This window comes from Cibotium barometz, chromosome 45, assembly GCF_041138505.1.
Source record: "Cibotium barometz isolate CiBa-2024 chromosome 45, ASM4113850v1, whole genome shotgun sequence".
NCBI classification, from domain to species: Eukaryota; Viridiplantae; Streptophyta; class Polypodiopsida; order Cyatheales; family Cibotiaceae; genus Cibotium; species Cibotium barometz.
Genome location: NC_141090.1, coordinates 8,453,022 through 8,741,379, shown reverse-complemented (window position 1 = coordinate 8,741,379; position 288,358 = coordinate 8,453,022). Strand labels below are relative to the sequence as shown.

At 43.7% G+C, this 288,358-nt stretch overlaps 2 protein-coding genes across 5 annotated transcripts; both read left to right on the top strand.

Moving 5' to 3' along the window:
* Positions 1 to 83,535: 83,535 nt before the first annotated feature.
* Positions 83,536 to 240,035, top strand: LOC147612387 (TOM1-like protein 8). 4 transcript variants are annotated; one of them, XM_086783003.1, is made up of 10 exons: positions 83,536 to 83,772; positions 83,890 to 84,099; positions 113,416 to 113,494; positions 129,260 to 129,358; positions 141,268 to 141,381; positions 141,588 to 141,742; positions 156,778 to 156,859; positions 203,877 to 203,962; positions 235,449 to 235,628; positions 238,203 to 240,035. In XM_086783003.1, the coding sequence occupies exons 2-10, from the start codon at positions 84,002 to 84,004 to the stop codon at positions 239,488 to 239,490; spliced, it is 2,181 nt and encodes a 726-aa protein (XP_086639129.1). In that variant the 5' UTR covers positions 83,536 to 83,772; positions 83,890 to 84,001; the 3' UTR covers positions 239,491 to 240,035. The 4 variants fall into 4 exon arrangements, with proteins under 4 accessions (XP_086639129.1, XP_086639133.1, XP_086639131.1 ...); XM_086783007.1 differs by having other exon boundaries at positions 83,541 to 83,772; positions 83,871 to 84,099; XM_086783005.1 differs by having other exon boundaries at positions 83,541 to 83,772; positions 83,868 to 84,099.
* Positions 240,036 to 281,965: 41,930 nt separating this feature from the next.
* LOC147612386 (uncharacterized) lies at positions 281,966 to 285,628 on the top strand. Its single transcript, XM_086783002.1, has 2 exons — positions 281,966 to 282,232; positions 282,788 to 285,628. The coding sequence occupies exons 1-2, from the start codon at positions 282,201 to 282,203 to the stop codon at positions 285,462 to 285,464; spliced, it is 2,709 nt and encodes a 902-aa protein (XP_086639128.1). The 5' UTR covers positions 281,966 to 282,200; the 3' UTR covers positions 285,465 to 285,628.
* Positions 285,629 to 288,358: the final 2,730 nt, after the last annotated feature.

The window sequence follows — 288,358 nt, the reverse complement described above, 5'->3', positions numbered from 1 at the left end:
AAGTTATGCATAAAATCCATTTATGATGAAAAATCACACTTTTAGTACAAAAAGAATATCTTTTATGCATACCTCTATGCATGAAATCCAATATGATAAAAGTAACACTTTTACAATAAAATAATCATCTTTTATGCATACCTCTATGCATGAAATTCAATTATGCTAAAAGTAACACTTTTATAATAAAATATTCATCTCTTATGCATACCTCTATGCATGAAATTCAATTATGCTATAATAAAATATTCATCCTTATGCATACCTCTATGCATGAAATTCAATTATGCTAAAAGTAACTCTTTTATAATAAAATATTCATCTCTTATGCATACCTCTATGCATGAAATTCAATTAAGCTAAAAGTAACTCTTTTATAATAAAATATTCATCTCTTATACATACCTCTATGCATGAAATTCAATTAAGCTAAAAGTAACTCTTTTATAATAAAATATTTATCTCTTATGCATATCTCTATGCATGAAATTCAATTAAGCTAAAAGTAACACTTTTATAATAAAATATTCTTCTCTTATGCATACCTCTATGCATGAAATTCAATTATGCTAAAAGTAACTCTTTTAAAATAAAATATTCATCTTTTATGCATACCTCTATGCATGAAATTCAAGTATGTTAAAAGTAACTCTTTTATAATAAAATATTCATCTCTTATGCATACCTCTATGCATGAAATTCAATTATGCTAAAAGTAACACTTTTATAATAAAATATTCATCTCTTATGCATACCTCTATGCATGAAATTCAATTAAGCTAAAAGTAACACTTTTATAATAAAATATTCATCTCTTATGCATACCTCTATGCATGAAATTCAATTAAGCTAAAAGTAACTCTTTTATAATAAAATATTCATCTCTTATGCATACCTCTATACATGAAATTCAATTAAGCTAAAAGTAACACTTTTATAATAAAATATTCATCTCTTATGCATACCTCTATGCATGAAATTCAATTAGGCATAATATAAAAATTAATTTCTCTATGATTACAATGAATATCTTCAATTAATCTAGGATGATAATTCCTAGAATATGGTAGGAAGTCCTCTTTTCATGCTTTGAATGAAATTATTTTATGCGTAATTTTTATAAAACTTTTATCATAGCTCCGTTGCTATGACTGATAAATCTTAATTTTTCTAAGGGATAAAGCTTATCATTAAGAAAATAATTAGAATGATCCCTAATTGGATCAATAATCCATAATGGATTGAATCATCAATATTCATGAAATACATAAACTAAAAGCATAGAAAAAAGCCATTAATTTGACCTCAAGTATAGATTAATCTTGGATTAAGAAAAAGCTTTATGAAAAGCTTCATTTGGATTGAGAATGGGTCATGAGTATGACCATTTATTAAGTGAGAGAGAGAGAAATTACATAAAAACCATTTGAATTAAGCATAAATGAAAATTTATGTAATTCTTGACTATCATTAATCAATTAACTTCAATAGCATTCATCAAATTATGTAACTCTTCACTACCTTCATCAATTAACTTCAATAGCATTCAAAAACCATTCCAATTAAGCTTCTCAAGCTTGAGAGGGGTTGAGAAGGGAGAAACATTGAGAAATTATAGAAAAGATCAAAATTCACCATTTACCTTACAAATTGCTTGATTCTTTGTTCACGGTAGAGGCCCCCAACCAATCAATTGGTTAAGTATGTTGATGGAGCCACCAATGGGGATTAAAGAAAGAGGGAAGTTCCAATTTCTTCAATTTGGAGAGAATTTTAGAGAATAGTAGAAACCAGCATTATTTCAGCATAACTCTAGTATAGTAAAATTCTTCTCTTTTTTTCAAAGGTCTCATGAGGAGAGTGAAGCTCTAACCAAAGCTAACTGAATTCTAGAATCTTCCAAATTTAGTTTGGTTGAATTTGGACTAGATTTGGACCTAGTTTGGTTACTTTTTGATTCGGTTTGGTTCCATTTTGATTTGGTTTGGTTCAAGAGAGAGGAGAGATAAAAATATCACATTATATTTGAGTTTAAAACTCATTCAAGCATGTGAAATATGCACCTCCTTTAAAGAATTCCCCTTCCTTACATATGTGTCAAAATAGAATCATTATACCCAAAATATCTCATATTTTTAATATTGCTCATAGTTTTTTACTAATAAACCTTGTACATTTTCAACTCTTCATCTTATGTGAGCATTTACTCATTTTTGGATACTCAATTTATCTCATTTTTTTGATATTATTCATAGTTTTTTACTAATAAACCTTGTACATATTCAACTCTTCATCTTATGTGAGCATTTACTCATTTTTGGATACTCAATTTATCTCATTTTTTTGATATTACTCATAGTTTTTTTACTAATAAACCTTGTACATATTCAACTCTTCATCTTATGTGAGCATTTAATCATTTTTGGGTATCTTCTTTTTCAAATTGGATTTATCTCCTCCCTACACATGGATTGATGCTATTGGCCCATAGGAACCTTAATTGGACCATAATCCAAAAATTTCTGAAAATCTAGACCCTTAGGCTAAGGTTCTTTATACCTATTTCCAATTAATTCCAATTGCACATTGAAAAATTCTTTTTGAATTTCTGTTTCAGGGGAATTCATCTTAATTATATGAGATATTTTTCTATCCAAAAATATTCAAAATCTGAATATTCTCTCTCTAGAATATTTTCTCTCTCTAGGTTAAAACAGTTAGAAACAAGGTCTTTATATTTCTGAAGAGGGATTGATTACAGGGAAATATGCTTGGACATTTTGAGAGGCTGGAGAGGAATCTTATATTCTCTCCCACTTGAAAAACGCGAGATGTCCTCATCTCGCAAACTGGGGTAATTTCGTAAGATGCACGAATATGAGACTTAGAGAAAAATTTTAATCAAGATTAACCACCAAGAAAAGCAAGATTCAAGATAAGAATAAAATTTAAACTTTTTTCATTCTCGGAACATATACAGTAAAGATAGAAGAACTCTTTACACTTCCATAAGCCCGTCCATCATATGGTCACAAAAGCTGCACTCACAAGCTGCGCACGTATAAGGTAATTCATCTATGGGAATAATTATGTTGGTTATTGCCGCACCTATCTCAGTGGTATGAGGTGATGTAACAAAAGGACCTCTGAGAGATAAGCCAAAAACGGGGTAAAGACATATCTTCTGATGAGGAAGAAAACACGCCAGTAAGAAGACCCGCTCAGAAAACCCAAGATGCCTTGATCTCATGACACAGCAGTATCGGGGACCCAAACCCAAAGCTTCAATAACCATGGCTAAGCGGACATTGTTACAAAAAATGCTGCTGACCGCAGGGTGTTACCCTAGTTATGTCTTGATAGGTCCGCCATTTGTTCTGAGCTACAGAAGTTCCCAAGTGAGGGAAAAGTGAGCGCTCATGCTGTTCTATAAAATCCTTCTTCACAGACTCACTTGCGTCTTGAAGGTGAGAAATCATCATGGATAAAACTAATTCTTGTTACCAAGCCATGAAGGAGATTAAGAAGAAGGGAGATTGATGGAAGTAAGATTACTGTGAGCGACAGGTAAAAGTTACGACTTATATAAAGGAAGGAGCTAGCGTAACTTAGAAGCCAACGGTATCTTGTCACTGAAGTTTTACCGTCTTTCCATGATTTGGGTTTGGCACATATTTCTATGAAATACATTAAGAACTTTGAGATGAGGAGGTAAAAGAAGCTTGTAGGCTAAGTCACCTACTTTCATTGAATTCAGATATAAGGCTCACAATATCTGGGGGATAACTTCTTATACTCACCAAGAGATAAAGAATTTCTTTTGGGCCGTACTCGAATGAAAACCAAAACCTTGGTATCGATTTTCACTTCTGAACTCATTATTTTGAATCCTTAAAATAGGTGTGACTCCTGAGAAGTATTCTAGGGAAAGGGTCTTCCTTTTTTAAACAGAATCTTTCTTTTATTTTAGAGAGGGAATAATTATAAGATCAAAAAGGGATATTCTTACTCCTGTATACCTCGAAGGCTGGAGGAGAATCTTACATTCTACCCCACTTAAAGATGCGAGATGTCCTCATCTCGCAAGGTAGAGAACAACTCTTTTTTCTTAAGATCCAATTTATTCTAGGGTTCCTTATATTCTGGTCAACTCAACAGAATACTAGGATAAATATCCCTTATATAGAACTCATCATTAAATATAATTCATTCGAATCATAACATTCATATTTTTAACGTGATAATGGTCCATTAGACTGTAAATTTCTTTCTGAGCATTCCTCCACGGAAATTTTAGTCAAGTAAGTTCTCAATTTATCATCCCTTAACTTGGTCTACCGGTCAAGTGTTAACAGTAGCAATTTGACAGCACAATCCACTAATCTCATAGTGATTTGCTGAAATCATTATCATCATTCTAGTTAAGAACATCATCACAGGGACTCGTCCCATTCATCCTCATTGCGGTTTTGCTCAGGTTATTATATTTCAACTAAATTTCAAAAATCATCATTTTTCAATCAGAATTTTCAATCAGAATCCAAATCAATTCATCAATTCTCAAACAGAATTAAAAATCATATCAACCACATTCGAAATCATCATCTGGATAGCATTAACGCTTATAATTTCAAGTCTTATTTTTACTCATATATACTGTTAGTAAAGAGCTGCAGTTATACTCTCGGTATATACGGGTAGTCACGGCCCTTGGAATTATAAGGTAAATACCATCATGTCTAGGCCTCAAGCAAGTCAGGGATTCTATATAATTGCGGTACTTCCATGTGAAGACCCAATTACCAAATTACGAATTCCAGTTTGAATATCAAATTGTATGCCTTATATCACACAATTACAACCTTTTGTGTTTCTTGATAAATTTTTGACATATTTATCTTCTCAGTTGATCTTTATTAGCCAATTTGCTCTGATACCAACTGTGAGATCCTTGTTCCCAGCGAGCAACGGATTCAGGATACGGGCAGCGGAAGTAGCACTTCTCGCGCAGGACAAGGGTCCCACATTCGGGGCCTCACCCACGGATATCCGGATAAGAGACTAATCCGTCGGTTGTTCCAAAACCGAACCTGAAAAAACTTCCTTTACCGGAAAGCACGGGTGATTCCACCAGGAAAACTTTTTACTCTAACGTAGTCAAGATCATTTTTGATCAAGCTGATCCAATTGCATCTTCAAGATACTTGATCAGATCAAGGAAGAAACTTGCACTTGGATCATTGGGATCAATGCTTTTTTCCCCATTCAAGAGGCACAGCCGTTGATTCCTATCCATAGAACAATTATTATCCGGGATTTACTTTATCTATCGTAATAACAAAAGTTGAGTCTCGATTTACGGATCCATCAATCCAGCCTAACCCCATCCGATCCCATGGGTTAGCCAACCGCCCAACCACTGTAGTGATGGGATCCAATTTGGAATTTGGTTAGGTTTTGTCTCGGGTACCAAGAAAAGAGTTCCAAGGCCCCCTAGCCGGAAGTTCATCCAAACATAAAATTAGGCACACCACTTACATACCCAATATGAAATTGCCTTTTTCTTAGAATCAGCTAACTTTAAAACAATCCTTTAATGAAACCATAGTACCATTGATCACAGTCTTCCAAATTATCCGGTTGATTCTCAAATTTCCCATCATTCCATCATCAGAGTATCTATAGCATCATTGGCAACTAGAACGCTTACCACCTGTCCACTCAAGGGCCGTTTCAATAGTTCCTAGCGGCCCCATAATACACGGCAATATAATCACTTATCAAGATGGACTCTCGTTGAAGATCAGCAAGATCAACCAACAGATCCATATAAAGAGCCATGGACTCATCCATTGAAGACCAGCAAGGTCAATCAACCAGATCCATGCCCGGTTTCAGAAAACAACTCTTACTCCTTGTTCCAATATCTTCCTCGATGCACGCGTGGGTATCCTAGGCGACCCAGAGCCCGAGCACTGTATGGTCAGCACCCTCTAGGATCCTTCGCAGGTGACCTAGCGCTTCACTCATAGGCCGCTTCCTTGGTCCCTCATCCACCGTACCGGAAGCTCACCATTTTAATCGAACCGAGGCTGGTCAAGACCTCGGCCAACTTTGCTATGCGAGACGTCCTCCATCGACTCTCCGTCAGCAGTTGCAACTTTATCAATTAGGTCTCCACGACCTTAATCACAAGACGGTCAAAATGCTTCCCCAGCATTCTTGACATAAAATAACCATTTACAAACAGTTTACAAATACAGTTTCTATATTAACTCTCATTTTTTCACATTATCCCTCATTAATCCACATTACTTATTCCACATTCCATTTATATGTGTACTCGTCCAATCACATCATTTTCCATCTCTTCACTTCAGATTCCTTCACATCACATATCATATATTCACATCCATATCCACATCCATACATCCACATCCACATCCACATTCACATCCATACATCCACATCTACATGCTTACTTCCATTTTCACATCCTCATTTATACATCCACATCCCATATCCACATTCATACATACACATCCATATCCACATCCATACATCCACATCCACATGCATACATCCATTATCACGTCCTCATTCATACATCCACATCCACATACATACATACATCCACATCCACATTCCCATTCACATCTATACATCCACATCTACATCCACATGCATACATACATCCACATCCACATTCCACATTAAAAATCAATCTTTTAAGCATCTTCTTATATGCATAAATTCAATTTGGTAGGAATTACACTTTTAGAATAAAAGAATTTCTCTTATGCATCTAAGTTATGCATAAAATCCATTTATGATGAAAAATCACACTTTTAGTATAAAAAGAATATCTTTTATGCATACCTCTATGCATGAAATCCAATATGATAAAAGTAACACTTTTACAATAAAATAATCATCTTTTATGCATACCTCTATGCATGAAATTCAATTATGCTAAAAGTAACACTTTTATAATAAAATATTCATCTCTTATGCATACCTCTATGCATGAAATTCAATTATGCTAAAAGTAACACTTTTATAATTAAATATTCATCCTTATGCATACCTCTATGCATGAAATTCAATTATGCTAAAAGTAACTCTTTTATAATAAAATATTCATCTCTTATGCATACCTCTATGCATGAAATTCAATTAAGCTAAAAGTAACTCTTTTATAATAAAATATTCATCTCTTATGCATACTGCTATGCATGAAATTCAATTAAGCTAAAAGTAACACTTTTATAATAAAATATTTATCTCTTATGCATACCTCTATGCATGAAATTCAATTATGCTAAAAGTAACACTTTTATAATAAAATATTCTTCTCTTATGCATACCTCTATGCATGAAATTCAATTATGCTAAAAGTAACTCTTTTATAATAAAATATTCATCTTTTATGCATACCTCTATGCATGAAATTCAATTATGCTAAAAGCAACTCTTTTATAATAAAATATTCATCTTTTATGCATACCTCTATGCATGAAATTCAATTATGCTAAAAGCAATATTCATCTCTTATGCATACCTCTATGCATGAAATTCAAGTATGCTAAAAGTAACTCTTTTATAATAAAATATTCATCTCTTATGCATACCTCTATGCATGAAATTTAATTAAGCTAAAAGTAACACTTTTATAATAAAATATTCATCTCTTATGCATACCTCTATGCATGAAATTCAATTATGCTAAAAGTAACACTTTTATAATAAAATATTCATCTCTTATGCATACCTCTATGCATGAAATTCAATTAAGCTAAAAGTAACACTTTTATAATAAAATATTCATCTCTTATGCATACCTCTATGCATGAAATTCAATTAAGCTAAAAGTAACTCTTTTATAATAAAATATTCATCTCTTATGCATACCTCATATTCATGAGAAATAATTTTATAATTATGCATAATTAATTGATTATGAGAAAAGAGTAAATTTTGATAAATTTATTTTTATATAAAAAGAGGAATTTCCAAGAGGAATTTTTTATGCAAAAAGAGGAATTTCCATGATAATTGAGATACAAGTAATTAAATGGTAAAAGAGAAATTTTTGATTAAAAAAAATTATGCAAAAAGAGGATTTTCCATGATATTTGAGATCCAAGAAATTAAATGGTAAAAGAGGAATTTTTAGCATGATTCAAATTATGAGTATTTATCAAAAGTGAAATTTTGAGCATTATTAATTTTTATTAGAAAATATGGGTAGAATTGATTTTTGTAAGTCCCATGAGTCTTTTACTCAAAATAAGAATATTGAATATATTTCACTTGAGAAATTTGAGAAAGAATATGAAAATATCCATCGAGAAAAAGTACCTTTAACTAGGCCAAGTATAAGATTCCTCCCTATTAAGAGACTAAGGTTATGTAAAAGGGGAGGAGAAGGGTGTGTGTGTGAAGGGACTTGAGGTCCACTAGCTCACCTATTTAAAGGTGAAGCTAGGAGGCATTTTGTATTGAGCAAGAAGCCTAGTTGTATTTTGAGCAACTTAATAAGCAAGATATTTTCTTGTATTTTGTGTCTCTCTCTCCTCCACATAATGATCTAGCATGAACACCACGAAATTCTAACATGGTATCTAGAGCTTGGCAAGATTAGGTCACTTTTGTGGTGTAGAATAGGTCGATTTTATCCCTTTTTCTTTTGTAGAGCTGAACCTCCTGCCAGTGGAGGAGCTCTAGCAACTCGTGGAGGCAACAACTCGGCGAGCTCTCATCAAGGAAAATGTAGAGGAGGCCCAGGCGCTTAGGGTCGTATAGTCAATCATCTGATTTCTTCTCTCATGGCTGCGGCATTTTGACTGGTTCAACATGGCACCCAGTTCCTACGCAGCTGATGTCGTACACAAATACATCGTGTGTAGACGTTGGCAGTCCTAGAGAACTTAGGGCTTTTGAAGCCCAAGGTCTCAAGATGCTACAACTCGATTTTTAGCCCTAATGGCTGCTCCAATTGTTTGCTACAGTGGAAAAACCAAGGTTGCCCTCTTGAAAGCCATTGAAGCTTCCATTAAAGCTTCAAAATCAAAGGTTTTCTTTCACTAATCTCCTCTTCTTAGCTCTAATCACTTAAGTGCTCTTGTGAGAGTTTGTTGTTGATCGTAATTTGAGTTTGAAGTGGTGGGCATACACCATGAGGTATTCATGAGCCTCATTCTTCATCAAGCTCCATCAACATCTTCAAGTGCACAAAGCTTTTCAAGGTGTGCTTATAAGCACTAATTGTGTTGATTAACACTAATGAGGCTTCTAATCCAACAAAGGGGAGTCATTCCAAAGTGTTTTTAAACACTAAGAGTGTTCTTAAACACTAATGGTGAATCTAATCACCAATACAAGTGTCATTAGATGCTAAAAATGTGCTCTTAAGCACTAATCGTGTTTTTAAACTCTAATGGTGATCTTAATCACCAAACAAAGTGTTCATTGACACTAATGAAGCTCTCCCCATCAGAATTAGTGGTTATGCACAAACCCTAAGTGCTAAACCATAAAATTTACCATCTTAATCTCCTTTTTTATGCAACATCCTTGGCTTGATTAAGGGTTGTTGCACTCTCATAAGCCTTTCTCTTTCTACTTAAGCCATAACATCAAAAAATTTTGGTTTTTCTTCTTCAAGAATCAACCCATTACTCTCTAGTAATCTCCTTCAATACCCAATGTCAAAGGACAACACCCAAATTAAGAAGTTCTCAGGAGAGGGCTTTCACACTTGGCAAGTCCTTGTCAAGTACAAGATGTCCAAAGGTTTTTGGCCATTCATCTCCGGCACTAAGGTTATTGATCGAACTAAGGCTGAAGATATTGAAGATGATGAGAGGGCACAAGCCATCATCATGCTTCATCTTGATGAGGCTCTCATTCACCATGTGGACCAGCTTCCGGCTACAAAGGAGAAATGGGATGAGCTTGACAAGCTCTATGGAGCTCGTGGTAAGAATTCCAAGATCTCACTTAAAATTGAATTTTTCAGCTTGGAACTCAAAGAGGAAGAGGGCATTGGAGCCTTCATCTCTCACTTGAAGGGCCTTATGGCTCAACTTGCATCAGTAAATGTGAGAATGGATGAAGATGATGCAGTGGCTGTTTTGCTAAAAGCAGTCAAGAAGGTGTACCCCACCTTAGTCACCACCCTGAAGAACATACCTAATCCCACCCTTGAAGGAGTCATTGAATCTTGTCTTGATGAAGAAAAGAGGCCAAAGGGAGGAGCTGAATCTTAAAATGCAACAACTTCATCGAATATATCAAAAAAGCTTTGTCACATTAAGTGATCAAAGTAAGATATGTCCATTGCAAAAAGGTGGGTCATTTGGCAAATAATTGTTGGATCAAATATCCCAACAAAATGAAATGTAACAAATGTAAACAAACGGGACATATCACTTCTAAATGTCCTAACACAAAGAGTCAGAGGCCAACTTTGTATCAGCCTCTAACTCCAATGAGAAATTGTTTTAAATCTCAATGTAACCACACCTATATTCCTAACCTTGTACGCCTAATGTTATAAAGGCATCCTATGTCCAATACCACCTATTCCAATTTTTTTTCATAGTTGGTATTGAGGGGGGGTATTAAGAGACTAAGGTTATGTAAAAGGGAAGGAGAAGGGTGTGTGTGTGAAGGGACTTGAGGTCCACTAGCTCACCTATTTAAAGGTGAAGCTAGGAGGCATTTTGTATTGAGCAAGAAGCCTAGTTGTATTTTGAGCAACTTAATATAAGCAAGATATTTTCTTGTATTTTGTGAGTCTCTCTCCTCCACATAATGATCTAACATGAGCACCACGAAATTCTAACACTCCCCAGCCTCTCAAGATGTCCAGTATCTTCCCCTGTAATCAAATACCTCTTCAGATATATAAAGGATCTTGTTTCTACCTATTTTGGCTTAGAGAGAGAAAATGTTTTAGAAAGAGATTATTCAGATTTTAGATATTTTTGGATGGAAAAATATCTCTTCTTATTAAAATAAATTCCCTCGAAACAGAAGTTCAATAAGATTTTCAGAAGGTGCATTAGAAATCAATTATAATCTGTTCAAAAGGCCTTATCCTAGGGATCCAAATTTCTTAAAAATTTTAAATTAAGATTTTGAGGGGCCAATCAAATTCATCCAAATGTGTGGAGGAGATAAATAGAAGAAATAAAGAAAACCCCCCCAAAAAATGAGTAAATACTCACATAAGATGAAGAGTAAGTGGACTAAGGACCAAAGGAAATACTAAAAAAAATGAATTTTTCATACCTCAAAGTGGGGATTCCCCCTCATGAAGGAGGCGCCTATTTCACGTGTGGTGGAGTTTTAAATTTCCAAAAATTGAGATATTTCATCTCTCCTCTCTCCTAACTCAAGTCTAGTTCCAAAAAGTAAGCTAAGCTGACCCAAAAATGGTCAAAATTTGACCAAAGTGATCTTAAAAATTCTAGAATCACTTTGCTTGGTTAGAAGCTCATTTTTTCCGATAAATAGAAGCATCCCCCTTTGTTGAAGCTTAATAGTGTTTTATGCACTGTTACTCTACTCCTCTCCCCACAGCCAAAAACTGTGAATTTATTAATAATTCATTAGTTTTTGACCATTCCCTCTTCTAAAGAATTGGTGGCCACTCTTGTTGCAAACAAGAGTAGATCCCTCAAACCATCAAGCCAAAGGAAAGCTCCCAGAAATTCATGTAAGTTAGAAATCTTACTTTTTCTTTATTCTTTTAATGGTTTTCTAATTTTTGTTATCTTTAAAATGATAAATTGATGCTATGCCTTGTTGGAAAGGCTTTCCCCCTCTCTTCATTCTTAAATTCGGCCTTTCTTTATCCTAGTTAAGTAATAAAATTGTTAGAATTAAACTTTTCATATTGTTTCTCTTTTAAAAGTGGAATTTGATTAGTTTAGAATGCTTTAAATCATTTGGGGATAATTTTTAAGTAATTTAAGGTTAGGAAAATTTAAAAAATGGTCAGCCACACAAAGGAGGTTATGGCAAAAAAAATTTAAATTTTGTGAAATAAGTTTTATCTTTTATTATTCAAAAAAAGTAATCCCCATCGTTTGTGTATTCTAAAAGTGTTATTTTCATTCTAGGCATAGAAAAATGCATAGTAGAAATATTTTTATTCGTTTGTGTATTCTAAAAGTGTTATTTTTATTCTAGGCATAGAAAAATGCATAGTAGAAATATTTTTATTATAAAAGCGTTATTTCCATTAAAATTAAATTCTATGCATAGAAAGATGCATATTGATTATTATTATTTTATAAAAGAGTGATTTTCATTAGATTTAAATTCTATGCATAGAAAGATGCATATTGATTATTATTTTTAATTATAAAAGAGTGATTTTCATTAGATTTAAATTCTATGCATAGAAAGATGCATATTGATTATTTTTATTATTATAAAAGAGTGATTTTCATTAGATTTAAATTCTATGCATAGAAAGATGCATATTGATTATTATTTTTTAATTATAAAAGAGTGATTTTTATCAAATTTAAATTCTATGCATAGAAAGATGCATATTGATTATTTTTATTATTATAAAAGAGTGATTTTCATTAGTTTTAAATTCTATGCATAGAAAGATGCATATTGATTATTTTTATTATTATAAAAGAGTGATTTTCATTAGATTTAAATTCTATACATAGAAATATGTATATTGGATAATTTTTTTTATTATAAAAGTGTTACTTTCATCAATATTAATTTTTATGCATAAAATGATGCTTAAAAGAATTTTTTTATTTGCAAAAGTGTTGCTTTCACCAATATTGATTTTTATGCATAAATAGATGCATAAAAGAATTTTTTTTAATAAAAGTGTTACTTTCATCAATATTGATTTTCTTGCATAAAATGATGCTTAAAAGAATTTTCTTTATTGCAAAAGTGTTGCTTTCACCAATATTGATTTTTATGCATAAATAGATGCATAAAAGAATTTTTTTATTATAAAAGTGTTACTTTCATCAATATTGATTTTTATGCATAAAATGATGCTTAAAAGAATTTTTTTAGTGCAAAAGTGTTGCTTTCACCAATATTTATTTTTATGCATAAAATGATGCAGAAAAGAATTTTTTATTATAAAAGTGTTACTTTCATCAAAATTGATTTTTTTAAATGCATAAATAGATACATAAAAGGATTTTTTTCTTTTATATAAAAGTGTTATTTCCATAGAAGTTGGATTTTATGCATAAATAGATGCATACAGAATTTTTATATCAAAATAAGAGTTTCCTTTAATCCTATGTTTAGATCCCATGAATATTGGAAAATGAATAAGTAACTACTCAGTGAAGGAAAATTATACCGTTTCATATTCTCTAAGATGGTAATGAGAAAATTCAGAAAAAAACTATCAAAGTCAGAATTTTAGATAAATGATTACTTTATTCCTCATAGGAATTTGTGACTAGTTTTGAATTCAGTTAAGCAAAATACTCAATGAATGAAATTAAGTAAAGTAGTAATTTAAATATTACCCTTCGAGAAAGATAGTTCAGGGAGAACCTTTCTAGACTCAAACCCTGAATCAGACTATGACCAAGACGTAACTCCTTCATCAGTTGTTTCAAGAAAAAAGGATATGGCCAGTTCAGTAATCTACACTCAAATCACCCACCGAATCTGAAACTAAGTTGAGACCTTTGATTTTGATCTGAGGATCAAGAATTCAGAATTCGAGGAATTCTGCTTGGGAATCTAGACCTGTGATCTAGAAGTCTTGGGATACGAAATTAAGATATACTCATTATATTCAAAAGAAAATCAAAACTAAAAACTTGCATAAAAACCCTGTTTTCTTAAAGGACTGTCTTACGCTGGGGGAGCATTTGGTATATGTGTTTTCTAAGGGAAGTTTGATTGCAATAGCCGGCGGGGAGTGTTCAAAGGATGACTCATGCAGCAAAAACCTACCCAGGTCTTGACCAGCCTGGCTATGGTGTAAAATGGTGTGTTTCCGGTACGATGGGCAAGGGTCGACGAAGCGGTCCCTGAGTGAAGTGCCAGGACACCTGAGGAGGATCCTGGAGGGTTCTGAATGACCAGGCGTTGCACGGGCTTGCAGTGCTTATTTTAGGACACCCATGCGTATGTCGTGGAAGATATATATATGTATGATGACGAGAAAATTATTGTAATCTGTTTTACTGGATCTCGTTGTTGACCTGCTGGTCTCAACGGAGAGTTCAGAGTGATACTGTTTTGTGAGAATCAAGGATTGAATGGAAATTTTGAGTTATGACATTTGTAACCAATAATTGTTTGTCAATGGATTGTTTTATAAATTAAAGTTTAAAGAGGAGTGTGTGCGTATCTGTATTCTAAAGCAAAAGTTAAGAAAGGCATTCAATTATGGGTGGGTGAGTACTTGTCTGGTTCTACCAATTCCAATGGTTGGGCGGTGGCTAACCCATGGGCCAGATGGGGTTAGACTGGAATCAATAGAGTTTTAATAATAAAATTGATCAATAGGAATACACTTTGAACTCGAATAGTTAAATAATAACTTGGAGACGTCTCAAATGAATAGATCAATGGCTGTGCCTGATTCAATTAGGAAAAAACCATTGATTCCTTCAAGTTAAGTCTGTAATAGTTTCCCTTCTATCTGGTTTATTCAGATGAAGGTTAGTTCAGTATCTTGACCTCGTTAGAAAAATTCGTTAAGAAATTCAAAATGGTGGAATCGCCCCCGTTTTTCGAGCATGGGAAATTTTCCCAGTTTCGATTTTCGAAATGACCACCAGCTTAATCTTGTGCCCGGACATTCGAGGGCAAGGCCCCGAGTGGGAAACCCTGCCCCCGCGCAAGAGGGAGCTGCTTCCGCTGTTGCCAGTAATCGAAATCCGGTGTGCGGAGGGGTTAGTGGGATCTCATAGTTGGTATTAGAGCGCTGTTGTAAATTTACGTAACAGTATCAAAAATTGCTTAAAATTTTAAAGTAAATCTGGGAAATAATATTTTCGCTTATTAAATTTATGTTGAATGAACTTCAAAAATTGAAAACTCATAAATTGAATTGGAAATCTATAGATGGATACCCCGAATCTATGTGGCATTCCTGAACTCTCCTAGAGTCAGGATATGATAGCCTTTGCATTCCAGCACCTCATCAACTCTGGTACGACCCGAGTAAGTAGAGTGAGACTCGCACGTCATTTTGAGAGTCTTTACTTTCCTGATCCTCTCTTGAGAGCGACATCGGTATATGTGGTTCTGTGGAGGACGATGTATTAATGTCAGTACCAGTCAGCGTCAGCTCAGGCAAAATATTTTCTTAGCCATGATTCTGATAAGGCTAGGGCTTGTTCAGCATGTTCAACTCTTTGATCATTCACCTAGGAACTTCAAAATTTCATGCCGAGTTTTTAGGCTTCTTAGCCGCTTTATCCCTAGAAGTAGAATTATAGCACCTCTTTCTATAATGAATCGTGTGTACCATGGCATGTCTCCTTCGCAGTTTCTCTTCTTTATGCGTATACGATTAAGGCAATGATTTTGGGAGCCGTGATGCTCTATGTATATATCAAAAACTTTTGATAATAAACGATGTTTTACAAAAAAATTCCAAATTGTTTTCATGATTGTGAATATGGTTGATAAAATTATCAGAGTAAATCTTATTTCATGATGTATGATGAAATAATTATCTATTTAAAGAATAAATCGCAAAAATTAAATAATCATAAATCTATTGTCAAAGTTAAGTTGACGAAAATCTCGTTTTGTCATAGTCATGAGGTGCACGGCCCATGCAAGGCAACCGGATCCTCTAACCGATAACGAAGAGTTAGATCCGGATGTTCAAAAAGCCCTGCACAGATCCCAACCTGGTCCCTTCAAGGGTGAAGGGGAGCAGTTAGGTGAAGTACTGGAAAAGTGGATTGAGGCAATGGAGGAATACTTTGATGTAACTAGCTACAATGAGAGAAGCAAGATGGCTCTCGCCAGGTTAAAGATTGTGGAAACAGCCAGGGTCACTTGGAGGAATCACTGCGAGACTAACCATCTCAACCGAAATACCCAGACTTGGACAGATCTTAAAGCTTACCTCAGAAAGAGGTTTTGTCCTTCGGGCTTCCTTGAAACTAAAATGAATGAGTTCTTGGAACTAAAGCAGGATAGCCGGACAATTGAAGAGTACCATCAAGCTTTTGCCCTTCTCCTCAAATATTCCCCGTAGTTGGATGAAAAGTAGGTGCTGGCCAGATTCATTCGAGGAATGAACGAGCCATTGGACACCTTAGTAAAGAATGCCAAACCTGTCCTCAATGGCCGAAGCAGTAAGAATGGCAAAAGACTTTGCCAAAGCCTTTGTTGTTAAGGTCCCGCCAAAGCCTGCACCCTCTAACTTCAAAAGATTCCAAACCCCGAGAAGTACTTCAAACTTTCCTCCCCCAAAGAGGCAGCAAGGCCCAATTCAGAATCAGGAAACTGGGAGATTCAGAAGTGAAGGAAGACCCTTCCCACAAAACACTTTCTCAAGAGCCCCACCTCTTTCAAGAATTCAGAGGGATGAGCTCAAAAGTGAGAACCGATTTTTTGGATGCCAGGGTTTTAGTCACCAATTGAAAGACTGCCCGTCAACTCTTGCCATGTCAAGAAGGGGACAGGGAAGTCAAGGACCGAGAGTACAAAGACCAGCCCCTTCCTATCAGTCAAATCAAGGTCCATCCTATCAAAATCAGGGCAATCCCAAGAGAACTCTAGCTCTCAGCCACCATCTGTCTCTGTCCAAAGTAGCCTCAGAATTTTTTCCCAGAATTGGGGCAACCAAAGAGAAAGAGTTCCGCCTATCAAACTACTGCAGCAACCAGAGCAGTCACAATATAGCAGAAGTAGCGGAATAAGAAAGAGGACAGATTTATTCAGCAATTGAAAACCAAGGGCCAAATTGCCAATTCTCCGTCATTCATACTCCAGCTGAGTATCAGTGTAAGCCTTTTAAGCTTTTGATTGATTCAGGCAGCAGTACTCATTGAATCTTTCATTTTCCCTGGATGCTTGCGTAAGCTAGTCTTAGATCAGAAATCAGGGAAACCTATGCAAGTTGAATTGGCAAGTGGGAAGATTCTTTTCACTCACCTTGAGACAAATCATATTCAGTTCGATCTAGATAGGAATTTAACTGACTGTCAGTTTCAGACTTATACCTTTGGGAGTTTTTGACAGGATCCTTGGAATGGATTGGCTCCACAAAAATCAAGCTGACACTCACTGTCATAATGGAACCATTTCCTTCTGTGACCTTCACGAAAATAAAGTTCAAGGAACCGGAATCTCTGGATCCCCAAGTCTGAAGTTAGTAAAGGCTTCTAAGTTACTAAAAAGACTTAGAAAGAAGCAGCTCATTTATGTTGTCAAAATGAATCCAGTAGACTCAAAGTTAAAAGCTAAAGAACCTGAATGGTTAAGTGATTATGATGATTTATTCTCATCAAAATTAACAGAGATGCCTCCAATTCAAGAAGTAGATCATGTGATAGAACTGACCCCCGGGGCTGTAGCCCTGCCCGCACGTACAAAATGCCAGTTCCAAATCATATGCTTGATGAGATGAAATATTAACTTCTTCAACCCAAGGGCAGATGGAACTTCAACCTGAAGAAATCCTTGATGTTCAAGAAAAGGTTCTCAGGAACAGAATTCTGAGAGAATTATTGGTCAAATGGAAGTTCTATCCTTTTGAAGATGCCACCTGGGAGAAAGAAGCCAAACTGTTACGAGATTATCCCCAGTTTGCGAGATGAGGACATCTCGCATTTTTCAAGTGGGAGAGAATGTAAGATTCCTCCCCACCCTCTCAACATGTCCACTATCTTCCCCTGTAATCAAATCCCTCTTCAGATATATAAAGGATCTTGTTTCTACCTATTTTGGCTTTCAGAGAGAAAATATTCTAGAAAGAGGTTATTCAGATTTTAGATATTTTTGGATGGAAAAATATCTCTTCTTATTAAAATAAATTCTCCCGAAATAGAAGTTCAAAAAGATTTTCAGAAGGTGCATTAGAAATCAATTATAATCTGTTTCAAAAGGCCTTATCCTAGGGATCCAGATTTTCTAAAAATTTTAAATTAAGATTTTGAGGGGCCAATCAGATTCATCCAAATGTGTGGAGGAGATAAATAGAAGAAATAAAGAAAATCCCCCCCAAAAAATGAGTAAATACTCACATAAGATGAAGAGTGGACTAAGGACCAAAGGAAATACTAAAAAAATAAATTTTTGATACCTCAAAGTGGGGATTCCCCCTCATGAAGGAGGCACCTATTTCATCTCTCCTCTCTCCTAATTCAACTCTAATTCATCTCTCCTCTCTCCTAATTTATCTCTCCTCTCTTCTCTCTCCTAATTCAAGTCTAGTTCCAAAAAGTAAGCTAAACTGACCCAAAAATGGTCAAAAATTGACCAAACTGATCTAAAAAATTCTAGAATCAGTTTGCTTGGTTAGAAGCTCACCTTTTTCTATAAATAGAAGCCTCCCTCTTTAATAGTGTTTTATGCATTGTTACTCTACTCCTCTCTCCAGAGCCAAAAACTGTGAATTTATTAATAATTCATTAGTTTTTGACTATTCCCTCTTCTAAAGAATTGGTGGCCACTCTTGTTGCAAACAAGAGTAGATCCCTCAAACCATCAAGCAAAAGGAAAGCTCCCAAAAAATCATGTAAGTTAGAAATCTTACTTTTTCTTTATTCTTTTAATGGTTTTCTAATTTTTGTTATCTTTAAAATGATAAATTGATGCTATGCCTTGTTGGAAAGGCTTTTCCCCTCTCTTCATTCTTAAATTCGGCCTTTCTTTATCCTAGTTAAGTAATAAAATTGTTAGAATTAAACTTTTCATATTGTTTCTCTTTTAAAAGTGGAATTTGATTAGTTTAGAATGCTTTAAACCATTTGGGGATAATTTTTAAGTAATTTGAGGTTAGAAAATTTTAAAAAATGGTCAGCCATACAAAGGAGGTTATGGCAAAATTTTTAGAAATTTTATGAAAAAAGTTTTATCTTTTATTATTCAAAAAGAGTAATCCCCATCGTTTGTGTATTCTAAAAGTGTTATTTTCATTCTAGGCATAGAAAAATGCATAGTAGAAATATTTTTATTATAAAAGTGTTATTTCCATTAAAACTAAATTCTATGCATAGAAAGATGCATATTGATATTATTTTTTTATAAAAGAGTGCTTTTCATTAGATTTAAAGTCTATGCATAGAAAGATGCATATTGATGTTTTTTTAATTATAAAAGAGTGATTTTCATTAGATTTAAATTCTATGCATAGAAAGATGCATATTGATTATTTTTATTATTATAAAAGAGTGATTTTCATTAGATTTAAATTCTATGCATAGAAAGATGCATATTGATTATTATTTTTTAATTATAAAAGAGTGATTTTCATTAGATTTAAATTCTATGCATAGAAAGATGCATATTATGCATATTGATTATTTTTTTATTATAAAAGAGTGATTTTCATTAGATGTAAATTCTATGCATAGAAAGATGCATATTGATTATTTTTTTATTATAAAAGAGTGATTTTCATTAGATTTAAATTCTATACATAGAAAGATGTATATTGGATAATTTTTTTTATTATAAAAGTGTTACTTTCATCAATATTGATTTTTATGCATAAAATGATGCTTAAAAGATTTTTTTTATCGCAAAAGTATTGCTTTCACCAATATTGATTTTTATGCATAAATAGATGCATAAAAGAATTTTTTTTATTATAAAAGTGTTACGTTCATCAATATTGATTTTTTGCATAAAATGATGCTTAAAAGAATTTTTTTTATTGCAAAAGTGTTGCTTTCACCAATATTGATTTTTATGCATAATTAGATGCATAAAAGAATTTTTTTTATTATTAAAGTGTTACTTTCATCAATATTGATTTTTATGCATAAAATGATGCTTAAAAGAATTTTTTTATTGCAAAAGTGTTGCATTCACCAATATTGATTTTTATGCATAAAAGAATTTTCCTAATATAAAAGTGTTACTTTCATCAAAATTGATTTTTTTTAATGCATAAAATGATGCTTAAAAGGATTTTTCTTTTATATAAAAGTGTTATTTCCATAGAAGTTGGATTTTATGCATAAATAGATGCATACAAAATTTTTATATCAAAATAAGAGTTTCCTTTAATCCTATGTTTAAATTTCATGAATATTGGAAAATGAATAAGTAAATACTCAGTGAAGGAAAATTATACCATTTCATATTCTCTAGGATGGTAATGAAAAAATTCAGAAAAACTATCAAAGTCGAAATTTTAAATGTTTAATTTATTCCTCATAGGAATTCGTGAGACTAGTTTTGAATTCAGTTAAGCAAAATACTAATGAATGAAATTCAGTAAAGTAGTAAATGAAATATTACCCTTCGAGAAAGATAGTTTAGAGAGAACCTTTCCAGACTCAAGCCCTGAATCAGACTATGACCAAGACGTAACTCCTTCGTCTCATTAGTTTTAAGAAAAGACGATGTGACCAGTTCAGTAATCTACACTCAAATCAGCCACCGAATCAGAAACTAAGTTGAGACCTTTGATTTTGATATGAGGATCAAGAATTCAAAATTCGAGGAATTCTGCTTGGGAATTCAGATCTGTGATCTAGAAGTCTTGGGATACGGAATTAAGATATACTCATTATATTCAAAAGAAAATCAAAAGTGAAAACTTGCATAGAAACCCTGTTTTCTTAAAGGACTGTCTTATGCCAGAATGCTGGAGGGAGCATTTGGTATATGTTTTTTCTAAGGGAAGTTCGGTTGTAACAGCTGGCAGGGAGTGTTCAAAGGACGGCTCACGTTGGAAAAACTTGCCCAGGTCTTGACCAGCCTGGGTATGGTGTAAACTGGTGGTACGATGGGCGAGGGCCGACGAAGCACTCCCTGAGTGAAGTCCTTGAGTGAAGTGCCAGGACACCTAAGGAGGATCCTAGAGGGTTCTGACCAGGCGATGCATGGTCTCGCGGTGCTTAGGACACCCATGCGTATGTCGTGGAAGATATATATATGTATGATGACGAGAAAATTATTGTAATATCTTACTGGATCTCATTGCTGACCTGCTGGTCTCAACGGAGAGTCCAAAGTGATACTGTTTTGTGAGAATCAAGGATTGAATGGAAACCCTGCCCTGCGCAAGAGGGAGCTGCTTCTAGCAATTGAGAATCTGGTGCGCGAAGGGGACAGTGGGATCTCACAGCAAGCAATTGGTAGAGTTTTAGAAAAAAATCCCATCGGTATCAAAAGTAGAAAATGTAACTAAATGTGAATAGATGTGAATACGATTTGGATAAGATATGATAAGATATGAATGCGATGTGAGAAGATGTGAGTGGATGTGATAAGATGTGAGTGGATGTGAGTGGATGTGATAAGATGTGAGTGGATGTGATGTGATGTAAATGGATGTGGATGTGGATGTGATGAGATGTGGATGGGATGTAAATGGATGTGGATGTGGATGTGATGAGATGTGGATGGGATGTGATGTAATGTAATGTAAATGGATGTGGATATGAATGTGATGTAATGTAAATGGATGTGGATGTGAATGTGATGAGATGAGATTGAGATGTGATGATATGTGAAAGGATGTGATGTGATGTGAATGGATGAGAATGAGATGTGGATGTGATGCAATGTGGATGGAATATATGTGATGTGATGTGGATGCAATGAATGTGATGGATGTGAATGGGTGTGATAAATGTGAATGGGTGTGATGGATGTGAATGGATGAGATGAGATGTGAATGGATGTGAATGTGATGTGATAATATCTAAATGGATGTGATGCGATGTGAATATGATATGAGATGAGATGTAAATGGATGTGAGTATGATGTGATGAGATGTGAATGGATGAGATGTGATGTGGATGGATGTGATGAGATGAGATGAGATGTGGATCTGAGTGAATATAAATGAATGTGATGTAATGTGAATTGATGGATGAGATGTAAGGTGGATGAATGTGATGTGATGTGGATCTAGGTAGATGTGAATGGATGAGATGTGTGAATGGATGTGATGTGGATATGGGTAGATGTGATGAGGATAGATGTGATGAGATGTAATATGATGTGATTGGATGAGAATGGATAAAGGACGATGGGAATACATATGATTGGATGTGGAATAAACAATGTGAATTGATAAAGAAGAATGTGAAATAACAAGAAATGATGTGGAATAATGTGAAAAGATTAGAGTTCATTAGAAACTGTATTTATGAAACCTGTTTTTAAATGACTATTTTATATCAAGAATGCTGGGAAAGCATTTTGACTATCTTGTGATTGGGGTCGTGGAGACCTAATTGATAAAGTTGGAACAGCTGAGACGGACAGTCAACGGAGGACGTCTCGCGTAGTAGCAAGGTCAACCGAGGTCTTGACCAGCCTCGGTTCGATTTAAATGGTGAGCTTCCAGTACGGTGGATGGGGGACCAAGGAAGCAGCCTATGAGTGAAGTGCTAGGTGACCTGCAAAGGAGCCTAGAGGTGCTGACCATATGGTGCTCGGGCTCTGGGTCGCCAAAGATACCTACGTGTGCGTCGAGGAAGAAAATGGAACAAGGAGTTAGAGTTGTTTTCTGAACTTGGACATGGATCTAGTTGATTGTCCTTGTTGTTTGCTGGTCTTCAACGGATTAGTCCATGGCTTTTTTATATGGATCTGTTGGTTGATCTTGCTGATCTTCAACGGAGATTCCATCTGGATTTTCATAAGTGAATATATTTCTGGGTACTATGAGCTAGGAACTATTAAAAAGGCCCCTGAGTGGATAGGTGGTGAGCGTTCTGATTGCCAATGACGCCATAGGTACACCGATGAAGGAATGATTGGAAATTAGAATTCAACCTGGATATTTTGGAGGATTATGATCAGTGATACTATGGTTTCATTAAAAGATTGTTTTAAAGATAGCTGAATCTGTGAAACAGACAATTTCATATTGGGTGTGTAAGTGGTGTGACTATCTTGAAGTTTGCTTGGAAGCGCAGGCTAGGGGGCCTAGGAACTCTTTTCCCTAGTACCCGGGGCAAAACCTAACCAATTTCCTAAATGGATCCTATCACCACAGTGGTTGGGCGGTTGGCTAACCCATGGGACTAGATGGGGTTAGGCTAGACTGATGGATCCCTAAAATAAGACTCAATTCTGTTATGGTACAATAGTGAAGTAAATCCCAGATAGTCTTTGTTCTATGGAAAAGAATCAACGGTTGTGCCCCTTGATGAGGAAAAAAGCGTTGGTCTCTATGATCCAAGTGCAAGTCTCTTCCTTGATCTGACCATGTGACTTACAAGCTCGGTTGGATCAGTTTGGTTAGTTAAGACTCTTGACTACGATAGAATAAAAATATCCTGGAGGAATCGCCCGTACTTTTTGGGCAAGGAAAGTTTTTCCGAGTTCAGTTTTGGAAGAACCGAGGGATTAGTCTCTTGTCCGGATATTCGTAGGCAAAAGGCCCCGAGTGAGAGGCTCTACCCTGCGCACGCTGCTAGCACCCCCGATTTCGTTGCATGGAGAGGGCAGGGATCTTTAAGAGTAGATGCTTTATCGGAGTCGGTCGTTGACGCGCATGGTAGGTCATTGTGTGGAGGGTCTTTTGCGGAAGAGGCTTGTATCCTTTTTTGTTCAGCATCATAGATATCCATTAAAGTTGGATCCTCTTCCTTACAGTATGGTATTGTCAACGTTTTGTCATTGACCATCATGATGACTCTATCGCTAGAAAAGCACAGTGGTGCTTAGACAGCAATAGTCCATTTATGCCCCAAGATCAAATCTTCTTCCAACACATACTCAACCACAAAAAACTTGCAACAAGTGAGGGGGTTTCAATATATAGTGTATATTCAAAGTACCCCAAACATGGCATGTTCAAGTCTTGTGTAAAGGTAATCCTTTCAAGATGTGCAGTGAGTGTTGGTTGACCTAACAAATCCCATAGCTCGCGGGTCATGAGATTGTGTTCTCGTGTTGGATAAAGCTATGCTTGAGTTGTGGTAATTTTATTTGAAATTTCCAATCCCACCAAAATCCTAGGGATCTTTTGAGTAAGATATGTTGGAAGTTCCAGCTCTCGCAAGGTCTCTTCCTCCCGTAATAACAATTGTACATTGCTTGCATGAGTGTTCAAGGTGACTATTTGTATGGATTCATCTATTGAATACAATGATTCACCTATCCAAGTTCCGCCAAGGACGACATCATACTCAAGGGAATCTAAGGTAACATGGAATGTAAATTCTATATCGCCACATCGATTGTTTGAGTAGTGTATCTAAAGTAACCTGGAATTTCAATGTTTTTTCCATTGGCTCCTTTTGCAAGACTATTGCTTGTAGGGATGAGTTAAGGTTGTTCCAATGACACCCTAGTGTCTATTGTCATACGATGTTATGACTAGCTTGAGGGCTAATCAATGCACGTTTGCGCTTAACATCATTGCCTATAGGGAAATCCAACCATACCATGATAGAATCCTTCAAAGGAACCATGGGTGTTTTGGTTATTGTTTTAGCTTCAGATCAACTGTGCAGTCTGCCACCTTGTGAGGTCCACGACAATAGAAACACTGAAGTGTTTAATTAACTGCCTCTTGAGCAATTTCCACCCTTTGGACTGTTTCTGTTTGGTGCACGGGAGATGGAGGTTTTGAGTCCATTATGGATGAAGGGGGACACTTTTTAGTATCATGGTAGTATCATAGTCAAAGGTTTTACATTATATGCAGTATAGAAGAATAGGTGCCTTGTATGCACAATGAGTATTGGGATGGTGGTAGTGATTGCACTTAACACAATGCATTTCATTCCTCGCTTTTAGAGGCATTAAGGATGTCTATTTTTGAAGGTTTTCATCCTCTCTTAGATATGTTGGCTGCTGCTGTAAGGTTTTAAGAAAGGTTGCATAAAATTCTAGGAATGTCAATTTTGAGATCGATCTTTCTTGTGCCATTACTTCACTTAGTTTAGATGAGGAACACCTCGTAGCATGATCGTCTTCTAGCATGTTGTTATCTAAATGTATTACTTCTTTGCAACATTGATCGAATGTTTTCGGATTGGATACAATGATCAAGTTATGTAAGCTGTTATTCTTCAAGCCCATCATGAAACATCTCTTCAATTGAACATCGTTTAATTTTTTCCATGACTCACAACGTGAGTCTAAGAGTTTTATCCTAAGGATAAAATCTCTAATGGATTCAATTGGTTGATGCTCAATTGAATAGAGTTCTGTTACTGCACTCCACCGATCACCTTGTCTGGAAAAGCCATGTATAAAGGTTGATTTCAAGGTTTTAAAGTTGGTCGCCGGCATCAATGCAATGAACCATCGACTAGCTTTTCCCTCTATGCATAAGTTCAACGCATGTACCTTAGTGGGGCAATTGGGATTTTCGAAGGCTTCACATCTCTGTTTCAACATTTGAATAAATTGAACAGGGTCTGTTGTTCCATCATATTTGCCCATAAATTGAACAGGGTCTGTTGTTCCGTCATATTTGCCCATAATTTTGGAAATTTGTACGACGGTATTTCTGTATAAATCACTGAGGCCGTATGTGAGTGCTCTTGTTAGAAGAGACTCACTGAGTCCTTGGACTACCCCCATTCCTAGACTAGTCAGTATGTCCAGGGTGTGGGCATCTAGGAAAGGGTTGGTACTTATAGGATTTACGAGAATGTTAGGTAAGGGACCAAAGCCCGATAGGATGGAAGTAATAGGGGGTGTACAACTTGATGACACGCTTGTTATAGGCATGGCCAATGGTATTGGGAGGTGAATTTGTGGTGTATATCTCAATGGCTTGAAGATGTTAGCCATTGGGTTCAGCCCTCATCGTTGTTTTCGCACTGTTTTTTGCGATTTTTTGTGGTTTTAGGTTGTTTTTAGCCTCAAATTTTGAGGCTCCTGGTTGGAAGACAAAATGGTGGATTTTGACTTCGAACGGCCAAGTTCAAAGTCAAAGAGCTCGATGTCAGCTTTCTAATGAGCCCTAGAGTGCCTTCATCGATGGACCTCTTTTCACGTCGACATACTTTACGAGTTTTATAAATTTTAATTTTTTTTATTTCTCCGCATGAACTCTAGTTTCGTGAAATTGTAGAAAATGGTTCACGCCGTGAACCGGACTTCACGGAATATTAAATTCAATTTTTTCACACTATGAAACTTTTGGGCGTGTGAAAAAATTCACACCATGAACCGCGGACTTCACGGAATATTAAATTCATTTCTTTTTTGGCACGCAGTTCTCGAAAACGTGAAACTTTTGGGCGTGAAAAAAAAATCACGCCATGAAACGTTTGGGCGTGGAAAAATGGTTCACGTCGTTATTTTTTAATTGTTTTTTGCGTGCGGTTCTCGAAAAATGTGAAACTTTTGGGTGTGGAAAAATTTTCACGCCGTGAAACTTTTGGGCATGAAAAAATGGTTCACGCCATGAATTTCTTTTTTGTGTGTGTTTCTCGAAATACGTGAAACTTTTGGGCGTGAAAATTTTCACGCCGTGAAACTTTGGGGCATGAAAAAATGGTTCACGCCGTGATTTTTTTTTTGTGCGTGCAGTTCCCGGAAATGTGAAACTTATTTTTTTTTGTGCGTGCGGTTTTCGGAAATGTGAAACTTTTGGGCGTGAAAAAATGGTTCACGCCATGAAACTTTTGGGCATGAAAAAATGGTTCACGCTGTCAGTAAAAATCTGAGAAGTGTTTTGAGTCTGTGTACATCTGGGATGCATGGTTTGCGGATAAACTTTGCCCTGAATGCCCTGGCAAATGTACAGAGTGGGTGGTTTTTTGTTTTTTTTACGAGCTCTTGGTGATGCCTGCATGTGAAAGTGTTACGGGAACCCCAAATGTGATGATGGTTGGTCAATATGGGCTGATTCTAGATGCTGAGATGGCACTCCATTTTTAGCAAGTATGTGATGAGGTTGGCAGAGCATGGGGAATGGTCGGGTTTTGGTAAGTTATGATGCAGCTGAAAACGTGTGGGCAGATATTGCATAGTTTTGGAAAGTCGTGTGGGCGCCGCATGTTCAGAGGAAGCAAGGGGCCTTTTTAGGAAGTTATTGAGGCTTTAGAGGAAAATAAAATAATGATACAACAATGGCCAGCTAGTAAGACCACGTGGAGACTAGCTTTGTAGCCAACGCCTTCGCCAGCACGTAAAAGGAGATGTCTGGAAGGTTGGCGAAGAAGAAGCGAGTCGGGTTCTGTAAAAAGGGTGGCCGCCTCTGAAAAAGAGGGCTCTCTAGTGGTTCTGCAGCCAAGCGCGAAGAGGTAATATCCGCCTTGTGCCACGAGGACGCCTTGGGGGTGATTCTGCAGAGATAGACACAGACGACAAGAAGGTGGTTGTCGTCGTGTGATGCACCGAGAGGTCTCTCGGGTAGCGAAGGCAGGTGAGGCTGGCGGCTGCGGGGGCGATTGGAGACACCGACGTACAGGTGTTGGCGGTGGACTGGAGCGAGAGGAGCCAAGCCAACACAGAGTTGCCGCCTCGTTGATGTGAAGGCGGCTATGGTGATTCGGTAGGCCTTGTGAGAGGGAGCCGCGTGGGTGATGTGACTTTGGCTGCTGGGGCGGCTGGGAGATGCCAATACAGCGTGTATAGGGGCTGGAGCGTAGCTGAAGGGACAGCATAGCCGCAGGTGAAGAGAGTTGCCGCCTCGTGGATATGAAGGTCGCTCTGGAGTGATCGTGCAGAGCAAAGAGAAGGGGCTGCAAGGTACTGTGGCACCAGACGCGAGGAGAGTGGAGTTGCCGCCTTGGTAGAGCGTTGGTGGACAGTGTGTGTGAGCGAGGAGAGACCACCTGTGAGGAAGCCGTCTCAAGTGTCAGTGGCACGTAAAGCAGCTGCAGAGGTGGCTGGTAGTGTGCCGAAGACAGGTCCAAAGGGCCGGTACCATAAGAGCCTACAAGGGCTGATGGCAGTGAACTAGAGAAGAGGGGATAGAGTGAAGCAGTGAAGGAGGGTTGCTGGTGGGGCGCCCTCTGAAGAGAGCAGAGACCGGGAGACAGAGGCTTGGTTGTCAGATGTAAGGGTGAATTCCCTTGGCAGTAAATCCTGGCCAGAGTCCTGGTTTTTGGTGTAATTGCTGAGTTTGTTTTTGTAGTGTGGTGAAGATGGGACTAGATTTCCCAAAGTTTTATGGTGTGGATGGTGCTGTGTATGTTTTTGCTGAATGATCAATTGTCTATCGTGGTTCTGAGCTATCTTTCTCATGTGGGTGGGTGGTGAACAGTGAGAAGTGTTCCAGCCGGTGGTGGCAGGTGTTGCCCTATTCGTGTTAGTATTTTCAAAGTTTGGGAGGTGAAGGGCTATAGAGGCGTGGTCTTTTTTTCTTTTTTTCACCTCACATGCTTTCTGGTGCCCCCACTGAGGAGAGCTCAGGTGTTTCCAGCTTTTTTCTTGGGATTTGAGGTGAAGCGTGGGGATTAAAATGATGTCGTATCCTGAGTTTTTTGGTGGTCCTAATGAAGATGTAGCATATTTTCTTGAAAGAATGGAGGTTGCATGCATAAGCAACCACATCAACGAGCCGGCACAGGTATTGCGGTTGCTGAATATATGTTTGAAGGGAGATGGAAGGGCATGGTCCAAAACTTTTGAAGAGTCGTTATTAAAGGATGCTGAGCCACGCATTCCAATAACTGAGGATGGATTGAAGACTGCACTTTTAAACAGGTTCAAGAAGACTGAGGATCCAGACAGAGTTTGGCATGAAGTGCAGGGGTTGACACAGGGTGAATTGGAGCCAATTGATGATTATGTGAAGAAATTTTCTTTGCTGTGGGAGACTTTGTGCAGAGCTTTGGGGAGGATCAAGTACCTCCGGACATGATGAAGAAGGATCATTTTATTGCAGGATTGAAGGGAGGCATTCGTTGGAAGGTTGAATTAAAGAAGCCCAGGTCTTATGAGGATGCGGTGGAGATTGCTAAATCAAAGGATTGGAAATTGCAACGGATGAACCAGCTAGGGATGGTTCCAGTGGCAGTGAGGCCTGAAATTAGAAGGGTAGAAGGGTAGAAGCGGTACCGATGAGAACCGTGCTGGAAAGAGTGCAACCGACAGAAGCTCAAGTGAATAATGTTACACCACAGGGGACAAAGGTGGCACCCACAGCTGTTACAGCTTCTGATGAAGGGCTTAAACAGGACATGAGGCAAATGGTGGATTGTATGAAGAATCTGAGCTTGAAAATCATAGAGAACACAGGTGGTGGACGTGGCCAAGGCAGAGCTTATAATCAGGAAGGGGTTGAAGGTCAGACAGCAGGCTATGGAAGTGGCCGTGGTTTTGGCAAGGGTAGACGGTTTATTCCTACATGCTGGAGTTGTGGTGAACTTGGACATCTAAGTCCTGACTGTGATAAGCCTCAGCGAATGGGGGGTGATATGTATCCCTTACCCTCTCAGATTCCCAATAGGGCAAATGATTATGGGATTGAAATTAAAGGTGAAGCAGGGACCAGTGGATTGACAAATGAGGAGAAAGGTAAAACTAAGGTGATGGATGTGGTCACCCTTGAGAAGACAAAGGAGACAGAAGCTGATGTAATGCCTTTGGGGAAACGGACGCCACAGGAAAGGGAGAGCACACGGATGCTGCAGGGCCTAGCAAGAAGAAAGGTAAAGTGAAGGAAGGAGGGGATGTAAAGGTAAAGCAGAAGCAGAAGTCTCGTAGGAAGTTTCAAGTGACTGATTTTCCTCTAGGGGTTGGGCAGGATAGCTACAATTTGCAGGAGGACATGGCTGGAAGGAAAGCTAATATTACTTTTGGGCAATTGATAGAATTAGCTCCCAAATTGAAACGTCAGTGGAAAAGACTTGTGAATCCGAGAGAGAAGGAACCTGCCAGAGGGATAGTGACTGTTTTATCTGTTTAGGAGTTGCCTGATATATGTCCTGTGGTGAATGTTTGGTACAAAGGGAAGAATCTGGGAGAGGCATACATAGATGGTGGTGCACAAATTTGTGTAATCACATTGGTAGCTGTGGAGAGGCTTGGTCTTAATATTACTGAAGCGTCTGGTTTTCATATTCGGTTGGCCAATCACCAGAAGGTCAAATGCTTAGGTATGATCAAGGAGTTAGAACTGCAGACTTTTGATGTAAAGGTGCGTGTGGACTGTCATGTTATGCGGGTGGGAATGGGTGCATTCCCCATCATTTTGGGAAGACCATGGCTAAGAGCGGTGAAGGCTATTCAAGTTTGCAGGAAAGGGGTCATTGCTCTGTATGACAGGAGAGGGGATAAAAAGTAGTTTACTATGGATAACAAGAAGCCTGTTCATGATGAAAGGGAAAGTGAAGCTGATTCAAGTGTTGATGACACGACTAGTAGCACCACTACTAGTGAGGGAACATAGGACACTTCATCCAGTGAGGAGGATGCAGACATGGATGCCCTGGTTATTGATGAGGAAGTGCTTGGTGATGAGGTTGCCCAACAAGAAGAGGCCATACAGGAAGAATGCGAGGAAGTACAAGTGAATCATAAGCAAAGGTATGCATGTGATGTGAAAGAGTGTGCTTTTGAGTCTTTGGATGATGTACCTTTGTGGGATGAGTGGGATATAGAAAGCAGGATGATGAACCAGAGTTGGAGTTGGATGATCAGATGTGCATTAATGTTAAGAAAGCCACGACCAGAATTGATGCTATGAAGGAGGAGCAACACCAGAAGACTATAAATGATGTTGATGCTATGGATGAGATTATGGATGCTGTGATAGATGAATTTCTTATTGGCCTTGATAAAGATGAGCATACAGGAACTGAGGTGGATGCTTTGGGAATGGTGCCTTTTGAAGGGGAGTTTGTTTTGCCTGTAGTGGTTGGCTTTGATGGTGATGTTTCTTATGTTGATGGACAAGAAAATGTTATAGCACAGCAGGTCTTTCTTAATGAAGCTTTCATCAATTATTACCCTCAGCAGCAGCAGGAATTGCTTCACCGGTTCTTTAATAATGGTGTTGATCATATCAGTGATTTTGGAATTGAAATGAGGCAGGATGGTATGTATGTCAAGAGCTTTGTTTCAAAAAGTTCTTATGCTATGTTGTGGGATGTGGGATGGCAAACTATGCCTTTGGAAGATGACAGTGTTTCTTCGAACACATGGAATAGAGATGTTTTGGTTACCTTGTATGATGCTCAAAGGATTGACGGAGGGAAACGTGGTCATATGCTTTTTGCTGCTGATCATGAATGATTCAGTAGGCTAGGGGTTGGGCAAAGTATGTCAGGTAAAAATCTGAGAAGTGTTTTGAGTCTGTGTACATATGGGATGCATGGTTTGCGAATAAACTTTGCCCTGAATGCCCTGGCAAATGTACAGAGTGGGTGGTTTTATGTTTTTTTTACGAGCTCTTGGTGATGCCTGCATGTGAAAGTGTTATGGGAACCCCGAATGTGATGATGGTTAGTCAATATGGGCTGATTCTGAATGCTGAGATGGCGCTCCATTTTTAGCAAGTATGTGATGAGGTTGGCAGAGCATGGGGAATGGTCGGGTTTTGGTAAGTTATGATGCAGCTAAAAACGTGTGGGCAGATATTGCATAGTTTTGGAAAGTCGTGTGGGCACCGCATGTTCAGAGGAAGAAAGGGGCCTTTTTAGGACTGTGTGGTCGTTATTGAGGCTTTAGAGGAAAATAAAATAATGATACAACAATGGCCAGCTAGTAAGACCACGTGGAGGCTAGCTTTGTAGCCAACGCCTTCGCCCCAGCACGTGAAAGGAGATGTCTGGAAGGTTGGCGAAGAAGAAGCGAGTCGGGTTGTGTAAAAAGGGTGGCCGCCTGTGAAAAAGAGGGCTCTTTGGTGGTTCTGCAGCCAGGCGCGAAGAGGTAGTAGCCGCCTTGTGCCACGAGGGGTGATTCTGCAGAGACAGACACAGACGACAAGAAGGCGGTTGCCACCGTGTGATGCATCGGGAGGTCTCTCGGGTAGCGAAGGCAGGTGAGGCTGGCGGCTGCGGGCGATTGGAGACGCCAACATACAGGTGTCGGCAGCAGCGGTGACTGGAGCGAGGGGAGCCAAGCCAACGCAGAGTTGCCGCCTCGTTGATGTGAAGGCGGCTCAGGTGATTCGGTAGGCCTTGTGAGAGGGAGCCGCGTGGGTGATGTGACTTTGGCTACTGGGGCGGCTGGGAGACGCCAATACAGCGTGTACAGGGGCTGGAGCGCAGCTGAAGGGACAGCGTAGCCGTAGGTGAAGAGAGTTGCCGCCTCATGGATATGAAGGTCGCTCTGGAGTGATCGTGCAGAGCAAAGAGAAGGGGCTGCAAGGTACTCTGGCAGCTGCAGACGCGAGGAGAGTGGAGTTGCCGCCTTGGTAAAGCGCTGGTGGACAGCGTGTGTGAGCAAGGAGAGACCACCTGTGAGGAAGCCGTCTCAAGTGTCACTGGCACGTAAAGCAGCTGCAGAGGTGGCTGGTAGTGCCGAAGACAGGTGCGAAGGGCCGGTACCATAAGAGCCTACAAGGGCTGATGGCAGTGAAGCAGAGAAGAGGGGATAGAGTGAAGCAGTGAAGGAGGGTTGCTGGTGGGGCGCCCTCTAAAGAGAGCAGAGACCGGGAGACAGAGGCTTGGTTGTCAGACGCAAGGGTGAATTCCCTTGGTAGTAAATCCTAGCCAAAGTCCTAGTTTTTGGTGTAATTGCTGAGTTTGTTTGTAGTGTGGTGAAGATGGGACTAGATTTCCCAAAGTTTTATGGTGTGGATGGTGCTGTGTATGTTTTTGCTGAATGATCAATTGTCTATCGTGGTTCTGAGCTATCTTTCTGGTGTGGGTGGGTGGTGATGAACAGTGAGAAGTGTTCCAGCCGGTGGCTGGTGGTGCCCCCGTTCGTGTTAGTATTTTCAAAGTTTGGGAGGTGAAGGCGTGATCTTTTTTTCTTTTTTTCACCTCACATGCTTTCTGGCTCCCCCACTGAGGAGAGCTCAAGTATTTCTCTTGCCTACGAGGGTGTATGCCCCAGAGTAGGAGATTGAAGGAAGGTGTTTCCAGCTTTTTTTCTTAGGATTTGAGGTGAAGCGTGGGGATTAAAATGATGTCGTATCTAGAGTTTTTTGGTGGTCCTAATGAAGATGTAGCAGATTTTCTTGAAAGAATGGAGGTTGCATGCATAAGCAACCACATCAACGAGCCGGCACAGGTATTGTGGTTGCTGAATATATGTTTGAAGGGAGATGCAAGGGCATGGTCCAAAACTTTTGAAGAGTCGTTAAAGGATGCTGAGCCACGCATTCCAATGACTGAGTATGGATTGAAGACTGCACTTTTAAACAGGTTCAAGAAGATTGAGGATCCAGACAGAGTTTGGCATGAAGTGCAAGGGTTGACACATGGCGAATTGGAGCCAATTGATGATTATGTGAAGAAATTTTCTTTGCTGTGGGAGACTTTGTGCAGAGCTTTGGGGGAGGATCAAGTACCTCCGGACATGATGAAGAAGGATCGTTTTATTGCAGGATTGAAGGGAGGCATTCGCTGGAAGGTTGAATTAAAGAAGCCCAGGTCTTATGAGGATGCGGTGGAGATTGCTAAATCAAAGGATTGGAAATTGCAACGGATGAACCAGCTGGGGATGGTTCCAGTGTGGCAGTGAGGCCTGAAATTAGAAGGGTAGAAGCGGTACCGACGATGAGAATTGTGCTGGAAAGAGTGCAACCGATAGAAGCTCAAGTGAATAATGTTACACCACAGGGGACAAAGGTGGCACCCACAGCTGTTACAGCTTCTGATGAAGGGCTTAAACAGGACATGAGGCAAATGGTGGATTGTATGAAGAATCTGAGCTTGAAAATGATGGAGAACACAGGTGGTGGACGTGGTGGACGTGGTGGACGTGGCCGAGGCAGAGCTTATAATCAGGAAGGGGTTGAATGTCAGACAGCAGGCTATGGAAGTGGCCGTGGTTTTGGCAGGGGTAGACGGTTTATTCCTACATGCTGGAATTGTGGTGAACTTGGACATCTAAGTCCTGACTGTGATAAGCCTCAGCGAATGGGGGGTGATATATATCCCTTACCCTCTCAGATTCCCAATAGGGCAAATGATTATGGGATTGAAATTAAAGGTGAAGCAGGGACTAGTGGATTGACAAATGAGGAGAAAGGTAAAACTAAGGTGATGGATGTGGTCACCCTTGAGAAGACAAAGGAGACGGAAGCTGATGTAATGCCTTTGGGGAAACGGACGCCACAGGAAAGGGAGAGCAGGGATGCTGCAGGGCCTAGCAAGAAGAAAGGTAAAGTGAAGGAAGGAGGGGATGTAAAGGTCAAGCAGAAGCGGAAGTCTGGTAGGAAGTTTCAAGTGATTGATTTTCCACTAGGGGTTGGGCAGGATAGCTACAATTTGCAGGAGGACATGGCTGGAAGGAAAGCTAATATTACTTTTGGGCAATTGATAGAATTAGCTCCCAAATTGAAACGTCAGTGGAAAAGACTTGTGAATCCGAGAGAGAAGGAACCTGCCAGAGGGATAGTGACTGTTTTATCTGTTCAGGAGTTGCCTGATATATGTCCTGTGTGGTGAATGTTTGGTACAAAGGGAAGAATCTGGGAGAGGCATACATAGATGGTGGTGCACAAATTTGTGTAATCACATTGGCAGCTGTGGAGAGGCTTGGTCTTAATATTACTGAAGCGTCTAGTTTTCATATTCGGTTGGCCAATCACCAGAAGGTCAAATGCTTAGGTATGATCAAGGAGTTAGAACTGCAGGCTTTTGATGTAAAGGTGCTTGTGGACTGTCATGTTATGCCGGTGGGAATGGGTGCATTCCCTATCATTTTGGGAAGACCATGGCTGAGAGCGGTGAAGGCTCTTCAAGATTGGAGGAAAGGGGTCATTACTCTGTATGACAGGAGAGGGGATAAAAAGTAGTTTACTATGGATAACCAGAAGCCTGTTCATGTGATAAAAGGGAAAGTGAAGCTAATTCAAGTGTTGATGACACGACTAGTAGCACCACTACTAGTGAGGGAACATAGGACACTTCATCCAGTGAGGAGGATGCAGACATGGATGCCCTGGTTATTGATGAGGAAGTGCTTGGTGATGAGGTTGCCCAACAAGAAGAGGCCATACAGGAAGAATGCGAGGAAGTACAAGTGAATCATAAGCAAAGGTATGCATGTGATGTGAAAGAGTGTGCTTTTGAGTCTTTGGATGATGTACCTTTGTGGGATGAGTGGGATATAGAAAGCAGGATGATGAACCAGAGTTGGAGTTGGATGATCAGATGTGCATTAATGTTAAGAAAGCCACGACCAGAATTGATGCTATGAAGGAGGAGCAACACCAAAAGACTATAAATGATGTTGATGCTATGGATGAGATTATGGATGCTGTGATAGATGAATTTCTTATTGGCCTTGATAAAGATGAGCATACAGGAACTGAGGTGGATGCTTTGGGAATGGTGCCTTTTGAAGGGGAGTTTGTTTTGCCTGTAGTGGTTGGCTTTGATGGTGATGTTTCTTATGTTGATGGACAAGAAAATGTTATAGCACAGCAGGTCTTTCTTGATGAAGCTTTCATCAATTATTACCCTCAGCAGCAGCAGGAATTGCTTCACCGGTTCTTTAATAATGGTGTTGATCATATCAGTGATTTTGGAATTGAAATGAGGCAGGATGGTATGTATGTCAAGAGCTTTGTTTCAAAAAGTTCTTATGCTATGTTGTGGGATGTGGGATGGCAAACTATGCCTTTGGAAGATGACAGTGTTTCTTCGAACACATGGAATAGAGATGTTTTGGTTACCTTGTATGATGCTCAAAGGATTGACGGAGGGAAATGTGGTCGTATGCTTTTTGCTGCTGATCATGAATGATTCAGTAGGCTAGGGGTTGGGCAAAGTATGTCAGGTAAAAATCTGAGAAGTGTTTTGAGTCTGTGTACATATGGGATGCATGGCGAGTTGTGTAAAAAGGGTGGCCGCCTCTGAAAAAGAGGGCTCTCTAGTGGTTCTGCAGCCAGGCGCGGAGAGGTAGTAGCCGCCTTGTGCCACGAGCCTCGGGGGTGATTCTGCAGACACAGACACAGAGGACAAGAAGGTGGTTGCCGCCGTGTGATGCATCGGGAGGTCTCTCGGGTAGCGAAGGCAGGTGAGGCTAGCGGCTGCGGGCGATTGGAGATGCCGACGTACAGGTGTTGGCAGTGACTGGAGCGAGGGGAGCCAAGCCAATGCAGAGTTGCCGCCTCGTTGATGTGAAGGCGGCTCTGGTGATTCGACAGGCCTTGTGAGAGGGAGCCGCGTGGGTGATGTGACTTTGGCTGCTGGGGCGGCTGGGAGACACCAATACAGCGTGTACAGGGGCTGGAGCGTAGCTGAAGGGACAGCGTAGCCGCAGGTGAAGAGAGTTGCCGCCTCCTTCTGGATATGAAGGTCGCTCTGGAGTGATCGTGCAGAGCAAAGAGAAGGGGCTGCAAGGTACTGTGGCAGCTCTGCAGACGCGAGGAGAGTGGAGTTGCCGCCTTGGTAAAGCGCTGGTGGACAGCGTGTGTGAGCGAGGAGAGACCACCTGTGAGAGGAAGCCGTCTCAAGTGTCACTGGCACGTAAAGCAGTGCCGAAGACAGGTGCGAAGGGCCGGTACCATAAGAGCCTACAAGGGTTGATGGCAGTGAAGCAGAGAAGAGGGGATAGAGTGAAGCAGTGAAGGAGGGTTGCTGGTGGGCGCCCTCTGAAGAGAGCAGAGACCGGGAGACAGAGGCTTGGTTGTCAGACGCAAGGGTGAATTCCCTTGGCAGTAAATCCTGGCCAGAGTCCTGGTTTTTGGTGTAATTGCTGAGTTTATTTGTAGTGTGGTGAAGATGGGACTGGATTTCCCAGAGTTTTATGGTGTGGATGGTGCTGTGTATGTTTTTGCTGAATGATCAATTGTCTATCGTAGTTCTGAGCTATCTTTCTGGTGTGGGTGGGTGGTGAACAGTGAGAAGTGTTCCAGCCGGTGTGGCTGGTGGTGCCCCCATTCGTGTTAGTATTTTCAAAGTTTGGGAGGTGAAGGGCTATAGAGGCGTGGTCTTTTTTTCTTTTTTTCACCTCACAACGCCATGAATTTCTTTTTCGCACACAGTTTTCGAAAACGTGAAACTTTTGGGCATGAAAAATGGTTCACTAGAACAGAAAGTGGGAGAGGGAATCCCCTATTCCCCCCTTGCTGAGAAGGTGTATTGGTTTTTTTTTTGCAGTCTAGCGGGAAATATGAATTTTCCTTTTTGGGGGGGAATTTTTTTGTGACTTTAAAGTGAAAGGAATATTGGCATTTTCCCAAAAAGGTAAGTGGGAATCAAAAAAGTCAACCTTTTATTGACACCTCTTACACCCTTCACTCCCAAATGGACAATTTGACAACTCATGAGCATCTACTCATTGAATGCTCATTAATCTTAATGAGTTATGTAAAAAAAGAGATTAAGAGTTAATCTAAGATTAATCCTTTCACTAATCTTTCTTTCTTTTACACTAATCAAGGACTCTAATTAACCACCAATCCCTAATTAATTCACACATCATTGGATAGAGCAAGGGAATCCTAATCTTTGTGCATTAACAATTGTGTAAATTAATCTAAAATAGGAGATTAATTAGTCTCTTAATTATGGTCTCCTCATTTAAGGTAAAATTAAGCAAAGAGAGTCAAATTTCTCCAAATGATGTGATTAATTGTTTTAATGCATCTAAATGCTTTCAAAACACGCAAAAACACCAATTTAGACTACTAATATGATCAATTTAGACCCCAATTAACACATTTTCTAATTTTTTGGCATCTTGAACAAGTTTAATCACCCTTAATGACAAAAATCAGTCCATTAAGAGAAATTAGTCAAAATCAAGGATTTTTTAATGGTATTAAGAAATTTTTTAAAAGATTAAGCTACTCCTAATGCTTTCTAACCCTCTAATCTAAACAATTTCAACAACAAACAGACAATTAAACTAAAATTAATGATCTTAGTTCTATGTTTAACACTAAAAAGAGAGCTAACATTCACTAAAAATTACATTCTAGTGCATTGTTTGATGCAGTGGATGCAAACTAAACCTAATACAAACTATGTGCAAGCCCTAAGAACATGAAAAACCACAAAAATAATAAATTAATCTAAAAATTAAACAAAAAGCATTCTTTTCAAAAATAAAAAAGAGAGCTATTATACACCAAATCTCACACAAATCACCATCAAATCCACATATTTTTTATGGAAAACCATTAATAAAGATAATGGGCAATGAGTTATGTGTAGATTAGATAAAAAATGATGGAAAAAGCCAAGGGATGGTTCCCCGACAGCGGTGCCAAAAATGTTATGGCTCACCCTAACCCTCCTTGAAACACATCCAAAAAGAGATTACCTGGTGAACCGCAACTGTCGTGAGAATCTTTTCACATTGGCCGAGCTTATAACCCTTGAGGTCTCCAAGCTCTACAACTCCTTGGGAAGCAATTCCACCGTATCTTCCGCGAGCATTATCACATCGTCACGTTGCACTATGGGCTCTCGTCCCTTCTCTCACCTCACTTGACTCACACACACTCACTAGCATGCATTAGGGAGAGAGATTAGCAAGACATTTAGCAAGAGCAAGACTCAATTGCACCATGGGAGAGTATGTTGTATTATGAGAGAAATTCACTTATATACATGGCCATAAGTGTTCACACTCAGGGCAATTTAGGCTCATAAGAGGCCTAATTCTATTACAATGATCTCGTAATATATCCATGAAGTACATCACTTAGGACTTCATCCTATCTTGCTCTACCACTTGCTCTTGAAGTGGGAATCACCATAAATACTCTGTCACACCATTACAGGCGCCCATCCAAGTTGTAGCTTTGGACACTATTGCTTCATATCCTGAGTGTATGACCCTTTGGTGTATCTACCATGACACCTTGATGTAAGATAATGGCGGTAGCTCTTGTTAACCCTAGAATTGGGTTAATAACATGAGAGTTGATCTATGCATACATAGGGTTGTGCATGCACTCTTAGAGCTACAAGGCTCTATGTATGCAAACATAGATCTATGTATAGCTCTATTCATGCCCTCTAATGTATTTCTTTACGTGTTGCACTATGCATAGAGCTTTATGCATGTGCTCTATGCATACATAGAGCTATGCATGCACACATAGTAGTGTGGATAACGATGTAGATGCCTTGTTGGATACCACTTTGGATATATGGATAGTGGTGTGGATAATTATGTAGATGCCTTTTTGGATGACACTTTGAATATATGGATAGTGGTGTGGATAATGATGTAGATACCTTGTTGGTGGATGACACTTTGGAGGGTGCCTTTGATTCATTTGAAGAATCGGGGAATCTAGGTGATGTGAAGCAGGTTGATGCCCATGTGGATACTAGTGTGTGTGTCAAGGATGATGAGCTTTTAGATGTTGTGAGGAAATTATGGAATGAAGAAGCTGAGGATGCTGACCAGGAGAAGTAAGAGGTTGTTAATTTGGGCTCTTTGCATGACAATGTTCCGGATGTTGTTGGAATTTGGTGTGATAGAGATGTGTGTGTAGGCATGAAAGATTTTTGGAAACATGCAAGTATAGTCTTTGGGCTATATGCAGGGGTGCAATAAGAGTATGTGATTTTGGATACATGGGGTAATCTACAATTTCCCTTGGCCATCATGTTTGGAGTGGCCTCTTTACCTTCTGATCCAAGTGGAAGGGTCAGTTATTCAGAGTACACAAGAGTGTTGTGAAACAGTTGAAAGTGTTTCACCCAAGGGGTTGGGCAATATGTGAGAGGAAAGAGTATGGGCAAACAAGGGATTTGGGTGGTGCTATATTCTAGAAGAAAGCAAGGCGACGATGAGTTGAAGAAGATCACAATTTAGTTTTTCAGTAGGAGGGGGTGGCTAGAGGGACCACCAAATAGAAGAGAGTGAGAGAGTTACTATAGTGGGGAGGTTACCTGTACGTCAATTGTCTTTGTTGGGGTTTGCAGGCTGAAGGCCTTGGATTTTTGTGGTTGCATACACAAGCAGTAAACAATGTGAGTGGATTCAGTTTACCAGAGTAGAGGGTTTCTAATGACGAGAGGATTGTTTTCCCATGAAATTTAGAACATCAAGGAAATAACTTATGACATTGGTATATGCATAAAAAATCAACAACAATACCGACACATATACCAACATTTATACCGATAGTCATACCAATGATCATACTGACATTGGGAAAAAACATAGTGATGCCTTTTCTAATGCTCATACCAATGGAACAAAATCAAAAAACTCAAATGTTATCGCTTCCCTCTCTTTACTTTTATTTTCAACAAGCTCTCTCCTACCTTATTCTCTCTCTCTCTCTCTCTCTCTCTCTCTCTCTCTCTCTCTCTAATGCTTATACCGATGGAACAAAATTTAAAAACTCGAATGTTATCACTTCCCTCTCTTTACTTTTATTTTCAACAAGGTCTCTCCTACCTTACTCTCTCTCTCTCTCTCTCTCTCTCTCTCTCTCACACCTATTGCCCATCCCTTCCTTACCTCATTGTACTTAGATTTATTGGCAGCAATGAGACTAACCTCAGAATAGCTGGGGTAGCTCATTTTCATTATGTCTTGATCTTTTGAGTTAGTGGCTAAATCTAGAGTGGTTGGGTTAGCTCACATTATGAAGTACTTAGTTGATGTTTTTATCATTATGAGTTTTTTCATTATTGAGGATCATTGCATTTTAGTTGATGTTCATGGTTTTTTGAATTTTTTTAACACTTTGGCTATCATATTGTTTGTTGAAAATCACCATGCCATCATACCCAAACATGCTCCGATGGGGACCAAACTTTGCAAGCATGTGGGGGTGGATCCCCCCCCACATGCTTGCAAAGTTTGGTCCCCATCGGAGCATGTTTGGGTATAATGGTATGGGGAAGCCCCGGATTTTCCTTAGACTCTTAAGCACCAAGAGACTTGAAAAATCCACAGTGGGCGCTAAATACTAACCCAAACATGCTCCGATGGGGACCAAACTTTGCAAGCATGTGGGGGTGGGTCCCCCCCGCATGCTTGCAAAGTTTGGTCCCCATTGGAGCATGTTTGGGTATAGTGGTATGGGGAAGATCCGGATTTTAGATGGCCTTATAAGCACTAAGAGACTTGAAAAATTTGCACTATTTGCTAAGAACTAACCCAAACATGCTCTGATGGAGACCAAACTTTGCAAGCATGTGGGGGTGGATTCCCCCCACATGCTTGAAAATTTTGGTCCCCATCGGAGCATGTTTGGGTATGATAGTATGGGGAAGAGCGGGATTTTCCATGGCCTCTTATTATGGACCAAGAGACTTGAAAAATCCACATTGGGCGCTAATTACTAACCCAAATATGCTCCGATGGTGACCAAAATTTGCAAACATGTGGGGGTGGGTCTCCCTTACATGTTGGCAAAGGTTGGTCCCCATCGGAGAATATTTGGTGGGTACAATGGTATGGAGAAGACCCGGATTTTACATGGCCTCTTAAGCACCAAGAGACTTGAAAAATTCGTACTAGGCGCTAAAAACTAACCCAAACATGCTCCGATGTGGGGACCAAACTTTGTAAGTGTATGGGGGTGGGTCCCTCCCACATGCTGCAAAGTTTGGTCCCCATCGGAGCATGTTTGGGTACAATGGTATGGGGAAGAGCGGGATTTTCCATGGCCTCTTAAGCACCAAGAGACTTGAAAAATCTGCACTGGGCGCTAAGAACTAACTCAAATATGCTCCGATGGGGACCAAACTTTGCAAGCATGTGGGGGTGGGTCCCCCCACATTCTTACAAAGTTTGGTCCCTCTCAAGATACATGGTATGTGGATTCTGGCATCTCTAACCACCTGTTAAAGTATGGACCACCTATCTCATAAACCCCCAACTCTTAGCTTTTTTTCCTATGTGAACTACTTCAAGATAGTTTCTTTTTCTTCTTCTTTTTTGTTGTTGGGGAGGGGAGGGGTGATAGAGCATGTTTACTATGGGTAAGCATATCAATCAAAGGTGGTCAAATTCTTAGTGGATACCGAGCTAGAAAACTAATGACTATGGAGAAGACCCAAATTTTCCATGGCCTCTTAAGCACCAAGAGACTTGAAAAATCCGCACACTGGCACTAAATACTAACCCAAACATGGTCCTACAGGGACCAGATGCTTTACAAGCTCGCATGGTTGCAAAGTTGGGTCCCCATTGGAGCATGTTTGGGTACGATGGTATGGGAAAGACCTGGATTTTCCATGGCCTCTTAAGGACCAAGAGACTTAAAAAGTTTAGTCCCCATCGGAGCGTGTTTGGGTATGATGGTATGGGGAACAACAAGATTTTCCATGGCCTCTTAAGCACCAAGAGACTTGAAAAATCCGCATTGGGTGCTAAGAACTAACCCAAATATGCTCCAATAGGGACCAAACTTTGCAAGCAGTTAGTTCTTAGTGCCCAATATGGATTTTTCAAGCCTCTTGGTGCTTAAGAGGCCATGGAAAATCTTGTTGTTCCCCATACCATCATACCTAAACATGCTCCGATGGGGACCAAACTTTGCAAGCATGTGGGGGTGGGTCTCCCTCATATTCTTCCAAAGTTTAGTTGCCATCAAAGCATGTTTAGGTATGATGGTATGGGGAAGATCCAGATTTTCCATGGCCTCTTAAGCACCAAGAAACTTGAAAAATCCGCACTGGGCACAAAGAACTAATCCAAACATGATCCGATGTGGACCAAACTTTGCACGCATGTGGGGGTGGGTCCCCTGACATTCTTGCAAAGTTTGGTCCCCATCAGAGCATGTTTGGGTATGATGGTATGGGGAAGCCCCGGATTTTCCATGGCCTCTTAAGCACCAAGAGATGAATGCCAACATTCTAATCAAATTGGAAAAAGTGACCACAATTGTGATCCTTGATGAGGGATCAGGAGTGAGCATTACGACCAAAGATATGTGGCAAAGATAGGGAACCAACCCCCTTTAAAGAGACAAAATATTCCTCAAGCTAGGGGACAAAAATTTAGGAATCCCTATGGGAATACTAAAGGATGTTAAGGTAACATTGTGTGGCTTGAACTATGAAAAATCCACACTGGGCGCTAAGAACTAACCCAAACATGCTCCGATAGAGACCAAACTTTGCACGCATGTGGGGTGGGTCCCCCCCCACATGCTTGCAAAGTTTGGTCCCTAATCGGAGCATGTTTGGGTATGATGGTATGGGGAAGACCTGGATTTTCCATGGCCTCTTAAGCACCAAGAGACTTGAAAAATCCACACTAGGCACTAAATACTAACCCAAACATGCTCCGATGGGGACCAAACTTTGCAAGCATGTGGAGGTGGGTCCCCCCCGCATGCTTGCAAAGTTCGGTCCCCATCGGAGCATGTTTGGGTATGATGGTATGGGGAAGAGCGGGATTTTCCATGGCCTCTTAAGCACCAAGAGACTTGAAAAATCCACACTGGGTGCTAATTACTAACCCAAATATGCTCTAATGGTGACCAAACTTTTCAAGCATGTGGGGATGGGTCCCCCCCACATGCTTGCAAAGTTTGGTCCCCATCGGAGCATGTTTGGGTATGATGGCATGGGGATTTTCAACAAACAATATGATAGCCAAAGTGTAAAAAAAAAATAAAAAAACCATGAAAATCAACTAAAATGTAATGATTCTCAATAATGAAAAAACTCATAATGATATAAACATCAAATAAGCACAGCAAAATGTGAGCTAACCCAACTACTCTGGGTTTAGCCACTAACTCAAAAGATTAAGGCATAATGAAAATGAGCTACCCCAGCTAGTCTGAGGTTAGTCACTGCCAATAAATCTAAGTACAATGTAAGTGAGCTAACCCAGCTAGTCTCAATTTAGTCACTATCAAACGGCAACCCAATCAAAATCGTCATCTCTAACTAGAGGTCGACATGTGCATCGAGGCCGCTGTGTACGTTAAGGAGGCTGTGTCGGCTGCAAGGGTCATTGAATGTCTGCAGGCAGGATCATAAGCCGGTGCTGGTGTACTCGAGAGCTCACGAGTCCCATAAGCTGCTATAGCCCTCTCCCTCTCTCTACGTCATGCTACTATAAGACGTCTTTGTTTGTAAACCCAAAATATGTAATGAGCAATGGTACGTGCGTGCCACTCTGTGCGTGTAAGCTCCTCTGCTGTAAGGACACACTGCTCACATGAGAAGCAACACTATTACTAGCACCATCACCCGAGGTGCCACTAGGACAAGCACCACCCACATGCTTGTATGCTGTGATCTGGCTCTCATGAGTGAAGGACTCTCTGGTATGCATCAAACTCGTGTGCACTCCACTCAATCTCTAGAGGCACCTCATGCTCCTGATTTCTGTCGGCAACGTTGAGTCCTAAGTTAGTAGTAGCTGAGGTAAAATCAAGAGGCCTGCCAGTCCTAACATCTACTTGAGTGAAGCCTAGGTGAAGATCGTGAATGCCCAAAACTTTGTATGTCGGTAGGTCGATGCGTGCGCAGCAAGAGGGACATGCTAACAAGGGTACTAGCTCTTGGGTGATGCAAGACAAATGGAAAAATGTCCACATCCCAGAGCATATCTACCAGTACTGTCAATGTCCTTGAGACAGAGAGTGCAACAGGCATCACGGAGGAATCGTGGTGCATCTTGAGGGAGAGGTCGTCAAAAAACCTCTGTAATAACAGGCCATGGATATAGAGGCAAGTAAGGCACTGTCACGTCTGAGGATCTGTGGAACTCCCGAACATGTAGCATCAACTGCTCTGCCCTATGCTGTGCAATTCGCTCCATAGTCATGTACTGCTCCACCTCAGCTCTAGAACTCTCTACCTCAGTCTGAGCCTATGCAAAAACTAAAGCATACAAATAATTGATTAGTCTCTCTCATTAGGTATCACTTAAAGAAATTTATACCTTAGGACCTTAATTATAACTCTTTTACATACAAGAGAAACCAACTTGCTGGATGTCATACTCTCTCGCATGCCGTGCCTCGCAGTAGCTGCCTATGCCATCGGCAATGCAGCTCTAAGGTGGTCAATATCTGCTCTCGCCTCTACCAATTGCTGAGTGAATCTCTTAGTGGTAGGTGTGGGACCCTACGTGATATAATCAACCATGCCGCTCATTTTAAAATATAGAAAAGTACATATAAACATGTAAACAAATGACTATGAAAAAACTTAAGAAGTAATAAATGTGTAAATACCTCGTCATTTGTTGTCGGTATCGATCGTGAGAAGAAGCACACCACGTGCTGGATGATCTTTGTGGTACTCCGTACGTCGATACCAACTTGGGTGCCAAGAGCCGTGACTGACATAGGCACAAATGCCGGATATGTGAGCTACTACACAAAGGGCTGGTGGAGGCCGCCTACCCTGGTCCTAGAGACGGCCTCGATCAGCACCGCCACTAGGCCGATGGCTAGTGTAATCCACCTCCTCCCCTAAGACAAACTCTGCATTACGAAGTATATGGGAATTTGGCAGTTGTTTGGCATCCTCCCATATGCGATAACATATCGATTATAGATATGTGCCACCATACGAGGATGCGAACACCGTGAAATAGTAAGGGGCTTGCCCCCGCCCCAGGCCTCATCCCACGGCTATCGACAAAAAGATCTAAGTAGGCTCCATTCCTAATCGGACCAAGATCACAAACCTGACGATATGCCAGGCCATGTGACACAGGAGCAATGCGATGCTAGGCTATCCACTCATCTACATAAACAATATCGTGAAGCCTACAAAGGGACGATAGCATCGCCTCCAAGTCTGCCACAATATGTAATGTAGACGATGTGTCTCTAGCAGTCCTACGGATAGCTGTAATTTAGAAGTATTGGATTATGTTTTTTTTATAATAAAACTTTCACTCTTGCACATTCGTATCTTTGTATAAATACTTTTATGTCTTTTAATGTTACAATAGAATAAATGTGAGTCTTTGCTATGCTTATTTTGAGATAGTGGAGTAATAACAAGACTCCATTCATAAATGTCTTTTTGAAGTTGAGATATGTAAGTAAAAATTGCAAGAAATATCTAGTTTATTTCTACTTTGTGTTCTTTTATTTGTGTGTTGCGAAAGACATGATTATTTTATGATAGGGAAATCTATATGAATGTGATAATGTATTATCCCTCCCCATTGTCTTAGTACCACTCTTTCCTTCTACATTACCATATACTACAACTAATTTTCCAAGAAGGGGATGGTAATGGTTTGGCATTTTGGTTCGAGGGAGAGTGGCACCACTGCCATTCTCCCTAATGATAATGCAACCCCTTCCTTTCTCATCTCAAACGAAATATTCAATGGGGAATGGGTTCTTTAATAAGATGACATTGTGATTGGGGATAGAATGGCACCACTAGCATTCTCCCCAAAATGATAATGTACCAAATGAAACAGAGCCATGCTTCATGCTTTCATTATAATCAGAGTAGAGAGAATAGCGGAACTACAATTCTCCCTTGGAAAGTTTAAGATTAAACTTGAGGATGGCACCATTGCCATTCTTCCTTGATTTTATACAAGAGGGAGAATAGCAATGGTGCAATTTTTCCATCAATTTTTGATTTTTGGAGGGAGGAGGGGGAGAATGGAAGTGCTGCCATTCTCCTTATATTTTTTTATCTCAAAGCAAAATTTTCAAGGAAATAATGACACAATGCCATTTTCCCCTAAGTAATGGGGCTACCATCTCCCTTAATGAGATGAGAATGGTACCAAAACCATCATTGACCCCTAAAATCAAATTTCCCAAGAGGATTGGAGAATTGCACCACTTTCATTCTCCACAATGAGAGAGGATCCTAAACCCTTCCATTCTAGTGGGAAAAAGTGGAGAATGACGATCTCTCTCAAAACCAAGTTAAGGATGGGAGAACAACACCTTGCCGTTCTCTCCTATAATAGTGGACCAAACCAATGAAAGTCAAGGTAGATAATGAAGTGGTGCTATACTTCCATTAAACCAAAATTTAGTGTAGATAGTTATGATGATAGAAAGTTGGTGAGCATTTTTATAAGTGTATTTAACTAACTATTTTTAATATTTGACTTCATAGAAATGAAGGGCACGAGGAATGCTATTGATATAATAAACAGAGATGGAATGGGAGCTATAAGTATAGGAGATGATGTAGCAGCAAGGGGCTTACATGATGCATGTAATTTGGAGAGTACTGCCACTATGAAGAAAGATCTTTGGAGGAGTAGAGAGATGAAGAAAGATCTTTGGAGGAGTAGAGAGATAGAAATTTTGATGAAAATCAAGATCCACCTCCAATTCCGTTGCATTCTGATACGATAAGGATGTTTGTAATATTAGACTTAAATGGCTTACTATTGACATGATATTGGTTTAAGTCACAAATACACCACCCCTCCATAATGTGTGGCAACAAAAGATATATGGTTCTTCGGTTTGGATGCATTGAATTTCTAAAAGCATTGCCTAAAAGATTTAATGTCGGTATTTGGTCAATAGTAGCAGAAGAACATAATTTTCTTGAGATGACAGAAAACTTGCAACTCTATGCAAAGGAGAGCCTCCCATTCTTTGTGATATGGAGTCAACAAGGTTGCTACATGTACAGTAAGAAGAGAATCATCAGACCTGATAAGCCTGGTGTTAAGGCACAGTTCAAACCCTTGGCAAAAATCTCAAAAGTATTTGGATGTGATGCTAGAAGGACCATACTTATTGATGACTCTCCTTATTACAAGCCTTGTCTTTGTCCGCCATCAAATTACATATTTCCCTATATTTTTAATGTTCAAGATAGGGATAATACCCTACTTCTAGGGGAGTTTCTACCTTACTTGCTACATCTTAATGAAGCTAATGATGTGTGCAGTGTGATAGAGATTAATTGGTATGGATAATTACCTGTGTGTAAAGGCCATGTTGATTGGGATAGTGTCAAAGAAGTTGTTGAGGAATGGGTTGAGCATAATCATCAATGGTCAACATCAGAGTATAGAACAGGAAACCTTCCTATTGCACCCCATTTAAGAAAGCCTCTAACCAATAAGAGAGATTTAGGTGGTGCAACATTTGGTCCTCCATTCAATTCATCACATCTAAGACTTTTAAGGGATTCACCTCCAGTATCCAAGATGAAAGATATTCAAGCTATTCATCTAGCTGAGCAACTATTATTCAAAGGAAAATTTATCAAGCCATACACTGCTAAGGATTACATAAAGTCCTTAAGGATTGCACGTGGTTTCTCATGGTATAAATATTGTATTCTTTTATCTATTTGTATCTCATATGTTTATTTGATGATGAATATGATATCTTATTCTTGGCGGCTACTTTTGGGATGATACAGATGTAAAGGGGTGGATATCTACGTGTTTGAGTAGATATATATTGGCACGTGATCCACTTCTAAATAACAACATTTCCTATTCCAGTCATGTAAGTGATTCAAATCTAGAGCATCAATTTTGAGGTTCAAGAGTCAACCATAATAAGCGTTGGACTTGGTCTTTTTTCACATAGTTTTATCAAGAGAGGGACAATCATCCTTCATTATGGAGGGGATAAATACTCATATAAATATTGGAAAAAGATGTGTAAAGTCAATCCAAGGATAAAGAAGTATTCCATCTTAGAAGACCCTACTCCAAATTGATGAGTTGGCCACCAATTTTAATGCTTCTTTTGGCATGATTAATGACCATTAAATGGTATGCATTGATTTTTATGATCAACTATGGTTTTCATGGATTCGAGGAGCTTCTATGCTTTTATCCATGGTTGTATAAGGATCTTTTGATCTTTTGGATAATATCATGTGCTTTGAAGGTAGCATTTGCCTTCGCACTTAATTTTGGAGTATATTGCTTGTACTCTTGTATATATTTCAACTTGGATACCTAGTTGCTTATATATCTAGGTGAGTTATTTTTTCTACCCCAGCTTTATATTGTCTATTGGGTAGTTATCATTAGAAAGGCATATTTCGACGGCTTTTTCCACGCATATTTCGATGGATATTTCGGTGCACATATCGACGACGCGACCAGGCATGGAAAATAAGTGTCGAAAAACATGATTCTCTTGTAGTGGACCTTTGATCTTGTGATTTAAGAAGTTACATCTCATGGTTGTAGATTCTGATAATTCATGATTTTAGTTCATCCCAATCCACGATTCAAGATCTCGGATCATGTGATTCAAGATCTTGAATTGTGTGATCTTAGATCATGTAATTTATGTAAAACATGATCGAAAATTTAAGAAAAGCTAAATTGTGGGGTTATAGTTTCCCACACCATGACTTTATTCCATCTCAATCCATGATTCAAGATCTTAGATTTTGTAATTCAAGAACTTGGATCTCGTGATTCAAGATCTTGGATCATGGGATTTTAGTTCATCATGTGATTTATGTAAATCTCGATCAAAGCGGCGATTTAAGAAGTTAGACCTCACAATTGTAGATGCCCACAATTAACGATTTTAGTTCATCCTAGTCCATGAACCAAGATAAAAGTTAGATCTCAAAATTTTAGATGCCCATAATTCACGATTTTAGTTCATCCCAATCCACGATTCAAGATCTTGGATCATGTGATTTTAGTTCATTGTGTGATCGTGGATCATGTGATTCATGTAAAGCTCAATTGATGATTATTGTAGATGCCCCCACAATCCACAATTTAAGTTCAACCTAATGTCCAACAAAATGGGTTCCTGTGAGCTCTTTTTTATCTCAACATGGGATTGGGAGATGAGGCAAATCAACAAAAAAGGGGCTCTTGAGTTGGATCACACGATTATAGATGCACATAATCCAGAATTTTAAGTCATCATAATCCATGATTCAAAATCTTGGATCGTGTGATTTTAGTGTTAATAAGATGGATTTAAGGAGAATACGAGTGCATACCTCAAGATGATTAGAGCTATGGTGGATGAAAGATGGAAGAATACATGCTTAGTGCATAATGTTAACACTAATGAAGATAAATAAGATATGGATTAGGACTAATCACATACTCACATTTTTTCATTAAGAGAATGATTTTGTTACATCCATTTATAGCTCTCATAAAGATCTCGTCCACATGCTCCATGCACCCTTGTGCCATCCATGTGTTCAAAAATGCCCACATCCTTGCACTTTCCATGTACCTACTTTTTGATCATTGACTCCCTTTTACATTAATCCATTCACATCCTCAACCTTAGCTTGCATCCATTCTAATTTCATGAGATCCTAAGCTCCATCTCCCTTGCTTCCACACACATGTGCCCCATACAACATGACATGACGGGCACCATATTTCAACACCCCCCTTGGTGTCCAAAATGGGTATCATCCCAAGAAGGTAATGTGACATACATAGACATGACATTCCCCCCCCCCTCCCCCCCCTTAATGGAGACACCCACATACATCACTTAGCCTACATGATTGACGAGTGGTTAGAGGTGATTACATCAACATGACATGACATTATGGACATGAACATAGACATCAACATGACATGACATTATGGACATGATTGACGAGTGGTTAGAGGTGATTACATCAACATGACATGACATTATGGACATGAACATAGACATCATCACATCCACATACATATGGGTATATATTCACCAAGGGTTGCCCAATCCCAACATTGACATCAACATAAGACATGACATGAAACATCGTCACACCTAGAAGAGGTGTTCTTATAGAGCATCTTCATGAATTGCTTCCAACATCAAGTAATTTTGTTGCTTCTCCTTTGACCAAAAATTATTCTCAAGGTGGCCTACCTTGCCACATGTATCACATACAAGCTTGGCCTTGTTCCAATGAATGACATTGGGCCATTACATGATTCATCCTTCCACAATGATTACATTTAATATTGGATTTGTTAAAGAATGTAGTTTCCCTACTTCTTGTTTGCTTTGTTATGTACCTTTTAGTTTGTTATCTTCTTCCAATAGGGAGGCTTCAACACTTTCAAGAATAATCTTTGGAAGATTAGTAAGAGTTATTACCACAAAAGATAAATCTTGAGGCATGCTCTTACAATTAAGGCAATTGTAGCCTTAATTAACCAATTTGATACTTGGAACTAACTAATTTTTAATCAAGGATTAGGGAGCCTAACAAAACCTTAATGAGAAAAGAGGTGTAGGCATGAATCTCGACTTCTACTACAACATTTGTAAAATAGACTTCACCAACATGCTCATTGTGAAAAGCCCCCAGGGCTGTGTGGATTCCGTCCAATTTGATGTGAGCTTGCCGACATTGCAATTTTTCCCAAAAAAGGCACCGGCTGTGCAGCAATGAGATCCCACATTTCTTGGCATAATTTTTTAGTTACTCTAGTATTCAGGCTTTCCTTGAGGTCCTCCACAAAAATCTCCTTGAAGGGATTTCCCAATGGCAGAGAGAGTAGGCAAGCCCTCCACCATAGGGTGGTTCTTTGCCTCTGGTTTTTTTTGGATAAGATAACCTAAATACTCATTAATAGGGATTCAGTCTTGCTAATTATGATATTATAGAGTGATAATGAGTTGAAAGGGATGACATTGGCTCTAATAACATGTTAAATGAGGTGGATTTAAGGATAATATGGTATTATAGAGTGATAATGAGTTGAAAGGGATGACATTGGCTCTAATAACATGTTAAATGAGGTGGATTTAAGGAGAATCTGGCTCCATAACTAAGGAAGATGAGAGCTATGGTGGATGAAAGATGGAAGAAGACAGGCTTAGATTATAATGTTAACACTAATGAAAATAAACAAGATATGGATTGGGCTATTCACATACTCATATGAAGATAAACAATATATAGATTGGGCTATTCACATACTCATATGAAGATAAACAAGATATGTATTGGGCTATTTACATACTCGTATTTTTGCATTAAGAGAATGAGTTTGTTACATCCATTTATAGCGCTCATAGATCTCTCATCCACAGGCTCCATGTACCCTTGTACCATCCATGTGCTCATACATGCCCACATGCCTTGTTCACCCTCCTTGCACTTTCCATGTGCCTACTTTTTTACCATTGACTCCCCATTCATCCATTCACATCCTTTAATTACAACTGACTCCCTTTTACATTCATCTATTCACATCCTCTAATAACCTTAGCTTGCATCCATTCTAATTTCATGACATGCTAAGATCCATATCCCTTACTTCCACATACATGTGTCCCATACATGACATTACGGGCACCATATTTCAACATTTAGTTCATTGTGAGATATTAGATAGTGTTATTTATGTAAATCTCAATTGACAATTAAAACAGTTGGATCACACGATTGTAGATTCCCATGATTCATGAGTTTTGTGCATCCCAATCCACGATTCAAGATCTTAGATGGTATGACTTAAGGTATTAGATGGTGTGATTTTATCTTGTCTTGTGATCTTGGACCATGTGATGTATAAAATATCAATTAGCGATTTAGAAAGTTGGATCCCGCAATGTAGATGTCCACAATCCATGATTTTATTTCATCCTCATCCACGATTCAAGATCTTGGATCACATGATTTTAATTCTCATTGTGTGATCTTAGATCGTGTGATTTGTGTATAGCTTGACTGAGAATTTAACAAGCTAGATCATGTGATTATAGATGCCCATAATCCACAATTTTACTTTATCCCATATGCGGATAACCTATTATTAAGGGCACTTTACACAAGATAGAGAATTTACCCAAACTATATCTTCTTTTTTCTCATGCATAATGCTTCTACAAGGACCACTTATATTTCTTCAACTTGTTGATTATTGCCTTATGAGGGTAGGTGTGTGTTGCAATGTTTCCTCTCTTACTTTAAGTTGTTGCAAATGATGTGGGTGCCAACAAATAGCATGCACCTATTTCTTTGTTTGTTGAGGTCAAGACATTGCTCCCAATTGCTATAGGATATTATATGTGCTTGTAGTGTCCACTTAAAGGTACTTCTACTTCCTTGTTGCTTTGGTTTTGAAGCTCTCCTCCCTTTCTCTATTCAATGGACTGATGTAGTGTAGAATTGCTTCAAGTAAAAGACTCCCATTCTATTGAGTTCACAGATTTTAGAGACTAGAAAAACTTGGCATTCGGGATCTCCAAAACTTTAATTTTGCTAGAGATTAGCAATAGTTTGAGTGATGAGCACTTAAGTCTCTCTATTCGCTAAAACAGTAAAGAAAGACCCACATGTTGAACAAAGAACTCCGACTAAAGCACATCATATTTTAAAAAAATAGAGCTTTTTGTTTCTTAGAAATGCTTTCCATGCTGCATGCTGCATGTTGCGCATTGAATGTGCTGCTGTGCACCGAGCCGTTTCTATAGCATGCAGTCTTCAGATTCCCTGACACACGGGGTCTTCTTCCTCCTCGCATTCTCTTTCTCTGTGTACGCCATAGTCATTACCATGTTACCTTATAACTTCCAAGCTCACTATGTCCACGACCTCAATCGTTCGCAGTAAATCCCTTGAGCTCCGCAAAAATCGAGGTCTCCTACTCAATCTACAAGCCACAGGCTGTTGCTACCTTCCCTAGCAACTTTTAACCTTGTGTGCGATACCTTCTGTCGCACCTTTTGAAGTAGATTCAGCCTCCTCCTTTCGCTACCCCGTTAAATCTCTCCTCTTTTCTTCGGTGATATCAACAATGGCAACATCCTTTCGCAGGCACGCGGGCGGGAGAAGCTTCCTCACAATGGCTGGCGATGGAGCTCTCCCTCTTGTCCGCTGCGGCTTTTGCTTCGCAAATCCCGATTTTGAATGCCTTTTTGCTTCATTTGTAATTTTCTACTTCCTTTTTTTTTAATGTCATGGCTCTTAATAAGTATGCCTTCTTTTTGTTTTTTCGTGAAGTTGTTGGTTTCCTACGGCTCATCATTGCCATAACCATGTCCTTATGCTTGCATTCCAATTGCAAGCAGCCTAGGGTCAACTGTTCAGCATGCTCCTAGCACTTTACTATTATAACGCCTTCTCTCTTTTGACTGTTGTTTTGACTCCAGCCCTTTCAACAACAGTCGAATACGAGAAGCTTCTCCTCTTCCTCATCTATACCATGTGTCAAGCCTAGACTTCTCTGCCTTCTATTCTAGCATAATTTCCATAGCTCCTATGTGAACTTTGATGGAAACCTCCATCTTTTACTGTTCTTGCAAGACCATTCGTAGAGTGAAGTTTCCATTGCACAATTTTCAAGCCTCTCCTGGGCTGATGTACCTCTACCAGTGTGACCAGTTTTGGTTGCTCCAACTCTCTGTTATCTCTTGTAGCATTAAAACACTAAGCCTCTTAAACTACCTAAAGAGTTCCACGTGTAGCTTCTTTTGCGACTACACTTGCCTCTATAAACCTCCCTAGTGAGGTTACTCACAACCATTAACATATGGCTGCTTGCCCTCACCATCATCTCTTAGAGACACAAAATCTCCATTCATGGCAGGGCTGCCACCAATGTGACCTCCCCTGCCACCAATCTCCACAAACTTCTTAGCAGCTTCCTTGTTGACACCGAAGACTCCATAGTCTTCATACTTGCTGAAAGCTTCATTTTGAGCTTCTTTGATGATGAGCAGGCTCTCCATGTTGCAAAACTCCTATTTGCACCTCTCTTGGACAGCTTCTATGCAACCTCCTTGTTGTAAATCTCCTCTCAAACTTGAGAATGGTAGCTCCAAATCTCTCTCAAATCATCACAAATGTAAATCCAAATGATAATATGAGTGTGCTAATTCTTTTTCATAATAAACTGAAAATAATGCTTAATCAAAGAACTCATAGCCAAGAAATCTATACATAAATATTCACCATGACAAAGAGCCCACAGCCAAGCTCTGATACCATGTTAAACAATCCTAAATATGGGATTGATCATGGTGATAGATTAAGCAATATGGGATTGATCATGGTGATAGACATAGATTAAGCAATATAATTAAGGTGGATTAAACCACACTAAGAACTCCATAAGTGAGAGAGATTGCACACTCAACACAAGTTCTATTGCATATCTCAAGTGAACCATACAATGATATAGGCTTTCTAGCCTTATCCCACTTTACATATCATCGTCCAAGTGGCAACTCCTTTTCCAGTGCTCATCAGACAACACTGGATATGAAGGATGCTCGAGGGAGGATTGTTTGTATCCATGCATGTGCCCATCCGCTCAAGACACAATGTGACCAATCGTCATCCATACATGCTCCACATAAGCATGCAAACCATCGTGTGTAAATCATGGGGGCTGCCATGCACATGCTCCTCATGGAATGTAAGCCCAAGGTGCCAGGCACTGTGTCACAATCATGGGAGGCTCTACGGTTAATCAGGCCACCATCCACATGCCAAAAAACTCTCCTGACAATTTGAGCATCACGTTTGGGATACGATGATGCTACACTCCCACACAAATGTTGGGAGCACCACTCGACCACGTGGCCCATATCTCTGAACCGCTCAGCATCCTGCCGCCGCCCCGCAAGCTAATGACGCCTCCGGGCATGTTTCACACACATGCTCACACCATCATGCTCTCCCTTCCCGTGACCAGTCTCAAAGAATGACCAAATCACTAGGATACTAAACTGCACATGCCACCTATAAATCCATAAAACAAAGTCCTAGTTATTGTTTTCTTTAAGATGTTCTAGTAAATTTAGTTTAATTGCGAATATAAGAGAACCATAAGTACTACCTATAGAGCCAATAGAATTGTCGTGACGACTTGAACTGTGCGCCACAACCATCCGACCAAACCCATCGTTGGCCACGTGTAATCCCACAATCTTGTAAAAAGACGAAAACCATGTTGCACAAAATGTGCATGTGAACGATCATCACTAATATAGAAATGATACTCTCGAATAATGACACGGGCCTCGAGGGTACTCGCTATCCCATCTACATGGGCCTTTGCATTTTTACAGAGAGGGAAATGACGATGAAGCAAGATAAGGTCATGCAAGAAGAATTGCTAAAGGTCTTTGACACAAAATGCTCATCACGAAGGTATCCAATCAATGGCGTGAGCTTGCAGAATATTATCAAATTTGCAAGGAAAAATATGAGTGCTTCCATGCATGTTGTGAACCTTGGTTAAAGGCCAAATTACAAGTAGGAAAGACAACCCTCGAGTTCCTACAACTATGAAATATGTGGAATGGATTACAAAGGCCTCACATCCCATCATCTGGAGGGGTCGAATGGTACCACTGCCATTCCCCCTTACTTTCAGGGAAGAATGGCAGTGGCTTCCATTCTCAAGTCCTCCCATCACCTTGAAGGGGAAATTGGCGCACGACTGCCATTCTCCCTTACATTCAAGGAAGAATGGCAGTGGTGCCATTCTCCCTTACATTCTAGGAAGAATGGTAGTGGTGTCATTCTCAAGGCCTGTCACTTCATGGGGAGAATGGCACCATTGTAATTCTCCCTTACATTCAAGGAATGGCAATGGTGCCATTCTCAAGGCCTCCCATCCCATCACCTTGAAGCAGAGAATGGCAATGGTGCCATTCTCAAGGCCTCCCATCCCATCACCTTAAAGCAGAGAATGGCACCACTGCCATTCTCCCTTACATTCAAGGAAGAATGGCAGTGTGCTATCCTCCCTTACATTCTAAGAAGAATGGCAGTGGTGCCATTCTCAAGGCCTTCCATCACCTCATGGGGAGGATGGCACCACTGGCATTCCCCCCCTTATGTTCTAGAAAGAATGGCAATGACAATGGTGCCATTCTCAAGGCCTCCCATCACTCACCTTGAAGGGGAGAATGGCACCATTTCCATTCAGCCTTACATTAAAGGAAGAATGGCAGTGGTGCCATTCTCAAGGTCTCCCATCACCTTGAAGGGGGAAGAATGGCACCATTGTCGTTCCCCTTACATTCAAGGCTAGATGTCCCTTACGTTCACGAAAGAATGGGAGTGATGTCATTCCCAAAGCCTCACATCAACTTGATTGAAGGGGAGAATGGCACCAGTGCCATTCTCTGGGCCTTCTATCACCTAAAAGGGAAGAATGGCACCATTGCCATTCTCAATGCCTCACATCCCATCATCTTGAGAGGTAGAATGGCACCACTACCATTTCCCCTTACTTTCAAGGAAGAATGGTAGTGGATACCATTCTCAAGTCCTCCCATCACATTAAAGGGGAGAATGGTATGATTTCCATTCTCCCTTACATTCTAGGAAAAATGGCAGTGGTGCCATTCTCAAGGCCTCCCATCACTTCATGGGGAGAATGGCACCACTGCCATTCTCAAGGCCTTCCATCACCTTAAAGGGGGGAAATAGCACCAATGTCATTCTCCCTTGCATTCAAGGAAGAATAGTAGTGATGTCATTCTCAAGGTCCCCATCACCCTGATTAAAGGGGAGAATGGCACCATTGCCATTCTCAAGGCCTTCCATCACCTTGATGTCATCTTAAATGGTAGAATGGCACCACTGCCATTCTCCTTTACATTCATGGAAGAATTGCAGAAAAGCCATTCTCAAAGCTCTCCATCACCTTGAAGGAGAGAATGGCACCAACGTTCTCCCCTTTCATTTAAAGAAGAATGGCACTAGTGCCATTCTCAAGGCATCCCATCACCTTGAAGGGGAAAAATGGAACCATTGTTATTCCCTCTTACATTCAAGGCTGGTCGTTAGTGGTGCCATCCCCCCTTACATTCAAGAAAGAATGGGAGTGATGCCATCCTCAAAGCATCCCATCAACTTGATTGAAGGAGAGAATGACACCACTCCCATTCTCAAGGCCCTCCATCACATGAAAGGAGATAATGTCATCATTATCATTCTCAAGGCATCCCATCCCATCATCTTAAGGGGTAGAATGGTACCACTGCCATTCCAATGGTTCCGTTCAAAGAAGAATGCAGTGGTTGCAATTCTCAAGATCTCCCATCCAATCTCCTTGAAGGGGTGAATGGCACCACTGCCATTCTCCTTTACATTAAAAGAAGAATGGTAGTGGTGTCATTCTTAAGGCCTCCCATCCGATCACCTTGAAGGGGTGAATGGTAGTTGTACTATTCTAAAGGCCTTCCATCACCTTGAATGGGGGTAATGGCTCCACTGTCATTCTCCCTTGAAGGGGAGATGGCACCACTACCATTCTCTCTTACATTCAAGGAATAATGGGATTGGTGCCATTCTCAAGGCCTCCCATCACCTTCAAGGGGGGAATGGCACCATTGTCATTCTCCCTTACATTCAATGAAGAATGGTAGTGGTGCTATTATAGAGTCGTGAAAGGTGCGACGTTTTATCAGCTCCACATTTCATGTTTTTAATATTTGTGTATTTTAATAAAATGTACTAAGGTTAAAACCCATAAGTTATGCGTGTTATAATTTCACACACCCAAGCTTTGTGCAACACTGCATATGCTTGTCTACTAGAACTAGTTTTGCCCACATACTGTGAGTGGATGTATGCTCTAGCACAAGCTTCTTTTCTTCCACCATTTGCTAAATGAAGTGAAACTCCAAGTCCGCATGTTTAGTCCGTTCTGAATGTTTTGGATTGCTCACTAAAGATATACATGGCATATTATCACAATATATCTTAAGTGTTGGCCTTGGAATCATCACATGAAGCTCTTCAAGTAGTATTTGGATCCACATGCCTTCCTTAGTTTTTTAAGCAACGGCCGCATACATTGTTTCAACAAATGATAAAGTTATTGCACGTTGCTTTTTAGATTGCCATGTCACAGATCCATGATGAAACTGCCCCTTTTTAGACCAAATTTTTAGATTATTATATTCTCTCGAAAAAAACCCCTTATGTATGAAACTTCCCCTTTTTAGACCAAACTTATTATATTCTCTCGATAAAAAACCCCCTTATTTATGAAACTACCCTTTTTAGACCAAAGTTATGGCTTATTTTATTCCCTCGATAAAAAACCTATTATGTATGTAAATTTGTATATATGTCCATGAAAATAAAACTTTTTAGCCCAAACTTATGGCTTATTTTATTTCCTCGATAAAAAACCTATTATGTATGTAAATTTGTATACATGTCCATGAAAATAAAACTTTATCCAAACTTGTGATATCCCCTCAAACATTAAATCATTATGCTCTAATTGGTTTTCTCCTTCTGTTCACTATCTCTTCACTATCTCTCAACTTGTTTCACCTCCCCCCCTACCCAACCATGAGCATACCCTACCCTCTCCCTCCTTAAATCTCTCTTGATTCTGGGTATATATGATGCCTCAAAGAGGCATGAAACATAAAGACTCTTGCATGAAGAGAGAGAGAGAGAGAGAGAGAGAGAGAGTTTTGCTTGATGTGTACCTTGGACATCATGGGATCTAAGTGATATCTTTGCAACATGATGATGCATATTAAGACAAAATTGTGCAAAGTTTTCTCACCCTAATTTTGGTCATTAGTTGCATGACACATACACAACATTCCATTAAGTTGGTTAAGCATTCAAATTTGAAATGAAAAATCAAGGGCTTTGTAACCCTAAGTTTGATTTTCCAGTATAATTACCAAGCTTTGTAACCCTAAGTTTGATTTTCCAATATAATTACCAAGCTTTTAAACAACATAGGAGGTCTTAATGTATACTTTTTATGTTATGCCTTTTACAAATTTGACCTATACTTGAAAACCTGCATGCACTTTAGAACATTTAAAATCTTCTTTCAAGAATGAGAATATTGATGCTCCATTCTTTGATTAACAATTAACACACCAAAAACCACTTTCTTTGAACTTTGAAACAACATAGGAGGTACATAATGGATATTGTTTATGTTAGGCCATACAATTATGACCTATTAAAACATTTACAATCTTCTTGACTATTGATCTTCATTTTTTGATTGACAAATAACACACACAAAAAAATGACTTTCTTTGAGCTAGACTTTTTTAATTATGACCTAAAGCTGCAAACATGCACTTTAGAACATTTACAATCTTCTTAACTACTATTGATGATCCATTTTTTGATTGACAAATAACATACACAAAAAATCGACTTTCTTTGAGCTAGACTTTTTCAAAGGAAGGGATAATGTAATTTTGTAAACCTATTACAAAAAGTATTGTAGAAGTTTGAAGTGAGTGAATTCCCTATAGCATCAATTTAGTGTTTCTCTTTCTCAACAAGACTCTCAACCCCCTTATTTTGATAAAAATCCAAATGCATAGAACAATCCTTAATTATGCAAAATTCATCCTTTTAGCAAGCTTACTCTATTCTACTCAATATAGGGACAACTTGATTGACAAAAGTTTTAAGAATACAAAATAGGACCCTCCTTCATGTTAAACAACAAAGAATATGTGTGGCTCACAATGCATTGCACTTACCATCTTAGGCATAGCCAAGGGCTCTCACTTTTTTGACCCTAGTTGTACATGCATGAAAAACCATGCGGATATATGCCCATATGTGTGTCCACATCTCGGGCAACTCACCCACAAAAGTTCACCACCATGAGTTTTTTAATTCACATTTTTGCGATAATTTTATAGAAATGTACTTATATAAAGAGTTTTTTAAATGGATATTTTTAAGCAAGTAAGTTTGTAAAGAAAAAGGGGCAATTTAAATGGTTTTTTTAAGTGTTTGTATAGAAAAGGGGCCATTTAAAAACTTTTCAAAATATCCCATGATACATAGGTTTTCGATGGGTGAATCCCTCAAGGTCCATGTATACTTAGGTGTGTGTGTTTGCATGCACAATTGTGCACACATGAACATGTGTATGTGCATGTGCATCCATGATTGTTTCATGTGTATGTGTGAATGTGTATGTGCATCCACGTTTGTGTACATGTGTATGTGCATCCTCGTTTATGTGTATGTGTATGTGTATGTACATGCATGCATGCATGTGTGTGTGTGTGTGTGTGTGTGTGTGTGCATGCGCGCACATGTACACACGTTCATACACATGCACACATTGTGTCCATATTTGTGTGTCCATGTGTGCATACCATTATAATGTTGAGCATTAGAGAGTTTTTATTTTCTCTTTTCATTAACCATATTTTTAGAGGCCTTTTTTGCTTACAAGCTATAGCCACTTTGGCACGAGTAGTTAGGATATAAGTGTAAAGGTAAGAGTAGTTAGAATGTAAATGTAAAGGTAAATAAAAATTTAGACGAATGATGAAGTATAGGTCCCCCCTTGCCAAAGAAAGCATAGACCATCAATTGAGCCTGTTTGCTAAGCCTAAGGGCTCAGGTGGATGTGGCCATCTACTGAGGGCTTATAGGATCTTTAGTCTTTATCTCAGGATGACTTTGTGTAACATTTCGTGTTACCATTTTTTTATGTTTTTTGCCACCATTGATGGGGCAATGAAGATTGTAACTTTCTTGTACACATTTTTCCAATTCACAAGTGGGCATCCGTGCATTCTAAGCAAGGAGTTTAAAAAAAGAATCTAGCTCGTATTGGGGTAGGAGAGTGTGCACCTTGCAATAATGAGCTTGTTGGCTTATTTTTTTAATTCTTTACTCAGAGCTCATTTATACACTAGGGCCATTTGTAGGGCAATGAAGCTTGTGACTTGTTGTGCACATCTATCTGATTCACAATGCATTTCTAAACAAGGAGTAGGAAATTAGAATGTAGCTCATATTGGGGTAAGAGACTGTGCACCTTGCAGTAATGACGAGAGTGTGCATCTTGTAGTGAGCTTGTTGGGCCTACTTTTTGATTCTTTAATCAAAGCTCATTTGCACACTCTAGGGCCTTGCAAGTTGATGAAACGATTAATTTGTATTTGAAGTTATGATAAAAATAAACTTGAAAAATAAATATAAAACTTGGCAGTCATCATAAGATTGAGTCAAGAGTAAGAAGGTCTCACCTTACATTGTTTCGATTGCAATCAAGTTCTATTATATTAAAGTTATGATAAAAATAAACTTGAAAAATAAATATAAAACTTGGCAATCATAAGATTGAGTCAAGAGTAAGAAGGTCTCATCTTACATTGTTTCGATTACAATCAAGTTCTATTATATTGAAAATATTTCATTCAGAATTAGAAAATAAAATGAGAAAGCAACATGAATTCATTGAAAGAAAAATATATTTTTTCTAAACTATAAATATCCGAAAGAAGGTTACAAAAATAATTAAAGCAAAGATTTGATAAAATAGAATGTTACTAAGATATTTTGCCTAGGGCCAAGGGTGCCAAGAGCCTCGTTTCATACAGTTTGAAGAGATGACAGGGAAAACTATTCATAAGATAGGTAATGGCTGTTACTATCAAAAATTCTTCTCTTGTTTTAGGGATGTGGACGTGTAATTTTGACACCATATTAAAGAAGAATAAAATCTGTAATTTAGATAAAGCATCTAGGTAAGCGTTATGGGTCAAGGATGTGATGTCAAAATCCACTAATTTTACTCCTAGACCCCAAACAATTCCATGTGTCCATCAAAAGAGAGGTCCCCATCCATCACAAAAAGACCAGGGAGGAGGCTCGTAAATCATTGAGCTTTTCCACGAAAATATAAATGTGTGGTCCCAAAGCGTTTCTAAGAGCCCAAAGGAGTGGCAAGATCGAAGGTTGATCGGCCATTGTTAATATAGAATCCAAGCCAAAGTCATGAAATAGAAGCTTCGTCTCAAAGTCCTTTAACATAGTATTGGGTGTAATCTCCCCCCCCCCACCCCCAAGAAGTGTCGGCATCCTTCCACTTCTTGTGTATTTATGACTTTTATTCATAAAAATAACCCACATGCCAAAAATAGTTACACGCTTATGCATGGGCGGCACGTGCCCTTTACAAAAATAGGAGTTGCTGTTACTAAAAGCTCAAATAAATTCTTTTTATCTAAACCACTAAAGGAAAAATATATGAAGGGCTAATTCACATGCTACAAAATTAATAGGTCCATGCCCAAGTATAACAAAAGTGGGTGGCCAACAATCATACAAAATATCAAGTAGTAAATACTATGGCCAAAATACCAAAAATGAGGAAAAACCTTCCTGATAATTACTCACGCCAAATCACCGCTGTCATGTCCCAGCCATACCGGATTACGAGCATAAAGCCCATCAATCTCACCAACCTATAGGTTGTCCATTCAAACGTAATACAAATTAGCAACACATGCTAAAGTTACACAACACATAAGCATTAAATCCAACACTTTGTTCCAGCAATTCCTAATTTCATATGTCCTACACATGGAATATTCACAATCACCCAAGTGCCATGCTACAAACATAGTGGTAATTAGGCATCCCCAATTAACCACAGAAGGACGGATGGACAAACGCTAACACACACAAAACTTGCAAGACATAGGTTTAGATTCAATGAAAAATACTCCACTTCAAAAGAACCGATGATCGTGGATTGGGAATTGTTTACCATGGTGATGGTCATTGTGAGGGAACAGGTGGCATAACAAGGTCCACATCTCCGAGAACACATATTGTGGCTAGCTCCAGTGTCAACCAAGGATGGGGCCACGTCACTAGGTGGTCTTTTGGGGAAAGTCTAGCTCAAGGTAAGTAGATTTCACTAGTGTTTCTATTTCTATTGAATCATGCAATTTGGTTATATATACAGAGATCTATATGCTTGGGGGCATGGCCTCTTTCGTCCTTTGTTTATTGGGTGTTTGCTTCAAGGTATGCCCTCTTTTTTTCGTTGCCTCTCATTTCTATGTTTTACATTGGTTATTCTCTCATTTCTTCGTCTTTCATTGTTAGCCTCTCGTTTCTCCTCATTTCTCTTATGGATTTAGAAGATCATATCTTGGTGGGTGAGAGGTCCATAGCAACACTTCATCTTGCTACCATTGAAATATCCTTCCATCTCAACCCCATCTAATGTCTCTATTTTTATTGTGCCTTGAGGAGCAATTTTTATGACTCGGTAGGGACCTTGGCCTCTGTACTTGTGTTTTGTTTGGTGTTAACATTGTACATAAGCACCATGTATCCTACTTCCATGCACTTATCCTCCTTCAGTTGGTCATCAAACTGCTGCTTGTGCCATATTTTTTCAATCATCAATCCATAAGTGAACCGTAATTTTTGCTCATTGAGAGTTGCTCCAAGGCAACTAGCTTGTCCATGTGAGGGTAGTTGCTCTAAGGTAACTAACCTCTCCATGAGAGGGTTTTCTTTGAGGTTATGCCTTGTTTCATGAGAGGGATTCCCTTGAGGCTATACCTTGTCACAATTCAAAGGCTTGGTAACTAACCTCTCCATGAGAGGGTTTCCCTTGAGCTTATGCCTTGTTGTATGAAAGGGTTTCCCATGAGGTTATACCTTTTTACAATTCAAAGGCTTGGAACTAAGTGTTCCATTGGCATGAGAGGGTTTCCCTTGAGATTATACCTTATTAAAATTTGAAGGCTTAGAACTAAGTGTTCCATTGGCATGACTACATTAAGCTCAAATGCAAGAAGCTCAAAAAGGTGTACTATTTACAATCACCTTGTATGTAGTGTGATAAGCCCATAAAGCAAAGTATAACTTGTGAAAATCTTGCATCAGCCTTCTACATAGCTTTGGCCTCAGCCCACTAATGATAATGAAATGCACCTTGGTTCTCTTAACGGTTGAGCTAATGGGACTCACTAAGTCTAAACCCCATTTTTCATAATGATTATTCCAAAATTATAGGGGCTAGGGGCATCGGTGCTTTTGTTCTATGGCAGACATTTGGAATTCATCGTAGTGTTTGAAAAACTCAACTACATCTCCAAAGAGTGTAGCCCCAGCCTGGAGAACCGAGGGAGAACCTTACAGGCATTCATGTCCCAAGTAAAGTGTCCTCTCCACCTATGCCATGATGATGGGTGACAATCATCTTCATGATGCCATCTTGACCCTTCTTAATAAAGCATTCCAACCATCAATTGATAGAGGGGCACCTTCCTAGGCATTTAGCTCTATCCTTCTTTAAGGGATCGCCAATTGAAAATCCATTGGTCAAGAAGTGGCAACATCTTCACTTTGTTCTAGTACGTGATCAATGTTGAATAGTGCACCATCGAGAAAATCATCTTCCACTCCTAGAGAGGGTTCTCTATTTCGAATTCTGGAAAGGTGGTTGAGATGAGCATGTACAAATCCACTTTTGCATAGTGATGGTGAGATCAAACTCCAAAGGAATGAGTAACCATCGAGTGATGCACCCCATAGTACAAGGCTTATTCACCAAATAACGTAGTGCTTTCGACAAAAAAAATAAAATTTGTAGCCAAGAGGTAATGCCTATAATTCTTTATAGCATATACCATGGCTAACCCCTCTTTCAATAGTTGTGTAGCCATATTGACCCTGTCATCATTGTGTTGACGAACTAGGAAAGGTTGCAAGGAAGTTCATATTATGCTCCCCTGGCTATGCTAACACACATCTAATAGAAAATGGTGAAGTATTGATATCTCAGGGGGTCACTCATAAATATGTAAGCGTAGCATGTGGGTTCAACAGAAGGGATTTTTAAAATCCTTTTTTAACACATTTTTTACATACAAAAGGGTATGATTTACAGGGGGTATTCGTAGATTGAATAATAAAAGGATGTGTTTTATTCATGAAAAATTCACAGATAAGGGTTTTTTAAAGTAGGCCTTGAACGTACCTGATATATAGAGGGTTTACATATAGTGAACCCCCCGAGATCGATATACACATGAAAGATTAGCAAAGGTCATAGGGAAGTCCATATTGTGCTCCCATGGTTGTGTGTTACCATGGCTGTGCTAACACACAACCATTCGCAAATGGTGAAGTATCGATATGATACACACATGAAAGATTAGATCCCAATTAGAGGATCTTAAGATGGGTGCACTTGCTAATACCATTTTTAGCATATGTCCTTTACAGGCAATAAACAACGTATATAAGGGTCTGGCATATATAGCATACAAGAAGATGAATCTTCTATAATACCCTATGTGCCCCACCACAAATCTCTGCACCTCTTTGTAGTTAATGGGTAGTGGTATCTCCAAGATTACATGGATCTTGTTCTCATTTGTGGAGATGTAGTTCTTGGAAATAATGTGTCTAAGAATGACATCGTGTTTGACCAGAATCAACATTTGAGTGGGGGGTTCATCAACGAGATGCAGTAAAGTCTACATCTCTCAAAAACTAGCCAAAGATGAGCAAGATGCTCCTTCCACTTTGGAGGGTTTCATCAACGAGATGCAGTAGAGTCTACATCTCTCAAAAACTAGTCGAAGATGAGCAAGATGATCCTTCCATTTTGCATGCATAGGTCATCATCTCAATGAGTATATCCAAGATCTTCCAAAAGAGATGCTTGAAGGCTATACACATCAAGCATAGGAAGGTCGCAGGGGCATTGGTTGAGATAAATGTCATAATGTGATAGGTTCCCTATTCCGTAGCAAATGTTATCTTGTATTGATCAGCTAGGGTAGTCATCACTTGGTTTAAGCCTGAGAAGCCATCCAAGAACATTTAAGCTCTCCAACGACTCTTTCCAATATATGGTCAGTGTAAGGTAAGGGGTAGTGATCGCGAACTATGGTGTGGCGACATTAAATTGTTTGAAGTTAACACACACTCTAGGCTTCCTGATCTTTTTGGGAATGATCGTTCTTCTCAGTGACATCCATGTTGAGATATCGAGCTCATCTAGTGAGGCGGTGGACACTGATGACCCACCTAGGGGGGATAGGCCCCACACTTACACCACTGGCATGGTTGGTGAGATCATGGATGATATGCGGCCAGTGGGATGACGGGCTATGTGACAGCCATTCTAAAGACTGGCATAGTTATAGCGCTAGCTCATTTAGTTGGGTTCACACTATAGAGAACCCTAGTATGTATTTGGTTGAGTATCTTTTCATATTGTGTGTACTCTTATCTTTGTATATGGTGTGTTGAGTGTTGTGTGAAGTAGAAGAAGATTTTCAGCCTCTCACCTTGTGTATTCTCTTTTAGAGTTTTGTGAGTGTGTGTGCGCTTGCAAGAGCTCAAGCTCTCTTCTCCCCTGTATCTTTTCATGGTATCAGAGCCTGGTTCATGCTAAGGGCTGAGCTACAAGCAAGAGAAGCACAGGAATTGCTACGAGGGTAAGAGCTTCATCTACTCTTCCCTATTTGTGTTGGCGACTACACCCTTGTCTCAGGAGCTCTATGGGAGGCACCGGCAAACGATCTTTGATTGAGGAGCTTTCTTTGTGGGAGTAAAGCTATAGGGAAATTATAACGTCCTATCAGATAAAAAATTTTGGGTCAAAAACGCGTTTCGGGTGCGTTAGGACCTCCGTTTTTCAAAAAGCAGGTGATTTCGAGCACTACGGGTAAGTCATCGATTCTATGCAGAACTTTGTTTTAAGAACTGTAGGAAGACAGATTGGTTGTGCAAACATTGTGTGTGCTGCAAGGAGGTCAAATAGTTGCCATTGGGTGTATGTATGCACATTGAGGTCCCTGGTTGTGACATTTGAGTGTAGTACAGTACTGCTGCAAAAAATACATCAGTTGTGACATTTGAGTGCAGTACAGTACTACTGCGAAAAATACATCAGTTTGTGCAGGACAAACCAGAGTGCTATTTCTGGTAAATTTGTGTGTCTGGCAAGATGTCAAATGATGGCATAAACCAAATTGTTACTGAGAAGCTTGACAAGAACAACTTCCATGCTTGGAGGTTTAGGTTGAAAAATTTCCTGATGGGAAAGGGTTACTGGGACTACATAGAAGGTGAGCATGAAGAGGCACCAGAGATATCGGAGATCAATCCAACTGCTGCAGATTGGAACCAAGGAGCTAGAAAAGTTATGTATTAGCTCTCTATCACTATATAGGACACCATGATTGGGCACATACAGGATGCCAAGTCCCCCAAGGAGGCGTGGGCCTTGGTAAAACTCTATGAAACGAATACCAAGGCACGAAAGATACAGTTGAAGAATGAGCTTGGGTGAAGACCAACAGTCTTCTCACAAAACAAAAACAGTTTAAAGCAATAGGCTTTCTACACAAGTTCAAGAAGAGGACGAGGTAGAGGAGGCCGTGGACGCGGCCAAGGAGGTGGCCAAACAGGTAATCATAATTATGGCAGCAGCAACAACAACAGTCCCAGAATTCACAACAACAATAACACGCAAGTGTGGAAGAGGCCAATTCAGAGGCAGGGGGAGTCAAAGAGGTCGTGAAAATTGGCAAAGGCAGTATAATGATACATGTGGATGCTTTTATTGTGGTAAGCCTGGACATGTGCAAGCAAATTGTTATAAGAAGCAGGCTGACATGCAAAATGGGAAATTGCAGAAGCAAAACAACTATGCATCCTCGAGCAGAAACAATGAGGATAATGAAAGGTTGTTTGTTATGCAGCATGTCGTTTAATGCCATGTCTGAAAATGTTGAAGCAGCACATAAAGATGATGTATGCTTCAAACCACATGACAAGTCATGGGGAGTGGTTCAAGGAGATAAAAAACCTTGAAAGACCAGGTTTTATGGAAACAGGGAATGACACTGCTCATCCAATTGCCCATGTTGGAGATGTGCCATTGTCTATGCAGGATGGCAAAGTGAAGTACCTTGCAGATATACTTCATGTTTCGAACATAACAAAGAATATGGTTTCAGTTGGCTAGATGATTGAGCAGGGTTTGCAGGTTTGGTTCAACCCTGATGGTTGTTATGTTGAAGACTTTAAAGACAAGTGCAAGTTGGTTGCAAAAGGCAATAGAGTGGGCAGAATGTTTACATTGAACGTAAACATGCCTGAAGTGAGTGCTGCGATGTTTGCAAATGATTCAAGAATTGTTGCACACACAGACATTTGCAATAAAAGAATTGGACATGTGAATGTGCAAAGAGAATGAAGTCTATGCAGACTAAAGGAATTGTGACAGGGCTGCCAAAGTTTAAAGTTGAAGGTATGCAGAAAATATGTGAAGCATGCCAATTTGAAAAGCAAACAAAGCATGTATTTCCACGTGACAGGGCTACCAAAGTTTAAAGTTGAAGGTATACAGAAAATATGTGAAGCATGCCAATTTGAAAAGCAAACAAAGCATGTATTTCCACGTGACAGAAATGTGAGCAAAAATGCACTAGATGTTGTGCATTCAAATGTATGAGGTCCTACGAAGACCATGTCTATGGGAGGCTGCAGGTATTATGTGACATTTATTGATGACCACACAAGGAAAGTGTGGGTATACTTCATAAAGGAGAAGAGTGAGGTGTTCACTCATTTTCAGAATTTCAGAGTTATGGTTGAAAAGCAAATAGGGAAACATGTAAAGTGCCTAAGGTCAGATGGAGGGGGAGAGTACTTCTCCAATGAGTTCTCTAAATTTTTGCAGAAGAATGGTATTCAGAGACAGTTTACATGCAGATACACTCTGCAACAAAATGGAGTTGTTGAGCGAAAAAACAGGCACATTGCTGAGATTGCGCGAGCATTGATGGGAGAGAAGAATATGCCGCATAGCTATTGGGCTGAGGCTGTTTCTACAGCAGTTTATATCATGAACACAGGACTCCAACTGCAACCATACATGATGTAACTCCAGAGGAGAGGTTTACTGGTAGAAAACCTGATTTGTCTCATCTGAAAGTCTTTGGATGCATTGCATATATGCATGTGCCAGATGAGCTGAGAACTAAGTTGGATCCAAAAGCTGAAAAATGTGAGTTTATTGGGTATTCCCTTGAGCAAAAGGGATACAGGTGTTATAACCCTACTACACCTGAGTTAAGGGTAAGCAGGGATGTTGTTTTTTATGAGATGAGCAGCTGGTATGCTGCTAAAAAAGAAGATGTTGTTGGGACTGATGTGAGTGGAAATGTGGTTGCAGAGAATGCAAGTCAGCAATCACAGTCTTTGAGTGGACCAGGAGAGTCCTCATCTAGTGGTTCAGTTGATAGACCATGGAGTGGCAGGCTACTTCATAATACCAGTCCTGTAAATGTGATTAGTACATCACATAAAGGGAAAGAGAAAGTGGTTGAGCCCCTTAGTATGCCTGACATTTCTACAAGGCGTTCTCATGTTGATGGAGAGTCTAGTGGCTCAGAGATGAGCCTTGATGACGATCTTGGGATACCAGCTATGAGAACACCTGGTGCAAAGAAGGCTATGGAAGCCATTAATGCAAAGCTGCGAAGATCTGGGAGAGTGAAGAATCCTGTGCAGAGGTTTACCTATGATGGTTATGTGGCACATCACTATGCATACATGGCAAAAGTTGTGTAGGTTGTAGAGCCCACATGCATTGATGAGGCTGTTGGAAATGTGTGTTGGGAGAAAGCTATGGATGAGGAGATGGATGCACTATATGGAAATGAGACATGAGATTTAGTGCAATTGCCTGAAGGTAAGAAAGCCATTGGATGCAAGTGGGTGTACAAAGTAAAACATAACAGCGATGGAAGCATAAGCAGGTACAAGGCTAGATTGGTAGCCAAAGGATATGCGCAGACATATGGCATTGATTAAGAGGAAACTTTCAGCCCAGTTGCCAAGATGGCAACAGTGAGAGTTTTGATAGCAGTGGTGGCTGCGTCAAAGCAATGGTCTTTACATCAGATGGATGTAAAGAATGCATTCTTGCATGGGGATTTGCAGGAAGAGGTGTATATGTTGCAACCACCTGGTTATGAGGATGTGAGTCACCCCGAGCATGTTTGTAGGTTGAAGAAAGCTTTGTATGGCTTAAAACAAGCACCAAGAGCATGGTCTGACAAGATTTCTGAATATCTTGTCACTATTGGCTTTCATGTAGCCAATGCAGATTTCTCGCTGTATGTGAGACACAGTGATAGAGGGGTTGTGCTTGTTGTCATCTATGTAGATGACCTGATCATTACGGGGGGACCATGATGCAGAGATCTTTGATGTAAAGATCTTGCTTAGACAGAAGTTTGAGATGAAGGATATGGGGGAGCTCAGATATTTCTTGGGCATTGAGGTGATTAGGTCACCACATGGTATTGGATTATTGCAGAGACAGTATAGCTTGGACATGTTGTCCAAGTATGGTATGATAGGCTGTAAGCCTATCTCAGTGCCATTGGATCAGAATGGCAAGTTGAGTGTAGATTCAGGAGAGATTTTGGAGGATCCTACTATGTATAGGCGCATAGTAGAAAGCTTGATCTACATGACGATCACCAGGCCAGATTTGAGCTATGCTGTTGGGTTGGTGAGTCAGTTTATGCAGGTTCCTCGGAAGCTGCATTTGGATGCATTGAGACGCATACTAAGGTATGTGAGGTCTACTTTGCATTGTGGACTATTTTATGAAACTGGGACAGAGATCTGTGTACATGGGTACACAGATGCTGATTGGGCTGGTAGTATATCAGATAGAAGATCTACTAGTGGCTTCATGTTTTCTTTGGGGAGTGCTGCTGTAACTTGGAGCAGCAAGAAGCAGCCTACGGTTGCTCTATCCAGTACAGAGGTGCTGCTATGGCAGCATGTTGGCAGCATGTGAGGTAGCTTGGTTGAGAAAGCTATTTGCAAATTTGGGTCTATCAGTGGATAGACAAGTTGTCATTTTCTGTGACAACATTAGCAGTATACAGTTGGCTAGGAACCCAGTTTTTCATGCTCGCACGAAGCATATAGAGGTCCACTATCATTTTGTCAAAGAGAAGGTTTTGGCAAGAGACGTTAACCTTGTTTATGTCAGCACACTTTGAACATTGTTTATGTCAGCACACTTTGAACATTTATCCATACTTAGGATTTATGTGATATTCTCTCTGTTTGAATGGTTTTGCTCGTTCATGGAGAGGAATGGTGTGTTTCACCACTTCCGGATATTCTTCATAAATGAGTGTATTTCAAAAATATCCTAAAATTCTTTGAGCAAGGTTATCAATTCTCCTTATTGCTTATGGTTGAGGTCTTTGGCAATTGGCTTAAGATTTTCACCTCGACCAGCAAGATTTACTTCTTCGACCCCGAAAAAGCTATCATATGAAGTATGTGGCTCTCTACCTAGGCTTCTTTAAGCCTTCTTGCCATGCACTACTCTATCATATGAAGTATGTGGCTCTCTACCTAGGCTTCTTTGAGCCTTCTTGCCATGCACTACTCTATCCATGATGTTGTAGGACTTAAAGTAGTCGGGAACTTACCTCAGATCTTCCTCCTGAGGCTTGGTAAGCTCTCAGAGTTTTGATTTCTTCTCTATTGAGCTTGGGTTTGGCAGCTTAGTTGAGCTTTGGCTTGCTCAAAGCTCATATGGGATCCTTGTCACCTTTAAAGGATATTATCTTGGCTTGAATTGTAACCTTATTTAAGTCAGCCTCCCATAAGTGTAGGTCTCATGTGAATCTATGGCCTCAACATAGCAAAGCTTCGCTCCATGGGGAGAAGATACTTATTAGGCTTTCTATGCAATTTTATCCTTCTTTGCCAGTGACTCTAGGCAATACAAAGGTTGACCCTTCTACTGAGGAGTCCTCAGTAGATAAATTACTAGCTACTCTTGGTTTGAAGTTGTGGGATGTTGCACTAAGTATGAATAGGAATTTTGTCCCGTCTAGTCTTGCAAACCTTTTTTCAAGATTTTTGTCTCATCCAATCTTTCAAACCTTTTTCCAAGATTTTATGGAAGAGTGTGCCAAGACATGGATTGATCCCTTAGAGTCATCAAGCTTTCATAGTCCTAGTTCTCATCTTCATTATCTAATAACTCATTTTGCAACATTTACACACGTTGACCAAAGCGGTGTAGACAATTGTGTTTGCCTCATTGGCAAGAATGCCTCCAACCATGGGATGAGTCTTCCATGTCTTTAAATTTATCTCCAAGGAGTGGTTACCCTTACATATATAAATGTGATTGGTTTCCCAAGCATGAACTAGTCTTGCTTATCTCATGTAAGTTCTCTCTAGGCCTTTCGAGGATCATCATGTATGACCCTTTTCTTTGAAAATCCATCACCCCACAAATGTGTGGTGGAAACTTAGTCTCCAAAGGCCTTGTTCTTTGCATCTTACAGGACACCTACTAATGGTTTGGTTGTATTCCATACAAGCTTGACCATGAGACTTGTGCATAGTCAGCCTTATTAGTGAGAATGCCTCGACCCATGGGATGCGTCTTCACATTTAAGTTCAAGGCTTGCATTTATAAGTGTGATTGGTTTCCCAAAATGATGAACTAGTTCTCTCATGTAAGGCCTTATAAGGACATCATCATGTATGACCCTCTTCTCTGAAAATCCATCGCCCACTAATGTGTGGTGGAAACTTAGTCCAAACATGTTTGATTTTGGCATCTTACAAGATGCCTACTAAGGGTTTAGTTGTTCCCATCAGAGCAAGCTTGACCATGAGGCTTATGTCTACAAGTGGTGGGATACCCCATGCCTCCCAGTAATCCTTAGTGATGTGCTAACATCAACATGACCATCCAAGATCTAGAGATCGTCATAGCCCCTTATACATAACACGTAACACAGCTTGCATTTTGTCGCTTACAATAGTACCCTAGCTTGTTCATGGGCACTTTTTGTTGGCTATCCTTTGATTTTGGCTCTAGAGAGAGGGTGCTCAATGGGGCATGGCTCCAGGTTTAGGTTCAACTATGTGGGCTCTTAGGTTCCCATGCATCCAATCAGATAAGTCTCTCCAAAGTTGGGAATTTCTTTACAAAAGAGAACTTGTTGGAACTTGGACTTCCAAGGAGGACAAGAAGGCTATGAGGATTGCTATGTTCGATGGAAAATACTCATACTCATCAGGTTCATACTCACTCTAGGGTGGACTAGGATCTACCAATATGTAAGGGATGTGGATTGATCCTTCCCTAAGAGGTGGTGCCTCTGAAGGGGACAAAATAAAGTCCCCACCGATCACCTCAAAGAAAATGTTACATTCACTATGACGTCCCATGGAAGGCCAACTTTCACCTCACACTCAATCCCCCTCACTACATCATCTAGTCATGTGGGGCCTACACAAGTTACATTAAAAATGATTTATCACAAATGCCTAATTTTCAACACTCCCACCTCACTACATCGTCTAGTAATGTGGGGCCTACACAAGTTACATTAAAATTCTTTAACACAAATGCCTAATTTTCAACACTCCCACTTGATCAAGCATCAACCCCACGGTCAAGTATTCACAAAGAACTCTCTGAACTTAATTACATGATGAGCCACAAAAATATATCCCATTTAGGCTCACTTAGGCTTACATAGAGTTAACCACCAATGGTACAACATAAAGACTCCCACTTAGATAGAAAGTGTGCCACATATGCTACAGAACCACAAAGTTATGTGGTGATCACAAGGATTGATGAAGATTGGCGGTGCTAGTAAGGATGCTCCAAATAGAGCCTACAATTTGAACCCACTTGCATTGATGGAAAACTTAGTGCATAGAGGCCCCTCATATACGTTGTGTAAGCACATCCACCAATGTAAGTTGGTGTAGATGGGATATGCAAATATGATGCTGATCCACCAAGATGATAGACATGCTCATCACATAACCGTCAAGGAAGACTCTAGAACAAAAAGCTTGCACAACTTATTTGCCTACCCATAAAGCATATTTTTTACTATTTACAAAGGGTTTGTGAACCTAAAGAAGCCAAAAGGTTATGGTTCCACAAAAACATTTTCCAATCATATATGAAAAACCCTAAAAAGATAAACTTAAAAATAATAAAGGTAGTTAGCAACTTGATGACTTATGATGCACTAATCCACAGAAGCTGTGCTTATAGTGCACCACCACAATAGAGCCCGAGAGTGCCATAGCCCGCACATATGAAATGATTGCTTGCTTATTACTTACAATATGTACTATACCTTTGGGATTACCACAAGTTAAGATCGAGCTTTCCATAAATGATCACAAGGTGATACACACCTAAGTTTGTAACTTTTAATCATCACATCAAAAAAAGGATGCTTCAGGTAGAATTGCCAACTTTAATATGGGATGGAGAGCTTTCAAACTTGCTTCATACAAAGAGTTGCTCATGAGGACCCACCTAGAAGATCCAGCTCCTACTTAGCCATGCTTGTTAAGTAACATAGCTATTTGTCCACAAAGATATCTACCACATAGATGTGATGTAGATGCTGGGAGCTGCCCATGCAAATTGTAACTTTTTCTTGGATACTAGTTTCTACTTTTACACATAAAAGATAAGCTCATCTCACAATTGACTACTACCACTAGAGCTATTCACATAGAGTTCTCCCTAGTATTGGACACTGAAATCATTGAAGTAGAATGTGTCGAGTTTTTTGCTTCCGTGTTTTTTTCTTTCAGAACTGACTACTATGAGTGGTTTCTTCTTCTGCAAGTACCAAATACTCTACAAATTAGTGAGGTGGAGTCTCATCTCTTAGATGAAGTCTATCGTATTGAATTATGTGAGGAGGAAGCCATATTTTGAATTCCCATTCTTGTAATAACCCAATATTGAGAATCATTTGTAAATAAGAGTGAGTCCCATACTTCAGCTTGGTGTCATAGTTTGACATTATTGATATCGAAGGTTCTTGTTCTTCAAATATGTAAGATCCTTGTCCCCACCGCGCAACAAATTCAGGGGTGCTAGCAGCGGAAGTAGCACTTCTTGCACGGGGCAGAAGGGTGATAGGCACATAAATAGCATCCAACATGATGTTGGCAGCCCACATGCAGGCTATTACATTATCACTATACACAAGCTAACATAAATGGTCACAGTAGCTTGCCATTAGATTATTCTTAAACAGTCACACAATTTTGATTTTCTTGTGGCAATGTTGATGCTCTTTATATTACCATGCCCCACATTTTTTTTTTGCAGGTTGTAGATTATGCTTAAACGGTCACACAATGTTGATTTGCTTGTGGCAATGTTGATGCTCTTCAAATTTCCCTACCCCACAAAATTTTACGAATAATCAAATGCTAACACTAATTTGGGGATGTCTATACAGATTTCACACAAAGTTGCAATGTCCACACATAAAAGGGAATAGAAAGTAATTCTTAAGAAACACTCCTCTCTCTCTCTAAATAACCTCACATAGAAGGACAAACTCTCTCCATTTCTATTTCTTTCACTCCCATAAATGGGATTAAAATTTTTCATAGTGGGCTAAGTTCTCTCACACATAGGAGTTTAAAGTCGTAAATAAGAAAGGAGCTACTATAACTACTTAGGTAAAATCTTGGGGACTCTTTTAAGTTATGGGCGACCACAGTGTGTACAAGCTTTGGCTCATTCTTGTATTCTTGACAAATACATTCCCTCTCTATCTTACTCCCTTCTATATAAGTCAACTCCTATGTAAAAGAAACTCCTTCTATACAAGTCACTTTTTTAGAGCTTTGGTTCATTCTTGTACTATTGACAAATACTTCCCAGTGAACTCTCTATGTTACTCACTTGGCTTATTTCGTTCATTGCTTGAATGTCTAGGATGGTAGCTTGTGAACTCCCTCTCTTACTCCTTTGCCTTGTTTAGTTCATTGCTTGAATGTCTAGGATGGTAGCTTGTGAACTCCCTCTCTTACTCCCTTGCCTTGTTTAGTTCATTGCTTACATGTCTAGGATGGTAGCTTGTGAGTACATGTGTGTATATTGTTGCCTTGAGCTTAGGCACTCTCCTTACCCTCTCGACTAGCAAGGGAACAATTGGATAGATGACATATTCTTGCCTTTATAAAAGGTAAGATTAACTCTCTCTTTCCATCATGATTATGAGCGGTGTGACGACATGGAAACAACATTGATATTAGAGCTAGCACACCCACATTAGGAGTTACGTTTGTGGTTGTTTCAACAAGTCCCCAAGGCACATATATTAACAAAGTAAGGTTATAAATCGACCACATAATATTCTACAAGTTCTTACTACGAAAGGTGGTCCATGGTTTAGGTATCTTCATACTATGGTGCTTCACCCATCTAACCCTAAAGCCTCCTTTGTTGAAGAAATCCCCTTCTGTGTTATCTTGCCTTTACTTGACTTTGCTGAACTCTTCTAGTAAAAATGCTTCACCATCCATGAGTGTAGGTGCTGGCAAGTTGGTAAAAGTAGTAACAATGTTGCTATACTCTTTCTGAGGGAAACTCTTCACAAAAGAACTGCTATAATGACATCTTCCTTAATGTGTTTCATGATACTTGCAAGATGAGTTAGGATACTCTTTATGTAGTTAAGGTGAGTTGGGAAGAGACTCATTCAAATTCATATTGAGTTCAAAAAACTAGAAGGCATCTTTAATCCCTTGTGCTTAGCCCAATAATTAAGGTTTAAGCCAATCTTAATCACCTCATAACAAATTAAATCATTGTTTTGTGAAGGTAGAAAATTGAGCCCACTAGGCAGGTTTAATCATTAGGTTCACAAGAGTGTTAGCAAGAGGAGGGCATGAGATGAACTCACAGACTAGGCATACTTAATCATTATGAAAATAGTCCTTTATAGGAGAGACCCCGCTTTAAAAGGTGCATACATATGCTGCCACCGCGAATGCCACATGTGTAGAGTCTTCAACAACAATTTTACAAGTCTCTTTTGACACTCTTCGATGTAGTGCCTTGGCTAATGGCAATAATAAGACTTTCCTTTCTTCTTCTTGGTGTCACCTTGTGTGATGAGTCCACTTTGCCTTTGTTTCTGGAGAATAAGGCTTGGTCTCCTCTTCTTGTATCACCCCTAGATCTATTCTTCCTTGTTTGCTCCTCATGGAGAAGTAATCCAACTAGCTTCTCAAAGGATATAACTAGAACATGGTCTTGAGGACCACCCTGGTAGCTCTAGTAAAAATTCACAATTGAATGTGAGGTATGATGGATAGCTTGACTGAGAGAGTTATCATGGACATCGCCTAGGCATCACGAGAATCCCACCTAGGTTGTTCTTTAGTAGGAGGAGTAGGACCCTCTAGAACTTCATCATCTCGGCATCATGAGAATCCCACTTACATTGTTCTCTTGAGTAGGAGGACCCTTTGGAATTCTAGCAACCACTTGAGCAACTGTTCTAGTACCACCTACTATGGATATTGCTAATAAGGAAGGATGAGGTTCATCCCCAGTGAGAATCTCCAATAACCCCCTAGCTATTAACAAGCTTTTCATCATAAAGCTCCACAGTGAATAATTTTCTTCAAGTCTATCCTTAGTGGTCATGTGCCTAAAATTATTAGATCCTCTCTATGCCATCTCTCTTTACAATGCTGGATTTTTCAAAGTATGTGTACTCAAAATAGAAAACCCCGTGCGGGGGCGCGGAAGAGAACCCTTGATGCACTCTATATGCTTGTAAGAAAATATTGAATGATGGCTAAGACACTAAGATTTGTTGAGATTTAAGATGCGATCATGCCAAAGTATACCAAGAATAGGATGTATACTTGAGTGAGCAGAAAAAAGCTATGAGATATGTGCACAAGAATGGGAGTGCCCAGATTTTGCATAGGTACAAGAGCACCTATGGATGCCCGATCTAAAAGATATCTCTAAGAGAAAGCCCCAAAATAAGAAACCAATACCTTAAGGTTTTGATAGTGATGATGAATAAAGATGATGGTAAAGAGGAGCTCTAGAGGATGGAATTGTGAGCAACATTGCAAAGACTAATAGGACCAAAGTTGGGCTTCCAGCTCTAGATATGAATTGGTGGAGAGGCCAGCAGTAGTTGGCCTCTAGAGGATGGAATTGCGAGCAACATTGCAAAGACTAATAGGACCAAAGTTGGGCTTCCAGCTCTAGATATGAATTGGTGGAGAGGCCAGCAGTAGTTGGTGGATTTGGGTGGTCCTCATTGCAGAGTTATCAAGGAGCTAAGCTATGACTGTCTGGGCCAGCAACGATGCTCTGTCTAGTAGCTCTACCCATGTTGAAAATGGTCCTTTTATAGGAGAGACCATCCTTTACGAGGTGCATACATATGATGCCCACACGTCACATGTTGAGGCATGATGCCAAGTGTCCCTAAGAGGTGTCACCTTTACACATCATTGCTTACATAAGATCCTTCTAAGGGGTTATTCCTATATACAAAGGAACTTACATGCTAACAACAGCTATTAACACACACTAGAACCATTTTATTTAAACTTAAACTTACACACATTAGAGTGCTAGTTTACAATTCCCACATTAACTATTAATATTTAACAGAGTTCAAATAACATGTATCCTCCTTTCAAAGGTTGGAACTAAAAAATGTTTTCCTACATATACAATTGAGATTATACAATTCTAATTCAACCTACATATCAAACTTAGATTTCAAAGAGTTAATCAAGGGTGCTTTAGTAGTGTGAACCCCACCATTGAAGGAAATTGCTAAAGAATTTCCACATAAACACATATTTTATTCTTTAGGTCAATTTAGGAATTCGTATATGACATCCTTGTTGAGATTTTATGAAAGAGAATCACATTTGAGAAATTGACACTAGGGACTCACTAAAGTCTCATTGTCTTCATAGTGCAATGGTGTAAAATAGGTATGACCATGAATAGGAATTATAGATAGTAATAAAGTTTAATTGCTTTTGTTGAAGTAACAAGCAAACATAGTAATATTTGGTTCACTAAAATCCTGTATATTGCCATTTTTCTTTGTGTAAATTTTTGTGATACATGTGAGAGTATTTTCAATTGGTAAAATGACAAGATAGGCAACCTTTTTAGACATGTTATATATTTTGCTTTCCTGAACCACTTTACATAACTTTGTTGATGGAAAGCATGTTCCAAATCATGTATAATTTACATGGAGGTAGTTTTTAAAGCCGTGGTACTTTATTCAATCTATTTGTCTCCATGGTAATCATGAGCTTAATTGGATTAGAAATAAATGACTTGAAGTGGTGTTTAGAAGAATTTTATGGAGAATCACTACTTTACATATTTGAAGAAGTACATTGGATTAGAAATAAATGACTTAGAAGAAGTTTATGGAGAATCACTACTTTACATATTAGAAATACATGACTTGAAGTGGTGCATCCATCTCACATAGAGATTACATTTTGAGTTAAATAAATCATTAGAGCAATTTTATTTCTTATTACTCTTAGTTGACATGATGGAATTGTGTACAAAGTTATACATAAACTCTTGTATTAGTTTATATGCTTTGCATATGGCACACCATCACCCCTGATGCTAACTGTAAGTCACTCTTAGAAGTTTATGTGCTAAGTTCAAAGTTAGTTGAAAAGCCATAGGTTGTCAAAATAACATCTTGTTATATACATCACACTATTAGATATCAATACTCCACTCTCAAATTATATCGTTTAGGCAGTGGCTAACTCATGTTTATACGTCCCCCATTATAAGGAGTAGCCATGGTTGAGCACCCCGAGCACCTTGCATCATTGTATTCACTTGGGAAGGTGGCGTATGAGGCCAGATGGTTTATAGATGGCTTGGATTATATTATTGTATACATCACACTATTGGATATCAATGATCCACTCTCATATTATATTGTCTAGGCATTGGCTAGCTCATGTTTTTACACCCCCCATTATGAGAAGTAACCATGGTTAAGTAGCCGGTGCACCGGCATCCCCGTATTCACTTGGAAAGGTGGCGTATGAGGCTAGATGGTTTAGAGACAGCTTGGATTAGATGTAGCCTATTTGGCACACAATAGGTTACATGCTATACTAGACCGTTATCTTATAATAGTTCACACATGGAGTAGGTAGACTTTACTCTTGGACACACTATCATAATATTACAGGGCCCAAACGTGGCTCAAACGTGGCTCGAGAATGAGCCCAAATGGCCGTGGGAGATGGGATAACTGTTATGCATTGTCTAGTACATCTTTATAGGCCCCTACTATGACCATGAACCCATGCGGATCATATCATGGTTGTCCTGCATATACAAGCCCATAAAGCTCCTTCTCCACATAGTTCATTAGGCATTGTGAGTTTGCTACCTAGCTTCTACTAGTAGATAGATTTCGTCCCACGTATATAGGCCTATAAAGATATATGGCAAGCTCCTTCTCCACACAGCTCATTAGTCATCATTGTGAGTTTACTCCCTAGCTTCTACTAGTATATAGATTCTATCTTAACAGTTCCATATTAGCCATCAAAGCTTTGTTCACATGAGCACATGGGTGTGGGGCTTTGCCATCTACTGTATCACTTCAATAATACAATATTCTTCTCTATCTCTGTTATTGTGCAATCTGAGTTATAAAGTTTTATGGTATGAAAGACCCTACTTCTTATCAGTGTTCTCTTATTTACCCCGCAGGTTGTATCCTCTTATACACACATTTGCCCACACATGTTGCATAATACCTTGTTGTTGGGAGGGTTAAGTAGATGAGACCAATGAAATAACTTCATTAAAAAATATGGCATGCATAAGTTGAAGGAGATAAGAAGCCACTCTAACATATATTTGAATAGAAAAGCTTATCGTTAAATGTAAACTCTTAAAGTTACTTTTCTTTTTGTAAATTTGCAGTCATGACATGTTTCATTCATTGATACTCCATGCATTATATGTATAAGTGCACATTTTAGCTTATTGTTTGGCTTCATGTAGATAGAAAAGCATACAGTAGTTACAGAGGGAAATACCTTTGCAAAAGTAGCTAGTGCACCTTGAAAGATATGTAAATAGAAAAGCATACAATAGTTACAAAGGGAATTACTTTTACAAAAGTAGCTAGCACACTTTGAAAGACATGATATATTCCAAAATAGCTTAAAGAAAGTGTTGCTCATCCTTTCGGCCCATGAAAACAAGACTTAAAAAGTAGCTTGAATTTTCCTTACAGTTGACTTCTAATTTTACCTAAGTGAGGCCATGTTGATGAGGTTACTTAGTAAAAAAAGAATCCATACATGGTTAGTAAAAAGGAAAATTCAAGACTTAAAAAGTTGCTTAAATTTTCCTTGCAGTTGACTTCTAATTTTACCAAAGAATCAATATTTGAGGGCATGTTGATGAGGTTACTTAGTAAAAAGGAAGAATCCATATGTGGTTGTTGATGAGTAACGATGGATAGAGGAGGGTAGAATAACGAGAAGAGGAGGAATAAAAATGTATTATTTAATAAAAACAAGCACTGAGTGGATGGAGCAATCATGCAAACATACTTATGTACGTGCGTACAGATAAGCACACACACTTGCATATGTGTGCACATGTATACATGCACACGCATACACATAACCACACACTTGCTCGTGTGTGCATGTTCATCATGCATGCCTGTGTGCACTTATGTCCATATGTACACATAGCCACACACACTTGCATGCTCATACATGCACACACACATAATATACATGCTCACAAAGGGTAGGTGATGACGAACTAGGGGTAGAATAATAAAAAAACAAGGAAGAAAATGATTTGAACCAATGCAAGTAAGTAGTTGGGGGTGGATGGAGTACACACACATCAATACACATGCAAGCAAACACATCAATACACATCAATACACATGCAAGCAAACACATCAATACACATCAATACACATCAACACACATCAATACACATGCAAGCAAACACATGTACGTACGCAACATGAGAGAGAGAGAGAGAGAGAGAGAGAGAGAGAGAGAGAGAGAGAGAGAGTCTCTTTGATTTCAAGACGGGGACAAGTTTTCAAGAGGGGGAAGCTACCACTAAGAGCATGTTCAGGAATACAAGCTTGAGTGCAATGTTGCCATGTGTAATTGATGATTTAAAAAATTGGATGCTCCAAGTTGAACCATTTTCACCCCTTGAAAGAAACTAGGGTGTGTGAAAACGCTCCAAATTTTCTTCAATGTTTCAGATCCTTCAACATTTGAAATGGTGAAATAGAACATTTCTTAAATCTATGGATCTCAGTCTAGTTTTCTTAAGTGCCTCTAATGGTGAGCACTGAGCTCCATCCCCATGCTTGAACTGAACCTAGATCTTTGTCTTGGCCCTCCTTTGGGGGAATGTGTTAGGTGGTGGATCTGAGGTGGGATTTCTATCCGAAGGGACTTGGTGCCTTGAGGGTATGCTAGCCTGCCCCGAATAGTTTGCCTCTACGTGCCTACCCGGTGCGTGAGTGCGTTCCTAAGGTGCCTACCACACCATGGGTCCGTGCTTTGCCTCTCCTTGCACCTCCTCCCCATATAGAGGCAAACTATTCGGGACGGGCTAGCATACCCTCAAGGCACCAAGTCCCTTCGGATAGAAATCCCACCTCAGAGTGGAAGGGGATGCGTTCCTTTGTAATTGAACTTTCACCCATAGGGTAGTGGGAATCCGAGTTGGACGAAGTGGGTCAAGGTTGAAAGCGAGTCGGGTGATGACGTGGAAGAGGAGCCCGTTTTTCTCCCAACTTTTAATGAGCCGACTATTATATTATTGTGTCCATTTTTTTTTTCTAAAAATGGGATAAGAAAATATAAAGGCACTGTTTCGAGTGTGGGGGAGGTCGCATTATGCATCGCTGTTGGAGAGAAGGAAGCAAATGCAGAAAGCCCTAAACGCAGGGCGAAAGAAAAGGGATTGTGAGTGGTTGTTGGTAAGCTTTTTCTGAGGGCTGGCTATGGCGGAAGCTCGCCTGCTTTTGTGAAACATCGCACAGGTTTACCTTGCAGGTAAGTTCTCCTCCTCCTCCTCATGTTTTTGACCGTTTGCCCTGATTTTGCCACAGTATCAGGATACTGCGAGCTGTGCCCTAACCCCTTTACAGAAGGCCCTCAATCGCATCGCAGGGTCCTCATCGAGTGTTGAATCCACATCATGAGCGCTTGCTGGTCCCTCTGTGATCTGTGAGCAATTTTAGCGTTTTAACTATTTCCTGCGAAGGATTCAAAAAGAGGCGTCATGGCCAACCTGGTTAATAGAGCCACCAGTAACATGTTGAGTGGACCGGACTGGGCCATGAACATGGAGCTTTGCGACCTCATCAACAATGATCCAGGGTATGCTCACTCAACCTGTTGATTTGCTTTTTCTAGCTTAACGTATTGTGCTTGTGTCCCACCAATATGCCTTTCTATATTGTTTCCCTTCTTGCTTATACACTTGCGTTACCGTTCAATTTGCATCTGTCTTTCCCTTTGCTTCATCTGCTTACCCACGTCGTTGATGTCTCTTCCAACGGCCGAGATCTAGTTGGCTTTGGGGTGTTGGGAAACTCTAGATAACATCAGGTTTTGTGAATTTGTGAAGACGTGTCCCAGGATTGCCAGAGCATAGGCGTGTAGAGATCCTTGTGAAGATTTGAAGACTACATGTTCGGTGTGGATTGCGGCACTTTTGGGAAATCTTATGCAAGTCGGAAGAGTTTAAATTATGTCTCCTTGGAATCCTTATTCCGGGCAGAGAGGCGTAAGAGTGGAAGAGTCTGGGGAAGGTTACAAAAAAAAACGCCCCAACCAGAGGGAGGGACAGCCGGGGAAGAAGCAGGGCTGTCGAGGCCACTCGTCGGGCTGCACCACACGCGAATAGACCATCTCCAGATGCTGTCTTGACTGTAAAACAGCCCACACTCCTCGTAAAGCTGCTGCAAATGCTTAGGATCCAACTCAACACCTTTGCACACAGGAGAAAACGCAAGGGGCAGGAGCACGGCAGGAAGAAAACACTGATGAAGGAGAGACATAGAAGAAAAACGCAGGTTCAGCAGGAAACGCAGCCAGCCTTGGCTTCTAGAAACACAAGAGGGAGGAGGGGATCAAAATGTAGATGATGGCGGCCAGGTACCTAGACGTCTGATACCATGTTGGAGTATACATAGGCAGAAGCATAGACAAAGGAAGAGAGAGAGAGAGAGAGAGAGAGAGTGTCATGTGCACAGTGTGTATCTACTGTGTGCTACACGCACACAAGACTAGCTTCGAGGTTTGGGGAAGCTTGGAGCTAGGCGGGTTGATTGGCGAGCTGAGTTAGGGATAGACTAACGGGCGGGCACCCAAGTATGGACGGGCGGGCGCCCAAGTGTGGACGCCCGATAACCGGCCAAGAGCCTATAAAAGGGTGGCCAAGGTTAGTCATTAGTCATATAGAGTCTCGCGTGACTTTGTGATCTATGGTCAGGAGCTTGGATCTAGTGCAGACATGCACCTGCTTCATGCATCCGAGGCCTGCAGCAATCTTGAGGCCCACGAGGGTAGCTTCGTGGCGGTATGGGACGTCACGAGGTAGAGATTGGTCGGTACGTCCATCTAGTTAGCTCAGCTTGTGGCTCGGTGGGGACAGCCAAGACTTGGGGGCTTGCCCATGGCTGTCAAGGTTGGGAGGTGAGTCAGGCCTGCACCCTCGTCATGTTTGTTTAGTTTATTTGCAGGTTTCGAGTCTTGTACCAGGAGCGTTCTACGAGGAGATTCTATGGGAATTTGATAGTGGTATCAGAGCAAGCCTCGTGAACGAGCAAGTCGGTAGGTAGAGAAAAAGAGGTCGAAGAAAAGGCATGAGTTCGAGAAGCTTGCTGTTTTTTCAGATTCAGTATGTTGCTTTTTCATCGTGGGAACCCGTGAAGAAGGGTTGGTCTCGTATGGGTTGTTTGCTTTGCAAAGAAGGGGCTAGATGTGCTTTCAACTGTGTAAATAGTTTCAAGAGAGAAGAAGTGAAAAAGTCTTATCGCCTGTATGTTTGTAAGAGAGAGAGAGAGAGAGAGAGAGAGAGAGAGAGAGAGAGAGAGAGAGAGAGAGAGAGGTGGCGCCTGAGTTACTGCACAGTCCACGTAAGTAAAAAAGGCATGCAAACACGTGTATGCAAGTAGGCTGTACACGTAGGTAGGTGTCAAATCCCCACGGATCCCCTCGTGATCGATCTTGGTTCGAAACTCGAATCCTGCAAACAAACGAACAAACAAAGGGGGTGCAGGCCTGACTCACCTCCCAACCATGACAGCCGTGGGCGAGCCCACAGTCTTGGCGAGCCACGAGCTGAGCTAACTAGGATGACGTACTGACTAATCTCCTCCTCGCGATGTCCCATACCGCTACGAAACTGCCCTCGCGGGCCTCGAGATTGCTGCCGGTCTCGGTTGCGTAAAGCAGGTGCACGTCTGCACTAGATCCAGGCTCCAAGACCATAGAGCTCTCACAAACTCGCGAGACTCTCTATAATACAATAACTAACCTTGGCCACCCTTTTATAGGCTCTTGGCCTGTCATCGGGTATCCACACTTGGGTGCCCGCCCGTCCATACTTGGGTGCCCGCCCGTTAGTATTTCCCTAACTCAGCTCGTCAATCAGCCTACCTAGTTCCAAGCTTCCCCAAGCCTCGAAACTAGTCTTGCATGCGTATAGCACACGGTAGATACACACTGTGCACATGACATACTCCCCTTTCTCTAAGAGCTCACTCCTGAGCTCACTAAAAAGCCAAGGTAATCTCTCTGAAGAGTAGTCAATGTCTCCCATGTAGCGTCCTCCTCAACACGATCCTTCCACTTGATCTTGTATTCCGTGATAAGCGTATTACGCAATCTTCGTTCACGAAATCCAAGAATCTTTTCAGGTTCGTGCGGAACAAATGTCATGTCCTGGACATCTATAATTTCTTGAGGAGTAACTAACTGATCTGCTCCACCCAGTACTTCCTTAAGTCTACTGACATGAAATACAGGATGAACTTTCACATGAGAAGGCAAATCCAATTCATATGCAACTGAACCAATCCGTCGTGTAATACGAAATGGTCCACAGTATCTAGGGGATAATTTCGGAGATCTACCTGTCCGTAAAGTCTCGGAATCTTTCGGAACTCGCAAATACACCATCGTTCCTTCAGAGAACTCTCTGGGTGAACGATGTCTATTAGAATAAAACCTGTCTCGATCTTGAGCAGTTCTAATAGATTCCTTCGTAACTTGTAACATTTCTTGCATATCTTGCAAAAAAATTACGTGCTGCATCATGCTGAATTCCTGAGAATCCTACTGTAACAGGTGATCTAGGTTGAAAACCATACATAAGCATGAAAGGACTAAATCTTGTACTCGTATGCTTAGTACTGTTATATGCAAATTCTAACATAGGAAGATAATCCTCCCATGAACTCTATCTTTTGGATACATATGCTCGAAGCATATCTTCCAAAATCTGATTCACTCTTTCAGTTTGGCCATCAGATTGAGGATGATCAAAAGAACTCAAATTCAAAGTTGTTTCCAACTTCTCAAAAACAAGTTTCCAAAAATCACTCGTAAACTTAGAGTCCCTATCACTGACTATGTCCTGCGGTAACCCGTACAGTCTAAACAATTGCTCGATAAACTGCCGTGCTAATTGCGTAGCTGTAATAGTCTTTCGGGTTGGTAAAAATCCAGCCATTTTTGTCAAGCGATCTACCACAACCCAAATAGAATCGTGGCCTTGATGTGCTCTTGGCAATCCGGTAATAAAATCCATGAAAATACTTTCCCATTTATTACCTGGGATTTGCAAAGGATGCAACAACCCAGTCTGTCTAAAGCGTTCAGCTTTATTTGCCTGACAAATTTGACACTTGAGAACATAATCTTCTACATACCCTTTCATCTTCGGCCAATAAAAAGTGTGTTTCACTAATGATAGCGTCCTGTGTATCCCAGGGTGTCCAGCAGAGGGGGCGTCGTGACACTCCTTAAGAATCTTGGATCTAATGTCTGGGATCTGTGGTACACAAATTTTGTCATTACGGAATAGCAAACCATTCCGAATTATCCACTGGCCTCCTGCAGCCTGAATAGTAGACTGCTCAGTCATCGAGTCTTGGTCAATCTCAATGAGCTCCCGTCCTGGATCTTCTGCCAAAATGGACCAAAATAACTATCAGTCCTGCAAAGTCCTCTCAATGACTGAAATAAGTCAGTAGAAATCTCGGTGAACGACAAAGAATTCACCTCTCTAATCCGACTAAGCGCATCTGCAATACTATTCATGGACCCTTTTCGATAACGGATCTCAAAATCAAAATCTTGCATTAACTCTGCCCAACGAGCTTTCCTTCCTCTCAAATCATCCGCATCACACACATACTTGATTGACTGATGATAAGTCAATACCACAAACTTGGAGCCATATAAATAATGTCTCCAAACCTTGAGAGCATGAATCACAGCATAAAGCTCCTTCTCAAGGGTTGGCCAACGAGATTGAGTGTCGTCTAGCTTTTTACTTTCAAAAGCAACCGGTCTATCATCTTGAAATAAAGCAGCCCCGATAGCATAGTCACTGGCATCAGTTTTAAGAACATAAGGCCGACTAGGATCAGGCAATGCTAAGATAGGTGCTTCCTTGACTTTATCTTTCAAAAGTCTGAAGGCCATATCCAAATCGTTATTCCAAGTGATAGGCTGATTTGACTTACGTCCACGACCTTTCAATAAGTCGATCATCGGTAGTGTGAGCTGAGAGTACTCCCGTACAGATTTCCGAAGAAAAACAACAAAACCGAGAAAAGAACGAAGTTGTTTCACTGTTCGTGGTATAGGCCAGTTCAAAACCTTCTGAACTCGGTCATAGTCAATGCTCAATCCATCTCTAGTGATCTTGTGTCCTAAGTAAATGATGTCGGTCATAAAGAACTCACATTTACTTAACTTAGCATATAGTCAATTCTGTCTCAAAATAGATAAGATAATCGTAAGGTGTCTGACATGGTCCTCAAGAGTACGGCTATATATCAAAATATCGTCCAAGAACACCACCACAAATTTCCCCAAATGTTCACGAAAAAGATCGTTCATCATTTGCTGGAAAGTGGCTAGAGCATTGGTTAACCCAAAAGGTAATACGAGAAACTCGTAATGGCCGTACCTAGTCCGAAAGGCGGTTCTTTCGACATGCCTTTCATGAATACGTATCTGGTGATAGTCAGTACGTAAATCTATCTTCGTGAAATATTTTGCTCCTGCTAATCGGTCAATCAGGTCATCTGATCTAGGGAGAGGATAATGGTTCTTAATGGTCAGCTTGTTCAATCTCTTGTAATCTATACACATTCTCCAAGTATTGTCCTTCTTTCTTCTAAGCAACACGGGTGCACTCCAAGGTGATTTACTTGGATGGATCTGGCCCATCCTCAAATAATCTTCGAGTTGTTTAGCCAACTCATCTTCCTCAGCTTGGCTCATCCTATAAGGTGGAATACTCACAGGATGAGCACCAGGGATCAAGTCAATACGATGATCTACTGCCCTTTCAGGTAGTAAACCCGATGGCAGTTCCTTAGGAAATACGTCTTGAAACGAATCAAGTATCTTCTGTAATTCTTTGCTTTCAAACACACTTAATTCATTCACATCCATGGAAGGGATGAGAAAAGAAGAAAGTGGAATCAATACACAATGGAAAGCGGTATACAAAGAAGAATCCATTATATTTCCAAAATCAATTGTATTTACAAGAGGTCCCTGAGAGGGATGAATACAATCACCTAAAATACTATACTTGGTGTCCCTATGCTGAAAAGAAAAAATATGACTAGAGCAATCTATTTGGACGTCAAGAGTCTTAAATCACTCAATCCCTAATAACAAGTCTACATTTTCCAGATGCATAACATGGCATTCCAGAGTATGTTTGTAGTCCTGAATCTGGATTGGAAGCATCTCCACCTTGCGATCCCAAACTTGCCTTCCCACAGGTACACGTACCTCATAGGTATGGTCGCTGAGTGTCGTATCAAGACTCAATTTCTGCATAAGTATATAGTTAACAAAGTTATGCGAACTGCCAGGGTCTAAAAGAATGTGAATCTTACGGCCCTTCACTTCTCCATAAACTCGGAAAAGATCATGCAAGCCAAATATCTTAGAATTGAACAGACAATCAGAACAAGTACTAGAGCGAGAAAGTACAGTAATTGACTTACCTGTCAAAGACAACTGGTTAGCTGCCTTTGGCTTGGGTCCTGTGTTTGACTTGGTACCCTTTTGCTTCGGGCACTCATTACTCATGTGTCCTTTTTCTTCGCAGATAAAACAACGTCCTTCCTTCTTGAGCTTCAAAGCCCTAAGGAGTCGTTTCTTCTTCGCTGGTGTCGAACTTGAATTCTTCGAAGGTTGGTCCTAAGACTTTCCTTCTGTCGTGTTAGCCATAGGTGTGGAGAACTTTCTTTTATGCTTGTTCCCGTGCTCAGTAACGGGTTTCGACTTGGAAGAGACCATCGTATCATCATAGATACGAGTTGAAGGAATGGCCTCGTCTAATGTTTTACATTTGTTATTTTTAACCTGTAATCGGTACGAGTCGGGTAAACCAGCTACGAAAAACCCCAAAAGAGTAGTGGGATCCATCTTTGTAGCTTTCATCTGCAAGTCATGAAACTTCTGGAGGTAGACCTCATAAGTGAGGTGCTGCAAGGTCATGGTCAAAGGTGAAAACCGGGCAACAACATCATAGTTATCCTCTTTCTTGAGGAATTCTTTCTTGAAGATATCTTCAAATTGTGCCCAAGTCGTTGGCTTAGGGTTGAGTTCCTTCCACCAAAGCAAAGCGTTGCCGGACAGGAAACCTGCTGCTAACTGGATCTTCTTTCCATCATCATATGGATGAAACTGAAAGTGAACTTGCCACTTGTGTAGCCACGTGTCCACGATCTCCTTGGTTCGCTGCTTTTACTCGCCCCCGAATGGTTCCGGAGTAATATTGGGGCCTAAAGCTGAAGCCAAGGTATCCATTCCCGAGAAAGTAGAGAGGGTAGTGGTCAATAGAGCGATGGAGTTCTGCAAAGCTTGCATCTGGGCTGCGATTTGTGCCTGACGTTCCGTCGAAGAAGCTTCGAGAGCTACTTTGAACTCTTGGAAATCTGATTTTGACACAAAATCGTCAAAAAGATCGGCATCGGTACCTTCCGTAGCCGGCAAGCCTTCGTGTTCCATGAGAGGCTCCAACTCTGATTCTTGGGTCGACATCGTGAAGAGGGTACGTGGAGAGAAAATTCGATCTTTGTACAAAGAAAGTTCGAGTGTACTTGAGAGCTTGAGAGCTTGAAAACTTGAGAACTTGAGAGATGTGTGGCAAGAAGCCCACTTGAGGGGATTTATAAAGATTTTCCAAAAGCCAAAAATCCCCAAAAGCTAGGCTTAGCTTTTGCTTTTGCTTTTGTGTTTTTTTCCTTGAATAAATAAATAAATAAATAAATAAATATATATATATATATATATATATATGGATATATATATTCTATTTTCTTAAAAAAAAATAAACACCTTGGAAACCTTGGAGGGTTCTTTTAAAACTTTTAAAAAAATTTTAAACTCAAAAAAGAGAGAGCTTATAAAAAAACGTGTGCTTTCATCTTTTTTTTTCCCCCCCTCCAGGATTAATCTGCCGGCTCCTGGACTAGCCCGCCGGTGCAGCTGCCGTCGCCAGCTGCTGACGTCAGGTTTACGCTTGCGCCGCCACACGTGTACCCGCTTGCGTTCCGGCCAGCGCTTGTGCGCATACGTAGGCTGCGCCTACGCCTGGCCACAGGGCCACGTGGCCTGTGCGCCCGCCTTGCTTGGCCTGTGCGCCGGTCTTGCGTGGCCTGGGCGCAGGCTTGGGTTGGCTACGCAGGCCTGGCCGCATGCCTAGCAGGCCTGGCCGCCTGTAGCTGTGAGCAGCCCCCACGCCTACGACACACACGCAACACACACGGCCAGTACAGTAGTTCTCGGCCAGCAGACACAGCAACAACGATACTCTTTCTCTCTCTTTCTCTCATGCGCCAAAAAGCAACGAAAATCAAACATGCTTTTTTTTTTTCTGTTTCTCTCCCTGCAGTTTATGCGACTGCACAACAAAACTTCTCTTTCTTGCAAAAGCAATCAACCCTACTTAACTACCATCTCCCCCATCAACATGGGTTTCTTTGATGAAGGAAAACACATACTATTCGGAATTCTGCAGTATGCACAGAAAAAAACAGCAAGCTTTTTAACACATACCGTTCTTCGACCTCTTCTTCTCTACCTACCGACTTGCTTGTTCATGAGGTATGCTCTGATACCACTGTCAAATCCCCACGGATCCCCTCGTGATCGATCTTGGTTCGAAACTCGAATCTTGCAAACAAACGAACAAACAAACAAGCAAGGGGGTGCAGGCCTGACTCACCTCCCAACCATGACAGCCGTGGGCGAGCCCACAGTCTCGGCTGTCTCCACCGAGCCACGAGCTGAGCTAACTAGGATGACGTACCGACCAATCTCCTCCTCGCGACGTCCCATACCGCCACGAAGCTGCCCTCGCGGGCCTCGAGATTGCTGCCGGCCTCGGCTGCGTAAAGCAGGTGCACGTCTGCACTAGATCCAGGCTCCAAGACCATAGAGCTCTCACAAACTCGCGAGACTCTCTATAATACAATAACTAACCTTGGCCACCCTTTTATAGGCTCTTGGCCGGTCATCGGGCGTCCACACTTGGCCGCCCGCCCGTCCATACTTGGGTGCCCGCCCGTTAGTATTTCCCTAACTCAGCTCGTCAATCAGCCTGCCTAGTTCCAAGCTTCCCCAAGCCTCGAAACTAGTCTTGCATGCGTATAGCACACGGTAGATACACACTGTGCACATGACAGTAGGCAAGAGTACTCGCGCACGTGGGTTGGTATGCGCAGGCAGCAGCAATCGGCTAAGTGTATGCGCAGGTCGGCGCTGGTGCGTAGAATATTTGGAGCCACGTTGGTACACGCAGGCGGCTTACGCAGACAGTAGTTGGACCCGTTGCGTGGCAGGTGACGAGCTCTGTAGTGTCGGGCATCAAATACCAGTCGTGTGCAGACATGTAAAGCATCGTTGCAGTCGGCGCTGGCAAGCAGGTGTAAGGTGGCGCAAGAAATAGCAAAAAGCATGTTGTTGGGTGGAGTTTGGTATTTTAAGCTTTCGTTTTTTTTTAAAACAAAAAAAAACCTACGCTACCTTGCTTTTTGTTTTTTTTGCTAAACCTTAGTAAAGGGTTTAAAAACCCAAGTCTTGCTTCATAAGTGTTTTTTTTCTTTTTTTAAAATAAAGAAAACATAATGTATAAATATAAATATAAATATATATAAAAAACACAAAAGCAAAAGCTTAGTAAGCTTTTGGGGAAGCCTATAAATTCCCCTTGGCTTCTAGTCACACATCTCTCAAGTTCTCAAGCTCTCAAGCTCTCGAGTTCTCTAGCACTCTTATTTGTGCAAGATCAACTTTTCTCTCACCTTGCCCTCTTCAAGATGTCGACCCAAGAATTCGAGTTGGAGCCCCTTATCGAACGTGAAGACCTGTCGGCTACGGAAGACACCGATGCCGATCTTTTCTACGATTATGTGTCAAAATCAGATTTCCAAGAGTTTAAAGTTGCTCTCGAAGCTTCTTCCTCGGAACGTCAAGCACAAATCGCCGCACAGATGCAGGCTTTACAGAACTCCATCTCTTTGTTGACCACTACCCTATCTACTCTTTCGGGTATGGATACCTTGGCATTTGCTTTAGGTCCCAATATTACTCCGGAACAGTTTGGAGGCGAGCAAAAGCAGCGTACCAAGGAGATAGTGGACACTTGGCTACATAAGTGGCAAGTCCATTTTCAGTTTCATCCATATGACGATGGGAAAAAGATTCAATTAGTAGCAGGTTTCCTCTTAGGCAAAGCTTTGCTTTGGTGGAAGGAACTCAACCCTAAACCAACGACTTGGGCACAGTTCGAAGACGTCTTCAAGAAAGAATTCCTCAAGAAAGAGGATGATTATGATGTTGTTGCCCGGTTTACTACTTTGACCATGACCTCGCAGAACCTCACTTATGAGGTCTATCTCCAGAAATTTAGAGACTTGCAGATGAAAGCTACGAAGATGGATCCTACAACTCTTTTGGATTTCTTTGTAGCCGGATTACCCGACTCATACCGTTTACAGGTTCAAAACAACAAATGCAAAACTTTGGACGAAGCCATTCATTCCGCTCGTATTTATGATGATACAATGATCTCTTCCAAGTCTAAATCCGTTACCGAGTAGGGAAACAAGCACAAAAGGAAGTTCTGCGCACCAATGGCTAGCACGACTGAAGGAAAGTCTTCGGATCAACCTTCGAAGAATTCAACTTCGACACTAGCGAAGAAAAAACGTCTCCTTAAGGCTTTGAAGCTCAAGGAGGGACGTTGCTTCATCTGCGAAGAAAAAGGACACATGCGTAACGAGTGCCCGAAGCAAAAGGGTACAAAGACCAACGTAGGACCCAAGCCAAAGGTAGCTAACCGATTGTCGTTGACAGGTACGTCAGTTACTGTACTTTCTCGCCCTAGTACATGCTTTGATTGTCTGTTCAACTCTAAAGTTTTTGGCTTGCATGATCTTCTCCGAGTTTATGGAGAAGTGAATGGCCATAGAATCTACATTCTTCTAGACCCTGGCAGCTCACACAACTTTGTTAATTACAAACTTATGCAGAAATTGGGTCTTGACACAACACCCAGCGATTATACCTATGAGGTACGCCTACATGCGGGTCGGCAAGTATGGGATCGAAAGGTGGAGATGCTACCGATCCGGATTCAGGACTACAAAGATACTCTGGAATGCTATATTATGCACCTAGAACATGTAGACTTGTTATTAGGGATTGAGTGGTTTAAGACTCTTTAAGTCCAGATAGATTGGTCTAGTCATATTTTTTCTTTTGAACATAGGAACACCCAGTATAGTATCTTAGGTGATTGTATACATCCCTCTCAGGGACCTCTTGTAAATACAGTTGATTTTGGTAATATAATGAATACTTCTTTGTATACTGCTTTCCATTGTGTATTGATTCCACTTTTTTCATTTCTCATACCTTCTATGGATGTCAATGAATTAAGTGTATTTGAAAGCAAAGAATTACAGAAGATACTTGATTCATTTCAAGATGTATTTCCTAAGGAACTACCATCGGGCTTACCACCTGAAAGGGCAGTAGATCATCGTATTGACCTGATCCCTGGTGTTCACCCTGTTAGTATTCCACCTTACAGGATGATCTGGAAGATAAGTTGGCTAAACAACTCGAAGATTATTTGAGGATGGGCCAGATCCGTCCAAGTAAATCACCTTGGGGTGCACTTGTGTTGCTTAGGAGAAAGAAGGACAACAGCTGGAGAATGTGTATAGATTACAAGAGATTGAACAAGCTGACAATTAAGAACCGTTATCCGCTCCCTAGATCAGATGACCTGATTGACCGGTTAGCAGGATCAAAATATTTCACGAAGATACATTTACGTACTGGCTATCACCAGATACGTATTCATGAAAGGCATGTCGAAAGAACCGCCTTTCGGACTAGGTATGGCCATTACGAGTTTCTCGTATTACCTTTTGGGTTAACCAGTGCTGCAGCCACTTTTCAGCAGATGATGAACGATCTTTTTCGTGAACATTTGGGAAAATTTGTGGTTGTGTTCTTGGATGATATTTTGATATATAGTCATACTCTTGAGGATCACGTTAGACACCTCATGATTGTCTTAACTATTTTAAGACAGAATCGACTATATGCTAAATTAAGTAAATGTGAGTTTTTCATGACAGACATCATTTACTTGGGACACAAGATCACTAGAGATGGATTAAGCATTGACTATGACCGAGTTCAAAAGGTTTTGGCTTGGCCTATACCGTGAACAGTGAAACAACTTCGTTCTTTTCTTGGTTTTGTTGTTTTTCTTCGGAAATCTGTGTGGGAGTACTCTCAGCTTACACTACCCATGACCTACTTGTTGAAAGGTCGTGGACGAAAGTCAAATCAGCCTATCACTTGGAATAATGATCTGGATATGGCCTTCAGACTTTTGAAAGATAAAGTCAAGGAAGCACCTATCTTAGCATTACCCGGTCCTAGTCGGCCTTATGTTCTTGAAACTGATGCTAGTGACTATGCCATCGGGTTTGCTCTATTTCAAGATGGTAGACCTGTTGCTTTTGAAAGTAAAAAGCTAGACGATACTCAATCTCGTTGGCCAACCCTTGAGAAGGAGCTTCATGCTGTGATTCACGCTCTCAAGGTTTGGAGACATTATTTATATGGCTCCAAGTTTGTGGTATTGATTGGTATTGACTGATCATCAGTCAATCAAGTATGTGTGTGATGCGGATGATTTGAGAGGAAGGAAAGCTCGATGGGTTGAATTAATGCAAGATTTTGATTTTGAGATTCGTTATAGAAAAGGGTCCATGAATAGTGTCGCAGATGCGCTTAGTCGAATTAGAGAGGTGAATACTTTGTCGTTCACCGAGATTTCTACTGACTTATTTCAGTCATTGAGAGGGCTTTGCAAGACTGATAGTTATTTTGGTCCATTTTGGCAGAAGATCCAAGACGGGAGCTCATTGATTGACTAAGACTCAATGACTGAACAGCCTACCATTCAAGCTACAGGAGGCCAGTGGATGATTCGGAATGGTTTACTATTCCGTAATGACAAAATTTATGTACCGCAGATCTCGGACATCAGGTCCAAGATTCTTAAGGAGTGTCACGACACCCCTTCTGCTTGACACCTTGGGGTACACAGGACATTATCGTTAGTGAAACACACTTGTTATTGGCCAAAGATGAAAGGGTATGTAGAAGATGTCAAGCAAATAAAGCTGAACGCTTTAGACAGGCTGGGTTGTTGCATCCTTTGCAAATCCCAGGTAATAAATGGGAAAGTATTTCCATGGATTTTATTACCGGATTGCCAAGAAGACATCAAGGCCATGATTCTATTTGGGTTGTGGTAGATCGCTTGACAAAAATGGCTAGATTTTTACCAACCCGAAAGACCATTATAGCTACGCAATTAGCAAGGCAATTTATCGAGCAATTGTTTAGACTGTACGGGTTACCGCAGGACATAGTCAGTGATAGGGACTCTAAGTTTACGAGTGATTTTTGGAAACTTGTTTTTGAGAAGTTGGAAACAACTTTGAATTTGAGTTCCTTAGATCATCCTCAATCTGATGGCCAGACTGAAAGAGTGAATCAGATTTTGGAGGATATGCTTCGAGCATATGTATTCAAAAGACAGAGTTCATGGGAGGATTATCTTCCTATGTTAGAATTTGCATATAACAGTACTAAGCATACGAGTACAGGTTTTAGTCCTTTCATGCTTATGTATGGTTTTCAACCTAGATCACCTGTTACAGTGGGATTCTCAGGACTTTAGCATGATGTAGCACGTAATTTTTTGCAAGATATGCAAGAAATGTTACAAGTTGCGAAGGAATCTATTAGAAGTGCTCAAGACTGAGACATATTTTATTCTAATAGACATCGTTCACCCAGAGAGTTCTCTGAAGGAACGATGGTGTATTTGCGAGTTCCGAAAGATTCCGAGACTTTACGAACAGGCCGATCTCCGAAATTATCCCCTAGATACTGTGGACCATTTCGTATTACACGACGGATTGGTTCAGTTGCATATGAATTGGATTTGCCTTCTCATGTGAAAGTTCATCCTGTATTTCATGTCAGCCAGTAGACTTAAGGAAGTACTGGGTGGAACAGACCAGTTAGTTACTTCTCAAGAAATCATAGATGTCGAGGACATGACATTTGTTCCACACGAACCTGAAAAGATTCTTGGATTTCGTGAAAAAAGATTGCGTAATACGCTTATCACGGAATACAAGATCAAGTGGAAGGATCGTGTCGAGGAGGATGCTACATGGGAGACATTGACTACTCTTCAGAGAGATTACCCTGGCTTTTTAGTGAGCTTAGGAGTGAGCTCTTAGAGGAAGGGGAGGAGTATGTCATGTGCACAGTGTGTATCTACTAGCTTCGAGGTTTGGGGAAGCTTGGAGCTAGGCAGGCTGATTGGCGAGCTAAGTTAGGGATAGACTAACGGGCGGGCACCCAAGTATGGACGGGCGGGCACCCAAGTGTGGACGCCCGATGACCGGCCAAGAGCCTATAAAAGCGTGGCCAAGGTTAGTCATTAGTCATATAGAGTCTCGCGTGACTTTGTGAGAGCTCTATGGTCAGGAGCCTGGATCTAGTGTAGACGTGCACCTGCTTCATGCAACCGAGGCCGACAGCAGTCTCGAGGCCCACGAGGGTAGCTTCGTGGCGGTATGGGACATCACGAGGTAGAGATTGGCCGGTACGTCCATCTAGTTAGCTCAACTCGTGGCTCGGTGGGGACAACCAAGACTTGTGGGCTTGCCCACGGCTGTCAAGGTTGGGAGGTGAGTCAGGCCTGCACCCCCGTCATGTTTGTTTAGTTTGTTTGTAGGTTTCGAGTCTTGTACCAGGAGCGTTCTACGAGGAGATCCTATGGGGATTTGATAGAGAGAGAGAAGAATAGATAGAGATTGTAGGCAAGATCTCTTGAATGATTAAAAAGAGGCTTACAATGGTGACAGCCAGCAGATGGGCATTGCAATGTGCTTGAGGATTGAATGATCACAAGTGATGAGAGGACACCTTTATAAAGGAGGGCATGAAGCAGGCCGATTTGCATCACGACTTGGTCGACTGGCATAAATCAGCCCGCAACTAGTAAACATGAGAAAAGTACATTTGCGCCAATAAAAGGGCCAGTTCCCACACACAATGAGATGCACAAAATTCTAACACGGTGGACCAGGACTCTTGTTGGCTAGCAGAAGAGCATCTGACAGCTGATATCGGCAGCAAAATAATATTTCAGGTCCATGGAACTGGGCGACAGCAGGTCGGCCAATTCACTTGTCCTTCAAAGGCCTATAAAAGGCGACGCTTGGCTCTTAGTTGGGGATTTGACACCTTGAGAGTGTTGGGTCACAGTAGCATAGGTAGGATATGTTTTCCACCTCTATTGGGGCATGCCTAGGGCTGCCAGAACTATGTACCCTTTTTGTACTATATGAACACACTGAAAATACATCTATATCTCTCTCTTCTCTCCATCTCTTCTTTGTGTTTTGCATCAAGATGTTCCTATGAAAGGTGTTTAGGGTTGAAAGAAGACACATAGCTTCTGCGTATGTGACAATTAGATCCCATGATTCTTATTCTAGCCAACTCAATAAGCGTATTCTTGACCAATTGCTGAACAAACTCCACTTGTACTTTGAATCATTGGACTTCACTGATGCCAAAAATATTACCTTCGCCGCGTCTTTGTTGAAAGACAATGCATTTTTATGGTGGCAACGACGACTGACTGATGGGAAGATCATCAGCACGTGGGAGGAATTCGAGCGTATAATCCGTAAGTAGTTCATACTTGCTAATGTGAACTTTCAAGCACGATCTCGGCTACACCATTTGACCCAAACAAGATCATTGGCCTCTTATATCTTGAAGTTTACCAGCTTGGTCCACGGGTGGTTCCTTTTCCCAATCTTTCCTCTCTGAGTTTCTCTCATCTAGGTCTTGCTCCCACCCCTACCCACATACCATCCTACAATCCTCCCCAAGTAAGTGACTCCATGAAGCTTACAGCAACCAACTATCATACTTGGTCTTTCTACACTCAGTTGTTGCTGGAAGGAGCTGGTGTGTGGATGGCTATCTCCACATCTCACTTGGTGGACCCTAGTTTGAGAAGCATATTGGATGCTCGGGCTCGTCTTATCATCATCCATTGCATGACTCCATCCATACAGGCACAATTTGTCTCCTCCCGGAGGAATGCTCATCAGATGTGGACAGAGATCCAGAGGAGGTATGGGAGAGTTTCGACAATGAAGATTGCCAAATTGGAGTTAGATTTGGAGAAGCTTACCATCACTGAGTCAGATAACCTGATTGAGAAGATTGGAGAGTTTTCCCGTATCAAGCTGCAACTTGAGGAGTACGGGAGCACCATCAACAATTCCATCCATAAACTTCTTGGTAAGTTGCTTGCTTCCTTTGATTCTTTCAGGGATAATATTTATTTCCTTGATCCTCGTGAGTTATCTCCACGACAAGTGCATGCTTCGCGGAAAAGGCAAGTCGGAGTCTGCTTTTGTTGCCTCTGACAAGGGCAAAGGCAAAGGCTGAAAAGGGAACTCCAACAACAAGAACAACAAAAACAAAGGCAAAGGCAAGGGTAAACATTTCCAAGGAATCCAAGGACAAAAGCAATGAATGTGATTATTGTGGCAAGATAGGTCATGCTGAGGCTCGTTGCTTTGCTCGTCGTGATGATTCTCGAGCAACAAAAGCCAAGTATAAAGCCCAGGATGCTTCTAAAGCATCTGACAAGGACAACACCAAAGATAAAGGCAAAGTTTCAGAGGAGGGATCTGCCAAAGTTGCATGCATACATGGCAGTCACAGATTCATCCACTTCTATTCCTCGTGATCACAGATACGACTTCTTCTGAAGAGGTTAGTGTCACACTTGAAGCAGTGGAATGGGTTGGTGATAGTGGTGCTTTTGCCCACATGACCAATCAGGCCCATATCCTGGAGGACTACTAGACTATCTCTTCTTCAGTTCGTATCGGCGACAACTCTTCGCTTCGTGTCACCGGTGTTGGTAATGTTTCTTTGGGTTCCTCTGCCACCTTACATGATGTTTTTCATGTAACACGAATTTCCAAAAATGTGTTTTCAGTATACAAAGCTTCTCAGAAGGGACTTGGTGTGTACTTATGATGAGGTCATCGAAGTAATCAACAGGAAGACTCTCGGTTGTTGCCAATGGAGTCCATGATGGGGGTCTCTACAAGATCACCAATTTTTCTTCCCAGATCCCTCACACTTGTTGGCACATTCATCCCCAATTCCTGCCCATTTTTGGTGTCCTTTTGGTCCTTTTTGCATGGCCCTTGATTGTGGGCTGGCCACCTCTATTTTACATATTTTTCTGGGATTTTTCCCAGCCCGTATCGTTTTTCCCAGTCGGCCAACTACTCAGCTTCAGTCGACCAGCTTATTCAGCTCTAGTCGGCCAGCACTACCCACCTATAAATAGGTGGGCTAGCCTCTCACCTTTTCATCTTGTCTTGTATATATCTTTTGCTCCCTCACTTATGAGACTGCTTGTGTCTCTTGCTTGGGACTTTTTTGCTTCAGTATATTCAGCATAGTTGCTCCATATCTCTCTCTCTCTCTCTCTCTCTCTCTCTCTCTCTCTTGCACTCTCTATTCAGCACACTCTAGTGCTCTTTTGCTTCTGCTTTGTGCACTCTTTCATGGTATCATCGCTCCCGGTTCAGCGATTCCATCTGCTGCCCAGATTTAGCCCTATTTACAGCCCCTCATCCTCTGCATTTTTCTCAGATTTGCAGCCTTCTCCTTGCTGCGTTTTCTGGACAGCTTCTGCTGGTTGGTTCTCCCTCAGTTTCGCTTCATTGCTTGCAGCCAGAAGGTAACTTTTGATCAGCGTTTCATTCCTCCTTGGAGTTTGGATCTAGGCGGCCTGTTTTTTCAGGACAGCAGCCCCTCTTTGGCTGCGTTTTCCTCTCTAGTGCTTTCATCTCGAAGATGAAAGATCTCCGGGACGAGCTTGCTGTTTGTGGCAAGGACATCTTTACAGAAGACATGGCTATTTGGCTTCTCTCCAAGCTTCCAGAGAGGTTTGATGCATGTTTTCAGTCTCTTGTTTCTTCTCCTCGTCCTGTTCCAGTTACTTGGGAGGAAGTTCTCCCCTCGCTTTGAGGAGTGGACTCGCACCTCTGGTGGCCCCGATGGAGCTTTGGCAGCGCGAGATAAAGGGAAGAATCAACAAAAGAAAGGGAAAGGGGGTTTTCACAAGAACTCCAAGGATAACGTTAAGGATAAAGACAACAGCAAATCTTCTAAAAACAAAGACATTGAGTGTCATTATTGTGGCAAGAAGGGTCATAAATCTTCCCAATGTTACAAGAAGAAGCGAGATGAAGCAACAAAGAACTCTTCCTCTACAACGGTGTCTTAGACCAAGAAGGATGATGGCATTCTTCTATTAGTAGGTAGTCGTCGTATACTTGCTCTTGTGACTTCTCAGTCACGGTCGTGGATTGTGGATAGCAGTGCTACTGCTCACATGACACCCCATTGAGATTGGTTCGAGGACTTCACTGCCAGGTTAGGCGAGATCACTTTGGGGAGGCGACACACAGATCTTCGACATCACTTGCTCTCATTCATGTAGACTTCTGTGGTCCTGTGAGTACCGCGTCTTCGAGTAAGGCGTTGTACATGCTCGTGATGGTGGATGACTTTTCCAGATATACTTGGGTTTTCTTTCTGAAGACCAAGGATGAGGCTTTTTAGCACTTTTGTGATTGGAGAGTTGAGGTGGAAAAGAGACTGGTTGCTCGATCAAGGCTCTCAGGACCGACGGAGGGGGTGAGTTTACATCCCAGGAGTTTCAGCAATATTGCAAGATCCATGGCATTCGGAGACAGCTTACTACAGCATATACTCCATCACAGAATGGAGTTGCAGAGAGGAAGAATAGGACCATTATGGAGATGGCCTCTGCTATGCTTGAGCATTCTTCATTACCTCGACGTTTCTGGGCTGAGGCGGCTTCCAATGCTGTCTACATTCAGAACAGGTCTCCCACTGTTGCTCTTCCAGATAAAACTCCATATGAGGCTTTCCATGGTGAGAAGCCCTCCGTTGTTCATTTTCGAATATTTGGTTGTTTGGTGTATGTTCATGTGCCTAAGGAGCATCGCTCCAAGTTGGACTCAAAGTCTTAGCGCATGACTTTTCTCGGATACAGCACTGTGTCCAAGGCATATCGTCTTTATGATTCTCAGGCCGGCAAAGTTGTTGTGAGCCGTGATGTGGTGTTCGACGAGACTCCTATGTCTTCAGAGGGGGGTGGTGAGATTCGTCTTCCTCCACCTCCGCCTTCTCCTCCTCCTCCTCCTCTTCCTCCTCCTCCTCCTCCTCTCTTTGCTTCTGTTACACCTCGAGCTGTGGATTCTCAGTTAGATGATGATGACTCTGCTCCTCCTCTAGCAAGTTTGAGCAGATCTGTGCCTGGATGGTACTATCAGACAGTTCGTGATTCTGGGTTATGTGAACTTCCTTCTGCTCCTGCGCTTGGTTCTCTTCGGCGATCTTCCAGAGTTACAGGAAAACAAATTTATGAGGGCAACATGTTTGTTAACTATGCTCTTTTGTCCTATCATTCATGGTCCTTTTGATCCCACTTCTGTGGACGAGGCTCTTTCACATGAGCCTTGGCGTCGTGCTATGCAGGCAGAGCTTGATGCTATCGAACGGAATGGCACTTGGATTTTGGTGTCTAGGCCATTGTAGCATAAGGTGAGTGGTGTGCGCTGGGTCTTCAAATCGAAGTTCCAAGCTGATGGCATCTTGGACAAGCACAAGGCGAGGTTGGTTCAGCGCCCTGGAGTCGACTTCGATGAGACCTTCGCTCCGACGGCCCGGATGATTGCCGTTCGCACCGTTCTAGCTCTTGTAGGACATCATAGATGGCTCGTTTTCGAAATGGACGTCAAGTCGGCTTTCTTGAATGGAGAGCTTATACAGGAGGTGTATGTTGATCAGCCGTCGGGATTTGTTGTTCCAGGCAAACAGGATCAGGTGTACCGGCTGAAGAAGGCTTTATATGGTTTGAAGTAGGCTCTGCGGGCTTGGTACCAGCGGATTGATGAGTTCTTTCAGAAGCTCGAGCTGCGCCATTCTCATGAGATGCTTTGGAGACAGAGTTTGAGATGACGGATCTTGGTCTTTTGCATTATTTTCTCGGCTTTGAGATTTGGCAGACCTCGAAGGGATTTTCTTCTCTCAGCAGAAGTACACATGGGAGATTCTTGATAGATTTCAGATGATTGGATGCAGACTAGTATCTTCTCCTATGGATACTAGTGAGAAGCTTTCTCTACTTGATGCTTCTCTAGGGATTGATCAGGGACAGTATTGGGTTCTCGTCGGTTGTTTGGTTTGGTTGACCTACTCCCGATTGGACATGTGTTTCGCAGTCAGTTTATTGAGTTCTTTCTCATCCAAACCCCGTTAGCAGCATTGGCGGTGTGCTCTCAAAGTTCTTCGGTACTTGCGTGGCACTCTGGACTTTGGCATCTTCTATGGCTAAGGATGCACTCTTGTTGGATGGTCTGATTCAGATTGGGCTGGAGATCCAGATACTCGACGTGTACTATTTGCAAGAGCACTCTAGCTCCCCTTGTTTGTTTTCCTATTCTACATCCTCAAAGGCGTTGAAGTGTTTTGTGTGGGAGTGTTTGTTATTGCACCGCCCTTTGGTTTTGTTTGAAGGCCACCACCATCCCTTCTTTTTCGTCGGCCGGCCGTCACGAGTTTCTTCCCGGCCCAAGGAGAGGATATCGGCATAGTGGACTCCGTCCACCAGAGGATACCGAAGCTCTGTCCTGTCCCTGGGAAGTCTCTTCGGAACAGGCTTGCGCGCTTTGATGAACCCGATGCCCCTAGCCCAATGGACGCCAAACACATCCTCCCATCAAGTCCAGATCTAGGACATGCTCCACCACCACCACACCACCTTCCCAAGTTCCCATGCACTGTGATAGAAGGGGATCTGTTGGCCATACTTAGTAACCTCATGCTTGACATACTTGAGAGAGGTGTACCCTCTACTGGAGGATGATGTGCTCCACATGCTTCATATCCTCATGTAATCCATGATGAGAGTCTCTTGTACTAGCACTTATACCCCATGTACTATCCCATGATGATCATTGTATTAGCCTCTACTTTCAGAGAGCTATGTTATTTGTACTTGTTTTGTTTTTCTTTTCCATGATGAGAGTGCATTTAGACTCCAAAACCTTAAGGGATGGTGGACCTCTGGTCTATCCATTTTGTGGAGATCTCCTAGTGCTATGCATGGCACCACTTTTCTCAAGAGAGAGATACCATGGATAGCATTGTATCAGTTTGATCTCATAGACCCATTGGGTCTTTAGGAGACGTTTAGTATGACTTTCTGTTTGATCTCATAGACCCATTGGGTCTTTAGGAGACGTTTAGTATGACTTTCTTTCTTTCTCCTTTTTTTTTTTCCCGAGAAAAGATCCTTTCATTAGTTATATAAAAACGCCCGTAGGGCTACAAAAGATCTCTCCTGCTCATAAGAGAAACAGAGCAGTGAATACAGCATGGCAGCCCGGGAGACTCTCCCTAGGTGCTGCAAAATACAAGCATCAGTACAAAGGACTGAAAGGCTAAATCATACAATAGGGGGGGGGAAGAGCCAAACAGGTGGCCTGTAGTGCCAACGGGGGGATCCCGTGTGTAAGGTGTAGAAGGGGCCACAGCGCCAAGTGGTGTGAAAGGCCTGGCGCCGCAAAATCGCCTCATCCGAGTCTCCCCGGGTGCGGTCGTACTGTCCTCGCAGGGTGTGGATCAACTCCTACCAAATCCCCCGTACAGTCTCTGCTGGTGGCTCCAATCTCCCCTCAAAGGCCGTAAAGCACCGGGCCCTCCAGGTGAACCAGATGGTGAGGCTGCTGAGGAGCTCCCATCGTAAATCCCTCTCCTGTGTCCAGCTGGCGGACGAGAAATCCGGTGCCGGAACCAGGCGAGGCTGGCCCCTAATAAATTTGATGGCCTGACTGCCCTGCTCCATCTCATAGCCCATAGCAGGCCCTGACGAAGTCGACCAAGCAGCGGCACCCCACGTAAACATACCCTCTGGGGAGAGGGGAGCCAGAATACGCAGCATCCGCAGCCAAATCTGCTGCGCCTGAGGGCAATCCCAAAGGCAGTGTCTCTGTGTCTCCATAGGGTGGCCGCATCGCACGCAGGCCGCCGGAAGACCGCTGTAAACAAGCCAAGTGCCAACTGCTGAGCCCCTGTGGGCGACCACTGAAAAGTCGAGATCCTGCGGGCCTGTCGACTAGCCCAGAGCCGAGCCCAAAAATCCTCCAGGAGCTCCTGTGAGAGTCCCTGTAGCCGCCAATGCCCCGCTGCCGCTGGAGAGACCGTCCTCCTCGCCGTCAAAGTATGCCGCCCCAGCCGAACAGTATACTGGAAAAAGGTAATCTCTGTGGCCTCAAGGGATGCATAAGGATCATGCCACTCGTACTCCCCGGGGTCCCACTGTAGCCGGGCCAAGGGGCGCGTTGCATATGCCCATATGCGCCAATCCGGGAGCACATCAGCAGGATTAGGGTCTATATGCCACTTCCGAGAAGCGGCGGCCACTACCCGAATCCTCTGAAAGGTGCACTTTGCAACCAAAGGCGACTCCACCTCCACTCGCTGGAGTCTGCCCTCATCCTGAATCTCATAGTAGAGGCAACTGCCATCCTCAGTGCAAGCTCTGACAGCAATCAGGATCTCCAACTGTGTAAAGGCTCCCATCCACCGTGGGGTCACTGGCTCGAGAGGCGTGAACCACTCCTCTGTGAGTGCCGCCTGAATATCATCTCTCATAATCAACCCCCCTCTGAAGTGACTCAGCCTCTCCACCTGTATCTCCTCTGGGAGACTGCAGAAGGCCTGCCAGTCTCCAAAACTACGAGCTGGGCCTGCCGCTAAAGGCCCCCAGGCTAAACGAGGCCGAGAACCCAGCATATGACCCTGCTCTGTGCGAACCGCTGGACTCTAGATGAGCGGCTGTCTGGCCCGCTCCTCAACACAAGAAGGAGGTCGCTGAGAGAGCCCCGGTCTCAGCAGCTCCCAAGCTCTCAGGATACTCAAAGCAAATCTGTCCTCCCATCCTCTACTGAGGCATGTCCTCCTCATCTCTATGAAGATCCAGCGAATCTGTGGTGCCCAAGTGCCCCCTGCTGGGGGCGCCCGAGCCTGCAGCCGCTGCAAGAGGAGCTCTTTCCAAGGCTCAGCGCCTGGAAGCAACCCCCGAACAATAAGCTTCCCCAATAAGGCTCTGCTCTGATCGACTGGATCTATAATACCCAAACCTCCCTGAGCCAGCGGAAGTGTAATAACTACCCATGCAACCTTTGCCCGAGCTGATTGACCATCCCGCCCAGACCACAGAAAGTTCCTGATCAGCCTCTGTACCTGGCTGATGCAAGAGCTCGAGAAGATCCAGCAAGACGTAATGTACCACATGGTCGCTAACAGCACCTGATTTGCCACCACCACCCTCCCAGCCAAGGATAGTCGAGCTGTACTCCAATACAAAAGCTTCTTCCGAATGCTCAGAAGAAGCGGGGCAATCTGCTGCTCAGGTGACAAATCTAGGCCAATCTGGCATCCCAAATACCGCACTGCTGTGCCTGGAGGAATCCATCTAAAACCGGGGTCCGGGCTCCATGCCGGAGTGGGAGCACTACTGATCCAAAAGGCCACTGTCTTGCGCCAATTGATCAATGCTCCCGAAGCTGCACTAAAAACCTGGAGCGACTGCTCTGTCCGAAGAAGATTGGCCTCTTGGCCATGCAAAAATAAGCCCGTGTCGTCTGCAAACTCAGCATCAAGCAGGTCCTCCCCCCGGACTGGGAGCTGTAGTCCTCTCAAACCAACCTCCTCTGCCGTCAAATACATGCTCATAGCCTCCGCAAAGAAGAGAAAAAGAAAGGGGGCGAGAGGACACCCCTGACGGACTGATCTGGTCAGCTCAAAACTCGGCCCCCGTCCTCCTGCAATCAACACCTGGCTGCGAGCTGTGGAATACAGAGCTGCCACCCCTCTGATCCATCCTGGCTCAAAGCCCAGGCGAAGCATAGTGCCCTCTAAGAAACCCCAATCAACTCTATCGTATGCCTTCTCAAAATCCAGAAGCATCACGACCAAGTCCTCGCCAAGAAATCTAGCTCTGGCCGTCGCCTCCCAGAAAGTAAAGATGTTGTCAAGGATACTGCGCTCCTTGACAAATCCTGTCTGAGTAGCATGAATCAACTCCCCCAGGAAGGGCTGGATCCTCAAACTCAAGGCCTTTGCTAAGACCTTGTAGACAGTATTGAGGATCGTAATAGGCCTCCAATGCCGAATATCATCTGATACTCCCTCCCCCTTGGGGATAAGATAGATCAAGCCCTCTGAAAAGCTCTGCGGCATCACCCTTGTGTCCAAAACATGCTAAAAGCCCCTGCGGAGGCCTGGCCCCAAAAGGTCCCAATAGCGCATAAAAAAGGCCGGCGTCAGTCCGTCCTCCCCTGGGCAACTATGTCGAGGCAGGACCCTCAAGGCCTCGGCAAGCTCAATCTCTGAAAGAGGCGCGCCAAGAACTGAGCGCATACGATCTGTGACCCTCCTCTGCACATGGGCCCACACAGTCTGTCTGCAAGCATCTCTGTCCTCAGTGGCTGGCTTCGCTGAAAGTAGGTCTCTATAAAATGCAGTGGCAATGGCTCTGATCTCCTCGGGCTCAGTAGCTACCGAACCATCCGGTCTACCAAGCTGACGGACTCCTGCCCGAGCATGGCGGGGTCCAGTGATCTCAAAAAACTCACTAGTCACTCTATCACCAAGCTGCGTCCACTGAGAGGCCTGACGACGATAGTAAAACTCATGTCTCTGCTCCTCGGCCTCTCTAACCTCTTGGCGTGCCTGGCTCAGCTGGGCCGCCAACCACTCACATGCACGCTGCTGCTCCTGGAGGCGCTGTAACGAGGCAAGGCTGCGTCTCAGCCGATGCTCCCTCTCGCGAATCTCTCCCAACCGTGTCAAAGCTGCAGCGTGCAGAAAAGAGCTAAGCTCGATGAGTCCCTGGGCACACTGGCCTGCTGCATCCTGGTCAGAGCACTGACTATCATGCCATATCCTCTCAATGTCCTCAGCGAGACTGGGATCTGTAAGTACCCTCTCTGGGATCCTCAACTGCAAGCTGGGCTCCCGTGTCCTCTCCTCCCATGTCAGGATAACTGGTGCATGATCTGAAAATGAGGTGCCAGCGAGAATGCCGACGGAGCCCCCTCGCTCCCCTAACCAGTCGCCCACATAAAAGCGATCAATCCGTGATAGATTAGTCCCTCCCTGTCGGCGATCCGACCGAGAGAAACTAAGATTGTCCTGAGAACGGGAGAAGGCCCCATGCTGCCATGCATCAGTGATCCTCAGTGTCATGCAAAACCGGTCCCAAGCTGCAAGCTCCGTGCCGTGCACAGTAACATGACTGCCTCCCACCCTATCGGCCGGGTCCTCAAGCATGTTGAAGTCTCCCCTGACACACCAATGTGCGGCCTCTGGCAATGCATCCGTAACCTGGGTCCAGAACTTTGCTCTGGCACTAGCATGATTAGGCGCATAGACGTTGAGCACGCCCAATAGCTCATCATGCATCCTCAGAATGACATACTGTGCTCTACCAGGCACAATGATCCCTCGATCCACAATGGCCTGCCGCCATACATCTGCAATGACCATGCAAACTCCTCCCTGTCCACCCAAAGGACCAAACCCTGCAGACCAAAAGGTATCCCATCTACCAGGCATCACCGAACCATATCTCCGGATCCTGCTCTCACCCAAGTGGTGCTCCTGCATCATCAAGATATCAATGCTGCCACCAACCAGGCATCTTTGAAGCTCCTGCCTCAAGCAACCTCGATAGCGTATAAAATGTGCTCCGCCCAGGCCCTGTACATTCCATGAGATGATCCTCATGGATGACCTGCTGAGGTAGATGCTGTCTCAGCCGTGCGGCGGGCCTTCGCAAGCGGCTTGGATGGAGAGTAGTCGCCATCCGAGCGGCTGCGAATCTGCCCACCCGGTGTATTGCAAGAATCACGGATCAGGCGCCAGTGGGGGCTGTGGCCCATGGCGACTGCCTTCCGCTCTGCCAGAGCAACCTCGTGTATACATACATATCCAGGGTCGCGTGCTAAGTCTGCCACTATACGCACGACCAAATGACGAATCCCTGAGGCATCCACACTCCCGGGATCCAGGAAAAAATGAGCCAACTCCCAGAGCCGGCCTATCACATCTGTCACCTCCAGGTCGCTCACATGATTAGAAAACTCAACTGCCTGAGTCTTCAAAGTGCTAAGAGCGAGCTCTAGAGTCCACTCCCGATCGCAAGGGCCACAGAGAGGGAACGAGAAGGCCACTGCTGAATCAAGTGCCTCCTCCCCGCGGGCCGGAGGTATCACTACATGAACTCGGATGGGTGCTGGCTCATGGGGGCCCTCTGCTCCAAAAAGCCGAGTGAAGGCGTAACCGAAAGCCTCCGATCGCTGTCTAACACCGAGGCGACTCAGCCGACTGCGGATAGATGATATCCGTGAAGCCCGAATCGGCATGGTAGGTCTCCTCTGTGGTGCTCGAGCGAGGTCGGTGCTTAGCGCCCTCCGGACTGCGGGCGAGCGCCAGGGGACTGCCAATGTCTCCCGGGAAGGCGAGGCGGGTGGGGGGGGGGAGGAGGGGGGGCGAGGGGGGCGGAGAGGGAGCCGCTGCCGAGACCGGAGCGGGGGCGGGAGGAGGCGAAGGTGGAAGCGAGGCAGTGGGAGGAGATGGGGGTGGGGGGGGTGAAGGAGGGGGTGCTGGCATCTCCTGGTCCTCAGTCGCTGCAGGGGTCTCCTCCTGGAGGGGAGCAAAGCTGTTCCTCACGGGAACCCAGTGAGGCTGAGACTGTGGCTGCTGCTGCAGCGGTCTCTGTGCGTGCTGCTGTGACTGTCTCCCTCAGCGGCGCCCCTGTCCAGGCTGCCACTCCGAGGTCTCTGTGGCCTGAGCAGGTGTCCCGGAGGCAGCCTGCTGTGCCGCATCTGTGGGCGGGCCATCAGGGGCCTGCTGCTGTGGTGAGGGTCGAGGTCTCCTGCGAGGGCAGGCCTTGGCCAGATGGCCGACCTGCCTGCATATGAAGCACTGGTTCGGGAGCCCCGAGAACTCCACTCTCTGATCAATCCATCCCCCCCCTATCCTAGGTAGCTGAATGACCTTAGGAAAGGAGGAGATGTCAAACACCAAAACTCTGACGGAGGGTAGCCCAGCTGCTCTGGCCACCACTGAAGCTGCTGTGGGGCCAGTCTCGAGTACCGAGCCCACCAATGCTCCTAGCCGAGAGAGAAGCGGAAGATACTCCCGGCGGAGTCCAGGAAAGCAAACTGTAACATGAAAAAGGCGCTCTCCCTGCTCAGCCGCTGCTGGATCAAAGCCATGCTGCCAAGGTCTGAAGAAAGCCCGAGCACCCCTGATGTCAAGGGGACTCATGGCAAGGACCTTGGCCACACTCTGGGCGGTCTCGAACTCGATCTGATAATGTCCCCGGCCCAGTAGCTGTACGTCCAGGATCTTGCCCACATCTGCAAGAAGGCGGGCCTGGAGAAGATCCCGGATCTCCCCTCTGCTGGGGCGAGTGCCGACTATACGGCATATGGTGGAATGGGCCTGAAGGCGTTCCACCTCTGCGGTGAGGCTCGCTTCCTCTTCCGGCGAAAGAGAAAGCCTGATGGGGGTGTCCTCGGGGGCGGGCGAGGGGGCTGCGGATGAGTCCCTCTGAGGCGAGGCGGGAGGAGTCTCCATCAGAGTCTGAAGCTCAGGCGTAGGCGAGGCGAAAGCGGAAATCCTGCAAGAAACGGGCTGCACACAGAGAGGCGGAAGACCGGAGAAAAAAAGGAAAAGCAAAACCCCCTGGGGGGCGGAAGACAGCACGAAAAGGGAGGGGGGGTAAAAATGGCGAAGGAGAAGCCCGGGGGGGGTGGGAGGGGGGGGCGGCAGCTGCGCGAATGTGGGGCGGGGTGGAAAATGCTGGCGGAGGGGGGGGGTCGGGGCGCTGCAGAGGCGAGGTGGACGCGAAGAAGGGGGTGGGGCGAGGAGGCAGGGGGGGGGGCGAGAGGGCGATGAGGGTGCGCAGCAGCGAGGGAGGGGGGGCTCAGCAGGCGAAGGGGGGCAAGAAAGAAGACGGCGTGCAGAGCAACGAGGGAGGGGGGCGCAGGGACTACAGCAGGCGGGGGGGGGGGGGGGGGGGGGGGGGGGGCAAGAGCAAGCGCAATGGCGGGGGGGGCGTTGGTGTGCAGTACGCGCAAGCAGGGACGGGAGCGCAGCTTCAGCGAGCTCAACTATTTCTTTCTTTCTCCTTCTCTATTGTATCGAGCTTAGTTTTGGTTAGTGTTAATCATATATTAAAGTCTTTCCATTGCATCACTCATGTGACATTGATATTAGAGCATCCCAGGTAGAGTTTGTACATGCACGATTAGGAAAGGGTTTCTTTATTTTGTATCAAATTAGCCCTTGGAACAATGTTTTCAGTCTCAATTTCACTGTGCAAAGTAAAAAACCAAATTAGGGTTTCGTTTTTTTTGCATTTCCCATTAGCTTTGTGCATGTGCGTTAGCTCCAGCTAGATAATCCAATGCAATGCAAATATGAAGACAAGTTACGTAAACAAAAGTGTGCCGGAGTAGATTGTCGATGGAGGAGAGTCAAAATAGCTTGGCCTCTAGTTCATACAACGCGAGGAAAGTGAACATGAAACTATTGTTCCGAGACTATGCACAAACATGCGCTCTTGTACTAGAGCCTGGCTCACTCCCTCACAGAGACCGTGGTGTAGGCCTTTTAGGTATGAGTACACAACTAGGTACAGGTACACAAATAGATAAAGGTACATGAACATGTACGAGTACACGATAACCAATAGCAAGTACTCAAACAGGTATCCTCGGAGCTGATTCATCGCAAGTACAATTGGTACAGTAGGTATAGGGGGATATTCCGCATATATCACTGTGTACAGCCAATACAAGTGGTACTTATGGTGGCGAGATTGTCCATTCATTAAATGCACTGCCCCTTATTCAACTAGGTCTGATTATTGCTCCTTAAACCTGAGGTTTAGGGAGATTGTCCATTCAAGTACAGCGGATACAAGTGGTACTTATGGTGGCGAGATTGTCCATTCATTAAATGCATTGCCCCTTATTTAACTAGGTCTGATTATTCCTCCTTAAACCTAAGGTTTGGGAATGGCCTAGAGGACTATGGGTCACGTGAGCAGAGTATGGGAGTTTCAAAGACTTGAAGCTTTGAAGATTTGAAGACTTACCTTCAACAATTTGTTTGAAACTTGTTTTCATTTGCATAATGTATTGTGCAACTTGGTGATTGTGAGCACCCACGAGCTTGTCCTAGAAATACTGCTTTTGGTAATAAAATACCTTTCTTTTTTTCCCGCGGGGGGGGGGGGGGGGGGGGGGGGGGGGGAGGGGGGGGGAGTCAATCTTCGGTCGTCCCGAGCATGGTGTTGATGGTCTTGATGCCTCTCTTGGCACATTCTAGTGCCTTGTTCATGGTGATGTGTTATTTAAGTATGGCTAATATTGCGTTGTTCATTTAGGTGATTAGAGAAGTTAATGGTTTAAGTAATATGAGATATGGTCTCTAGGTTCTTTTGGTTTTACCTGTATTTCGACTTTGCCTTCATTAACTAGCTTTTATACAGCGTGTGTTAAATTTTTTGATGTGTAAGCGGACCCACTTAGTTTTAGTTGTTTTGTTGTTCTAGCCAATAAACTTCTGATGGTCTAACATCCATCTTTTCTTGATCAGGCATGTGAAGGATGCTGTTAAAGCTGTTAAGAAACGGCTTCGGAACAAGAATCCAAAGGTTCAACTACTGGCTCTCACGGTATGATTCAGTTGATTTTAGCATTTTGTGCTAGGCTTAATGTAGAACACTTGTTCATACATGCTAGGTTTTTCAGAGATAGAAAAGTGCGCGTCTTAATCACACATACAACACATAGAAGAGTTTTAAACTACTGATCTGTGTTACGTACAAGAAAAAAGGTATTACAACTGTACTCAAATACAAAAGATGCCTGAGAATGAAGACGTCAGTTCTCAGCCCACACTGCTTGACCAGCTCTACTGTAGTCTGAACAAAGACGCTTTGTAGGCTTTGATTGTTGAGAGGAATGCATATGAGTTTGACGAATATGCTACGCACGTATATGTTGGTAAAATAGTTGTAGGCCTGTTCACGACTTGTCATGTCAGCATGCCACATCATCAATTGCCACGTGGCAATTGGGTGTGTCCACGATGCGCCCCCACTAGCTGCATCCACATTTGTTGCTGTTTTTGACTTCCATAAGCCAGCCACGTGGATGGTAGGGTTTTCACAAATCACTTGATCATTAATGCAATTAAACACTTAAATTGGCCACAACCTTAAACATATGCCACTTAATTCCACAAAACTGTAAAAGAGAGATGTGCATATCTGACACCATATAGAGGCCGGAATGGGTCATACCCCTGACCTCCCCCCTCCCCCCACCTTTAACGCAATAAGCATGCTTACCTTTACCCTCACACGCTTGACAATTGATTAGCTTCTCCTATAAGTTGTCTTTGTTGCTATTACTGATAATTTTTAATTTTTTCTTAAAAGAATAAAACATTGTAATGTAAATATGATAGAAGTTCAATTCTTAAACTTAAATCTAAACTATGAATTTGAATCATAATTTTATTCATAATGTAAATATGATAGAAGATCCATTTCTTAAATCTAAACTATGAATTTGAATCATAATTTTAATCATAATCATAAACTTAATTATGATTATTCTACTAGATTAAGCTATTTTCATTATTCCTCTTTTTCCAAATTGATAGAGTTCTTTCCCATTTATAATCAATTAAAGTAATTTTTAACTACTTATAAATAATCTAAAAGAATTAACCATTATTTTGTTAACTTAAAAGCATAAAAATACCATTTTCTTATTCTCTAGCTTAACAAGCTGAGAGTTTGATTTTGAATTAAGAATTTATCAATGAGAAGCATTCTTTTGCTACAGAATTAGCCATAGGAATAACTATTCTTTTTGAGAGAGGATATGATGGATATACAGCCCATGATTATGCTAACATGGTTAAAATAATACAAGAGATGGAGCCCACTTTTTTTGAGCAAGTGCTTAGAAATAAGAAATGGGAAGATGCCATGAAATGAGAAGATGGTAGCATTGGATGCAAATGCAATATGGGAGTTAGTATCTTTGCCTAAGAAGCACATGCTCAAGATTTATCCATATAGAATCATGAATAATTCATATTCACGGGCTGCCATAAAAAAAAGCCCCAAAATATCGTGAATGTGTGTAAACCACCTCTTCCCGTGGGGGTACTGATCTTCCCATCACCACTGGTCTTCAAGATGCCATACGGGATAGAAAAACTTAGCTGCAAATAATGCTTCCACATACCATAAATCCAAAATACCGGTGAAATACGAACTCGAGCATAAAGCCAGTGTAGAATAGTCGAGACTGTCAAAATGCACAGCGGAAGACTAATGCATGTAGGAGACGCATCACCATCGTGCACCACGAACACCCCCAACGGGCACTGCAACATCCCTCCACCGGGCTCCCATCTCCCGGTGAGCTACCTCCCAAAACATCGGCCGGAGGAGATGACTATGACAAGGTGCCACTCTAGCCTATATATGGCTCTTCAACTTCCCATGCTTCCACTTATGGGATAATCCAAGGCACCTTCTAGCCATAGATCACACGCTCGAAATCGCCAACCTTCCAACACCCTCCCTCGATTCGAGCTCCGCAAGCCACCAAGGCGCGAGGGGGTCGCCCAGGACCACACCCTTGAGCCGCCCAGGACCACACACGCCCGGGCTTTGATACCATGTCAGAATGCGCAGCGGAAGACTAACACACATAGGAGACGCATCACCATCGAGCACCACGAACATCCCCAACGGGCACTGCAGCATCCCTCCACCGGGCTCCCATCCCTCCACCGGGCTCCCATCTCCCGGTGAGTTGCCTCCCAAAACACTGGCCGAAGGAGATGACTATGACAAGGTGCCACTCTAGCCTATATATGGCTCTTCAACTTCCCATGCTTCCACTTATGGGATAATCCAACGCACCTTCTAGCCATAGATCACATGCTCGAAATTGTCAACCTTCCAACAAAGACAACTTTAGGCACCATGAACAAGTCGGGCAGCAGCACCACGGGCCACCAAAACAGGTTTGGGCAGCACCAATAGAGATGGTACAAGTACATAATTTGGAACAATAGGCACATGGGCTGATACAACGGGTACATAGGTTGGTACAACAAGTATAGTGGTTGGTACAATGGTGGTACAACAAGTACAATGGTTGGTATAGCAAGTGCAGTGGTTGGTAAAGCAAATACAGTGGTTGGTAAAGCAAGTGTAGTGGCAAGTACACTTGATATAGTAAGAATACTGCCATATAAAAGCTAGAGAGGTAGAGTATCCTCTTGTAGAGGAATGTGAAGTAGTGTAGAGACTCTCCATATAGTGTTGTAGACATTAGGATCTTTTCTCAAAGACCGCCATTTTGCTTTCTCATCAGGATAGCGTCTCACTTGATGCCTAAGGGCCTCCAACTCAGACCTTACATCAATAGAATTTGTTTGAGCAGTTCCAACAGTCCCTTTTGCATATGCCCTCTCCTGCTTAAGAAGAGTGTGAGTAGTTCCAACAGATTCTTCTGCACATGCCCTCTCTTGCTCAAGAGGCTCAGTGTGTGTGCTCATGCTATTTGTTCTTTATGCTTAGCCAAATTTGTGTATGCCCAAAAATCGTCCTTTCTCAAGCAGAGAAAGAAATTGTTGCTCTGATACTGATGTCACAGGCGGGCTCGTGAATATAGAAAGTAATTGCCAAAACACAGCATACATTCAGCATCCAGCACATCATAGGCATATTCCAATACATCTGTCACAAGTATCAAAAACAAATACACCTTGAAAAACACCAACAGATAATCTTGCACATGACACTGCACTAGGGGCTGAAGCTGGGCAAGCCGCCCCGCCCCTACCCCCCCTACACCCCCCCCCCTCTCGGTATCTTTATTACCAATAGAGTATTCTCTTGTACAAGATGTGGGTGCCCAGGAGATCACACTCCTCTTCCAGCACCAGATTTATCCAAATCAGTGAAATACAACAAAGAAAACATGCCCTCGGTCACCAACCCATGGCAAAGTAGTCGCCAACTGCTCTCTTGATTATCTCGGGGCACTCGTTAGGCCCACCCGAGTGCTAGTTTGGTGATCACACCCTCTAGCTTAGAGCTGTCCACACAGCTGTTCGCAGAACCAGCTATGTTTCAAGCTTCCTAGACACCCGAAGGTTCCACCAGATCATACATGAGTTCACCAAGCTCACCCGGAACAACATCCTTTCTGTTTTCATAACTGAAAACAACCTGCTTGCTGCACAGACAGTCCTGAACAGGCCCAAAACAATCCAGGACAGCACTTTGGACAAATCGTTTAGCAGCCGGAGAGCAGAGTAGTAGCCAGGCACATCCTGTATGTGTTCCGACCAATGATCTCCTTGATATCTCCCGGAATTATGGTGAAAACAGTACAGCCAGCCTGTAGAGAGGTAGGAGAAGGTGTCGAGACCAGCCCTAGAGAACTCAGTATGCAAGCAGACTAGTTGTCTGCGGCCTGAAAGCAACTTGACCAGTAGAGAAGAAGAGAAAAACCCTAGATGACAAAAACCCTAGATGACCAGCCCCATAGTAGTTGTTTATGAAGACTTCCAGTTCCTTAACACATGTAAAAGCACAGCTCCTTAACACATGTAAAAGCAGTCGACTAGCTTCATGACTCCTGTGTATGCTGTCAAGCAGCCCTATGCTCTCTCTTGAAGCAGTCAACCAACTCTCTTGCCTTTTTGGCTCCCACTTGTATATCTATATGCCTAACAAGTAACCCTGCCTTGTCCAACACACTAGGCTCCGAGAAAAGCAACTCGTGGGCTTCAAAAATACCTCCCCAGCTTCTTTTAGCAATTCGTGGGCTTCAAAATACCTCCCAAGATTCTTTTAGCAACTCGTGAGATTTAAACCATGTGCCCGGGTGCCCATCACTAATAAATGGCCTCGATACATTATTAAAGTCCAGCCCGATGTGAACTCTCTTATAACTTGTAAGTTTGGCTGCCCAAACTTTAATGAGTTTGAACCTGCAACCATAAACTTTAGTAAACAATGGAATAATATTTAAATAGGGTTAAGTGTGCACACTTACCACCTGTAAAACACATAAAATCACCACCTTAGTCCCAAACAAGTGTGCATGCACATGTCCATGGGGTGTCCAGGTGTCCCATATGCTTGTGGACATTCATAGGCAAAATACCAGGCAATGTCCAGGCAACAAAAGAAGTCACACATGCAAGTGCATTTCACAGGCAAATGCTTGTGTGTAATGATTTGGATTAAATCTCCCAACTTGCCATCTTTTACACCAAAATAGTTGTGACCATGGGCACGGGCCATGGAGGATCCAAGTACTTATCTCACCAGAGCAATTGCCCTTCCATGAGTTCAGATAACTAAACAGGGTTACCACCCTTCCATGAGTTCTCATACTCACCAGGTTACCACCCTTCCATGAGTTCACATAACTCACCAGGGTTACCACCCTTCCATGAGTTCACATACTCACTCATTAGGGTTACGACCCTTCCATGAGTCCCTCATGCTCCTGGATACTTCCAAGACAACATCCTGGAAATCTATCCGCAACAACAAGAGATACTTCTCTGACTTTCTGTACATTCCAGATTTGGCATTTAACCTTTTGTCAGTGAGTGCTCTTACAGTCCAAGGTGCGGAGGTGATCTTCTCTCGTTATGAGATTACGATTTGTGATAAGGAGACTGGTAGCAACTTGGCTCTTGGAATCCAAGATAGTGATCTGTACAAGTTGACCGCTCTGCTTTCTTCTGGTTCTTTTGCTCTTTGGCATGCTCGGTTTGGCCATTTGAGCTATCAGCTTCTACAGCTAGCTTCGAAGGATGGGTTTGTTGAGGGTTTACCGACCATCAAGGCTCCATCTTTTGCTTGTTCCTCTTGTTTACAAGGGAAGCAACACAGAGCCGCATTTCCGAAGGAGGCGACACACAGATCTTCGACATCTTTTTCTCTTGTTCATGCAAACTTATGTGGTCCTATGAGTACCGCATCTTTGAGTAAGGCGTTGTATATGCTCGTGATGGTGGATGCCTTCTCCAGATATACCTGGGTTTTCTTTCTAAAGACCAAGGATGAGGCTTTTCAGCACTTTTGTGATTGGAGAGTTGTGGTGGAAAAAGAGACCGGTTCCTTGGTCAAGGCTCTCAGGACCGACAGAGGGGGTGAGTTTACATCCCTGTAGTTCAGCAATATTGTAAGACCCATGGCATTCGGAGATAGCTTACTACAACATATACTCCATCACAGAATGGAGTTGCAGAGAGGAAGAATAGGACCATTATGGAGATGGCATGTGCCATGCTTGAGCATTCTTCATTACCTCGACGTTTCTGGGCTGAGGCGGCATCTACTGCTTTCTACATTCAGAACAGATGTCCTATTGCTGCTCTTCCAGATAAAACTCCATATGAGGCTTTCCATGGTAAGAAGCCCTTTGTTGTTCATTTCCGGATATGTGGGTACCAAAGGAGGATCGCTCCAAGTTGGACTCGAAGTCTTAGCGCATGACTTTTCTTGGATACAGTACTGTGTCCAAGGCATATCGTCTTTATGATCCTTCGGCCGGCAAAGTTGTTGTGAGCCGTGATGTGGTGTTCGACGAGACTCCTACAGCTTCAGAGGGGGGTGCTGAGCTTCTTCTTCCCCCACCTGTTTCGCTGCCTCCTTCTCCTCCCTCAGCTTCTGTTACACCTCCAGCTGTGGATTCTCAGTCAGATGATGATGACTCTGCTCCTCCTCCAGCAAGTTCGAGCAGATCTGTGCCTGGATGGTACTATCAGACAGTTCGTGATTCTGGGTTACGTGAGCTTCCTATGGTTCTCTTCGGCGATCTTCCAGAGTTAAAGGGAAACAAATTCATGAGGGCAACATGTTCTTATGTCCTCTATCATTCATGTTCCTTTTGATCCCACTTTTGTGGACGAGGCTTTTTGACATGAGCCTTGGCGTCGTGCTATGCAGGTAGAGTTGGATGCTATTGAGCGGAATGGCACTTGGATTTTGGTGCCTAGGCCACTGCAGCGTAAGGTGATTGGTGTGCAGTGGATCTTCAAATCGAAGTTTCGAGCTGATGGCAGCTTGGACAAGCACAAGGCGAGGTTGGTTGCCAAGGGTTTTGCTTAGCGCCTTGGAGTCGACTTCGCTAAGACCTTTGCTCTGACGGCCCGGATGACTACCCTTCGCACCGTTCTTGCTCTTGCAGGACATCATAGATGGCTGTTTTCCAGATGGACGGCAAGTTGGCTTTCCTGAATGGAGAGCTCTTTGAATCTCCCATAGAAGGTGAAGAAGAAGAAGCAACATGTAAAGCAGCTTGTTGATATTTGATGATGAACAAGGCTTCATACCTCACTGAAAAGGCAGAAACTGACTCTCCTTCCTTTTGGAAAATCTGATCCAATTACAATAGTAAAGCATTTGGTGACTCCACTGTCCCAAATCTCTCCTTTATTGCTTTGGTCAAACCTTTCCTAATCATTCTTGGATTCCTCTGGCAAAGCCTCATGCCAAGTTAAGGCCACACCCTCCAAGAAATCTGGAAGTATTTTTGCCCTCTCCTTCATAGACCAACCCGTCAGCGGCATGCTCGGTTAAACTCTCGGAGATAACTCCCTGGGTCTTCTCCTTCCGATCCTTGGAACACCGGAATGTTGAACATCTTGCACCAAAAGATGAGTAGCAACAAGGGAAATTTACTTATTTCAAAATAACTTTCCTTTAATCATGCGAGACCTTGAGGTTAAAATAGCATAATTCTAAGTAAAATCTGCCCGCCGCCTCCACCAAAAGAGATGTGACACAAAGTTAGAGTTTTGACTTCGGTCACTTCTTAGAATCAAAACACACTTGTATGAAACCTCACAGCCTCCTCACCTCCCTTTCTCTCCCTAGGTTAAGATAAAGATAGACACATCAAAGGTGAGATCATAATTCATGGAAGGAAAGATGAAAGGCTCCGGAGAAGCAAGAATTTCTGCCAGTCTTGCAGCTCCAAACAAGAGGGCAATTCTTTGTTGGAAGAAAATCTTCCGACTCAGAATTATGTGAACGAAAACATACGGGGAATGTTGGTAAGGTTCATCCGTTCGAATTGGGCGATTTGGACGGAACATATTAAAGTAAAAGAATATAGCAATCACTTATACAAGAGGATAAGACACATGAGATTAGGACCCCTAAGGTTTATGTTGATTAGCCGCTCCATCCTGTACCATACTGGGGGTATAAAATGGTATACATCAATGAAGGGGGTGTCCACAGCTCCTTGAAGAACATGCCTGGGTCTGCTCTGGAGCGAGTCAGTCGCTCCGCACCCTCTCTGTGGAACTGAGCTCTGATCTCTGTCATCTCTCTCTGGTATAGGCGTGGTGTCCGAAAGCCAAGTGTCCTCTGTCTCTTGCGGGCTCTGAGTGTCTCTGCTCTCTGGAGAGTAATTCCCTGCTGTGTAGGGGTTGGGAGTGGGGTGGATCTCTGAAAAAATGTAGTAATCTATGTCTGTCGTCCCCCCTCTGGAGCTGTCTGAGCTTGTAATGATGTCTCTCTGTGACGCTGTATGTCTAGAATGAATCTCCCCTGTATGCGCTGGTCTGTTGCCTCAAAGAGCTGGCGTAGGGAATGTGGCTCTCTGAATAAAATGGGATATCTCTCTCTGATGGCTGTATATGCTCTGCATCTGCATACATAATGCTCCTCACTCTCCACCTCCTCTCTGCATAATCTGCATACCCTCTCGTCTCGGGGGATCCGTGCTACTCTGCCAGTCTTGATCTCCAGTCGATGTGATGAGACTCTAAGCTGACCAATAGCTACTTGGGAGCCGTGTGGTAAAAAGCTCTCCATGTATCTAGGCCTCTCTATAAATCCATCATCAGTGATACTCATGAAGTGATCTCTCTAATAGTACATCTTCGATGGAAGAGGCTGTGTAGGCGATATCCATGTCTCTCGTGTATAGAGCTGCCATAGGTCATGTCTTAATGCTCTGTTCCTCTCACTATGAGAGACGGATATGTGGTGCATCCGTGTCATACTGGAATGGTGGTAGATGATCCATGTCTAGGCCATGCTGTGAGAACCAATGTGTGACCTGTGCATACCATGATCCTCTGTCTCCTGCCTCAGCCAGCTGTCTAGATGCCTCAAAAGCTCTGTATGACAATCTGTCCTGTGGCATCTCTTTGAATCTGTCTAGCAGGCATATAGTCTGGAATATGGCCTCTACCATCATAGGAGGCGCAGCAAACTCTGCTCGGATAATGTCATGAGGTACTGACGGTTTGCTGCGTATCATGTGTGCCATCATGAGGGCCTGTGGTCTCTCTATCTGTATCTGTCGGGGTGGTCCTGGCCCTGAAAAAATCTGTTCATGGCTCGCTGGTGGGGTGGATCCTGGTGTGCTGTCCTGGCTCGTAGGAGAGCCTCTCAATGGCGTCTGAGCTCCAATAAGAAAAGCCCCAAACAGCTCTGATCCTCAAATTCCATCACATGTCGTAATGGTCCAAAACCCTCTCGGAAGAGACACCAATATCTCTCTCGTATCTCATAGTACACAATACATCGGCATATGTAGTTCTCTTTTGACTCCACTTCCTGGTGACATAGCTAACAAATGCGGTCTTTTGGCTTCATCCCCTCGTATTTGCTAGTCTCTACCCTCAGCTGATGTGATGAAGTGCGGATCTGTCCAATGGCACTGTGAATGCCATGTGTGAGAAAGAAAGATTGTATTAACGTGTCTCTCAGGCCAAAGAGAACTGGCCTATGAGACAAAACCATGTACAATGTTTGTGGTATCTCTGAGTATCGGATGGTGCTCAGTGCACAATACAACAACTGGAAGGAAACTGCTAGTGTGAGGTCGGGATGTATGTACATGTATAAGGATGGAGCACTACTGGGGTAAATGCACAACTATATGCCAGGGTGATACAACGATGCTCAATGCAGGCATGCTCCTAGTCAACTCCATTGTGTGGTGAGGGGGGGGGGGCGTGTAATATGTCATACATGTTAGCGCCAATTGTAATGATATGCAAGATGGCCGCCAGATCAATGGGTCCCGATTGTCCTCTCTTCTGTAGTCGCCTTTGGTGTCGTGCCCAAATGTCCCTGATCATATGTCAATGTCTGTGGGAAGGTCGGTATCTGGATGCCGCAATGCTCGAATCTCCTTTGCTCTCCTCAAAGTGACTCCTCGGCCCATCACTGTGGGATTTGGCATGGCTGTCCTCTGGAAGAAATCGGTCAGCTGAGTCTGTCGGATCTGGGCTCTTCTCTCTCCTGACTGGAGTAACTGCTCTCTGTGTTTGTATATCTCTAGTAAGAAGCACCCAAGTACTCGTTGGTCTGATATCTGCAGGATGGATTGGAAAGAAATGTCTGCTCCTTTGAAGAGAGTAGGGTAGGTGGCTCTGATCCCATCATAATATGGACATTTGCATACAAAGTGTGACTCGCTCTCCACATCCTCTCTGCATAAGCTGCATAATCTCTCCTCCCGCGGGATGCGGGCTGCTCGTCTAGCCTTAATCTCCAGGGGGTGTGATGAAACTCGGAGCTGTCCAATCACTACTCTCAGAGCATGTGGAAGATATAGATCCATGTAGCGCGGTCTCTGAATGAAATCATCATAAGTCAGCATCAAGAAATGATCTCTGTAGTATGCCATCTTCGTATGAAGAGGCTGTGATGGTGTCACCCATGTGCGCATGATATGTCTCTGAATCAGCTCTTGCCTGATGACTCTATTCCTCTTAGTGTGTGAGGGGGAGAGGTGTGGGGCATGTAGGTCATACTGGGTAGGTGGTAATCGGTCCATATCATACCCAAAACTTTGGAGCCACTGGACTACCTGTGTATACCATGAGTGACTGTCCCTTGATTCTGCAAGCTGCCTGAATGCCTCAAAAGCAATGCGCGGGAGTCGGTCCACCGGCATGTGACTAAGAGAGAGAGAGAGAGAGAAAGAAAGAAAGAAAGAAAGATATATTAACGTCTACGAGAGGCCAAAGTCGGCCTATGAGAGAAAAAAAAATAATACAACTGTGTTCTTCCGGTCATCGGAAGAAAAGGAAAAGAAAGAAAAGAAAAAGTGTGCATGTGTCTTGGATACAACTGTGAATCATCATGGATCGGTGGAGCCCATATACAAACAATATAAAGGGGGGTGGGGATGTGGATGGAGTGCTAAGGCAAGATGCATCTCTATATGCTGAAGGGGTAGTACAAGCATGCTATGCAGATCTATGTCTAACTCCATCCAGTTTCATAAGAGGGATATAAGATATCATACATCGCCAATGCTGAGGCTGTGAGTGGCGTGAACATGTACCCTGAGTCTGAATGAAAGCGAGTTAGCCTCTCCTGTGTCTCCATCTGGTGTGTCTCATCCGGATAGCTGCTATCTCTCGGTGACAGAGTCGGGGTGCTCTGTGTCCAGTCTGTCTAGGTCTCCTCTTGGCTCTCAATTCCTCTGCTCTCTGTGCGGTCACCCCACGTGGTACATCAGCTGGCACTGGCATAGCTCTCTGGAAGAAATCTGTGAGCTGGGACTGTCTCCCACCCCTAGTGGGAGCGGGTGTCTGGAGGAGTCTCTCTCGAGAACTATGAAGCTCTAGTAGTAGTTTGCCAAGCTGTCGCTGGTCCGAGGCCTCCATCAAGTGATGTAGTGAAGAGTGCTCCTCAAACAATCCTGCATAACTATCTCTGACCCCTTGGTGGGCTCTACATCTACATACAAAGTGATCCTAAGTCTCCACCTCCTCGCGGCACAATCTACATATCCGCTCGGCTCTGGGAACCCGTGCCGCTCTCCCAGCCTCTATCTCTAGTCGATGTGATGAGACTCGTAGCTATCCAATAGCAACGCGGGAGCTGTGTGGCATGTATACATCCATATGCCGCGGTCGCTGTATAAACCCATCCCCAGAGATGCTCATAAAGTGGTCTCTGTAATACAGCATCTTCGGTGGTAGTGGGCTCTCTGGTGCTGTCCACGTCTCCTGTATGTAGCGCTGCCATATGTCCCGTCTCATCACTCTGTTCCTCTCATTGAGAGAGAGGTAACCCCGTGGAGCAGATTGATCATACTGAAAAGGTGGCCACCGCTCAATGTCTATCCCATGATGTGAGAACCACTGTAGCATCTGTGCATACCAAGATCCAGTGTGTCTAGCCTGGGCCAGCTGTCTGGATGCCTCAAAAGCTCAGCGGGATAGAGAGAGAGAGAGAGAGAGAGAGAGAGAGAGAGAGAGAGAGAGAGAGAGAGAGAGAGAGATGAAATGATATATTAACGTCTTCAAAAGGCCAAAATGACCTATGAGAGAGAGAGAGAGAGAGAGAGAGAGAGAGAGAGAGAGGCTGGGTGGTCCGTGGGGGGTGCGCACAGAGAGTAGTGGGGGGGGGGGTGTGAGTGAGAGGGGGGTGAGAGCGAGAGAGAGAGGGGGGAGGGAGTTTGGTCGGTGGGGGGGGGTGAGAAGAGGGGGGTGACCACTGACAGGTGAGAGCTTGGTCGGTGAGGGGGGACGTGCGAGTCGGTGGAGAGTGACGCGAGGGGAGGGGGAAGGTGAGAGGGGGTGCAGCCTGATTAAAGGGAGCAGGGGCAGCGAAAGGGGGCGCAATGCGAGGGGCTGGTCGGTGGGGTGAGGAGAGGGGGGTGACGGGTGAGAGCTTGGTCGGTGAGGGGGGACCCAAGGCCCATATGATCATATCCGACGGCCAGCTTTACTTGAGGCTCCATTCACAAAGGGGGAGCTAGATGTCAGTGGGGAGTGATGCGAGGGGGGGAGGGGGGGGAGGGGAAGCGTGGGGGTCGGCGAAGCAAGGGGGCGAACGAGGGGGGCGGGGTGAGAGGGGAAGCGAGTGTGAGAGGGGTTAGCTGGGTATGCGAGTGAGTGGGGGGAGTCGCGTGAGGGGGTCGGTGAGGTGTGCGCCCGGGGGGGGGGGGGTCGGTGAGAGGTCGGTGAGTAGGAAAGCGAGGGGGGTCGGGTGAGAGGGGGGTTTGCGCACGAGAGAGTGAGGGGTGGGTGGAGGCTCCCACACCCAGACAAGCCAGGATTACACACCCATCATCCATCACTGCTCACATAAGCCACAGTTGCGACCTCGCTAGCCCTGCCATCAGCGCTAGCATGACCCACACTCGAAAATGCTTGCAGCACACCGTCCAAGACTTATGTGTCTTTCCTCTGTGCCGTTTGCTATTGGGTGGTGACAAGCGGGCATTAATGAACTGATTAGGCTTGGGTTGAAGCTGGTCACCTCAATCGCCAATCAATTGGACCAGCCTCGGTTGCCACCGTGGGACTGAGCGATGGTGAGAGGGAGAGGGTGGGGTTGGGTGAGAGGGGGAGCGGTGAGGAAGAGTGGGGGTGGAGGGGGTCCGGTGAGTGCTGCGACGACCAGAGGGGGGGGGTGGCACGACACGAGAGAGTGAGAGGGGGGGTTGGGTCGGTGGTTAGGGACCTAAGCAGAAGTTGAAGCACTACTGGTTGGGGTCACTATGTAGTCTTCGGCGAAGGGATTAAGCAAGGTGGCACCTTGCTTAAGTTGTTGCATAAGTCGGAGGCCTTTGAGTAGTAACACTCCTTGTTCTCACGGCCCGCCTTTGAGCAATATTTCTTGGTGGTACAATGACTTGGAAGATGGCCTTGGGAACTACATACCGCGCACCATGGACTTGTCTTGGGATCTTTGGCCTTGAGCTGCTCAATCTCCTTCCTCAGCGTTGCCACAGCCTCGTCTTCCTGTTGTGACCTTTTGAAAATTTTAAGCTCTTTCTTGAGCTTGGCGAGCTCATTCATGGAAGCAGATGTAGAAGCTACGGCTGGGGCTAGAAGAACCGTTAAAGGAGCCGAAGAGTTGACAGGGATAAGTGGGGACCAAGAGGTAATATGCTCTGCCATGAGGCGAGTATTCTCCAGTTGTGTAGGTCTGTCTTGGAAGTCTTGCCTTGGGGTGGAAAAGTCTCTCTCATCTTCATCGCCGTTTGAGTAGGAAGTGCGTGAAGCACCCACTGTTGTAGCATGTAGTTTCTAGGATCTTGGGATAGCTGAGCAACCAAAACTTTAGCTCTTGTGACAAGTTGGGTCACTGACTCCCCCGCCTTCATGGAGAGTTGGTTGAGCTCTTGAGTAATGAGTTTGAAGTAGTTCCCTGGCTGAAAGGTAGCCAAGAACTAAGCCTAAGGGTGGTCCAATCTGGGAAGTGGTTGGCGGGGAATTGGCTGTACCACCGGTCTGCACGTACTTCCAGCGTTGTCGGGAACAAGACCAAGCGTGCATCATCTCGGTTGAGCCCTCTTGAGTCACACATAGCAAGGGACCGCCACACATGGTCTTCCGCATCTTCAGTGATGGAACCTTTGAAGGTTGATAGTTTAACTTGCATGCGGTTAAGGACAGTAGCCGATGGCTCTGGCCCTGGAGCTGCCATAGGGTTAAAAGAGGAAGGAAGAGTAAGGGAATGAGGAAGAACCCTATGATGACTAGTTCAAAGAGGAGAACAAAGGGGTGAATCACCTCCAGAAGCTGTAGTCTTGGGGGGCGTACACAATACTCCTCTCACCAGGAACCAAAATCACCAAAAAAGAAAAGTTTTTTTTTTTGAGACTATCGAGGAGAGTCCCACTGTGATCGCCAAATTTTATCTAAAGTGTGGTTGACTCCGCCGGTCCTTGCTAGGGAACTCGAGGACTACTGACACAAACACTAGGGTTGGGGGCGTGGATCCTCTTAGGGAAGTATACCCGCCAAGGATGAGTCGACCTCACTGGCTAGACATGCAAGACCTATGCTCTACACTGTCTACCGTGCTCTCCGACCACCACCACCTAGCACCGTAGTATCCCTACGGGCCTCTCACACACACCACAGTCACCACTCACCACTCACTCACCTCACTCACATAGAGAGAGAGACAAAACACCACAAGAGCATAACACTGTATATCAAAATGCCGAAAGAATGATACAAGAGAGACTGTGCTCCAATAGAGGATGCGCTACAAGAGAGAATGTGCTACCACAGCCAAAATGTCCTCGCAGAGAGAATGTGGTACCCGAGAGAGAATGTAGTATAGGGTGGAGAGAGTGCTCCCCTTAACTCCTCCTTGGGTGTCCTCCTCCTTGAAGTCCCAACCCTCATCATGTAGTGTAGAGGGGAGATCTTCCGTCGGGAAAAGGGAGATGGTGCTCAAGAGGATCTCGCCCTGCCTTGGAAAAGGGGGAGAGTGGTCGGAGATGTCGGAGGGCAACGGCAGTCGGGGCGGTCGGAAGGCACCGGCGGTCGGGGGTGTCTGAGGGCACCGGCGGTGATGGCGGTTAGAGTGGTTGGAGAGCACTGGCGGTGACAGCGGTTGGAGCGTTCGGAGGTGATGGTGGGAGGCTCCTAGTGGAGTGTGGAGGACCTGGCTTCCTGTCCACAGAGGTCTCCTTTTGGACGGCAACCATGCCTCTGTGAGAGAGGCTTCTTCTTGTTCCACCTTGGACCAACATTCGACTATTTCCATGGCGTTTATGGCTAGGGCATTGGTATTGGCATCAGCATTGGCATGAGCATGGAAGGCTTTGATTCCTTCATCTCAGCCCTGTGTTAGTCCTATGATTTTCTCCATCTTCTCATGTAGAGTTTTGAGACTTGCATTTTCCTTCTTGTGATGCTCCTCCTATAGTGAAAAAAGTTTGTTTTACGCTGGCAAACACATTGGGCGGCCCATGATGCGGGGGGTGCGCCCTGTGACTCAGAGAAAAGGGTGAAATTGGTGTGGAACAGATGACAGTCTCCACTGGGTTCGAATATTGCTACCAAGATCTAATATGGGGTTGCGAGGGATCTGGGTTTGCTGTGAGGCAGCTGGAACGGGTGGGGGAGTTGAGGAAGAGGCTTGGCGGGGGGCCGCCGCTGGTGTGGGGGGGGTTGGTGAAGGCGGAGGATGCTCTGCGGGAGGGGTTGGCGGACAGAGAAGATTCAGCAGATGTGCTGAAAATGAACTTGAAAGTGTTGTTTGAGATGAGCCATTGACATTATATGGATACACCGATACAGGGATATTAAAGGAGCAAAGTTTAAAGAACTTGTTAAACAAAGTGGGTCGCACAAGCTGTGGTGGGTGCTTCTTTAAATGGAATAGAGGAATTATGGAACAGCAACATCCAGAGAACTTTTAGCTATTACGGTTAAGTTTTGCCAGTTTGAAATTCCAAATGCCAGGTGAAATGTATAAGTATGCACCTTGTAGTTGAAGTTTTGCCAGTTTGAAATGCCAAATGCCAGGTGAAATGTATAAGTATGCACCTTCTAGTTTGCTTTCAGATTTTGTACTACTGTATGGTCATCATTTTCAAGTTTCTTTCCAGTTTGGATGTCCAGGTTGACTGCTGTTATGTTGCTTTGGCAGGTTCTAGAGACATTGATAAAAAATTGTGGTGACATTGTTCATCATCAGGTTGCTGCAAAAGATGTTCTGCATGAAATGGTGAAAATATGCAAAAAGAATGTAAGGCTATCTAGGACCAAATCATTATAACGATTTTACTTCTGATCATTTAGATTAAACAACATGAGTTCACTATGCATTGAAAGACATTCCTAGTTTATGTCCACACACTAGTACTTTGATGATTTTTACTGCCACAGTTTGAATACTTCTCGTTGTCCTTCTGTGCCTGCCATTGCTGTCTTGGTGTTTTTGTAGAAGTTTTATGGTTACTGTTGGGTGCTGGACTCACACACTCACACACACAAACCTGCACATTAGGGTTAGGTGCAAGGTTGAGAAGCTCACACACAGAAATGAGAGAGAGAGAGAGTGAGCCAAAAGTGTGGTATCCACAAAATGCAAGTCAACCCTTGCATGTGTGCCACATCCATATAATATAGAACTACAAAATATTATATGTGTCCTTTCACACTTGATGTCCAAGGGGAAAAACCACATGGGAAAAAGTGCCCTTGGTTAAGCCTTGTTCACACATAGCACTACCATAAGTGAGCATATGCCTACAAATCCCCCCTGTAGTGGAAGTGTGAACCTGTACAAGGTAGCAGATCACTCTCTGTATGAGAGTAAGCCCAAAGCTTTGCGGAAAGCTTCAAACTTTTCTCGAGGTAAAGCCTTTGTGAATAGATCTGCAACATTATCCTGTGTAGGGCAATAAGATAAACTGATCTCCCCTGCATGTAGCCTCCTCTGACATAGTGATAATGAATCTCTATGTGCTTGGTACGTGCATGAAATACTGGATTTCGTGCCACGGCCATAGCACTCTGGCTATCAGTGAGAATGGTGGTGGGTGTCTGCTGACACTCACGAAGATCAGCCAATAGTCTCCTCAACCATACACAATCTACTGTAGCTGTAAAGACTGCTCTGTACTCAGCCTCACAAGTAGATGTAGCAACAGTGGGTTGCTTTTTACTCAACCAAGATATGCATGAACTGCCAAGAAAAAAACAATTCCCACTGGTGGATTGCCTGGTATCGTAATCACCAGCCCAATCTGAATCACTGTATGCATAAAGCTGCAAGCTGCCCCCCCTGGGATAGAACAAACCAAGATCCAGGGTACCCTTAAGATAACGAAAAATGCGTTTGACTGCTTGCCAATGCTTTGTGCTTGGGCTGTGCATGAATTTGCTCAACAAAGACACCCCAAAAGATATGTTTGGCCTTGTGTTACACAAGTAAATGAGGCATCCCACTGCCTGGCTATAAAGGCCGGCCTCAAAAGGCTCTCCAATATCATGCATAGTAAGCCGTACACCTGGTTCTACCGGAGTAGAAATGGGCTTACATTCATCCATGTGAAACCTTTTTAGCAAACTTTTTATGTACTTAGTTTGCTGCATAACAATGCCATCATCTGTATGCATAAACTGTATGCCGAGATAGTAGTGTAAAGGCCCCAAATCTGACATATCAAATTCAGCTTTCAAATCAGCTTTGAAATCTGAAATTTGTGCTTTGCTTGTACCTGTAATGAGCATGTCATCTACATACAAGATGACTATGAGAATATCGGCATCGGTTTTCTTCACATACAATGTGCTTTCAGCTGGACTATTCTCATAACCTTGGCTGGTTAGATGAGCATGTATCTTATCATACCAAGCTCTTGGAGCTTGCTTTAACCCATACAATGCTTTGTGCAACCTGCATACTTTATGTTCCTCACCAGGAACTACAAAACCAATGGGCTGATCTGAATCCCCCCTAATTGCAATGGGTAAAAGTCCATCAAACATGTCCTGTATGCCTGTATCATTGCTTTTATACAAGCTGGCCATGGGCTGTTCTGAATTTTCAGCAAATACCACATCTCTACTTACAAAAATCCTTCGTGTAGTTGGATTATAAAGACGGTATCCTTTGCTTTCATTGCTGTAGCCCACAAAAATGCATTTAATTGCTTTGTCATCAAGCTTTGTTCGGAGTTGTTCTGGCACATGTGCATATGCCAAACGCCCAAATGTACGCATATAATCCACTGTTGGCTTTCGGCTATACCAAGCCTCAAATGGTGTTATGGTTTTCAAAGCTTTTGTTGGACACCTGTTCAACACATGAGTTGCACACATTATAGCTTCCATCCAAAATTTGTGAGGCAACTTTTGTGCTTTCACCATGCATCTTGCCATCTCCATGAGAGATCTATTTTTCCTCTCAGCTACACCATTCTGCTGCGGTGTATAAGGCACAGTACATTGGTGTTTGATGCCCTTTTGAAGCATATAATCCTTGAATGCATTTGACATGTATTCTCCACCTCTATCTGAGCGGAGTGTTTGGACTTTATATGCACACATATTTTCAGCCATTGCTACAAAGTGTCGAAAGCATGTAAACACATCTTCTTTCGCTTTCAAAGGGTATGCCCAAGCAAACCTGGAGTAGTCATCAATGAATGTGACAAAGTAAAGATGCCCCCCTATGGATGGTGTCCGCATTGGACCACATACATCACTATGTATGAGCTGTAATTTATTTTCAGCTCTAACAGCTCCATCTTTGGGGAATGGTTTCCGATGCATCTTTCCCAAAATACACCCCTCACATACATGTCTTGGCGGAGACTCAAGAGGCGGCATATTATCAACCATATGATGCTTCTGCAAAAGCATCAAACTCTGAAAATTTACATGCCCAAAACGAGCATGCCATAGCTCTGCATCATGCATAGCAGGAGTGTGGGCAGCCACTGTATTTGCATCATAAGTGCGCTTGTCATAGCTGTCCAGCTTATACAAGCCTTTGTATCGTGTTCCAGAAGTGACTATTTCATAACCCTTTGATGGGTCTTTTACCAAACACTTCCCATCTTCAAATTCAACCTTTAAACCTTGATCGTTTATGGCTGAGACGGAGAGCAGATTTTTCTTTATTCCTCGAACATACAATACATTTTTCATACAGATATTGGCACCATTGGCTGCAATAAGTATGACATTACCAATTCCCTTTACTGGATATGTGGTATGATCTGCACATGATACAGTGCGGCCATTTGAAGCATAATCCAAATGCTGAAATACATCTTTGCATGAAGTGATGTGGCTCGAAGCACCACTATCAAAATACCATGATGCATTCTGTCTGTCAGATGCAATGCAAGACATATCAGTGTCTGAAGCACCTGGTGTGTTACTAGTGCATGTGACCAAAAAAGTGTACTCTTCCTGGATTACATTAGCTGATTGCTTTGCTTTGTCATCCGAAGAGTCTGCTACTGCATTGCCTGCTTCTTTCTTTTTCTCTTTTGCAATCCTTTTCCTACATTCACTGATGTAGTGTCCAGGCTTATGGCAGTAGTGACATTTGCCCTTCTTTTTGGGCTTGTTTGCATCCCCTTTGTCAGACTTTTCACCACTAGAAGAGGGCTGTCCATGACCAGCCTTGCTAGACTGTTGTCCCCCATGCTTAAAGCTCTTTGCTTTACCCTTATCCTTGGCTGTAAATGCCTTTTCTCCACCACGGTTGCTCGATATGTTTGCTCTTGTTTGCTCTTCCTGCAAGAGTAAACCCACGAGCTCTTCAAAAGTGACGGGATCACCACCTCCTCTCATCGAGAGGTTGAGAGAGGTGTGAAAGCCCAAGTAGGAAGGCGGTAAAGAATGAAGAGTGTTGGTGACCATCTGTCTATCTGGGATAACCTCATCAATGTTGAGCAATTGTTCCTGCAAATCTTTCACTTTGGTGAGATGATCTGCCATAGAGTCACCCTCATCCATAGAAAGAAGATCCAATTGCCTCTTCAAGTAGGCAACTCTTGCCTCGTTGCGTACCTGATACATTGCTTCCAATGTGTCCCATGCAAGCTTCGATGTCTTGCATGAACGAATGTGCGGAATAATAGTCCTTTTCACTGAAAGGGCTATCAATGACATGGCCTGTGCATCTCTAGAGTCCCATCTCTTCTGCTCTTGTGTGGGAGCAGGATCTACATCAGGAGCTCTTTGAGCACCTCCCCTTTGAGGCGTGGCTGGCTGAATGGTATGTGGGCATGTGTCATCACCACACACGATACCCCAAAGCCCTTTGGCTACCAGCAAATTACGGATCATAAAACTCCAGAGGGAGTAGTTAGATCCATCCAGCTTGTCCTCCTGGGTGAGCACACCAAATACATCCGTAGCATTCTGTGCCATGTCAACAAAGTATAACTGCAAGCAAACCAAGCACCAATGTGCACTGCCAGGCAACCAAATGTCCTGTGCAAATGTATGCCTGCAAACCAAAGCAAGTGTAAACCTGCACCAAATTGTCCAATTACACTCAATGTGTATACATACGCGACAAATCGCAGCTGTAATGCCCAATTATATGCTCCAATCAGAAAATCCCCAATTTGTATGCACTCCAATCGCTTCAATGTGCATCTAATTGGCCAATTTTCACAAAAGCCCCAAATTTCTGCAAGTGAAAGAGGTTCAATTTGCCAATTTTGACCTCAATTTTGAAAACCCCCAAATTTCTGCAAATTAGAGAGGTTCAATTTGCTGATTTTGACCTCAATTTCAAAAACCCCCAAATTGCCATGCCCAATTTTATCAATTTGTCCTGAAATTGAGAAATTCCCCAAATTGGACCTGCAATTTTCCTGTGAATTTGACTTGCACAGAAGTGTCTGCTGAATCTGCATATGACCTGCACTGGAACTGCTGCGAATTTTGTATTTAGGTTTGATCTAAAATGTGTACAGAGAAATACCTTCCTGCAAGGGCAGCAGGCTGGGAGCAGACAGTTGAATAGAGGGAGCCAGCAGGCTGACCAAGTCGTTTTGCAGGTGGAGGCGTTGGAGGGAGTCGTTTTGCAGGGCGGCGGTTGGCTGTGGGCAGCCGACGAGGAGCTGGGGCTGTAGATCACGGAGCTGATGGCGCAGGCATAGGCTAGCTGCACCAGGGCCAGGCGACAGTGAAAAACATGAAAGGCGGCAGCTGGCGAGCAGGTGTCGGGCGAGTCGTCAGTCGGGCAGGCGGTCGGTCAGAACAAGGTTCTGGCCCCGCAGGTAAGTCGGAGAGGGCGGGAGCCGCTATCAAAAGGTGCTGGACCCGCTGGCGGCGAAGCAAGCGGAGGCGGGAGCCATGGGCCAGCACGGAGGGCCTGGAACGGGCGACGGCAGTCGCGAGCAGACGGCCGGAACGGACGGAGCAAGCAGGTTCGTGACGGAGCACAGTCGGCCTGAACGGAGACGGGCAGGAGCGACGGAGTCGTTTGCCGGCGGCTACTACTTCGACGGAGTGCAGGGCGACGACTGGGACGTCGACGGAACGGAGGGGCGACGGGCCTGTGCCAGTCGTCCGACGGAACGGAGGGGCGACGGGCCTGTGCTGACCGTCGACTGACGGGACCACGGCGGCTGTAGCGCTGACGGAGCTGGGCGGTGCTGGTGTGGGTCGCCGGCTTCAGGGCGGTGCCGCCCGCGAGGCTGGGCGGAGGTGGTGGGCTCCCCACTAGTGCCGCTCGAAACTGGTGGCCGGACGGCTGAGCTCCGACGGACGGAAACACAGCGGCGACGGAATCCGACGGACGGAAAAACGCAGGCGATGGAATTTTGCAGCCTGCGGACGGAATTTCACAGAATTTTTTCCAGCAGCAGGTTTCCAAGGCCAGCTCCCAGCTCCCTGCTCTGATACCAAATGTTGGGTGCTGGACTCACACACTCACACACACAAACCTGCACATTAGGGTTAGGTGCAAGGTTGAGAAGCTCACACACAGAAATGAGAGAGAGAGAGAGTGAGCCAAAAGTGTGGTATCCACAAAATGCAAGTCAACCCTTGCATGTGTGCCACATCCATATAATATAGAACTACAAAATATTATATGTGTCCTTTCACACTTGATGTCCAAGGGGAAAAACCACATGGGAAAAAGTGCCCTTGGTTAAGCCCTGTTCACACATAGCACTACCATAAGTGAGCATATGCCTACAGTTACTCTATTACTTTCTGTAAGTTTCAGGGGAAGCAGGACTCAACAATCATTTATCTCATGGCTCCATCAGTTCGAGGTGCATGTCACGATGGTATGCTGTGTGGATTGTGAGAAGGTGGTCCTCGCTTGTTGAAACGTTATTGGGTTGGAAAGGTGGCCTCAGAGGTGTCAGTAATGCCAAAATTGGGTATCATCAGGTGTGGATTGTCAATCCAATGATGGCAGGCCCGAAAAAGCTCAATAGGGGTTCATCGTTCATGCCATGCGGCTTGACCAGTATCTTCAACTGGATGATGTGACATGTGACATAAACTGTTTCCACATCAACAAGGTAGCACCAGAAGGATTGGGAGGAACTCTCAAGATTACGAATCCCCCCCCCCCCCCCCCCCCCTCTCCACCCCCCCAAAAAAAGTGGAAATCTACTGATCAATCAGCGATAGAACTCCTCACCATGCTCAACCCTGCTGGGAGCTTCTTTCTCTAATTTATTGGAGGGAGGAAACTCTGCTGTATCTCTTTGATGCGGACAGCTTTCATGTGCAATAAATTTTATCGTCATCCATGCCAGTGTGAGCCACCTCAAGTTGTAGCCATCAAGTGAGTGCTCTTGAGGTTTGAAGGCTTGGAATCCTGACTACCTTAAAATTGGTTAATCCAACCAAATAACTTGTTCTTAAGGTTATTCAAGGCTTCTGAGTGCTTATGTTGGGGCTATAGCAAGTGAGGTTGGGGGCATTGCTTGTGGTGTCTACAGTCACGACGGAAAAGGTGTACAACTTGAAGAGCAAGTAAAAACTGAAGATTCATCCTTGCACACTCTCTGCCTGCCTTTTCTGCAGCCGCGACAAAGCGCAGCACCCTGCAGCAAGCAAAAAACAGCTGGCAGCACTTTGCAGAAAGTGAGAATCACCAATTCCAGCACAGCATCCTGCACAGGGCAACAAGGTTGTTGATGGACAGCAGCATTGAACTGATGCAGATCTGCTTCATTGCAGTTTTTGACATTCTCTGCAGCGGCTCTTATCTTCTGTCGCTTTTGAGTTTGTGTTTTATAACCTTATTACTAAGGTTCATGCTAAATGTGTTTTACACACAGCCCTCCATTGGAGGCAGTTCACATGCATTTTGATTCAGAAAATGCTTATAGGCTTACATGCGAGGTTGATCAAGTGGTAACCATCATCACTGCTTGTGCTTGCACAAGTTGTCTCTCCTGGGAGGATCTCATTTGGGATCATCTTTCAAACTCTACTCTTTTGTCATGAATATGTGCGCGTGGGAAGTGCGGAATTAATTGGTGTTCTCACCTCTCGCATGTGCAAGGCTTGTCCAAGGGAGGATCTTGCATGTGGGATTACTTCAACAATCTCGTGATTTTTATATTAAAGTGAGGTACAACTTACAGAGTTTCTTGTGTAAGCTGAGTGAGGTGGTGGTATCATGGATGTTCATAGGCCATGATATTTTGTAGGCCCTTATGGATTTAGGAGGCTGTGCAACTGAGATCACTTGTTATTCTCAAACTTCTCACCTCTTCGAATTGAGGGAGGGTGTTGGAATATCTAAGGTTAGGGCCTTAGTTTAAAGCAATTCTCTAGGTGATAGGAGGACTATATGACTTGGCTATATGATATTGAATGAAAGGAGGCTATATATGTGATCTTTTGCTTACTGAAAGGTGTATAGTTTTCTCTTTATCCTTTTGTTTAATTTCAATTTATCAAGATGTAGTCGTCTCTATCTCTCTCTCTCTCTCTCACACACACACACACACACACATTTCAGCCCTTATTACTTTCTTTGATTTTTATTTTTAGTACCCATGATGATGTATTTCATGGACATGATGTAACCTTTTGGTCTCATAGGTCATTTTGGCCTTTCGTAGACGTTAATACAACCTTCTCTCTCTCTCTCTCTCTCTCTCTCTCTCTCTCTCTCTCTCTGCCATAGACTTACATACCACCTCCCTTGCGAGTGCCACCACCCAGCTCTCAGCTATCCTACATGAGTCAGCTCAAGCCACCTACTTGTGCACCATGTGTCAACAAAACCGAGCCTCTATTAGATCCACACCCCAAAACAGTTGTCATGATCAGTAGTGCAAAGCCTACTGTGTGCAGCTTCGCCAAGACCGAGCAAGGGGCATCATCACAGCACGGCAAGCACAACGGAGATCTAGGCGATTTACCAGGCGCAAGAAGCGGGGATTCTTGGCTGAGAGGGAGGAGGGGTTTTACAGGTGTTTCTTGAGTGCAGACAGCTTTGAGGCGTGGCGGGATCAGCCCACCTTTGATACGTCACAGATCCCCCGGCTAGCCAGATCTTCGCTTTTCACAATGGCCAATGTCATAAGGGCCATACATAAGCTTAAGAGTGGGAGGACTAAGGATCATGAGGATCTCCAAGCTGAACACATCATACATGCATGTGATACCCTTGCACCCTTCCTCGATGAGCTTTTCAACACTGCCATATGTGAAGGCCTACCCCCCTCTTGGGCTACCAACATGATCTTTCCCATCCCACAAAGCCGGGGATACCCTCGACACAGACAACTACCATACTATCATCCTAGCCAAGCTTTTTGGTTCAGTCCTAGAAGCAGAAATCAGCAATCATGTAGAGAGCCATGGCCAACAAGCCAAGGGACAGGCGGGGTTCAGGAGGTCCTTCTCCACCTTAGATCACATCTTCACTTTTGAGGGCCATTTTTGAGGAAGCCAAGCATAAGGGAAGACAGGTGTACAACTGCTTTGTGGAGTTCCGCAAAGCTTTTGATAGTGTCCCGAGGGATCGTCTTTTCAGGAGACTCCAGGAGCTTGAGATCCCAGCAGATATGATATGGGGAGTACTAACACTATATGAGTCGGTGACGGGGAGATTTCGCGCACCCGGAGGTATGTCAAAGGAGAATAGGAGTCTATTGGGGTGAAACAAGGATGCCCACTATCACCCACTCTCTTTGGACTTTATGTTGATGAGATTGAGAACTTCATTGAGAGATTGGGAGGGGCTGTATCTACACTGGCTGATACACTAGTACCCATCCTCCCCTCTGTGGATGACAGTCCTAATTTCAGATTCAAAGGAGGGATTGCAGAGGCATTTGGATGCTTTGGGGGCTTTTTGTGAGGAGCACAAGGTGAACGTGGGAAAAACCAGTGTCGTGATTTCAACACATCTAGGGCAGCAGCAAAGAGAAATTGGTTTACAGATGGTGGCAGAGTGGTGGAGATAGTCTCATCATGCCTATATCTGTGTATTACTTTCTTAGGACGGATCTTCACAACAAGGCCAGCAGCATAGACACGGATGGCACAAGGACATGCAGCTTTGGCTAGGTTCGAGAGGTAATGTTTCCAGGTGCACTTCTAGGAACCAAGCACAAAGATGTGGCTCTTTGATATGTTCAAAGAGTATGATTTTAGTTCTATGTTGTTGAGGGCTTGAAATGCAAGCTTTAGGCTTGGTTGCTTGGCCGCTTGTTGTGTAGGGCTCTAGTGTGTACACACATTTTTTAAGGAGTGGAAAGTCAAAGAAAAGAAAATGAAAAGGAAAGCAATACATAAATCGGAAAAAGCACACACTTTTGGGTAGAGATTCTAATATAGAAGTGCATAAAGTGTCAGCATCAAAGGACTAATCTTAATAGCTATTGCCTTCTGACTTCACAAGACAATGGAAAATCCATTAACAAATCAAGCCATCTTTTTGTAGATAATCTCATCAAAACTTAATCATATACTTTCTCTTTTTCTTCTCCTTTCAAATGGCAGCTCTAGATCGTGGAGATTCTCCAATGACAGAGAGAAATATTCGGTTAGTTATTCGGAGAACTGAAATCTATTGGGACGCACATAGAGGAAGCTGTATGATCTGAAAGATCACTGCAAATTGAGGAGCTTCTCCCAGTTCCAAACTTGGAGTGAGACTCCGACACTTCACTTGAATCCGCCGGGTTTTAAGTTCAAGCCACAGAGATTCGATCAAAATCAACTTTCCCTTTCTTATTCACCATTTTTACCTTACTTGACTTGCTACAACCCTCCAACTATTGTAATTAGAGAGGTTTCATCTAATAAAAACTATTATTGTATTAGAGACAGAATGTTGTATTCCCATTCGTCGAAATGGGACGTTGTTTCATATTCATAGGGTGATCGATCATCAATATCATTCAAATTTTCAATGGATGATCAATGAATCGTTAGTCTCCCTCCTTCCCACGAGACATAGGGAAAAACCATTTTTTTTAAAAGAATAAAAAAAAGGAAAGTCGCGTTGTGGAATAAGGGATAGGGAATATTCAAGATACTGAGAAATAGCCTCTGTATCTAATAGTTCCAACTCACAATAAAGAATAATGTTACTTATGACATACGTAACTAATCCTGTGACAAACCGAATAGTTAGGCCCAAAAATACAAGAAGTAAGTACCAATCATGCATATACTAGCCATGTGGAATATGTGGAAATCACCCATGTGTGGAGTTACCCACATACCGTAGGTAGTACAATGGTATCATAAGTATCCCTGATTGACCATAGACCCTTCTTAACCACCCCCCCCCCCCCCCCTCTCATCTCTCTCTCTCTCCGCCCCCCCCCCAAAAAAAAGGAAAAAAGGAAAAAATTGAGGGTGGACTTGGTGAGTGTTGGCAGTCATAGACTCACCTATGCTGGATATTCTTAATGGATGAGAATGATGATATCACACCCACATGACCCACCTTTTCTTGTACCGAGCTGGAGATGTACCATAGTGCACACCATGCTCACCATAGTGCACACCATGCTGCTGCTGCTGCTGATGATGATGATGATAAGATAGTCTATCATTCTGTAAGAGTCTCTTTCAGTTTCATTAGTCTTTTTCCGTGGTCCAGTTCCACATGGAACTCTTGTACCAGTTTTGGTCTCATGGACGCATCGGATCTTTTGAAGATGTTTAATATAACTTTCTTTCTTGATTTAGGCCTATTGTAGTCATGGGCCTTAGTCAAATTGTTCTCGTAATCCATCGAATTCATCAAACTTGAAACATAGTAAGATGTCAATTGGCAAGAGAGTGAGATGTTTGTAGTCTGTCTGTGCTTCCTAAATCCACAGGTTTTAATCACTCCATTGTTGTCCCTTATTCCTTACCTGCATGAGATGAAAACGAGGCCTGAATCATGCTAGAAAGAACGATATTTTGGGTTTAGGCTACAATGACTTTTTTCTCTCTTTGGAAAATAGTTTAAGCCACGTTTATGTATAGACAAAGACACTTTATAGTTATGAATGAGGCCCATGAGAACTGATTTTTCCCCGAGAATGGTTTGCAAGGACTGCTTGTTGGGGTGCTGATGTAAGTGTAGAGGACTAAGGCACACACAGCTGTTGAATATTATCCTCCCATGAAGAACCTTGTTTTAAACTCTTAAGTCCTTACCCACATGTTTGCTATGGTCCAGATTGCAAAGTAGGGTTGCAATTCTAATGACCAGTCACCATTCATGCAAGAGGTTTTAACAAGTTTCAGTGAAACAGGTTTTGTTATCCTGGTTACGAATTCTCCATAAATCAAAACATTTTTATGCTGTTTTTATAAAATCAAAATGTTGATCCCTGGCAGTTCAGGTAACACTTCTCTCTGCTCTAGTTAGAAATATACTGAATACTGCCACCCTTTTTTTCCTTGTTTCTGCTCTAGTTATAAATATACTGAATACTGCCACCCTCTTATCCTTGACTGTCATAGCCATTCCACTTTTATTGCCTCAAACACAAATGCCAAGTCAGTGAGAAATTTTTATGTTTAGTTAACTTTTCAAGTGGGTGTTGAGGTTTTAAAGTCGTAACTTTTTGGTAGGGAGCGAATTGAGCTAACCACTTGGGCAAGAGCCCCCTGCTGACCTTGTATGCATGCCTTTGTAGCTCTAAAGAATATCGGTAACGAATACCATTTTTTGTTCTGTTGCAGAAAGATATGCAAGTGAAGGACAAAATCTTATTACTTCTAGACTCATGGCAAGAAGCTTTTGGTGGACCGAATGGAAGATACCCTCAGTACTTCATAGCATATGATGAGTTGCGGGTATGTGGAAGGCTCATTATGGTTTCCTCAAGCTGATGCAAATATGACTAAGCATTTCAGTTTTCTTCCCTTTATCCAGAAAAGCACATTTCTGCCCATACGTGTCTAGATTCTTAGGTGCCATCAAGCCTCAGCTTGCTCACTATTGGTTTCTGCAAACTTGTATTTATACTTCTCTGACTGTTTTACCTGTGCCAACCTTACAGCGTTCAGGGGCTATGTTTCCCAGGAGGGCTGACACTGTATTCACTCCTGCTCAAACACGCCCTATTGCTGAAAGCTTTCCATCCCCTCAACGATCACCTATCAATGTGGCTACAAGGACTGATGCATCTAGGCCATCTGACTTGCCTGGATTAAGGTATGGATTTGTTATCAAGGATATCTTTTGGATTCCACGTGTACTTCCTGGTCAGCATGACATGTTATATACCCTTGGAGGTAGATTTTTTTTTTCTTTCAACCATATCTTTTGGGTGGAGAAGCATCATAGTTTCCATGCATGAATATCCCAATACAGTTCATCTATACCCTTTAAGGGCATGCATTCCATCCATAGGTAAATGGTGTCTGCATCCTGGTTTTCATTTGCAGCTTTTATTTTTTCCGTTTCCAAATCATATCACCATGTATGCTGTGATATCATGTGGTATCAAGCGTACTATGTGGTATGCATGCTATTAGGTACCAAGTTGGTCATTTTTAACTTTCTGCATTATGTATCTATGTACATTTTTAAAAAAGTTAACGTAACGCATTTTTGTATATCCACTCTCCAGCCAAACATACATGCTTAAGTTGCACCTTACAGTTTTAATATGAGTAATATGAGTAGTAGGTGAACTAGCAATGTAATCCATAGTTTTGTTTAAGGACGTGGAAGGATACAGCTGTTAAAATGCGATTAGGATCCCTCAAAATGACAAATGCAGTATTTCATCTCACATAGGCATGATCTTTTTAAATATGTATGGGGTCATGTAGTTTTCTTGGTTTGAATAAAAGTAAAGATGAAAAATCCTAGCTGACTAGTAAAGGAAATAAAGCTTGTGGTATCGCATGATTGGTTGTCTTTTGGATGTTAGAAAACACGTTAGGTGCCACACAGTGTCACCTGCACTCACTCTATTTGGGTTGCACGCGGACAGCAGTACTATCAGTGCAAATTTTGGGATAATCTTTTGGGTTAGAGATGTGCATTGAGAATTTTTTGAGCCCTAGTCAAGGGACAAGTCGCTAGTCACATAATTCTCTCTTACCGTTTACCTTCAAAGCGAACTAAAACAAGTAGAGCATTGAAAGACTTGCTACATGGATTACCACTCAAGCTTTGGCATTGCATGTAACGTTGATAGCAGAGCTAAGGTTTTCTTGAGGCAGTGGGCAGTCCGGTGTTGGAATTTCTCTTCCTCTAGCGATTTTTTTTTTCCCGAGAAAAGATCCTTTCATTAGTTATATAAAAACGCCCATAGGGCTACAAAAGATCCTCTCCTGCTCATAAGAAAACAGAGCAGAGATCCAAGCAAGGCAGCTAGGGAGACTTTCCCTAGGTGCAAAAAAGTACAAATATCAGTACAAAGAACTGAGGGGCTATATCATACAATAGGAGGGGGGAAAAGCCAAACAGGTGGCCTGTAGTGCCAGCGGGGGAAACCCGCGTGTAGGGTATAGAAGGGGCCGCTGCGCCAAGTGGTGTGAAAGGCCTGGCGCCGCAAGATCGCCTCATCCGAGTCGCCCCGGATGCAGTCATACTGTTCTCTCAGGGTGTGGATCAACTCCTGCCAAATCCCCCGAACAGTCTCTGCTGGTGGCTCCAGTCTCCCCTCAAAGGCCCTGAAACACCGGGCTCTCCAGGTGAACCAGATGGTGAGGCTGCTGAGGAGCTCCCATCGTAGATCCCTCTCCTGTGTCCAGCCGGCGGATGAGAAATCCGGTGAAGGAACCAGGCGAGGCTAGCCCCTAATGAATCTGATGGCGTGGCTGTCCTGCTCCGTCTCATAGCCCATAGCAGGCCCTGATGAAGTCGACCAAGCAGCGGCACCCCACGTATACATACCCTCTGGAGAGAGGGGGGCCAGAATGCGCAGCATCCTCAGCCAAATCTGCTGCGCCTGAGGACAGTCCCATAGGCAATGTCTCTGTGTCTCCATAGGGTGGCTGCATCGGACGCAGGCCGCGGGAAGACCGCTGTAGACAAGCCAGGTGCCAACTGTAGAGCCCTTGTGGGCGACCAGCCACTGGAAAGTCGAGATCCTGCGTGCCTGTCGACTAGCCCAGAGCCTAGTCCAAAAATCCTCCAGGAACTCCTGTGAGAGTCCCTGTAGAGCCGCCAATGCTCCGATGCAGCCGGAGAGACCATCCTCCTCGCCGTCAAAATATGTCGCCCCAACCGAACAATATATTGGAAAAAGGTGATCTCTGTGGCCTCGGGGGATGCATAAGGATCATGCCACTCGTACTCGCCAGGTCCCCCATTGGAGCCAGGCCAAGGGGCGTGCTGCATATGCCCATATGCGCCAATCAGAGTCCACATCTACAGGGTCTGGGTCAATATGCCACTTCCGAGAAGTGGTGGCCACTACCTGTATCCTCTGAAAAATGCACTCCGCAACCAAAGGCGACTCCACCTCCACTCTCTGAAGTCTGCCCTCATCTTGGATCTCATAGTAAAGGCATCTACCATCCTCAGTGCAAGCTCTGACAGCAATCAGGATCTCCAACTGTGTAAAGGCGCCCATCCACCGTGGGGCCACTGGCTCGAGAGGCGTGAACCACTCCTCTGTGAGTGCCTCCTGAATGTCATTCCTCATAATCAGCCCCCCTCTGAAGTGACTCAGCCTCTCCACCTGGATCTCCTCTGGGAGACTGCAGAAGGCTTGCCAATCTCCAAAACTACGTGCTGGGCTTGCCGCCAATGGTCCCCAGGCTAGACGAGGCCGAGAACCCAGCATATGACCTTGCTTTGTGCGAACTGTTGGGCTCCAGATGAGCGGCTGTCTGGCCCGCTCCTCATCACAAGAAGGAGATCTCTAAGAGAGTCCCGGTCTCAGCAACTCCCAAGCTCGCAGGATGCTCAAGGCAAATCTGTCCTCCCATCCTCTACTGAGGCCTGTCCTCCTCATCTCTATGAAGATCCAGCGTATCTCCGGTGCCCAAGTGCCCCCTGCTGGGGGAGCCCGAGCCTGCAGTCGCTACAGAAGAAGCTCTTTCCAAGGCTCAGCGCCTGGAAGCAGCCCCCGAACAATAAGCTTCCCCAATAAGGCTCTACTCTGATCAACTGGATCTATAATGCCCAAGCTCCCCCTGGGCCAGCGGAAGTGTAATAATTGCCCAAGCGACCTTAGCCCGGGCTGGCTGACCATCCCGCCCAGACCAAAGAAAGTTCCTTATCAGCCTCTGTACCTGGCTGATGCAAGAGCTCGAGAAGATCCAGCAAGACGTGATGTACCACATGGTCGCTAAAAGCCTGATTTGCCACCACCACCCTCCCAGCCAAGGATAGCCGAGCTGTATTCCAATACAAAAGCTTCTTCCGAATGCTCAGAAGAAGCGGGGCAATCTGCTGCTCAGGTGACAAATCTAGTCCAATCTGGCATCCCAAATACCGCACTGCTGTGCCAGGAGGAATCCATCTAAAACCCGGGTTTGGGCTCCATGCCGGAGTGGGAGCGCTACTGATCCAAAAGGCCACTGTCTTGCGCCAATTGATCAATGCTCCCGAAGCTGCACTAAAAACCTGAAGCGACTGCTTTGCCCTTTGAAGATTGGCCTCCTGGCCATGCTAAAATAAACCCGTGTCATCAGCAAACTCAGCATCGAGCATGTCCTCCCCCCGGACTGGGAGCTGGAGTCCTCTCAAACCAACCTCCTCTATCGTCAGATACGTGCTCATAGCCTCAGCAAAGAAGAGAAAAAGAAACGGGGCGAGAGGTTACCCTTGACGGACTGATCTGGTCAACTCAAAACTCAGCCCCCGTCTTCCTGCCATCAGCACCTGGCTACGAGCTGTGGAATATAGAGCCGCCACTCCTCGAATCCAAACTGGCTCAAAGCCCAGGCGAAGCATCGTGCCCTCTAAGAAACTCCAATCGACTCGATCGTATGCCTTCTCAAAATTGAGAAGCATCACGACCAGGTCCTCACCGAGAAATCTAGCTCGGGCCGTCGCCTCCCAGAAGGTGAAAATGTTGTCAAGGATACTACTCTCCTTGACGAATCCTGTCTGGGTAGCATGAATCAACTCCCCCAGGAAGGGCTGGATCCTCAAACTCAAGGCCTTTGCTAAGACCTTGTAGACAGTATTGAGGATCGTAATAGGTCTCCAATGCCGAATATCATCTGATACTCCCTCCCCCTTGGGGATAAGAAAGATCAAGCCATCTGAAAAGTTTTGTGGCATCATCCCAGTGTCTAAAACATACTGAAAGCCCCTGCGGAGGCTTGGTCCCAAAATGTCCCAATAGCGCATAAAACAGGCAGGCGTCAATCCGTCCTCCCCAGGGCAACTATAGCGCGGAAGGACTCTCAAGGCCTCAGCAAGCTCAACCTCTGAAAGAGGCTCACCCAGAACTGTACGCATCCGATCTGTGACCCTCCTTTGCACATGGGCCCACACAGTCTGTCTGCAAGCATCCCGTCTGCAAGCATCCCGAGCCTCAGTGGGGCTGGCTCCGCTGAAAGCAGGTCTCTATAGAGCTCAGTGGCAATGGCTCTGATCTCCCGGGCTTAGTGGCTACCGATCCGTCCTGCCTCCTGCCTCCTGAGTTGGCGGACTCCTGCTCGAGCATGGCGAGGTCCAGTAATCTCAAAAAACTCCCCAGTCACTCTATCACCAAGCTGCATCCACTGAGAGGCCTGGCGACGATAGTAGAACTCATGTCTCTGCTCCTCTGCCTCCCTAACCTCCTGGCGTGCCTGGCTCAGCTGGGACGCCACCCACTCACATGTAGGCTGCTGCTCTCGAAGGCACTGAAGCGAAGCAAGGCTACGTCTCAACCGACGCTCCCGCTCGCGTGTCTCTCCCAACCGTGTCAAGGCTGCAGCGTGCAAAAAAGAGCTGAGCTCGATGAGTCCCTGGGCACACTGGCCTGCTGCATCCTGGTGAGAGCTCTGGCTATCGTGCCATATCCTCTCAATGTCCTCAGCGAGACTAGGATCTGTAAGTACCCTCTCTGGGATCCTCAACTGCAAGCTGGTCTCCCGTGTCCTATTCTCAAGTATCAAAATAACTGGCGCATGGTCTGAAAAAGAGGTGCCAGCGAGAATGCCAACGGAGCCCCCTCGCTCCCCTACCCTGTCGCCCACATAGAAGCGATCAATCCGTGATAGATTAGTCCCTCCCTGCCGGCGATCCGACCGAGAGAAACTAAGACTGTCGTGAGAGCGGGAGAAAGCCTCATGCTGCCATGCATCAGTGATCCTCAGTGTCATGCAAAATCGCTCCCAAGCTGCAAGCTCCGTGCCGTGCACTGTAACATGACTGCCTCCCACCCTATCGGCTGGGTCCTCAAGCATGTTGAAGTCTCCCCCGACACACCAATGTGCGGCCTCTGGCAATGCATTCGTAACCTGGGTCCAGAACTCTGCTCTGGCACTAGCATGGTTGGGCGCATAGACATTGAGCACGCCAAAGAGCATCCTCAGAATGACATACCGTGCTCTACCAGGCACAATGATCCCGCGATCCACAATGGCCTGCCGCCATACATCCGCAATGACCATACATACTCCTCCCTGCCCACCCAAGGGGCCAAACCCTGCAGACCAAAAGGTGTCCCATCTACTAGGCATCACCGAACCGTATCTCCGGATCCTGCTCTCACCCAAATGGTGCTCCTGCATCATCAAAATATCAATACTGCCCCCAACCAGGCATCTCTAAAGCTCCTGCCTCAAGCAACCACGATAACGTATATAGTGTGCGCCGCCAAGGCCCTGTACATTCCATGAGATGATCCTCATGGATGACCTGCTGAGGTGGAGGCTGTCTCAGCCGTACGGTGGGCCTTCGCAAGCGGCTTGGATGGAGAATAGTCCCCATCCGAGCGGCTACGAATCTACCCACCCGGTGTGCTGCAAGAATCTCGGATCAGGCGCCAGTGGCTGTGTCCCATGGCGACTGCCTCCCGCTCAGACAAAGCAACCTCGTGTATGCATACATATCCAGGGTCGCGTGCTAAGTCTGCCACTATGCGAATCACCAAATGTCGAATCCCGGAGGCATCCACTCTCCCGGGATCAAAGAAAAAATGAGCCAACTCCCATAGTCGGCCTATCACGTCTGTCACCTCCAGATCGCTCACATGGTGAGAAAACTCAACTGCTTGAGTCTTCAAAGTGCTAAGAGCGAGATCCATAGTCCACTCCCGGTCGCTAGGGCCACAGAGAGGGAATGAGAAGGCCACCGCTGAATCAAGTGCCTCCTCCCCTCGGGCCGGAGGTATCACTACATGAACTCGGATGGGTGCTGGCTCATGGGGGCTCTCCGCTCCAAAAAGCCGTGTGAAGGAATAATCAAAAGCCTCCGAGCGCTGTCTAGTGTCGAGATGACTCAGCCGACTGCGGATAGAGGATATCCGTGAAGCCCGAATCGGCATGGTAAGTCTCCTCTGTGGTGCTCGAGCAAGGTCGGTGCTCAGTGGTCGCCGGACTGCAGGTGAGCGCCAGGGAACTGCTAGGGCCTCCCGGGGAGCTGAGGCGAGAGGGGGGGGAGAAGGGAGCCGCTGCCAAAACCGGAGAGCGGGGACGGGAGGAGGCGAAGGTGGAAGCGAGGCGGGAGGGGGGGACGAAGGAGGGGGGGGTGGGGGTGAAGGAGGGGGTGCTGGCATCTCCTGGTCCTCAGTCGGCGCTGGGGTCTCCTCCTGTAGGGGGAACCCAGTGATGCTGAGACTGTGGCTGTTGCTGCTGCATCGGTCTCTGGGCGTGCTGTTGGGGTTGTCTCCCTCGACGGCGCCCCTGCCCAGGCTGCCACTCCGAGGTCTCTGCGGGCTGAGCAGGTGTCTCGGAGGCTGCCTGTTGAGCTGCATCTGTGGGCGGGCCATCGGGGGGCTGTTGCTGCGGTGAAGGTCGGGGTCTCCTGCGAGGGCAGGCCTTGGCCAGGTGGCTGACCTGCCTGCAGATAAAGCACTGGTTTGGGAGCCCCGAAAACTCCACTCTCTGATCAATCCATCCCCCCCTACCCTAGGTAGCTGAATGATCTTCGGAAGGGAGGAAATGTCTGGAACCAAAACTCGGACCGAAGGTAGCCCAGCTGCTCTGGCCACCACTGAAGTTGCTGTGGGGCTTGTCTCAAGCACCGAACCCACCAATGCTCCTAGCCTAGAAAGGAGCGGAAGGTACTCATGACGGAGTCCAGGGAAGCAAACTGTAACATGGAAAAGGCGCTCTCCCTGCTCGGCCGCTGCTGGGTCAAAGCTATGCTGCCAAGGTTTGAAGAATGCCCGAGCGCCCCTGATGTCAAGGGGACTCATGGCTAGGACCTTGGCCACGCTCTGGGCTGTCTCGAACTCGATCTGGTAAGTGTCCACGGCCCAGTAGCTGAACGTCCAGGATCTTGCCCACATCTGCAAGAAGGCGGGCCTGGGGAAGATCCCGGATCTCCCCTCTGCTGGGGCGAGTGCCGACTATATGGCAGATGGTGGAATGTGCCTGGAGGCGTTCCACCTCTGCGGCGAGGCTCGCTTCCTCTTCTGGCGAAAGAGAAAGCCTGATGGGGGTATCCTCAAGGGCCGGCGAGGGGGCTGCGGGAGAGTCCCTCTGAGGTGGGGCGGGAGGAGCCTCCATCAGAGTCTGAAGCTATGTCGAAGGTGGAGCGAATGCGGAGAGGCCTGCAAGAACCGAGCTGCACACAAAGGGCGGAGGGGGAAGGTGGAAGGCAAAAAAACCCTAGGGGACGGAAAAAACAGAAAGAAGGGGTAAGGCGGCAAAGACCAAAAAACCCCAGGGGGGGCGGAAGCAGCGTGTAAGAGGGGTGGGGGGGAGGAGAGGGCGACGACTGGCGGAGGGGGGGGCGGGGCGCTGAAGAAGGGAGGGGGGGGCGAAGGAGAGGAGCAGGGGGGGGCAGCGGGTGCTACAACGCTGGGGCGCACAAGAAAAGCAGGCGGGGGAGGGGGAGCATACGCGAGGGCAGGCGGGGGGGGCAGACGCGTGGGCGGGAAGGGGGGGAGGGCGTGCAGGCAGCAGCGCGAGCAGGGGGGGGACCGTGAGCTTCAGCGAGTGCAGTGTAGGAGAATTCTTCCTCTAGCGAATTGTTCATTTGTGCTCTGCAAAAATCATTGAGCCTCCTGAGTCATTAGGAAGAGACAGTTCCCTATTTGCCAGGACGCCAAGAGGCTGTGCAAGATCCCTCCTCTGACATCAGGCTAAACGTAGTGCAGGTTGGGTAGAAAACTGGACTTTGCAAGAATTGCAAGCCAAGCAGTTGGAGAAGTGAGAGATGAGGGAGATTTGCTGCCCTGGGAGTTTTTTTTTTTTTTTTGGGTGTGGGGGTGAGGGGGGGGGGTTGGATGTTTTTTACAAGGGTACGGGAAGGGGGACGGGCTGCAAACAGGGGGCTGCTTATTGGGGACGTGGGGATTTCCAGCAATCTCTCTCTCTCTCTCTCTCTCTCTCTCTCTCTCTCTCTCTCCATGGTATTAGTCTCTGCCCCCAGCCATACTCTCTCTCGCGCACTGGCGCCCTGCCTGCTGCCGCCTGACCTGCTCACGCCACCTACATGCACTTGGCCCCGCCCTGTTCTGGCTGCGCACGTGGTCCTCCGCCATGTTCTGCCCTGCCTGCGCCACCCATGCGCTGCGAGCACCTGGCTCCCCTCTGCCTCCTTTTTCCCACCCACCCACCGACCCACCCTTGCTCAGGCCCCCAAGGCAGCAACGTAATCTCTCTCTCTCTCTCTCTCTGGATATCCAGAGGACATTGAGAGTTGTACATTGATTTGTCTCATAGGTCGAGTTCGGCCTCTAGTAGACGTTAATACAGCTTTCTTTCTTCTTTCTTTCTCTCTCATTGAGACCTTCAGCCCCACTACTTTTTGTGCTTCACGCAGGTGACTCCTCTTCGCCACCCTGTGCAGTGCCCCTGTTCTGGCTATGGCGTGACTTTCAGCCACCTTGCCGCCCCTGGATCTTGTTCGGCGACCCGCGGGCCCTATGTTCCCACCCACCCTTGCTTAGGCCCTCAAGGCAGCAAGGCAGCCCTCTTTGGGCCCCAAGGGGGGAAATACCCACCACTCTTTTCTCTCTCTCTCTCTCTCTCTCTCTCTCTCTCTCTTTCCTGCTATTGTGACAGTCCACGTGCTTCTCTCTTACCTGTGCTGTATGAAGAGCTGCAATCAAGCTACTGCATGTCATCACTGCAGTAGATAAGCCATCTCGAAATCCGTGGAAGCTTGGTTGAATCATCTGGATAGCAATGCGGCAGATAAAAAGATGTTCAGAGGCTTAATAAGCTGCTGGATGATATGTGGAATTACCTTACAAAGGAGATGCATAACCTCAAGAAGGAGTTGCAAGACAGGGATTGCACAATCCAAGCCCTGGAGTTGGAGATACAGAACTATAAAGAAGAGCTCACAGCTCTTAGAGAGGTAAAGGGGGATGGAATAAAAGCTATGGAGCTGGAACTACAGGCATACAGGGAAGAACTATTGGCTCTCAAGGAGTTTCTCCATGGAGATTGCACAACTTAAGGATGCAAATGCCAAACTCCAGTTGGCATCCGAGGAGCTCGGGGGGAGGTGGATACGCTCTGGAAAGAACTTAATGATTGCAAGAAGGGGAGCTCACCCCTCTCGTGGAAGAAGTGGAAGGCCTCAAGATCAAGCTACAAGAGGGTCTTGTAGCCACAAAAAAGGAGATGGAAAAGGGATGGGCAGATGTGGTTAAACAAGAGGTCGAGAAAGGGTGGACTGAAGTGACTAAAAAGCACCAACTCACCCCTACCATCATCCATGATACTTTGGAAGAAGAGAATAAACGACGAATGTGGGCACTCAACATATGGGTGTCTGGCATGAAGGGGCCTCAGCAAAAGTTGATACTATAGCCTTGTGCCACAAGCTAGGAGTGGAGGGACCCTTCTCCCTTTACAGATGTTTGGAGGGCAGGGAAGCGTCCTTTACAGATGTTTGGAGGGCAGCGAGTCGCCATGAGAGGAGCTGGGGATATGGCCCAAGGCCAACGCAAAAGCACCAGGGTCCAGTACAGGGTGCAGACAGCAGGCAAAGCCTGGGCAGCACACTCATTTCACCTTGGTGGACCAATACCCGTCTGAACCCCGGGATTTTTGAGATTACCACCGGCCTCTGCCAGGAGTGATAGTGTCGCGCTCCATTCATCTGGTCTACATCTACCTCGTCCTGATCATCCATTTGGTGGGACCCCAGGAGGAGGGTTGGGTCAACTTTCCTCTTCTCCTTATTCATTCCCTCACTGAGCTGCTTTCCCACTTAAGTGAGAGGTTAGTGTAAAATCATATACAATAGAATACAATGTTTAGAAAATATCTCATCACTGAGTTACTCTCCTTATATTCTTTTTGTGTATGTGGCCCTCCAACAGTACGGGCAGAGGTCTTCCAGCATAAACAGGCCGGATAGAGCCTACGGAGGTCGCGTAGATGGCTCGGACCGGAGACGTGTACAGGCTGGATGCGCACATAGGGATGTTGGGGGACATGTGGGAGAAGGAAAGCTAAATGATACGTGAAGGTAAAAACACAGAAAAGCGTAAGCATGAGTGGGCTTTTGTTTTTGTGCTAAAGCGGGAGGGGGCTTTATTTCAAGCCCCAACTTTTATGGAAAGCACAAAACTTAAGCAAGTTTTTTTAAAAAAAAAAACTCACTTTCCCTATATATTCACCCTCTTCCGTAATAGCTCATACCTATCTACAGGTTGTGTAGGGTTTATGCGCACCATCTACTCGGTTTTTTTTTAAATAAAAAAAAACTCACTTTCCCTATATATTCAGCCTCTTCCTTCTTGTTGGCTCATATCTACATGTTGTGCAGGGTTTACATGCGCCATCTACTCGTTCGTGGTCCCCAAAAGCTGAAAACTTCGTCTCAGCCATCTCATCCACCCTATAATCTTTTCTTTAACCTTTCACTTCTTCTTCTTTCCAGCGCGTAACCCATCACCTTTTTGTCACTGCTTTTCTACAAGTTAGCACGGACGTTTAGTGTGCATCAGAGATATATGCAATCAGTGGGCAGTAACTCTGTAAAGTCAGCAAGTGAAGCCACCAAGATGGCTAGATTTTACCCGGCACGAGCAGTAAGGCCGGAAGATAAACAAGAGCCGGTTATCGAGGATCCCATGAGGGAGGATAGTGTGAGACCCAATGTTGATGGGTGCTCTATGTCAAGTGGTGTAGGGGGCTTTTGCTAAGCGGGATTCAATTCTGAATTCGCACACACATTAGTGAGTCGAGGAATGGCTCAATAGTCTTGACTTTACAGACCCCTAATTAATAATCTTAAATTTTTGAGCTCTTTGCCGCCCGATGATGGTTCTAATTGGTTGCATGCTCTTACTCTTTCAAATGACTAGATGGATCTTTTCAAAACAGTGATTTGAGCATACCAAGTTTTATCATGAACTCTTCATGTTATTCGGATAGCCACCACGTGGTAGGTGGCGGGCAGTCTTGTGGGATATTGGTATAACCCAGGACAGGGTGCCGAGTTAGGCAGTCTTGGTGGTGAAGGTCATAATCCAAGATGGCTAGCCGAGGTTTTTGGATGGCATATAGACTGTTAGTACAGCTGACTACAGAAGCCAAGGAAAAGGATTGGGGTGTGAAGATGGTGGTATCTTTTATCCTTGAATTTGCATGGATGAGATTGACACATAACTCAATTATCATACCAAATGGCATCCTACATTAGTTGTCGGCAAATCCTAGTGCCATGTATTTCAAATATAATATTTCAACCACAAGATCTACTCTCGTGAATTTCTTTTAGAGCCTCATGCTCTATGATGTAATGACATAAGCCAGGTGCATAAGTAGTTCTTGCTACCTGGAGTAGCATTCTCTTCAAGTAATTCTAGAGTCTCCTCATTGTCTCCTTTAATTTATTCCCAAAATCCTTTTCTCATCAAAAAATTGGTCATTTTGAACTTCCACGCATGAAAGTTGTTCTTGTCAAGCTTCTCACTGCCAATTTGATTGATGTTGTCAAACATCTTTACTTGCAACAACCAAAAATATGCAAACAGAGACAATTTCTGTATACAACCTGCAACACAACAATATTTGTTGTAACTCCTATAGCAGTTCTTCTGCACAATCTATATGCCACAACATGTATCCAGAGTACACATACATACACCCACAATCAGCAATACATGTGCAATCACTATTTGCACACCTAAAATGCACTGCAATAACCAGAGTTCAAACAAAGACACATGCATCAATGGACATTTATAAAGAATCACATGCTGATATCAGTACGACATTTCTAAATGGTATAAAGAAACACAAATGCAATAGCATAGCATGTAGCAAAAAGCAAGCTGAACAGTCTAAGCTCCAACTAAGACTGAACAAAGATTATGCTTTCACAGATAATGAGTAGATAATCACGTCTACTTTAGGGCAAGCATAAAACTCCCCATCAATTTATGTGTACGTCCTGTGTCCTCGAACAACTTGAAGATAACATATGCTTTCTAGCTACTTTCCACCCCCCACCAAAATGGAATGAACTTAAGGTTACCAAAGGTCCACGCAATCCCATTAAGAGAGATCTTGAAGGACAATGATTATAACATATTACACCCCTAACATGTCCATGGGTTACACCCCATCGAACAGGTGGAAAGCCCATATGACTCCAAAGTCCTTGAATCAAAATAGCATCGTGGAACTCCATCCACCCTAAAGTATCTCTGTCCATTGTGGGAACCAATCAAATATACTATACAAAGTCAATATATCCAACAGTCAAACCGTCAACTGGTCAAGTCATACAGTCTAAGACAAGTAGGTAGAGAAGAAAGAAGTCAAAGGAAGAGGTATGAGTTCGAGATGATTGCTGTTTTTTTTTTTTCAGAATTCAGCGTATGTTTTTTATTGGCATCGCTAGACGCCGAGTTGGGTGCTGTACATGAAAAGGGTCGACTTGGACAGTTTGTGCACAGAGAGTTTTTTGGCTGTGTGAATCAGCAAGAGAGAGAGAGGGAAAGAGAACTTGTCGGCTGTCTGTTAGGACAAGGCCGGCTGTGCGTGAAAAATAGGCAGCCAGGCCTGTCGGTGTGTGGCAGGCTTTGTGGCTGTTCGGCGATGACTGCGCCCTTCGTGGTAGTTAACGGGTGGCTACCAGTTCCGCACACGGTGTTTTTTTTAGCCATTGTTTTGTTAAAAACATTCAGGTTGCTTTCTGTTTTGTTTCGAACCTTACATAAAAAAAAAAAAACAAATACGTAGCAACATTAAAAAAAAAAAAACGAAAAGCTTAGCGTGGGGTAAAAAAAAATGAGTGGCTTTTATGCGTGCCTCATGTGTTTTTTTTAATTGTGGCTTTTACAAAAGCCATCTAGCATGTTTTTTTTTTGAAAAAAACAAACACAAAAGCAACACACAAAAAAAAAAAACGCTTTTCAGGGCCTTATAAAGTATGCCTAGAGTGGGCTTCTAGCCACATCTCCTCGAGTTTTCTTTTGCTTATAGTCAGGCTTTCTCTTACTTTCACATAGACTGACGGGTGGGCACCCAAGTATGGACGGGTGGGCGCCCAAGTGTGGACGCCCAGTGACTGGCCAAGAGCCTATAAAAGGGTGGCCAAGGTTAGTGGTAATAGAGTCTCGCGAGTCTTTGCGAGAGCTCTACGGCTAGGAGCTTGGATTTAGTGCAGACGTGCACTTGCTTCATGCAGCCGAGGCCGGTAGCGGTCTTGAGGCCCGCGAGGGCGGTATGGGACGTCACAGGGTAAAGATTGGTCGGTGCGTCTTTCTAGTTAGCTCAGCTCGTGGCATAGTGGGGATAGCCAAGACTTGTGGGTTTTGCCCACGGTTGTCATGGTTGGGTGGTGAGTCAAGCCTGCATCCCCTTTTGGTTGTTTGGCTTTGTTTTGCAGGTTTCGAGTTGTGTTCTAGGAGCACTCTACGAGGAGATCCATGGGGACTTGACACCCAGTGTGCTTCATTGCATCATGCCACATGCTTGAATAAAGAGAGTTTTCGGCTTGGTCTCTGAGGGAGAGCCTTTACAATTGCCGTCTGCACTAGGTCTAGAATCTTTGGTTTCAGTTATGGTTGCTTTAGTTTCAAGGTGAACATGAGGAATCTTCTCACCTTTTGTTGTTTGCATTGGCTCAAGTTTCCTCATGTCATGGTGACACCGCAAGAGGACATATACTTCACTTAGGGAGGATATACTAGTGGGTGTGTCTTCACAATGCACATATTTCTTGGAGATTGTATCGACAATAGCCATAGTTTTTACTTCGGTGCATCTATGGAGGTATAACTTGGAGTATGTTCCACAAGGAGATGGTGGTCTAGACATATTGGCGCCGAGCAGAGTACTGACGGACACATATTTGGTGCAAGTCTTCTAGGGAGTATTGTTCTTGGTCCTTTCTTCCTTCATGGTGCATTAGAGTTGGTGCAAGCAGGTATTGTGGTCCATCTAGGTCGATGCATTAGTGGCTGGACTGTGGATAGCAAAGTTTTGCCAGGCTTTCTTTGGACTTTGCTTTCTGTAAGCTACTGCAGGGTACTCAACGGCCTGCAATGTTTCTTAATGAACTGTTGGGCAAATGGAAAGTGGCGGATCATACAAGACTTGGTCATCCAGAGGTTTCTTTGTGTTGACGTGGCGAGGACGGAATGCCAGCCTTCGCACTAGACACAAAGTGGTTTCCTAGTGTTAGGGATCTTGGGTACCGGGATGGATGAGCTTTGCTTGGATCTTTTCCTTTTATAAAAGGGCACTTCTATGGACACCATCTAGCTGAGGGAAACCCCAATGTAAGTGGGGGAGAATATGACATACCTCACCCTAGGTATGCGTGGTTGGTCTGTCGGAGTTGGGCAGCAGGCATGGGACACTGGCTAGTGCTTGCACAAATGTGATCTTCATTTTGTGGCCCTTGTTGGGATTCATGTATATATATATATATATATACATGAATATATACATATATTGGAAAATTGTCATAATGATCTGCATTCCTTAGGGACCAGAGCTGATAGATCGTCTCTCTGCAGTACAGCAAGTTGTCAGGACTTCCAACTCTTCTTCTTATTTTTTGGATCTTGATTGTTGTTTGCTATAAGTTTTGTGTTTATGTAGAAAAAAGATTAGTTTTCTCCATTCTTTTATGTCCCACAAGATTGGGTCTTCCATATTAAAGATTTTGTTTTGTCAACTGGTGATCATTGTGTTCAGCCTGTCAGATATGCACAATGCTCGAAGTGGGATGGAGGTGCTTGCAGAGATGCTAAATGCTATAGATCCCCGCAACAGACAGGTACTGTTCCAATCTTGTTCGCTGAATAATAAGAATTGGGCTGAAATTTGTATTGACAAAGGATAGTGGTTTTGAAGGCTACAAGAATTATTTTCTTAGTAAGGGAAAGGAGCTGTGCAAATCTATGAACGCTAAACCATTCCTTTCTATGGGCCTGTCTTATGTATATTTCGTGTTTTTCACTTCATGTGATTTCCAAGAACTGCAGATCAACAGATTGAACGTAAGAACATACACATTTTCCTGGCTACTCTCATGTGTCAAAGATGTTGGATGCCCTGTAGAGAAGTGCGAAGAAACTGCAGCAGTCGTGCAAAGGCTTTTGACAAGTGGATTTAATGTTAGAAATGACTAACTTCAATTAATGCAGGGAATTGGCATGTGCCCTAAAGATGCATGCTTTTGTCCAGCCACAAGGTGCGACCCTTGTAGCGCAATTACTCATAATTATGCCAATATACCATGAGGTCATTGTGATTGGATATTATCCACACTTTTTTAAGATCAGAGAAGGCTAGTTGGTTGGTCCTATAATCTTTGTCTTGACCCTAGACCCTAGGGTTCCACATATCTAGATCTTTTGAAGGCAGATTCTATAATGCATTGAAACTTCTCCATCAACACCTTTGTCCCTTTGCATCTTTCACACACGGATGTGCATAGGTGCTATCTCATCTGCGGCACAGTGCTAGCTTGCATGCCTCTTGGAGAAGTTAAAGAACCATTCTAGACCAAGATAAAGCCTGGCAGTCACAATGCTCTACAGCCTGGCTTCCTCTTTTGGATGGGAGCAGTGGAATTGTTTTGCACTTAATATTGTATTGTCTCTTTGATACCCCAAAATTTATTTGTTTTTCTTCTACCATCATTTTGCACAAGATGTGATTGAACTGAGCATTGGCTACCGTCCTCGGGACAAGATGGCAGCAAGTAAGGCGACCAACTGTGATCTACCGAAGATGGCTGAGAATCTGTCCAATAGAGCTGCCCTGCCTGCCTTATTCACATTCAGAGTCTTGCTGGGAGAATACATCAAAATAACGTCAGCACCTTGCAATGCAAACTGCCTAAGCTGACTGGCTGACACCATTGACACACTTGAGATTCTAGGGTCATGAAATCACCTCTGGATCCAGCACATCTCTCTGCAATGTCACTGTGTGAAAGCACGACTATCAAATGATCACACCCAGCATGATGCCTTCTCCCACCAATTGTGCAATGTTAAAGATTGGATGCTTCGTCCACCCCTGCAGCTGTACCTTTGCATCCTGAACTGGTGCGGAATTTTTTTGGGAAACACCTTTCAAGATTAAAGGCCTGCTTGTGTTGATTCTCAAACATGACAAAAACTCCATCAATTTATGTATCCATAGAACTGGAGGACCTCCTTCTGAGCATATCTGGCTTGGGTATTCAAGGAGTCCTGCACTTGCTTGTCTTATACAAGCTCTTCAATGACCACATTGGTACTGCCTGCAGCCTGGTGCTACAGGACTTGGTGGGTAGCTGCTCAAGTGGTAGAATTTCCTAAACTTGCTATGAGAGCTGAATCCATAAGGCGGGACAAAGCGTCTCGAGGATAAACTTCATGAGGTGTTGAATCCTCCTTCAATCCCGCCTCAAATTTGTTCATCTTCCCTTTTTAGTGATCAGAATAAAAATAGTGGCTTTAGTAATATTTCCCAAAATGCATTGCAGTAGTCTTGAACAAATTCCTTATCCATTTGACCAGGACTCCTTCCAAGTGGTAGGTCACATTTGAAATTCAAAGGTAAACTTGATGATAGAAGAGCTCTTTAACTCTTCCATTTTTGCCTTACAAAGTCTTTGCTATCTGCCAGTTTGATGGTAAAATCTTCAAGATACATTGTCAGATAACACATCTTTAAGTCTTGGGAAAGAGCACCACCTCTTCAACTGTCAGATGAACTTTCTTGGTGTCCTGCTTACCATGTGACTTTGCATTTGAGAAATTATCATGCACACAGATTCCTATAGCTTTTGCTCCTTGTGTTTGTCTACCACTTCATCCTTTTTCTTTGAAGTTGCCCTAAGTTGAGCCAATTTTAGAGCACCAATTCGACTTTGACAATATCCACAAACTTCTCCTTGAAGTTAGTTCAAAACAGGGAAAGTACGGACAGCTCACAAAAAGTGACTTAAAGGATGCAGTATCTTGAGAAGATGGCAAAAGAAGTAGGGGGGCAAGGGACTTATTTGGATTGGCCATCGCAGAGAGCCCCTTTTTAGCTATGGGAAGAAAGATGCTTAAGGACCATATACATGCAAAGTGCGAGAAATTGTCAAAGCTAGAGAAGACAAAGCTTATTATCTTTGTTGATTGCCCAATGCTCATTGGAGAACTTTATTTCGACTGAGGTGGCAGCCACTTTAGGCCTTGATGTGTCTCAGATGGGAATGCCAATGGAGGCTAGTTTGGCCTTTCAAGGGAGAGTGAATGTAGTGCATGTGATTGGCAAGCTACGTATTTGTATAAACTGCTACCTAGACCATAAGAACATTCTGTTGCTCATATGAAGGACTATGATGCAATATTAGGAAGGACTATGATGCAATATTAGGCATGCTATGGCATATGCACATGAATCCCAACAAGGGCCACAAAATGAAGATCACATTTGTGCACAATGTAAGAAATCATGTTATTGACGTAGGCCTTCTAGGGGAAGCAATCCTGGTTGTAAGCCATCCATATTTCTAAAGCAACGAATGTGTCTATTTCTTTGCACTTGTTTTGTGTAAGAGACAAGAGAAAGGTAAGAGTTAGCTTTTATGGATCTCTTGTGAGAGCTCCATGATTGTTTGTAGAGCTCTTCCAATTTAGCTTTTAGCTAGAACCATAGTAACAAGAAACGGTCGTTTCCTAGCCCAGGAACGTGGAAACACCGTTTATATCGAGTCGCCGTTTCTGATTCCGTTTCTCCGTTTCCTAATCCCAATAAAAAATCACCCATTGATTCAGGGATCTCTAAGGCCTTCCTCTAGCATCTAACAAACCAGCTTTGTCTTCCTTTTGGCAACCCAAGCCTTAGTTACCAGCCTTCTCCATTCACTATCTACTAAGGGACTGTAAGTTGGTGGTCAACCTTTTTGATCTTCTGCAGATGAGTCCCGGCATGCGACAAGTACGAAACGTTTCGGTTTTTTTGAAACGAGTTTTTATCTGTTGTTAAAAAAAAAAAGATTTTGGGGATTTTGAACGTTTAGAAAATGTACGGCTGAAAATTAGGGCCCTTTTTATGCTTTTGTTGCTCATGAGTCCAAAACGTGCACTCACGTTTTTGCAAGTTGACATGTTGTTTGTTGAAAGTCTTATAAAGTTGTGTAAAACTTGTTGAAGGTCTTGTTTTTGGGTACTATACCCCCCTCCCCTCCCTCGTTATGAAACCTCTTTTAGACTTTTGGGCCTGGCAATGAAACGTTTTGAAATGCGTTTCAAAAACCTTTTTCATGAACCTCCTGGCTACTATGGACTGTACCCCCACCAAATTCGAGTGGTGGACAGCCTCACAGTGGTGGGCCATGTCTTCTTGAGGGTGTACACATTGCGGGATGCATGGGAATCAACTGCACCAACTCCTCTCTCACAAATTACTTGAGTCCCTGTCTAACGATGGAAATCAATGGTACTCTTCTATCAAGGGCAATAGTTGATGGTAGTTCTTGGGTAAACCTCATGTCCAAATTCACACTCTGTGCAGTGGGTCTCCAGGTAACTAGACCTGCAACTTCTGTGTCAGGATAGCTAACCAACAGAAGGTGACTCCCATACGCTTAGTGGAAGACGTCATTGTGGTGATCCAAGGAACTCTATTCTTGCTTGACTTTGTGGTGATACGTTTGCCTGAGGTCGAAGGGGCCTACTCGTTACTAATTGGGCAATCGTGGCTCAGAAGGACATGAGTTTTGCATGATTGGGGCTCTGACTAGTTGTGGATCCCCCAAGGAGCTGAAAATGGAAGTAGGTTACGATGAAGGGCTTGGGATTGCCAATGTGCTGTTGTTGCTGGAGTGCCCTCCACCTTTGACATCTGAATCTTACAGCCCAGCCGTGCAATGTAAGCAAAGAAGGGGGTACCAGGCGACTCCTCTATGTCCTCTGGATCTTGCCATGTCCACTCTGCCGGGTCCCACTAGAGATTCGTAATAGGCTGGCCCTCCCATGTCCATAGACCCATAGTCTCTCTCTGGTCACCTTGGCCGGTGTGCCACTCATGTGCGTGAAAACCAATCACCCTCACTCTCTACAAGGTGCATCCCTTGAGGTCCTCCAAGGGGGTCTCTGGTCTCTCCAGTCTGCCATGAACCCAATAGAGAAGGTAAGTAGAGTGGAGTACTCGTCCGTGCCATGAACTGCCAGGGGTATACCGTGCCTGGTGAACATTCCTAGCCATTGTTGAGTAGAAGGATCTGGTACTGGGGCCAACCACTCTAGAGGGATGGAAGAGTCGATAAGTTGGTCTTTGCTCCGGATCCCAAGAAGGCGGACAACTGTTTAGAAGCCGCCGGGGGGGGGGGGGGGATGTTGCCACCCAATTGGTCCACTCATGCTTTCTTATTATGTATGTACATTGGACTGGCGTCCATGGCAGTGGCATATGCCAGGGATTGATGCCACACTCATGTGATACTGTGAACTTGGCTTTGTGCTGGGACTTGTGCCTATGTGTACATGTCCGGAAATGCCTAGAGGATTGGTGTTCCATTGGGTCTGGTATGTCGTATACTTGCTTGGAGCACGTCTATTTTGGTATAGTCTCATGAACGTGGATTGTCTATACCAATGCTGCATTGCATAGCGTCTTTATGTGCTTGCCTGTAATTGAATTTGCATGTTGTTTTCATGCTTGCCTGTAATTGAATTTGCATGTTGTTTTCATGCTTGCTTGACCAATGTGTAGTTCAGGGTAAGGGGACGCTTGCCCGTGAACCGTGCGTGTGAAACTGTCTGATGATATGGTTATGTGGCATGTGATAGGTGGTAAGTATTGGTCAAAAACCTAGCCTTAGGAATTAGCATTAATTTATAAGTGTGTGTACACAATTCATTAGGTTTTGGGCGACCAAAACTCACTTATAAATTATGACCAGCCCTGTGTTAGCACACACTGATGTCCCGAGGTGGACAAAACTCAATGTGCACCGCGTAGACCTTATCTCCTTTGTACAAAGGGAGCAACTAGCCATGTGTCCATCCCAGCTTGCACCACAAGTCACTTGTCCTCTCTACCTGACACCCAAGGTGGACGTCTCATCATCTCTTTCTTCCCTCTTTCTCTAGAAGTAGGCGCACCCCTTCATGAGCCTCTTTGGCTGTATTTTCTGCACTTTATCCTTCCCAACTCCATATCCAAGATTGCTAGTGTGTTTTCCAAGCTTCCAACAGTGTTTCCAGGTGGTGTTCACTCTCCTACACACTCCCAATGTCTGAAATTCAGCAAAACCGCTCTAATATATTTTGTAATTTCTGGTGTTTTGGCTGAAAACCCTAATTTCAGCATTCCTTTCTCAAGTTGAACCATAGGGGAACCTTTCCCAAGGTTCCCTTCATCCTCTTGAAGACTTTTGTCGTGAAGGATCGCAACAGATTGAAGATTTCAACACTCCAGACTCTTCCATTGCGAAGACTTCCGTTGTCATCGACTCTACTTGCAGTTGGTCAGCTTTAATGCTTAATTATGGAAGCAAGTAGCACGAGGGAGGAGCCGGACTCCATGTTTACATACCCCATACCCTGTGTAGTGTTCTCTTGTCCTACGTGCTCTCTTGTAGATTGTTGCTACCATGTGTTGGTAGAACAATAGAGAGCAGATAGTAGGGAACATGGGCACTTTAGAGGATAGTGTGAGTTGCGGATCTACACAACCAACCATATTACTTGCAATACTATATTCATATGCATTGGTATGGAAATTTGGTCAGAAATGCCCATGAGACTATGTACTTGATTCTTCCAAGATTAATATACACTATTTGAGGGAGAGGTACACCGTCCCGGCTCATTCTTCGTCTGTTTTGTCAATTCAACAAATTCATCTTGTATTGAGCATGTTATCCATTAAATGTTGGTGTATTTAAGTGTATTGATTAGCATTGTGTCAACCAAGCATTCCACATTGATTGGTGGAATTACAGATTGCAGGGGAGGGGGAGAAGGTTGCCCACGAAGGGAGGGGAGGGGGGGGGGGGGGGGGGGGGGCATCGTTTTGCCACTTTTGCGCCGGCCTCAACTCGGGGCTTGATGCTCTGGTCTGTGGGGAGGCGAGTCCTGCACATCCCCTATGGAGGGTGTGAGGTGGCGCGAGGGGAGGGGGGGGGGACTGGTGGCGGTCTCTTGGACTGCTAGCGAGGGCAGACTCGAGTGAGGTGTCCCATCTGGCAACTGTCATGACCCTGTGAATTTGTGCAACGTAGGTGTGAGCATGGTGGATAGTGCAGGACACAAGTGTGTATGACAATGGATATATGTTCACACTCGGGGACACTTATTAAGGGTTCTTTCTATTACCCCATGTGGGGGGGGGGGGGGGGGGATGAATGTTTTGAGAGGACAAAGGTTTTAAAAAACCTTTTAACTAAAAGAATACCTCTTTTTAAAAGTGAATCGTGGCGTAGGGGAGCCCACGTTATTTTTGGACGAAGCTTACTCTTGGGGAAAAATCGGGCTGCACCATACGTGTGCTTTTTGGCGATTGGTGGGCGGTTGGAAGGTGGCTGAACAGCACGTGCATCTCCTTGCAACAAGTCGACAACAGATTTGTAGGCAACTGCAGAACTGTTGGTTGCGCAGGTGCTTTCACACCCTCTCTCTGGCGACAGACTGGCTGCAGGGTTATTGGGCTGGATTGCTTACGGTTGGACACAGGGGCAGCGCTGGCATCAGGATTGTAGGCCGGCTGAGTTGCAGTATCCCTTCACGCTCCAGAGAACTCTGGATTGAGCGGGTCCACCCACGCTCTCTCTCTCTCTCTCTTTGTGATGGAAGGTGACTGCAGGGCAGAAGATGCGGAACTAAATAGAGTTTTCTCTCGCAGTCTCTTTCTCTTTTAAGGAGGCAGACAGTAGGAGAAGAGAGGTGCACACGTGGGGACGACCAGTCTCTGTTTTTCTCTCCTCTCTCTCTTTGGGGGAAGGTGACAAAAGGTCTGCAGGTTTCTCTCTCTCTCTCTCTCTCTCTCTCTTTGCGAGCAGGTGGGACTGCGGAAGGTGCACAACTGAGTCCCTCTTTCCACTAGTTCGAGACTGTCACGGAGGTGTTCCTTTGGTCCTTTGTGAGAGGAAGGATTTGACAGTTTTGAGGATGGAAACATGGCAAATTTTTGGACTGATTCGGAAGAGTCTACGGACTGAGATATGGCTGTGTTTTTGGCTATGGGCATGGAACAATTGGCTGCATATTCAGGCCTCGTGGATGTACTTTCTTGGTAGATTAGAGGTGCAGAACAGTGTGGTGTTTTGAGCAGAGGGCTGTGTGAAACCTCTATGCCGAGAGGACCAGAGGATTGGCAGTTTGGACATGCATATGTATTAGCCATGAATGGCCATGATGTATTCAGTTAAACTCTTCTATAGAATTGAATAAAGAAATAACAAAAGGGGCGCCAAGCTTTTGGGCCAACAGGTGTCGTTCTTCTTTTTGTGTAGGAGCACTCTAGCTCCCCTTTATCTGTCTTATTTGTTGGATTACAACTGTGTTTGGGTGACTGCTAGGCTACTGCACTTTGGTTTCTACCAGAGGCCGGTTTCAAGGTTCCGTTGCCGGGACCATCACCAACTTTCTTAAGGGGGTGTGCTTGTGGTTGTCTCGAGGAAAGTCGTTGCTGAAAATTTCAGCAAGATGTCAGACTATGAGGATGACTATGACTATGACTATGATGATGAGGAAGAGGAGGAGCCCATTCCTGAGAGGATTGAATCTGAGGATATACTTGCAGGAGAACAGGCTACAAAAGATGCACGTTATGAGGATGTAACGTAGCCAGAAGACATGCCAGGTAAAGAGGAAGATGATGCGCAATTCAAAGCCCGTTTAGCAGGGGCAGTGGATGTGCTCATGTAGCTCACACAAAGTGAGAAGTTTGCTGAATTTATGAGGGCCCCTTCTGAGCCTAAGAAGAAGAAGAAGAAGGTGCGTTCTAGGAACCCACCTCAGGACAATAGTGGTGCCTTCCCACAGGATCCTGCTTTTGGATAGTTTTCCAACATGTAGAACACTTATGGTGCAAATCCAGAGAGTTCCTTTTTCGGGGAGCCACCTCTTCCGCAACAATCGATGCATCCATGCTATTTTGGCGGTGGTTCTGTGTTCCAATCTATGACTGGGGGTTACCCTCAAGGAGGTATGGGAATGCAAGGGAATTTTGGAGCTAGTTTTCAGCTTGGCATGCAAGGCAACATGTATGGTGGTATGCAACCCGGAATGTAAGGGAATATGGGGGAATGTAGCCCAGAATGCAAGGAAACATGTATGGGGGCATGCAGCCCGGTATGCATAGTGGTATGTTTGGAAACATGGGAGGATCAGCAGGATTGCATGGTATGCAAGGTGTGGGAACTGGCAATGTTGACCCTAGTATGGGCATGAATGCAAGGGGTAGCAATCTTGTGAAGTCACTTCCTTACTAAAATCTAACGCCTATGGGTAAGGCGAAGGATCATAAGGAAGGGGGAGTTGCAGTGAAATTTGACACATTCAGTGGGGCCAAAGATAGACTCAAGGCTCTTATCTTTTTACAACAGTTTGATGTTGCTTTTTCTGGTGGAAATTACACGGAATCCTCCAAAGTGAGAGAAGCTGCGAGTTTTTTCAAGGGCAATGCATTGTAGTGGTGGTTCACTCTTCTTTTGCAGGGCATAGCACCATCTACTTGGGTATGGTTTAAACAGGTGTTCTCTTCCGTGTAGCTCACATCTACATTTGAGGTGGATGTAATGACAGCATGGCATAAGTTGGATGCATCGAAATGTGAGAATCTTGAGGATTACAATAAGAAGTTTTGGGAAGCTTTACTCCCAGTTACTTCTTATCGTGCAGTGCCACTGTCTGAGCAGGTTGAGAAGTATTGTTGTGGATTGTCCAAGGAAGTGCTTGGCTATTGCATTAAGACTCGAGTAACAAATACTGACTTCTCAATTTTCTTGCCAGTGCTTTTGCTACCCTTAAATCTAGTTGAAACTCCCAGTGAGTAACCCATTTGCTGTCATGGCATTCTCTATGATTTGCGACAGGCATGCATCTCGGGATGCAACAGTGCCTGTAGAGAAGCGGCGTAAGATGTTACCAATGCCCAAGAGAACTCCCGAGGAGGAGGAGGCTTTGTTGGATGCCAAGAAATGCTTTTTCTGTACCGAAGAGGGACATATGTCTTTCAATTTTCCCAAGCGTAAGTCCAACAAGGACTTGGACACTAAAGGGGAGCCCAAGTCTAAGAAAGCAAAACCTTCTGTAGGGTTAGTTTCTGATCTTGTTGGGGAATAGCCAGGTGGTGAGGAGACTTAGTTGTGCAGAGCATGGGGCAAAGTTAGAGATTAGAATGCTTTGATTTTCTTTGACACAGGTGCTAGAGCCAACTTTATCTCACCAGATTTGGCTGGCAGATTGGGGATCCGTGCAGAGGAGATGGGGCCTTTGTATGAGGCTAATATGGCTTGTCCTGTGTATGCAGAACCCGTTACCCCTATTTTGGAAGCTGAGGCTTCATGTCAGGGTTATGTGGACAGTGAGGAATTCTATATCATGCCACTCGATGGGTGTGATGTTTTGTTGGGTATGCCATGGTGTCATAGAGTACATGCGGTGGTGGATATGTACAACAGGAAGATTACTTTGACTCATAGAGGGAAAGAGCACATTTTGAATGTAAAGCTTAAAGGGGAATCTGTTCCTATTGTATCGGCTTTGGCCATTTCATCAGTAATGAAAAAGCATCTTTCTGCGTACTTGGTTTTTGTAAAGGATGCAAAAGATGATAAATCTCAATCTAATTTTTTTTTTTTTTTTTTTTTTTCCGAGAAAAGATCCTTTCATTAGTTATGTAAAAAAAAACGCCCGTAGGGCTACAAAAGAGATCTCTCCTGCTCCTAACAGAGAGAAGAGCAGAGAATACATCATGGCAGCCCGGGAGACTCTCCCTAGGTGCTGCAAAATACAAGCATCAGTCTAAAGGACTGAGTGGCTAAATCATACAATGGGGGGGGGGAAGAGCCAAACAGGTGGCCTGTAGTGCCAGCGGGGGGATCCCGTGTGCAGGGTGTAGAACGGGCCGCAGCGCCAAGTGGTATGAAAGGCCTGGCGCCGTAAAATCGCCTCATCCGAGTCTCCCCGGATGCGGTCGTACTGTCCTCGCAGGGTGTGGATCAACTCCTGCCAAATCCCCCGAACAGTCTCTGCTGGTGGCTCTAATCTCCCCTCAAAGGCCGTGAAGCACCGGGCCCTCCAGGTGAACCAGATGGTGAGGCTGCTGAGGAGCTCCCATCGTAAATCCCTCTCCTGTGTCCAGCTGTCGGACGAGAAATCCGGTGCCGGAACCAGGCGAGGCTGGCCCCTAATAAATCTGATGGCCTGACTGCCCTGCTCCATCTCATAGCCCATAGCAGGCCCTGACGAAGTCGACCAAGCAGCGGCACCCCACGTAAACATACCCTCTGGAGAGAGGGGGGCTAGAATACGCAGCATCCGCAGCCAAATCTGCTGTGCCTGAGGGCAGTCCCAAAGGCAATGTCTCTGTGTCTCCATAGGGTGGCCGCATCGGACGCAGGCCGCCGGAAGACCGCTATAAACAAGCCAAGTGCCAACTGCTGAGCCCCTGTGGGCGACCAGCCACTGAAAAGCCGAGATCCTGCGGGCCTGTCGACTAGCCCAGAGTCGAGCCCAGAAATCCTCCAGGAACTCCTGTGATAGTCCCTGCAATCGCCAATGTCCCGCTGCCGCTGGAGAAACCGTCCTCCTCGCCGTCAAAATATGTCGTCCCAGCCGAACAGTATACTGGAAAAATGTGATCTCTGTGGCCTCAAGGGATGCATAAGGATCATGCCACTCGTACTCTCCGGGGTCCCACTGTAGCCGGGCCAAGGGGCGCGCTGCATATGCCCATATACGCCAATCCGGGAGCACGTCAGCAGGGTCGGGGTCAATATGCCACTTCCGAGAAGCGGCAGCCACTACCCGAATCCTCTGAAAGGTACACTCTGCAACCAAAGGCGACTCCACCTCCACTCTCTGGAGTCGGCCCTCATCCTGAATCTCATAATAGAGGCATCTGCCATCCTCAGTGCTAGCTCTGACAGCAATCAGGATCTCCAACTGTGTGAAGGCACCCATCCACCGTGGGGCCACTGGCTCGAGAGGTGTGAACCACTCCTCTGAAAGTGCCTCCTGAATATCATCCCTCATAATCAACCCCCCTCTGAAGTGACTCAGCCTCTCCACCTGGGTCTCCTCTGGTAGACTGCAGAAAGCCTGCCAGTCTCCAAAACTACGAGCTGGGCCTGCCGCTAAAGGTCCCCAGGCTAGACGAGGCCGAGAACCCAGCATATGACCCTGCTCTGTACGAACCGCTGGGCTCCAGATGAGCGGCTGCCTGGCCCGCTCCTCAACACAAGACGGAGGCCGCTGAGAGAGCCCCGGTCTCAGCAGCTCCCAAGCTCTCAGGATACTCAAAGCAAATCTGTCCTCCCATCCTCTACTGAGGCCTGTCCTCCTCATCTCTATGAATATCCAGCGAATCTCTGGTGCCCAAGTACCCCCTGCAGGAGGCGCCCGGGCCTGCAATCGCTGCAAGAGGAGCTCTTTCCAAGGCTCAGCGCCTGGAAGCAACCCCCGAACAATAAGCTTCCCTAATAAGGCTCTACTCTGATCGACTGGATCTATAATGCCCAAACCGCCCTGAGCCAGCGGGAGTGTAATAACTGCCCATGCAACCTTTGCCCGAGCTGGCTGACCGTCCCGCCCAGACCACAGAAAGTTCCTGATCAGCCTCTGTACCTGGCTGATGCAAGAGCTCGAAAAAATCCAGCAAGACGTAATGTACCACATGGTCGCTAACAACACCTGATTTGCCACCACCACCCTCCCAGCCAAGGATAGTCGAGCTGTACTCCAATACAATAGCTTCTTCCGAATGCTCAGAAGAAGCGGGGCAATCTGCTGCTCAGGTGACAAATCGAGGCCAATCTGGCATCCCAAATACCGCACTGCTGTGCCGGGAGGAATCCATCTAAAACCGGGGTCCGGACTCCATGCCGGAGTGGGAGCACTACTGATCCAAAAGGCCACTGTCTTGCGCCAATTGATCAATGCTCCCGAAGCTGCACTAAAAACCTGGAGCGACTGCTCTGCCCGAATAAGATTGGCCTCTTGGCCATGCAAAAATAAGCCCGTGTCGTCTGCAAACTCAGCATCAAGCAAATCCTCCCCCCGGACTGGGAGCTGAAGTCCTCTCAAACCAACCTCCTCTGCCGTCAAATACATACTCATAGCCTCCGCAAAGAAGAGAAAAAGGAAAGGGGCGAGAGGACACCCCTGACGGACTGATCTGGTCAGCTCAAAACTCGGCCCCCGACCTCCTGCAATCAGCACCTGGCTGCGAGCTGTGGAATACAAAGCTGCCACCCCTCTGATCCATCCTGGCTCAAAGCCCAGGCGTAGCATAGTGCCCTCTAAGAATCCCCAATCGACTCTATCGTATGCCTTCTCAAAATCGAGAAGCATCACGACCAAGTCCTCGCCAAGAAACCTAGCTCGGGCCGTCGCCTCCCAGAAAGTAAAGATGTTGTCAAGGATACTGCGCTCCTTGACAAATCCTGTCTGAGTAGCATGAATCAACTCCCCCAGGAAGGGCTGGATCCTCAAACTCAAGGCCTTTGCCAAGACCTTGTATACAGTATTGAGGATCGTAATAGGCCTCCAATGCCGAATGTCATCCGATACTCCCTCCCCCTTGGGGATAAGATAGATCAAGCCCTCTGAAAAGCTCTGCGGCATCACCCCAGTGTCCAATACATGCTGAAAGCCCCTGCGGAGGCCTGGCCCCAAAAGGTCCCAATAGCGCATAAAAAAGGCCGGCGTCAGTCCGTCCTCCCCTGGGCAACTATGTCGCGGCAGGACCCTCAAGGCCTCGGCAAGCTCAATCTCTGACAGAGGCGCACCTAGAACTGTGCGCATATGGTCTGTGACCCTCCTCTGCACATGGGCCCACACAGTCTGTCTGCATACATCTCGATCCTCAGTGGCTGGCTCCGCTGAAAGCAAGTCACGATAAAAAGCTGTGGCAATGGCTCTGATCTCCCCGAGCTCAGTAGCTATCGATCCATCCGGTCTAGCAAGCTGGCGAACCCCTGCTCGCGCATGACGGGGTCCAGTGATCTCAAAAAACTCCCCAGTCACTCTATCACCAAGCTGCGTCCACTGAGAGGCCTGACGACGATAGTAAAACTCATGTCTCTGCTCCTCTGCCTCTCTAACCTCCTGGCGTGCCTGGCTCAGCTGGGACGCCACCCACTCACATGCAGGCTGCTGCTCCTGAAGGCGCTGTAGCGAAGCAAGGCTGCGTCTCAGCCGTTGCTCCCGCTCGCGAATCTCTCCCAGTCGTGTCAAAGCTGCAGCGTGTAGAAAAGAGCTAAGATCAGTGAGTCCCTGGGCACACTGGCCCGCTGCATCCTGGTCAGAGCACTGACTATCATGCCAGATCCTCTCAATGTCCTCAGCGAGACTGGGGTCTGCAAGTACCCTCTCTGGGATCCTCAACTGCAAGCTGGGCTCCCGTGTCCCCTCCTCCAAAGTCAGTATAACTGGCGCATGATCTGAAAATGAGGTGCCAGCAAGAATGCCGACGGAGCCCCCTCGCTCCCCCAACCAATCGCCCACATAAAAGCGATCAATCCGAGATAGATTAGTCCCTCCCTGCCGGCGATCCGACCGAGAGAAACTAAGACTGTCCTGAGACCGGGAGAAAGCCCCATGCTGCCATGCATCAGTGATCCTCAGCGTCATACAAAACCGGTCCCAAGCTGCAAGCTCCGTGCCGTGCACTGTAACATGACTGCCTCCCACCCTATCTGCCGGGTCCTCAAGCATGTTGAAGTCTCCCCCAACACACCAATGTGCGGCCTCTGGCAATGCATCTGTAACCTGAGTCCAGAACTCTGCTCTGGCACTAGCATGATTGGGCGCATAGATGTTGAGCACACCCAATAGCTCATCATGCATCCTCAGAATGACATACTGTGCTCTACCAGGCACAATGATCCCTCGGTCCACAATGGCCTGCCGCCATGCATCTGCAATAACCATGCATACTCCTCCCTGTCCACCCAACGGACCAAACCCTGCAGACCAGAAAGTGTCCCATCTACCAGGCATCACTGAACCATATCTCCGGATCCTGCTCTCACCCAAGTGGTGCTCCTGCATCATCAGAATGTCAATGCTGCCACCAACCAGACATCTCTGTAGCTCCTGCCTCAAGCAGCCTCGATAGCGTATAAAGTGTGCTCCGCCAAGGCCCTGTACATTCCATGAGATGATCCTCATGGATGTCCTACTGAGGTGGATGCTGTCTCAGCCGTACGGCGGGCCTTCGCAAGCGGCTTGGATGGAGAGTAGTCCCCATCCGAACGGCTGCGAGTCTGCCCACCCGGTGTACTGCAAGAATCCCGGATCAGGCGCCAGTGGCTGTGACCCATGGCGACTGCCTCCTGCTCTGACATAGTAACCTCGTGAATGCTCACATATCCTGGGTCGCGCGCCAAATCTGCAACTATGCGCACGACCAAATGCCGAATCCCGGATGTATCCACACCCCCGGGATCCAAGACAAAATGAGCCAACTCCCAAAGTCGGCCTAGCACATCTGTAACCTCCAAATCGCTCATGTGGTGAGAAAACTCAACTGCCTGAGTCTTCAACGTGCTGAGAGCGAGCTCTAGAGTCCACTCCCGGTCACAAGGTCCACATAGAGGAAACGAGAAGGCCACTGCTGAGTCTAGTGCCTCCTCCCCGCGGGCCGGAGGTATCACTACATGCACTCGGATGGGTGCTGGCTCATGGGGGCCCTCTGCTCCAAAAAGCCGTGTGAAGGTATAATCAAACGCCGCCGAGCGCTGTCGAATGCCGAGGCGACTCAGCCGACTACGAATAGATGAAATCCGTGAGGCCCTAATCGGCATAGGTCTCCTCTGTGATGCTCGAGCGAGGTCAGTGCTCAGCGCCCTCCGGACTGCAGGTGAGCGCCAGGGAGCTGCCAGGACCTCCCGGGAAGGCGAGGCGGGCGGAGGGGGAGGAGGGGGAGGCGAAGGAGGCGGAGAGGGAGTCGCTGCCGAGACCGGAGCGGAGGCGGGAGGAGGCGATGGTGGAAGCGAGGCGGTGGGAGGGGATGGGTGTGGGGGAGGTGAAGGAGGGGGAGCTGGCATCTCCTGGTCCTCGGTCGCTGCATGGGTCTCCTCCTGAAGGGGAGTAAATCTGTTCCTCACGGGAACCCAGTGAGGCTGAGACTGTGGCTGCTGCTGCAGCGGTACCTGAGCGTGCTGCTGTGGCTGTCTCCCTCGACGGCGCCCCTGTCCAGGCTGCCACTCCGAGGTCTCTGTGGCCTGAGCAGGTGTCCCTGAGGCATCCTGCCGAGCCGAATCTGTGGGCGGGCCATCCGTGGCCTGCTGCTGTGGTGAGGGCCGAGGTCTCCTGCGAGGGCAGGCCTTGGCCAAATGACCGACCTGTCTGCAAATGAAGCACTGGTTCGGGAGCCCCGAAAACTCCACTCTCTGATCTATCCACCCCCCCCCTATCCTAGGTAGCTGAATGACCTTAGGAAGGGAGGAGATGTCAGATACTAACACTCTGACCGAAGGTAGCCCAGCTGCTCTGGCCACCACTGAAGCTGCTGAGGGGCCCGTCTCAAGAACCGAGCCCACCAGTGCTCCAAGCCTGGAGAGGAGCGGAAGATACTCCCGGCGGAGACCAGGGAAACAAACTGTAATATGGAAGAGGCGCTCTCCCTGCTCCGCCGCAGCTGGGTCAAATCCATGCTGCCAAGGCCTGAAGAAAGCCCGAGCGCCCCTGATATCCAGAGGACTCATGGCAAGGACCTTGGCAACGCTCTGGGCGGCCTCGAACTCGATCTGATAATGTCCCCGGCCCAAGAGCTGTACATCAAGGATCTTGCCCACATCTGCAAGAAGGCGAGCCTGAAGTAGATCCCTGATCTCCCCTCTGCTGGGGCGAGTGCCGACTATACGGCAGATGGTGGAGTGAGCCTGAAGGCGTTCCACCTCTGCGGTGAGGCTCGCTTCCTCTTCCGGCGAAAGAGAAAGCCTGATGGGGAGGACCTCGGTGGCGGGCGAGGGGGCTGCGGAAGAGTCCCTCTGAGACGAGGCGGGAGGAGTCTCCATCAGAGTCTGAAGCTCAAGCGAAGGCGAGGCGAAAGCGAAAAACCTGCAAGAAGCGGGATGCACACCAAGAGGCGGAAGGACTGAAGACGAAGAGGGAAAAAAAAACCAAAAACCCCCAAGGGATGGGAAGCAACACGACAATGGAGGGAAGGGGGGGGCGGCGAAAAGAGGAGAGGCCCAGTGGGGGGGGGCGGCAAAAAACGCGAGAAGGTGGGAGGCGGGGCGCTGCTGAAGGAGGCGGCGAGAGCAGGCGAAGAGGGGGAGGGGCGACCAGGCGGCAGCGGGGGGGGGGGGACTGGCGAACAGGCGGCAGCGGGGGGGTGAAGGCGGCAGCGGGGGGGTGAAGGCGAATAGGCGGCAGCGGGGGGGGGGGGTGGCGGAATGGCGAAGAGGGGGCGCAGCGGTGAGGAAGGAGGGGGGGGCGGCGCAGCAGCGAGGAAAGAGAGGGGGGGCGCAGCGGCGAGCAGAGGGGAGCAAGCGGGGGGCGGAAGGAAAAAAACGCGAGGAGGGGGGGGGAGCGAGGGTGCGCAGCGCAGAGCAGGGTGAGGCGGGGAGCTTCAGCGAGCGAACTGGACTAAAAAAAATCTCAATCTAATTTGTCTATGTTAGATAAAGACAGGACTGATTTCTTACGTGAGTACCAAGATTGGATTTCCGAGTCATTGCCAGGAGAACTTCCTTCGGAAAGGCTAGAAGATCATGCTATTGATCTTTTTTCGGGGGAGTACCCCACCAAATAGACCGCCATACCGTGTTAGTGCAGCCCAGTAGGAGAAAATTATGAGCTAGGTACAAGAGTTGTTGAAAAAGGGATTGATTCAGTCTAGCTCATTACCCTTATGCGCATCCTTGGGTCTAATGCGTATCTGATGATACTTGCTTTTCAAGTCTATCCGACTAAAGACCGTGGAGCTCTGTAAGCCGTCCAATATGTCATTGATCCTCGGAATAGGGAATCGATTCTTGATGGTGTTCTTGTTTAGAGCCTTGTAATCTATACACATGCACCAAGAACCATCTTTCTTTTGCACTAAGGTAGACTGTGAGTTAACGGCTCAAGGTTATGATTGAAAGTGATGCTCCACCGTATGCAGGTCATACGGCCATTGAGGCCACGATAAAGGTGGTTGAGGCTTTCTTTTATTGGCCGACCTTGAGAAGGGATGTTGATGTGTAAACCAGTCTCGGTCTTCAGACAAAACCAAATGGCCGTGCAAAAACAAATTTGCACACAAAACACTTCAACACCTTTGAGGACCAAGAAAAGGAAAACAAACACGGGGAGCTAGAGTGCTCCTGCAAATAGTACACGGACACCGATTGGCCCCAAAACGTAGTGGCACCCGTTGCGGTATTTCTTTAATTGATTATAAGAGCTTTGATTACAATAAGGCTGGAAACTCAGCCGTCACAGTAGAACTCCTGGAGCCTGCAAAGACCTTGCATCATGGCTTCAAATCCACTCGGCATCCACGAACAAGTCCAGCCATTGTTCACATCAAAAGACTCTCACACATCGAGTCTGCATACAGAAGCTTTCTCCCATGGTCAGGGCTGCACAACCATCCATAGCCTCTCATCCTATGAACAACATCACACCCTGACACATCCAGTGCTTCTGCATCACAACACAGACTCCCAAACTGTCTCCCAAAAGAGAACTCGCATCACAGCAGAGCATACCATACAGTCGACACACCTGTACCAACCCTCTCTACCTTCCAAGGGTACTATCCATCTCTGTCATGGATTCCCTGTCCCCTATCCAATCAGTAGCAAGGCTGTACCAAACATGTGTCCATTCATGTACCTTCTGCCTGCATGTGACCTATCTCATGGAGAACCATAAACATGTTTCCTCGAGAAACCTACGACCAATTTCCACATGAAACCCTTAGGCCTGTTTCCCTTTGAAACCTTTGTCCTGTTTCCATATAGAACTATTCACAGCACCTTTTAACAACAGTGCCAACAACGGCATACATCTAGTTACCTGTTCCCTCATGAAACATCTGGAAACATAGAGATGCCCATAACTGTAGGTCCCTCTGTTCCTTTCCAGTAGGAAGAAAACAATCTGCTCCATGAGCATGCAGCCATGCGAGCTTGCATCACTCCCATGCCAAGAAACACATCCAAGTGACCTCTACTTGCAGCCGGAAACCCAAGCACATAGCTGAATTTGCACCAAACCAAAAACAGCCCATAAACAGTCCTCGAACTGATCTCAAAACAGTCCCGGAATTGCTCATGTTCGTAGCCACATGCACTGCCACGAAACAGTCCATAAACCCTTTCCAAAAAGTCTCGAACCAAAGCAAAGAGAAGCTGAAAGTTCCATCAGTTGAACGCCATCGACATGATGTCTATGTTCATGAAAAACCAGCCCTTGTCCGCCTTTATGTCCAGAGAAACCAGCCCCCTGGCCACCTGTATGTCCAGAGAAACCAGCCCCCTGTCTTCTGCAAAAACACGCCCCCTTCAAAAAGCACCAGTGTTGCTGGGCGTTTCATAGCAAGCAAGGGAGGGCCAAGGTGGATGTGCAGTCCCACTGTTTTTCCACCAGCAGATAGGCGCACCTGCTGCAATCCAGCCAGCCAGCGTGTAAGTGCTGTCCCACGTGTGAGTGCTCTCCAGCCATCAAGAGGCGCTTTGTTTTCTGCAGTCCAGCGCTCTGCTTTTTCACCAATCAAAAAGGCGCCTAGCTGCCATTCCATCTGCTCGCCCTTCTCCAAGTGAGAGAGAGAGAGAGAAAGCCCCAGCGCATGTGTACCAATAGAGAGGCGCCTCTTTTCTACCCGCCAGCCCCTCTTTTTTGAAAAAGCACACATGTGGCCCCAATAATAGCATAAAGGGTATTTTCAAGTTTTTAAAGGCTTTTAAAATCTTTTGTCCCCTCCCCCCACATGGGGTTGTGAAAAAGGGGCCTTAATAAAACCTTGAGTCCTTTTTGACTTCCAAACCGATGCCATTCACACTGTCCACCATGTCCCCGTGCACACCTGCATACTGTCGAGAGAAAAACACAGGGTCATGACATGATGCTTTTGTTAGGCAATGCATCGTATGTCAAAAGGTGAAGTTTGACCGTCAGAAGACACTAGGGTTACTTCACCCTTTACCTATTCTAGAAAGACCATGGGAGAGCATTGCCATGGATTTTATATTTGATCTTCCAAGGACACAAACGGGGAATGATGGCATTTGGACTATCATATGCAGGTTCAGTAATCAAGGCTCATTTCATTCCTGTGCATAAGGAGATCAAAGTTGATCACATGGTGAAGTTGTTCATGGCGAACATCTTCAAGTATCATGGCATGCCTTCGTCTATCATTAGTGACCGTGATCCACGGATGACGAGTTTATTTTGGAGAGGGTTGTTTGACAACATGGGTACAACTCTCAAGTTCTCATCATCGTTTCATCCACATACAGATGGGCAGTCGAAAGAGGCTAATTCCATAGTGTTAGATGTTCTCAAGTGCTGTGTGTTAGAGCACAAGCAACAATGGGAAAAGTATCTTCCTTTGGTGGAGTTCGCTTATAACAACACCATCCATACCTTGACGGCAAGGCGCCTTTTGAGATTGTGGAAGGAGGGAAGAAGGTACCACCCATTTTGCACACAAAGGATAAGATCTTTCAGGCTGACCAGTATGTGGAGAACATGGATGAAGCCTATAGGAGAGTTAAGTTGGCACTCCAAAAAACTTAACAAAAGCAAAAGTAGGCAGTAGACCGTCACAGGCGTGCATTAGAGTTTGCATTGGGTGACTGGGTTCTTTTGCGATTTGAAAAAGCCAGGCTCAAAAAAATGAAGGGTAAAGAGCGCTTATTCCCTAAGTTGAGCATGCGCTATTATGGACCTTTTCAGGTGTTGGAAAAGATCGGTGAGGTGGCCTATCGTTCAAAGCTACCAGATCACTGGAGGATTCACAATGCATTTCATTTGAGTCTACTTAGACCTTTCCACGGGGATGTGCCTGAGGATGTATTAGATGAGGCTCAGCCGGAAGTGGAGGAACTTGATGAGGTTCTTGTTCTTGAGCAGATACTGGCACATAAGGAAAGAAAGGTGCGAGGTAAAGTTTCCCGTCGCTATCTTGTGAAGTTCAAGAACTATTCACCGATTGATGCGAAGTGGATGGAGGAGGGTGACTTAGCAGATTCACCTCAGGTATTGCAGCTTTATCTTCATGCCTTTGAGTTGGAGCCGACTCTTGCTATGGCTCATTCAGGTTCAATAGAGCATAGGTTTGGAGCATTGCTTGATGCTCAAGAGGGGGGGTAGCAACTCCGCTCCCTTGATACAAACAGGCTCGGATGTCATCTAGAGGTCGCTTGGTGTAGCTTTTGTCTCACCTGAAGGTATTGACAGCTGATAGTACATGAGAACCCCAAAAAGCACACGTATGCTGCAACCCAATTTTTCCCCAAGAGTAAGCTTCCTCCAAAAATAACGTGGGCTTCCCTAAGCCACAATTCACTTTTAAAAATATTCTTTTAGTTAAAAGGTTTTTTAAAACCTGTTCTCTCAAAACATTTACCCCCCCCCACCCCCCACATGGGGTAATACAAAGAACCCTGAATAAGTGTCCCCAAGTGTGAACATATAACCATTGTCCTACACACTTGTGTCGTGCACACTGTCCACCATGCTCACACCTACGCTGCACAAATTCACAGGGTCATGACATACCCCCCTCTTGAAAAATGGCAAGCCTCCTCCATTGCATTCTGGTCATACAGTAAGACATTCAAAGTGGAACCAGACTGATAACGAAGCCTCCCCAATACAGTAAAATACCAACCATGTGATCCAACTAAAAGTGAAAAGTACAATATGGCAAGATCAGCATCCCAATCTCTCTAAGCCATGCATATGTAGCAACATTCACTGCAAGCCAATGGTGTAGTATTAGTCCAAGTTGTATACCACTGTGAACCATACATAACCATAACATCCAATGTGACTAACACACATATATCATAGAAGTCCCCGGTTGGAAGGTGGCGCACGGGCTGAACAGCACGTGCATCTCCTTGCAACAAGTCGACAGCAGATTTGTAGGCGGCTGCAGAACTGTTGGCTGCGCAGGTGCTTTCATACTCTCTCTCTCTCTAGCGACAGACTGGCTTCGGGGTTATTGGGTTGGACTGCTCACGGGTTGGACGGAGGGGCAGCGCTGGCAGCAGGCCGGCTGAGTTGCAGAGTCCCTTCATGCTGCAGAGAACTCTGGACTGAGCAGGTCCACCCACACTTCTCTCTCTCTCTCTCTCTCTCTCTCTCTCTCTCTCTCTCTCTCTCTCTCTCTCTCTCTCTGGACTGAGCAGAGCGCATTTGCAGATTATGCCAGACGGGGTTAGAGACAGAGGAGCATTTTGTTTGCCAGTGTGGTGCTTTGCAGGAGATCAGGGCATGCTGTCCTGAGGTTTTTAGAGGGACCACATCACTTAGACAGATCTGGGAGAGATTGGATCAGAGATAGCTAGGCAGACTACTACTAGCACTACAGAGACACAGGGAGATCTTACTTCAGACACCGGCACATCATAGCGGAGGAAGACAGTCCCAGTTGACTGATTTCTTCCAGAGATTGGCACTAGTAGCCCAGCCACACACATTGGGAGTGATATCTCAGCGAGCGGAGGAGATTCGAGCTAGGCGACGACCCAGACTAGCCGGCTACGAGACACCACGGCTACACACAGAGAGATCGCGGCCATCCGGTCTCGACACCAGCAGGAGGTCGAGGAGTAGCTGGCACATTTTCGCTCTGATCCAGGACGCATGTTCCAGACATTTACGACATCCTTAGATCGGATGTATGACATATTGTACCCAGACTATGGGACTGGATGGAGTTAGGAGTAGATAACATGTCATACTTGTATCACCCCTTCAGCATATAGAGATGCATTAGTAGCCCTAGTACTCCATCCACTTCCTCTTGTTTGTACACCACCATTGAGTCCCCTATGGTCGTGTTGTCATACTTGTACATTTTATTCTCACTCCACATTTTCCTCTTGATGACTGGAGCAACATCATTGTACTAGGTGGTTGTCTCGTAGGCCAATTTTGGCCTTTTGCAGACGTTAAAGAAGTCATATCAGCGGTCAAAGAAAAGGAACGAATGGAAAGTAACAAAAAGGTAATAATCAGAGTCGGTGGTCTTCCTCAAGGCTGGGATAGGGCAGACATAGCTCAAGAGCTTCGAGAAGACTACATATTAGATACAGATGTACTTACAGCAGAACTGAGCAAAGTAGTCCCCTTCGTGGACTTAGGAGACCCTTTCTCTATTATAGTAAAGGGTACACAGGCAAAAGTCTCCTATATGGACAACAATGAGAAAATAGCAGTGATGAAGCAAACAAGGTCTCTCCAAGGGACAAAGGTATGGATAGCTGATGAACTCACCCCGCTACAACTCAAGAACAGATCGGCAGAGCTGAATAAAGTTAAAGAAGCAAGAAAGAATGGCAAATGGGCAATATACAGAGGAGGACAAGCAATCATTAAAGAATTCCGTACCCCACCCCCCTCAAGAGCAAATCCATCCATGGATGAAATATAGTTTTATTTTGAACCTCAATTTCGAACTAGATGCAATAGAACCCATTATAATTTAAACTCTTAAGAGTCTTAAGAGTTCATTTTGAGTTATTTTTTTTTAGTTTTATGCCTCTTTGGCAGCGATACCCAGAGTGGAATGTAAATGGATGTACCTGATCTGTGCCATAGGTCGGATTCGGCCTCCCGTGGACGTTAATATAACTTTCTTTCTTCTTCTTTCTCTCTGGACTGAGGAGTTAGCTGAGGCTGGTAACACAGGATCATGGTATGCACAGATGATCCAGCTATTGACCCAGTGTGGGTGGGACATAGATCACTTACCACCTCTTCAATATGATCTTAATGCTCCACATATGCAGCTCTCACACAGTGAGAGAAACAGAGTTATGCGACAGGACTTATTGCAGCGCTATATGAGATTGAGGTAGGTAGGGCAGCACGGATCCCTAGAGCAGAGAGGATATGCAGACTATGCCAGGAGGAGGTTGAGAGTGAGGAGCATTATGTATGTAGATGCAGAGCATATAGTGTGAGATTCCCCCGGTCGGGGTTGAGCACAATCTTGGCAAACACTTAAGCTATTAACATAATTAAACAATTTTAAATGGCGCAACACAATAGAGTAAGAAGCTGAATTTTATTTTGCACACTGCACTAGGGCCGGAAAGGGCCGACCCCCCTTGTAATAGGTTTTATTATCAAGGAAAACTGTTACAAGCCTCACGGGCATTCACATGCCAAACTGTTCAAGTGCATCCATGATCATGAAAACAGCATTGCAAACAAATTTGTCGTAGACGATGGAATCCATAGCTTCACTTGAGAGTAGCTTCGTTCCTTGATTCCTTGAAGCTTGTCAAACGCAGCTATGCTCCACTGGCATCCATACACATACACATGTGTGTGCCAGGACCGAGACATAGGAGACCATATTGACAAAGCATTCGAATCTCAAATTGAAAATTGCTTGCAAAATGCTCTTACCAAGTATTGGACGATCAATGTCGAGCTCCACCTCCGTGCGGACGAACTACAGCTTGAATGTGACCGTTTTCCACTTCCGGCTGAAATTAGGGTTTCTGATTTTTAGGGTTTTAAGCAGGTTATATGAGTCCAAAATTGGGCATTTTGGGCTCTTTAGATGCCTATGAGTAAGGGGCACAGCTTGGTATGGTTTCCTCCAAAATTAGGGTTTCTGAAATTAGGGTTTCTGCAGAATTAGGGTTTCTGAAAATTAGGGTTTCAGCAGAATTTGGGGGCGGTAGAATGGTTAGGAGACTCCATATTCATTTAGAAGAGAGAGATAGAGTGAAAAGGTGAGCAACTGGAGGCTTAACTGTGAAAGGAAGAATCTTCAAGCTTTCCATTGGAGTTGGGAGCAAGAGGGAATGAAAATCAGCACTCTCACCAAGCAAAAAGTTAGAGAGAATAACAAAAATAGGCTCTCTTGAAGGGGGGCGCCTATTTCTAGAGAGAGAGTGTAGAGAGAGGTAATTTTCAAAATGAGTAATAGCATGGTGGCAGGTCCTCATACTGCCACCCAGTCCATAACCATCCCTTTTCCACACAAATTTAGTGGGAAGGGTGCCTGGACACTCGCCTAGCCGACCGGAAGGGAATTCTAGTCTATTCTTACTTATAGTTTGTCCGCCCGAGCTTTAATGAAGTGTGGACGCCCAATCTCACTTATAACTTGGGCGGACACACTTATTAAAGTGTGGACCTGCAAAACAAAGAATACATTGCTTTAACTCATAAAAAAAAGTAAAGTGGTGTACTTACCACCTGTCTACAGCCCACAAACGAGGTCAGAATACAGTTTCACTCGCACGGTTCACAAGAGGGCGTCCCCTACATGTGAACTACACAAACAAATCTTGTATGCAATCAAATAGTTCATGCAAAGACAGGATTTTTAACTTGCAAACATGTTATGCAAGGATGCATTGAACAGTCTCCCTATTCATTTAGCTTGTAGTCCGTGGTACCACACTCTGGATTTGGGCGCAGATACACAATCCCAACCCATATATCCAGCCTACTGGCTCTCGGTGTAGACATAAGTCCCCAACCATAAGATGCCAGTCCATCCTACAGAACTCGTCCATAGGCCTGAAGCGCAGAGAATGCCCAAATAGTGACATCCTCCCCTGCTTCTAAACAGTTGACCGCAACTGGAATGCTTCCAAATATGCTTGAAGGAGCTGCGGATACTCCTGGAAGTATGTTTCATCCATCCATTTTGCATCCATAGGAGAATAGTTCTTGAATTTCACAAGGTAGCGCCTCTGGAGTTTGCCACCTGCAAACTTTCGCTCCTTATGAAACACAATTTGCTCTGGCTGCAATACCTCTTCCAGCTCTTCCACCTCTGGTGGATCTTCCATAACCGGTTCCAAAGGTTCCGGTCCCACATATTTGCGCAAGAGGCTCACATGGAATGCATTATGAATCTTCCAATGATCCGGTAAAGCAAGTCGAAAAGCCACATCATTGATCTTCTTGATCACCTTGAAGGGTCCATAATACCTGGTAGAGAGTTTTGGGCATGCTCTCTCCTTGCCAGACCTCTTCCTGAGTCTAGCTTTCTCAAATTTTAGCAATACCAAGTCATTCTCTTTAATGTCCAATTGCCTTCTATGCTTGTCGGCAGCTTTCTTATGCTTTGCTTGAGAGCGTGCAATGGCTGTCCGAACTTGTGAAAAGGCAATATCAAGGTCCCTGACAAAGTCATCAGCAGCAAATATCTCATCTTTTGTGCGTAAGATAGGTGGCAATACCACTTTGCCATAAATGATCTCAAATGGGGCCTTGCCTGTAGAAGCATGTACCGTATTATTGTATGCAAATTCTACAAGCGGTAGATACTTTTCCCGAGAAGATTTCTGATCTGTCACATAGCATTTAAGCAAATCCAACACAGCTGAATTTGCAGCTTCACTTTGTCCATCCGTTTGAGGATGATAAGCTGAAGAAAAATTCAGCTTTGTGCCCATGTTATCAAAAAGAGCTCTCCAAAAGAGGCTTGTTGTTCGGGGATCCCTGTCTCCCACAATTGATTTGGGCATACCATGGTGTTTAAATACCTGTGACACAAAAATTTTGACCATATGTTCTGGTTTTATGGTCTTTTTGACAGGTAGAAAATGTGCTTGTTTACTAAACCTGTCCACAATTGTCCATATTGCATCATTTCCATTTGGGGTGCGGGGCAAATCCATAATAAAATCCATTGCAATGCTTTCCCATGGCTGGTCCGGAATAGGCAAAGGCTGAAGCAAACCAGGAGTCTTTTGCCTATCAAATTTTACCTTTTGGCAGGTGACACATGCACGTACATAGGCTTCTATATCTTTCCTCATACCTGGCCAAAAGAAGTATCTCTCAATCATTTGAGTAGTAGGGAGTATCCCTCTATGCCCTGCATAAGGTGGTGCATGACATTCATCCAAAACTTTTTGTCTCATGTTTGAAACCACACATAAGCAGTTATCCTTCATGATATAACCATCTTTGACCACATAAGAAGCATGTGTATGACCAGTCATTAAATCAGCCCATAAATCTGAAAAATCAGCATCCAAATGGTACATTTCTCGCATAGTAGACAAGTCTTGATGAGAAGCAACCGAAATTGCAGCCACATATGGTTTTCTGGACAATGCATCTGCTACCACATTTTTCTTGCCAGGAGTATGCAAAATCTGAAAATGAAACATTGAGAGAAAATTGGCCATTCTCATTTGTTTCTCAGAGAGTTTAGTTTGCGTAAGAAAGTACCGCAAACTTTGGTGATCAGTTTTGACAACAAATTCAGCTCCCAATAAGTAATGTTTCCATACTGTGAGAGCATGAATGACGGCCAATAATTCCTTCTGATAAACATCAAGAGTAAGTTCAGCATTTTGCAATCTCCTGCTTTCAAATGCAATGGCATGTCCTTCTTGATTTAAGACGGCTCCAATGCAATTGCCACAAGCATCACATTCTACCACAAATGGCTTTTGCAAGTCTGGAATGATTAAGACTGGCCCTGTGATAATGGCATTTTTGAGCTTATTGAAAGCATTAATCTCAACCTCTGTCCATTTAAACATAGGACGTTTCTTGGTGAGTTCATGCAATGGCGAAGCAATCATTGCAAAGTGAAAGATAAATCTCCTGTAATATGAACATAGACCAAGAAAGCTTCGGACTTCATGAATAGATTTAAGTTCTGGCCAATCTTTGATGGTTTGGATCTTTGCAGGATCCATTCGTACACCATCCTTTGATACTATGTGTCCCAAGTAGTGAATCTCTGAAAGGAAAAATTCACTCTTTTTGGCGTTGATCATAAGCTTATGCTGCCTTAGTTCTTCAAAGACCACTCTTAAGTGCTTTTTGTGATCCTCCTCATTCTTGGAGAATACAAGAATGTCATCAAAGAACACACCTGTAAAAGTTCTATGATTTCTGAAAATTCGGTCCATCATGCGATTGAAAGTAGCCGGGGCATTTGTAAGACCGAATGGCATAACCAAATACTCATAGAGACCAAAAGAAGTGCGAAATGCTGTCTTATGTACATCCTGTGGCATCACTCGCACTTGATGATAGCCGCTTTTAAGATCAATGCGACTAAAACAAGATGATCCATCCAGCTTGTCCAAGATATCATCAATCCTCGGTATGGGAAACCGATTCTTGATGGTAATCTTATTTAATGCCCTGTAATCCACACACATACGGAATGAACCGTCTTTCTTTTGTACAAGAAGAACGGGTGAACAAAATGGCGAAGAACTAGGCCGCACCAAGCCTTTCTCAAGTAGTTCACCCACTTGTTTCATAATCTCTTCTTGTTGGCAAGCACTAACACGATATGCTGGCCTATTTGGAGGTGAATTCCCTGGAACTAATTCAATGCGGTGATCTTCTGGCCGTGAAGGAGGCATTACATTAGGTAAAGAGTCAGCAAAACAATCCCCGAATTCGCTTAAAAATTTCAGCCTCTCTTTAGTAAGAGTGTCCACATGTACATTACTGTGTTCCACATTATCACGTACAAAAACCAAGTACGAAGAAACACTCTTTTTCATTGCTTTATTGATTTGTATATGAGATACAACGGGGATAGTATCACCCGACACACCTGCATCTAAATGATGCTCTCTACCTTTATACATAAAAGTGATTTTGTTGGTCTTGTAATTCTTGGTAGGCTCAAGGCGTGCATGCCAAGGTTTTCCCAGTAATACATCACATCCACTAAGAGGGGCAACGAGAAAGTTCTCGTGGTCGAGGTATCCTTGGATATGCATTCGCAGCTTTCCAATAAGGGGTGTAACCTTCACATCTTTTTCCAGAAAAGCTGAACATGCATGAATTTCGGGTCCCATGTCACCTACTTCAATCCCCAAGGCAGCAGCCATATCAGTGGAGATGAAGTTGTCAGTGGAGCAGTCATCAAACATGAATAAAGCTGGCTGGTCTTTTAGTTGTCCCCATGCTTTGCATACCATTCTATGCATGTTTGCATGTCCCGTGTTGCCCTGTACATCATATACCATATTGACATGCACTTTAGGCTCTTCTGGCTTCTTATTCTTGTTAGGGCATTGTGGAGAGATGTGATCTTTACTACCACATTTAAAACATTTGCCTTCACGAATGTATTGTACCCTTTGTTGAGGAGTCAAGCCATAAACACCCTTTTTCTGCCACGGTTTCTTTTCTTTTGCATTTTCAGCTCTTTGAGGGGGCTTTACATCCTTCAAATCTGAATTTTCAGCTTTGTGCATGGCTTTGAAATCTCTTCTAAAGGGCTGTCCACCCTTTTGTACATTAAAACCAGCTTTCTCCTTACCCTTGCCCAAGCTTTGGTCAATTCTAGATTGCACCCATTTGACATTAAGCTCTTCGGAAGCCAAGACCGAGTTTATGAGTTGACGAAGAGTTTGGTTTGGATAGATTTGTAGTCCTCTTTGGAAGATGGGTTGCAATCCTGACTCAAATTTCCTCTTCTTTTCTTCTTCAGTAACGGTCATGAAGGGTAACACTTCCATTAATACCTCCCAAAATTTGGAGACGTAAGAGGTAATGGATTGCCCTTCTTTTTGCTCCAACCTGTCCCACTTCCTGCATATATCCTGAGTAAAATTTGGAGGCAAAAATTGATCATAAAACTTTTGTTTGAATTCAGCCCATGTAGAAATGGTGTTGCCGGAAAGCTTCTCGGCCAACCACCAATGAGCAGCAGTGCCTTTCATGTACATGCCCACATGTCTGAGTTTTGATGATTCTGAAAATTCTCCCTCATGAAAAGCAATTTCAAATTGGGAGATAAAAGATAGAGCTTTGGTAGAATCATATTCTCCATGAAAATACTCAAACTTAACTGTTTTGTCACCTGCAGTAAACTCTTTAGTCTTCTTCTTCTTATGTTGATGCGTTTCCTCTTCATCTCTCTCGATTGGTTGCTTATTTGCTTCATTAGTAGGAACATATCGCTCAATTCCATCATGAGGAGGGGCTGATTTATGAGTCGGTTCCTTGAGAAGACTTTCATGAGCTTTAATAGATGACCTGTGGGGAGGAGAAACATGTGCGGTAGAGGCATGATGAGAGGTAGCAGACGCCTCTTCTCTTTCCTGTCGCACAATAGATTTAAGCTTTGATGTTTCAGCTGCATGTTGATTCATAAAAGGAGGCTTTTTAAACCTAAGCCCTCCTTCCTTTCGAGTAACTACATCACCTTGTCCCATGAGGTAAGAGACAGCCATATCTCTTGGTTGAACCCCCAATTCCATGGCAACATTTTCCAATGCATCATTCACAAAAGGAGAATGCTTTGACACACGAGATACATGCCTTGACTGTGAGTCTTCATGCATATCCTTGAGTTGTTTTTGCATCATACATAATTGCCTTTTGAGGTCTGCAATTTCAGCCTGCATAGCATCATGTGCATCACTCTGTATAGCCTTCTCCTTACCTCGGGATGGCTGTCCCATATATACATGAGTTGCATTTCCTTCCCTTCTAACATAAGATGGCTGTCCGGCATGTGCAATACCATCATGTGACCCAAGAAAAACATTTTCAGCAGTGTATTGTTCATGCATTTGAGTATCGTCATGCACATTGTCTCCTCTTGGCTTCACATATGTACTCTTCCTTGGATTTACATCCCGTGAAGTACCTGTTTGGCTCGCCATAATGCTTAAGAATGCTAACAGCTAGTGTAAGCTAGATTAGGACCGTCTTCCACACAGAAAGGAGGAAGATCCTAGGCTCTGATACCAATGAGATTCCCCCGGTCGGGGTTGAGCACAATCTTGGCAAACACTTAAGCTATTAACATAATTAAACAATTTTAAATGGCGCAACACAATAGAGTAAGAAGCTGAATTTTATTTTGCACACTGCACTAGGGCCGGAAAGGGCCGACCCCCCTTGTAATAGGTTTTATTATCAAGGAAAACTGTTACAAGCCTCACGGGCATTCACATGCCAAACTGTTCAAGTGCATCCATGATCATGAAAACAGCATTGCAAACAAATTTGTCGTAGACGATGGAATCCATAGCTTCACTTGAGAGTAGCTTCGTTCCTTGATTCCTTGAAGCTTGTCAAACGCAGCTATGCTCCACTGGCATCCATACACATACACATGTGTGTGCCAGGACCGAGACATAGGAGACCATATTGACAAAGCATTCGAATCTCAAATTGAAAATTGCTTGCAAAATGCTCTTACCAAGTATTGGACGATCAATGTCGAGCTCCACCTCCGTGCGGACGAACTACAGCTTGAATGTGACCGTTTTCCACTTCCGGCTGAAATTAGGGTTTCTGATTTTTAGGGTTTTAAGCAGGTTATATGAGTCCAAAATTGGGCATTTTGGGCTCTTTAGATGCCTATGAGTAAGGGGCACAGCTTGGTATGGTTTCCTCCAAAATTAGGGTTTCTGAAATTAGGGTTTCTGCAGAATTAGGGTTTCTGAAAATTAGGGTTTCAGCAGAATTTGGGGGCGGTAGAATGGTTAGGAGACTCCATATTCATTTAGAAGAGAGAGATAGAGTGAAAAGGTGAGCAACTGGAGGCTTAACTGTGAAAGGAAGAATCTTCAAGCTTTCCATTGGAGTTGGGAGCAAGAGGGAATGAAAATCAGCACTCTCACCAAGCAAAAAGTTAGAGAGAATAACAAAAATAGGCTCTCTTGAAGGGGGGCGCCTATTTCTAGAGAGAGAGTGTAGAGAGAGGTAATTTTCAAAATGAGTAATAGCATGGTGGCAGGTCCTCATACTGCCACCCAGTCCATAACCATCCCTTTTCCACACAAATTTAGTGGGAAGGGTGCCTGGACACTCGCCTAGCCGACCGGAAGGGAATTCTAGTCTATTCTTACTTATAGTTTGTCCGCCCGAGCTTTAATGAAGTGTGGACGCCCAATCTCACTTATAACTTGGGCGGACACACTTATTAAAGTGTGGACCTGCAAAACAAAGAATACATTGCTTTAACTCATAAAAAAAAGTAAAGTGGTGTACTTACCACCTGTCTACAGCCCACAAACGAGGTCAGAATACAGTTTCACTCGCACGGTTCACAAGAGGGCGTCCCCTACATGTGAACTACACAAACAAATCTTGTATGCAATCAAATAGTTCATGCAAAGACAGGATTTTTAACTTGCAAACATGTTATGCAAGGATGCATTGAACAGTCTCCCTATTCATTTAGCTTGTAGTCCGTGGTACCACACTCTGGATTTGGGCGCAGATACACAATCCCAACCCATATATCCAGCCTACTGGCTCTCGGTGTAGACATAAGTCCCCAACCATAAGATGCCAGTCCATCCTACAGAACTCGTCCATAGGCCTGAAGCGCAGAGAATGCCCAAATAGTGACATAGTGACATTAGAGAGAGATACACCACCATCTTCAGTGGACATCCCTTCATGGAATCCGCAGACAAGCACAGATTTGGCCAGTTCTTGCTAGAGACACAGCGCCACAGAGCGGCACTGCTCTACGGACTCATACCAAAGGGAGAGGTGGGCTCCAGCTCCAGCTCCAGCTCCAGCTCCAGCTCCAGCTCCAGCTCCAGCTCACTGATTTCTTCCAGAGATCTATCCCAGTGCCTACCCTGACACAGGAGGGGGTTACACTTCAGCGCGCTGCGGACCTCCAAGCGAGATGGAGACCGAGAGCACCAGGCTATCAGACTCCCAGACTACATCAGAGGGAGATTACAGAGATACGGGCTCGACATCAGCACCATATCCTAGAGCGGCTAGCTCACTTACATCACACCCGAAGATCATGCTCCAAGGGATTTTTGCCTCGCCATCTCCTATGTATCGAATATTACACCCCCATTATGGTACTGGTTGGAGCTAGAGAGATCTGCATTGCATTCACACCCGGAGATCATGCTCCAAGGGATTTTTGCCTCGCCATCGCTTATGTATCGCATATTACACCCCCATTATGGTACTGGTTGGAGCTAGAGAGATCTGCATTGCATTCTTGTATACCCTACGCATATAGGTTGCATACGGAGCCTTTAGCAGTAGTGCTCCATCCATCACACCCCCCCCACTAGCTCAGTACTTTCATAGTTTATTTCATGTTTATTTTGTCCTTTTTTTTCTGGACATCTAGAGGACATTGACAGTTGTACATTGATTTGTCTCATAGGTCGAGTTCGGCCTCTAGTAGATGTTAATATAGCTTGCTTTTTTAGTTTGTTTCTCTCTCTCTCTCTCTCTCATGGAAGGTGACTGCAGGGCAGAAGCCGCGGAACTAAACAGAGCTTTCTCTTGCACTCTCTTTCTCTTTGAAGGAGGCAGATAGTAGGAGAAGTAGAGGTGCACACTAGTCTCTGTTTCTCTCTCTCTCTTTGGGAGAATGTGACACAAGGTCTGCGGGTTTCTCTCTCTCTCTCTCTCTCTCTCTCTCTCTCTCTGTGCGAGCAGGTGGGACTGTAGAAGGTGCACAACCAAGTCCCTCTTTCCACTAGTTGGAGACTGTCACGGAGGTGTTCCTCTGGTCCTTTATGAGAGGAAGGGTTTGATAGCTCTGAGGGTGGAAACAGGGCAAGTTTTTGGACTGATTTGGAAGAGTCTACGGGCTGAGATATGGCTGTGTTTTTGGCTATGTGCATGGACCAATTGGCTGCATATTCAAGGCCTTGTGGATGTACTTTCTTGGCAGATTAGAGGTGCATAACGGTGTGGTGTTTTGAGCAAAGGGCTGTGTGAAACCTCTATGCCGAGAGGACTAGAGGACTAGCAGTTTGGACATGCATATGTATAAGCCATGAATGGCCATGATGTATTCAGTTAAACTCTTCTATTGAATTGAATAAAGAAATACCGAAAGAGGCGCCAAGCTTTGGGGCCAACAGGTGTTGCTATTCTTTTTGTGTAGGAGCACTCTAGCTCCCCTTAATCTGTCTTATTTGCTGGATTACAACTATGTTTGGGTGATTGCTAGTCTATTGCACTTGGTTTCTACCAGAGGGCGATTTTAGGACAGATGAAACATTGGCTTGGGAGGCCACAGTACTCCACTCTTCGCAAAATCAGGTTCCCTTGCGAAATGATGTGAGGCATTGAGTCTGGGGAGGCGATGTACATACAAAGGGATGGAATCCTAGCTGTCTACGCAAGAACCGACGTGATGGTGGTGGTGGATTCATCACCCTCCCGATAGCACCACCGATCACTGGGAGGAGAGGAAGGTATTCCCCCCCAGAGGCCTGGAAAGGAGACTATCATAGGAAGCCTGAGACGCTGGCTAGAGGATGATGCCAGGTCGAAGCTGTACTACCACCTCACAAAGAAGGCCTGGGCCGTGCGCAGTGCAACAGGGCTAAGTTGCATGACTCTATCCGAAGTTGCAGGTGAATCGATCTCCACTTGGTAGTATCCGCGCCCAAGAGAATGAATGTCTGTGATCTTTCCAGGCGTAGGTCGAAGCCTTACTGCCACCTCACAAAGAGGCTTGGGCCTTGCGCAGTGCAACGGGGCTCAGCTACATGACTCTATCTGAAGTTGCAGGTGAATCGATCTCCACTTGGTAGTATCCGCGGCCAAGAGAATGAATGTCTGTGATCTTTCCAGGCACGTCGAGAAGGCTTGCCTATAAACAGATCTTTGTAATGTCCGTGCGTTGGGTGGCCACCCACAATCTTGCATAGCAAGGTGGAGACCTCGAAAGAGGCAAATGTTGAAGTAAAGAGCTAGAGATCTAAGGAGAGGTAAGGGACAATGGCCTCGGTTGGGGATGACGAAGTAGTTGCCATGGAGTCCTCTTGGGGGTACTAGACTAGAGAATGCCGAAACTTCCCACAGAAAAACTAACCCCGAAAGCTATAAGCACCTGATGAAAGAGAAAGAAAAGTATACAACAAGTCTATGTCTTGAGTATCATGGAAAGAAAAACTGAAATGAAAAGCTAATCCTAGTCATATGCATCTCACTATGTAGTCACTGTCTAGCATGCTATAGATGTACAATCATGATAGGTGGTATACTACTAATTCCACCTAGTGGAGATGGTGGGGTGTAGTACATCATACATGGGGCATGGGGCGAGGACTCTCACATTTGTTGTACCCCTGGTGTAGCCTCTGGACTCTCCTCCATAGCTCTACGGTATCTTGCCTGGATCTCGGCAGACTGGGCCTGATGGAGTAGTGGTGGTTTGTGTTGGAGTAGTCGCGGTCTTCTGGCAGCTCTGATCTCCGAGGCTCTGTGTAGTGTGAGCCCTCGTTGGGAGGTAGATGATACAGAGGGAGAGGGATGTGGCTTGGTGATAGGCCTGAAGAAGCTGGTGATCTGTGGCTGGGATCTCTGGCTCTGCACTTGTAGAAGCTTCTCTCTATGTCGGTGTAGCTCAAGGAGGAAAAGGCCTAAGCATCTCTTATTAGGATACTCCATCACTCGGCTAAGTGGGCCAAGCCCTCTCTGAACAAGCTTTGGTATCTCCCTCTGATCTCATAATATACATGGCATTTGCATATGTAATGCTCCTCTGTCTCTACCTCTCTGTGGCATAATCTGCATACTCTGTTCTCTCTAGGGGTCCGTGTTGCTCTCCCTGCCTCAATCTCCACAGAGTGAGAGGGAACTCTGATACCAATACTCACCCTCGTAGCGTGAGACGTGTGTACATCCATATAGCTTGGGCGTCTGACAAATCCATCCTCCGTGAATCTAAGGAAATGATCTATGTAGTACTGCATCTTGGTGGGAAGAAGGGGACCCGACTAAGTCTCCCTGGTGTGCATTTGGATCAAATCCTGTCTTAGAATTCTATTCCTCTCCTCTCGGGAGAGTGTAAAGTATGGGGAGTCATCATCATATTGGAAGGGCGGTGATCTATCCATGTCATAGTCACATGAAAACGTGTTTTAGGAGTGAGAAACCCCGAAACGTTTCAGAAACTCCTGATTTTTTTGGTTTCTCAAAAAAAAAAAAAGTTTTTCAAGTTAAAAGTTCCTATTTTTTGGAACTTTAGCAATGCAAAATTCTAGAAAAAAATTCTAAAACCTCGGCGTTTCTCATGTGGTACTGATGGTTTGCTGTGAATCATCCTAGAGATCATGAGGATCTGTGGTCTCTCCATCCAACACAATCATATGTGGAGAGGTTAGGGCCCATACGGGTGCTACATATACATACATCATAGCTGGGGTAAGGTGTCAAATAGCCATCCTTTGGTGCGAGGCTCTTGGAAGTGAACCTGATGACACTGTCGCTCCATCAATGCAAGGGCAGCATAACCTCGGGTGAGCCTGTCCTGTGATGCCTGTCTCATGGAAAAACGGCTCCCATTACTAGTGAAGGTAATACCCAAGTTTACATATGATTCTGTCAACTCCACCTGGCTGCCCCTATATGTGATCATTGTATCTTTCATAGCCCGTCTGGAAGTGTGAAAGATCATAACCTTGGTTTTCTCACTGAAAGGCCTCTCTGTGTACCAAAATCATCCAAGGCGTCCATGTGGCACCGTAGTCCCTCCTGTGAGTCAGATATCAGAATGATGTCATCCACATAGAGTAATAAAGTGACCAAAACCCTTGAGAGTGATGCTCCACTCCCTCCTCCTTTGTCTATGAAGTCCGTGACCTCATCTGTGTGTACAGGCCAAAGAGTGTCGGGGAGAGTGGGCAGTCCTAAGTGCTATGTATCTCCTTTGACAGACCACCTGGGCATCTGGCTCGTCCCGTCACCCTCTCATATAAAGCAATGATCCCCTAGATCATGTCTGAAGGCACCCCAAGGGTCTGCAATCTCTGTAGTAGCCGGTCTCGTACTGTGTCCAATTCTTTGTGGAAATCAACAAAGCAACAATAGAGTCTCTGCTCTCGTGACTCGGCTTGCTCAATCAAGCTCCCCAAGTATCTAGTGTACATAAGTTACTGCGGTACCTAGCTTGTCCTGGAGCACGGAGACCCTCTCTCTCAGCTAGAGAGCTGAGCGCTGTCTCAAGTAGTGACCCATATATCTTGGCCATAATATGGCCAACCATGAGAGTCCTGTAGTTCCCGGGGTCCATTGGGTCACCTGATTGGTGAATGGGGGTAATGATATTCATGCTCCATGTGTGTGGGAAGCCCTCTACAAGTGCCTTGTTGAAGAGATGTGCAAGGAAAGGAACTATGGTGCTAGAGGCATAAGAGAAGTGCTGACCTCGTATCCCTGTATGATCTGCAGATCTCCCATGATGTAGCCTCTTAAGAGCTTTCTCTACCATACTCGAAGTGAAAAAAGTAGAGGTGGTTGGTCGAGGATCGGGTGGAGAGAGTAACGGGGGCTGATCTGGTACATGGTAGAGGGACTTTGTATAATCATGCCAGGTGGTCGGATCAATGATGGGTGTGGGTGGTCGCGGCTCACAAAACCGCCTCCAAGCCTCTTTTGAGTTAGTGCTCAAAAACAGTTGGTACAACTCCCAATATTGTTCAATTTCGTGTTTCCTCCTCTTCTGACGAATTAGAGCTCGGTTTTATCTTTGAGCAGTCCTTGTCCTCTAAAGTAGGTAGCTGTATGGGATCTCCCTCGAAATCATATGCAGTGCACTGTTTGCTCCTTGTCCTGGCATTGAAGTCTCCCACTAGTAAGACCTCTCCCAGTCTGAGGTACTGTGTAATCTCATCTGTGAACGCACTGTATGGTGATGTAGCTCCTCTGGTCTCCTCCCTCTCCTCCACCTCCTCTACCTCCTCTCCATCCTCTATCTCCTCTGTATTCGTGGCATAATGAGAGAGAGAGAGAGAGAGAGAGAGAGAGAGAGAGAGAGAGAGAGAGGTAGCACTAAAGGAAGGGGCCGACGGTACACAGCCTGCCAGGCTGCGTGGTGGGCAGAAAAGGACCAGGAACAGGCGTGTGGGGTGTTGAGGCAGGTTGAGGGGGCACGAAGGAGGGGACAAGAGGCGCTGGGGGGCTGGTGAAGGGACGAAAACAGGGAAGAGGAGGCGGGAAGGAGGCTGGTTTTTTTTGGGGGGGGGGAGGCAGAGGGGGGGTGGCTGCGCACGGAGCAGGGGAGCCGGCACCGCGGGGGGAGGAGGGGGGGTGCTGAGGGCAGGCGACGGGCTCAAGGGGGGGCTAGGACAGGTGCGCAGGGGGGAGCAGGCCAGCTCAATTGCGAATAGAGGGAGACCAATTGTGAAGAGTATCGGAAACATTGAAAGTAGAAACAGAAAAGACAAATTTGAGTGGCTGAAATGGGAAAACGCCATGTCGGGAGCCTAGAAGGAGAGATATAGAAACATTCGAGAATTCAGCTGTAAATTCAAAAGAAAAAAAGAACCATCCATGACTCAAGACTCTAGAGTCATAATTCAAGGGAGTGATACTCATTCCATACTCCAGATTTCAAAAGCCTTCATATTGTTTTCATAGAGCTACAATGCATCAATGTGCAAATGCATCACAAAACAAATTACAAGTATATACTTAAAAGCTGAAAATAGAACAACAGTGATGAATCTAGATGCCTTGATTTGCAAAGAGAGCCATGTCCTTTGGGTCTTCTTGTACTACCCCCTCATGCTCTGCATCCTCCTCCTCATTTTGCGTCACAAAGGTTTGGTTGCAAGTTAGACTCGACAAGTTCCTAAAGTTGGAAATAGGCTTCACAGCACTACTCTGCACTGCCTGCACGGCGAGGTCTTTGATGGGCTGAATCCCGCGGACTGCGTCCATAATCTCGTATGTTGTGTCTCCTTGTAGAAAATTAGCAGCAGTTTATAACGATGATAAGCTTTGGAAGATAGGAGATTGTCCTTAACCATCTGTTTATGAATGCACACTCTGCGTGCTTGATGAATGGAAATGATTAGTGCACATCAAAATGTTCTACTATGTGGACATTCCTCATGTTTATTGCTTGTGAATAGGACCCAAGGGCACCTTGGAGTTCCAAGACACACATGCTTGATTGTGTTTGGGGCTAAGAGGCAGATTCACATGGGTTTTGTAGGTGGTAAGGGTAAACCTGAAAAAAACATTAGTTTTCATTATCATGTTAATACTATGATGGAGTGTGCACACATGAAAAAACAAAGTGCATGTCTTATAATAAAATGGGCACCTCTCGCATTAATATAGTGTCGACACAATAAAAAATCCACCAGGTGCATGGGCAGCCTTTGAAGTGAACGGGGCTGTGCAGCACTTGGCAAACTTGCCATGGAAAGATAGTGAGCCCTTTGGAAGGTCTACCAGTACAGGGAGGTACCCCTATAGCGGACATGCAAATTTCACATTGTGAAGTTTTCGTCCAAGTTGCAGCCAATTGATATTGTGTTAACTCCTTCTATCTTTAGTGGTGCATATGCCCTATCAACTACCTTAGCGTGGGGCATAGTTGTTTCTCGTACGCGTACGAACCTGTTCGTACGTACGAGTCGTACGGTACGATACCTTACGAATACGTACGATATCGTACGGTACGAGTTAGTTTTCCCCCCCCCCCCCCCCCCCAAATTTTTTTCCTTGAAAAAAAAATTCCAAATGCTAAAAAAAAATAGAAACCCTGCTTTACGAAGATCCCAAATGCTCGCAATACTTCGCAACTTTCGTGCCACTCAGTACTAAGTAGTCCATATGGGGTTGTGGAGAGACCTAAAAAATCTGGCGAGGTAGACTGGTAGTGTACACTTGATTGGTAGGATGAGAGAATCTTGCTACATCACTTGGGGATCCCTGGTATAGGTAGGCTAGACAATTAGATTCTCAAGTTATGCACAAGGGAGAACATTTGGACATGGCCATTTTGATCTAGAGAGGAGTCCCTAAACTTATCACCCTAGATGCACTCCTCGTATTTGTGCAAGGACGGTCCCTTAGTCATAAACGCTACACTGGGAGACCTTTGGTATTGCATTACCCATCCAGGTTCTTTTTTGGAGACAATGGGGAGATCCAACCGGAAGAGACACATATCCATGTACTGGTTTCTCAAGCACTGTAGACTCCTCCCCTCCCAACCTTCCCTCACATTCAAGCTTGAAGCTCCATAGCTTGTAAGTGTAAAAAATAAAAACCGTATTTTATCGTACCGTATCCCAAAATTTCATATCGTACCGAATATTCCCGTACGGTATCGTACCGTACGGTATCGTATTTTCGTACCGTGACAACTATGGCGTGGGGTGTGTGTGTGTGTGTGTGTGTGTGTGTGTGTGTGGCGGTGTGTGTGTGTGTGTGTGTGTGTGTGTGTGTAGTGAACTGTGTGTGTGTGTGTGTGTGTTCCGTTCGTGTGTGTGTGTGAGTGTGCGGTGTGTGGTGGAGTGTGTCGCCGTGGGAGAGAGGAGGAGTATCTGCTCGGCTCTGAATTCTGACGCAATCTGACGCGCTCTGATGCGCTCTGACACACTCTGACGCGTTCTGACGCACTCTGACGCGCTGACACAATCTGACGCGCTCAGTATTTTTCAAGCTTTGCTGTGTGTGTGTGTGTGTGTGAGTGGGTGTGTGTGTGTGTGTGTGCGTCCAGGTGTGTGAGTGTTGCCATCCCGTTGCCCTTCTTTTCTGTATACAGTTGGTGGTTTTGTGTATACAGTCGCTGTTTCTTTCTCCTGCATCTTCAAGTTTCCCACAGGCTTCTCAATCCAGTTTACAGTACAGGTTTTCAAAGCTTTTTTCAAGTTCAATTTAGATCGCAGTTCAGGCTTTCAAGATTTACAGGGTCCTTGCATAATCTACTTTCAGTTCTGTGACTATTTTGTGTGCATTAATTGGCTACGGAGCAGTTGACATATTCACGAAGGGATAATTCGGTTGATATTAACAAGAGGAGACATCTTGCAAAAGATATTTCTGATGTGCAGCAAGAATCACAGGATGCACAATTTGTCTTTGATGCATTATATGATGATTTTGTGGAAAGCAGGCAAAAATGGTCGGATCCCCCTCCTGTGTTTAATTTCAAAATTAAGCTTCCCTCGATTGTGTCCCCTCTTAAGAAATATTCTGAAAGGGGCATTATAATCTTTTTTCCGGGACGTATGCCGTCGGCTCAAGATGTAGCCCAATGGATTCAATCCATTGTGGGCGGTTCTTTTGTGGATGGGGTGCACTTTGCTGCTCGTGGATTTTATGATGTGTTGCTTGCAGATGCTAAATATAAGCAACTTATGCTGGAAGCTTCCCCCTTGATGTTTGGTCCGCAATTGGTACATGTGCTTCCTTGGTCCCCGACCAAGGATTATCAATCTTTGATAAAGCATCGATGTCCAGTTTGGGTTGAGGTGGTTGATTTCCCAGAATATCTTAGGGAACAACTGCCAGAAATTGCGGCTGCTTTGGGGAAAGTGGTATGCCCACCTCGACCTACAGGGAACAAGAACAGATTTTGTATTCTGTGGAACACTGATAAGGATCGTCCGTCTGCTTTGGCTATTGAGGTAGAGGATGTTAAAGGAATGGGGGCACGTTATTTTAAACTGAAATGGGGAGTTTTTGCAGGTGCCTGCTTTGCATGCCATAAATTTGGTCATATGGCCTCTGAATGCCCCACAGTTTTGCATCCTCCTCCGCCTGCGGCTGTAATGCCTACTATAGTAAAGGATGACGTGACTCAAAACAAGGAGGTTACTAGACAGGCTCCTCGCAATGGGCAGGCAGGTAAAGACAAGGGAAAGGCCAAAATGGTTGCTTCTACAAGTGTTATAGGGGTTTCCTCTTCTTCTCAGAAGGAAAAAGGAAAAGAGCAGCATGATTTGCAAACTTTAAAAAAGACTGTCGTACCTCGTCGTCAGTCTCTTTTAACAAGAAACTGGACAGTCACTAATCATGCTAGTACTTCAAATTCACCGTTTCTTTCTTCTTCGGTCTCAAAGTTGTGGTCGGACATTGTCAGAGGTGGTCCATCGGGCATGGACTCGGCCCCTAAATATGCGGATATTTTAATGCATGAGGGTCAGCCTTCGGGGTCTGATCCCACAGAAGACATGTCAGACACTTGATCTTATGTTTTTTCTGCATTGTACATAATCTGTATATATATCATGTTTAATGCTCCAATAAAATGTTTTTCTTACAATACTAGAGGCCTCTGTGATCATAATAAATGGAGGCAGTTTTGGCATTATGTATATAAGATGCATCCACATATAGTTTGCTTGCAAGAGCATAATCAGCATGCAATGACGGGTCAGGATGGTCATTTTGCTGGATATGACATTTTTTATGCCGGTTCTCGAAACTTCTCAGGGACTGCAATGCTAATTCGGCATGAGCTACAGCCTATAGTGGTACATGATATGAATGGACGATGGATGGTGGTTCAATGTTGTCTATATGGCCAAATTTTTGAATTTGCCACAGTTTATGCTCCTCAGCGCTCTTTACATCGTGCTCAAATTTGGAAAGAGATTGATGATTATCCTTGGTTACATAATGCTTTTATATGTGGTGACTTTAATAATGTTCCTTCTCCAGAGTATAGTTCCACTGGCCGCATACATATGCTTGGGACAGAAAGATCAGCATGGGAGGATCTTATATCTAATCATAGTCTTTTGGATTTATGGTGCCATGTATGTCCACATGATGCAGGGTTCACTTTTAATCATAATGCTTTTAAACATATTTGGACCCGATTGGATAGATGGTATTTACTCCATGCGGATCAATTTGATGATTTTATCTGTAAAATGTGGATAGATCGGACACTCTGTCTTTCAGATCATGCCCCCTTATGGCTGGGACTATATTTTGATATGCCATGTGATGAATTTTTGGCTTCCCGGGCTCGACTGCTCATCTTAAATCATAACTATTTGCAACATGATCATTTTAAAGAAATGGTTCTCTATGCTTTGGTACCACTTTACCATCAGATTTATGAGGACATTGATATTGCGTGGTTCCATTTTGTTCATCGCATGCAAGCTGTGATTATTGACTATGGGCGGTCTTATATGCATGATATTCGTGAAGCAGTCTTGCAGGCAAAACAAACATGTGAATGCCTCACTGCTACTGCTCAACAAAGGCTTCTCCTACAATGTGAGCAAGATAATTTATTGCAGGCAAAGAATGTTATTATGCTAAACGAGCAGCGTAAATTACAAAAGTGGATGGTTCGCTCTCGTCAAAGGGCATTGCTGGATAAAGGTTGCTCTTCTAAACAATTTTTCAAAAGTTTGCATCAGTCCAGGGAGAAAGAGAATATTCGCAGAGTTAAAAAGTCAGATGGCCAATGGTCTGATTCTATGCAAGAGTTGGCTGACTTGGCTAAATGCTATTTCTCTTCTCTTTTTGCCTCGAACTCGGAAGTTTCTCCAGAGGTTTTAGAGGCCCGTTGTAAACTTTTGCAATATGTGCAACCTATTATCTCGCCCGCCGATGCAATGGTATTAGAGGAACCTTTTTCAGAAGAGGAATTAAAGGAAGCCTTGCGTTCGATGGGTAAATGCAAATCACCTGGCTGGGATGGTTTGACTTTGGAATTTTTTATTGCCTTCTGGCCTTTTCTGGAAGAGGTGATCTTATTCATGATCAATAAAGCATGGCAAGATGACTGTTTGCCAATGTCTTGGAAGCAAGGATTAGTCAAGCTTTTTCCTAAAAGACATCTTTGTGAATCCTTTTCGCATTGGCGTCCTATCACTCTTATGCCAGTTATTTATAAATTGGTTACTAAAATGCTGGCGAATAGAATTAAAGGTTTTCTGCATGATGGATTACATCCTGCTCAATATGGTTTCATTCCTCGTAGGCAGATTAATGACAATCTGGCTAATGCATATATTGGTATGGAATATGCCAAGTATACTAAACAGGATGTACTTGTGCTTCAGATTGATATTGAAAAAGCCTTTGATACAGTTTCCTGGGACTTTGTTGCCATGACTATGGCCCAGTTGGGCTTTGGTTTAAAGTTGCAACGTGTTGTGTACTTCCTCTACAGTGATAGTGATGCTTCTTTGATACTTGGCTCTCGGATTAACGACCCTTGGAAATTAGAACGATCTGTAAGACAGGGTTGCCCTCTGAGTGCGTTGCTATATGCTGTGGCTACTCATCCTTTGCTTACATATCTAGATCATTTGACAGCTTCCGATGTGCTTCATGGATTGCAACTGCCGAATGGCAAACAATTTTTAGCACAGGCGTATGCTGATGATTCTTTTTGTATGCCCCGCAATACGCAATCGGATGTGCAAAGATTAATGGAGGCACTAGAGCTGTTTGGGCAAGCTGTTGGCCTTTATGTTAACTTTCAGAAATCTAAACTTTTGGCTCTTGATGCTCGGTCTTGGCATAGTTTAATTTGGCCAGGTGAAATTCCTTCACAAATGCATGTAGTCAGACACTCGGGCTACCCATTGGGATGGCATATTTCTAATCAGCAAATGACTTAATGGGTGATGCAACGGTTGAATCAGAAACTTAATTACTGGAAGCTTTCTACATGGCCATTGCATGTTCGTTTAAGGATTGTACAGGCTATTGTCATGGCATATATTCAATTCTTTTTGCCACTAATAATGTGGAGAAAAGTGGACATTGATCGTTTTATGTCTTCAGCCATGAGCATTTTTTGGAAAACCAAACATGCTAAGAGGGGCCTTAACCTTCTCTCGCTCAAGAAGCTATGTAGTCCCAAACAGCATGGAGGCTTGAACATCCTTAATATACACTTTCATGCATTGGCACGAAAGTCCACCTTGCTGTTGGAATTTGTATCTCAGAGGCAGCCTTGGGCGATTATGTTGGCAGATATGTGTGTTGAGATGTCCACTAAATCGTTTGGCAACTGGACCATCACGCATTGGGATGCTGTGTTTGGCCATTTTGAAGGCAAGATTGCTGGTTGTCCTTTCTCCACAAAGTTAATTTTGGCATGGAAAAAGCTTACACAGTTTCTCAGCTGGACTCCTCGAGTGAATACTAACTGTAATTCACTGCGTTTGGAAAGCATTCATTGGAGTAGAGTTTTTGAGCGACCTTTGGCTGTGCAAGAGCCTAGAAAAGCTTATTTCCTTGCCAAAAAGGGTGTCTATTTCATTGCAGATGTGCTAGATGATAGTGGCCATGTTCTGTCTTTTATAGATGCTTGTCCTAAATTTGGCCTAAGTCATCATTACCGTCCCCTATGGGAAAAGATTGAGAGTTTGTTGGCCCCTTTTGAGCCTCTTCCCGCTCTTGAAGAGTCGGATAGGTTGCACGATTGGAGCTTGCATAGGCCCATACTTACTCGTGGTCCTTTGTCTCTGCTACAGCTCTCGGTGCATACAGTCTATGGCTTTCTCCTTCCTGAAATTTGGGTTCATGATTATGCAAATGATGCTTGGAGAATGCATAAGCCTTTGGCTTGGTGGAAGAAAAGGCTCAGGATGATATGGAGCAGTAAGATGCCGTTAAAATGTCGGCTTTTTCTATGGCGATGTCTATTGGCTGTTCTGCCAGTTGGCTCTTTCCTGGCAAGGCACCATGTGACATCTTCAGATTGTTGTGTTTGTGGAGCGCATGATGAAACAATTCTCCATCTGATGTGGAATTGTAATGCAACTAAACTTTTGCTGGATCATATAACGGCTCTTCTTCGAGCTCGTTTCCCTTTTGCTTCTTTTGGGAAACATTTTTGGTTGTTTGGTATTTTTTCTCCTGCTCTCAGACAGTATAGGGCCTTTTTTGATTGGCTTCGTTACTGGGCCATGTGGACGATTTGGTACTCCAGGAATCGGGCTGTTTTTGGTGAGCCGCCCATTCAAGCCTTTCACTATTTCAAAGAATCTTTACATCAATCCCTTTATGATTGTCTCTCTCTACATGAGATTGACCCATCATTGTATAGCCTTTTCACGGATATATTTTGATCATGCCCCTGTTCACTATGAACTCTGGCATTTCTTGTATATGATGCTTTTTGTGGGTTTTCCTCATTCTAAGGTTTCCCACTAGTAATCGAAATAATCATTACAAAAAAAAAAAAGTGTGTGTGTGTGTGGGAGCATATATTAATACCAAGTTCTACACCCACTACTAGGCACTGATGATGTTATGTTAGTATCTAGTCCATACTATGCATGATGGAGTTGATGGTTTATTGTCTTGTGGTTGACTACCACGAGGTTATAAATTTCGCTTTCTTATAAGGTGAATTTGGGCATGTTTGTGGATTCATCTAGGTATACCCTTGTCTTCTTAATTGCCTCAGTTTTTAATACTGGCCTCTTGTATGGACATAACTTGCTTGATGTACTGGCACACCTATGGACAAACCAAACTGCTGTACGACACCTTCAGCATACTGTACTGCCTTCTATGTGCACTGTAGCCTGTACCAGCAGCCTGTTTTCAGGTTTTTATATCTTTATCATCTTCATCATTGTGGTGCTTGGGGAAGGGCTGTTTAGACCTTGTTCCATGCTGAGGTGCTGTGGGGATGCTGGAAGAGACATTCCATGTGTGGAGAAATGTTAGCATTCACGATGCTAGGAGTGGAGCATGTGCAAAGAGAGAGAGAGATGGAGGTTCAAGCCATGACAAGTTGGTGCACAGAGATAGATAGATAGAGTAAGAGGGAGAGAGAATAGAGATGTGATAGCAAACAAGAGAGAAATATTGCACAAATCAAATGATGCTCAATGTTAATAGAACCATCCAAGTACATTCTTTTATAGCCATCAAGCCTTATCTTTTGACCAAAACCAAGTAAGGGCTCTTCACAGCCAAGGAGGGTGTTCACACCAACTAACGCCGAAATACCCAGCATACCCAACAAACCTTCATCAGTCACAGTGATATGGATTCTAAACTTCAATCACGTGATACAAAAGAATATAGTGATGCCAACACCCAAACTCTCATGTTGAGCTTGATATAAGAGCTTGCCATTAGATGACATCCTACGTCATTTCATTGTGGTTTTTAACTTGTTAATTAAGTGAATAACCAAGATCTCCAAGATAGCAGGTCGCCACAAGGAAAACCTCATGGTGTGAATGGATTTGTGATGGATGCATTGTTTGTCTGATGATGGTTTACTTTTTGTTTATGATCTATATGATGAAGGTGCATGCTTTTCTGGTTTTGTACACATGCACTTTTGCAGAGCGCAGAATGCTCACATATATGCATGTAAGATCCATATCGCATACCTTTATACTGGTACTTCACTTTTTATGCTTGCATGGCTGAGTGCTGGCCCATCTGCATGTGCAGAAAGACACTTCTTTGAGAAAACCAAGGTTAGATTGTGTGCTATGCAGCTTGTACCTTGCTGATGGGGTCATGGGGGTATGATATTAGGTGCATATATATTTTCATCAAACGTTCTTATTTTGGTGGCATTGCTCATTCTTTTCCTGGTTCTAGCAAGTGAGTTGTACTTTTGGAAGTTAACTTGTCTACACATTCCATAAATAGTTTGGATTATATTCGAATGCATGTCACCTCCTACTGAAAGTGATTCTTTTAATACTTAGAGCAGGAAAGTAGGATAGAAGTTTAGCTTCATGCATTACGTATGTAATTGTTTTTTATGGTGTTTTTGACTGTGGGATGTAGGCTCTTAGCGATGAAGTAATAACAGAACTAGTAGAACAGTGCCGCACTGCAGAGAGACATGTAATGCAGCTTGTCAATTCAACGTCGTAAGTCTTTGCTACATTTGACCAAGCAAGCCATATCTTCTATGCATTTGTTTTTTAATATAATGCAGCTGCACAACTCATTTGTTGAAAGACAATGTGCCTTTGCTTTCCTTCACTATTTGGTATAGCAATCTGGAACTCACAGTTGCGTGCCTTGCATGTTAAGTGACATTGCACTAATGTGCTGAGAATGAGGTTGTGGGGTGGCCATTTTGAAACAATGTTACCAAGGGGGAAACTTCTTATTTTGACAGGAATCAACCCCCTTTTTATTCCTCTTCTGCATGCCCGCCTCGGTTCACTAACTAATGTTGATGATGTCCACACCATGAAACGTAAAAGAATAGTTGTGCAAATTGTGTGACAAGATTCAGAACCTATATGGTGGATGCCTTTATCAATGCAATATGGGTGCTTTCTTTTCTTTTTCTTTGTTTCCCTACCTTATTGCTTGGAAAAGGGGTGTACATTTTCCAGGCTTTTTCCTTTTTTTTTTTTTTTGGGGGGTGGGGTTGGTGGGAGCTGCGTGCATAAAACAGATGCTTTCTCTTTTTTAAGGATTTGTTTTTCGAGCTTGAGCTTCCCCCCGTTGCTGGTGTGCGCCCGTCAAGAGTAGGCGCTTCTAGTCTTCACCTTCTAGGGCGACTCCATGGCAGCCGCTCCGTCATCCCCGGCTGCGGCCGCCGTCCCCTGCCTATTTTCAGATGCGGACCTCCAGCTTTTAGCTCTGACAATGTCCTTCCTCGCGGCCTCTTCTTTGGATTGCAAGATCGTAGGGACAATTTGGGATTTGCTCCAGGCAGCCCTCATTGGCGAGCCCGGAAAAATCACCGGCATCTATTTTCTTGGGATTGGCTACTCTCATGTGGAGTTTGATTCACCTGCAGTGGCTGATCTTGTGAAGCAGCAAAGTCCCATTGCGATACACGGCGCTCAAGCGTTCTTCGCGAGATGGCACCATGGATTCGACCTTGCATCCAACCCCCTAATAGGTGTATCATGGCTCCACCGTGATGTCTGCTTCCTAGCCTCGGGAAGGAGTATCACCCACTGGTTCGATCCATTGGATGAGCGATGGGGCATTTTTGGAGTGGTAGAGAGGATGCTAAAGTCCAAGACGTATGCTGCCATTTCATAATCTTCCTGCATCCCTGACTACTTGGTCTAGGACCCAGAGATTGGCAGAAGAATCGAGGAGATTTGGGAGTCCCTTTTAGGTCAGGAGAGGCGGAAAAACGCTTGACTCTATAGACTTCAGGAGTTCAGCTCCCTTATACAGAGCGTAGCTCAAGACAAACTCACTATGTTTAGAGATCAGGAGAGCAGCCTCGGCAGGGGCCTAGCCTCCCTCTAGCGGCTTCAAGAGTAGACCCTAGATAGTCCGTGGGTGGAGTCTGAGTTGGAGGCCACCCGCACGGAGATCCGATCAATCGAGAGAGGAGGGTGGAATATCGGTAGCATGCTAGGGCCTCCTTTTGCACTCCGGCAGGGAATAGGGTCACCCGTGATTTCTTTGAGACAGCAGGCGGCGGCGGCAGGCAGCTGGTAGACGGTTACCGTAGTGTGCAGGTGAACAGCAATGTGCAATAGCAGGTTAGCAATGCATGGGCGGTGTTGCATCTGGACGACAGGGAGCAGCTGGGGAAAGAGTAGGCCCAGCAAGTGGTGACATAAATGGGTAGCGTGAAACTGGCCTCTGGTATAAATGAAACCAAACATAGTTGTAATCCAGCAAATAAGACAGATAAAAGGGAGCTAGAGTGCTCCTACACAAAAAGAACAGCGACACTTGTTGGCCCCAAAGCTTGGCGCCCCTTTCGGTATTTCTTTATTCAAATTCAATGGAAGAGTTTAACTGAATACATCATGGCCATTCATGGCTTATACATATGCTTGCCCAAACTTCCAATCCTCTGGACCTCTTAGCATACAGGTTTCACACAGCCCTGTGCCCCAAAACACCACACTGTTATTCACCTCTAATCAGCCAAGATAGTACATCCATGAGGCCCTGTAAACACGGTCAATTTGCCCATGCACGTAGCCAAAGACAGCCATGAAACAGTCCATGAACCCTTCTTGAATCATTCAATTGTTGCTCCTGTTTCTGCCCTTTTGGGCTGCAAATTCCTCCTCTCACAAGGAACCGAGAGAAGAACCCCTGAACAGCCCTTTGACTGGAAGAAAGAGAAGCTATGTACACCTTAGGCTCGCATGCGTGTGACCAGAGCAGCCATCATCCTTGCCTCAATCTCTATCTTCACCAAGACCGAGAGAGAGAGAGAGAGAGAGAGAGAGAGAGAGAGAGAGAGGAAAGAAGAAAGAAAGTTGTATTAACGTCTTCAAAAGGCCAAAATGACTTATGAGACCAAAAGGTTACATCATATCCATGAGGTACATCATCCTGGGTACAAAATAGTAATAAAGAAAGATAACAAAAAATCTAGAACTTTAAAATCTGATCTAGGTACATGAGCAGAGAGCTCTCATATCACCCCAATACATCCCTCATGGGCCGCTGTGACATGGTGCTCAAGGTGGTAAAACTGAGCTGGCACGAGAAGGTCCTGCGATGATGGGAGATGATCTTCTTGCCTACAGCCGGAGTGTAGCTTCGGGTGTTGCCCTTCCAGTCCAACAACTCACGAAAAGAGAGAGAGAGAAGATGGGAGAAAGAGAGACCTGCTGTCCTGTAGTCCTGGCCGTCGGCCTTCTCACAAAGAGAGAGAGAGAATTGTTCACATGTAGATTGCCCGCTGTCACCAATTGGCCGACCATTTGGTCCATCTCCAGTTTTTGCGTCTCGTTCACTTGAGGCCAGGCCGGTGTCTCATGTGAAGAGGCCAGTATTTTGCTGACATGGACGGGAGCCAGACTGGTGCCACCCGTGTGTTAGCAGGATGGTGTCGTATGGACGGGAGCCAGACTGGTGCCACCCGTGTATGACCTGGATTGTGTTCGACCCATGGGATTGCCACACCATGGAAGAGCCAGTATTCGTGCCGTGTTTTGCCTATGGGACTGTCACACTATAGAGAGACTCGTGCCTCGAAGTGTCTTACCTATGGGACTGTCACTCCATAGGAAGACTAGGTTTTTATGTTTTACGTCGTGCCATTTTTGTGCCGACAGATATTTTGTACTTGTTCCATGAACGGGAGATATGTCCATGTTACTTTTTGCACATGCACACATGTTCTGCATGTTTGAAAGTATTTTCGCATGACTTGTATTTTTGTGTTTGCCTGCTTGACGTGTTACTTACTGAGCGGGGACGCCTGCCAGTGAGTCGTGAAGTCTACTCTGTATTTTGACGAGTTTTGGTGCATGTGAACAAGTGGTAAGTATATTGCACATGTTGTTTTAATGTTTCATATTCTAACCCTTTGTTTTATAAGGTTTAATGTTCACACACACTTAAAAGTGGGCACCCCCTTTGGGCACCCACTTAGGGGCCAAGGTGGGGAGCCCCACTTAAGTGTGTGTGGGGGTGGGTGCATGGGCACCTACCCAACCCACCTTAGAACTGGCCACCCACATGCAAATCGTGGGGAGCCAGCCAACACTAAGGTTGAACTCCACTTTAATTTTATTAAAAGAATGGCCTTCTCCTCCAGCGTAGACATCACCCGCTTCCACCAGCATCGTGGAGAAAAATAACTGGCGACCATCTCTTACGCTTCTACTCCCAGGCGGCTGAGACTGTTGCGCATGCTTTTCCAGTAGGCTGTGCGCTCCACCTGCAACAAGACTGCTGCGCATGCTGCCTCTCCCATACAGGCTGCGCATGCTACTGTACGGCTGCTTCTCCCCCCCCTACCAGGCGGCTGTGGTTCCATCAGCAGGCGGCTGCACAACTGCAGGCTGCGCTGCCCTATCCTCTGCACTACAGGCTGCAGCGAAAGCACCTCCCCATGCTCCCAGGCGGCTGCTGAACTATATACGCTTCTGCTCCAAGGCGGTTGCTGACAGGCTGTACTTCAGTACCTTTTGCTGGCGATTGCAAATCCCTACTGCTGTGGGCTGTGCTGGTTGTCCAAGTGGGCTGCCCACCACACAAGCAGGCGGCTGCGCAGGTTGCATCCTCTACAGGCGTTGCTTCCTCTGACTACTGCGGGCGCCTCCATCTCAACAGAGCAGCTGTGTGCTGTGAGTCCTCTCCAACTGTGTGCTATAGGCCGGTGGCTGAAAGTTGCTATCCCTTCTCCATTGTAGCTGGGTAACCATACAAGCTGTGTGTCACCTCCATACAGCAACTACTTCTCTCAACATGCTGTGTCTCGGTGTTTCTCTCAAGTAATTGCACACAGGGGTATTGGATTTCCTTCTGTCATCCACAAGTAAGTGAATTTCAGATTTAAGTAAAAGTATTTTGTGTTAAATCTGATAAAAGATTCCCGACTCCCTATACGGCCAACACCCGTTCGGTGCAGAGCATCTGTTTGTGCGTGGTCTCAGAACACCAGTGAGGCGCTCTCCGCGGAGTCCAGTGAAAGCACAGGACCGTAGAGACTGGACCACACTAGTGGTCATTCTGCTTCGAGCGTCTACTTCAAACGTCAACTTCAAATCTATTTGTTTGGTACTGTTTTCATATGTACATGGACATCATCTGGTTCTTGGAACCCATGGAGCATTGCATTTATTAAATACTCCCAATAAATATATCATATATTGAGGGGGGGGTCAGCCCGTTCCGGCCCCAGTGCTGGTGTCCATCTTTCCATTTCATTTTCATTTCAATTTCAAGTTGAATTAAGTTGTCCATTTCAAATTGTGGTTTTAAAGTTGTGCTATTAAAGCGTGTGGGTGTCCAACGGAGTCTTCCCACTTGACGGGCTCAAGAGCAAGAGTTAAAGTTTTTGCATGAAGATCCCCATGTGCAAAGTGCTATTGAAGCCAGGAAGGCTGATGCAATGGTAGATGTAACTTTTGAATCAATGGCACGGGAAGTGGGCAAGAAACCAAGGGAGTTGGCACTTGCCTACCTTCTCCGCAAAGGTGATATTAAAGAGGGGGATGACGGAGAGTTGAAATTCAGAAATCCACCTCGTTTGAAGCATGGAGATCCCGCATCTCAAAGGCTGAAATCTTTTATGCAAAAGGAAGAGGTGACAGTCACCTCTCGATATGCATCTTCTCCACAAGGTACTAAGCCTGACAGATATATGTATGCCAGTGCTCATGGAGGGCATGAAAGTCACATGTATTCAAGACATGTATCTCTTGGTAAGGGTGACAGGTCTGCTACTAGAAAAATTTTGCCTTCTGAGTTGTCTCATGGAGAGACACTGCCTTATGCAGGTAAGTCACATGCATCTGAGTTTCAAGTTCGTGGAGCACATGCCACCGTGTCTCATGAAATTTCTACGACGGCCTATAGAGCCAATGCACATAGGGCTGCCCCGTTGGATAAGGGGAAAAGAAAAAGAGAAGACCATGAGCCTCATGCCAGAAAGCTCAAGGAATTCAAAGCAGGTGACAAATCTGTTAAGTTTGATGTCTTTCATGGTGAACATGATGCTTCTAAAGTGTTAGCATTTGTGACACAGTTCGACATTGCTTTTAGCGATGAGGACTTTACTGAAAAGTCAAAGGTACGCCATGCTAGCATGTTTTTGAAAGGGACTGCTGCTCATTGGTGGATCACTGAAAAGATCACCAAGGATCCCATTTCCACTTGGAAGGAATTTAAAGACAGATTCTATGCTCAGTTTTTGCCACCGAATGCGGAGCAAACTCACACTCAAAAGTGGGACAGGTTGGAGCAAAGAGACAATGAAAGCATGCAACTGTATGTTAACAAGTTCTGGAAAGTGTTGTTGGAAGTGACTCCCTTTATGTAAATCACTGAGGATGAAAGAAAGAGGAAGTTTCGTTCTGGACTGCAACCAGCATATCGATCGGGCATTGAATTGCACCCGAAACATACTTTGCAACAGCTCACAGCTTCTGCTCTTGCTACGGAGCAATTGGTGCTCAAGATTAAACAGGATCAAGGAGGTTCAAAGGGGAAGGGCAAGGCTGTCCCAAATCAGCAACAAAAGGGTGGACAACCACCTAAAAAGAACTTCCGGGAGACCTACAAGGGTGGTAAAGCTGAAAATAACACATCTAAAGATCAGGGCCCAAGGAAGAACAAATTCGGCTTAACTCCGGAGCAAAGAGAGCAATATGCTAAGGATGGAAAATATTTTTCTTGTGGTAGTAAAGAGCACATGTTTAGACAGTGCCCTGACCGCAAACCAAAGCACGTGGACAAGCAGACCAAGGCTAATGTACATGCAGTTCCTGATGTGCAAGGAAATACAAGTCATGATGCAAAAGAGCGAATGGTTTGCAAGGCTTGGGGGCAAATCAAGGATCAGCCCGCCTTATTCATGTTTGATGACTGTGTAACTGACAACTTCATCTCTATGCAAATGGCAGCTGCATTGGGTATTGAGGTTGAGAACATGGGACCTCAGATTGAAGCCAAAGCTGCATTTATTGGTAAAGAGGTGCAGGTTACCCCATTGATAGGGAAGTTGCGCATCCATATCCAGGGCTACCTTGATAATGAACATTTCCTAGTTGCTCCACTGAATGGATGTGATGTATTGTTGAGCAAGCCGTGGCACCATAGGCTTGAGTCCCGCAAAGACTACAAGTCTAATATGATTTCTTTTATGCATAAAGGCCGCATGCATTTTATTGATGCTGGCAAAGAAGGGGATTCCATCCCACTTGTATCACACATCCAAATTAATAAAGCAATGAAAAAGAGTCTTTCAGCGTACTTGGTGTTTGTTCGTGATAGCCTTGTGCCAAATCATCAAAATGTGGATGCTATGTCTAATGATAGGTTGAATTTTCTTTATGCATTCAACGACTGTTTTGCTGATTCATTGCCAGGTGAATTACCTCCCCAAAGGCCCAAAGATCATCGCATAGATCTTGTGCCAGGTAGTTCTCCTTCTAACAAACCCGCATACCGTTTGGTTCAGCCCAGTTCCTCACCTTATTGCTCTCCTGTGCTTCTTGTTCAAAAGAAGGACGGATCATTCCGTATGTGTGTGGATTATAGAGCTTTAAACAAGCTTACCATCAAGAACAGATTCCCAATTCCGCGAATTGATGATATCTTGGATAAGCTTGATGGCTCAGCTTGCTTTAGCAGACTTGATTTGAAGAGTGGTTATCACCAGATACGAGTGGTGCCACAAGATGTCCATAAAACTGCTTTTAGGACAGCCTTCGGACTATATGAATTTTTGGTAATGCCTTTTGGTCTCACCAATGGTCCTGCTACTTTTAATCGTATGATGGATAGGATATTCCGACCCCATCGTAAATTCACAGGAGTCTTCTTTGATGATATCTTGGTTTTCTCCAAGAATGAGCAGGAACACAGAACTCATTTGGTCACAGTATTCGAAGAGTTGCGGAAGCATAAACTTTTCATTAATGCCAAGAAAAGTGAGTTTTTCCTTTCAGAGATTCATTATTTGGGTCATATTGTATCCAAAGATGGAGTTACAATGGATCCTGCAAAGATAGAGACCATTCGCAATTGGCCCGAATTGCAAAACGTACATCAAGTACGTAGTTTTCTGGGATTATGTTCATATTACAGGCGTTTTATAAGGCATTTTGCTATGATTGCCACTCCTCTACATGATCTCACAAAGAAGAAAACTGCTTTCAAATGGACTTCAAAGGAACAGGATGCTTTCTTGCAGCTCAAGCATGCTATTATATGTGGTCCAGTATTGATTGTTCTTGACTTGCACAAGTCATTCGTGGTTGAGTGTGATGCTTGTGGTGATTGTATTGGAGCTGTCCTAAATCAAGAAGGGCATGCAGTTGCATACGAGAGCCGTCGTTTGCATGATGCTGAGCTTCATATGGATATCTATGAGAAAGAGCTCTTGGTTGTAATTCACGGCTTAAAGATATGGAAACATTATCTTCTTGGGGCTGAATTTGTAGTCAAGACAGATCATCAAAGCTTGAGATACTTTCTATCTCAAACAAAGCTTTCAGAGAAGCAGATGAGAATGGCAAATTTTCTTTTCATGTTTCATTTTCAGATTGTGCATACTCAAGCAAAGAAAAATGTGGTGGCCGATGCATTATCCAGGAGGCCTTATGTAGCTGCAGTCTCAGTGGCCTCTCATGGCGACCTATCTGCTATGCGAGATTTGTATCATTTGGATGCTGATTTTTGCCATATATGGACTGATTTGATGGCTGGTCATTCACATGCCTCTTATGTTATCAACGAGGGTTATCTTATGAAGGATAATTGCCTACGTGTGGTGAAGGATTTGCGTCCAAAGGTTATGGACGAATGTCACGCTCCACCTTATGTTGGTCATAGAGGTATTATGCCTACTACACGTATGATTCAGAGGTATTTCTTTTGGCCGAGCATGCGTAAAGACATTGAGGCTTATGTACGTGCATGTATTACTTGCCAAAAGGTGAAATTTGATAGACAAAAACCTCCAGGTTTGCTTCAGCCCCATTGTCTATTCCCTCGCAACCTTGGGAAAGTATTACTATGGATTTTATTATGGATTTGCCTAGATCCCAGCATGGGAATGATGCTATTTGGACCATTGTGGACAGGTTTAGCAAGCAAGCTCATTTCTTGCCCGTCAAGAAAACCATTAAAGCTGATCATATGGTAAAGCTTTTTCTTGCTAATATTTTCAAGCATCATGGTATGCCTAAATCCATTGTTGGGGATAGAGATCCCAAGACTACAAGTCTCTTTTGGAGGGCTTTATTTGATAATATGGGTACTAAGCTTGAGTTTTCATCAGCTTATCATCCCTAAACGGATGGCCAAAGTGAAGCTGCAAATTCAACCGTGTTGGATTTATTGAAGTGTTATGTGGCAAATCAAAAGAGTGCATGGGAGAAGTATCTTCCACTTGTTGAGTTTGCCTACAACAATATAATCCATGCTTCCACGGGAAAGGCTCCGTTTGAGATTATCTATGGCAGAGTGGTATTGCCACCCATCTTTCGTACCAAGGATGAGATTTTTGCAGCTGATGAATATGTTCGTGACTTGGATGTTGCCTTTGGTCAGGTCCGGACAGCCATTGCAAGATCTCAGGATAAGCATAAAATGGCTGCTGAGACAAGCACAGAAGGGACATGGAAGTCAAAGAAGGTGATTGGGTTTTGCTGAAATTTGAGAAGGCTAGGATTCGGAAGAGGCCAGGACGAGAAGGATCATATCCTAAGATTTCTCCTCGCTATTATGGACCCTTCAAGGTGATTCACAAGATCAATGAAGTGTCCTACATGCTTGCTTTACCTAGTCATTGGAAGATTCACAATGCTTTTCATGTGAGTCTATTTCGGAAATATGTGGGGCCAGATCTTGATGAGCCTGTCACATAAGATCCGCCAGAGATTGAAGAGCTTGAGGAGATCCTCTAGCCAGAACAGATTGTTTTTCACAAGGAGAGAAAGCTACTGTAGGAAAGCTTTCCAGGAGATACCTTGTGAAGTTTAAGAATTATCTGCCTATTGATGCCAAGTGGGTAAATGAGGATTATTTTGTTGATTACCCACAATTGTTGCAGGCATATCTTTAGGCTTTTCAATTGAGGACAACTCTTTAGAAGCCCGGGGGGATGTCACCAATTGGCCGACCATTTGGTCCATCTCCAGTTTTTGCGTCTCGTTCACTTGAGGCCAGGCCGGTGTCTCATGTGAAGAGGCCAGTATTTTGCTGACATGGACGGGAGCCAGACTGGTGCCACCCGTGTATGACCTGGACTGTGTTCGACCCATGGGATTGTCACACCATGGAAGAGCCAGTATTCGTGCCGTGTTTTGCCTATGGGACTGTCACACTATAGGGAGACTCGTGCCTGGAACTGTGTCTTATCTATGGGACTGTCACTCCATAAGAAGACCAGGTTTTTATGTTTTACGTCGTGCCGTTTTTGTGCCGACAGATATTTTGTACTTGTTCCATGAACGGGAGATATGTCCATGTTACTTTTTGCACATGTACCCATGTTCTGCATGTTTGAAAGTGTTTTCGCATGACTTGTATTTTTGTGTTTGCCTGCTTGACGTGTTACTTACTGAGCGGGGACGCCTGCTAGTGAGTCGTGAAGTCTGCTCTGTATTCTGACGAGTTTTGGTGCATGTGAACAGGTGGTAAGTATATTGCACATGTTGTTTTAATGTTTCATATTCTAACCCTTTGTTTTATAAGGTTTAATGTTCACACACACTTAAAAGTGGGCACCCCCTTTGGGCACCCACTTAGGGGCCAAGGTGGGGAGCCCCACTTAAGTGTGTGTGGGGGTGGGTGCATGGGCACCTACCCAACCCACCTTAGAACTGGCCACCCACATGCAAATTGTGGGGAGCCAGCCAACACTAAGGTTGAACTCCACTTTATTTTTATTAAAAGAAAGGCCTTCTCCTCCAGCGTAGACATCACCCGCTTCCACCATCATCGTGGAGAAAAATAACCGGCGACCATCTCTTACGCTTCTACTCCCAGGCGGCTGAGACTGTTGCGCATGCTTTTCCAGTAGGCTGTGCGCTCCACCTGCAACAAGACTGCTGCGCATGCTACCTCTCCCATACAGGCTGCGCATGCTACTGTACGGCTGCTTCTCCCTCCCCTACCAGGCGGCTGTGGTTCCATCAGCAGGCGGCTGCACAACTGCAGGCTGTGCTGCACTATCCTCTGCACTACAGGCTGCAGCCAAAGCACCTCCCCATGCTCCCAGGCGGCTTCTGAACTATATACACTTCTGTTCCAAGGCGGTTGCTGACAGGCTGTACTTCAGTACCTTTTGCTGGCGATTGCAAATCCCTACTGCTGTGGGCTGCGCTGGTTGTCCAAGTGGGCTGCCCACCACACAAGCAGGCGGCTGCGCAGGCTGCATCCTCTACAGGCGTTGCTTCCTCTGACTACTGCGGGCGCCTCCATCTCAACAGAGCAGCTGTGTGCTGTGAGTCCTCTCTAACTGTGTGCTATAGGCCGGTGGCTGAAAGTTGCTATCCCTTCTCCATTGTAGCCGGGTAACCATACAAGCTGTGTGTCACCTCCATACAGCAACTACTTCTCTCAACATGCTGTGTCTCGGTGTTTCTCTCAAGTAACTGCACACAGGGGTATTGGATTTCCTTCTCTCATCCACAAGTAAGTGAATTTCAGATTTAAGTAAAAGTATTTTGTGTTAAATCTGATAAAAGATTCCCGACTCCCTATACGGCCAACACCCGTTCGGTGCCGGGTAGTCCACGCTCTACTAGAGAACCTCGGTCCAAAGGTGCTGAGATCGGGAGAGCCAGGCGTTAGTACGAGAGCGCCTGTTTGTGTGTGGTCTCGAAACACAAGTGAGGCGCTCTCCGCGGAGGCCAGTGAAAGCACAGGACCGTAGAGACTGGACCAATGTCACAAACCCCTATATTCTAGGGACATGCGGATGCGTGTCAGGCCTAGAAACATGCGGATGCATGTATGTATTATACCTGGGCATGTGTATGGATCATATGAGTGGATGCATATGAGTCCAAGGACATGGCAGGACATTTGTGGACTTTCGGGCGGTGCCCGTGTGGATTCCGGCCATGCACACATGGTGTGTTATGATGGCAGGCAGAATATTTTCAAGTACAAGAATGATGATAGGTGGTTCTCCAAGTTTACATGTGCACAATGCATAAATGATGCATGCCATAACTTTATTTTACTTTGTGTGACATTGTCTTGCTGCCTGGACAATGCTTGTTATTTTGGCTTGTGAAGTCCGAAGGACCGGGGACGCCCGAGCACCTTGTGGACGCGTGTGTGCACTCCTGTTTGGGCCTAAAACTGTGGGCTTATGGGTTTTGCAGGTGGTAAGTGCGTCCACACTCAATTTACAGCTTATTTCATTTACTACTAAAGTGTATTGGTTTGCAGGTCCACACTCATTAATAAGTGGCCGGACAACTTATAATGCGTTCGCATTTGGTTGGACCAAAATTAATGAAGTCCGGACAACTTATGGCCATTTCCCATTTGGTTGGACCTAAACTTATACAAACAGGACAAATGGAGCACTATGGGCTGGACACCTACCTGGACACCTTATGAGGACACTTGTCAGCCTGTATGTGTACCCACCAAGCCCCTTAGGTGGCACTGGAGAAAGGCGCCTCCTTCAAGAGGCCTTTTGGGCTATTTTATTCATTACTCAACACATTGGAGAGCTGGTTGGAGCTTTGGGAGTTGCTACAGGGCTGGTTGCTTGCTTCCCGGACTCACACAAGCTTGGATAATGATCCCCACACTCTTCTAAAGGGCTGGTTGGTAAATTTCAGACCTGTATTTTCTGGTTATTGCGAGTTTTGGGCTGGTTACAGGTGTCCAAAGTCAACTTGGACAGTACAGGACAGCTCTAGGGACCTCCACAGGGCTGTAGGACCCCTTACAGGTGGATTTCTCGCGATAGAAAGTTGCTGTTTTGGACTGGTTATTGCACAAAACAGGCCGGACAGCAATGGAATATGTGAGCATGGATGTGTCTCAAGGATTCCTGGTATAACAGGTGCTTAGGGCAAGCATTGGGGACACTTGCTCGCGGAGAACACAGGTTTCTGGATCAGTTTCTCGCGTGGAAACAGGGCCTAAAGATCCATTTACATCTTGTGCAGGGCGGAGTACCTGTGAGGATTGTGATACTCTTGTGCAGGGCGGATGTACCTGTGAAGAGGCTTGTGCAGGGCGGATGTACCTGTGTGTAGGGCGGATGTACCTACAGATTCTCTTGTTTGAAATGTATTCATTCATGATGTATTTGGAAGAATCAGGTGCAGGCTGGTGGTGAATCCCCAGGCACCCGTAATCTTGTACTTTGCAGACTCTTTTGGTAATATAACCTAAAGGGGGGGGGGGTCAGCCTATCATCGGCCCCTTTATGTGGTGTACTGTCATTTTCAGCTTTGTGGTTGTAATGCTCAAGTGTTAAGTGCTCAGAATCTTGTTCACATTTATACGATTCCAATACACGCGTCCGCCTCCCGTTACATTGGTATCAGAGCTCAGTTTTTCCCCTCATTGGAAAACGGTCTGAGGCTTGGAATCATAAGTGGTGACCTGATTTGAGTGTCATGGACAGCCACATTTCTGACAGTGTGGAGAACACACAGGACCGTGAACTTCATGGTACAAGGGATGCAAGAGATGCTGCAGGCAATGATGTCTATGGAGATGCAGGTACTCATGACACTATGCATTCTGATTTGGAATCTTTGAGGCGTCAAGTGCGACGCTATAGGGCTGAAACCGAAGAGCTTAGGTCATTGAAAAATGACCCGGATGTACAAAGGGTGTTGGCTGCCAAGGCAAAGGCTTCAGTCCATGAAGTCACTTTTGAAGCAATTGCAAAGGAAATGGATGTTGAGAAACCCCGAGAGCTTGCACTTGCATACCTAATGGTTAAGGGTGATGTATACACTGAAGCAGATGGTAGTTTGGCTTTCAAGAAGCCACCCCTCATGGCTGCCCGTGGTGATGCACATGATGCACAACAAGCAGAAAGAGCACAGCAAGTGCCAAATGCTGAAAGGACAAGAATCCCTGGTGCTAGGCTTGATGCAGGTCAAGAGAAGAGTAAGGATGAGGGATCCTCTACTCATTCCCGCTTTGCTCCAAGAAGACATATCCGTTCTCGTGTTGAGCTTTCCACTCATTTGGAGAGTGTGGCTCAAGAGAGAACGAAGAGGGATCGTGAATCTTCATCGCGGCATCATCATCATGCAGATGAACAGGATGTACATAGGGATGCATATAGAAGGAAGAAGCCTCGAGAGTTCAAGTCCGGTGACAAGGATGTAAAATTTGAAAACTTTCAGGGACGGATGGACTCTACCAAAGCACTTGCTTTCATTAGACAGTTTGAGATAGCTTTTTGCAATGAAGACTTTTCCGAAAAGTCTCTGCTCAGGCATGTGGGAATGCATCTCAAGGATACGGCAAGTGATTGGTGGCTTGCAAAAATACTTGATGGAAGTGCTGCCCCAACTTGGTCTTCTTTCAAAATTCAGTTTTATGATCAATTCTTACCACCAAACTTTGCAAAGGATGTACGCAAGGAGTGGGATTGGCTGTCCCAAGATGAGGGAGAGTCCGTTGCTTCATATATAGCAAAGTTTTGGAAAGTCCTTCTCAAGGTTACTCCCTTCATGAAGATTGGAGAGGACGAGAAGAAGAGAAAGTTTGAATCGGGGCTCCATCACATCATCCAACAAAGCTTGGGAGTGTACCCAAATAAGACCATACAAGAGCTTATACACTCAGCCATGATTGCGGAGAACTTGCACATAAAAGCACCCACAAATAAGTCATTTGCAGGTCAAAACAAGAGCAAATTCAGGGCTGGTTATGACCAGAAAAAGGGTGGACAGCCACCTAAGAATGCTCCCAAAGATGGCCGAGATGCAAAGGATGACTCCGAAAAGAAGCCGGGGGGTAAACGCCACAATTTTGGGCTCTCAAAACAGCAATTGGAAGAGTACAGGAAGACTGGAAAATGCTTTAAGTGTGGCAGTAAAGATCATATATATCCTAAATGCCCACAGAATCCTAAGAATGCTGAGCCTAATGTGCAAAAGCCTCTTGTGAATGTTGTACCCGATGTGCAGGGTAATACAGGGCATGAGCCTAAAAGTAGAGTCATATGCAAGGCTTGGGGCAAATTGAAGGATCAGCCTGCTTTGTTTCTTTTTGATGATGCTTCCACAGATAACTTCATATCCGTACAGATGGCTGCCGCCATAGGTCTCAATGTGGAAGACATGGGAATGCAAATGAATGCAGATGCCGCCTTTGAGGGCAAACAGGTTGATGTAGCTCCGGTCATTGGTAAGCTCCGTGTACAAATACAGGACTACCTCGACTATGAGAGCTTTCTAGTGGCTCTTCTTACAGGTTGTGATGTTTTGTTGGGGATGCCCTGGCATCACCGTTTAGAGCCTGTTAAGGCTTACAAAGAGAAGAAAATCAGCTTTGTACATAGAGGCCGTGAGCACTCTATAGATGCTGGTACTACTGGAAGTACCATACCTCTTGTAAGCCATGTACAAATTAATAAGGCAATAAAGAAATCAGCTTGTTCTTACTTGGTTTTTGTACGTGATACCATTGAACATTCTAGTGTTGATGTTAGTGCATTAGATCAAGACAAGCTTAACTTTTTGAATGAGTTCAAAGATTGTTTTGCAAATGCTTTGCCAGCAAGGTTGCCACCAGAGAGGCCGGAAGATCATTGCATAGATCTAATTCCCGGTAGCTCTCCACCTAATTGGCCACCATACAGGGTGAGTGCTAGTCAACAAGAAGAGATTATGGCACAGGTGAATGAACTTTTGGAAAAGGGTTTGATTCGGCCTAGTTCCTCGCCATATTGCTCGCCGGTACTTCTTGTTCAAAAGAAGGATGGTACTTACAGGATGTGTGTGGATTACCGTGCCCTCAATAAGATAACCATCAAGAATCGGTTTCCGATTCCGCGCATTGATGACATCTTGGACAAGCTTGAAGGTTCGGCATGTTTCAGCCGAATAGACCTCAAGAGTGGGTATCATCAAGTGAGAGTGGCACCTCAAGATGTACACAAGACTGCATTTAGGACAGCCTTTGGTCTTTATGAGTTTTTGGTGGTGCCTTTTGGCCTTACAAATGCACCCGCTACCTTCAACAGGATGATGGACAGGGTGTTCAGAAAACATAGAAAGTTCATAGGTATATTCTTTGATGACATTATTGTATTCTCAAAGAATGAAGCCCAACATCGTGAGCACCTGGCTATTGTGTTTAAAGAGCTTAAGGAAAATCAGCTCTACATAAATGCAAAAAAGAGTGAATTCTTCCTTTCAGAGATTCACTATCTTGGTCACATTGTATCAAAAGATGGTGTGCGCATGGATCCCGCAAAGATACAAGCCATGCAAGAATGGCCAGACCTGAAATCAGTCCATGAAGTGAGGAGCTTCCTTGGTTTATGTGCTTACTACAGGAGGTTCGTCAAGCATTTTGCTTTCATTGCCGCTCCGTTACATGACTTAACGAAGAAGAAAGCAATCTTTAAATGGACACAAGAAGAGAGAGATGCCTTTCAAAAGTTGAAGAGTGCAATCATCTCGGAACCGGTACTCATTATTCCGGATTTGCACAAACCTTTTGTGGTGGAATGTGATGCAAGTGGGGACTGCATAGGGGCTGTTTTGAACCAAGAAGGACATGCCATTGCCTATGAGAGCAGACGCTTGCAACATGCAGAGCTTCACTTACAGGTTTATGAGAAGGAGTTGTTGGCTGTAATTCATGCCCTTACTATTTGGAAACACTATCTTTTAGGGGCTGATTTTATGGTCAAAACTGATCATCAAAGTTTGAGATACTTTTTGACTCAAAGTAAGCTCTCAGAGAAGCATATGAGATGGGCAAATTTCCTCTCAATGTTTCATTTTCAGATTTTACACACTCCAAGGAAAAAGAATGTGGTGGCAGATGCTTTATCTAGACGACCACAGGTTCATGCTATTACAGTTGCATACCATGAGGACTTATCGGATATGCGTAATACTTATCATCTGGATGAGGATTTTGCACATGTATGGGCTGATTTGCAAGAGGGTATTGCTGTCCCATCTTATGTCATAAGAGATGGATATCTCATGATGCAAAATCGTATGTGTGTGGTAAAGAACCTTCACCATAAGGTTATGGATGAGTGTCATGCTCCTCCATATGCAGGTCATAGAGGCATTTTGGCCACAGCACAAGCTTTGGAGAGGTATTTCTTTTGGCCACATATTCGCAGGGATATTGAAGCATATGTACGTGAATGTATGGTGTGTCAAAAGGTCAAGTTTGATCGACATAAAGCACCTGGATTGCTTCAGCCTTTGCCTATACCAAATGAACCATGGGAAAGCATTGCTATGGATTTCATTATGGATTTGCCAAGGACGCCACAGGGAAATGATGCTATTTGGACCATTATTGACAGGTTTAGTAAGCAGGCACATTTCATTCCCGTGCGCAAGACAATAAAGCCAGATCATATGGCTAGGATGTTTTTGGCACAGATATTCAAACACCATGGCATGCCTAAATCTATTCTGGGGGATAGAGATCCTAGAACCACAAGCTTATTTTGGCGCGCATTGTTTGACAATATGGGTACAAAGCTGAACTTCTCATCAGCTTACCATCCACAGACAGATGGGCAAAGTGAAATAGCAAATTCAGCCGTCCTCGACTTGCTGAAATCTTATGTATCTGACCGCAAATCGGATTGGGAGAAGTATTTACCACTTGTGGAGTTTGCCTACAACAATACGGTACATACTTCTACGGGCAAGGCGCCCTTTGAGATTATCTATGGCAAGGTGGTACTACCACCCATCCTTCGTACAAAGGATGAGATTTTTGCAGCAGATGAGTATGTCAGAGACTTGGATACTGCATTTGCACAGGTACGGACAGCCATAGAGAGGTCTCAAACCAAGATTAAAAAGGCAGCTGATAAGCATAGAAGGGATGTACAATTCAAACAAGGTGATTGGGTCTTGTTGAAATTTGAAAAGGCACGCCTTCGGAAGAGGCCAGGGAAAGAGGGAAAGTACCCTAAGCTTTCCAACAGGTACTATGGACCTTTTCAGATCTTGGAGAAGATCAATGATGTTGCATTTCGGCTTGTACTCCCAGATCATTGGAACATGCATAATGCTTTTCATGTGAGCCTATTGAGGCCTTATGTGGGACCGACACCGTTTGAGCCGGTTTTGGAAGACCCACCCGCGGTGGATGAGCTGCAAGAGATTCTTCAACCTGAACAGATTGTTTTTCACAAGGAACGAAAGCTTGCGGGAGGCAAACTTGTTCGTAGGTACCTTGTGAAGTTCAAGAATTATTCAGCTTTGGATGCGAAATGGATGGATGAGGCCTACTTCGAGGATTACCCAGATCTTTTGAAGGCCTATCTGGAGGCTTTTCAGTTGCGGTCAACTGATTAGAAGCCGGGGGGGGGATGTCACAAACCCCTATATTCTAGGGACATGCGGATGCGTGTCAGGCCTAGAAACATGCGGATGCATGTATGTATTATACCTGGGCATGTGTATGGATCATATGAGTGGATGCATATGAGTCCAAGGACATGGCAGGACATTTGTGGACTTTCGGGCGGTGCCCGTGTGGATTCCGGCCATGCACACATGGTGTGTTATGATGGCAGGCGGAATATTTTCAAGTACAAGAATGATGATAGGTGGTTCTCCAAGTTTACATGTGCACAATGCATAAATGATGCATGCCATAACTTTATTTTCCTTTGTGTGACATTGTCTTGCTGCCTGGACAATGCTTGTTATTTTGGCTTGTGAAGTCCGAAGGACCGGGGACGCCCGAGCACCTTGTGGACGCGTGTGTGCACTCCTGTTTGGGCCTAAAACTGTGGGCTTATGGGTTTTGCAGGTGGTAAGTGCGTCCACACTCAATTTACAGCTTATTTCATTTACTACTAAAGTGTATTGGTTTGCAGGTCCACACTCATTAATAAGTGGCCGGACAACTTATAATGCGTTCGCATTTGGTTGGACCAAAATTAATGAAGTCCGGACAACTTATGGCCATTTCCCATTTGGTTGGACCTAAACTTATACAAACAGGACAAATGGAGCACTATGGGCTGGACACCTACCTGGACACCTTATGAGGACACTTGTCAGCCTGTATGTGTACCCACCAAGCCCCTTAGGTGGCACTGGAGAAAGGCGCCTCCTTCAAGAGGCCTTTTGGGCTATTTTATTCATTACTCAACACATTGGAGAGCTGGTTGGAGCTTTGGGAGTTGCTATAGGGCTGGTTGCTTGCTTCCCGGACTCACACAAGCTTGGATAATGATCCCCACACTCTTCTAAAGGGCTGGTTGGTAAATTTCAGACCTGTATTTTCTGGTTATTGCGAGTTTTGGGCTGGTTACAGGTGTCCAAAGTCAACTTGGACAGTACAGGACAGCTCTAGGGACCTCCACAGGGCTGTAGGACCCCTTACAGGTGGATTTCTCGCGATAGAAAGTTGCTGTTTTGGACTGGTTATTGCACAAAACAGGCCGGACAGCAATGGAATATGTGAGCATGGATGTGTCTCAAGGATTCCTGGTATAACAGGTGCTTAGGGCAAGCATTGGGGACACTTGCTCGCGGAGAACACAGGTTTCTGGATCAGTTTCTCGCGTGGAAACAGGGCCTAAAGATCCATTTACATCTTGTGCAGGGCGGAGTACCTGTGAGGATTGTGATACTCTTGTGCAGGGCGGATGTACCTGTGAAGAGGCTTGTGCAGGGCGGATGTACCTGTGTGTAGGGCGGATGTACCTACAGATTCTCTTGTTTGAAATGTATTCATTCATGATGTATTTGGAAGAATCAGGTGCAGGCTGGTGGTGAATCCCCAGGCACCCGTAATCTTGTACTTTGCAGACTCTTTTGGTAATATAACCTAAAGGGGGGGGGTCAGCCTATCATCGGCCCCTTTATGTGGTGTACTGTCATTTTCAGCTTTGTGGTTGTAATGCTCAAGTGTTAAGTGCTCAGAATCTTGTTCACATTTATACGATTCCAATACACGCGTCCGCCTCCCGTTACAGACCACACTAGTGGTCATTCTGCTTCGAGCGTCTACTTCAAACGTCGACTTCGAATCTATTTTTTTAGTACTGTTTTCATATGTACATGGACATCATCTGGTTCTTGGAACCCATGGAGCATTGTATTTATTAAATACTCCCAATAAATATATCATATATTGAGGGGGGGTCTGCCCGTTCCGGCCCCAGTGCTGGTGTCCATCTTTCCATTTCATTTTCATTTTAATTTCAAGTTGAATTAAGTTGTCCATTTCAAATTGTGGTTTTAAAGTTGTGCTATTAAAGCGTGTGGGTGTCCAACGGAGTCTTCCCACTTGACGGGATCGGTTTCACCCGCCCTGTGCTTTTATGTATCCAGCCAATTGGAGAGAGAGAGAGAGAGAGAGAGAGAGAGAGAGAGAGAGGGAGAGGAAAAGTCTCCTGTCCATCTCCCGCCTGCCAACCTGCTGTGTCGACTGCCTCTCTTTCCAGCCCGTGAGCAGTACAGTTTAGCCTGCCTGTCCGCCAGCCAGAGAGAGAGAGAATGAAAACCTGCGTCTTTGTCTCCAGCCAGCAGCCCTTTCTCCACGTGCAGCATCCAGCCCGACTCTCCAAAAAGCCACACCTAATATTAGCATGGGCTTCCCCTAAAAAGGGCCACGATTCCCTTCTAAAGGTTTTTCTCCTAATTTTAAAGGTGTTTAACCTTTGTCACCTTGTCCCCTCCACACATTCTCTCTCTCTCTGTCCGCCAGCCAGAGAGAGAGAGAATGAAAACCTGCGTCTTTGTCTCCAGCCAGCAGCCCTTTCTCCACGTGCAGCATCCAGCCCGACTCTCCAAAAAGCCACACCTAATATTAGCATGGGCTTCCCCTAAAAAGGGCCACGATTCCCTTCTAAAGGTTTTTCTCCTAATTTTAAAGGTGTTTAACCTTTGTCACCTTGTCCCCTCCACACATGGGGTTTTATTAGTTTTTTTTAAAAAAAACTCGTCCCCTTGTCCCCTAGTGTGAACATTAAAAAAAAAATGTCTTGCTCACCGACGACCATGCTTACACTTATGCTGCACAAATTCACAGGGTCGTGACATACCCCCCTCTTGAAAAATGGGCAAGTGTCCTTGATTCCATTCTGGTGATACAGCAAGACATCCTAAGTAGAACCACCATGATAATGAAGGCTGTCCAATTCAGTAAGATATCAGCCATGTGATCCAACTAAAAGTGAAAAGTACAATATGGCAAGATCAGTGTCCCAATCTCTCTAAGCCATGCATATGTAGCAACATTCACTGCAAGCCAATGGTGTAGTAATAGTCCAAGTTGTATACCACTGTGAACCATACATAACCACAATATCCAATGTGACTAGTACACATATATCATAGAAGTCCCATAAGCAGATGTATTGTCAGTTGTGAGTACCTTCGGGTGAGACAAAAGTTTCACCAAGCGACCTGTAGATGACATCCGAGCCTGTCTGTATCAAGGGAGGGGAGGTGCTACCTCCCTCTTGAGCATCAGGCAATGCTCCAGACCTATGCTGTATTGAACCTGAATGAGTTGTAGCAAGAGTCGGCTCCAACTCAAAGGCATGAAGATAAAGCTGCAATACCTGAGGTGAATCTGCTAAGTCACCCTCCTCCATCCACTTCGCATCCATCGGTGAATAGTTCTTGAACTTCACAAGATATCAACGGGAAACTTTACCTCGTACCGTTCTTTCCTTATGTGCCAGTATCTACTCGGGAATAAGAATCTCATCAAGTTCCTCCACTTCCGGCTGAGCCTCATCTGATACATCCTCAGGCACATCCCCACGGAAACTCTAAGTAGACTCACATGAAATGCATTGTGAATCCTCTAGTGATCTTCTGGTAGCTTCAAACGATAGGCCACCTCACCGATCTTTTCCAAAACTTGAAAAGGTCCATAGTAGCGCATGCTCAACTTAGGGAATAAGCGCTCTTTACCCTTTGTCACCATTTGGTCCATCTCCATTGTTGGAGCCACTTCTATGGGACTGTCACTCCATAGAGTGGCCAGATTTATGCCATGTTCACATGGGGCCAAGCCAGTGTCCCATGTGAAAGGGCCAGTTTTATGGTGTCACATGGACGGGAGCCAGATCAGTGCCACCCGTGTGCGACCAGTGCTGCGTCACATGGACGGGAACCAGTTTTGTGTCACCCGTGTGTGATTTGCTTCGTGCTGTATGTATGGTAGCCTGTTGGTGCCACCCGTGTATGGCCAGGATGGTGTCTTACCTATGGGACCTATGTTTCCGGAGTTCTTCAAAGACTGTGGTCAAATGCTCCCCAGGCTGCTCCTCTGAGCGTGAATGCATGATCCTGTTAACAAGAATGTGTCCACAAACGCTCTCTGAGGCCGGAAAATCCTGTCCATCCTCTTGTTAAAGGTGGCGGTAGCATTTGACAAGCCAAAGGGCATGAGCAAGAACTCATATAGCCCAAAGTGGTTCGAAATGTTGTCTTGTGCACATCTTGGGGTCTAATGCGTATCTGATGATACCTACTTTTCAAGTCTTTCCCACTAAAGACTGTTGAGCTCTGTAAGCGGTCCAATATGTCATCAATCCTCGGAATAGGGAATCGATTCTTGATGGTGTTCTTGTTTAGCGTCCTGTAATCTATACACATGCGCCAAGAACCATCTTTCTTTTACGCTAGGAGCACAGGTGAGCAAAAGGGTGATGAGCTTGGCTGAATCAACTCTTTTCTCAACAACTCCTGTACCTGGCTCATAATTTCCTCTTGTTGGGCTGCACTAACATGGTACGGCGGTCTAGTTGGTGGGGTACTCCACGGAATAAGATCAATAGCATGATCTTCTGGCCTTTGCAGAGGAAGTTCCCTAGAGGCACTCATGTGGGAAATTAGTCCTGTCTTTATCTAATATAGACAAATTAGATTGAGATTCATCATCTTTTGCATCCTTAACAAAAACCAAAATGTGCTCTTTTCCTCTATGAGTCAAAGTAATCTTCTTGTTGTACGTATCCACCACCGCATGTACTCTATGGCACCATGACATACCTAACAAAACATCACACCCATCAAGTGACATGATATAAAATTCGTCATTGTCCACATAACCCTGCACATGAAGCCTCAGCTTCCCAATAATAGGGGTAACAGGTTCTGCATACCAAGTACAAAGCATTCTGATCTCTAACTTTGTCCCATGGTATTGACAACTCAGTCTCCTCACCACTTGGCTATTCTCCAATAAGATCAGGAACTAACCCTGCAGAAGGCTTTGCTTTCTTAGACTTGGGTTCCCCTTTAGTGTGAAAGTCCTTATTGGACTTGCGCTTTGGACAATTGAAAGACATGTTCCTCTTCGGTACAGAAAAAGCATTTCTTGGCATCCAACAAAGCCTGCTTCTCCTCAGGAGTTATCTTGGGTATTGGTAACATCTTACTCCGCTTCTCTACACGCACTGTTGCGTCCTGAGATGCATGCCTTGACTTCTTAGTTTTCTTGCCAGTGCTTTTGCTACCCTTAAATCTAGTTGAAACCCAGTTAGTAACGCATTTGCCGTGATGGCATTCTCTATCATCTGCGACATATTTGTTCACGCACTTCCTTGGGCAACCCACAACAATACTTCTCAACCTGCTCAGGCAGTGGCACTGCATGATAAGAAGTAATTGGGAGTAAAGCTTCCCAAAATGTCTTGTTATAATCCTCAAGATTCTCACATTTCGATGCATCCAACTTATGCCATGCTGCCATTACATCCACCTCAAATGTAGATGTGAACCACACGGAAGAGGACACCTGTTTAAATCGTACCCAAGTAGATGGTGCTATGCCCTGCAAAAGAAGAGTGGACTAGCACTGCAATGCATTGATCTTGAGAAAAGTCATGACTTTTCTCACTTTCGAGGACTCCATGTAATTTCCACCAGAAAAAGCAGCATCAAACTGCTATAAAATGGTAAGAGCCTTGAGCCTATCTTTGGCCCCACTGAATGTGTCAAATTTCACTGCAGCTCCCCCTTCCTTATAATCCTTCGCCTTCCCCATGGGCGTTAGATTATCGTAAGGAAGTGGGTTCAAAAGATTGCTACCCCGTGCATTCATGCCCATACTAGGGTCAACATTGCCAGTTCCCACACCTTGCATACCATGCAATCTTGCTAATCCTCCCATGTTTCCAATTATACCACTATGCATACCGGGCTGCATGCCCCCATACATGTTTCCTTCCATTTGGGGTTGCATGCCCCCATTCATATTCCCTTACATTCCGGGCTGCATACCACCATACATGTTGCCTTGCATGCCAGGCTGAAAACTAGCTCCAAAATTCCCTTGCATTCCCATACCTCCTTGAGGGTCACCCCCAATCATAGATTGCAACACAAAACCACCGCCAAAATAGCCTGGATGCATTGATTGTTGCGGAATAGGTGGCTGCCTGAAAAAGGAACTCTGTGGGTTTGCACCATAAGTGTTCTACATGTTGGAAAACTGTCCAAAAGCAGGATCTTGTCGGAAGGCACCACTATTGCCCTGAGGTGGGCTCCTAGAATGCACCTTCTTCTTCTTTTTAGGCTCAGAAGGGGCCCTCATAAATTCAGCAAACTTCTCACTTTGTGTGAGCTGCATGAGCACATCCATTGCCCGTGCCAAACGGGCTTTGAATTGGGCATCCTCTTCCTGTTTACTTGGCATATCTTCTGGCTGCGTTACATCCTCATAACGTGCATCTGTTGCAGCCTGTTCTCCTGCAAGTATATCCTCAGATTAAGTCCTCTCAGGAGTGGTTTGTTGCTCTTCTTTATGATCATAGTCATAGTCATCCTCATAGTCTGACATCTTGCTGAAATTTTCAGCAATGACTTTCCTCGAGACAACCAGGAGCTCACCCCCCTTAAGAAAGTTGGTGATGGTCCCCGCAACGGAACTTTGAAACCGGCCTCTGGTATAAACCAAAGTGCAGTATACTAGCAGTCACCCAAACACAGTTGTAATCCAGCAAATAAGACACATAAAAGGGAGCTAGAGTGCTCCTACACAAAAAGAACAGCGACACCTGTTGGCCCCAAAGCTTGGCACCCTTTTCGGTATTTCTTTATTCAAATTCAATGGAAGTGTTTAACTGAATACATCATGGCCATTCATGGCTTATACATATGCCTGCGCAAACTGCTAGTCCTCTGGACCTCTTAGCATAGAGGTTTCACAGAGTCCTGTGCCCCAAAACACCACACTGTTATTCACCTCTAATCAGTGAAGATAGTACATCCATGAGGCCCTGTAAACATGGTCAATTTGCCCATGCACGTAAAACACAATCATGAAACAGTCCATGAACCCTTCCTGAATCATTCAATTGTTGCTCCTGTTTCTGCCCTCTTGGGCTGCAAATTCCTCCTCTCACAAGGAACCGAGTGAAGAACCGCCGAACAGCCCTCTGACCGGAAGAAAGAGAAGCTATGTACTCCTGAGGCTCTTATGCATGTGACCAAAGCAGCCACCAGCCTTGCCTCAATATCTATCTTCACCAAGACGGAGAGAGAGAGAGAGAGAGAGAGGCTTCATCCCACGCCTCCGCCTGCAACCTGGGTGTAGCTTCGGGTGTTGCCCTTGCAGTCCAACAACTCACGAAAAGAGAGAGAGAAGATGGGAGAAAGCGAGACTTGCTGTCCTGTAGTCCTGTCCGCCGGCCTTCTCACAAAGAGAGAGAATCGTTCACGTGCAGATTGCCCGCCCTGTACTTTTATGCAGCCAGCCAATCGTCGAGAGAGAGAGAGAGAGAGAGAGAGAGAGAGAGAGAGAGGGGAAAAGTCTCCTGTCCAGCTCCCGCCTGCCAACCTGTTGTCGACTGCCTCTCTGTCCAGCCCGTGAGCAGTACAGTTTAGCCCGTCCGTCGCCAGCCAGAGAGAGAAAGAATAAAAACCTGCGCCTTTGTCTCCAGCTAGACCTTTCTCCGCGTGCAGCATCCAGCCCGACTCTCCAAAAAGCCACACCTAATATTAGCGTGGGCTTCCCTTGAAAAGGGTGACGCACCAAGCAAGGTGGAGATCTCAACCAAATAGGAGCTTTGTGCTGCGAATAGGGTCCCGAATGAGAGGATGTGAAAAAGATACCAATGTCCCACTCTCTTACAAACTGGGCGCGCTTCCTCTCCACAACCCTTGAAGATCCCTGGATTTTGGCCCAGGTAGCCATAATGGTGTGAATAATATCACTCCAAATCCTGCAAAGACACTGAGAAACAAGAACGGGAGTACCCTCAATGGCCTCGGTGCATCTAGCCTTCCAGATATTTCAGGTTGAGATACTAGCAATAATCTCCCAAGAATTGTCTAACCTCTGTGCCGGAGGTACAAAGTGTGAAAGTGGCAAATCCTGAAGACAACACTGCCGAGCAACTCCTTGCCTTACCATAATGGCCAAGCTCTTGTCAGTCCCCTCGAACCTCAGCTGAGGCCGTGACTGTGTCAACCAAATGATAGAACCAAAAGAAATGATAGCATTACTCTTAATTCTACCAAAGAGGTGTGCAATCGCAGACCAAATCCTCTGTGCTTCCCTGCATTCCCATAAACAATGGTAAACTGGTTCCGAAACTCTTGCACATCTAGGGCATGCTGGGCAAGCACCAATAATAGACCTCCACTGATTGGTGGCCAAACCACCATGAAGGGAAACCCAGATAAAGGAGGAAATCTCTGGCTTCCTTTCTGGAAAAAAAAAGGGCGACGATTTCCTTCTAAAGGTTTTTAACCTTTGTCATCTTGTCCCCTCCACACATGGGGTTTTATTAGTTTTTTTTAAAAGAAAACTTGTCCCCTTGTCCCCTAGTGTGAACATTAAAAAAAAACTGTCTTGCTCACCGACCACCATGCTCACACTTATGCTGCACAAATTCACAGGGTCGTGACAATAGCGACGAACAACTCAATGAGGCGAAGAGCATGGGGCACACATATGATGATGTATTCTAGTGATGGCAGGCAATTGTAGAGACCCTAGAATGAGCTGAAACCCTAGCTATGATACCATGTTAAATTACATGGTGTGGTGATGGAGCATGTCTTGGATTTGGAGTTGATGAGGGGATCGTGGTCAACATCTAGGGGACTGAGGGTTGCTGGCATGTTGGAATGTAGAGGCGTGGTCCGAGGTAACTCTTGTCGAGTGAGGTGCACGACGTGTATGCGCGTCCTACTCCTTGGTCCGGAAGAAGCTCATGATGGTTGGCTGGCAAGGGATGGGTTGGGGTGGCTGGGGCCAAAGCTCCCTCAAGAAAGTGTTCGTGTGTCTGAGGAGCTCGTGCAGGAAGAGCCCTAGGCCTTGAGTGCTAGCTGTCTTGAGGACTCAGGGCAAGCATGGGTACCAATATGGATACATGTGTCTGATGCGATGGAGGTATGTGACTCTCTGGAAGAGTGAATCCACTATCATCGGGCGTGCAACAAAGTTTGCGTGGATAATCTGGTGTGGGACTGATGGTTTGCTGCGGATCATATGGGAGAGCATATGACCAGGAGCCTCACAACTCGCTGCTAATCCTCATCTGATAAATTTGGCTTCTAGAAGGCTGCTCCATACAGTGTTGAGGGTGTCAAAAAGCCAACCCTTTGTCCTGGGCTCTTGGAAATGTGCTTGGAAGCACTATCGCTCAAGTAAGCTGCATATCCCCGTGCCGCTTTCGCATGTGCTACGAGAAGCATGATGAAGCATGGGGCACTGAAAGTGACACCAAGGTAGACATAGGATGCAACAATTTGCATAGGATCCCCTCTGTATTTGTGAAGCTCAATCTGGATGAGGAAGGGCGGGAGGTATTGAAAATTTCAATACCTTGGTTTTCCAAGGTTAACAGTGAGGTCCCGCTGAGTGCAAAAGTCCTGTAAGGCATCCAAATGTCTATGAAGCCCCTAGGCTGAGTCCGAGGAGGATGATGTCATTTGCATAACGTAGAAGGGGATCAATATGCTTGCCAGTGTGGGACCAGCCCCACGTGACAGACTCATAGAGGGCGACGATGCTCCAAACCATGCTATATGGGACTCCTATCTCCTGTAGACACTGTAGGCGGCGGGTGGAGGGTGAAGATGTGGACAAGGATAGGGTAGCTCTTGCGAAAGTCTGCGTGTCTTGAAGCTTTGCATCCCTGTCTCTCTGTAAATGAACTGAGCTCGCCTCTAGCACCGATCCATAGAGTTTGGCCAATGTGTGGCCTGTCATGATCGTCTTGTAATTATTAGGATCAAGTGGATCTCCGGTTTTGAGGATGGGTGTGATGGTGTTTGCGGTCCAAGTGGGTGGAAATCCTTCACAAAGGGCTCTATTAAAGATGTACTCAGCAGTGACTCCCTCATGATCCTGCGCTTGGATCCATTGTACGAGGAACAAAGATCACCCACTTTCTCGGGTGGTGATGATAGGACTGACGTGGCATACACGCATCAGGAGGGCCAGACCATACAGGAATCTCGGAACAACAACAGGCGCTACACCAACAATCAGCATGACATCAACAATCAGCCTTTCGAGGGGCATTTGTGATAGTGAAGGTAGTGGGGTGGCACTTCGCAAGATTCATGGCAGATGCTGCACTGTCAGGAGGACGTCTACATCAGGATGAGGGAGGAGATTTACGAGGGCCAATGCAGCATGCTGGTTCCTCACGACATTGGGATTTTGGGACACTCAAGTAGGGGTCTTGTACTCCAAACCTAGTCAAAACCAAAAGATATGTAAAAATAGGAAAATATGCACCATTTTAACTCTGTCGCGTGCATATACCCCACAACAGCCATCTCTCTCTCTAGCTCTGTCTTCTGCCTGCCCACCAGCACCCACCAGCAACCGTCTCCTATCTCTATCTCTCCGTATGCGCTACACCCACCAAGCAACTGCAGTATCGGCCATCCATCTCTCTCTCTTCCCCCCCCCCCCCCCCCCCCCTCCTATCTCGCTGGCACACCGCCAAGTGACAACAGCGCCTCTCCAGCTCTCTTTTCCGCCTGCACCCACCCAGCAGCTGTCCAAGCGCCATCATCATCTCCGTGTCTCCCTCCCGCCTGCTGCCAGACAGCACCACAGATACACGTCACACGCTATGTGTATCACGATCGGCTACCTCAGGGTATCCTCCCACCGCCTCATAGTAGAGACTGGCAGAGCTGAGGATATCCCACATGAGGAGATGACATGCAGAGTATGCACCACAAGAGCAGTAGAGAATGAGGCCCATTATATGTTCAGTTGCTCGGCTTACTACGAGATACGGGGGATATTCACTTCCTCTTCCGAGAGGGATTAGGACCACTCATACGGGTGATATAGTTTGAGGCTTGGGCATGTACTTGATGGAGCTCAGACGACACAAGGATGTAGTGTTGAGGTAGCATACTGAGAGACAGCCCCGGCTCCCGACATGACACCTCACAGAGAGCCATCGCAGATTTTTGTGGTACACACGTCCACATCGGAATCCACTGCCCACAACAGTTCCTCTACTACGACATCAGAGCCCACGACCCGTACCCACGGTCCAGCTCCACGCCCCAGACGAGTTCTTAGTGAGAGAGCTCCATCCATTCTGCAAGCTAGACGACCCCGACCCAGAGCATCAGGTCCCTCCACCACACAAAGATAGATCTGTGAGGTTCTCCGCCGCATGACATGCTCCCATCACAGTCTTGACATTCGCTCCACCATCAGATCGGTTCTGGCCGAGGCGGGTATCATCATTAGCTGATCACAACATATCTCACTCTACATAGGATCATCTTGATCACATGTACTGTTAGATGTTTTCATTTTACTTTTGCTTTCAGTTTTCCATGGCTCAGTATATCCCTGGTACCATTGTATTACTTTTGGTCTTATAGGCCCTTGGGGTCTTCCGTAGACGTTAATATGACTTTCTTTCTTTCTCTCTGCGCCTTGCACACCCACCAACCGCCACCATCTCTAGCTCCATTTGTGTGGCCCGCCTGCTGCCCGACAGGTGCCGTTCTCTCTTTCTCGCCCATCTGCTGCCCGACAGCCACTGCATCCCTCTCTCTCTCTCTCTCTCTCTCTCTCTCATGTTTCATGTTCGTGGTATTCCATGATGAGATTTCCATGGACAGTTTTGTATCACTCCCGTGAGAGAGTTTCTGTTTTATTTTGTGTTCCATGATGAGACATGCCATGGACATTATTGTAGCACTTTGGTCTCATAGGCCCATTGGGTCTTTAGTAGACGCTTAATATATCTATCTTTCTTTCTTTCTTTCTCACTTGCCTGCTGCCTGACAAAGCCCCCGTCTTTTTTTTTCTCTCTCCTGCCTGCGCACGCTAGCCTTTTGTTAGGCACCGACTTTGCTCATGGCCATAAGGAAAAGTACAGACCTCCTGAATTTTCATTTTCATAGCAGCACACAGGTTTTTGCACACACCCTTTTCCGGATAATAAATCAATGGATGAAGATGTTGATTTCAGGAGGAGGGGGTGTATGTGATGGTGGTATTTCTATCCAGGATACCATGGGGCTTTGGGCATATCATATGCGTCAGCGCACCAAAGTCATGTTTCTATATGGGGAGGAAGTGCGAGTGATGCATGGCATGGACCCTTACCTAGGCAATCAGGCACATGGTAGGCATGTTAGGCCTCCAAGGTTTTTCGATTGGGTCCCGGGTGTTATGTGCCATGTGCCAACGGGTTATGCCTGCCCCACCTTGACGGCGACATGCCGGGGTGGGAAAACGGGATGACAGAGATGAAATAATGGAAATAGCAAGCCACGACGAGACAGAAAGCCATGTTGAGCTGACGAGCAACGAGGCTAGGCTGGCGGGATCATGGAAATGTGAAGGTTGAAACATGCCGAGCTGACGCGTGCTAAGGGGCCAGGCCGGCTAGACATTTAAAGGGTGACACCCGACAACGCATGACATGGAACAACACATTCAATGGCTTGAAGAGCTGAAATGATATGGTTTGATGGGAAATTGGATTGCCAATTTGGCATGTGGCCTGAAGTCCGGGTACCACACTTTGAGTCCTCACTACTGGAATAGTGCACACTCATGTGTGAACCACTCTTCAAACTTGAGACCACCTTTAATGTAATAATTGGGCGATCTCAGTCCAAGTGTACCACACTTTGGGTCTTGACTAGAATAGTACACACTTGTGTGGGAACCATACTAACGGGAGCTTCAAATCCGGGACCACCTTTATGTAATAATTGGGCGATCTCAACCCCAGTGACATTCTTCATTTTCGTTAACTATCTGATTTGTCAGAGTTTGTTTGTGGGGTTTTTTTTGGGGGGGGGGTGTGCAGAGGTAGATGCCTTTGTCGATGGGGTCTCTACGCATGACAAGACGGAAGAGCGCTGCTTCTATTTAGATAAAGTTTAGTTGTGGGGATTGGATCCACTTTTAAATTTCTTAAAACCACTAGGCTGTTCTTTACCAGCTCATGGATCTGGGGCAATGATCACCTTCCAACAGAGTTTTTGTAGACATCATCATGACCACACTTCTTGTCTACATGATCTTAGTTGTGATCTTGTTTTGTGATTACATGCGATTTGTCATGTTAATTGGAGAATTCAAGTAACAACGAAAAACCTTTTGTGTCCTGGCTTGTTCTTGTAAAGAAAAGGTTCTTTGGATCACAGTGGATGATGATGTGAATAGCAGGGTCTTAACAGGGAATTGATACTTTGCATGGGTGTACAATAGCACTAGAATTATGATTTAAGGGAGTTTGTCTGGTTATTTGGTGGAGATATGAGCTACCATATTTCTGGTTTTCTAAGGTGCACACTAAGCAGGTTCCTGTATAAACAGGGATGAAGAGCTTCTACGCCAAGGCTTATCTTTGAATGATGATTTGAAAAGAGTGCTGGCAAAGCATGATGTCATTGCATCAGGAGCTCCTTTGCTACAGGAGCCTCCATCTGCCCCCCCTCTTATCGATAACCAGTCACCAGAGGATTCGGATGATGTGTTATCTCACCTTTCTCACAGGTAAAGAATCTTGTTCTTGAAAAAACCTGTTTTATTGTTCCATGGCTTCACTTGGTAATAGAATGGTGTAAAACAACTCTCTTTATTTATTTTCTTAATGTCAAACCTGTTCCTTGGATTGTAACGCAACCTTGGTACCTACAGTTTGCTTTTGAACTGAGGGTTTGTGTGTGGGTATCTCCCATTTTATGAAGTCTACGTACAATGGGAGGTTATATCATGTTGGTAATGGTATATATCTCTGAGATAGAATTGAATATGCATGTATTGTTTACTTGAATGTATGTGTGCATTGTACATAGACATGCACATAATTGTGCACGTAGTGAATGAGGAGTAAGATAATATACAACGTGTGTTTCTTAGGCATATACAACTAAGCTATTATTTTTCTTTTATTTAGTTTCTGGAAACAAATAACTAAAAAAAAAAGAGATGAAAAAGAGCAGAGTGAAAAGCTATAGCAGGTGTACCAGAGCTGCTGATTACTTTATACAAGCCAAAAGTGATGCAAGATCATCCTGTCATCCCATTCCCTCATGAATACATTATGCTTTTCTTGTGCAGATCTGGAAGTTTCCTAGATACAAGCCCAAGTGGGCATGAGAGTGTATAATATCTGCAGAAATGTTGCATATCTTTTGAGTGTGAAAGGTTTGAGTGCCGCATTAGACTCTGCATCTAGCCCTCTAAATCTGCAGAGCTGTAACACTGACAATTCTCTCTCAGTAAGAGTCCACCCTGCCTTAGAGTGCATCTATGAACCACTCTGTAAAATCCATGAAAACAAGGTCACGATCCCTAATCTAATAAAACTTTGTGGACTAGATTGGGTTAACCAAGCTAGAGTCACAATGTGATCAACCCTGTGGCTTCTGAAACTACTATTTAGACAGGCAACTAAGCACCAAATCAAGTGAGAGTCTCTGCATCAGACCTGAAATTTGTAACCCTGCCCTAGACATCAAAATTTTCAAAATTGAAGGCCTAGGTGCTATCTTGGCCTTGATTTGAAGCCCACTATTAAAGAAAATTTGCTTTTATGGCCTTTATTTGCAAGCTTCTTATGGCTTTGATGCCATTGCAACCTTAAAGTTTCAGGCCTGCTCTGCATCCTGAAATGTAATGCTGAACTGACTTAGAAGTAGCCTGTTATCTAGGGCAAGATGGGTCTGCACCAAGAACTGCTCTTTAGTGATGAACTGGAAGCCCACCATGCAAAAATAACTAGAATAAAACACAGCTACTGATTCCTAGAGATGTTTGTCAACAACCATAGCAGAATTACTGAGAGAATGGAGTTCCTCAGGAACCTGCTTCCACAGAGACTTAAAGATAAAAAAGAAGTGCATGAAGACAAACTGGAGTCGTGCACTCTGAAGCTATCCATTGGTCAAGATAAAGTCATAGGTCCAGTGATCTCTGAGACAAGCTTTTCATTTCCTTGCTGATGGAATTGAGTGTGACCAGTAACTGGCTGGCGCACAGCTCTGAAATAAAGGAAATGATGGAAGCTACTTTCTTGGATGGAGAAGTTGAAGCACTGAGCTGCAATGCTGTTAGCATGCGAGGGAAGTTGGAACATATAATAGGGACTGCTTGATAGAGACTGCTTCAACCCAAGAATGGATGAAACAATCTTTAAGCCTAACTTGCTTATAGTACCGATGCTTAACCCTCTGATCCGTTTTGTACCTACAATACATTTTGTACCCACACTTCAATTTCCAACAGGGAGAATATTGATGTATGTACATGTGAATGTATGCATGATTGTAAAAAACAAATGTAGTAATTGATGTACTTCAGGAAGAAGGGGAACCTCCATAACATTTAGGGTTGGGGTATTGCTCACGATACACTAATTGTTCTTAACCACTATGAACTTAACAGTGTTTGTTTGAATTTCATGTAGAGATGTACCAGGGTTAAGCTGTCTGACAGGCCTAACAACTTCTCTCATTCTCATAAATAGTATACAGTGGACTGTGAGACAGGTTTCGGTAGTTGATTTACATGCTGATTAGTTGTGGCAAATATTGCCCACCTGCTTTATTAGAATGGCCCCATAAGGCACTACAGTACATTGGCTTTCTGGGAACGGGACAGCTGGTATTGTGGCCGAAAGGTTGCCAACAAAGCTGGTTGCTGAAGATGATGATGGTGGCGGAGAAGCTTCTTGCAAAGCTCATGTATAGAGTGTCCATTAGACCTCCTCTAGCATTTAGTTTGCCAATATCTGTCATTGCAGTCACCCTGGGCAGCCTACTGCATAAAGGTAAATAAGGTGAATTATGGCTAGTATTTGCCTGCTTGTGTCCTTCGTGATCTTTCAACAAACACAGCCACCAAGAGAGTTGGAAATAGTGGACAGACCTGTCTATAATGATCAGAGTAATGCTTTCTTGTTATTGCAGTCGTAAAGACAAGAGAGGTTATTTCTGCTTAGTAGTTTCTCTGTGATGTTTATGTGGAACTGTAAATCACGGGGGGCTTTTCCTCAGTATGCAAGGCTGTTGAAGTCCCTTCTCATTGAAACGTTATCTGAGCTCCCTCTTGTTTTTGCTTCTGCAGATCCACATCCAGGGCCAAGGCAAGTTCTTCCTCCAGTGGTTCTCAGCTGGCCCTACCTCCGCCTGTACAACTGCAGAACAAGATGGCACCTCCTGCAGCCACACGTGCTCCAACAATAGATCTCTTGAGCGGTGAATCGTTTCAGAGTGCAATTGAATCATCTTCTCCTGTACCTCCACCTAGTGCGCAGAACGTGCCATCTGCACTTTCAACTCTTTCCCTACAAGGGGTGTCAAGTCTTCACAGTAATGGAGCAGGGTTGCACTCCACACCACCAAGACCGACGGTTTACAACAGCATGCAGCAAAATGAGCAGAGTTATTTGCAACCCAATGGAATTCTTTCTGGTCAGTTCGGAGTATCTTATGAGCAGAGCAACTATGGCCAAATTCCTCAAGTTCATACCGCAAGCCAGTCACCTGGGCAGTTCAATAACAGCAATTATGTGGTGCCTTGGGCACAACCAACTGGGCCCCACTCAGGTTCATACCAACAAGCTTTACAGTTTGGTACAGAACAGGCTACTCCTCACCCCAGTGGGTCTTCATTGAGTTCACAACAAGCAGCTCTAATATATGGTACAAATCAGTTTGCTCCTCAGCAAACTGCATCTTCACTAAATCCTCAACACCAATCTATTTTCTATGGTACTGAGCAGCCCAATCCCCAACTAGCAAGGCCACAGCTCAGCTCCCCTTATGTAACTCAAGTACCAAACATGTCGCAACCTGGACCTTTCCAAGGTTATAGATCTCCTCTTCAATTGCAGCAACCATACAGATCTTCCCAAGTTCATCCAGAACAAAACCTGAATTCAGGTCCCTATGCATATACCCCCTTCTCTGCACAATCCCCGCAAGGTTTCAGTCCTCAGCCAATAAACAGCCATTTACCACCTGCACCTTGGAGTACTGAGAGCACACAAACCCCTATGGCCCAGCAAAGCTCAAATTTATATGGAAATGCCATGGTATCATCCCTACCTCAATCCGCTGTACAAGCTCCTGATGGGCAACAATTGCTTCAGCAGCAGCAAATGTTGTCTGCTGGGCAGTTCCCTCAGGTTGTCCATCCCAATTTAGCTGGCCAAATGCAAAGCCTTTCACTCCAAGGGCCAGGTAGCTATTACTCATCTATGCAACCACCAGGACCATACATGCAGCAACCTGACTACACACTGTTCCAGAAACAGGCTGTTCCTAAGAAAGAAGCAAAGGCAGAAGAGAGACTGTTTAAAGATTTGGTTGACCTGGCAAAGATAAACAAAGGAGGAACTTCAAGTAAATGATGCAGATATTATATTCTTTCGCTTACTGTCCGTGGTTGTCTGGAGATCAGTCTGCCCTCTCTTCAGATTGTTGTACTGTTCTGCAGTAGGTTCCTTCCTGTATATCAGTATTGTTTAAACGTGTAGTGTAAATGCTTGTGTGAACAATATAATAATGAACCAGCATTTTTTCATGTTTCACTGAAACTACAAACGCAGCTGTAACATTATCAAGAGACACTTTTGACACTTCTGATCATTGGGTAAGGAGAAGTTGATGAGGTTGTGATGACTTTTCCCTGCTGAGTAACCTTGGTGACTAAGAAGATGAATTGGGGGAATCATTTTTGATTTTTTACCTACACAATGAAGCACGCACATATACTCGTGTTTTTGTATAAGCAACAAAGTTTGTGTGGTTGTGCTTTAGCAGCCAGCAATAAGTACACTGTATTGACATGGCCCTTAATCATGCATCTAGATAACTGACATTTTCAGTTGAACAACAGCGATTTGTGGATAGCGCTGAAAGTTTCAAATAAAGCTTTAACGATTTTCTATGGATGCATTGAATGATTATGGGTCCGCTCGTTTTCTTGGTTTGATGGCTTGCATATGTTACTTATGAGTCAGTGAGATATTTGATATAGAAGTCAAAAAAGTGACTTGCCCAAGCTCTCCGTTCGTCAATTGTTTTGACTGCTAAGTGGCCCCAAAAGTCAATTTGAGTATTTCTATTGTTCGATAAATTCTCATATGGGGTCGTACCTATAATTCAATTATCTCAATTAATAATAATAATAATCATTATTATTTTCTACTCCTAACCTAGCTCTGATACCACCTTTAAGATACCTCCTGAACCCTTCAATCCTTTGTGGTAGGGAGGAATCTCACTGGTAAGTAACACCCCAAGATTTCTTATGAAGATTGCCTAATCAGGAGAGACAATTCTTGATTACCTGATACACAAGTACATTCATGGTCTTGGGGGTCTTTCCTAATATTTATTTATATTTTTCTTCTTTGGAAAGTACCCAACTAATTGGGTCCACCATACCAAATAATCATAAAATTGCATTACAACACAATCTGGAAAAAAAAACATCCCTTAACGCACCGAGTTACATGCAATCTAGGCATTGCAACCGTCGTGGCGATATAAGTTATCGCATATTGAAAAGGTGAAATGTCCCCTCACTCACCTATAATAAACATGAAACCTATCAAGCTCAAGTCTACAACCCTGAAAGGAACCCTCGCCTTGCTTTGTGGTGGGTTAACCATCATAAGCAGTTGCCCCAACTCCGTAATACTTAAAAGTTGGTTGCCCAAGGTGGGGGAATACCCAGTTGCCCCAAACCGATCACTTTGAAATGGTTATTCACAAGAGAACATGTCCCTTGATTTAATTTTACAACAACTTTAAAGCACATTACCAGTCTTGTCGAAATCTTGCATCCACATTTCACGTAGCAATCATGCAACAAACATATTCACATGAGAGAAATATCCTTTCTCTATTTTCTTAAAGAAAATTTTTCCTAATTAAATGCATTAGACAATTCTCTTTCCTTAATCAAAACCTCCAAGATTGGTCCACTTACATGATGAGGTGTCCAATATTTGCAACTCTACGGGAAGATGGTCTGGCCCATCACTTCGTTGGGGGACATTTATAGCTACCGCTATTTGAGGTTTAGTAGTATCCTCATCACCACGATCAATTATCCTAGGACGCCCACGTCCTCCGCGTTCCGCAAGTCCCTTATGAGAGCCATTTTTCTTTGTTGTGGTTGAATCTTTTCTTGTTGCCAAGAATTCACTCACACAGCTTGGGAGTCAAACAGAAAATCCTCTCTTAGGTAGAATATATTGAGAACCTTGAATGATTGAGAGAGAGATATGGGAGCGAGAGAGCAAGAGAGGTGTAAGTAGTTCGAGAGGAGATCAAGAGAGGGAGAGAGGGACTAGAGATTGAGAGAGAGCGAGAAGGAGACTAAGACACGGAGGGATAAGGGGTGGCATGGATCTAGCAGTGCAGAACTTGGTGGATCCTGATCTCACAGATTATCCACTGAAGGCTGTGAAAAGACTAGTGGAGGTAGCACTGAACTGTGTGCAGGAAGATCCAGCTGAGCGGCTCACCATGGTCGAGGTAGTCAAGGAGCTCGAGGCTCTCGTACAAGAAGACCCCACTGTGGTCAGCATGAACATAGAAATGGTTGAGGAGCGGTCCGAGTTGTATGGATGGCGATTACCAGTAATGCAACAAAGCTATGGGGGTTCATCATCATTTGAATTCAGTGGGAGCTATGGTGGGATGTCTAGACCCGTGCAGCCCAAGTGATCAAATATTGGGTTATTGAAGGGCAGCTCAATGCATGTGCAACCCATTGTCGCAATGCGCGGCAGGATTTGGGTGGCCCGCCACACGACTGGTGTGTGTGTAAGGCCATTCTTCGGAATGGTGCTTACCCTGGGGCACTTAGTTGGAAAAATGTGTGCTGAATGTTTGTATGCACTTAGCTTTTCAAAATTGCAGCCAGTTGGGAGAGGTATTTATTTGCTGAAATTATTTGGCTTGCCATGCAGTTTTACTTCCCGAAGGCAGCAAGCATGGCAAACTTGCAGGCCTCCTTTTTTTCTTGCTAAACTTGCTTTTTTTTTAAAAAGTTGCTTGTTGAACCTATTCTTGTTAAACTTGCTGTTTTTGTCATGGGGTCAACATGTCAAGAAGGTAGCACAACAAATAAATTGACATAGCTATATTTTTTATGGCTTGCTGTGTCATTGAGTAATTGAAGTATAGACAGTTTTCTTTTTCCTTGCGTGAAACTGTCTTGTTTTCTTACCTATGCTAGGTAGGAGACTATAATAAGGTCGGAGCGCTTGTTCTTATGCTTTAGAAAGTGGTTCTCATCACTCAGTTTGTGGAAGCTCATGCCCAAAAACCAACGACTGTTTTGGAGCTGTTTTCCATGCACAACGAGCTTATGGTTAATGTACATAACATAAATCATTGCAAAAGTCAATGTGAATGGTGGTTCTCATTGATCAGTGAGTGCTGCCCAAAAACTAACGAATTGTTATGCTTTGCACAACGTAATGTACATAAAAGGAATCATGATGGTAAAACACTTGAAAGAATCTCGTGGTTTTACCGTGCAATAAAATTGGCAGCACCAATGTACGTGCTCTTCTGATGTTCCCTGTAAACACCAAATGGATAACCAAATATGTTAGAGCTCACAATCTCTCCCAAGGTGAGTTAACTGTGAATAAAATGAAGACATTTCCAGTGACATTATGCTCAACACGGAGGTGAAAAGAGACATCGGGTCAGCGAGTAGTTTACTTGGTTGCACCAAACATGAGAGCTATTCTTTGCACAAATGATATTTTTTTTTGTGTGTAAAAAGTAACACGAATAGACACAAAACAAGAAATTTCATAAGGTTTATCAGATCAGATATGTTGATTTGGTCGAAACAATGTTGGATACATGTTAGCGTAAAAGGATTAAGAGAATCAAATAACAAAGAATGACAATTATTTACTAAAAAGCAAGGATAGGGGAACTGAACTATACCGATGAAGAGAGCTTGAAAAGGGCTTCATGTTGATGTAAAAGATTATAAGTTTAGTGTGAGGTGTCTTAGCCGCTTGTATCCATTTAGAATCCTCAAGACTCGCCTCGTTGGAACTTGAATCCTAATGAACAAAGATCCCTTGATTCGTTAGAACCTTGAGCCTTGGCGATGCACCGCTAAAGCACAATTGAATCAATGCCTTAGAACAGAAGCTACATAAGCTGGAAGAAGATCTACAAACCAATTCGGATGGGTGTTTACCTCGAAGTGTTCTTGGTATTTTGGCTTACTCTTGGGTGGACAGTAACCCAAGAGTAAAGCCATCAAATAGAGCCAGTGAAGGTATCAATGACAACACAAATATCGAGGCACAAGTGAGGTGCAATATTTTCAAGGTGTGACTCTTCGTCCTTCTCAGAACCTTATCCTTACCTTGCTTATAGATAATGTCACACAAATAGGTATAAGGGTGAACTCTCCTTGCAAGCCTTTGATTTTATTGGAGCATTTATTGTCACGTGCATCTCGCACTTGGATGCCACGTAGACATATCTGTACAGAAGGTGTAGGACTTGCGATGGTAAACTGGTCCCATGTGAGCCCAGTCCGGGACGAGTTAGATAGGGTTCCATTCCAGTCGTCCGAGGTTAGGTGTGCATTGTCTTGCACATGAGTCCAAGGTCAGGTGTGCATCTCCTGCACATGAAACACTGTGAGTCTCCCTCTAGAATGATGTCAGTGATTCTGTGTACTTGGTGTGGTACTGGATGCCAGATCATTGTGTAGATAGTTAGGGTTTGCATATAGGAAAGAGGCCAGCCCATAGGGCTACCCCAAGTACTTGTGTGGGCATGGGGACAGTGTAAAACCACCCCCATGAGGGTCAGGAAGGTCATGGCTATACCTAGCCATGGGTAGGCCATGGAGGGCTGTAGGACAGCCCTAGGGGCAGGCCAGGGGTAGCTGACTGGTTATCCAACCCTAGGGGGGGTGTAGGGCAAGTATGGGGGAGCCTCCAAAATAGTGAGTAATCAGTGCCCAGCCTCCAAGACAGCAACAGGCGCCTAAGTGCCCAGCCTCTTTTTTCGATGCGCATAAGTGCCCAGCCATGGATTAAAGTGATGCGCAGCATTCAATATATTTTTTACTGTATTTATTCAGTCGTGGGCAAAAACTGGAACAACCGACTGCTTTTAAGGCAGCCGACTGGTCATCCTAGGAGGTATAAATACCAAGGCCCACAATCCATTCCTTCATCTCATATTTCACCAAGAGCCAAGGCTAATCAAGGGCCAGGACAGCCAAGGATTTGCTAACGTGAAGGGGTGAAGGACTGCAGGTCAAGGACAGAGTTATCTCAGCCAAGAAAGGTCAAGTTTTTCTGTATTTTCTTTTCAGATTTGCATCATTCTAATAAAGCAAATACACCATTTGTGGTGGGGGCCCTACAGAGGGTATTCGGGACCCAATAACGCAAATGGGCAATATACAAAGGAGGACAAGCAATCATTAAAGAATTCCGTACCCCACCCCCCTCAAGAGCAAATCCATCCATGGATGAAATATAGCTTTTTTTATTTTGAACCTCAATTTCGAACTAGATGCAATAGAACCCATTGTAACTTAAACTCTTAAGAGTCTTAAGAGTTCATTTTGAGTTATTTTTTTTCAGTTTTATGCCTCTGGCATCGATACCCACAGTGGAATGTAAATGGATGTACCTGATCTGTCCCATAGGTCGGATTCGGCCTCCTGTGGACGTTAATATAACTTTCTTTCTTTCTTTCTTTCTCCCTTTCTCTCTCTATTTTTTGCACATCTTCATTCAGTTTTGTGTGTTAATTTCGTCGCGAAAAGTGTGCTGATTTCTGAGCATTGAAGTTACCGATCTCCCTGGAAGCTTCCGCATGTTACAGTGGTATGAGAGAATACTTAGTGTGCAAAGATTCAGCAAAGAAACCATAATTTTTTCGGAGTGACTCCCGAAGGACGGTTGGTTTTCAGCCTCCTCTGAAAGCCTCTGAAAGTCTCCCACACACATAGTGGGTGGTCAGATTGCGTTCCGAAAAGGAAGTGTGTTTTCCTGCTACTATGGCGAGCTTCAACGATGAGAGAGACCAAGAACCTTGGAACCAGAGTGCATTGGGAAGCCCAGCGATGGGAAGCCCAGCGAGGGCACCAGGCTTGAGTGTTATAGAGATGTTCCAGCAGATGATGCGAGCAATCGCAGACCAGGCGACGAAGTTGGAAGAGCAGAAGGCGCAGATCCTGGCTCTGGAAGAGCATACCCGTTCCCCAACGCCGCATTTTCCATCTTCTCCTCCCTCTCCTTTCGTATCCCAGATTCCAGATCCTCGACACAGGGACCATCTCACGGGGTCACGACCACAACCGAACTCTTTGCTTGAGTTGCAGATGCGTGCATTGGAGATTCGACAACGTGATGAGACGAAGCCATGCAACGCGTGGAACATGAGCGTTACCTTGCAGCTTTCGATGCCAGATTGACACCAGCGGCGCCCTCGAATGTTTTTTCCACGAAAATGAACTTCAGTAAGTATAATGGTAAACTTGACCCCACAACTCTCTATTCATGGTTGCACATCAGTTTGAAGCTTACTTTGCCGCAGTTAGCAAGACACATACTGACAGAGTGATCTTAGCCAGTTGGTACTTGGAAGGTGAGGCCATTCCTTGCCCACACCAGATTAGGTATGGCAGCTTATTTGTGGGACGAGTTTGTCCGCGACCTTAAGCAGCGGTTTCTACCGCCCCACTATCTTGAGTGACTTGAAGACGAGTTCAGGGGAGCGCGTTAGAACGCGCAACTAGTCCTTCAGTTTGCCAATAGAATTTTTACTTTATGTTTGAAATTAGGCTTATCTGATTCGGACAAGAAAAGGCAGTTTTTGTATGGCCTTGACATGCAAATCCATAGGGAGGTGCGTATGTTTAGGCCAGCCACCTTCGAAGACGCACTCTTGCTTGCGCGGTGCAGAAATGAAGCATAATGGTGGCAAGCCCAAGACTTCCCAACCGGCTACTCCTAAGGCTATCGCCTGAGGGGAAAAAGGCCAGAACCAGACGGGGTCTTTCCTAGGATAGAGCACGAGAGCCTCTGGCTCCAAGAACTCGAACAATGCGTCTAAGCTTACTCCATACCGTAAAGCGGAGGCAGGCAAGACAGGTGGCAAGTTAAGTGCTGAGGAGCTTTCTCAGTACAAGACGGAGGGTAGATGTTTCTTGTCATACAAAAGGACATACTTCTCAGGAGTGTCATAAGAAGACTCCAAAGACTGTCGTTGCAGTCTCCACAGCTTCCGTGGTGGTGAGCCCAGCTCCCACATAGATCCCAGTGTGGCTGCCCCTAGTTCTTCGAACACCAATGCTTCAGTGGGAGCAATTATTAGTCGGGAGCTGGAAGATAAGCAAAAGGGTGCCCATGACCATGAGTATGAGCGCAACGATTGCTCAAGTCCTTTGGCTACATAGGTGGCCAGAGAGTCATTGTCTTGTTTGATAGTGGCAGCATGGAGCATGGGGTCACGGAACAGGCCGCTCGGCGTGCCCGTTTCGTCTTGACTTCGGTGGATAAACAGGTTGAGGGTTTTAGCACATGCATGACAACGAGCATCAAGTATGAAGCTCTAGGTGCTAAATTAGTTATTCAGGGCATAGAATTTGTGCGTGATTTTATTGTTGCCCCTCTTGTAGGAGCAGACAAAATTTTGGGCATTCAGTGGTTTCACAAGTTTCTTCCTGATGTGAAGTGGGAGACAAGCACATGTTCCAGATCAATGAGAATGTGTCAAACGCCCCAGTGACCATTAAGTGTGAGCCAGGAATTCTGAACTTTCTGCTCATAAGCCACTTTTTGCAGGCTAAGCAAGCAGTCAGGAAAGGTGCACATTGTGCAATAATATACATCCAGATAGCCCAGACGGTGGCCAGTGCTTCCGAGAAGTACTCGGCTCTCCATGAAAAGTTTCACAAGATTTTTCTTTGGGATAGTCTCCCTCCCTAGCTCCCCCCTTCCAGACGGAGGACCACAAGATTGATCTCCTCCCAGGCTCGGAACCCCCGAGCAAGTTTCCATATCGCCTTTCCAAGGCAATGGAATCGAAGTTGGACCGCCAACTCCAAGAATTGTTGCAATCTTGCTTCATTCGCCCCAGTGTGTCGCCATTTGCAGCACTGATCTTATTTGTCAAGAAGAAAGATGGATCTTCTCGGTTGTGTGTCGATTATTGTGCACTCAATAAGCTGACTATCAAGAGTAGATTTTCGATGCCTCGAATAGATTATATTCTCGAGAGGCTAAATGGAGCAAAGTTGTTCTCAAAACTTGATTTAAAGAGTGGGTATCACCAGGTGAGGATTGTGGAGGGGGACATCCCCAAGACAGCCTTCCGTACGGAATGAGCCCACTATGAATTTGTGGTCATGCCATTAGGCTTGACGAACGCCCCAGCTACATTTAACTGCATGATGATGTGTGTTTTCTGGGATTTGATTGGAAAGTGTGTGTTCATACTTTTGAAAGACATACTAGTATTTTCAGCTACGATTGAGCAGCATGACATTGATGTGGAGAAAGTCCTTAAGTTGCTGGAAAGCAACGAGCTCTACGTCAATGAAAAGAAGTCAGAATTTTATTTGTTCCAGGTGCATTATTTGGGATACATAATTAGTGCAGAAGGCATTCGACTTGATCCGGCTAAAGTGGCCGCAATTGTCAATTGGGAAGTACCTCACACATCATATGACATCAGATCCTTTGTGGGTATATGCCAGGCATACTCCACCCACATAGACAAGTTTTCTGACCTCTCGGCGGATCTCACCGATCTGCTAAAGGGTGTGAAGACAAGAAGGCAACGGATTTGAATGACTCCACGAACGTTGGAGGCAACGGATTTGAATGACTCCACGAACGTTGGAGGCATTTAAGAACCTCAAGGTGGCTTTATCAAAAGCGCCTTGTTTAGCACTTGTCTCGTGATGAGACGAGCCATTTCAGGTGATCACCGATGCGAGTAACATCGCAATTGGAGGTGTGTTACAATAGAATGGTCATCCAATGTCTTACATGTCTCGTAAGTTACTGCCCGTAGAGAAAAATTACTCAGTCTACGATCGTGAACTCCTAGCAGGCATTGAGAGCTCCAGGTGCATGCCGGAAGCTTCCAATGCATGCTGATAACTACTGACATGCACCTGTAATATTTCCACCATGTATATTGCTTTATAGGCATCAAGCCTCATCTTTTGGCCTAGACCTTAATAAGGGCTATTCACACCCTAAAGGGATGTTGACACCAATGGACACACCACTTGACTCTGAAATACCCAACAAACCCCCTTTTGGAGTGATGGAAACAATATATCTGGATAGCCTTCAATAGTCCCTATACTTGGGAAGAGTGATACACACAAAAATTTCCATTACAGCAATGCCGAATCGATTTTATTTACGTTCACCACCTTACGCGTATACGTAAAAAAAGCTAAGCAATATACCCTAAATATAATATAATATTATATATATATATATATATATAAAGGCACCCACAATAGTGATTCTCTCTTTCTGTCTCCACATGCGATCGGATAGGCTAATAAGAACATGCCTTTCGCTATGCTCTAGGGTAAAACGTTTGCCTATGATCAGCTGTAGCAAACTAGCAGAGGTAGGCAATGGGCAAAAGGGCCTGAAATCCAACACTAGCTAAGAAACAAGACATGGTCCCCGCTTCAAACTTGGAGGCTAGTAAGCATGGCTCAGAGGTTCAATAAGCATGGCTCAGAGGCTTCACAAGCATGGTCTTTGCGAAAGACTTAGAGGTTAGGTCTTGCCTTGGGAGATAAAGATAACTTACATCAGCATATCAAAGCAAACCTCCTACTCTAAGCAATCACATATGTGGTGTCGAAGCTCCGACGAGTCATGCATGTGAAGGTGTGAAGACCATGTGAAATTCTTCTCATGAAAGAAGCATAAGATGTAGCCTATCTTCCTCCTAGATGAAGCATCAGATGTAGCGTATCTTCCTCCTAGATGAAGCATAAGATGTAGCCTATCCTCCTCTTAGATGAAGCACAAGGTGTAGCCTATCTTCCTTCTAGACTTCCTTTTTTCCCATCTCAGGTTTCTCTTCACTAGAAAACCTCCTCCTCTTCTTCTTCTAGATCGTGTCATGGTCTCGGTGTGGTCTATATAGTCTATACTATCCCATGCACCACTATGCAGCCGTTCATGGTATGACTCCTAAACAGAAGTTTACAAGCATAAAATTGGATGTGTCTCACTTGAAAGTTTTTGGGTGTATTGCATATGTGCATGTTCCAGATGAAGTGAGAAAAAACTTGGATCCAAAGGCAGAGAAATTCATCTTCATTGGTTATAACCCTACCATTCATGAGATACGAGTAAGTAGAGATGATGTCTTTAATGAGATGAGTGCTAGTATGCACCAACAGTGAAGACAACAAAAGATGTAGATGTGAGAAGTGTTGATGTTGCACCACATGTAGAGCGGTAATCACAGGTGCTTAGTGGACTTGGAGAGTCTTCTAGTAGTGGATCTAGTGTTAGTCCATGGTCAGGTAGGTTGAGGAGAGATGCATGTACACATGGATCACATAAAGGGAAGGAAATGGTAGATCAACCTTTTGTACCCGATCTGTCACACAGTAGGTCACTTATATGTGGATAGTGACTCAACTCTAAGTAGAGCCTTGATGAGGAGCTTGGCATTCCGTCTGTGGTTACTCCTGGTGTAAGAAACCAGGGTTGTTTTCAGGACACCTGGCAGTGATCCAAATGTACGCATGTCTACGAGGGTTAGGTATCTTGTTGACGAGTTAAGATATGATGGATGTACAGCCATCATTATGCTTACATGGTTAAAGTAATACAGGAGTTGGAGCCCACTTGTTTTGAGTAGGCACTTGGAAATAAAAAATGGAAAGATGCCATGAATGAAGAGATGGCAACATTTGATGCAAATGCAAGATGGGAGCTAGTGCCTTTTTCTAAGGAAAAGAAGGTAATTGGATGTAAGTGGGTGTATAAGGTCAAGCATAACGAAGATGGTTCAACGAGCAGAAGGCGAGATTGGTTGCCAAGGGTTATGCGTAGACTTATGGCATTGACTATGAGGAGAGATTCAGCTCGGTTGCGAGAATGGAAACCGTGAGAGATTTCATTTCTATGGCTACAACAAAGGGTTTGTCTTTACATTAGATGGATGTAAATAATGCCTTCTTGCATGGTGATTTGCAAGAAGAAGTATACATGATGCAGCTATGAGGTTATGAGAATGATGCACACTAGATTTTGTGTGCAGGTTACGCAAAGCCATGTATGGCTTGAAGCAGGCACTGAAAGCATGGTCAAACACGATCGGCGAGTATCTTGTTACCATTGGATTTCACATATCCAATGCAGATTTTTTACTTTATGTGAAAGAGGAAGATAGAGGGATCATGCTATTAGTCATTTATGTGGATGACTTCATTATCTCACTGGTGATAGTGATGCTGACATACATGGTGTTAGGAGGCTTTTGAAGCAAAAGTTTGAGATGGTATTTCTTGGGCATAGAGGTGGTGAGATCACCTTATGGAATTTTCTTATTATAGAGGGAGTATGCCTTGGACATGTTGTCCAAGTATGACCAGCTGCAAGCCTATTTCAATGCCATTGTAGTAGAACACCAAGATTTTTGTAGATACAAGAGAGCTTTTAGAGGACCCCACGAAGTACCGATGCATAGTGGGTAGCTTGATCTAGATGACCATTACTAGGCCAAACTTGAGCTATGTTGTTAGACTTGTGAGTCAGTTCATGCAGACCCCTAGGAAGCCACACTTAGATGTGCCTAGATGGATTCTTAGGTACATAAAGTCCACAGTTGATTATGAACTACATATGGGTACATAGATGCTGATTGGGATGGCAATGTCACAGATAGGAGGTCTACTAGTGGCTTTATGTTTTTATTTAGAAGTGCTAGTGTGAGTTGGAATAGTAAGAAACAACTAATAGTTTCTTTGCCAAGTATAGAGACAGAGTACAAGGGTGTTGCTATGGCAGCATATGAGGTAGCTTGGTTTGAGAAGCTACTTGGTGATATGGGTGAATCCAAGGATAGGGCAGTTGTCATTCATTGTGACAAAATGAGTAGAATACAATTGGCCAGTAACCCAGTATACCATTCTAGAAGTGATGAAGATCTAGTATATGTCAACACAGATGATCAGGTGGCTGACAAAATGAGTAGAATACAATTGGCCAGTAACCCAGTATACCATTCTAGAAGTGATGAAGATCTAGTATATGTCAACACAGATGATCAGGTGGCTGACATCTTTATAAGGGCATTGGGCACAGAGAAGCTCCACAAGTTTAGGAGCTTACTTAGAGTATAATGTGTGGAGTTGATCTTGAGGGGGAGTGCTAAGATATCCAGCTCAACTAGTGCTACGAAAATTGATGACCCACCTGGGTGATAGCTTCCACGCTTATTCCACTGGCATGGCTGGTGAGATTATGGTTGATATGCCACCAGTGGTGGATGACAGGCTATGTGACAGCCACTTTGTATTACTAGAGTTATGGCATAGTTATAACAGTAGCTCATATAGTCAAGCTCACACTATGGACCAGCTATTGCATGTTATTGTAGGAGAGTACTTTCTCTTATAGTATGTACTCTTATCTTTTAGTTATATGGTTGTAGAGAGAAGAAGAAGATAGAAGAAAATTCAGTCATCCATCTCTCTCTTGTGTCTTGTTCTCTCTCGTTTCTGTGTGTTTTCTTGCAAGGAACTCAAGCTCTCCCTCTCCCCTACATTCTTTTTTCTTTTTTAAAATGGGGCAATCTAGGACCCATGTGGAGTGGGGGGCATGCTATAGAGGTCCTAGTCCACTATGGGAGGCTAATCAGGGCCATTAGTAGAAGCCTGGCAAGGATAGCCTTAATTTATGAAATCTTAGGGCCATCCTCGTAGAGTTGGGTGGCCATTTGGGACCCATGTGAAGTGTGGGGCATGCTTTTTTAAAATGCAAGGCCCCACATGCAGTGAGGGTGGCATCTAAGCTCTATAGGGCCATCAGCTCCAAGGCTAGCAAGGATGGCTCTTCGTTTTTGAAAAGAAGGGCCATCCTCGCCAACCTTTGGCTCTTGGCCTTGCAGGGGCTATGCTCCCCCATTCCACATGGGGCTTCTATAGGGACAAGGAACTCCATATAAAAAATTTCATGGGCATAAAAAAAAAGCCTTCTTTGCTTCATTTTTTTGTGATCGGTGCATCGAGGTCAGCAGTCCTAGAAAATAGGCTTCACATCATCCAAAAGATCGTGTGGCACATCATAGGTGGTTCAAGGTCCTAAGAGCTCTTCCTACAACCTTTTGAACTCCACATCCAAGATCTTGTTGAAATTTGAGCAAAATGATGAGCTATGGTGGATCATACACTAGAATCAACATGATTAACAAAGTGATTAAGAAATGATTAAGACGTAATTAGTGAATAATTAGCAGATAGATTAATGTAGGCATGGATACTCAAAAACCAGCAAATTCTCATTAGGGCTATGCCTCAATTTATAGTGTTTACATCAAGCATCAAATCCCCTTGATTTCTCCATGATTCACTCCCTGAATATCTCCACCTCTTGCCTGATTCTCTCCACCTCTTCTCTTTTCCCTGAATATCTCCCAGAATATCTCCACACTCCTAAATTCCCTCATGCTACCCATTATTCTCTCCCAGTAGATTCTCCTAACCTTTTCACAGGTTCTTTCACAATTACATCTCCTCTTTTACAGCCTCTATCCAAGAGCTTGTTCCCACACACACCCTATTCACTTGTATATTTCAACACCTCCCCTCAAGTGAATAATCCTAGTACACCTAGACCCTATACCAAGTTTGCCACCCTTTACTTGGAAGTCCGCGACCAGTGTCTACTCCTCCCCTCAAGTTATCTCAGCACACCTGGACCCTGTATCAAGTTTCTTTCTTACTTGACAGTCCGCGACCAGTGCCTCAAGTCCCTAAACTCCATAGTCCTTGACACTCTCTCTCTCTATGTGTCCAAGGCTACTATAAGTGCCCGCGACCTTGACTAAAGTGCTCACACATACATCTACTACATGGCCTACATCATCGGTGGCTCAGAGGTGGTTTTACTTTATTGGGGCAGGTTACATTGGGTTGTGGGGTCTCTCTCTCTCTCTCTCTCTCTCTCTCTCTCTCTCTCTCTCTCTCTCAGAGATTTTCACATGGCTCCTCACTTTTTGGAGCCTCACATCTTCTCTTGTCTTCAGTCTTCTTCTCGTGGCAGCATCTCTCCACGCGTCCGTCTCTTCTTTCAGTCTTCTTGGGGCAGCTTCTCTTCTTGTGGCAGCTTCTCTTCTCGTGTCCATGTCTTCCTTCAGGTCTTCTTCTCGGTGTGGATCCTCTTCTTGGGAAGAGATATTCTTCTTCTTTCATGGCTGGGGCCATGAGCTCGTCCGTCAGGTCATTTTGCTCCATGTGAGCAACATGTTTCAATGTTTTGCTGACAGTTCCTTTGGGCTTTTTATGTTTATTTTGTATCATTATGCAATGCAAACCCAAATTTATGCGGGAGGTCTTACCTCTTGCCTTAATCTGGACAAGGGCAGTGTCTGTTCCCATTTTTACACTGATAAAATGTGCCCAATACATAATGCGTATAGCATTCATTCTCATGCACATTCCAAATGCAATTCTGGCTGTGAGTAATCTTGAATTTGAGTGAGATTTACAGGCATTAACCAAGGGTTAAATGCAAAATGATGATTTTCACAATTTTATCAGCACAATTTTCCCAGAAATTACACTAAATTAAGGGTAACCAATTTGTACGGGATGGTTGGAGTATCAAACCAACTCCGATTTGAAATCTGAAGTTATAGGGATCTGTATCAGATACCTAATGGTTAATTTGAACCCTCAATTGCACCAAAGTACAGTGATTAGCACTGATTAATCACTGATTAGCAAATTAATGCTCTAGTTTGTGTGCAGAAAACAGAGTATGCGGGGAGCTCAGATCTGGTGCCTTCCACTTCAAATGAGCTCAAATGCTTTCAAAGGCATCAATAGCAATGAGTCTAGTAGAGGATTAAGCCAAGAAACACAAGATTTGACCAAATAATGAAAGCTTAATCTCTGTTTTACCAAAGTCACCTGCAGATTTGATGAAGAGCTTGGATCTCTCTGTAGACTTGATGAAATTGATTTCTGTCTTCACCAGCTTGTAGAGCATGCTTGATTACCCTTTGTGCTAAGAGGAATTGAAGACATTCGAACTGAGCAAGTAGTAATGGCAAAAATTGCAGAGAAAAAAGGCGCCTGCAAAATTAGCGATTTCTCCCAAACGCCTTCGCGTTTTGCTACGCCGTTTGATGTGCTTGTAGCTAGATGTATTAGCTAGCTTGTGCTAAGAGGGCATAGCCTAATATTGATTGTGCATGGAGAATAGAGTCCTCCACTGGCTGGGGGTGAAGGGGAAGAGTGAAAGCTTACTAAAAAATTGATTTTTTGCTAATTATTTTACTAATCCTAATTAATTCACTAATGGGCTCATAAATCTAGTTGATTCTAGGCATGGCTCTGATACCATGTTGAAATTTGAGCAAAATGATGAGCTATGGTGGATCATACACTAGAATAAACATGATTAACAAAGTGATTAAGAAATGATTAAGACGTAATTAGTGAATAATTAGCAGATAGATAAATGTAGGCATGGATACTCAAAAACCAGCAAATTCTCATTAGGGCTATGCCTCAATTTATAGTGTTTACATCAAGCATCAAATCCCCTTGATTTCTCCATGATTCACTCCCTGAATATCTCCACCTCTTGCCTGATTCTCTCCACCTCTTCTCTTTTCCCTGAATATCTCCCAGAATATCTCCACACTCCTAAATTCCCTCATGCTACCCATTATTCTCTCCCAGTAGATTCTCCTAACCTTTTCACAGGTTCTTTCACAATTACATCTCCTCTTTTACAGCCTCTATCCAAGAGCTTGTTCCCACACACACCCTATTCACTTGTATATTTCAACAGATCTCGTTCTCAGGAGTAACATCAGGAACTTAGGTGATAACAAATACGCTCATCCATGCTGGTGCCATCATTTCGGCCGATCATTGATCTGAGGTGAAACATCTTGGACATCAAAGTCAAAGAAGTCATCATCGGCATCTTGGATGAGCATGTAGGAAGCTCCTCGTCCCTCATGCCTAAGACCTCAAGTAAATCTTGCATGTGCAAATACTCCACACCATCTATGGTGATGGCACTCCATGATGTAAGACATGGGTCATGACTGGGGGGGAGGGGGGCACACTTTGCCATCAAGTCTCTGTGCTGTCTCCTCCTCAAGGTCGAGAGTCATCTCAACAAGCTCCCTCTCTATGTATGTCAAATATTGATCATCATGTCTAGGATCATCCTCACTAGGCGCCTCCTCAAAGTCAGAGCACGAAATGTAAATGGAAAAAGCAATATCCCGTTCAATTAGATCGATCAAAATAGGCTCTTTGTAGGAGGTAGAAGTGAAGGTTGTGCGAATATATGGGGGGCACACTGGCGCTCTCTTGACCACCTTCTTATGACTATCTCCACTCTCTTGGAGAAGATTATGTCGTCCAAAGGTACCCAACGAGAGGTACAAGGATGGAGAATATGATATTATCACATCCTGCATGTAAAACATAGCATGCACTGTGCTAGTGGTAGGCTCTAGAGCGGTAAAACAAGCTCTCTAGCTTGATGTTGGGTAGATCTAGTTCCTAATGTGAGCATATCTAGTGTTAGAGATTCACTAAGAAAAAGCATCATGAGAAACCATCAAGAGGGAGTGCTAGGAAAGCTAAGGAGAGTAGGCAAGATGGTAGAGAGTAAGAGAATACAATATGAGAATAAGCCCTAGTTATTGATATTTATACTTATACTAAACCTATCTTATACTTATAATTAAACTTATTTATACTTATACTAAACCTATCTTATACTTATAATTAAACTTATCAGGCTTTCCTTTAAATGATCCTTTGGTTCTCAGATACATTTGTATCCATTTATACTTATTGTAAAGATCTTTAACCCATCTCCCTTCATCATATGTCCTATTGACAACCTCTCTGGACTATATATTACTTACTTTATCTTGTTTGTCAGCTACAAGCACAAAACACAAAGCAAAGATCAATATCCATATAGAAAACTAGCATTTGATTGGATTAAGAATTAAAAATCCTAACATTAGACCAAAATAAAAATCTTAGCTCTACCAACCCTACACTAGTACAATACTATTTAGATTAATACAACTTGTAAAACCAAGCATCTACAATAAAATTCTAACATAAAAATAAAATAAAAACTTTTATGTTACCAATCCTAAACTTATGAAATAATCTAATTGAACACATGCTACAACATAATCAACAATAATGCATTGTTGCTACACAACCTTCTCTCTCCTTTAAAGTTAATTTAACATTGACATTACCAAAGACCTAACCGCATATGGCATGGCCAATATAGCTTAGAATGCAAATAGATACGTTGACCCTACCATTGTTATGTCTATTCTTCATGATTCATTTTTACATCTACTATTGCTATGTCTATTCTTCATGCTTCATTTTTACGTCTACCTATTGTTATGTCTATTCTTAATGTTGACATGTACATATTTGACTCTTCATCTATATATCATTTTTCTTGCCATCCAATAGTACTGAACTTCCAATCCTAGTGTAGAGTGTACAAAACTCCACCATTTTGGATCATAGATAGGAGCTTCTAGAGCTCTTTATTCTAGACAACTTGCCTTCATCAGTGTTTACTATCTTAAATGTTGTACACACTAGTCTAGAGTGGTTCCAAACACACTTCTATGATACATTTTTATACCTCAAAATTCATGAAAGCATGGCATTATTAAGTTATACCAATATATATATAAATATCTACAAGCCATCTTTACTTAATGATTTTACCTTGGAGACAAAGTATCCCTAGCTTGTAGATCAAGGTGAGTAGGCCTAATTAAAGACATTTTTTAATTCCAAGAAGACAACACCACACCTAAGTTGATGAGGGAGGAAATGGTCAATGTACGCCTCCATTTACATACTTAGTAATGCTGAAATATGGTGCATGCCATGTCATGTATGGGGCACATGTATGTGAGAGCTAGGTAGATGGAGCCTTAGGTTGTCTCATGAAGGCTAAGGTTATTGTAATGAAAGGGGCTTGAGTTTGTACATAAGGAGAGGCTCATGGGCATGGATATGATCGAGAAAGTATGAGGCCCAACATCAATGTGAGTGTGAAAAGGTGGGCAAGTATATAAGTGAATTTTCTTGGAGCTCTATGCTTCTATGGCTATGGTGGTACTCCCTTGAGTGCATGTGGTACTCCATCATGAGTGCATGTGGTACTCCATCTTGAGTGCATTCTCTTTCTTTCTTTCTCCATCATTACAGTGGTATCAGAGCTTTGTCTTTGATCCAAAATTTTTGCATTTTCTTGATTTTCTTGGAGTTTCTTGAAAAAAATTGATTAATGTTTTGGGGGGCTATGGGTCAGTGTGGACCAAAAATTGGGGCAGCTGCTCTAAAATTTGAGGGACATGACCAAAATTCAGGGAAATCTAAACTAATCATGATTATTAAGGCCTTAATCCAAAATGTTTATGCTCTTCCCTTCTTCTCCGCATGTTTGATTCTGAGGGAAAATAGGGTTTCATCCTCTTGCCATTGAGGATCAACATTGTTTTAGGGTTTTGATGAAGCATATCAAGATCTTTCAAATGAGCTAAATAATTTGTGCTACACGTTTGCTTGCCCATGGAGAATCGTAGACTGACGTGTGTTGTTTCTATGCTATTTTGATGTCGTTTCGTTCAATTGACGGGTCGTGGAGCAAGCCTAAGCTTGCTTAAGCTTGGCAACAAAAGACTCAAACGGCTGTGTTTTTATTGCGCATTGTCATCGGGTGTTGGCGTGAAGAGTGGTGTCCTCCAAGCTGCGAATGAGCATGATAATGATCATCTCCTTCAAATTTTCAACACTCTATGTTGTTATGCCTTTGAATGCCATTGATAAAAGCATTGAATGATGGCATTTTCAGCTCTTTGAACACTATGATCTCAAGCCTTTTGAAACTTCTCCTCAAGATATTTGGACACCATGGATTGAAGTTTTTGATTGCCAATGCTCCAAACATTTGCATGCTACATGCAATGGTGGTATGCCCATGATATGTGGAAGCTTTTTCATGGCCATTATATCTACCATTGAGGTGATTTTGGAATGCATTACATGAGCTCTTGCTTAGCATTAAGAAAGCTTTTGTTTAAGCATGAAGCAAGCATCACACTTTTGGTGTTCATTGAGCCATTGGAACTTCTACTTGCCATTTGGTTCATAGCTTGCTCATTGATGAGGGCTATGGAATAAAGGCAAAGGGTTGAAGTGATATACATTAAACTGTGAGGTGTGGTTCCATATTGTTGCCAAATACTAGCACCTAAAGCAAGCACATGCATGTGTCTACATGAGAAAATAGGATTCATTTGCCTTGGGATTCACATGATGTTGGATGCTATTTGGATGTTGTTTTTGTGGTGATTTGGTGTATCGGAGCTACTTTGGATGATTAGGGAAAGCATGAGTACATGCTCTTTGTAATGGATAAAATTAAAATAGCATGAGTCATGCTAAACACATTGTAAGTGCTCCTACCTTATCTTTTTGAAGCTACATCCACATACACCTCACTTGTACTCTCACTTTAATTCCTAGTATCTAGTATGCTTGTGAGGGTATCTTGGGCATTGGAGGAGAGGCATGGGGGGAGCATGGCATCAACTCTCCTTGTCGTGATGAGTGCATTTGGTAAAGTGGCAAGGAGGGGGATTAGCCTAGATTTGGACTAGGTACGAGGGTGGGAAGGCTTGGCCGGGAGATCGGCAAACATAAATCGCTCCTTCGACACACACTATTGCAAGCATGCCGAGGCTATGGAAGCCAAATGTCACTTGATTGAGCATGCCATGTATACTTGATAGTGGTCCAAGCATAAGAGTTGCATGAGTAAGTGTATGCTTTTGATATAGTGATTACTTGGGGCATTATATCATGATTGGACATTGGGCAGGTGCTTATGGATTTTGATTGAGATTTGGTCCAAATTACGGGGAGATTATGGTAAAATTTTTGTGAATTCCCTACATTCTGCAGTGTGTACAAAATTGCAATTCAATCCCAAACCGTTCAAGATCTCTCAAGGGTATTTGGAATCCTTGAAAGGGTGTCTTTGAGGAAAACCTAACAAGCCATCATGTGGTTGATTCGGACACCATCTCAGGGTGCAAAGGGGACAGCTTGGTTAGACTGAAAACCCTAATTCAATCAAAAATAGTACAGACTGAATTTAAGCTGTTTACATAGCCTAAGAGCACTACCTAAGAGCTTCCAAATGAGCCAACAAGTTCCCAATTTCGTTACCATTTGAATGGTTGACCTCACATAGTTTACTTTTAGACAAAAGTCAAAATAGAGAGGTATAGGTGTGCTCAAAGTGGTGATTCAGGGTGATAGGAGTGTTTCTCCCATCAAGGCGAACATGGCAAACTAAAGAACTCCCAATTTGGTTGTCGTTTGCTATACTAACCACTTGGTAGCATGGGAAACCGGGGAAGGCCATCGAGATCTCAAGCATAAAAGCCCGTGAGAAGACAACCAAGCTCATGTGATGATGCCAATGAAGTGGTTTGTGATGACATGGTACGTGGGGGCAAGTGGTGAGTGATAGGGATGTCAAGTTCATGAGCCATTTTTGGAAGAGTGTGTTGCATGCAAATGAAGATCAATGCAAATGAAGATCAATACAAGGAAGCAACAAAAAAGATACTTGGGGCTCTTGTAAAGAGTTCCACTTTGTAGATGAATGTGGGAGAGGGCTTCACAATAATCCCACATGGGAACTTTTGAGAGTTCTAGAATTTTTGTATAAAAGGTGGCTCATTTGAGAGCATGGACACATTGGGCATACTCATGTTTGAGCTCTCTTGAGACTAGCTCTCCCTCTTCTTCCATAGAGGTGCAAGCTCATCTCTCTCCCCAGCTACATTATTGTAAGTCTATTCTTTTGTTAATGCAATGAGTGATGTTTGTCTCTCTTCTCATGTCTATTCTCTAGTAAGCATGTTTCTTTGTTGTTGATAGCTTCAAGGTGTGAGTGTCTTTGATTCCATGGGGACCACACTCACTCCAAGTACAGCCTATCATCTGCAAATGGATGGCCAAACTGAGAGGGTGAACAAGTGGCTTGAAATCTATTTGAGACACTATTGTTATGACACCCAATCTTCATGGGATAAATGGCTGCACTTAGCTGAATTTTGCCATAACAATACCTATCACATGATTATTGGTATATCTCCATTTAAAGCCATGTATGGGTATAAGGTGCATGTATCTTCCATTGCATTCAATGAGGAAAAGGTGAATCATCAAGCCAAAGAGGAGATTGAGAAGATGTGTGCAATATTGCAAAGGTGCAAGGATAACATGGCTAAGATGGCACAAAACCAAATGAAGCAATATGCTAATGAATCGAGGAAGCATGTGGAGTTCAAGGAAGGGGATTATGTATTCCTAAGAATCCCTAAGTCAAGGTATGCTTCTTTGAAGGGAGACACCAATACAAAGCCTGCTCATCGCTTTTATGGACCATACAAGGTGTTGAGAAGAATTGGTGAAGTAGCCTATCAATTGTTGTTACCTTCTACCACAAGGATCCACAATGTGTTTCATGTGTCACATTTGAAGAAGTATGTGGGGCCTCAATTGGAAGTGATTGATGAATTGCCTCCAATGGATGAAGAGGGAATGATTCTATATGTGGTGGAGAAGGTGATTGGAATGAGGGAAAGACACCTTCGTAATAGGTCTATTGTTGAGTACCTTGTGAAGTGGAGAGGCTTGCCTAATTAAGAAGCTTCTTGGCAATCCGAAGGCTTCATGAAAGACCATCAAGAGCTTCTACAAGCAATGAATCAAAGTGGATGAAGTGGTATAGCTGTTCGATGTCTTTGAACAGCTATTTGCATGTATTTGGATGACGATATGAAGGATGCCATTGCTGTAAATTTACTATATGGACAGCCATGGTCATTGGTATACTTCACTACTCATCAATCAAAGTTCAACAAGACTTCACGGGCTTATGAATATCATGGAGGGTAGTCCATATGTACATCAAATAAGTGGACAGTTCTCTGTCGAGTTCTCTTGTGTAAGACATTTTTGGAATTGGAACAAATGTACTTCCACATTCATGAGGGAAGTCAAGAAGAATTCCAACAGCCCATACATTACTCCATACATGGTTTCAAGGAAGAAACCTTTGGGTGGGGATGGTTTGTAATGAAAGGGACTTGAGTTTGTACATAAGGAGAGGCTCATGGGCATGGATATGACCGGGCAAGTATGAGGCCCAACATTAATGAGTGTGAAAGGTGGGCAAGTATATAAGTGAATATTGTAACTAAGGGCATTAATCACTTTTTGACTAATCAAATCATATTTTCTTGGAGCTCTATGCCTCTATGGCTATGGTGGTACTCCCTTAAGTGCATGTGGTACTCCATCATGAGTGCATTCTCTTTCTTTCTGTCTCCATCATTAGAGTTATTTGGGCATTAGAATGGATGAATATAAGAAGCAGTCAATGGTCAAAAAGTAGGTACATGGAAAGTGCAAGGGTCAAAAAGTAGGCACATGGAAAGTGCAAGGGTACACAAGGCATGTGGGCATTTGTGAACACATGGATAGCACAAGGGTGCATGGAGCATGTGGATGAGAGCTCTATGAGAACTATAAGTGGATGTATCAAGCCTATTTTCTTAATGAAAAATGTGATTATGTGATTAGTGCTAATCCATACCTTGTTCATCCTCATGAGTGTCAGGGTGGTTGCAAGATGAGGTTATCTAGTTTCATGTAGTGGGCGCCCTTGGCTTTAGCTGGAAAATAGGCATTTTTTCAAGAAGAATAGCCAATCTCTCCTAGTTAGCCAAGGAATTTAACTTCAAGGTCTTCTAATGAAACATCATATGCAAAGTTGGGCACCTAAAACTATAATCTGATCGAATATCCAATAATTGCAGATCCCCTTTTCTTTGGGAACCAAAATTGTATACAGCCCCTGTCTCGAAGGTTTAGACAGATAGTACAGTGAATGTGAGTAAATTGCCTATAACTTTTACATTATTACTCATATGATATTTCCACTTTGCATATCACAAACGCAAATAACATAGAGCTTAACTTGATTTATCGAGTAATTTTTGATGTGTTCTACTATTTTCTATATTATTTAAAAGGTATTAGAATTATTAAAAAACATACTATTTTATCCTCCCACCACATCTACCATTTAAAATGCTCAAATTTTATGGATCTAGTGATGATTAGAGTGGAAAAGATTAGTATAATGTGGGTATAAGGTAAAATTATAAATCTAACGGTTGGATTTTTGTAGATTTACTTTGGAAAATTTGTTATGATTGTTAGAGGCCCATTAAATCAATTGTAATTTAATTCTAGAAAATTAAATATTGAATCTTTCAATCTAAAAACTCTAGGTATCAATACGCTTGTTGCCATGAATTTATTAAAAAAAATTTAGCTTAATTTGAGTATGGGAAGGTCCATTTTCAATCCTCCCAAGTGAAAATTCCCATATTGTGTCCACTCTCCCCTTTTCAAGTCTAAAACCAATGCTAGTTAGGTTTGGAAATCTAGGCTTGGTAAACTTCAAAGCTTAGGTATCATTCCATGTGTGAGGCTTGGGTAGGCACAAATCTTATATATGCATGCCACTTTATGTCCACATAAGCTTCGAGAGGATCCACATAAGCAGCTTGCCACCTCCACCCTCCATGTCAACATGGTCAACCTAGTTGACTCCCCACCTCATCATCCTAGTCATTAATGCCACATCTTCTTGCCACCTTTGCATGCCACCTCGCACTTGGTGACATGGCATGCCACATCAACCATAATAGTGCCACATGTCAAGAGAATGCCACGTGTCTACACGCATGTGACACGTGGCATATTTTTGAAAAAGTTAATTTAGTAATTTAGAGAAATAGAATATATAATTTTAAATAATAAAATATATATAACTTATTAAATAAAAGAAATTAAAATCACTAATTTTAAAGGATTATATTTTGGTATTAGATCAATAATAATATTATTAAAGTTTATATTATTCAATTTAAAAAAATAAATTTTTAAGTTTAATATTTCTTTTATGTAGAATAAACCTTTGAATAAAATTTAAAAAAAAATACATTATTAAAAAAAAGTAGTTATATAATTATAAAATAAAAGATATATTTATATATCTAGTAATGATAAATATTTAGACTTGTTAATAAATATTATTAATAATATTAATTTTTAAGTGGATAATAGTTTATCTTTAATTATCTTTATGTAGTGGATAACCTATTTTTCCTATATAATCACACATCTCTAGTACTATCCCACACTTATCTCTAGTACTATCCCATCATTGAGCCTTTATAATTTTTTCTCTCTTAGCTTCCTTGAGAATGGGTTCTCAAAGTCATAGGAGTCGGAAACATGATAGGACTAGACTTCCCCCTGTCCACCAAGTTCAAGAGGAGGAGAGGAAAAGGGTAGCTTGTGAGAGAAAGAGAGAGTGGAGAGCACGTCAACAAGCAACACCTTCCGTTGGCGATGATCCAAGCCTTGCTCCTTCTCTTCCACTTCCTCTCCCTCCGCTCTCTTCCCTCCCACTACCCCTTAGTTTAGATAATCCACATGAACCCGCCCTTCCTGAGTCCCCTTCTCTTCTACAAGGACCCACCTCCCCTCCTTTGGGCGCCCATCGTGTGGATAGGAAAGAACTATCAATATCAGGGGCACATCGTCGTGCCCAAGCAATCTTCCATTCCTATTTCAAAGACCTCACACCTTCATCACACAGGCATGTGTGCTTGATGCTTTGATTGATCTGCCCAACATGGCCAACTGCAGGGCGCTTTTCGACATTGGAGGTCGAAGAGAGAGGAAAGCTGGCATGGCGGTGCTACAAAGTGTTCGTCATTCCTATATAGTTAACAAGAAGAGGAACTCTGCGGACGCTTTGGCTACTCGACGGGCTATTGTGGCAGCCATAAGTAGCTCTCAAATGAAGGGTAAGGTTAGTGCCACATCTCGCATCCTTTCCATAGCACCACACAAACTTAGAGTTGGGTCTATTAGATGACAAAGTTTAGATGCCAATGAGGTTGGTGCTTTGTGGGAGCGAGTAGTGGTCGTGTAGCTAGGCATGATCGCCTACTAGATGAAACCACTAGAACCTTGATAGAAAGTTTTTGGGAGGAGAATTGTCGTGCCTCGCCAGTTTTCAAGAAAGCTTTGCATAAGAGAGTGACAAGAGGAGTGTTCATTGAGCACGGTGCTTTGGCTTCGTATCCAGAGCTTAAAATTGGGCAAAGGTCATTTGAGGGGTGTAAGCCTTGGTTTGTGAGGTACTCACGTTCACGTTAGCGTGACACATGTTGTTGTCGCTACCATGTTGAGTTCAAACTTTTTTATGATGTGTTCTGTTCTCTTAGTGGGCATAGAGAGTTGCCTCGTAGTCCTCATGATTTCATCCACTCTCTTTTGTGTGCACGCATGGAGGATGCCCAGTTCCATAAGATGCCTTCTGTGGAGAGCAATTGCACATCATGTGGTTCACTTGCACATCTACAGATGGTAGATCTTGATGCAAGTGACCAAGAGATAGTGCCATGGCAATGTTATGAGTATGTGACACACTAGCTCCAGAGTGGTGGACAGTCCAGAAAGTTGCAGCTCGTGGACAAACATACACCACGTTGTCACTTCATAGCCACATTTAGGGAGTAGATCTACCCCTATATACGGCACAGTCATTGTGCCAAGTGGCAAGATCGTCAGTTCCGAGCATGCCTGGCAGAGTTTCCTATTGGTGTGGTCTTCTCTGTGATTGATTTTGCAGAGAACTACACCTTCACACCTTTTCAGGAGATACAATCTGAGTATTACTTCTCAGAGCAGGTAATGGTTATATTTCATAATATTTGTTTCGTGTTTGAGCTATATTACTTATTTGCTTTTTTGTGTCCTAAACGTTTGTATTGCTTACCTCACCACGTTTTTTGTGTCCTAAACGTCTGTATTGCTTACCTCATTGTGCCAAGTGGCAAGATCGTCAGTTCCGAGCATGCCTGGCAGAGTTTCCTATTGGTGTGGTCTTCTCTGTGATTGATTTTGCAGAGAACTACACCTTCACACCTTTTCATGAGATACAATCTGAGTATTACTTCTCAGAGCAGGTAATGGTTATATTTCATAATATTTGTTTCGTGTTTGAGCTATATTACTTATTTGCTTTTTTGTGTCCTAAACGTCTGTATTGCTTACCTCACCACGTTGCTATTATGGTCAGAGACTCATGTAGATGGGATAGCGAGTACCCTGGAGACCCGTGTCATTATTCGAGAGTATCATTTCTATATCAGTGATGATCGTTCACATGATACACATTTTGTGCAGCATTGTTTTCGTCTCCATGATGTTTTTTTAGGAGATTGGGGGATCATACGTGGCCAGCGATGGGTTTGGTCGGATGGTTGTGGGCACAGTTCAAGTCATCACGACAATTCTATTGGCTCTACAAGTAGTACTTATGGTTCTCTTATATTTGCAATTAAACTAAATTCACTAGAATATCTTAAAGAAAACAATAACTAAGACTATCTTTTATGGATTTATAGGTGGCATGTGCAGTCTAGTATCCCAGTGATTTGGTCATTCTTTGAGACTGGTCACGGGAAGGGAGAGCATGATGGTGCGGGCACGTGTGTGAAACGTGCCCTGAGACATCATCAGCTGTGGCAGGATGCTCAGCGGTTCAGAGATGCAGGCCATGTAGTCGAGTGGTGCTCCCAACATTTGTGTGGGAGTGTAGAATCATCGTATCCCAAACGTGATGCTCGGATTATCAGGAGATTTTTTTGGCATGTGGATGGTGGCATGATTGACCGTAGAGCCTCCCATGATTGTGACACAGTACCTGGCACCTTGGGCTTACATTCCATCAGGATCACGTGCATGGTGGCCCCCCCCACGATTTACACACGACGGTTTGCATGCTTCTGTGGAGCATGTATGGATGGCGATTGGTCACATTGTGCCTCGAGAGGATGGGCAGATGCATGGATACAGACATTCCTCTCCCCCGAGCATCCTTTACATCTAGTGTTGTTTGATGAGCACACAGGTCCTGCGTTCATGGGTCAGTTAGATGACCTGACATATTTGTTACAAGAGAGTGATGTATTTGCTGTTATTGCCAGTGAGGGAAATAGCGAGGGAGTAGACTACTATCTGATGAGTTGCACTAGGCCAAAGTGCATCTTTGACCAGGATACATTGGATGATCATGGGTTTTCTTTTGACGCCCATAGCATGATTGTGGCAGGCTAGGTCTACCAGCAGATTCGACTTCATCGGGGGAGTCTTGAGTTCCAGCAGCGGAAGTGGGAGTTAGAGGCATTTCAGTTCTCTCATCTAGTGGTTGCTACCAGGCTCACTCTTGATTGAGTACAAAGCCGAAAACACAGTTCTCACCCTCGTTTTCGACTTCGAGTGGATGACCATGAGAGCATTCTAGAGCAGTTGAGAGCTAGAGAAGGTGCTGCTGGACTAGATCTCTATCTTGATAGTGACTAAACTCAGACTAGCTGGGTTAGCTCACTTACATTGTACTTAGATTTTTTGGGAGTGACTAATCTCAGAATAGCTGGGGTAGCTCATTTTCAAAATACCTTGATCTTTTGAGTTAGTGGCTAAACCCAGAGTGGCTGTGTTAGCTCACATTCTGATGTACTTAGTTGATGTTTATATCATTATGAGTTTTCTCATTATTGAGGATCATTGCATTTTAGTTGAAAATCACCATCACCATATTGTTTGTTGAAAATCACCAAACTTTGCAAGCATTAATTACTAACCCGAACATGCTCCGATCATGACCAAACTTTGCAAGCATGTGGGGGTAGCCCCCCCCCCCACATGCTTGAAAAGTTGGGTCCCCATTGGAGCATGTTTGGGTACGATGGTATGGGGAAGGCCCGAATTTTCCATGGTCTCTTACGCACCGAGAGACTTGAAAAATCCACACTGGCTGCTAATTACCAATCCAAACATGCTCCGATTGTGACCAAACTTTGCAATCATGTGGGGTTGGGCCCCTCCCACATGCTTGCAAATTTTGGTTCCTATCGGAGCATGTGTGGGTATGATGGTATGGGGAAGCCCCCAATTTTCCATGGCCTCTGAAGCACCAAGAGACTTGAAAAATCTACACTGGGGCTGCTAATTACTAATCCAAACATGCTTTGATTGTGACCAAACTTTGCAAGCATGTGGGGGGACCCTTTGCAAGCATGTGGAGGTGGGTCCCCCCACATGTTTGCAAAGTTTGGTCCCCATCGAAGCATGTTTGGGTACGATGGTATGGGAAGGACCCTTTGCAAGCATGTGGAGGTGGGCCCCCCCACATGTTTGCAAAGTTTGGTCCCCATCGAAGCATGTTTGGGTACGATGGTATGGGAAGGCCCGGATTTTCCATGGCCTCTTAAGCACCAAGAGACTTGAAAAATCCACACTGGGCGCTAATTACCAATCCAAACATGCTTCGATTGTGACCAAGCTTTGCAAACATGCGGGGGTGGGCCCCTCCCACATGCTTGCAAAGTTTGGTTCCCATCGGAGCATGTTTGGATTGGTAATTAGCAGTGTAGATTTTTCAAGTCTCTTAGTGCTTAAGAGGCCATGGAAAATCCGGGCCTTCCCCATACAAAGTTTGGTTCCCATCGGAGCATGTTTGGGTACGATGGTATGGGGAAGGCCCGGATTTTCCATGGCCTCTTAAGCACTAAGAGACTTGAAAAATCCACACTGGCTCCGATTATGACCAAACTTTGCAAGCATGTGGGGGTGGGTCCCCCCACATGCTTGCAAAGTTTGGTCCCCATCTGAGCATGTTTGGGTACGATGTGGGGAAGGCCCGGATTTTCCATGGCCTCTTAAGCACCAAGAGACTTGAAAAATCCACACTGGCCGCTAATTACCAATCCAAACATGCTTCGATTGTAACTCTGCAAACATGTGGGGGTGGGCCCCTCCCACATGCTTGCAAAGTTTGGTTCCCATCGGAGCATGTTTGGGTACGATGGTATGGGGAAGGCTCGGATTTCAAATGGCCTCTTAAGCACCAAGAGACTTGAAAAATCGGCACTGGGCGCTAATTACCAATTCAAACATGCTCTGATTGTGACCAAACTTTGCAAGCATGTGGGGGTGGGTCCCGCCCACATGTTTGTAAAGTTTGGTCCCCATCGGAGCATGTTTGGGTATGATGGTATGGGGAAGGCCAGATTTTCCTTGGCCTCACCAAGAGACTTGAAAAATCCACACTGGCCGCTAATTACCAATCAAAACATGCTCCGATTGTGACCAAACTTTGTAAAAATGTGGGGGTGGACCCTTCCCACATGCTTGCAAAGTTTGGTTCCCATCGGAGCATGTTTGGGTATGATGGTATGGGGAGAGCCCGGATTTTCCATGGCCTCTTAAGCACCAAGAGACTTGAAAAATCCACACTGGGGACTAAATACCAATCCAAACATGCTTCTATTATGACCAAACTTTGTAAACATGTGGGGATGGGCCCCTCCCACATGCTTGCAAATTTTGGTTCCCATCGGAGCATATTTGGGTATGATGGTATGGGGAAGGCCCGGATTTTCCATGGCCTCTTAAGCACCAAGAGACTTGAAAAATCCGCACTAGCTACTAATTACCAATCTAAACATACTCCGATTGTGACAAAACTTTGCAAGCATGTGGCAGTGGATCCCATGCTTGCAAAGTTTGATCCCCATCGGAGCATGTTTGGGTACGATTGTATGGGGAAGGCCCGGATTTTCCATGGCCTCTTAAGCACCAAAAGACTTGAAAAATCCACACTCGCCGCTAATTACCAATCCAAACATGCTTCGATTGTGACCAAACTTTGCAAGCATGTGGGGGTGGGTCCCTCCCACATTCTTGCAAAGTTTGGTCCCCATCGGAGCATGTTTGGGTACGATGGTATGGGGAAGGCCCGGATTTTCCATGGCCTCTTAAGCACCAAGAGACTTAAGAAATCCACACTAGCCTGCTAATTACCAATCCAAACATACTTCGATTGTGACCAAACTTTGCAAACATGTGGGGGTGGGCCCCTCCCACATGCTTGCAAAGTTTGGTTCCCATCGGAGCATGTTTGGGTACGATGGTATGGGGAAGGCTCGGATTTTCCATGGTCTCTTAAGCACCAAGAGACTTGAAAAATCCACACTGGCCGCTAATTACCAATCCAAACATGCATCGATTGTGACCAAACTTTGCAAGCGTGTAAAGCCGCACTGGCCGCTAATTACCAATCCAAACATGCTTTGATTGTGACCAAACTTTGTAAGCATATGGGGGTGGGTCCCCCCACATGCTTGCAAAGTTTGGTCCCCATCGGAGCATGTTTGGGTACGATGGTATGGGGAAGGCCCGGATTTTCCATGGCCTCTTAAGCACCAAGAGACTTGAAAAATCCGCATTGGCCGCTAATTACCAATCTAAACATGCTCCGATTATGACTAAAACTTTGCATGCATGTGGGGGTGGGCTCCCCCCACATGCTTGCAAAGTTTGGTTCCCATTGGGGCATGTTTGGGTACGATGGTATGGGGAAGGCCTAGATTTTTCATGGCCTCTTAAGCACCAAGAGACTTGAAAAATCCACAGTGGGCACTAATTACTAACCTAAACATGCTGCGATCATGACCAAACTTTGCAAGCATGTGGGGGTGGGCTCCCCCCCACATGTTTGCAAAGTGTGGTTTTTCCCATCAGAGCATGTTTGGGTACGATGGCATGGAGATTTTCAACAAACAATATGATAGCTAAAGTGTTAAAAAATTTAAAAAAATCAAGAACATAAACTAAAATGTAATGATACTCAATAATGAAAAAACTCATAATGATATAAACATCAAATAAGTACATCAGAATGAAAATGAGCTATCCCAGCTAGTCTGAGGTTAGTCACTGCCCATAAATCTAAGTACAATGTAAGTGAGCTAACCTAGCTAGTTGAGTTTAGTCACTATCAACGGCAACCCAATCAAAATTGTCATCTCTAACTGCTGGTCGACGTGTGCATCGAGGCTGCTGTGTGCACGTCGAGGAGGCTGTGCCAGCTGCGGGGGTCGTCGAATGTTTGCGGGGAGGTCAGCCTCAAAGGCAGGATCATGAGCTGGTGCTAGTGTACTCAGGAGCTCACGAGTCCCATAAGCTGCTATAGCCCTCTCCCTCTCTCTACGTCGTGCTACTGCAAGACGTCTCTGTCTGTAAACCCAAAACTTATAATCAGCAATGGTACGTGTTTGCCACTCTGCTCGTGTAAGCTCCTTTGCTGTAAGGACACGCTGCTCATGAGAAGCAGCACTGCTACTAGCACCATCACACGAGGTGCCACTAGGACCAGCACCACCCACACGCTCGTATACTGTGATCTGGCTCTCGTGAAGGACTCTCTGGTATGCATCAAACTCATGTGCACTCCACTCAATCTCTGGAGGCACCTCAGGCTCCTGATCTCTATCATCGAAGGCGTCGAGTGTATGTCGCTAGGTCGACGCGTGCACAGCAAGAGGGACATGCTGAGAAGCGTACTAGCTCCTGGATGATGTAAGAAAAATGGAAAAAATGTCCAGATCCCAGGGCATATCCACCAGTACTGTCAATGTCCTCGATACATAAAGCGCAACAGGCATCACATAGGAATGGTGGTGCATCCTGAGGGAGAGGTCGTCGAAAAACCTCTGTAGTAACAGGCCGTGGATATAAAGGCAAGTAAGGCACTGTCACATCTGAGGATCTGCGGAACTCTCGAACATGCAGCATCAACTGCTCTACCCTATGCTGTGCAATCCGCTCCATAATCTGGTGATGCTGCACCTCAACTCTAGAACTCTCTACCTCAGTCCGAGCCTATGCAAAAAAGTAAAGCATAAAAATAATTGATTAGTCTCTCTCATTAGGTATTACTTAAAGAAATTTATAACTTAGGACCTTAATTATAACTCTTTTACGTGTAAGAGAAACCTACCTGCTGGATGTTAGACTCTCTCACATGTCGTGTCTCTGCAGTAGCTGCCTCTGCCGTCTGTAATGTAGCTCTAAGGCGGTCAATCTCCACTCTCACCTCTACCAACTCCTGAGTGAGTCTCTCAGTGGTAGGTGTGGGACCCTACGTGACACAATCAACCATGCCGCTCATGTAAAAATATAAAAAAGTACATATAAACATGCAAATAAATGACTAAAAAAACTTAAGAAACAAACGGCCAAGATACACTTTTAATTTTAGGGTTGGTGAAGGATCGACCGGCTGAGATTTGATATTAGTATCTCGTTCGAGGTACATGGACGGCTTAGATTTTAAGTCATTACCCACGACTGAGGTATGTCAACAGTCGAGATTCAGTAAATACCTCGATCGAGATATTTAAACGGCTGGGATCGCATCTTCCAATGTGCGTGAATGGACGGTGGTGGAGATTGCATCTCTGTACCTTGAACGAGATATTTGGATGGTGGACATTGCATCTCTGTACCTCGAACGAGATATGTGGATGGTGGAGATTGCATCTCTTTACCTCGAACGAGGTATTTCAATGGTCAAGATTTGATCTCAATATCTCGTTCAAGATATGTGGACGGTGGAGATTGTATCCCTATACCTCGAACAATGAATGGTCGAGATTTTATTTCAATATCTCGTTCGAGATACGTGGACGGTGGAGATGGGCTAGTCAAATATGCCTAGGGGGATACAGCGTGGCATTGATGTGGATCCGAGTGGCATGAATATCTCGATCGAGATAGTGTGGTGGCGGTGACCTGTATTGGTGACATGGATGATGACTGGAAACCCGGACGTGCTAGCGTGGCATTAGTTGGTATCTCGTTCGAGATATGTCGCTTTAGGCTTGGGAGGCACGTGTTGTTTTTTAATTCATGGCGATATCACGAACGAGGTACTCCGCCCGAGATACGTGGATGTCCCAATTTTAGAGAGAGTGAACGAAAGTGAGTATCCTCATCTTGCAATCGCTCGTTGACCAACTCTATACTCAAATTATGTATTCCTCCATCTTTCATCCACCATAGGCCTCTTTTCATCCACCATAGGCCTCTTTTCCTCATATTCAGGCACTCATCCTATTCAAATCCATGTAATTTAACAAGTAAACCATCCTCTTAACACCATCCAAACTCACTCCTCACTCATCACATGTAGGCCTTATCACAAACAAAATATGAGGAGCTAATCAAAATAGGTAATCCTTTGTTGAATTTGAAGCTGATGTGTAAAGCACTGTTGGAAATCACTTCATTCAACCTAGTAAGAAAGGACATACCTAGAGGCTTGTATAGATAATCTGCAAAAGCACCCTTGGATGCCATACCCAGCAACAAAGGACATACACAGAGACTTATACAGATAGTCTGCAACCATACTTGATCAGATCTCAATATCCATAGAATGGGAAGAGTTGATGTCTATGTCATGAGAGAAGGTATTTTATGGGTTATCTAACCCTCTACGTGATTTATTTGAAATACGCTTAATCAATTACATAATTATGCATAACTACAAGACATGCAAGCAGAAGCATCATGTCTAAAAAAGATCAAGGTATGTCAGCATAGACTATGATGATGTGAGCCTCTTGCCAATTGATGCATTTAACATACAACCTCCATGGCGTAAAGAGAATTCTTTATATAGAAAACACAAATGCAGATGCACTAGGTATAGAGAATTCTTTTATATAGAAGACACAATTATCGATGCACTGGGTAATATCTCCTAAGAATGAGAACTATTTAGCATCTTTAAAAGATTCCCTTACGTTTTTAAAGGGATCTTTAAAGATTCTCTTACCAGTTGTGAACCTCTTACCAATTGATGCATTTGACATACAACCTCCATGGCGTAAAGAGAATTCTTTTATATAGAAAACACAATTGCGGATGCACTGTGGTGGGTAATATCTCCATGAAAGCTATTTAGCATCTTTAAAAGATTCCCTTAAAAAGATTCTTTTTAGATCATACTTTGAAAAAACCATGATATTTGCATATAATCATATCTAAAAGTACACTAAATTTCTATGCTTTGGGATTTGCTAACATCGATCTAAAAGGGAAAATGTCCTTAAAATACACTTTATAAATTAAAAAAAGGTAAATCTAGAAAACTATTGATTAAAGTGTACAAAATAACCCCAAAATAAAAATTTGAGTTTTATGACAAATGCTTACAAAGAATTCATCAACTTTTTTTGTAATAGTTTTTTTTAAAGTCCTCTAAAAAAGACACACTTCTTAATTTAATCAAGAATAATGAAGTGATATAAATTTCTCTATGTTAAGAAAATTTTTAATTTTAATATGAATTTTCTTTTAAACTTACATTGATAAATGTATTTTTTTATAAAAACATGAAATAAAAATAAAAATTAAAATAGTAAATTTCTTATTTTAACTTTTGATAATATGTTCTATTTTATCATAAATTTTTTAGTTTTTTAAGTTTTTAATATCACAAAAATATTAAAGATGATATATATAGATAATGGTTAATGATTTCAAATATGGTTAGTATATTATATAAACATTTCAAGTTCAATAAAAAATACATATTGTGTATTAATAGAGAAAAATACATACTAGGTATTGATTTTGAACTAAAACTAGATATTGAGATGTTGAAGGATTTTTTTATTTTTAATGAATATTAAGTATCCATTTTAATTTTTTTAGCATTTTAATTTATTCTAAATTATTAACTATAATATTTTACTAGTGAGATTTTGATACTATAAATCCGTTTATTGATTTTATTGTATTATAAATATTTATATGTTTTTTAAGAAAAAAACTAAAACAATTAATGCTTTCGTCTTGTTTTGGAAAATGGATACCAAGTATCTACGTTGTGTTGAAAACACACAACTTCGACTAAAACACAAAAATCTAGATACTTGGTATCCATTTTCTAAAGCAAACAAGGAGCTTCTAAAACAAGTAAAACCTGTGTATTTTGGAAAATGGATACCAACTTGAAAACCTTGTGTGTTTCCAACACGAATTGTGTTAAAAACAGGCAAAGAGCAGTAAAAGATGCATATTGTGAAAAATTATGTTGAAAACATACAAGCCTTTCAACTTGGTATCCATTTTTTTTGAAAGAAATAATGATATTCTACTTAGTTTTTGTTTTGTTTTACCCAAAAATGCTACCAAAGTTTTTCTTGCAATAACTTGAGCTACAATACACAATTTTTAAATATTTTGGCACCATCATATCATTTAATTTCACATATACCTTTTGGCACCAGCATTATGTTTAGACTATAGGCATGTCTTTACATTACATTGGTGTCAAATATTTTTTAAACATTGAGCATATTGCTCAACCTATTGTATTTAAAAAAAGCTTCAACTTTTGTAGCCCTTTTTTTAAAGAAAACCCAAAATAACTAAAATATCTTTGCTTATTTTCAAAAAATAATACCAAGTTGAAAGTCTTTTGTATTCTTTACATAACTCATTGTTGAAAACACACAAGATTTTCAACTTGGTATGAATTCATGTTGAAAACACACAAGTCTTTCGACTGGATATCTATATTCTAAAATAGGCATCTTTTGCTTGTTTTTGCCTATCCCATTTTAGAAAAACGGATATAAGTGTCTAATTTTATGTATTTTCAACACAATTTGGATACTTGGCATCTAAATTGTGTGTTTTCAACACAATGTAGATACTCGGTGTCTACTTTCCAAAACAAGATGAAAGTTCTACTTGTTTTGGAAGCTCTTTGCCTGTTTTAGAAAATGGGTACCAAGTATCTAGATTTGTGTGTTTTCAACACAATTTAGATACTTGGTATCCATTTTTCAAAACATCCAAGGAGATTTTCCTTATTAGTTTTTTTTTTAAAAAAAAGCACATATAACTATCTCTAATATAATAGAGCAAAATACAAATTCATACTATCAAAATCTTATTAGTAAATGAGAAACTATAGTGAGCAATCTAGAATAATTTTTAAGTGTTAACAAAACTTGAAAATAGATACACAATATCCATTTTTTGTGTGCTTGGAGACATAGCAAAAGAATTCATGTATACAAAATATCCATTTTTTGTGAACGTGGATACATAGCGTAAGAATTCATGTATACAAAATATATATTTAAGGTATTTATACCAAAACATGATATTTTGTATCCCTTGACTCTCTTCTATTGAAGAATTTTTATTTTTTTCACCTTGTCCAAACTTAGATATCACACATATTTTGCTAGAATTTGATAATTCTAAAGTGTTTTTAAATTATAGAGAATTTTGTGTCTTTGTATTCAAAACTATTTCTATATTAAAACATAATATGAAATAAAAGAGGATGATAATCTTACCACACCTAGGACACTAACACATTAACATTTTATCCTCTCAATAAAGTCTTGTAAGATGAGCATTAACATTTTATCCTCTCAATAAAGCATTATCTAAAAGAAACTTGAAAGAAATTTCTGATTTTAGGCTTATCGATTGAGAGATGTAGCATCTATTTAATCTTAATATAGTATGATGGTAACATTTAGAACGGAGTAATTATGTTATAAAAATTTTATTTAACTACGTAAAAAAAAGACATTTTTTGAATGTTTCCTTCTTTCAGTGTACTAAAATTTTCATAATAGAACTATCAATATATTTTATATGATATCACCAACAAGTAATAATTAATGATTTTATAAGAATATTATTATTAGATTAGAGATTTTTTTGTGTAATATAATATGTTTTTGAATTGATATGGTAATTTTTATGAATGATGATTTAATACAAAATGGTCACATAAATAAACCCATAAAATTAATTTATAAATAAATATTCTTATTAGAGCCCAATTGGTTTGTTGTGTAACATATAATGGTTTGTAGCCATAAGGCTTTGTGGTATGAGTTTCTTTATTATAAATTTATTTTGTGTGATTTTTCCTTTGTGATTTAAAAAACTCATGTATAATAAGATATATGCTACATTTATAAAGTTTTTAGGTACATCAATATGTATATACATCAAAATAATCATGTAATTTTTTTGAATATGTAACATTGTGTGTGAGAATGTTTTTCTTAAAATATATTTTGTTGTTGCTATTGTTGTTGTTGTTGTTGTTGTTGTTGTTGTTGTTGTGTGTGTGTGTGTGTGTGTGTTCATGTTCAATATGATGATTTTTGTATGTATTATGTATGTATGTTTAGTGTATATATATATATATATATATATATAATGAGTGTAATAGAGCATATGTTATAATTAAAAATTTATTAAAAAAGAAAAAGTTGTTTAAATCTAAACCACTAGAAATCACTAAAATATGTGTGTTTTCAAAATGAAGTTTCATGCTATACACTCTACGTCTTCAAAACATGAAATATTAATTCAAAATTAGGGGAATCTTTATTTGGGTAACTCATGAAGAGTAGCATCAGCAAGCAAAAAGGGGATTCACATGTATGTTATAACTTTCCCTTTTCCATCCAATTGTATTCGATAGTTGTATATCTATGGTATAACTTTCCCTTTTCCATCCAACTGTATTCGATAGTTGTATATCTATGGTATAACTTTCCCTTTTCCATCCAATTGTATTTGATAGTTGTATATCTATGATATAACTTTCCCTTTTCTATCTAGCTGTATTCGATAGTTTCCAAAAACAAAGGCAACAACTTTTGTTATGGATTAGAGCTTCAATGAGAATACCTCATCTAGTTATCGATTTCCCTTTTCCATCTAGATAGTTTGTAGAAACAAAGGCAACAACTTTTGTCATGGATGATTAGAGCTTTTGGTAGAGAGAATACCTGGTCTAGCAATCATGCAATGCAATGGTCATAGCATGCTCGATTCATGAGCCTGATCGTGGTTCTCATATCGACCAAAGAAAAGAAGCATGTGAAGGGTATAATCCCAAAATACTATGCTTTGACATGGATAGAGGCCCCAAAAAAGGTCATCATGTATAATTATCATCGACTTAGATATACTTGCCATCTTACATGCCCAAACCTTTGATGGTATGGTGACTTTTAGAATTACTATCTTATATTCTGACATGTAATGTATATTTGGCAACTTTATCTTCACAATCCACTCGAAATTAGTAATTTTGTGCAATATATTTATTTTTTACCATAAACTTTCCTTGTAAAATAGCAACAAATATTTTTAGAACCTCATAGCCCCTACTTTTTCCCTTACCATCCATTATGAGGGCACCACTGACATTTATGCCACTCCCCTTCCAACAACAACTCTACAAGGGCACAACTAGTCCATGTGGTGAGTCCTCAACAATTACTTGATTTGCGTCCAGCAAAGGAGAGAAGTTCCTACATCATTACCCATATAATACACACATAAAATACAAAACATACATGTAATTTTGAATTGCTTTAGCAAGTAACCTTATAAAAATTTTAATTTTGAATCGCTTTAGCAAGTAACCTTATAAAAAAATCAATTATTGTATCTCCTAGTCTTGTACTCCCAAAACTTTAGCATGCAACCTTATTAAAAATTTAATTCTTATATTTCCTAGACTTATACTCCTAAAACTTTTTCAAATTAGCTCCAAACTCATTTAAATGCAGCAAACAAGTTGGTTGCCACTTCACCACAAAAAGAACCACCTAATTCTTAACACTTTGGTGTGTTTCTACTCATGGACCAATATCAAGGAAATGGAAGCAATGCTACATACATTAACATGTGGCAATGCTCCATTTCTTTATAGATATAATTTTTTAAATATAAGACCCTAGCCTAGTGATAGTTTTTACCCTTTCATTAACATGTGGCAATGCTCCATTTCTTTATAAGTATTATAGATATATTTTTTTAAAATCTAAGACCCTAGTCTAGTGATAGTTTTCACCCTTCCACCTCATTAAACCCCACTAATGCTCATGCACTAAAAAAAGTTTTGACACTTTACTACTATTCCAACATGATGTGAAAGGGAATTCCAAAACATAAGGTCAAAAAATCCTAGAACTTGAGAATTTTATCATTTTTATTGAGTTTTAAAATACATATATTTTTATTTTATATTGCATTCTTTTGGAAGTTTATCGCAAATTTGTTGATTCATACGATCATGGGCTTTCTTTTAACTTGAACTTTTGCAAATAAAATATACATCCACCTTCCATGATATCTTGAATTGACTTCATATCATATATTGCTAACAACTATGAACTTGTCAAGCATAGTTAGAATCTCCAGTGCATTACATACCAACTCCTCTTATTGCCATATTACCAACCCCATGATACCGTGTGCCAATCTCTCACCGTGTGCCAATCTCTCAACTTTATGTAGCTTGCATGAGTGCCCTATTATAAAGAAAATTCACCAATATTTTTGAAAAATCTCTCAAGCTTGATTGGATAGCTTAGAACTAGAAACTTTTTGGTCTAGTGATATGAATGACCATGTCAAAATCTATCAAGAATGATTGCATAGCTTAGAGTTAGACACTTTTGGTCTAGTGAATGCTATCTGAATAACCATGTCAAAAGTAAAAAACTATATTAAGAAGTTTACCTTCATTGAACATGAGCTTTGTAAACATGTGCATAATTACCTCCATAATAATACTTTTATTTAGAATGTCATGATAAAGTACGGTAGGTTTCAATGATATTTTCTACTTATAAGTGAAATAAATTATACATAGACTCTAGAGTGTCAAATCGTGATATAATCATAAGGTGTGTGTATGTGTGCGTGCTTGTGAGTGAGTGTGTGTGTGTGCATACATGTGAGTGCGTGTGTTGGCTTGGTGCATGTGTGTACATGTGTGTGCTTTCTAATAGAAAGGTGTTGTAAATGGAAAAGTGAGATACAAAATATGCAATGCTTTATCATACTTTTATTTGAGGTTAATGAACACTGACTTAAATACCTTGAAACTTTGTGAGCGTTCATAAAAAATCATATATCTCAAAAGTTATGGTACTTTATAATAGAATACTTTTTTTTTCTGTAAGAGACAAAATTGTATGCACTAATTTTCAAGAGTCGTCATTCTTCCACATCTCAAGTTTTGAATATCCTCCCCCTTGGAATGATCCTTGAATGGTAGTTTTCTTTGGTCTAAGCATCAGTATATTTTGAGAATGACTCTCTTATTAACACATTTCTTGATATTTTGGGAGTGAGTCTCTTAACACAATTCTTAATATTTTCAGAATGACTCTCTTAACACAATGTTACAATATTTGACAATGACTCCCTTAACACAATTTTATGATGTTTGAGAATGGCTCTCTTAACACAATTTTATGATATTTGAGAATGACTCTCTTAACATAATTCTTGATTTAGGATATTTCGATTTGAACTACTTTGCCATCTTCTTCTCAAAATGTTTGTTGTGATGACTTTGTGCTATAAAGTTCCCATTGCAACTTTTCTCTCCATTTGTATGTCTTTCCTTTATCACATTCCTTAGTATATCTCCAAGATTTTATGCAATACTTTATCATTTCCAAAATAAGCTTTGACAATCTATCATGTGCCACTTTTTGTATCATTGCAACTTTTTCAACTCTAAATTCATCTTTGACTTTATAGTGCATTGCTATTAAAAGTGGCAAGGAAAACGCTCTATTAATCTCGCAAAGTTGGTAGTAGTTTCACACAAAGTATCTTGATTTCTATTCAAATAAAATAAAAAAATGTATAAAAACATGCACAAGAAAAATGCGTGTGCTAAAGATTGTGTATCTTTATGTGCTCTTTTATTTCATGTGGCGTGTGTGCATATGCGTGTATGTGTGCGTGCGTCTGAGAGAGAGAGAGAGAATCAAATTTTCAGCTCCCCCTACCCCCCCCCCCAAAAAAAACAACAACCTCACACTGCGGAAAGGCTCGTGAAGAGGCACATCATGTATTTGCTAAGGCACTCAAATCAAGGAGAATTGCACTTTAGTGGTGGATGGTTAGGCAACAAGTTGAATGGTCGACTCCTTCCACTATGAAGGTGATTGGGTTTGGCAATAATGGGCATACATTGATAGAACACGTAACTTCAAACAAAGCAAAAGATAGTTGGATTGATAATTTTCACCTTGTATCTATCTTCCTTTCCATCGTAGAAAGGAAGATAATTGTTCACCTTGTATCTTCATTTCCAGGGTGGAAAGAGGCTTTCAAAAGAGCACACTTGTATGAAGGATTTTGCCATAGATTTGTAGTCAAGCTTTTTTTAAAGCTATGCCATAGATTTGTAATCAAGATTTTCGGCATGCCATGCCACATATTTATAGTTAAGCTCTTAGCCGTTTAAATTCATTTTCAAAATCAGAAAATAGGCTCTATTCTATTAAGGTAGCATTTAAACTTCTTAATCATAACTTAAACTGGGTAGCTCTAGAACATGGTCTCTCTTGTGTTGTATTCTACTGATGTTAATACCTCTCTCTCTCTCTCTCTCTCTTTTTCTCTTGAATGATGATGAAAAAGGAGGGTTGTTTTGAAGGAAAAAATAGAATGTTCTCTCTCTCTCTCTCTCTCTCTCTCTCTTTGAGCTAGAGCTTAGACACTCACAAGGAGAACATCACACGCACTCTTTTTTCACCCCTTTGGGGAGTGAGGGGGAGGGGTGGTGAACCAGGAGGAGAAAGGGCGGAGAACATCACACGCACCCTTTTTTGACCCCTTTGTGGAGTGGAGGCGTGGGCCAGAGAATCGAACCCGCATAAATCGGCCTTATCCACCGGGCGACTAGTCGCGATTCGTACCTTGTGCGTGAATAGCCTCTTGTAGAGAGAACGCAATATTGTGGTGGAGACTGAGGACAGTCGTGGAGGTCGTCCCGTGAACGGTGCATGATGGGTGTGTGTGTGTCCGTTTGAACGAAACGAGGCGGAAGGCGAGGAGGATTCCCGATCACGTTTAAATCGTTTACAAAATCCCCAAAAAAACAAATTTCAAAGACTTTACAGGCGTGTACCAACGGGGTACCTGCGTTTCAAAAATCTTTGCCAATCCACATCATATATGGACTTTGTGGTCGGCGCCCTGGCAGCTTTTTGCATTTTGTAATGATTTTACTATACGAGAGCCAAAAAGAGGAGAAGAAGATGCTGCTGCAAATTTCCCCTGTCGCTGCTGCTGCTGCGTCGTCAAGCTTTGCATGCTTGCTGCTCAGCTGGTAGGAATTGCAGTGCAAGTGCAGACGCCGGAAAAGAGACTTTGTGCGTTTGTGTGTGTGTGTGTGGGTGGGTGGGCGCCCTGTGCAATAGTTCTGTTTTTTGCCTGCGATTCCGTGTCCGATGCGTTTGTCTCGTAACACGCATTTGAATCGTCTGTGGCTCTCTCTGACCAAATGAACAAAGAGGGAATAGTTTTTCGTGGTTCTTTTCGGCGAGAGATGGGACTGCTGACCACCGGGTGACCGGGGTACCCTTGCTTTTCTAGGGCAGAGTGTGCTGTATGCTAGTGGATGTAGATTGGTCCTATGATATAACGCACCCCGAGACACACACACCCACACACACCCACACACCACACACACACACACACACACTCTGGTGAACCCAATGCAGGACTCCGTGCCATCCCCCCAGACATTTTTGAACTGCTTCCAGCATGCAACACGAATCCATACTTTCCATGCCCATACTTACTTGCATAAAGTGGGCGTGAGAGAAAGCAATTACGGCCCCCGGCTTTCCATCAATATGCATTTTCTCTGAGTTTGTAGAGCAGCTGTGCTCAATCAATGCACAGACGAAGAAGATGGGTTTCTCCTCCCAATTGGATTTCATAAGGTGAATGAGAGATCAGTCGATCTCACAGGTTGCTTAATATAGGATGTTAACTGCACATACACGGTGGTGGTATCAGTAGTACAGCACAAGTTATGTTGGTGCATTAAAGAGAGGATTGTGACTGCTCTCACTGCTACACACTGCACAGTGGACATACAGATTCCAGAAACTTGCATCAGAGCTAAGTTGCACAATGCACATTGCACGAATAAAGACATAGCACTAGCACAAGAAAGAATGCATTTAATGTGTTACATGTAGGGTCTCAGTACAGCAGACCCATTTCCGCTAGGCCAGGAGACCTCAAGGTTCAAGCGTTACGAATCGTTACAATCTATGACTTGTTATTTAATGTTGAGGAGACACATTGGCTTACTTTCTCTCTCTCTCTCTCTCTCTCTCTCTCACACACACACACACACACACACACACACACCACACAGGCAGATGTAGTAGCTTGTGTCTTAGCGTATCACTCGTTCTCTGTTCTTCATGTTTGGGTTTTCTTTTGCCCTATGGCTGTCCTTCGATTCATTTTCAGCCCTGTGTTTGCAGGTCTCTCCTCCTCCGTTTCCATAGCCGTTCGAAACGAAAGAGGTGCCCCAGCCAAAGACATTCTGTTGGCTGTGTGGGAAGACTGAGGAGCCTAAACATTCCTGCGCTCTCAAGCTTGAGAAGCTGGCGCGAGGAGCCGCCAGAGATGAGCAGGAGGAGCAGGAGAAAGAAGAAAAAGAAGAAGAAACAGAGCTTTGGCCTAGAATTTGGAGGTGAAGTTTTTGTGAGCCTTGATGGCATCCCATCCGAGGAAGTGGAGTTTTCCAGTTTCATAGCCATGCATCCAAGCTACCTTGAAACCTTGGTGGTGGATGAGCTTCGGGAGGAAGAGTATGGCGAGCTTCAAGAGGATGGGCATGTGTGCTTGGACTACAGTGGCTATGGCCTCTTCTCCCAGCTGCAACAAGAGCTTGATTCTGCCTCGTCCTCCTTTGCCATATCATACATCTCTGGGGACCTTCCCATCCAAGCCCTTTATGGTGAGCCAGAGGAAGGCACTGTGGAGTTTGACATAAGGAGGAGGATCATGCGCTTCCTCAACATCCAAGAGGGGGAGTACAGTATGGTCTTCACGGCCAGCAAAGGCTCTGCTTTTAAGCTTTTGGCTGAATCCTACCCTTTTGATGCACAGAGAAGCCTCTTGACAATGTTTGACTATGAAAGTGATGCAGTGGGCTGGATGGAAGAGATTGCCAAAAAGCAAGGGGCACAAACTCTTAGTGCCTCCTTCAATTTCCCCTCTCAAACAGTGTGTTCTGCTGATCTCAAGGCCCAAATACTGCACAAGAAAATGGACAAGGAGAAGAACAAGAAGAAAGTGGAGGAATTGGAGAGGATAGACAGTTGGGAAGAGGAGAAGAAGAAGAAGAAGAAGAAGAAGATGGATCAAGGTGGACTGGAGAGGAAGAAGAGAGAATGCAAGGACTTGTTTGTTTTCCCTGTGCAATCTCGGATAACGGGCACCAAGTACTCCTACCAATGGATGTCTCTTGCTCAAGATAATGGCTGGCATGTGCTCTTGGATGCCTCAGCTCTTGGGCCCAAAGACATGGACACTCTTGGGCTCTCTCTTTTTCGGCCAGATTTTATTGTTACCTCCTTTTACAAGGTGTTCGGTTCTGATCCGACGGGGTTCGGCTGCCTCTTTGTTAAGAACTCATCCATGGGCATTCTCCGTCAGTCCTCGGCTGCAAGGGGCATAGGCATGGTGAGGCTGATTCCATTGCCTGGCATGTCTTTTCCCAACTGTTTCACGGAGGCCTTAAGAGAAGAGGATGAAGAAACATCACCTGGGATGGACAGGGTCCAGGGGGAAATTCTTCCAGAGAAGAAAAGCATAAGGGAAGAGCCTCGACATGCAGAAGTAGCATTTTCTGGTCCTGTTTCTACCTTCTTCAAGTGGAGGCAATCATGCCATGTTGATACTAATAACATGGATGAATGTTTGAAGAAAAGTGGCAAAGATAACGAATCTGGGGTTGATGCTTCTGCCTCATTGACACTGTCAAAGAATGCATTTCAAGACTCTACTCATGATCAAATAAATGACGTCAGGATGACATTGAAGGATGGGACAGTGGATCTTGGAAAGGGTAAGATCCCCATCACTCCAAGGTCGGTCTTGGAGGAGAGTCTTATGGAAGGCCGAGGCCAAAGCTATGATGGTGAGAGCCTTCAATTAGATAAAAGCATTGGCAGTGGGCTTACGAGGCAAGAGGAGGCATTTCATGGCTTTGAGCCTGGTGAGGCCTCCTCTAAAGAAAGTGACTTGTATGTAGAATCCCTTCGTGGCCCTCAAGGTGCCATGCAGTCCACTTTAGTGCCCATTCATAGTCCTCAAAAAGGTCTGGATAAGAGGTTGCTTTTGGCCTACCGCAGTCATGAGATAGCTCATGATGCACATTCATTTGTTGGTTCAGGAGCCTTTTCGCAGCCATTGATTTCTCCCAACATCAAACGCAATTTCTCCCTAGCTCACAGTGAGGGCTCTTCTTACTATGCTGGCAGCCAAGGTGAGCTTGAATTTTCATCATCTCTGTATGAGAAGGATGAGCAGAGCGGTGAATTTGATGTTGCAGATGATGCATCCGTAGTCCGGAGGGAACCAGAGATTTACTGTAGGGGTCTTAATCATGCAGACTCTCTTGGGCTAAACAAAACAAACGATAGGTTGAGGTTCCTAATAAACTGGCTCGTCAGCTCAATGCTGAAGCTTCAGCATCTAGTTTCGAACAAATTCATACCCTTGGTGCATATATATGGACCAAAGGTGAAGTATGATAGAGGTGCTTCTCTGGCATTCAATCTGTTTGATTGTAGTGGAGCTCTAGTCAGGCCAGTTCTGGTGCAGCAGCTGGCTGACAGAAACAATATCTCCCTAGGAATGGGTGTTCTCTCTCACATTCGATCCCCTGAGAAGTGTCCTGATTTGCAGGGCCATCTGGAGCCGTGCCACAATGATACATCTGATGAGGAATGGGACCAGAGTCATTTGGGACAGCATGAAAGCTTTCCAAGGTTTAGAGTTGTGACGGCAGCCCTTGGTTTCTTCACCAACTTTCATGATGTGTACAGGCTGTGGGTATTTGTGGCCAAGTTCTTGGATGCAGAGTTCGTAAAACAGGAAATGTGCTGCTATCATACCTTAAACCAAGAGCAAGTAGTCTTAGAACTATAAAACATACCACAAGATTCAATGCACCTTACACAGTTACAATGATTTGGACAACCTTAATATCTTGTTGAGCTTTCTTACACAAGAACTAAGTTCTGTGTCCTCTATTTCCTTTCATTTTTCAATGTTGTAGAATATTTTACTTGCTCACAAAGAAGAGCATTCAACCGCTTCTTGGAAAAGTGTCACATTTTAGATAAATTCTTTTTTTTTTTTTGGTGTGAAAAGAATGATTATATTGTAAAGAAATCTTGATTACATCGCGGGGCAAAAGACGAAGCACCAGTCCATCTTTACATCCATTTACAAACTGTCACCTATATGCCCGAACCCAACCCTCCAACCAAACTATATATATATATATATAAGCCATACATACATACATACACACACACACACACACACACACACACACATATGTATATATATATATATATATATACATACATACATACATACACATATATATATACATATATACATATATCCAAAATTAGAACCTGTCTCTAACGTGACTAATCCAGCACCCTTCTCACCCAAGTCCTCATTGTCTCCAAACTCCACTGGTTTACTTGTAACAGCCCTTGAATATTAGCCTTTGCCTGGCATATTACCATCTGGAAATTTATGCCATGATCCCCAACACCCTCATACAGCAGTAGATTCCTGGAAGTCCAAACCTCTGTCAGACAGGTGAACTTGATGACCCCAAAGAGATCATTGCATCGCTCTGCGACCTCAACAGTTTTCTCTGCCAACCAGTGTGACCAAGAATTGCGAACCCCGAAAATACACGCCCCCCCCCCCATCTAGCCACATTCGCCCAGAAAGACCTAATGGCGGGCCCAAAAGCCATGCTAGAGGTCCTCCCTCCTTGCCTTGCACCTTGGGCAGACTCCTCAGGCCAAATCTCTTACTTGATACCCCACAGGCAACACCCCAGCTAAAACCCTCCATAAAAATCTTGGACTCCCAAAGTCTCTTGCATCTAGACATCCAACATATATCACCCCATTTGATTCTCCATACCTTATTAAATTCCAGGAAATCTTGTTTTCCCTGCATTAGCAACTACTAAATGTCCCTGGTTTTTTCACCCTCCTAAGGGGAGTCCATCAACCCAAACCCCGTCCTTGATCCACCTGATCGTTGAAAAGGTTGTGTTGATTTGTAGAGAAGTCAATTTACCAAGCACTTGCCTCAAGCAATCCTTGTCAACCCTTGATACTCCAAACATCATGTCTACCTGAGCGGCATGCCTCCAGCCAAGGAAGGGAGCATCCCAAAAGTCAGCCACCTGTCTGATCCCCCAATTATTATGTCTTCTGGCAGACTGGGTATTGAGGAGTGCCGCGGGGGGGGGGGGGGGGGGGGGGGGGGGGGGTGGTGGGGCGCGGGGAGTTACCTGTAAACCTCGGTGATCCTTTCCACTTGACCAGATGCTAGAAAGAACCATCAGCCCAAGCACATGAAGAAGAATTTATCCAGACATGCCTTGCAAGCACATGAAGAAGAATTTATCCAGACATGCCTTTGCAAGGCATGTCTGGATAAATTCTTCTTCATGTGCTTGGGCTGATGGTACTTTCCAAGCATGATCTTGTGCAGCAATGACTACTTAAATGATAAGTGGGTGCCAAGCTAACCTACTGTGATATTAGCTTGGATTAAGTTTTTTTTTCTGTGAAACCTAACATTTTTGCCTTAATTAACACATATTGGATGACAAAGGGTACACTTGAGGGAGCCACTCAGATGTGGCATCTTGCATAAATCCCAACCCACCATCAATTCAGAGATAAGTTGCCACTCCAACAATACTTGCATTTGAGACAATTGGTGTATAATGCTATGTCATGTTTTGGGCAAATGTATACAATGCCAATGCTCATTGCATGCACATTAATGTGCAGAAATCGGAACCAGAATACTAGCAATGAAACATTCTTTGGCATTTAGGCATTGTATGGGTGATTTCATGCTTGGTTTGCATTTGATTTTTCAGCTTCATTAGCTCGTGTTGATCTACATACTTGCAAGGATGGCACACAACAACGAGGTCCTATTTGGGGCATAGTTGAAGGTACAGAACCATTACCTGCACAAGGACCAGCAAGGCAAGATTGGAATAATTTGAGAGCTCACTTAGCTCAAGGCATCATTAATTAAACATATGGGATGCAATACACCTAAAGAGGCTTGGGATAATTAATTAAACATATGGGATGCAATACATCATTAATTAATTGAATCCTCCACTTCTAAAGGTCATGGATGCTCCTCCAACAGATATGTAATCATGCCTATAAAAGGCCCCTTGGATTAATGTGAAGCACACTCGCTTATGCGTATTACTTGTCCTTAGTTTAAGCTCTATTGCCTACACTTGTGCTTGCAATGTTAATCCAGCATGTTTAACCACCATTATTATCCACCCTAAGCCTCCTAATCCATGAGCCAGTAGTGGTATCACAACCATTAGGGACACTAATCCCTAATGTTGCTCCTATGGAGAGACTACATATCTAATCTTGAGCCCTATCATCGACTATGGCGGCTGACATTGCAAAACAATCAAAGATCAAGACATCACGTTTTTCTACGCCTCTACATCAAATTGGTAAAATCCCTTTGGTCACATTATTTAGCAAGAGGATTCCGCTGGTTTCATAGCTAATTCTGTACTATTCCATGAGATCCAAGCATTTTCTCAGTTTTGGGTGATCTATCGATAACAGAGGATTATCACTAATAAAATTTGCTTAGTTGGGCCATCGAGGGTTCAAACCTCACATTCAAGAGCTGCTAAAGCACTTCTTCCAATCCAGGTCAAAGTCAAATTCTACATAAAAATAGTGAGCTAGTTGAGTGTAAAAATGCCTTCTTCTTCAAATTCA

Excerpts from the sequence above, each read along its gene's own strand:
- LOC147612386 (XM_086783002.1), top strand. The coding sequence starts at position 282,201 with ATGGGTTTCTCCTCCCAATTGGATTTCATAAG. Across the intron at positions 282,233-282,787 it reads TCCCAATTGGATTTCATAAG|GTCTCTCCTCCTCCGTTTCC; the intron begins GTGAATGAGAGA and ends CTGTGTTTGCAG.
- LOC147612387 (XM_086783003.1), top strand. The coding sequence starts at position 84,002 with ATGGCCAACCTGGTTAATAGAGCCACCAGTAACATGTTGAGTGGACCG. Across the intron at positions 84,100-113,415 it reads CTCATCAACAATGATCCAGG|GCATGTGAAGGATGCTGTTA; the intron begins GTATGCTCACTC and ends TTTCTTGATCAG. Across the intron at positions 141,743-156,777 it reads TCTGACTTGCCTGGATTAAG|CCTGTCAGATATGCACAATG; the intron begins GTATGGATTTGT and ends CATTGTGTTCAG.